A 288,358-nucleotide genomic window follows, 5' to 3' on the forward strand; every position below is an offset into this window, starting at 1 on the left:
GAAACTTTAGCTCTAATGACAATAGAGAGAACGAGCATAAGCAAATGTGATCCCCATTGACAGCAAGCCTGAACCCTTGGCGAACAGGAATCCGGTGAGGCAAATGATTGTTATATGGGATCATCGCTAGCATTATTGAGAATAGCGAGGTAAGCATCAGCTTCTTTAAGACAGGTTTATAGGAACCCATGAGGATAGTAAGTTTGAGTTTTTGAGTACCAAGTCAGCTGTTTTACGGTTTCAACTCATCGTCTTATTTTCCATAAATCAATCGTAAAAGGTGAAATAAAAAAAATAAAAGACAATATGGTTAATATGTATAAAAAACCACAAGAAAATAACATACAATAGTAAAAATATATTAAAATACTAGTGTAGAGAGCGGTAGGAAAATTTTTGTCCACGCGTTTTCACGTCAAAAATGGCCTGAAACAAGGAGATACGTTGTCGCCATTATTATTTAACTTTGTGCTGAAATACGCTATAAGGAAAATCAAAGATAACAACCAGGGCCTAGAGTTGAACGTTATTTACCAGGTTATAGAAAATGCTGATGATGTAAATTTAATAGAGGATGATAGGAGAACAACAGCAAGAAATGCAGATATCTTATTAAAAGCTTGCAGGGACATGGGTTTAGAAGTAAATGCAGAGAAAACTAAATACATAGAAGTGCGTCGGGACCGTAATACGGCAAATTATGGATGCGTTAAAATATTAACCCCTTCACATATGATTTTTTTCGGAATTTTTTTGCAATCCTGTAAACATCTATGCCTCTTCTGACGCTTACTTAAACTAACAGATGTTCACAAAGCAGAGGAAACCTGTAAGCTTCTGCCTTCTGTTGACAGCAAGCGTGATACAGACACTCAAACATCGAAACGCGTGACACGCGTCAAAATACGGAAGTGAAAAGTGAAAAGCAACGCGTCCAGCGCGTCAAAATATGGCAAGGGGTCAAATAATACTTTTGATAAAGTGGATGCTTTCAAATGTTTAGGGTAGATATTAACCGACGAAAATCATATTCACGAAGAAATAAAATGTCGACTAAAAGCAGGGAATTCGTGTTAGTATTCGGTTCAAAATCTCTTGTCGTAGCGAATTCTGTCGAGGAATTTGAAGCTTAAAATATATAAAACGATAATCATGCCTGTTGTTCTGTATGGTTGAGATCTTACTCTGAGGAAGACCTTAGATTAAAAGTATTTGAGAACAAGATCCTGAGAAGAGTATTCAGACCCAAGGGGAACGGGAATGGTGAATGGCGGAAACTTCATAACGAGGAACTACATAATTTATACGGTTTACCCAACATTGTTAGGGTCCTCAAGTCTAGGAGGTTTAGGTCGGCAAATCATGTAGCTAGAATGAAAGAAAGTAGAAACGCTTTGAAAGTCTAACTGGAAGACCCATCGGACAACGACCATTAGAAAGACCTAGGTGCAGATGGAAGGGCAATATTAACATGGATCTCGAAGATAGAGGAATACAGAGTAGAAACTGGATCCAATTAGCTAAGGATAGATGTCAGTGGTGAGTTTTGTGAGCGCGGCATTGAACCTCCGGGTTTAATTGGCCATAGAGTTAGTTACTTACTTAGTATAGATAACTGTAGTCCTTTTTAATATTAAATGCAGTACTGAAAGCATTACCTATCCCTATCTTACAATAACTTGCAATGAACAGAGTTGACTAAGTTTACGTATGTAGTGCTAGGCCCGTGTGACGATCAAAACTTTTATTTATTTAAATTTTTTTAAAAAAAACAAGAAAATAAAAAAGCAATTGATGTATATCTTGTAAATTGCCAAATAACAAACTACAAGCCTAAATATCAAGCCTAAACATTGATAATGTGTGAAATGTTTTAACAACTTTCAAACATTGTTTCTAACTGTATGCATTTAATACACTTCAGGTCACTTTTTGATATGTTAAACAATTGTCAAAAGTTTTTTTTTAAGAAAATGACGGAGATATGTTTAAACAATGATTTCCTTTTGGCAGTGCATGTTTTTGAAAACAGTTAGTAAAGATCTCAAAACAAGCGTGAACTACCTCTTATAGATATGATATGCATAAAAAATTATCTTCTATTGTAAAATTGTTACTGACACTTTTAATGAAATAAGAACAAACATAAGGGAAGACAACTGAACACAAGTGTTGGTGAAAAAAGTAACGATTGTAAATAAAAATAATTACGTTTCTGGTTTAATCATCCTCGTCTTCAACATGAATCGAGATTTTAAGCCATGTTACATAAATGTGTCGTGAAAGTAGCATAAGCAGTATTTCATCAATAAATCGAGGGGAATTTTAAAGTTCTCACTTCCAAATTGTTACAGGTATTTGTGTGAATATACATACATTGTACATGGCTCCTAATAAGGAAATGTTTCTTTTTGCATAATATCTTGCTAAACGTTAACATCATGAATACCCCTTTAGTTCTACTTTGATCACAGATGCCAAAACGCCTTTATTGTTCTACTGTTGCAAATCATTTGTATGACTTAAAGAATTGGAAATAAACTCATAATATTATCAGTTGCTGAATTAACGGATTTGTGTACTTGTGTTGAAATTATTTGCTGGAAAAATATATTTTATCCTTTTTTGTTTTGTGATATGACCAATAAAATTATCATGAAACATGTATAGCAGATAAATCATAGAAATGAAAGATAAAACTACAGTCGCTTACTATTCGTATTCCAGCAAAAATGAATGAAATCATGATCTACATTAAAGTTGCATTATAACTGTCAAGGGTCTTTTTTTCTCTTAAATCGATACATTACTTCTCCAGATTGCTTGTTGCTTACCTAAAAATGCATGAAAATACCAAGTACAGACTACCGTCCAACACATTCTCACTCGAATTTTTTATACTGATGCATGTTATCTTTCACTTATTCCCGAAAGACTTATTTACAAAATACGAATAAAGATACATTACAGGAAATCTTTGAAATACAAAAAATCAATGAAAAAACAAAATAAAATCTTAAGGGGTAATGCCAATCATACTTTTCAAAAACGTTTCAATCTTTCTCTTTCAAATCTCACACATAAGAATATGTATAGTAATTCTACAATATGATATAAACAATTCTCCATGAAAATTATCAGAATAAAGGGAGTTATACAATAAATTGGAGTATATTAACAAAGTAAGAATACAGGAATATAACAATGACAGATTCACTCAAAACAATAACATATCAATAATCAGAAAAAAATAACGTGAAACATGTTCAAAAGTCATTCAGCATATATAGGAGCCTTCATCCTTTGTTTCTGGAAATAAACGAGCAGCAAGTGTACCGTAGGTAAGTTAATTTAAGTAAAGTATTTCTTATAAACATATAAAAATAACCGGCAATAGTGATGATCACTAATTACCAGTTGGTAGATAGCGAAGTTCATTAATTTTTGTTCGCTCAAGTTAGCTTCAGTATTAGCTTATAATATTCAGGGCATAATACTTATTACTGTATTATTCATTGATTAGTTAAGTATATTTCCCTGCCAGATTCTCATCGAAACATCACTAGGTTTAGCAACTTCGGTCCGTGTCCACGTAGAGTGTAAGTATTTTGCTTGCTGTCTTTTATTTCTACTTATCATGCATATTCCTATCATTACATATTCATATTATAAAGTAGTATAATTTATTATAGTACTAAAATATCCGTAGTTATGATAAATACATTGTGTTATAACCGATCAGGTATCGGGTCGCTTTTCGGGCTACCATTTATTTATAACCAATTCTTGGTCTCTGTTCAGGCGGCCATTTATTTCTAACCAACCTGGTAATATTGTCGCTGTCCGTGGTTCGTTGTCCTACCAATAAGTATTCTCCTGAGACCTGAACATACCTGGTTAGGACGATGCAGGACCTCCCCATGAAGGGGTTACAAATTGTTTCCAAATCGCTCGTCGGTCTCAATGATGAGATGACCATTAGGCGCCGAGAGGTTCGAATGTCTCCTCTCGAAAACCTCATGGACGATTAGACGGTCATCCAGACCATAACGCACACAAAGAACGAAAACACACTGGATTAAATAACACTATATTTCATTATTAGAATACTATTATATAAAAATAACGAAGAGAAATGAACACAACACTCAACACAGAATATGTAGAATAATCTTCATTACTAAAATCACACTTTGCCTTTTTAATGCACTGTAGCCCTTTCATCACTTTGCTTTATATATATATATATATATATATATATATATATATATATATATATATATATACATATATGAGTCTTCAGCAAAATAAGTCTCCAAAGTAGAATGCTAATGTGGGAGGGCACGTTTATAACTGACATGTGCGCACAAGGTATGTGTGCCCCTGGGACTTCACTAGTTGGGGCTAGCCGAAGAAAACGTCCTTCGCCAGCTAATACCTTGTGCCCCTTAACACAAAGTCATACTTAATTCCCGACGCAACGTGCGTGGTGGCAGCACACAATTCCGGAGTCAAACTTCCCGAGCTCAAAAGTTCAGGATAGGAGCTGCAATGGTTGACTGAAGAGTGTTAGCAGTTCATTCTAAAAACCACTCAGTTAATTCACCTGTATGCACATGCAAACAGAAGACGGAAAATAATTTATGTTAATTTTAGTCCACAGGACACGATGCACCAGACATTGCGATAACTCGGGCGTGAGAAAGTAAAGATAAGGAGCTGGAAAAGAAAAGTGACTGGCGTAACTCTGGTCACTTCAACACCTATTCAGCTAGTATTTCCATAAATGATTAAAGAAAGCACTTAATTCAGTTCCAAATAACCGCAGAATATACTGTGCATATTAATAAGTCAGGTAGAAACACTGAAAGGTTCGTCACTCACTGAAATGTTCTCACCAGAAGGCAATGCTTTAAATATATATATGATAAAAACAATGAGAGACTTCTTTGTCCAGTTGCGTGGGAAAGAAGCAATTCCCACCCAAGAAAGAACTTATTTGCGTCGCAGAATAGAGTATAAATCGAAAAAATAGTCGCTGTATTTATGAAATATACAGAGCGTCCACAAAAATAATTCTATAACCTGGTGGCGGTTATAGTATATCAATTTTCATATATGTGTTACTATTCCAATATATATAATATATCGTTTCAAAAGACGCAATGAAAATAAATGCTATATAGCACGATGTAGTAAGATTACCATGTTCCATTGCATGTAGGTTCTAACATAGAGAAGTTTAACGTATCTGATTAATTTGTTTAGAGGAGTACTTCATATTTATTTAGTGACTAAGCAAAGTTCGAGTGAAAAAATAGTAAGACTATTCATGGCTTTGGATTGATTGTTTTAACAAAAGAGACACTGACCAAAGCTTAAAACCCACTTTATTTTAAATTATAATTTGTAACTGTTTCGGATATCTAGCATATCCTTCTTCAGACACTATCGAAATTAAATTAATGAAAATACAGACATATGTATAAATGTTGTTATAACAAAGTTTTCATTAATTTAATTTCGATAGTGTCTGAAGAAGGATATGCTAGATATCCGAAACAGTTACAAATTATAATTTAAAATAAAGTGGGTTTTAAGCTTTGCTCAGTGTCTCTTTTGTCGAAAAAATAGTGAAATGTTAGGTCCATTCTGGTACACAGCGTTCAAATAATCTACCACCAAAACATGAAATATTTTTAATTATATATTATTTATCTATATATTATCTTAATGGAGAATCAGTGTTACTTTTAGTGTTCAGTTTCATGAAGTATAACAGGATTCTTGTAAAAGTATGAATTATTTGAAGTATTATATAATAGCAACCTTTTACCTTCTTTTAAATTTGTTATAGATACTTTTGAAACAGTTGGTTTCATTTTCTCTTTATTTTCTTCTTTTCATCCCACTGTTATTTTTCCAATATTTGCATCAAACTTTATATCCCCCAATCATAACAAATAACAGAAACCTCATGATTATCTAAAGTCAAATAAAACTGAAACCAATAAATATGGCCTGTACTGCAAGCTACAATAAGCGGAGCATTATAAAATGTCGTTAGCGATAGACGATACCTTTCTGTATGTCACCTAAAAAATACGGAAAATCATAGTCATTTTCCAATATTCTAAAACTCATTTCTTAGTTGAAAATACAACTTTCTTATCAGTCTTTTATTCTTCCATTCCTAATCGATTTTTTTAGCACTCTCATCAACAAGTTCAAGTTTATCCGATCAAAACCTTACAGTTGATAGTAATCAAACACCTACGGTCTATAAGATTTAGTTATTTGATGTTTGATTTTTTGCTGTTAGAATTAAGTTATTCGATGTGTGGTCTGCTTAGATTCCATCATATTTATTTCTGGAATTAAATGTGATCAAATTTATAAACAGCTTTTGTCTTTAGTAAACATTTTTTTAAAAAGTTAACAGACTAAAAATATCTAAAGCTCTAGAAAGAAGGACACAATCTTAATAGATGCTAAAAGCTTACTATACAAAATCTTAAAGTATATGGCAAAGAAAGTAATTCATATTACAAAATTATATTTTCTGCATATTTTTATCAGTTACTTGTATAATATTATATTATATATTAAAATGTATATACTGCCCCTGTGCCCCTTCCAAGTGATGCCCGAGAAACTAAAAACATGTATCTCAATGATGAAAATATTTTCTTATTATTTTCTGATTAACAATGAACATTAGATTGAAGTTTAGAGTACCTCACAACAAATTGAACATATTTACCATTTTACAGAACAATGAAACACTGCATGTCTAAGAATGAAGTTAAGGCTAAAGATATAAATTTATACACCCTCAGATCCACTTCAACTAGATGCTCCGAAATTGATGATTTACTCATTGCATTCGAGGTAAACCGTATACAACAAAGCCAAGTTTAGATTCATAGAAGACTGATTATTGATAAACAATATTCGTTCTTGTTGCTTTGTAGATTTACTGCTCAAGACTTCATGAAAACATTTCCCTCGTAAGATCAATTTTATTTCATTCACTATACTGTGCCATATTGGTACAATTTGAAACGGAACAGACGCAGATTAGGACATTAGCTGAGAAGGAAGCGTACTACGAAGGTCGAACTAGAAACGACAATATTTAAAAAGGGGGTCAGAAGGGGTGAAAAATATAGAAGTTAATGAAAGGTATTAAAGCAGAAAAGTCAGACGTGAAGACGAAGAGGTTATTTGAAGACTGTAGGGCATGGAAGCATCCCGTAAGATCAAGTGACTTGCCAATAATGGTAAAAAAATGATGATGATAATGACTGCTTGATTGATGCAAAACGCTTCATTTTATAATTATGTATCTAATCAAGGCAATAATACTAGTCTCTATTATCGTATCGAGATTAATTTCTAGTATCTCGTCCTACGGATATCGTCAGTACGTTGAAAGAAGTAGTTAATGAATGTAACTGAATAAGTATAATACAGTGGTGCGATGACAATGTGGGAAACCCCTCAGAACATCAAACCAGCCACTCTCACTCCAGGGTTGAGCGATATCAATTTGGAGTGTGTCTCTCCAGCACAATAATATCAAGGAGCCAAAAATAAGGTGTTTAATGACTGTAATTAAATTATTAGAATATAATTGGTGCGATGACAATTTGGAAAAAACTCAGAAAATCGAACCAGGGGTGAGAGATATCAATTTGGAACTTTTCTCTCCAGTAAAATGCATCAAGGTATAGAACATAAGGCGGTTAATGAATGTAACTGAATGATTACGTAATAAATTGGTCAATGAGAACGTGGGAAATCCGCAGAAAATCGAGCCAACAACTTGTCACACACGGGGATAACATTTGGGACGTATCTTTCCAGTGCAATAGTATCAAGGCACAGAAAATAAACTAAATTCCATCTGTGTATATAGTTACGCCATTTGTAAAGAAACAGACTTAGAAACAAGTGACAGTTGAAAGATACTAGTTTTGCAAACTAATATCATTTAGTGTAAATCAAACTTGAAAATAACGATTGCGTAAGAGAAATTAGAGAATAAGGAAGGACAATTTACACAAATATATTCCATTTCGGTTTGTTACATATTCTCCTCTTTATGAAAACGGCCCATAAGTTCAAATCCACAAAGATCTCTATAATTACTTAGAACGTGATATGAAATAAAATCATTTATATCACGGTTTCTGTTATGAAATTTTCGCTGTTTTACTCAACTTCATGTATCTTTTAAACTGTTGGAAAGAAATTTAAATCTTACGGGCAGAACCCATATTACAGAATTCACTTAACCCAAGAGCATACATCACATGCGACTTCAGAACTGAATTTGAAGTGCCCAATAACTTGTGTAAGTTTTGTTTTGTGAAAGCATTTATTGTTAATAAATGAAAATCCATCGGGATTTTTATTGTGTTATCCTAAAATACGATTTTCTTATAAGGGTTAAATGTAAGTGGAGCAGTAAATACCCACATTGTATCATAATAATGTCTAGGGAGTAGATTCTGAAGATTCTGCTTCTTATTGCAGGAGATGTTGAAGCTCTATATCATGTCCAATGAGTCCATTGCACCACGGAGGAATCTATCATAATGACCACGTGGAATCACAAACGAGCCCATACGTGAAATCAGTGAGATATATTCAGCATGATTTCATTGTAACTTTTCAGAATCCCTCCCAATACTAACAATACTAATAATTTTACGGGGAGAAATAAAGCTCTTTGAAACTGGTTACATAAAAGTTAAATCCCGCTCAGGATGACCACCAAGAATGCTGGAAATTTGTGTGAAAGGTGCAGGTCTGTTGAACGTTGGCAAATAAAACCTACTCATAAGCGGTCTCAGGGATTGAGTGTTCCGTACTAGACATTACAGAAACACATGATGAAGGACTTGCAGTTCAAAACGAATTGAATGCCAGTGCCTTACGAAAACGTCAGCAGGCTTGTGGGCGAATGCTCAATGATTTTACAACTCTACCTTCTAAGGGAAAATTATTTTTTCTCGGATGAGTATGCAATATATCGCAGTGCAAAAGCTCGAACCGTTTATTTCTTGAGTAAAAGGAACCTCGATTTTTATGAAGAACTTGAACACATTCCACCAGAATTCATGATCTGGGTTTCAATGTCTGAACGCACTTCGACGTCCATATTTTTATGATGGTGCTGTGAATAACATTGGGTATCTCATCATTTTGCATATTGGTTTAGTCGGTATCTGCAAGATGGGGCCAGTTCCATTATGCTATTGTTGTTAGAGAATATCTCAATGAGGTATTTCCTGATAAATGGATTGGATGTCGTTCTATCAATTTTTCTGCACCTTTGAAGTAGACAATCCGAAGTCCTGATCTGTCATTTTGCGACAATGCGTTATGAGAGTAACATATTAGTAACTTTATTTAAAAGTGTGTGAAAAAAATTAAATTTAAAAACTTTTAAAATTGAATCTTTTGATACCACGTGTTATTCTCACTTCCTTTGATACCTGCTGAATACATTTGAGTGAAATTACTTCTTGATTTCTTACTAAGCTTCAGTGATCAGTTTTGAAAATGTTTGAATCTAATATGGAAAACCTATAATTCTATGGTTTCTCTTTAATTGACAATATCTCGAAAAAGCTTTGAAATACCGAATTCTTGGTATTGGTGAGTACATATGTATGAAGTTCTTCGAAGCTGTATTAAATTATGTAAAAAAGAATAAAAAATGGGTTTTACAATTCCCGTGATGCTGCCATGCCCTATGTAGATATATATTTGTTTTGAATCGATACTGCTTTGTTGTTGCCAATTGTTATAATGTTTTTTTTTTCGAAATTGCACCGTCTAATATACAAACCTCAGATTTCTATTGCATCCCTCTTTATTTCCATATATTTCGGTAAATATATATTTGAAACATTCTCTAAATAATTTTAAAGAAATATCTCCAAACAAATTCAAGGGCTGAGTTTAGGCATGCCATGGTACCCCAAATCTTATTGGATTGCCTACTTACTATACTATACTCTATACTCTATTACTTATTCTTACTTCTTATCAAGAAAGTTCTGTCACTTTTTCACTCACAATCTTTGAACATCGATATGTCACCTAAGATGTACCTAGAAGATCAGCCTTATTCCCCGCTAGCATCGACGAACTTCTGCCAACATTTCGGAAGCCCATGGATTCCATCGCTGTAGAAACGGCTGGACGTGAAACGAAGAAATTATCAAGTGCATTTTGTACCTCTACTAAGGATTTGAGCCGGTATCCATGGGCTTCCGGTGGAGTATAGTGGATGCAATATTATTTCCCAGCCAGGGCGTAGAATTGTGTCCTTTTACGTGCTAGCTACGTGGGGCTAAGCGTTATTCTGTAAAAGGAGAACCCCTTTGCGATTCAGAAGTGCTGGTTTCAGAGTTTTGTGTTTTTCTTGGATACGGTTCAACTGCTGACAGTACACAGTTGTATTAATGCTCTTATCAGCTGGTAACCGTTCCCGATACATGATACCGCACGTTGTCCATCAAACATAAAATATAATCTTCTTCTGGTGCAGTGCTGATTTCTGTTGTTTGGAATCGGTTAATGGGATGCTAATGTACTACTTCCCAAGTTGATGAATGTGATGCCGAATGGTTTCTCCACTTACATTGATTTGTAGTCCCAGTTCCTCATATGTCTGGCCACTGCTCACCTCAATTACTGTCTGAAGATCATCATTTTGAACATGTGGTGATCTTCCGACACGTGGTATGTCTTCCAGTATTTCGTCACCGTTTTTAAACTTGTTAAAGCACCGCTGCACTGTCCCCGTAGTCACGGCACCCTCGCCAAAGGCCTGACATATCTTCTGCCCCAATGAATGAGTTTTGACCCCAGTTTGTACTCAAACTCCGTACACGGCCTTGTGACGCTCTGGGGAGATCCTATGTTCACTCTCTCCTTACGCAAGTTTTTGGTGTAGCTGAACTGCCACAACCAGCTAGTTTGTTGGATATACCGAAACTAACAACTGATATTCATCTTATTTCCATTGGTATTAAATTCACAGTGTGACGGCCAATTGAACACAAACCTCGTCACAAAGCGAGAGAACTTTCTTGATTGCCTTTATAGGAATAAACTTTGAGTTTATGTTATGCCTCAAGAAATGATTTTTCTAAGTTTATCGTTTTCCATCTGAAATTAGAAATTTCTTACACGACCGCAATTCTTATTTTCTCGCTTTCTGAAATTTCAAACTTGAAATGATTAAAATGGAATGAAAAAAACTTTAGGAAATAAATTTGTCTTACGAACATCTATGAGAAACAGATGTCAAGATACCTTTCGGAGTTGCTTTCTTTATAGTAAGCAACACTGTTTGGTGGAAAAGTTTCTGCTAATCTATAATAATTACAACCACTTATTCATATGTAGATAGTTAATTACGGCATTAATTGTTCACAGTTTCATAAATAAGCAAATATTTAACAACAAATGGGTATTAATATGTACTAATTCTTACCTTTTCATATTACAAAAGGTCAGTATGAAATGTGTGATTTGGACAAATGTAATCCATTTGGACTTGGTTATTACTGGAAAGGTAAGTATCTAAATATATTTACTATCATTTTGAATTTTCTAATAGTTTATCTGCAAAATAATATGTTGATTTGTTTTGCTTACATTTCCCACTGTATAAAAAACACGTATAATAGATATTTGAACGACATTGTAAAAATTTTAGTCAGTCTCAGAGAAGGAAAATCTTCGATATCAACTCTCAAATAACATTCTGTTTTAAAATGTGTTATCGCCTTTTACTCTCAAGCCTTCTGGTTTAAACAGTGAAGCGTGGGAGACCAGGGTTCGATTCCTGGCCGGAGCTCATGTGGTTCGGATTTCACGTTAATCAGTATTCCACGTCTCATATTGTCTCGCTGCTGAACAGGACCTTATACTCAAAATCAACTAAACTCAAGTATATTAAGATCATAAACTTTTATCTGTAAAAATATGTCATAGCAGGGCATTTAGCTTTTGATTCAAATGAAGCTAATATTTCAAAGTCAGGCGCTGAGATACACGTTAGCTAGAAAAAACATAAGACATTACGTCAGAAGAGTACGGGATGCTGTCAAAAGGCAATTTAAAATAAACGCATAATTCAATGAGCTCTAATGGTAGCAAAAGAGAATTAGGCAATTTTTGGCAGGCAGAGCATATAAGCAACTTAATATGGGTATGTCTCACGAAATAGTAAACTTTTTCGGCGTCCCTTCTCCCTCTATTCAATACATGGATTCGTATTTCAGCAAGGTAGTCGCGAAATGATCACGCGGGACAAGCCAGTCACCATCGGAGTCACAATCGAAAAGACCCGAATCCTGCTCTCTCAATTGTCTTTCATCTGACTGCTTTCTCACGTCACGTATGAACAGTTGGAAGTGTAACCCGCTAAATCACTTCAATTCGGTTAATTACCTCAAAGGTAAAATTGATAACGTCCATGTTTTACACGTATAGTCGATCCAAGTAGTAGTGGAGACGTTATGCTGAATGAGTCAACCCTACTTGGCACAAATGAGTCTGAGCTATATTTTCCCAGGAGAACACACCTCTTACTCGGGGGAAAAATGGTATGGGTACATAATTTTAAACGTCAAGGATCAAGGTCAAAATTTAACAGCACTAGGCCAGGGTCCATGGGGAGTATAAGACTGGGACTATGCACCTTTGTAGGTTCATCTCGTTCCCTTTTATAATTTAAACTAATCAGAACAAAGTACGCACTCCTTCTTAAATTTGGGAATTATCTCGTTCCATTCGATGGGTATAAAAATCAATTTTGGAAGTTGTTGACCTCCCCATGATGTAGTCTTATTACCTTGTATGATAGGTTATATACCTCAGGGACATATTAAATATGTTTTGTGCGTAGTCCAATTTCTGTGTGTAGTTTAATTTAAAAAAGAACTAATTTTAAGGTTATGTAGTCTCTCCTGATTTATATTGTTCTTCTTGAATAATGATTGATTACAATGTTATAGACATTGTACTTCTCTGAGTATGACAGAAATGTATATAAGCCGGTCCAGAGTTCGATTCTTGATGATAGTTTTAAAAAATTTAACACCGATTGCGTAGAGTTAATTTTGAGTTTAACTTCCCATGTATGTGCCTTCAAGGCTAAGGGAGACGATGACGATCAGAAATAATAGAAATGGTGGAATGAGAACTTGGGAAACACTAAACATCACAAACTTACTTGGCTGAGGATTGAACTAGGGATATTTCGCATTAGAGGTAAACGCTCTACCACTGTGTCACCCTACTCGTTGATAAGTTTTAGTTTGTTTTACTGTGAGGACATTTTCTCATATAGCTTCTGTATTGAAAAGGAACATGAGTAGGCTTAAGGAGGTTATGTTACGATATATTACACATTTCTGCTCGTAGTTACGCACACGAGTTTTGTTTTGTGAAATTGCAAAATCTGTTTTCACAAATAGTACAATGTCAATTTGTTTATTTGATATTTCTGAGATGTGTAAAAGAGGGGACGATTCCGAACTAAATTAACAACATTAATTTATATCGCTTTTATTCGCAGATTAAATAAAAGTGTTGCAAAGTTTAAAATCTTCTTCGTGTATTCGCTTATAATCATATGTTTAAAAGCAAACGTCAGTTATATTGTTTTACATGTGTTTACGTGTTTGTTGTCAATATCATTTACATCCTTTTGTTATTGTATATTGAACATATACCGTGTTTACTTGTCAGGTATTGTGTAATGGTATACTTTGAAAGGACATATTCATTTTTTGAGAAGGATAAAAGGGATGGGATGAGGTTATTTTGGTCCTATTAGTTTCTCTAGTTTTCTTTCGTGGATTAAAATAACGAGAATGATGTTACATCTACTATTTGCTTAAATCTCATTGTTTCATTGTAATAACGGTTAATTATACTCATTTGACGAGATAACATTTAGGAGTATTTCTTACGATAAACAAGAATATACATATTATGGTGATCAAAAAAGAACTGTTTTTGCGAATTTAATTTCTCATAATTGCTCAAACGTCCATATGATTTTCACACTTTTGCAAACGCTTTAGATTTTCTGTTTAACTCCTATATATATCTCCTAACTCCTGAGAGAGAGAGATTGTTTCATAATTGGTGTAATTTTCTAGAGCACTGGGAGAAGATGAAGATTTCACACTATTAACGCACAGTTTGGCACTCTTACTGAGGAATATCTGACTTTTTCGAATGTTAAAAGGAAAGGAGAGCCAATTGTTTTTCACCCTTCCTTTTAGGGGTATAAACACAAAAGTTCATTTTCCTTATGGGAGATTCAATTTTAAATTTTGGAAGAAATTTTCTCCAATAATTATTCGTAAAGACTTTGGGGCAAATGAGTTGTATTTGTTACAAAATGCAAAAACATTCATTCACAAAGCTAGTAAAGCCGTCTCAAACATTACTTTGGGAACGCCCAACTTTCGGGAGCAAGGGCCGTAAAAAGGTAGTAGGTGATGTGTTAAGAAAATTTCAAAATTTTTTTCGGAATGCCAGTAAGCGTTAGATTTATCACAAATGTCACGGAGTTAATGCTCCAATGTTCCTTATATGAAAGAGTGAATGATAATGGGGCTACAGCCCCTTTTCAAAAATAAAAAATCACCATAAATATCCTTATTAGGGACATACGAGGGGAAGTTACTTTTGTTTGTTAATGTGAAGTTTGGCGTCGTTATACCAAAAAGTTATGTGTTTTTCACATCTGCAATGCTATTTTGGTAACCATCACCTTAGGGTGCACAGGGGGCAAAGTATCAGATGATGGATCTTAATAAAAATTCCAAATCTTGTTTCGGAAATGCCAGTGAGTGTCAGGTTATTCACAAATGTCGCAGAATTAATATTCCAGTGCTCTTTGCATGGACAGTGACTTATATAGGGCTACAGCTTCCTTCAAAAAAACTCCATAACCCGAGATTACTAATACTGCGTAAATTTTACGCATAGTCACTAAAATTTGAGTGTTGTTTCCCACCCTGATGTCACAGTTTAGTAACCTACTAGCAGTGCTACCTCCGTTCATTTGGCTGTCTGTTCGTGCAAGTGGTGGTTCATTTTTGCAGCGGGAGAGTTCACAACAGGTGCTTATTTATAAGTTAGTGCGTCGATTTTACGTATGGTTAGTATTTATAGAAAACTGTTGTACGTATATTTTACTCATGGTTAGTACTAAGAGGTTATAAATAATACGTAATGTTTATGCAAGTATATGATTAATAGTGAATATTTCTGCCTAAAACAGGCGGAACATCCTCACATTAGTTGAAAAGAATGTTATAATTATGAGGCCTTTCCATTTTTAATTTTTTAGATTACCGAATGACTATGAGTGAGGAAGAAAGAATAATTCGTATGCTTGATGAAATAGATGGTGGTGATGGAAGCGAGGAGGATTGTCTTGAAGAACAATTTTTGTCTGCCGATAGTGATGTGGATCCGACTTATGTACGGAGTGAATCAGAAACTGGAAACATAACTGTGGAGAATATTCGTGAGGCAGAGCGATCCATGAAGCAAAGTGTAGAAACTCGTGGGAATGTAAAGAAAAGGAAAATTTCTAAAGAAAACGAGTCTTCAAGTTCAACGCAATAGAATGGAGTGAGTCCTTCAACGGTTCTTTTCATTGAGAAAGAGGAATCAATAGGTAAATGTGGCTTTCGATGGAAAACTACTCACACCAAATCCGATGGGAAAATTCCAAGTAAAAATGTAGTTCACATTTGTCCTGGACCTACGAAGAAAGTAAATCCCGACCCTAAAGAGTGTTTTAATTTGTTTTTCACAGAAGATATAATTAATGAGATAGTGACAAGAACAAATGAAGAAATTGAAATAAAAGGAAAGAAGTACCGAGTTAGTAATGCTACCATTAAAAACACCTCTAAGGACGAAATTAAAGTCTTAATAGGAATCTTCATACTGTTTGCAGCGCTCAAGGACAATCATTTGCCATCAAGACTTTTATTTAACAGTGATTTTTGTGGTGATAGATATCGGGGTACGATGTCGAGTGAAAGGTGTGATTTCTTAATAAATTGTCTCAGATTCGATGATAAAGCAACAAGAGAACAAAGAAGGGCTGAAAGTAAACTTGCTCCCATTAAGACAGTGTGGGATATTTTTGTGTCTAATTGCGAAATGACTTACAAGCCAAGCTCATATTGCACTGTAGAATAGCAGTTACTAGGGTTTCGTGGTAGATGCCCATTTCGAGTCTATATGAGTAACAAACCAAATAAGTATGGGATTAAAACTATCATGCTTTGCGATAATTCAACTAAATACATGGTCACGGCTATACCCTATTTAGGTAAGTGAAGCACACCTCCTGGAGAAGAAGCTGCCAGATATTTTGTAAAATCTCTTGTCGAATGCGTCAAAAATACCAACCGAAACATAACAATGGACAATTGGCTTACGAGCGTGCCTCTTTTCCAGGAACTTCTTTCTGAGTATGAGTTAACTGCTGTTGGAACCGTAAGAAGCAATCAGCGCGAATTGCCACCGGAGTTTGTTGATGTGCATTTCCGTAACAGAGAAGTGAATAGTTCTATGTTCTTGTTCGCGGAAGGACTCACAGCAGTATCCTTTAAACCCAAGTCAAATAAATTAGTCTTGCTCTTGTCAACCGTGCACGACGGACCGTCCGTAGATAAGACATCAAAGAAACCTGAAATAATACTGACATATAACCAAACAAAAGGGGCAGTAGACACTTTTGACCACATGTGTGGAGACATGAATAGCAGCAGGAAAACAAGACGTTGGCCACTTTGCATGTTTTATGGTATGCTAAATATTGCAGGAATTAATGCTTATGCACATTTACATATTGTCATCAGTTCTTTCGAAGATCCAAAGAAGGAACTACAAGTCCTCTTTCAAGAGTGCATTTCATGATACAATTACACAAGCAATTGGTTGCACCTTGGCAAGAGCAACGACTTGCTACACCATCTGTAAGCAGAGAACTTTAAAATTACAATAACTAAGCTCTTGGAGATAACAGAAGAACAAGAAGCCGAGCCAGTCACTGGAAAAGGAAACCGCAAATACTGCTTTCTGTGCCATTACTCGAAACAGCGATTCACTACAACATACTGTAAAAAATGAAAGAAGCCAATATGCGGTGAGCATCAAAGGAAATTTTGTCTAAACTGTTAAAATGACCATGAAGAGTGAGCGAAACTGACAACAATGTATGAGCAGTCTGAAAGTCTTTATTTTAATGTAGGACAAATTTATACTTAGCACATAATTTTGTATGGGAATATAGTGTAAAGCATAAATCAAACAAACTGTTTATTCATATCTCATAGTAAGGTATTAATGCTAGTATTGTAATGCAATAAAACATATTCAATATTAATATTTTTTTTCATTTTGCCTTATATTTAACACATTTTTGGATGTATGCGTCAGTTTTACGCATAGTTAGTAATAAGAGGTAAAAAATAGGGTTAGTAATCCCGGGATAAATATCCTTATTAGGGACTTACGACAAGAAGGTATTTTTTCTCAATTAATGTTAAATTTGGCGTCGTTATAGCAAACAAGTATGTGTTTTTTACATTTGGAATGTTATTTTGGTAACCACCAGCTTAGGGGGTAAAGGGGGCTAAGTATCAGATGATGGATCTTAATAAAAATTCCAAATTTTGTTTCGGAAATGCCAGTGAGCGTCAGGTTATTCACAAATAACACATAATTAATATGCAAATGCTTTTTGCATGGACAGTGACTTATATAGGGCTACAGATCCCTTCCAAAAAAAATCGCCATAAATATCCTTATAAGGACATACGAGAAAAAGGTATTTTCTTGTTAATTAATGTGACATTTTTCGGCATTGTAACAACAAAGTATGAAGAATGAAATCTTTAATGTTATTTTCATAACGCGCCGCTTTAAGGGTCACAGGTGGCGTAGCATAATTTGTTGGATCTTTATAAAAATTTCAAATTTTAGTTTGGAAATTCCAGGGAACGTTACATTAATCACAAATGATACAAAATTAATATTCCTTGCATGTGCCAGTAATTAATATTAGGCTACAGCCAGCCTTCCAAAATTCATATAATTTACGATAAATATTCTTAGAAAGACGTACGGGAAGAATTTAAATATGCTTCACATGTGGAATTTGTCATTATTGTAGAAGAATGTTTTCTTTTTTTTAATATCGCATGTAGTGTAATGAATATCATCTTTCAGTGTACCAGATTGAGGATATAGTTCCGTTGTTTTGGCATCACTGCAATATAATCAAGAATTTTGCGTTTTTAAAAGCTAAATTGGACTCGTTTTATGGCATAAAATCACACATACAAATCACCTATATATTTTCTGCACATTTAGCAAACAGCTCGAAATAGTACACAAATGACAACGGAAAATGACGCAGGTGCCGCGAATGGGAAAACCTTAATGAGAAATAATATTTTAAAAATTAAAAGACTAATAGGTGACCTTTAAGTTTTAATATTTTTTCGTTATTCATAAACAAACGTAACTTTTCCTTACTTGCTACACAATAATTGTATAATCGCACTTTCCACGCAGTAGCTTACACGTATACTGCACATGTAAGCACGTCAGGAAATCGTATACTATGGACACATGGTTGTAGTAAAAACAAATGTCTCGGGAGGAATAAGAATCAAGTTGAGTAAAGCTATACCATAAACCCTTTGAAAACATATTATTCCTTTTTAAAAAGCAACACATTTTTGGCTCAGTTGTTATTAACAATATTGTTTAAAGATTTCATTAATCTAAGCGTAAGACAGATAAAATGAACTTTTATTCAGCACTCCATCGTGAACGAACAAGACATGAATTAATGTGATTTAGTAAAGCCACTGTTAACACCTCCTTCAACATATTTGGAGTGATCATCTCTACGCTCTGGATATATTTTTTTGTTTTAGGTCATCAAAATTGTTACCTGATTTTTGATAGAATTTGTTTTAGGAATCTCCACAAGAAAAAAATCCATGGAGGAAGATCTGGACTACTTGGTGACCATTCGACACTTCACCCCATAGAAATAAGTCATTCACCAAACTTCTCTTTTAAAAGATTTATAGTCGTAGTCGTAAGAGGTGCTGTGGATATGTATTGTGGTTTTCAATTTTTCTATCGGGAAGGGGAAGGTGTAGTCCCACTATGACGACTGGCTCATGGAAGTAACTTCTGAGCGTAAATTCTGTGATATTAGTGATTATTTTTACGCTCACGCCAATAACACAAATAACAAAAAGTTTGCATTTTTATTGTCGCTACTGTTGCCCAATAAGAAGAAATGGCCGTAATAAAATTCCAGAGGTATGCACCATCATAGGTACCCACATAGGCAAAAAATATTGCTCGTATACTGTAACTCACGATTTTTCGCATTTATTCCATTTTTCTTACGTTTATGGGTAAAATTCAGTTATTAGTATGTGGAGATAATAAAAAGCAATCCATCTAAGGAGATATTTCAAAAAAATATAATAAAATAATAAAAATACAAGCAAAAAACAAAATTATGTTGGATTTTGTGTATACTTGCAACGATGATTTCTAGGGATTTTTTCAGTAGCAGAGCAAGTTTGCGGAAGGAATTCAGTAGGGGAGTCGAGGAGTTGAATCAAGTAACTGTATAGTGGAGTAAAATGTTACATTTATTGGTTAAAACCTGTGTGTTGATTGCCTGCCAAATATAAATTAGCTTCTGTAACTAAGATGTCGTACGAAAATGTAGAATTAAACCGCAAAACTCTTATCTTAAGGTTCGAAGCGATACGCACCATGGCTATGAAGATTATTGCTTAAGGAATAAGAACAAACGCAATATAGCCTCCGTGGTTAGGTGGATAGAGTGACGGACTCGTAGCTATTTTACTATTTTGACACCACATCGAATCCCATCCCGTCCCATATATATATATATATATATTTATATTTTACAAAACATAGGAAGTGTATAATTTTGATGTTATTAAGAACCGAAACAATATAATAAAGAAATAACTTATTGATAGTATCCTTTAATCGACGTATTTATTCAGTATTAGAAAACGTGTACTATTGGAAACAGTTATTGTTTTCAGTTTATGGTCCTGTATGTTACACCTCCCCTGCCCGTTCTTCAACAGCACTTCGGATTTGTGTGTCATGAACAGGAAAAAGAAAATACGCGACCTTGACAGTCTTTCCAATCTTACCCCGTGTTATATCAACATGAGGTTACATCGAATGATGCTTGTTGTCATTAAAAAAGAAAGAAAGGAAGAAAGCTGATGTCAAATTATCGTTTGGATGTGTGTGTGTATGTGTGTGTGCTTGTGTTTTTCTCTTTTTAGAGTATTGACTTTCTCTCTTTTTTTTCATAACCACAAGTGCAAGAAATGCAAAGTCTGTGTAAGGAATGCTTTCGTTGAACGATACTAAATTATACATATCTATGTATGCGGAACACGAATATTTCCAAAAGATAGCATGAATATGAACGATGCTCATACAATATTTCTACATTACGTAGTAGCGTGAAAAACTGATATTAAAATGATATAACAAACAGGCAAAAGGTTTTTTCTAGCACGGCAACACATTAAACGTAACTCATTAAATTTTGGGAATTACAAATTATCACCTTACGTGTCGTTGTATGCCTATTCGTTTTCACGTTCGAGCGACGAAAGAAGAAATTGTAGTAATAGTGATAAAAATCGAATTCGAGATTTCTATGAATTCAAGTTTCACGTCCCCACATGTCAAAAAATTGATTTTGATGTTTATCCATCTGTTCGTCTGTCGGTACGTCACGCTTTTACATGGATTCAAATAGAGGCCATACTGTTCGACGTATCTGGACCGAATTCTAGACATGAAGTTTTTATAACACTTTATCGTTTCGAATTCTATATCCTCCGACACCTACAAATAAGGGTAGTTCACTGAAGGATGAAAATTTAAAATAATTAAATTGTCTGAAAAACAGATGTAAAGATTTTGTTTATTTTTTTACAAATATAGTATGAATAATTGCTCTGAAAAAAATACGTAAGGTATAATTTACTGTATGAGATGCGTTTTTTCGAACAATTTTCTCAATCACATTTCATAAGTAAATGTATCATTAATAACCTAACAATATGACACAATTCTTTCGTCCTGTAAACATTCAGAAAGGGTAGTTTACTCTTCTCCGACGATTTTCCCATTAACGCCTGATGCAATTTATTCATAAATAAATGTTACATAAATAACCTAACGATATGGTATAATTCCATCATCCTAAAAAGCTAGAAGTGGTATATTACTTTTTGGTGCATGTTTTACCCTACGATTTTGTCGAGAACGACTCAGGCAATTTTGTTCGTATTTCATAAATAGCATAACTCTCTTGTCCTGAAAAGATACGCAAGAGATTCTTGGGGATGACTTTATTGACGACTTTCTTACAAAATACTCAGACGCTTTTGCTCATAGTTCACATAGAATTATTTCCTTAATAATTCTAATATATGGCATAATTATTTCTAACAGAAGTATGACCAATGGTACTTTAGTTTTGGACGTAAGTTGCTTCGAACAAAGTTTTCCAAAACACATTATTTTATTCGCATTTCCAAATAAATGTTTCAGTAATAGCTGCAGCCTAACATGAGTCAGTTTAAGAAATTCGAGCGAAAAAAATCAGTGTATTTCATCCGTACCCATTCTTAAATATATTTTTAGTTGTTACACCTAATCACAATTTTCTTAACAAAATCGAAACTTCTTTTTAAATGAGCCTTGTTGTGGCCAAATGGTTCAGGTGCATTGGTTCTGGATTTGATTCCCGGTGAGAGCTAGTATGGTTTTATCCAACGTTAAGGTATAGGTAATAAGTAGGTGCAAAGAGAAAAGTGTTTAAACAAGCCTAACCATGCTAATGAATAATACAAAGCAATAATACAATATTACGAAATTATAGAAGAAACGTTGTTAATATTAGATATTTGCGTGTGAAATGTCCAACCGATGACTGTCAACTCCAAAGATAAGAAAGTGAAACATCCAATACCAGGTTAATCAGTGATCTCTAGTTAAAGCTATCCTACTAGGAAGTGATTGAGATACAAAAAAATGTTGTAATCGCTGGGAGACATGTTAGGAGAATACATTGGGTGAGAGTTTAATTCATGAATAGTCTGTACCTTCGTTGAGTATTGAAGTGGATAGTTCTATGTAGGTTTGCATTGAAATGAGTATTAATACACAATATATGTTGATCATTACGGGGGGCTTGCAGACAGGTTTGCAGTGCTTTTCACGGGGTTCGATATTGTAACGATCCTAGCGAACTTCTGAGCCTTTCCCACTGGACACTATAAGTTAAATTCGTGCTTAATTAAAACTTTTTGTTTAAATTTAACACTGTTAACCGTTATCACCTGTGAACTACGGGCAACAATCCACCAGTAATTCTTTATTTTTGCCCTTTGTTTTAGCGCCATAAATGTCTTTGTTCATAAATTTCTTTGTCTATGGTTTTGCATATACGTAGCGTGTACATTAAATTTTGACTTCTATTTCATATGCATCTAGTTACAAACACACCTATAGAACGAACACAACAAATTTGGAACAAATAGTTTGTGTATGGAAAATCATACACAAGGCGCCGCACGGGAAAGCAGTGTGCATACATATGGCAGTCTACTTCCTAAGAAATGTATAATAATAATAATAATAATAATAATAATAATAATAATAATAATAATAATAATAATAATAATAATAATAATAATAATAATGAACAGAAAACGAAACAGTTATTTACATAATTTATTTTTTTAAGCATGTAAGTCAATGGACTTAAGTTATTTCTCTCTCTCTCTCTTTCTGTTGAAGGCAACAACCCTTAGGGTACCAAGACGTAGAAAAGGACTTGTGGCACTCACGACTATAGGCTGGTGTGAGTTTGGCACATCAGGTTTCCTTGTTCTTAGTCTCAGCTTTCTAGACCGGATGCAGTTATTCCCGGTAGAAAATACAAGAAAATATACCTTTCTATTACTATTAAAGTAAATAATTACACTCATTCCCCCAATGTGATACTTATTTGTTTAACTGTATACAGACAACTGATCCGTGGAAGAGTCGTTGATAATAATAAATAAAATAAACACAACAAATATTCGGTTTGGGTACAAAATCTCGCCGGGCCAAACCCCGCCTGGCCAAAACCTCGCCGCCCAAAACATCGCGGGCCAAAATCTCGCGGGGCCAAAACCTCGCCTGGCCAAAATCTCGCCACCCAAAACCTCGCGGGCCAAAATCTCGCCGGGCCAAAACCGGGCCGGGCCGATAATTTGAGAATTGTCAAATGAAATTGCGTCATTGGTTTCGATTATTCCTGCTTATGGACCAAATATAAACGTAAAGAATACCATGTACCACGTGATTGACCTTGATGGGGCAGTGTACAGGGATTCGTTTCCTTTGTTGTGGTACTTCTTAAGTTTGAGTACACACTTGCAGAAAACAGTTGGTTCTACTCAGGTAAACAATTGACGGACATTATTGCTCTTATTGAACATATAATGATATGATTAATTCTAAGACTTAGGTATATCGAGAGAAGTATTCTTTAAATTTGGGAATTGTGATAAACAGAACTTTAACATAAGGCGCGAAATTTGAAACAAATACTTTGAACTTTAGTCACAGCTAATGGTCTAAGATCATTTGTGGTGATTGGTTTGACCTTGAGCTTTAGAAATCTGACAGCTAACCTTCTTGAATCTTATGACTCATAGACGAAAGGCAATAAATGCTACAACACTTTGAAATTTAATCACAAGGTGATATAATCTGACACTAACAAAGTTATTGTTGATGCAATTTGATTGGTAGATCTCTATCTTTCGTGCAATCTGATTGGCTGATCAGTATTTTCCGTGCAATCTGATTGGTTGATGATTTCCAAATCTTTGCTGCATTCAGTTTTAAGTTTTGTTTAACATTTAAAATGTTTTTGAAATTTTCGTTTGAAAATTTTTTGTTTGAAAATTTTTGTTTGAAACTCTGGTTTGAAATTTTTTAGTTTGAAGATTTTTGTTTAGAATTTGTTGTTTGAAAACTTTTTTGTTTGAAATTTTAGTTTCAAAATTTTGTTTGGAAATTATTTGTTTGGAAAACGTTTGTTGAAAATTTTTTGTTTGAAATTTTATCGTTTCAAAATTTTTTGTTTCAAATTTTTCGTTTCCAAATTTTGTGTTTAAATTTTTTTTTTCAAATTTTTTGTTTCAAGATTTTTGTTAGAAATTTTTTTTCGTTTCAAAATTTTGTTTGAATTTTTTTCGTTTGAAGTTTTGTTTGAAATTTTTCGTTTCCAAATTTTTTTCGTTTCAAAATTTTTTTTCAAAATTTTGTTTCAGTTTTTGTTCGAAATTTTTGGTTGTAAACTTTTTGTTTGAAACTTTGGTTTGATCTTTCTTAAGTTTGTGCACTCACTAGTGAAGAACCGGAACTGTTTAGATCAAAAACCTCTGGCAACATTGTTTATCATGGTGCAATAGTTCACGTCAGAACATGATGATGCAACGTCATCAGTTTTGCATCATATATAAGTATCGTTCGAGTTAGTATTCATGATAACCTCATCATGGCTACTTGTCTGCAGTTTCTAAACACACGTGATGTGATAAAATCATTTACCAAGATTACTGATTTACAACAGAATGTACCTTATAGAATCTTAGCTAGCCAAAAAATCCCTACAAAGTTTGGATTAAGAATCGTAGTGAAGCTTGAAAATGATAAGAATATAATTTTACTAGCAAGATATTTACCCAATGAACCATCAAAACAAGCAGAACTGTTAGGTTTCTTAAATACTGGATCTGTATCTTTATGTTACAAAGGATTCTTGGGTCGAAGTCATTTATTTGAATTTAGTACACAGCCGGTTTCGTCAGCAATCGTGATGAAATTATGAATTCAAACGTCAGCACAATCCTTTAACATCAAACGTAGTTGTATGCTGCATGCGATCGTTGAATTATGTTAGTCAGCGTGACGTCAGCAACCGTAATGAAATCATGAATTCAAACGTCAGCACATTCCTTTCCAATGACGTCAGCAATAACTCTAAGAAATCAGCAAATGAAGGTGTCAGCCCATGAAAACATTTGAGCAAGTGCTTTTCAGGAGGAAAGATGTTTACTACTAACGATAAAGAATTCCTTTTTGCAAGCTATTATCCAATAAATATATTTCAAACGAAACATGTGATGATTTGTATCAGTGCTAGAACATTTAAACCTGTAAGTCGATTGGGCAAAGCACTACAATTTGGTGTACAACTGAACTTTGAAGAATGGCGAATACTATGTTCACGAATCGACCAAATGAACAATTATTTTCATGATGAGCTAAATGTGACCATAGTCAAATCATTAGGCTCAAATCATGAAGTGGAGCTGCGTACAGTCCTCGAAGAGAAGATGGTGCTGTTACGTAAAAATAGTACATTGCATGTCCCTCGTAATATGGTGTATCTAACGCAAACGGAATGGAACAAATTCATCAATGTATTACAGTGTGTTAAACATGCAGTAGAAGTATGACACAAAACAAGTATATTCCTGAAAAAGTACTATTTTGAAAAATGTGTCATGCATATTGTACAACATGTATCTAGATGCTGTGATGGTTGTCAACATCGTTCGTGGGTGCATACCTGTATTGATAAACAGTTTATTTGTGATCAAATGGACATTGAGTTTCCACCAATTGATATTGCAAGAGACCTTAAAAGATTTCAACTGGAATTAAAATTATACGCTAAAGACAAACTAGTGCAAGAAGTTCAAAATACATTGTATCGACAATATCCAGATCCTTTATCTGGTATGAATGTATGTGATTAACCAGTACAGGGTAATAAAATGATCCATTTCAATTTCTGTTTTTTCATATCAAGTACAAACCCATGTTCGGACGTGTACTATTGCACCATGATACACAATGTTGCCAGAGGTTTTTGTTCTAAACAGTTCCGGTTATTTACTAATGAGTGCACAAACTTATTAAAATGTCAAACCAAACTTTGAAACAAAAATTTCAAAAAAAATTCAAACAAAAATTTAAAAAAAAAATTTAAAAAATTTCGAACAAAAATTTTAAAAATTAAAATTTTCAACGAAAAAATTTCAAACCAAAGTTTCAAACAAAAAAATTTGAAAAAAATGTCAAAAAAATTACAACAAAAATTTCGAAAGAAAAATTTTAAAACTAAAAATAGACGAAAAATGTCAATCCAAAATTTGAAACAAAAAATTTTCAAACAAAAATTTTGAAACAAAAATTTCAAACAAAAATTTCGAAACAAATTTTCAAACTAAAATTTCAAACAAGAAAATTTCAAACCAAAGTTTAAAAAAAAATTTTGAAACAAATATTTAAAAAAATCGAACAAAAATTTCGAAAACAAAAATTTTCAAACTAAAAATATCAAACGAAAAATGTCAAACCAAAGTTTCAAACAAAAAATTTTTAAACAAAAATTTCAAATACTTTTTAAATATTAAAAAAAACAAACTGAATGCAGCAAAGATTGAAAAACATCAACAAATCAGATTGCGCGAAAGATAGTGATCTGCCATTCAGATTGCACGAAAGATAGTGATCTACCAAATAAATTGCATCAAAAATAACTTTGCCAGTGTCAGATTACATCACCTTGTGATTAAATTTCAGTGTTGTAGCATGTATTCCCTTAAGACGGTGAGTCGTAAGATTCAATAAGATTAGCTATCAGATTTCTAAAGCTCAAGGTCAAATCAATCACCACAAATGATCTTAGACTATGAGCTGTGACTAAAGTTCAAAGTATTGTTTCAAATTTTGCGCCTTATGTTAAAGTTCTGTTTATCACAATTCCCAAATTTAAAGAATACTTCTCTCGATATACCTAAGTCTTAGAATCAATCATATCATTATATGTTCAATAAGGGCAATAATGTCCGTCAATTGTTTACCTGAGTAGAACCAACTGTTTTCTGCAAGTGTGTACTCAAACTTAAGAAGTACCACAACAAAGGAAACGAATCCCTGTACAGTAACTAATCAAGTTCAATCACATGGTACATCGAATTGCTTACGTTTATATTCGGTCCATAGGCTGGAATAATCAAAACCAATGACGTAATTTCATTTGACAATTCTCAAATTATCATACAAAGATTAAAGTTACCAATGGCTTGGACTCCTAATCCCATCATAGGTCAATAACTGATCAGGTAATCATACTAATATTTGACAATGATTTACCCAATGAATGAGGTACTATCCAATTTTAAGAACTATTACCAATTATTGATATGAGAATAAGAAATATACCCCTCCCAAAATTTAAGATTGGTACAAAAATACACCTGTGTCTTATGAAAACGTAATAAATCCTGTACTTATTCAATAATAAAGCCGTATCAAAAATAGGTCAATAACCTTTAAATTTTAAATATTTGGCCATAAGAGGAACACCAACATCTACAAAGGGTCCTAGAAAACGTTTACCAAATTGTGTTATTTGATAATTCCCAAATTTAAAAGGAAACATAAACATATGAAGATAATAAACCTCTGTACATACCCATATAACGTGTTAAATCCTTATCAAACGAGGTCAATAACCTTCGAAATTTGTTTTTTGGTAGTTCTTTACCCATGAAAGGGAACGAGGTAGACCATCCAAATTTATTGTGATACATATTGAAGTCCTGTACTATGATACCAAAAGCTTATTAAACAATTTCTAAAACCGAGTGGATGAGACAAGATACCCCTCCCCAATTTTTAAAGAGTGCATCAGTGTACCCATATGCATGACCATATAACCAAAAAAGGTAATAGAACCTCATTAAAGGGGAGAAATTGGACCGAAAACCAAACACGTAGTACAACATATTGCTTATGTTTATATTTTAGCAATTTTTACCCATAAAAGGAAACAAGGTGGATCACCCAAAATTATCATGATACATGTTGAGGCGTGTACTATGATACTACCCATGAAAGGTAACAAGTTGGACCACCCAAATTTATCATGATACATGTTGAGGCGTGTACTATGATACCGAATGCTTAAATTGGAAAATTTCCAAAATTTAAGGGGGTTGGCCATGGTACCCCTTTCCAAAAATTTAAAGGGGTGCATCAATGTACCCATGTCTTATAATAGGAAATGGACCAATATATACATGACCATATAACCATATAAGGTAATAGGACTTCATCCAAGGGGATAAATTGAGCCAAAACCAAACATGTGGTTGTACTAAAATTTGGCAATTTCGTACCTATGAAAGGGAACGAGGTGAACCACCAAATTTATAGTAATCTATATTAGGGTCCTATACTATAATACCAAACATATAAAAAGGACAATTTCCAAAATTGAAGGGGTGGGCCAAAGTACCCCTCCCAAAAATTTAAACGGGTGCACAAATGTACCTAGGCCTATATCTTATGATAGGAAATTAATCCCCATACGTGACCATATAACCATATAAGGTAATATGACCTCATCCAATGGAATAAATTAGGTAATAAACGAAACACGTGGTACAACGTATTGCTTACGTTTATATTTTGGCAATTTTGTACCCCTAAAGGGGAACGAGGTTATAGTAATATATATTAGGGTCCTATACTATTATACCAAATGTTTAAATTGGGCAATTTCAAAATTAAAGAGGTGGGTCAAGGTACCCCTTCCAAATTTTTAAAGGGGTGCATTAATATACCCATGTTTGATGAAAGGTAATGAACCCCTGTATACGCCCATATAACCATATAGGATAATAACACCTCATCAAAGGCGATAAATTAGGTCAAAAGACCAAACACATGGTTGTACAAAAATTTGGCAATTTTGTACCCATGAAAGGGAACGAGGTGGACCACCCAAATTTATATTAGTACATACTAGGGTTCTGTTATACGAAATGTTTAAATTGGGCAATTTCTAAAATTGAAGGGGTTGGCCAAGGTACTCCTCCCAAATTTTTAAAGGGGTGCACCAATATACCCATGTCTTATTAAAGGTAATTGATCCCTGCATACGCTCATATATACATATAAGGTAATAGGACCTCATCCAAGGGGATAACTTAGGTCAAAACCAAACACGTGGTACTACGTATTGCTTACGTTTATATTTTGTCAATTTGGTACCCCTAAAAGGAAACGAGGTGGACCATCCTAATTTATCATAATACATATTAGGGTCCTATGCTATAATACCATATGTTTAAATTGGGAAATTTCCAAAATTTAAGGGGTGGGCCAAGGTACCCCTCCCAAATTTTTAAAGGGGTGCATCAATATACCCATGTGTTATGGAAGATAATGGACCCCTGTATACGCCCATGTAACTATATAAGGTAATAACACCTCATCAAAGGGGATAAATTAGGTCAAAATCCTCCAAAATTTGAATTTGTGGCAATTTTTTACCCATGAAAGGGAACGACATAGACCCCCAATACTGATAGAGGTATATACTATGGTCCTAGGCTACCATAGCAAATTTAAGGGGGGTGCTTCTATGTACCCCTGCCAAATTTTAGGGGCTGGGCCATGGTACCCCTGCCAAAATTTAGAGGGTGTGGTCCTAAGTACCCCTAGGTCATTGACCCCGGGCAAGGGACCATGTGTCCTGAGGCAGGGACCCAGGGGCCAAAAGTGTCCTCAGGTCATGCAATTACTAATGTCTGCACTGAACGATAGACGTATGAGTCAAAGTGTAGACGGGCGCGCTAGGCGATAGACTCCAGAGCATGAAAAATAAATTAAGACCAAAGGTTGCAGTTCTACTTGCCGATTGGTGCTATCTCCTATGATATATCGGATCATACGGTATGTGGAACAGAGGGTGGTCGGATAAGCAAGACCATGTTGTATTGGTGTTTTATACACCTAATCCTGTAAAATGTTTGTATGAACAATTATCTTTCAGTCCCTAGCTAAATTTGTGGGTATGATCACACACCTTGCCTCATAAAGTATAGTCTTATAAAGAAAAAAACTATAAAGAAAAAAATAGAACTAAAGCTAAAAGCTAAAGAGAAGCCAACTTCAATAATATAGGTTTTTTTTTTTTTGATAATGACAAACTAGTTCATTTCATCACGATAAATCACATTTGGTACTAAGATGTGTTTTTCTGTCCGTATATATCCTTCACACTTTGTTGGAGACAAAATTGTTCTTTTCCCAAGAAAACAGGAGGAGAGAAGCTATAAACCAGCATGAACTGAAAACAATAGCTATTACCAATAGTACTCCAATCCTGGATAAATACGTCATTACAGCAAAATATCAATAAGTTGTCCTTATTATATTGCTTCAGTTCTTATTAACATGAAAATTATAATGTTCTGTAAAAAAAGAAAAAAAGGATGAGATGGGATTCGATGTGGTGTCAAAATAATAAGATAACTACGAATCCGCCACTCTATCCACCTAAGCACGGAGGCTATGTCAGCTTCCTTTTTTCTTAAGAAATAATCTTCATAGCCATGGTGCGTATCGCTTCGAACCTTAAGATAAAAGTTTTTCTATTTAATTCTATGTTTTCGTACGCCATCTTAGTTACAGAAACTAATTTATATTTGGCAGGTAATCTACACACTAGGTTTTAACCAATAAATGTAACATTTTACTCCACTTTCCAGTTCCTTCATCCAACTCTTCGACTCCCCCACTGAATTCCCTCCGCAAACTTGCTCTGCTACTGAAAAAATCCTTAGAAATCATCGTTGCGAGTATACACAAAACCGAGCATAATTTTGTTGTTTGCGTATATTTTTATTATTTTATTATATGTTTTTGAAATATCTCCTTAGATGAATTGCTTTCTATTATCCCCACATACTAATAACTGAATTTTACCCATAAACGTAAGGAAAATGGAATAAATGCGAAAAATCGTGAGTTACAGTATACGCGCAATTTTTATTGCGCATGGGAGTACAAGTGAAAGAGTGTTATGCAAAAGTACAAATTTACCGAACAATTCTTACATATAATTAGAGAAAACTGCTTTCAACATCTCACATTGACACTAACATTAGGCAAAAGAAATTCTGAGTCCATGCCCGCATAAAAATTCACACATGGGTATTATTTTATTGTCACTTAAGAATTCTTTCTGAACAAACATTTTGTTTCTAAATTAATACCAAATTTCACATTAATCATAAACAAAATTGCTTCTGCTAGTAGGTCTTCGCGTAAGAGAAATCATATTGAATTTATGATGCTTTCGAAAGATCCATATTAGTCACTGGCACATAAAAGTAGTATGGAGCATTAATTCTGTTCCTCGTGCAACTAATTTGACACTCATGAGCACTCCCAAAATAAAATTTGAAATTTCAGTCAGTCCTCCCCTATGAACCCCAAACATACCACATTACCCTCCGTGTCCTGTGCGTTCTGTCACCAAATTAATATTTCAGATCTTTACTATCATAACGCCAAATTTCTCATTAATTGACAAAATAGCTTTTCCTATATGTCCCTGCTAAGGATATTTATCGTGAATTTTTAATGTGATTTTTGGAAGGGGGCTGTAGCTTAATATCTTTCACTGGCACATACGAGGAATATCGGAATATTAATTTAGTATTATTTGTGATCCCTCTGGCACACACTGGATTTTGAAAAATAAAATTTGATTTTTATAAAGATTTAGCAACTTATGCTTTACCCCTGTGCCTCCCTAAGACAGTACATTACAAAAATAATATTCCAGATTTGATAAAGGCATAACGTTTTGCTAACCCGACGCCAAGTTTCACATTAATTGTGAAAAATTGATTTCTCTCGCACATCTATACTCAGGATATTTATGGTGTTTTTTTTATTATTTTTAAAGGGGGCTTATAAGTTACTGACCATAATCTAAAGCTCTCTCTCATTTTCAAAACAAAATTTGGAATTTTTATTAAGATCCATCATCTGATGCTTCGCCCCCTTTGCTCCCTAAGCTGGTGGTTACCAAAATAACATTCCAGATTTGAAAATCACATGCTATTTTGTTACAATGATGCCAAATTTTACAATAATTGACAAAAATATCTTCTTCTCGAATGCCTCTACTAAGGATATTTTTGGTGTTTTTTTTTCTATTTTAATAGGGGGTTATAGCCCCATATAAATCACTGACCATGCAAGGAGCTTTGCAATATTAATTCTGTGACATTTGTGAATAATCTGACGCTCTCTGACATTTCCGAAAGAAAATTTGGAATCTTTATAAAGATCCATCATCTAATGCTCCGCTTCCTTTGGCCGCCTAAGACGGTGCGTTACTAAAACAACATTCCAGATTTGGAAAACTCATACTCTTTTGCTACAATGACACCAAATTCCACATTAATTGACAAACAAAGCCTTCTTCTCGTATGTCCCTATTAAGGATCATTATGGTTATTTTTTCGTTTTTGAAGGGTGCTGTAGCGTCTTTATCACTCACTCTTACATGTAAAGAGTATTGGAGCATTAATTCTGTGAAATTTGTGATTTATCTGACGCTTACTGGGATTCCGAAAGTAAATTTTGGGATTTTGGTAACACATCACCCACCACCTTTTTACTCCCCTTATCTCCCAAAAGGGGGGGGCGTTCCCAAAATTTATTCATTTATTTATTCAGAAAACAACACAACATGCTTCATGCCTAATTATAGTGCCGTATAATACATACATAGACAATTATAGATTGACATACTGAATATATCTAATACATCAGTTTTATGACTTAATTTATTGTAGGAGTCACACATTCTCCACAGCGGAGATTTACTGAGAATATTTGTTCGTGCCCTTTCACAGAAAAATATACCGGTATTCCCTTGTGTTTTCCTGCCTGTTGGAACGCTCAGATATATTTTCGTGACAAGCTCTGGGCAGTCAATTTTATTATTTAATGCTTTATATAAAAATAGTAAATCAAACATCTTTCGTCGATTCTTCAACGTTAGGAAATTCAAACTCCTTACTAAGTCCACGTAGGGAATCTGTTTGCGATAGAAAGCTGTTTTCTTGTACGTAAGCATTTTTAGAAATTTAAATTGTAGAACGGCTTTACTAGCTTTGTGAATGAGTATTTTTGCATTTTGTAACAAATACAACTCATTTTCCCAAAAATCTATACGAATAATTATTGGACAAAACTGCTTCCAAAATTTAAATTTGAATGTCCCATAAGGAAAATGAACTTTCGTGTTTATACCCCTAAAAGGAAGAATGAACAGCAATTGGCTCTCATTTCCTTTTAACATTCGACAAATTCAGATATTCCGCAGTAAGAGTGCCAAATTTTAGGTTAATAGTGTGAAACCTTCATCTTCTCCCAGTCCTCTAGAAAATTTCACAAATTATGAAACAATCTCTTCATGCTTCATGCTTCATTTCGTTAAGGGATGCTGGTGGAGGGCAATGATATCATACATAACGTAGGGGAAGTATGATAGATCCTTGTAATGCTCCTTATACCATGAATGTACCATTTTTGGAGCGTCACAGCTGGCTTGGTAGATGCCATCACCATCAGGAAGCAATATTTTTAGCATCAGTAGAACCTGCTCTACCAAAATGGCATCATACGCCTTAGCATTCATCATTCTATGGAGGGCTATGATGGGACCTGCAGAAAACTATGATATTACTGCCCATACTGTAACAGAACCACCCCCATGCTTTACAGCAAGGAGAAAGTCGATTCATCGGACCACATTACGTAATCCACTGCTCATGAGTCCACGCCTTTTGGACCTTGCACCACTGGATCCGCCTCTTCGCATTTACTGCTGTGGCCAGGGGTTTGGCGATAGCGGTTCTGCCATGAGTATTCCTTTTATGAAGTTCCCGTAAAACTGCTGTCCGTAGCACTGGTTTCGATGAAATCGGGTTCTGTAGGTCAGAATTTAGTTCAGACGTAATTTTCATTTTAGTTGTCTTCTTTTTAGCTGCTACAATCCGTTTTAATGCCCTCCGGTCCCTATCTGACAGGATTGGCTTTCGACCACACTTGTGCTTTCCAGACGTCGTTTTCCCATGAATTGTATATGCCCTCGTGACATTGGACACAGTGTCTTTCGATACCCCCACAATGATCGCCCGTGTTGCGACTGAAGCTCCAACCAGACAGCTCCAACGATCATGCCTCTTTGGAAGTCTGTCAAGTCGCCCAGTGTACCGCACCACTTTCACACCACGACACTCATAGGTTAACTGGTTGCTGCTGACAAAAGAGGAAGGTCCACATGACACATTGAAAACGAAAAGCTATCGTCAACCGCAATACGTGATGTACAGTGGAGGGGCAAACTTACATGTCCTGTATGAATTATTTTTAGATAAATTAAATTACCTATTTTTAGATACCTCAGGATAAATTAAATTACGAATAAATTTGTAGGACGTTAGTAACAATGCGACGTTAGTTTTTTGTTAATGTTATAAAAAATATGAAAAGGATGTCCAGGTGCATAAACGCAAGGGCTTTTGTGCATTGTAATACAAACAATCCCATTTTAAACACATTGAAATTGTTAGTACTTCTTCTACGGTTGGTTGGTTTAAGCCAACATTCTTTGAAATAAAATTCGTCTTTATTCACTTTTTTTCTATAAATTCCAAAAAAATCTAATTTTGAAAGCTATAAAAGCTATGAGCATGCCAGTCTTATATGACAAGTACTTGTTATTTTAGGATTAGGACGCTAACGATAGTAAAAGTCTCTGCCTGTAATATTAAGATTAGGAATATTTATCTTACAACCTTTCAGATAGGCTGTGAAGCCAATTTATAATTTAGTAATTAAGAACGAAATCGAATAAAAATCATTATTAAAAATGAAGTGCAAAAAATCGGCCAGGAATTATATTTAAAATTATCATCCTGATATTTGCCTAATAAACCTAAGAGGAAACCACAGATTGGCACATACTAATCTTTAATTTGATATACTCGGTATACACAATCAGAAATATATCGTTCTACGACTTATTTATAAAGTTAACCAAGAAAATTATCTTGCTTGTTTCGTGTTCCATTGGCCCTCACACCGTGAGTTGCATGCAAATGAAGATAAGGCGAAGGCCAGTTGTTGGTGTGAGTATATCCAACATACTGTCTGGTTATGGAATTTCAGTTTCACCATGAACTTGCGTCAGGGCAGAGTGAACACGGGACTTCTACAAAGCGTTATTAGGGCGTGTGTGCTATACGAGTTTTAACCTGGGTTAAACTTCGCTGCAGCAGGGCGGAAGATATACGATTTCTTTGGTGAGGATGTAAGGACTACGCGCACAGTGCAGCGGTGGATTAAAATGTTTAAGGAAGGCGACAAAACACTCGGAGACGTACCACGTGCCGGAAGACCAACACATGTACAAAGTGAAGATCTTCAGGCAGCAATTGAGGCAAACAGTTAACAGGCATGTGAGGAACTGGGAGTACAATTTACTGTGAGTGGAGACAGCATTGGGCAGCACATCGATCAAAATGGGTAGTTCTTCAAGTTGGGTGCATTGATCTCACATGATTTGGCTCCGGGCAAGAAGGTAACGCGAGCAGACGTCTGTGTATTTTTGCTGTCTCGTCTGAGGAAGGAGCCGTTTTCGACAGGCTGTTGACATGTAATGAGAAATGTGTCCTGTACGAAGCTGCACGGCGCCGTCATCATTGGTTAGCATAATACGAACAGTTTCCAAAACAGCCGAAACCAGCACTGCACCAGAAGAAGATCCGCCTGTGTGTCTTTTGGATTGCCCACCGCATCGTGCATCGGGAGATGCTACCAGCTGGCCAGACCATCAATGCATCTGCGAACTGTAAGCAGTTGAGTTGTGTTCAAGGAAAGCTGAAACTCTGGAGCCAAATCGCAAAGGGATTCTACTGTTGCAGGATAACGCTAAGCCCAACGTGGTTAGGATGATCGGGACACCCTCTACGCCTTGGATGGGGAACTATTGTATCCGCCACACTCCCTTCACATTGCTCCGTATGATTATCACCTGTTCTATTCCCTTGACAATCACCTTACAGGACGCCAGTCCAAATCCCTAGTAGAAGTGCAAAATGCCTGTTCCGTTTCACGACTCACCAAGTTCTACTGCGATGGAATCCGTGGCCTTCCAGAACGTTGCTAGATGCAGGTCGATGCTGATAGGGACTATTCTTGGTCTTACAGGTACATCTTAGGTGACATGTCGATGTTCGAAGGTGGTGGGTGAAAAAGCGACAAAACTTTCTTAGTTACTTTATTTATGTATCACTATTGGCACTGAGGGAAATCCTTGTTCCTGTTTCCTTATCTTGGAATTCTAGAGAGGATAACTCATTAGTAAGCTAGTACATTCCCTATTCAAATAAATAAGTCACTTTTTGTGCAATAATGAGATGACCTCTTTGTCTCTTCCTCTGATTATCTAACTAATTCAACGAATTCTCTGGGCTATAGAACCCGGAGGTACAATACCGCGTTCATAGAAATTCTCCGTTAACTTATATCTTTAGTAAACTTGATTCAGTTTTTATTTGTATTCCTATTTCTACGAGATACATTTTAATATTGACTCCCATCTGCATTCTAACCGTTGCTGTCCGATTAGATTTGCAGTTGAAATTTTGAAATAGTTCACACATTCTTTCATTCTGGTTACTTGACCTCCCTACCTAACCCTCCCAGATTTGATGATTTTACCAATGTTTGTAAAGGACATAAGTTATCTACTTCCTCGTTATGAAGTTTCCGACATTCACTATTCCCATTCCTCTTGAGTGCCAGTAATCGTCTTAGGATCTTATTTTGAAATACTTTCAGTCTGCCCTCTTCCCTCAGAGTAACCGACTATGTTTTACAACGATACAAAACAACAGGCATGATTATCATTTCATATATTTTAAGCTTTAAATTCCTATACAGAATTTCCGGCGACAAATGATTTTTGAATTGAACAATAACACGAATTTCCTACTTTTAGTAAACATTTAATTTCGTTCTGAATATGGCTTTTGCATGTTAATATTGATCCTAGACATTGGAAAGTACTTTATGTCTCCCCCTATGTTCTTAAACATAAACAGCAATAAACTTTGGAATGGAATATTATGTTTACATTAAATTGATATGATAGAAAATGTTATAAGAGAATGAATGTTTTACAAAGCAAGCCGACAGACACCTCTTAGTCTTTACGTGAACGTCTTCTTTTATTTTGTGTTTCAAACTCCTTTCCAAGTCGACGCCGAAACTCACCAAGCACGGGATTTGATTCCTGATGTTGAATTAAAATCTCATTAAATTACGTTAATTATTATTTCATTACAACGTGCACTTTTATATTCATAAAACTCAGAAGTGTAGGATAGTACAATATACGTAATAATAATGAACATGTAATTCCAAATTTCATAAAAAAATATATATATTAAAAGTACTGAAAAGTCTACGCTAATCCACACATTTCTTCAAATTATCCCTTAAGTTGCAAATAGAAGCACTCAAATTAAACGTTTTGGTATAAAAGTAAAAACTAGCATAGCAAGTGATCATAACCAGAATATCAATTTAAATCTTTCCCAAGGCAAAAGGACTTGATGACAAAAACATTTTTTAAATTTTAAAAAGAATACTACACTAAATTTCTTCACTATTGTACTGTCGCACCATAGTGAAACATGTTGAAGTTAGTCAATACTAGTTGTGCTAAATATGAAGTCTCAGCCAATACAAAATTAGACTATTTTCTGTAATGCATGGAGTTGTAGGTGAAACCACATTTTACGCTTCGGTACAAAATACAAAATTTAGTTCCGTTATTTTGGAATTTGTCTATTTTGTGTGGTTCAAGACGTTGATGATTTATAATCATTAAGTATTGATCCGAATTTAACAATTTTATTCTCTTGGACGTAACTAAAATATCTCCAGTATAAAGGGACAAAGTTACAGATACTATAGTGAAGTCATATCTCCTACGGTCCTTCATCATTTCTGTTGTTTAGTATGCGGACGGGAGGTAGAACAGCGCCTGGAAACTATGATGGCCCAATCCGTGGCACCCAATTCTGCAGTTTAGCCCTGAATAATAATAATAATAATAATAATAATAATAATAATAATAATAATAATAATAATAATAATAATAATAATATAGGTTAATCTATAGAACAAAATGAAATAGTGATTTTGTAGTTCCCTCTGCGAATGTACATGGTTGCCATGTATTTTATACAAACTCCTAAAATTAAAGGTGTATTATGAAGTTTTGTTTAAACAAGAATAAAAAATGCATTCAAAATTATTCCCATTTGTAGAATAGGAGAGACCGAGGCTAGTTGTTACAGCGAAGATGTTGAAACGCTCTGTTTTTCATGGTATTGGCAACGCGCGCGAGCCATTCAGCCACCCTAACGCGTGACGCGGCCAGTGAAGAGGAAGCACAGTTACTTCGGATATTGAGGTTGTTCATTGAAGCGTGTTATAGCGAATTTTCTGTTTTCTGTGGTAAAAAGTTTTCTGTGGTATTTTTTTTAAGTTTCATTACCTTGTACATATTTACAACGAAAATAGGAGGTAAGTTTTATGACATATATCAATTTTACTTTAACGTTCGTTAACTATAAGTTTGCATGCTGTCAGCGTGTTACTTGTTGAACTTTATGCGTAATTTGAAATGATCTAAATTGGCGGCAGATGGAGCTAGTTGTGACATCGGCGTTGGGGCATGCCGGTACACTATAACAAGGTGCAATGTACAAAATATGTATACGAAATATAATTTTAAAATATCTTTTTTAAAGGAGCCTACATTCATTTTCTTCAACAACATGGTACGAACGTAGAAGAGGAAGACACAGAGAGGAAAACAAAGGAAGAAATATATATGATAGCAGCAAGGGAGGTTGAAGAGGATAAATTGCTCAGAAAAGCTGCAGAAGAATATCACATAAATTTTATGGCTGCAGAGATATATAAGGAGAAAGGAGGAATGTGAACAAACATCAAATGAAAGAACTCAATTTGTTGGTTATAGGAAGCACAGGCAAGTGTTTTCGGATACCCACAAGGAAAAATTAAAAGAATACCTTGTTCATTGCAGCTGCATTTATCATGGTCTGACATCAAAGGACAAAAGACGTGTAGCTTATGACTACGTAACTGCGTGCGAACTGAATTATTCAAAGAACTTGGACACAGCGCAAATGGCTACTAAATACTGGCAGTTACGATTTATGAAGAAGCATCCAGTACTCACCTTACGTACACCGAAGGCAACGATCCTTGCCAGAGCTACCTGTTTCAACGCAAAAAAAGAGCATATTTTACGAGAACATGGATACTTTTTTAAAGAAACACAAGTTTGAAAGACATAAAATATGGAATATAGACGAAACAGGAGCATTAACCGGGTCAAAAGTTATTACAGAGAAGATACAGGTTGGGAGAACAACTTCAGGGGAAAAGGGGAAAATTGTTACTATGGTTCTTGCAGTGAATGCGATAGGAAATTTCGTGCCTTCAGTGTTTGTTTTCTCCCGTGTGCACTTCAAACCGAAGTTAATTAGTTCGAGACCAGATGGTTGTGTAGGCACTGCTCGTCCTACTGGGTAGATAACCGGTCCAAATTTTCTGAAATTCATGCAACATTTTTATAGGCATGTGCCATCTTCTCCCGAATCTCCGGTTGTAGTAACCTTGGGCAATCATATTTCTCATTTGTACCTGTCAGTACTGGTTTTCTGTAAAAATGGCATTGTACTTCTATCGTTCCCACCTCATACTTCCCACCGCCTTCAGCCATTAGACTTAAGTGTGTGTGACCCGTTCAAGAAATATACCGCTCCCTCTGATTGGATGAATTCGCATCCTGGAACACCTATATCAATCTACGACGTTCCATGCATTGGAAATGTAAACACAGAGAGTGAATTTTTGAGTGCTGGTGTTACTGATAGATCTCCCCCTGTCGAGCCACGTAATCAACAAATCGTACCGTCCAACGTTGCCAAATTTCCAAATGACATGTCTTCAACAAGTAGATAAAATTCTGCCGTGGATTCTCCAGATGAAAATATAACTACCGTTACTACTCCAGAAATAGTTCACCCTTTTCCAAAGGCTTTCCTTCGGATTGAATTTTATACTTTCCTTCGGTCCATACTCAAAGAATAAGCATGGAGAAACCTGAGTTCAATGTCTAAAATGTAAAAGATAGGCACATGAGATATGTGCTGGTAATGATCAATTTTACATTTGCAATCATTGTTCCTCTGATAGGCCAAACGTACCAACAGATGATGAAAATTAAGGTTCCTTACTGTGTGTTTCTTTTAAGCTTTGAATGATACAAGGGTAATTAACCTACTATTTCTAAACAGTACGAAAATCAAGAGACCATGTTTTTATAAAAACAAATTATATTCATTCTGTTTTGGTAAGTAAGTTACTCATGTGACAACGTTATATTGACATTAACACAAAATGTACTATATAATATTATTGTCACAATTAATGATAGCTTACAACAAAAATAATATATTTTTGCTTATTTTATGAGCCAGATAAATGGTCTAGTTTCGCTTTTTCTGGTTAGTACAAATTTATTCCTCTGTTAATTTAAATAGAGGAAAATACTCAGCTAGCTAAAATGGACGTTCATTTTTTTCGTGGGTATAAAACGTAGAACACCTAAATTTATTCTTTGTATTAGTGGAGTATTACAGAATGGTATGAAAGTCTGAGTTAGTTAAAATGGTCCTTCTTCGCTTTTTCTGGTTAATACGTATTTATTCAGTTTTATTTGAGTAGTACAAAATGATATAAATGTTTGTACAGAAGTAAATAGGACACCCAAATTTATTCGTTGTTCACTTTGTTATGCTTGATAAAAACTGAAAATGTCATACAAATTTATTCGTCACTCCGTTTAAAAGTTATTTACGTTTAAATGTTTTAGTTTTGACCTCGATGGTAAGTACTTTCGGGACTTGCAGTAGTTGATGACCTATTACTAAATGTTGCACCTCAATTCTTTGCTCCGTTTACGAGTTATTTATGTTTAAGTATTTGACCTTTGACCTCGATGGCCAGTACTTTTGGGACATATAGTAGTTGATGACCTTTTACCAAATGAGGAAAGAGCATCTCAATATGTTGCTCAGTTTACAAGTTATTCGGGCTTAAATATTTGACCTTTGACCTCGGTGGTCAATACTTTTGGGACATGTACAAGTTGATGACGTATTACTAATGTGGAAACACCGCCTCAATATGTAACTCCGTTTACAAGTTATTTGGGTTTTATTATTTGACCTTTGACCTCTATAGTCAGTACTTTTGGTACATGTACTTTTCGTAGTCGATGACCCAAAACTAAATATGGAAACAGCATTTCAATACTAAGCTCCGTTTACGAACTATTCTGGTTTAAATATTTGACCTTTGACCTCGATGGTCAGTACTTTTGGTTCATGTAGTAGTTGATGACCTATTAATAAATATGGAAAAACATCTCAATACGTTGTTCCGTTTACGAATTGTTCGGGTTGAAATATTTGACTTTTGACCTCGGTGGTCAGTACTTTTGGGACATGTAATACTAGATGAGTGCTTGTGTAATTACTGCTATGGTAGATAGGGGTTGATAAAAGGGAACTAGTACGCTCCTGCTATTGGTTCATATTCTCTGCTGTATTAAAATGAGGTTGTAATCTGTGCTATGTAAAATAATGGTTAAAAATAGGTCATACTCTTTTATACATAGGGAGTTGCGAAAATAGGTGTCCATAGTCTGGTCAAATACTTAAAACCTAATAACTCGAATACAGAGCCACAAATTGAGGCGGTGGAACGCCTGTACCATACAAAGCACTACAACCTGATTTTGATAATAAGCTAAGTAGTTAGAGGTTGTTACTTCTGGCGCAATTTCCCCCTCCCAATATTTTTAACCAGCGCAGAAGGAGCCAACTAATTATTCAAAGTTACAGAGCGCAAAGTATTCCCATAACTACAATGTTAAAGCGAGATTGAATATGCTTTTATGACATTTAAAATCATAAAAACTTACATCTAAAAACTTACAATGGAATCTTACACAAAACATATTTATTGCATCTTAATCTCCAGATTACACGCTTTCTTTTGACACTTGAATCATGAAAATCCGTTAATATTTAGCTTTAAAAACTCAATGAGATGGAATACATACAAAGATTACATACAACTCCGGAACAGTTGATCTGTCACTGATTCATTTGAACGATTCCAGTACCAGCACAGGACTGTCTAATCCGATTCTCTTTCCTTCTCCTCATGCCAACATACATATATGCACTTAGCAACTCTCTTTCTTCAACTGAACTTCTAGCTAGCAGTGGAGAGAGATGGCGCTGTACAATGACGTAGTCTCCTTTGGGGAGAATACATCATACATGACGTCATTGAATCCGTGACGTAGTCTCCTTCGGGGGGAAAACGTAATACATTGAATCTCTTGGTTCTCTTACCAACATACAATTCTTTAGAGAGAGCATGAGTATAGAAGCGGTAAATTCAAAATGTATAACAATAAGATTATCTATATCGTGGTTCCTATTGAATATTTTGGAAATCTGATTGCATTTTTGGATAGCCCATATATGTATTGCGTGTTGCATACTTCACAGGGGTAAGTGTTGCGGGATGCATAACTTCTGGAATTTCAGGGGCCAAAAAGAAAAATGCTTATACCATCCTTATTTATTAACCGATTTTCAAAACTCAAACGGCAAATGAATACTAATAACATAGCCAATTTTCTGAAATTCATAAATGTTTGCTTAACCCACAGGATATGTTTCCCTTTTTCAATATCTCTACAAAATTTCAACAAATCGAAAAATAAAAACACTACCATAATTACAATAAGATTCTAAGACTTTTTTAAACAATAACATTTTCCAGAAAACCCGTAAAAAATTCCCGAAATTTCGAATTTGCTATAACATCAAATATTAACCGATTTTCAAAATTCAAACGGCATTATGTTCTGTATATCCAAAGGTCTTAGGTTTTATAGTCTTGATACTATAAAACACTTATACACTTAAAACATACTTAAAATTACAAGTTCGGATACTGATAATGGAACCTTCTGCTAACCTCGTTCTCAATAGGAAACAATGACTTCTTAAGCTCTGTCCACTGATCATAATTCAAGCTGAATAGACAGCCGTTAATATCGAAAACAACTTGAACTTCGGTTTTCACATTTTTCACAATTACATTGAAATTATTAGTAAGAATGAACTTCTTTTGAGGATCCATTCTAATCGCTCTATTTTTTACTTCTGACGACATATTTTTGTTCATTTTTGTTATTTTTTGAAATCACAAAACCGATCATCATTTGAAATCTACATACAGAACTCAACAGTTGGATAGTTATCTTTATAACCAGTGTATTTGATTTTTATTCCATCTTAAACGATCTCATCAATCATTTTATCTGTTAAGTGTTTTGTAAATCTAGGTGGAAGAAAGACCTTAAACTCCTCACACCCAACTAAAATGCTCTTTCCAAACTTAGTTTTAATCTTTTCCATTTTCACAATCTTATATTCTGTATTTAATTCTAATTCTCTTAATCCAACAACTTGTTTTTGCTCAAGACTTCCAAGTTTGTTTAAAAGTTCAATATGACCTGCCATCGTATTTATTATATAGAAAATCAACTCTTCAATTTTTATCTTCACCCAAAAATATTTAATCATTTTTGTTAATTTCGTTTATGGAAAACTTCCATAAACATTACAAACATACATTTAACTATCTAAAACTCTTCTACTACTTTCTCATTCTTAGGATCATATGTGAAGTTCTTTCGTCCAATTAAAATCGCATAGCATATAGTATCAGCAGCCACAGCTTCTGCAAAGTCTACTACAATCTTTATGTTTGTTCTCTCATTTACCGATACACTCTTCCTCTTACTACAATTAATCACATACATTGGTCTGATATCTATAAACTCTTTAGGGTCATAGTACATTTCGGTATTGCCACATGTTATTCTCTTAAATGCAGTATAATCTTCGTACATCTTGAAATAATCCCTGTTAGCAATATCTAAGTTTCTTGATTCTTTTGAAAATGCCTCATTCCTTCCATTCTTAAGATATATATTCTTTACCTTACAATGATCAAACTTACTTGCATCTGCTGTTTGTTTGCCACTTCTATCAGTTTGGAACATTACAACTACAAAATCAGGCATATCAAATTGTCTAGAATTAAATTGAGTAGTAACATCAAACTCCAAGAAAGAACCTACAACAGTCTTCTGAACACATTGATAAGTATGGAATGAAAACATGATTTTAGGTTCTTTAAGAATATTCAACTTTAACTTGTTTTCGTAATTAGACTCGTATTCAACAATAGGCATTCTTATCTCCATACTCTTTATTGTTATTTTTCCATCATGAGGAGCTGCTGCACCTGCTCCTGTTCCAACCCATTTGTACAAAACATCGTTATTGTTAGCTTTTGTAAATGTTATTCTCAATCCACTTTTCCACATAACCTCTTTATAATCACTTAAAAAGCCTGGAATTAATCTTAATGGATACAAAACGCTAAAGTCCTTTCTTAGACCAAGTTTATCATCTGTCTCAAATCCTGCTTGTTTTAGATATTCAACTTCTGGTTTGGAAATCTTTAATGTTCCGATAGCTGTAGATGTTTATTCCTAGTAGTTCAATCTTATCTATAACAACTCCATGCTTTCTAACCTCAATTTGAGAAAAGAAGAATGGGAAAAAGTTATCTACAAGTTTTATAGTATCGTTTGCACCAAATATTCCTCCAATCGATGCACCAACAACTTCAAAAGTCATATGACAATCTGCTTTGTGTGGATGTATGAAGCCATCCCCCACATCGAAATCAAACTCAATATCTTTGCTAGCTTCATTCAAATTATTAAATGTTCTTGTGTTAGCTTTAAAACTCTGTAACTCGTAACTCTCAATACTATCCATTTATTATAAAGAAAATCTTGAAACAACGCTTTTATGGGATGTACCCATAAAAGAATCATACATAATAAACATTTAAAAACTTATAACCCCCATCCCCACTAAACCTTAGCATTCATAGCAGTACCTACTCCAAAAGCAGCTAATCGTTCACCAATTGACGCATCACTACTAAATGCTCTTTTCCATGCTTTAGTTTCTAACTCCTTATCTGCAATATGTCTTGACTCTGTTTCTTTATTGTCTCTGTAGTATATATCGTGTTCTTTACAAGCCTCATGTAATGGGTTAATACCCTCATCACCTCTTTCTAACTTTTCTTGAAGCTTAGTTCCCGGACCGCAAAATCTAAAACCTGGAATATGTAATTCAAATGGGAGTTTATTAATCAAATCATTTACTAATCCTTTTCCAAGCTTCTCATCATTCCGGAATCATGGTGGTAATGTATTTAAGATCTTAATCAAATAACCAATACCTTTTGGATCATTAGGAATAAATTGTGAAAGCTTGTTATTAATCATACTCACTATACCTGGTTTCTCATTGTAAAAGTTACTATTGCCAGCCCTTTCTTCTCCGTCTATAACTATTAACCGATCAATTAACTTTCTCACATCATCCAACCACATATATTCTTTAGGTATCTCTGTATATTGTTTAATTCCTTCACCAGTCCTTTTAGGTGTCGTGTTCTTTTTAGGAGTTGGAGTTAAAGTTGGTTTAATATAATTATCCCAAATAGGCTTGATAATATTAATGTACTTAGAACCTCTACTAGATGCCACTTTTTTATCTCGATCATATTTTTGGAAGGCAGCATCTGATTCTATTATTATTTCCTTGTACTGTTCAAAATCGTCATCATCATAATCTTCGATGGTTTTATTAGTATTTCTCGTTAACAATTCCCATAGACCTTCCGTTCCCTTATAAGTTTTACCATTAATTATCAAATCATCACCATTCACTTTAACTTCAGAATTTCCTATCTTATTTATTATTGTTCCATCTTCTTCTACAGTTCTTATTCCAAATACACTATCATTTCTTTTACTATAATATTTCGTTGCAATCTTACCAAATGATTGTGCTGTTGCTAAAGGTTCTACTCCTTTCACTTTGTCTTTAATCTGTTTTCTCATTTGTTTTATTTCTCCCGTTATAGGCGTATCACTACTACTTGGGGAACAATCATAAGCGATCTTTTTAGGTGTTTCTAGTAGACTAGGATCTATTGAAGCCGTCTTATGTACAACTGGAACAAGTTCAGTTATTAGATTTTTATTTTGTTCTGCTACTTCTTTGATCTCACTTCCTAAGTTTTGAATAGCATCAATTACAGGTTGTTCTTGTGTCTTAAATTTATCATATATACCTGCTCTTTCTTTCTTCCAAGATTTGAAACCCTTTATCAAGAATTCCTTCAACTTAATATTCTTATCAATTTCTTTCTCATCCATTTATTGTATAGAAAACGAACAAACGCCAAAAACGTCTATAAACATCAATAAACGTGAAAAAACGTCAAACGTTCAAACGTAAAACGTGAAAAAACGTCAAACGTTAAATTGTAAAACGTGAAAAAACATCAAACATCTTGTTCCTATACTTACCATTGTTTACCTTCCTTGTCATATCAATTACCATAAAACCATAATCTTCTTGCCAACATTTTGAGCATATCTCTTTAAATTTATCATAAGACATATCTCCTCCAACAAACTCATTATACACATGTTTAAGATTAGTATCGTCTTGTCTGAATATGCATAGGAAGTTAACGTTATCTCTTATAAGCTGTTTAGGTACTTTTGAATATGTTTGTGCAAGATAGAAACAGTCTAAATGTCTATGCCTACCTCTTGTAAAGTAATTTCTAACAGTATCTTGATTCTCCAAAATGTAATCATCAAACACAATAACAGAGTATTTTTCACATTCATCAATAGGTACAATAGAGTCATTACTGCTTAAGAACGTTGCTATTTGCTTCTTAAACTTTAGTTCTGCTTTTTCAAATCGATCTTTCAATTGCTCATACTTTGGCTGATTCATGCTCTTAGAATATATGTAGAAGTAATTATTGTTTAACCATCCTGGTTGTAATAAGAAGTTAAATAATAGAAATGTTTTACCACACCCAGATGAACCCACGATAAGGCATCGAACATCATGTGGTATAAGCTCCCCATTTCTTTTCTTAGCTGTTGTTTCTTTTATCATCTCTTTTACATCCCAATTAATAGTTTTCTTACTCATTTATTATAGAGAAAATCATCACCTTTTATGATCTTATTTATCTTAGAGTATTCACGACCAAGAGATGCTATTCAAGATCATGTAGACGAAGAAGATAAGAAAAAAAATTCAGAAGTTAAGGGCGGCAATTCACCGCCCTTACCAAAAACACATCCAAATACAATCTTCATCAATGAGTCTGGGCTGCCTTCTTGGTGTCTTTGTACTCTAAAATGGTTGCAAACGGTTCTTCTTTAGGCTTTTTGGATCTTAGTAAGAATGAGTAGAGACCGGACTCGTTGATGAAAACAGTTTGAGGATGCAAGGGTATCTTTTCGATACCCCTTAAAGCCGAATACTGTTGTTGATATTTTTTTGTTATATGGTCTCCACCCTTGACCTCATACATAGAGCGATGACCCAAATCCGGGTCACCGTTTTTTCTCTTGTTACTAGTACAGACCCGGTTCGTTGATGAAGGTTATGTGAGGGTGCACGGTCGATAATTAATGTGTCAGTTTTTTGGACACTTGTAGTTTCCAGGTCTTCAAGTCTACTCTGTTACTAAACCTACCGGGGGCTACAGCGTAGCCCCCTTGGCTTTTGTATTCGTCTGTTTTAAGTGGTTGATAAATACTGTTTGAGGATGAACGTTCTGAAAGGGGGGATAAAAACTCCCCCTTGTCCATATTAGTAAAGTTTTGTTTGTCTTCATCGTCTATAGTAGCAAGTGCCAATGAGCAATAGCAAGAAATATTTTTCTATATACGTATGTTCCTGAGATAATTGTATTTGTTTCTTTATCTCCTTCTGTTATTTGATATGTAGAGCGCCCGATGGGTTTCCAGCTACGTTTTTTTCATTATAGTACCTTATTAATTCTTTTGTGCCTAATATGGTGTTATTGATCTTGTTACCTGCTAATTTGACTTCATATGATGCTTGTTTGAAACGGTCGGAAAGTCGACCGTTAATTTTTTTCTTGTAATAGTGCAGACCCGGTTCGTTGATGAAAACAGTTTGAGGGTGGCCAACTGATAAAGGTCCAGTGCTGATGGACCTTAGATTCTTGATTTGTTTTGATATTTTTCTTTGACGTTGTTTTTGATTAGAGACCGAGTTCGTTAATGAAAATTGTATGTGGCTGAAGGGGTAACGATTCGTTACCCCCACTTATATTTGTATATGTTTGTTGGTATTTCTCTCTTACATGATCTTCGATAGCTTTGTTTGTGTTCTCATACTCTAAAATTTTGGCTAAATTCAAGAGATCTTCTGACTATGTTTAACAAGATTTCCCCATGTGCAAAATCTCACACAGCGAAACCAAACACAGATTGATAGAGTTAGTATCGTAGCAAGTGCCTTCTTGTAGTATGTGCCTGAGATAAGAAGATCAAGCTTGTTTGTGCCTTTTGATTTGTTAAAGAACTCTAATCCTTGGCCCTTCACATGTGAAGGGCCTGAAAGTCTTGTAAACGTTTCAACTGTTTCCTTCGCATCTTGTAATCTTTTCCAGTTAAATAGATCCTTTCCGCCATCTTTACAAAGTTTAGTTGCGTTCATGAACCCGTTGCGGTAGTCGTCGCTCTTAATCATGATAACGATAAAGCCACCGTAAAGAGCCTTTTATGATCTTATATCTTTAAGTTGTTCTCTGATCTTAAGCAACGTATCTTTTATATATTCGTTATCCATTTCATAATTTAGTGTTATTATCATCTCTAACTGTTCTTTAAATGAGTTAATACTAGTGACGATGGTTTTACATTCATCTTTTCTTTTGCTTATGTTTAACTTAGAAGACAAACCTGTTAATATAGCACTTCCAGTTGCAAGAGACGTTGTTAATATCGAGTAAATTGTTACAGGTATAAAAATATTAATAAACCCAGTTGTTGCAGAAAGTATAACCGATAACGTGATCAAAGTGCAGTATGCATATCTAACAATTCGTAGTTTTCTCTTTTTCTTCTTTAAACTGTATTCCAACTTTTGAATGATACCTTCTATTAACTTGATTACTTTCTCTTTTGAAATATCTCTAGGTAAATCAAACTCATTCATTTATTATATAATAAATGGCTAAGGTTTTCAAGTTAATGAGTGATACTTCTGTTTTAAAGAAGAAACTCCATTACGAATTAGACAACAGTAACAACTACTTAAGTATAGGACTAGTCGGGTTTTACAGTACGTATCTAACTCCAAACATAACAACAGAAAAAAACAGTTTCTCATATGGTGATAGACAAGTTTTTATACCAGAAGGGCAATACAATTTGAAATCACTTAATGAGTATTTAAAATCTCAATCCATCAACATAACATTATCATAAGATCATTTAAGAAACAGAGTGAAAATAAAAACTGATGATAATGATGTTACAATTGGGGGTATAGGTACTGTCCTCGGGTTTAATCCTTTTGAAGTTTTAGAAAAAAACAAAACACATATTGGAAGTAAGTTGCCAAAGTTTCATCCGTTTGATACAATTAATGTTCATTGCAATATAGCAGATGGTATGTTTGTTAAAGATACTGAGTACGCACATAGAGAAACAGGAAATATAGCATCATTTAAAACAGATGCCGAGTTCAAACATAGTATTATTTACGAGCCTACTTATCCATTATTTTTCCCTATATCCAAAGACAAGGTTGATAATTTTGAGATAAGGATAACAGATGAGAATTATTCCTTAATTGATTTTGGTGGAGCAACAACAACTGTACTTCTAAAGACTAAGATTTTCTCTTAAATAAATAGGAAGATGTGTTCTATTAAAGGTTGTATTTTTAGCTTTCCTTATAACGAACTAAAAGATTTAAATATCGGTCATGTATTAACAAAGAAACAGCTTAGTGATAAATCTAAGAAAATCAAAGATGGTAAAGGAATGAATTTAACTTTAACTACCGCACAAATGAAAAAGATTAAGAAAGAGCACATGGGTGGCTTTATCTTTACAATTCCGGCCATTTTAGCAGCTTTAGGTGCAGTCGGTTCATTAGCAGGTGGTGCAGCAGCGATTACTAAAACTGTACTTGATGCTAAGAAGAATAAACAAGAACTAGAAGAACAAAAGAGACACAATATGGCTATGGAAGAAAAGCAGGGAGCAGGTAAACCAAAGAAGTCAAAAAACTAAAACCATTGACTAACTTCGATATAGAGAGGTTGGTTAAAGAATTTAAGATAAAACGATTTAGAGGTGTATTTATGAGTGATGAGCTTCCACAAAAACCCTATGTAAATGAGTGCGGTGTAGTTAACCTCGATAAATCAGAAAACATTGGTACTCATTGGATATGCTATTGGAAAGATAACAACATAAAGTACGTGTTCGATTCTTATGGTGGTGTTCCTCCTAAGCAGCTAGTACAATATCTTGGTATCAAAAACTTATTTTACAATGATGAGCGAATACAAGACTTTAATTCAGTTATATGTGGTCATCTTTGTGTTAAAGTTTTAAATCTTATAAATCAGGGGTATTCTTTTAGTGATGTTATGTATATGATTAAAAAAGATTAAGTGCTTTTATGGTTTGTATCCATAAAAGTTTTGTTTAAGATACATGTGGAAGCTATACACAATAGATTTTTAGAGTATTTTGAGAAGCATCAGGATGAACTCGATTATCTAGTTAGATATAATTTTTATCAGTATTTTGAGTATGTTAGTGAGATAGACTTAAAAAGATAGAAACAATGTATATGATGTTATTGATTTTTGGAGAATGCTAATACCTAAATTTTTGTACAAAGAGGAAGAGTGGGAAAAGTTACGTCCAATAATTACTTTAAAGGAGTTGCTGTCAAATTATAGCTCTAGACCATTAAAATGCAGTGATTGTGATAGTAAGTCATTAACAAAAGGTATGAGTAGATACATTTGTGATGATTGTTCTGTAGAGAGTGGTCAGGTTTACGATACTAATGAAGAAATGAGAGCTGGTTGTGCAAGAAAACCGTGGTATGATACTACAAAAAGATTTGGGTTACAGCTATCTCGTTTGCAACCTTTACAGGATAGAATTATTCCTGAAGACGTGTTCAAGGTGTTAAGTGATGAATTTAGAGAGACACCAAAAGATTTATTATCAGCAAAAGATGTTCTAGAAGTACTAAAGAAAAACAAATACACAAAATATTATGATGATGTCTATTTAATACACTATCACCTTACCGATCAATAACCATTAAACTTACGACATATGGAAGAAACACTTATAAACGACTTCGAAAACTTGTACAAAACCTTTAAACAACTGTATCCGAAAAGAGTATTGTTTATTAACTTCAAAATGTGTTTTGTACCATCTGTTGAAAAAGCACGATGTTCATGTTGATATTGATTTTAAACACTCATCTAAACAAATAGAGACGTTAAAGAAATGTTTTGAAAAATTAGGATGGACATTTTCTGTATAATAAATGAGTATGGATATATTTGGTAATGTTAAAGATAGAAAAGGTGATGTTGATATTAGTGAAGAAAAATTAAAGATTTTGGAGAACTTAAATGATGTTGTTAGCGTAAGTCAACTTAGATCGACAGAAGCTCAATTAGAGAACGATAGAAAACGATTTGAAGATGCATTAGAAACGTTACAAGACACATATATAAAGAAAGAAGATATTGAAAAGATTAGGATGGATACTACTAAATTGGTTATGCAAAAAGAAACTATACCTCTATTATGTCGATTGAGAACTAAGAATGTTAAAGACCCAATCTTTAGAATATTTAATCTCTCTAATGGTTACAAATTTCTCTATAATGGGAAAATGATGCACATGGAATTAAGTTTGGATAAATACTTTCTAGAGATATATTTAGGTGATACTTTGATTGAAAATTTACCTTTTAACTTTAACAAGAGCGATATAATTACGATTAAACCAAATAAAAATTCAGCTATGGAAGAAGGACAATTATTGTTTGTTGTAATGTACATAGAAAAAGAGCTTTTTTAAAGACGTTTGCTATATAATAAATATGGATATCTTTGGTAATGTTAAAATAATATCAGAGTTAGATAATACAATTGTGGGAAAAGATATTGCCATGTTAAAAGAAAAGCTTAACTTCATCAAACGGAGTCATGTTATAGAGCTTCCAAGTCGATTGATATCAGAAAATGTTGAAAATCCGTTCTTTTCAATACATAATCTATCTACCGCATACAAATTTCTTTATAAAGGTAGGATAATGCATATAGAATCATCTTATAATACGTATTTTATAAATATATATTTAAATGGTTCTCTAATTGAAAGTTTTCCCCAACACTTTAATATAAATGATCTATTAGCAGTTAGACCATCTAAAGATTCTGATCTGAAACATGGCAAATTATTATTGCTTAATATGCACGTAGAAAGAGAAGACGAGGATAGTGATGATGATGATGAGAATGTTGATAGCCTAATATTAAACAGCGATAGTTATTGATTTTCTATATAATAAACAGAATGTATTGTGTTAAGTGTAAGAAATCGACAGATACGAAGAAAGATACTATTAGAATAGAACAAACAAAGAATGGAAGATATCTAAAGAAAGGTATTTGTTCTGTATGTGGTGTTACTAAAACTCAATTCGTTAAAAAGCCCGATTGACTAGAAGAAGGTAAAGGTGTTAGAGAAGACATTATAGAAGAAATTCACAAACCATCTAGAAAAAACTTTGACAGATTAAGTGTAGTTATAAAAGGTATCGATGATCTTTGGCAAGCTGATCTTTTGGAAATGGATAGTGGTGTGTTAAAAGGTGTTTCCAAATCAAATAAAGGCAATAAGAGTCTGCTAACGATTATAGATGTGTTCTCTAAATATGCGTTTGCTGTTCCTGTTAAAGATAAGAGTGGTAAAAATGTTACAGAAGCATTCGAATCCATATTAAGAACGAGAAAACCTAGTAACTTACAAACTGATCAAGGTAAAGAGTTTTACAATAAAGAGTTTAAGAAGTTAATGGAGGAAAATGGGATTAATCATTACTCAACCTATAGTGGTAAGAAAGCTTCTGTTGTTGAGAGATTCAATAGAACACTTAAACAAAACATGTGGAAAAGGTTCACAACAGAAGGGAATTATAAGTGGATAGATATATTACCAACACTAGTTGAAGAGTATAATCATCAAATTCATAGAACAATTGGTTTAAAGCCTGTAGAAGTTAATAAGAAGAATGAGCGAGCAATATTGGAGAAAGTGTATAAGAAAGAATATAGGCGTGTTAAACCCAAATACAAGTTAGGTGATCATGTTCGTATAAGTAAATCGAAAGGGTTATTTGAGAAAGGATATACACCTAATTGGTCAACAGAAGTATTTATTATTAGTAAAGTTATTCCATCTAATCCGCCTACATATAGAATTAAAGATTTAGAAGAAGAGGATGTACAAGGTAGATTTTACGAACCAGAACTATTAAAGACTAAACATAAAGATGAATACTTGGTGGAAAAGGTGTTGAGAAAGAAAGGTGATAAGGTATACGTTAAATGGTTAGGATTTGATGATTCACATAACAACTGGATAGATAAGAGTAATGTTGTAGTGTAAATATAAATGTTTGTATTTTATGGTTATTCCATAAAGGGATAGTTTGAATGAGATAGGGGGTAGCGAAACGATACCTCATAACATATATTTCCAGGGCCGGAATTCCGGCTGTAGAAATTATAAAAATTAGCAACACAACAAACTTCGAAGTTCCTCCGAATCTAGGAACTTCAGAAACTCATCTTACACAGTAAAACTAGCTGGTAACGAAATAAACAATCTAAAGAGTTAATTTCTTATATAAAGTCAACCCACCGAATTCGTAGGGATGACTTTAAGATTAGTAAGAAGTAAGAAACTACTTGAATATTTTGATAAAAATTAGCTGGCTTACATCCAAGCCAGCAAAACTCAACGTATTATATAGAGCCAAAAAGGTACAAACAGTGATCAAAGATTTACAATAACAAACTAAGTGGACCGAATTCGGGCTACTTTGAAAATTCATCTTACACAGTAACAAAACGTTACTCTCATAACATATATTTCCAGGGTAGGTAAACCGGCTGTAGAAATTATCAAAAAAATAGCAACACAACAAAAAAGCAATGGAGAAGAAATACGCACCTGCTCTTCTACATATCTAAGCGTAGGTCGACTTTCCGGCAGACGCTCTACTTATCAAATAACAGGAGGAGGCTGGTAACGAAAATGAAGTTAAAAATAAAAATTTTCTATATAATAAATATGGGCACTATGGATAGTTTTCTTAGTTTAAACGATATTTGCTATGAACAGATTAAAGACAATTATTGGTATGGTGTTTTTGGCGATTTCAAGTTGATTATAGATAAGAGTACAGGATACTTCAATGCTACCAAGTTGTGTAAAGAATGCAGAAAAAGATTTGATCATTGGTTAGAAAACAAACACTCAAAAGATTTATTGGATTATTATAAGAGAAACCTAGCTTCCCAGTTTTCCGGGAAGCTGCAAAACCCATTTTACTATGTAGAACCGTGTGGAAGATCGGATATGTCAAATTTAATTTCTGGCACGTATGTATACAAAAGAATTTTTTCTATCTATTGCTTTTTAATTATCACACGACTTTTATGAAAAATGTTCTGTAATCATAGAAGACTATTTGACTAGAGACTTTAGACAATATAGAGAAAACCAAGAAGAATTGCAATCAAGAGTAGAAGAGATAGAACAAGTAATGGAAAGATTAAAAATAGAAAACGAAGAACAAGCACAAGAAATATCAAAACTTAAGTCAATAGCTGCAGAACATACAGAAGATCCGGGAAAAGTACACAAACTAATTATTATTAGAAAGAATCTATCTCCTATTCAACTACAAAATATATTAGACAAGTACGAAACAGACAAAAGAGGACAAGTTCAGACTTACGAAAATTACAGATATTGGGTTGGAAGAATTCAAGAGCGTAACATAAAGACAAGATTACAATGTCTACAAGAAAAATATCCAGACATGACTATATTGTCTAAAACCAAAGACCCAAACGCGATTAACCTTCTCAATAAAGTAAAAGAAAAGTATGATTGTGTTATTTCGCATGGTTGTCATGTAGGTCTAAAGAATGCGGATGGAGAAGAAGATGATGAGTTTGTTATTAATTTGTTTTTAAGTATAAGAGATTTGTAGAGGTAAGGGTATTGGACACCCTTATCAGAAGAAGAATTGATTAACAGTATAGATTGCTTGTATGATAGGTTATTATCAGATAATTAGCGCTACAACTTTTATTGTATAATAGCCATAAAAGATAATTAGTTAAACATTAAACAAAACCATCTGTTGCAACATCGAATGCTAAATTCAATATACTACCTAAATCGTGATTATCGTATTTTCTTATTATAACTCTCCAGTCTACGTAATGTCTAAATATATATATAAAGTCTACAGATAGGTCTTGATAAATTGAAATGTTATCCCAATAAACTCGGTCTTTGAACTCTGCAATAAATTCTTCTGTTAAATTTTGAAACATCGAAATCATTTCCCAATCTACTTTGTCAGCGTAATCTCTTATAAGGTTTTCTGATAATTGCTGAGTCCTACATAAGCTCCACCAATCAACCCTATCTGCATGTTTTCGTATAAAGGCTTCAGAGAGTTTGCTTCCATAAGATATAGCAGCAAAATCAACTTTGTCTATAAACTCATTAATAAATTCTTCAGATAGGTTTTGATTTAACGATACTTCTTCCCAATCAACTCTATCTGCAAATTCTCTTATAAAGTCTTCTGATAAGTCTTGGCTTCCTGAAATAATCTCCCAATCAACTTTATCAGCTAATTCTCTTATAAACTCTTCTGATAACTTTTTCCATAAGCATGTTTCGCTCAAATTAACTTTCTGCAGATATTTAAGTATGCAGTCTTCTGTAATGTGATCATAGTTATATTCCTCCTCATAATCATCATAACCTATAGATAACCATTGTTCGTCAGTCAGTGAATCTAATATCTCATCAGACAAGTTCATAACGTTCGCATATAGAATGTTTTGTATGAGAAATGAGTTCTTTTCTTTAGTGGCTTTCTTGAACAAATGATCTAACATACCTTTTGGATACGCTAAAATATATTTTGTCTTCATCATTATAACCACCAATATCTAAATGTTTACATACACAATCAAATATAGGCTTGTAAGATAATATTTCCTTAGCACTAGTCATGTTTGTTTTTATTCTTAGATTTTTAAATTTATTTCATTTTTGTTGGTTTTCGATATAATAAATATGAAGAAAGAATTTGATTTATTACATAATAGACTTAAACTAATTCATCATGATCTTAAACTCTTAGCAGCACTACTAGAGAAGCAAATACTGTTAAAGGAAAAAGAATTATTAATAATGCAACAAAAAACATCTGATTTGAGTAGTGATGATGAATATAAATATGGTAGTGATGATTATGATGATGATGATGAGTAAGTTTACAAAAATGATTTATTTTTAATATGTGTATATGTGACTTTGATGGGTTCGCGGGTCCCCGTTTCCAGGAGTCGTATTTGTTAAGCTTACAAAAATGATTCGATTTTAAATGTGTGTATAAGTAACTTTGATGGGTCTTCCCATGAAAGTTCTAGACTAACACACAGTTTAAACATATATAGGTACATGCAGATGTTTGAACGATGTGTTAAAAGATGGATGAAAATGAAGTAAACAATTTTGGTGTAGATAAAAATTGAAGAGTATAAAGATTTTTTATAGTATGAATTAGATGAGTAATTATAGTAAGTTAACCGTAATAGAGTTAAGACGACAGTGTAAAGAGAAGGGGATCAGAAGATATTCCCGATTACGAAAAGCAGAACTGATAGACCTGCTTAAACAACATGAAGATGAACAAAGCAGAAGACAGATTAGAGATATATTGCCATTTAAACAAGAAGTAATTGAAGAACCAAGAATCAAAGTTGAATCACAACCAATCGATGTAAAACGTCAGAACATTGTATTAAAATCAAGATTAGAAACATGGAGATTTACAACAGATTACAAACCACAAGATCCACTTGAACAATATATTACTGCAACATCTAAAGCTATATTAAACAGATTACAAATTGGCTAAAGTAAACATAGTTCATTGAAAGCTAATCTTTATATAAGTTGTACATATAAGAAAGGTGAAGAAACTCAAAAATTCTATTTTAACACTGAAAGCCAAGAAATATATGGATCAAGTAATTTAAAAGAAGAAATAACTAAGATGAAACAAAGATTAAGAACAAAAATGGATTAGCTCCAAGCTAGAGGTTCTGGCTGGGCTCTTATAAACATTAACTTTTTACAACTAGCAATTGTCAAATATACACCATATTGAGGATCAACATACATAGAATTATCTAAACAAATTCAAAACAAAAAGGCAGTAATTAATGTAAAGAATGAAGATGAAAAATGTTTCTTATATTCAATTTGTTCTGCACTATACCCAGTTAATAAAGATCCACAACGACCTTCCAAGTACAAGCAGGCTGTTAAATACTTAAAAGAAAAATTAAAAAATATTCATTTTCCTGTAAAACTATGTGATATTCCAAGAGCTGAAAAAATACTTAATATTTCTATAAATGTTTATGCATATGATAAAGACTATTCAATCTATATACTACATCACACACAAAACAAGCAAGAACATCATGTCAATTTATTATATATAAAGGAACAAAATGAAGACCAAGTTAAAACGCACTATTGTTGGATTAAGGATTTAAGCAGACTAGTATGTACACAATTAACTAAAAAGAGAGCTCGAAAATATTTATGTGACAGATGTTTGTTATACTTTTACTCTCAAAACGCTTTAAATAAACATGAGCAAGATTGTTCGTTAAATGAGCCAGTAAAAATAATAATGCCTGAAGAAGGTAAATGCGTTGAATTTAAAAACTACCAATACATAATGAAAATGCCATTTGTGATTTATGCTGATTTTGAATGTTTGTTACATAAAGTTATGGGTTGTAAAGAATGTTATCCAGATAACGAGCCATATACGAAAAAATATCAACAACATAAGCCATCTGGATTTTGTTATTATGTAGTAAAGAGCAAAGGAAGTAAAACAAATCCTGTTGTGTATAGAGGTAAAGATGCGGCTAAGAAGTTCATAAGAATGTTAAAGAAAGAAGCCAAACAAATATCAAACATATATAGTCAAAATAATGAACTACCATTAACACGTAAACAGATAAAAGAGTTCAACCAATCAGAATCCTGTTCTTACTGTAAACTAAAATATACACCAGAAAACCACAAAGTTAAACATCACGATCATATAACAGGAGAGTTTGTAGCACGTCTATGTAATAACTGCAATTTAAAAGTTAAAGTACCAAAGTTTGTACCAGTGATCATACATAACTTGACAGGATATGACTCTCACTTGTTTATAAAAGAGCTTGGATGTAATAAAGAAGAAATAGATCTAATACCCAATAACGAGGAAAGATACATATCATTGAGTAAAAAGGTTGGAACTATTAAATTGAAATTTGTAGATTCATTTAGATTTATGGCTTCTAGTCTAGACAAATTGTCATCGAACTTGAAACCTGAGCAAATGATACATACGCAACACTTTAATCCTAATCAAGAACAGTTTCAACTTGTAATAAGAAAAGGTGTTTACCCATATGATTATGTTAACAATTGGGATAGGTTTAGAGAAAGAAAATTACCACTAAAGGAAGCATTCTTCAACATGCTTATGAACACACATATAAGTGATGAAGATTATGAACACGCAAAGAAAGTATGGAAAACATTTGACATTAAGAATCTCGGACAATACCATGATTTATATTTGAAAACAGATGTATTATTGTTAGCAGATGTGTTTGAGAACTTTAGAGAAACATGTCTTAAAGCTTATGATCTTGATCCAGCTTGGTATATGACGGCACCAGGTTTAGCTTGGGATGCAATGTTAAAGATGACAAATATAAAATTAGAATTGTTGTGGGATTATGATATGGTATTAATGGTAGAGAAAGGTATAAGAGGGATTAGTCAATGTTCAAAAAGATATGTGAAAGCAAACAATAAGTATATGGAAGATTACGATAAGGATAAAGGAGATTCTTACTTAATGTATCTAGACGCCAATAACTTGTATGGGTGGGCAATGAGTCAATATCTACCGTATAAGGGATTTAGATGGTTAAGTGAAGATGAGATTGAAGAAATAGATTTCACAAATATACCTGATGATTCTGATACTGGTTACATATTAGAAGTTGATCTTGAATATCCTAAAGAATTACATGACTATCACAAACACTATCCATTAGCTCCTCAAAATATATGTCCGCCTGGTTCAAAACAATCGAAGCTATTAACAACCCTATATGACAAAGAGAAATATGTAATTCACTATCGAAACCTAAAACAATGTTTGTCACTTGGATTGAAACTTAACAAGATACATCGAGTAATAGAGTTCGAACAATCAGATTGGTCAAAGAAATATATTGATTTAAACACACAGATGAGAACGAAAGCAACAAATGATTTTGAAAAAGACTTCTATAAGCTCATGAACAATTCAGTTTTTGGGAAGACTATGGAGAATATTAGAAAGAGAGTTAATATCAAACTTGTAAGTGATGAGAAAAAATACGAGAAGCTTGTAGCAAAACCGAATTATAAGAGTACTACAGTTTTTACGGAAAATTTAGTAGCAGTTCAGTGCAAGGTTAAAGTGCAATTTAACAAACCGATTTATGTGGGTATGTCAATTCTAGATTTGTCGAAATATTTAATGTACGATTTCCATTATAATGTGATGAATCCAAAATATCATGACAAAGTAGAAGTATGTTATACAGATACCGATAGTTATATATATCATATCCAAACAGAAGATGTGTACGAGGACATGAAAAATTATATTGATTACTTCGACACGAGTGATTACTCTAAAGATAACAGATATAAGATACCACAGGTCAATAAGAAAATACTTGGTAAGATGAAAGATGAACTTAAAGGAACAATCATAGAAGAATTTGTTGGTTTAAGATAAAAAATGTATTCAGTCAGGTTCGAAAAAGATATATGTTGTAAGAAAGCAAAAGAAGTTAAGAAAAATGTTGTAAGTAAAGAACTGTCATTTAACGATTATAAAGACTGCTTGTTCAGCCAAAGAGAATATTATAAGAAGATGAATTTGATTAGAAGTTATAAGCACGATTTGTACAGTATAGAAGTAAATAAGTTAGCTTTAAATTGTGTGGATGATAAGAGATGTGTTTTAAAGAATGGGATCAATACCCTACCATGGGGTCATTATAAGTTATAAAAGTTGTAGTTTTAGATGTAAGATTTTAGATGTAAGTTTTAGATGTAAGTTTTTATGATTTTAAAGGTCATAAAAGCATATTTAATCTCACTTTAACATTGTAATTATGGGAATACTTTGCGCTGTGTAAGTTTGTATAATTAGTTGGCTCCTTCTGCGCTGGTTAAAAATATTGGGAGGGGGAAATTGCGCCAGAAGTAACCACCCCTAACTACTAGCTATATATACAAGCATATTCTAGGTTATTTACAGGTTCAGGTATTTCTTATTCTAATCAAGGTAGTGATATTTCATTTGACGAATATCCTAATCGTTATACTTTACTGGTGTTTGATTTAACTCCCGATTCTAGCGCTAGTGCTGCATTTCATACTAGTCCACAACAGCAAGGAAGTGTACGTGTAGAGATTCATTTTAAAGAAGCACTGCCATCTCTTGTAACAGCAATTATTTATGTTGAATTCTCTTCAGAATTAGAAATTGATTTCCAGAGAAAAATATATATTAATTAATTTTTTAAAAGATGTTAAATACAATTGAACTTTATGAGGCCATACAACAAAATTTGCGTAAAGATCATTTTATTGGTGTGTATGCTGCAGATGAACTACCGTTGTTTATTCACACATTTCCAGCCGCCACAATTATAAACACTGGTTCTAGTGATAAGCCTGGAGAACATTGGATTGCTGTTTGTATATCTAATATGTGTGTGGGAGAGTATTTCGATAGCTATGGTATACCTCCCTATATACAACATCATATAAGGTTTCTAAAACGAAACAGCCTGTGTTATACATGAAATAATAGACGTATTCTAAGTGATTTATCTCACTTTTGTGAACATTACTGTTTTCTATATCTAACATGTCGTTTATCTGGTTATTCACTACGCGATTTGTTAAACAAATTCGCACTCACCGCTATTGATGCTAATGATATTATGCTTTATTCATTTATGAAAGTATGATGATGATGATGGTCTCTGGCCTGTTGTTTTTTTAAACACTGGTTAACTCTGCCATTGCCGGTCCCAAGCTCTCAATGAGAAAGGAGGAGGGTTGTGATTGCTACCCCCGTAAAAGAAAATAATCTCTGTTATGTTCAAATAGGGGTTGAAAACAAGTTCACCCCTAAAATGGAGGTCGTAAAAGACCGTGGGTGGACGGTTCAGGGTGTTCGATGGCTATAATGTGCTCATTGTCTGCTATTTCTGCTATGTTAAAATAGGGGTTGGAACGAGTACACCCCTGCTATGTTACATAGTCTTATGTAATTTTTGCTATGTTGGAAACGAATACATCCCCTTACTATGTTGGTAGTCTTTGCTATTTCTGTTATGTTCAAATAGAGAACGAATACATCCCTAAAAGGAAACGAGTACACCCCCTAAACTGGAGGTCTTAAAAGACCATTACTGGACGGTTCAGGGTGTTCGATTTCTGCTATGTTAAAATAAGGGTTGGAACGAAAACATCCCTGCTGTTACGTGGTCTTATGTTCTGCTATGTGTTCGTATTGTATGCTATGTTATAATGTTCAAATAGGGGTTGAAAAAGTGATCATAAAAGGAAACGAATACATCCCTGCTATGTTACGTAGTCTTATGTATTACCTGTAATTGTAAAATAAGGTGTGGAAAAGGGAACGAGTCCACCCCTTCATAAAAGAGAACGAGTACACCCTCTAAAATGTGATCATAAAAGGGAACAAATATACCCCTAAATTGGAGGTCGTAAAAGCTAAAAAGTGCTGATAAAAGGGACAAATACCCCCCTAAAATGGAGGTCGTAAAAGACCGTGGGAGGACGGGTTCGATTTCCGGAAACGAATACCTCCCTGCTATGTTACGTAGTCTTTGTATTATCTGCTATGTTCAAATAGGGGTTGAAAACGGATACATCCCTGCTATGTTACATAGTCTTATGTATTATCTGCTATGTTCAAATAGGTGTTGAAAAAGAGAACGAATACACCCCTAAAAGGAAACGAATACGTCCCTGCTACGTTACGTAGTCTTATGTTCTGCTATGTGTTCGGTATTCTCTGCTGTGGTAAAATAAAAGGGAACGAGTCCACCCCTTCATAAAAGAGAACGAGTACACTCCCTAAAAAGTGCTCATAAAAGGGAACAAATACACCTCTAAAATGGAGGTCAGGAAAGACCGTGGGTGGACGGTTCAAAGTGTTCGATTCCCCATGGGCTCCTGGATTGAGCAAGTTGAGCCAGATCGGAGGTCGTAAAAGACCGTGGGTGGACGGGTTCGATTTCCGGAAACGAATACATCCCTGCTATGTTACGTAGTCTTATGTATTATCTGCTATGTTCAAATAGGGGTTGAAAAAGTGATCATAAAAGGAAACGAATAAATCCCTGCTATTACGTAGTCTTATGTATTGTCTGCTATGTTCAAATAGGGGTTGAAAAATAGAATGAATACACCCCTAAAAGGAAACGAATACATCCCGGCTATGTTACGTAGTCTTATGCTCTGCTATGTGTTCGTAGTCTCTAGGGGTTGAAAAAGTGATCATAAAAGAGAACGAATATATCCCTGCTATGTTACGTAGTCTTGTGCTCTGCTATGTGTTCGGGTTGAAAAAGTGATCATAAAAAAGAACGAATACACCCCTGCTATGTTACGTAGTCTCATGTTCTGCTATGTGTTCGGTATTCTCTGCTATAGTAAAATAAAAGGGGACGAGTCCACCCCTTCATAAAAGAGAACGAGTCCACCCCTTCATAAAAGAGAACGAATGCACTCCCTAAAAAGTGCTCATAAAAGAGATACAATACACCCCTAAAATGGAGGTCAGGAAAGACCGTGGGTAGACGGTTTAAGTTGTTCGATTTCCCATGGGCTCTTGGATTGAGCAAGTATGAGCCAAATCGATCATTGTTCTACTACTGAAAATCCTACTCAACTCTATCATGTAATATTTTTGCCGACTGCACTGAATCATTACTCCGGTAACTGTTCTGTAATGCCATAAAAGAAAAATCAGGAAACGTTGTAGTGTTCAAATTTAAAATAATGACGTTTGCTAGAAATTGATTCGAGTTGATTTTGACTTTCACGTCCCTTTTAGCAGCGTAGCTGTATGAGATGTAGACCTATTGATTAACGTTTAATCCGTACCACATGAGCTCCTGCCGGGAATCTAACACAGTTCTCCCAAGCCCAAGGGGAGTGCTCTATTCGTTTAGCGACGAAAGAGCTCAAACATTAACTAGAAGTAGGATCGTAAGACTGTATTGAAAGTAAGAACAAGTTCACGTCTAATTCAAGTGTAACTATTAACGACGCGTGATAAGTGCAGGATTCACAAGTAGACTAGGCTTTAATTCAGTGTAACGATCAAGGCTTCCGTCAGTCGTCAAAGACATACACTTGGATGTTGAGGTTGTTAAGGTACATCTACTCATTTACAGGCTTACTTAAATATCTGTTTTCGTATCCTAGTTTATTCTAGTAAGGGGCAAACGGATATGTTACACGTATCTCAGATATAGACTATACGCGCAACTTACAGTATATTTACAAAAGACAGAGAAGGCCTAATGCTGTCAATCATGCAGCTCGTTTTACAAAGTTTAACAATACGACTGTAGAGATGTGAAGAAAGAATAACAGTAATTAGTTGTAAAATTATTGCATTCTTTTTGCAAAAAAGTGGATAGTCCATCTTCCTAGGAAGCTTTGACATTACTAAAAATATTTGCATGTGTCGGATATGATAAATGTATAATATTTAAATAGAATTTGATTTATTATAATGCTATTGCAAATCTTGTTAGATAAGAATCTAACGTAATTAAGAAACAATATATTGTTTTTTTTTTTCAGATTCTGCAATAGTACATGATAATTGTAGCTGTTTAGTAGAATGTGAGCAAACGTTAGTTGCAGGTGTTACTACAAGCTTTTCTCCTCCAGCTGGGTAAGTAAATGACTTTAATTTTTTCGCAATTTCTAATGCGGAACACGATGACATATTTCTCATATCCAAATATGTTCCGATCAAACTAGCAAATATTATATATTATGTAAAAAATTAAATAAATTCACAATTGTCTTATTTATTTATTTATTGTAACAACACAACAAACATTCTGTCCATTTTCAGTGGTTGTTCGTATATATATTAAAACTCATTATTATCTTACTGAAGAAAAAAACAGACTTTTTAACTGTTTCAACAATTCAAGTTATCAGATTACAAATTGTATTCAGTAATACTCTTTTAGACATAATTGAATACATATATCACTTCACACTTTTATTTAAAATAATTGCAGTGAGAGATAGATCTTCACAAAGAACATTTATATAGGACGTCAGTACGTGCTTTCTTACAGTACTTGATATTACCATTGTTCAAACTCTTTTTTACGTTGGAATTTGCAAAAATACATTAAAAGTTAGTTCTATGCCATCGCCTTTATTACTTAGTATTTCATACAGAAAAAATCATTAACAAACCTACGTTGCTCTAATGTCAATATATTGAAGTTGTTTGCTACTTTCAGGTATGATAATATGCAGGGTAGAATCCTGTTTTTAATACATGAATAGTCTCAAAAAGTTGCACTATACTCTTTCAATCATTTCAGTTTACTGTGTAATGCATTATGAGTAGTCCAAATAACAGAAGCGAATACCAGTTGTTGTCCTATATATTAACCATATAATTTCAAAATTGTCATGTGGCTATGGAAATCCCTACTTATACGATAAACAAAGCCAAGATTCCCATATGCATTGTTTACAATAGTTTTAATTGATTTCCGAAAGCCAGTTTCTGATCCAAGGTCTTTAATAATTTCAGGGTTCCAAAGATTTACCCCATCAATAATATAATCATAATTTATATTTCTTTCTAGTAAATGTTATAGTTTCGCATTCAGTTATATTTATACTAAATGTTTTCACGTGACACCAGGGTTTTAAATTTTCGAAATCTGCTTGGAGATTTTACAGTCTTCTAGTGATTTAATTTGAACACTCATCCACTAAACTAGTGGCTAGCACCTGCCTTTAAGGCTTGGATGCACGGGGATAAAAACTCAATTCCAGGTAAGAGAGCGTTTTAATATTTACACATTTTTGTATTTCGGATACCACATGAAACTATACATCAATGCCTCGTACAGCGTCAATGACGAAAAGGGCGCTGAACTTCTTAAAAGAACAACAACAAAAAATCAATCCCAAAACATTCATTTTTTTTGGGAACAGAAGCAGTGCGAGATACTTTTCTTACTTGATATACCGAGGTTCTCTAAGAATCATGTTTCATATAACTTGTTGTCCACGAAACTCAATATTTGACAATTCACCATGAGCGAAGTCTCTGCATTTCCCTCATATAATAATATTATACGTTTCTATTGGTCGCGAGAAGAACCAAATGTGTTCTAAAAGTAATATCTGCTTCGAAATGGAGTAAAATTTAAGAGACACTTTAAAAGGAAGGAAATAATTTAGGTAGCACATTCCCAGCTTGTGTGGACAATCATTGTCCACAATAAATTACATGACAAGGATATACGAGTTGAACTTATATGAACAATTCCGCTGATATGGAACTTACTATTCAGCGCAACACTAATGGCAGGATGAGTTAATTTTCGCTCGATTTCAAACAACAAGCCGTTTCTTTGTGCGGCAGACAATGAAAGAAAAATGTGATCCTCATTAGCTCTACTCAACCATGATTTATGGCGGCGAATCTGCGTGATATTGGTTTCAGTGGAATCTGTAGTGACAAATAAAGTATTTGTCATTGTGTTGCTATCTTGCGCAATATGTGGATCCTATCGTCCAGATGTTGTTTCCGGCTATTAAAAGATTTCAGGGTTGTCCATTCGCACAACTGGTGTTATTGTGGGTCCTTTACGGAAACACCGATATGAAGTTGAACATCTTCTCTATTCCGGACAATCCTAGACCTGAATATAATTGAACGTCTGTCCTTCGTCTTGGAGACAAGAAAACAGCCAGCTCTCCACCTTCATCCAAAGTTAAAGCTGATTGTTGAGTAATAGTTCAATATTCTCCTTTCTGCCATTCATGACTTGTATAGTTTCAGTGTACGTCGCACGGTAGCTGTTCTGGTGGCTAAAGATAGTCCAATACCTTATTAATTTACAAAAGAATGGGAGTAATATTGTGATCGTGAAAAAAAATCAAATTCCTGATTTTAACAGGTTTACACGTTTCATGTGCCATACGTAACAAAAGGCGATTTTTCATCTGTCCTTCTATTCCGTCCATTCGTTCTGACGTACATTAGTCTAAACGAGATACTGTTCAACATATCGAGACCAAATGTTAAACTTAAGGTTATTTTATGTGATTCCCTAGCATTAGTTTTCAAATTTATTTCCTAGTCCAAAAAATAAGTTTAGTTTAGTGAGGAGTGAAAATAAAAAAAGATTTCCTCAAAAATACTAATAGAGATTTTATTTTTATTTCAGAAATCAATTTTTCAATAACAACCCAATATCATGATATGAATTACTTTTCTGTGAGGAAATTAAGAAGGGGTAGTGTACTTTTTGAATGAGGTCTGCAGACAGTTTTACGTTTCATATGCCACGATGAACAAGATGCGATTATTAACTGGATTTGTCCTCTCAATCAGAGATGATTTTGCTACGTACAAATTATTGATCTACCAAGTTTCAAACTCCAAGCGACCTGCCTGTTTATACAACGATGAATAAAATGCACGGATTTGATCATAAACATATTTGTACAATTCTTTAGCGTAAAACGTATCTCAAAACTTAGTAAACAATTCATCCATTGTAGAATATAAACAATTCATCCATTCATTCATTTAGCTCAATGAGACATATTTAGAAACATTGGTACGGTGCATTTTAGATTCATCATTCTACAAGTGTTTTCTTGTTCGTACTCAAGTATTCCGTCTGAGAAAAGAGAGAAAAATATTATTTTTATTGTCCTCTGCATATAAAATACAAATGACGCTGCATTGCTAGGAAATCCTATGGATATGCAGCTCTGTGGATATCGATCTCGTTCATTCCTACGATTCTCCTATATATCGGCCGTCAATATTACTGATCTGAAATTATATGCTCAGCTGCTTGGAATATCGACGTCAGCGGGTAGAGGATTTCACAGCGGTATTATGATAGGAGAAGCCCTTAACTTTTACAATATGTGCTTTTCGAAACATGTTGTTGTAGGTATTTTCATTTTGTAGACCATGATGAATTCACAACAGTTCGAATCTTTCTTAGTTTTTGGAATGTAACTCTCGTTTATAACCCGTAAAGTAAAAAATCCAGTAATCTAGGACCCGATTACAGACTTGACGTTTCTTGTCTCTTTACTTGAAATCATTTGCAAAATGAAGTGATAAATAAAATTAAAAACTTTCTTCTCCTGTTAATTGTTTTTTAACGTTTCTAATACTAGCCAACAAATGAATCCTTAACGAAATAATGAAACTTAGACTCGGAAAAAATAAATTGGGCCATAATAATAATTTGTTCTTCTTTTAGATCTTTAATTCTGTCTGAAAAGTGACTTGATATAAAGTTTTGAAACTTGTACTAAGGCTTCGTTTTTGTGTCCGGCAATGTTTCTCAGAATATATGAAAAATATTTCAAAGATCTATGATTCAGAATATCAATTGAATTTCTATATTTTGAATTTATCCAATTGATACTAAAGCTTAAAACAAAAATAAAGATAACTAGTTTAATTGAAACACGTAATGACCTTCGACATGACATTTTTGATAATCTGGCTTAGATCACAGTTACGATGCATTGTGACTAGAATTGTCAATTAGATTAAGGACTTTGGAGAATTTTCTGATCCTATTAATTTTTCATTTACAGTTTTACGCCGCTTACTGTATGTGAGCCTTGATTGTTCACACAATCCGAGCTGAATAATAATGCGCTAGATACTAATAATTGTACTTTAAGGAATTGCACTTCTGTACCTAGATTGAATATTCACTTTAACTTCAAACCTATACGCTAAATTAAAAAAAGTTGACTTACATCGTACTTTTGAATGCAATGAATTTTCAGTTGGTATTCGGAGTGCACCGGAGAAAAATATTTAAGTTAGTGTATCAGAGTGTGTATGAGCAATGGTATATCTTCATTACCGTTTACGTCTCCGACGATTTTACCATTATTAGCTTTTTCAGAATGGCACTGTACATGTGTAAAATATGTCTTTTTGTTTATTTTTTCGCTTATGGGAAGACGTCCTAATTTGTGCTGAGAAATTCACAAATTAGTTATCTCATTTTTCGCATATTTTCATACAAGTTTTCAATAGTGAATTGGTAGTTCTATAAATTCTTTTGTTAACTTGGATCGATGAAGTTCAATGTGTGCGTTTTTCAAACAGTCCATTTCAATGCTAGATATTGTTATTCATTTTCTTATTTCAGTAGAATCTACATGAAATTTACATTAAGTTAAATGTGCCCTTTTGACTACAATCTTGGTTACAGGTTAAATGTGTTTCTTTGACTATGAACTTGATAACTGAAAAACAGCCCACGCCTCTAATACGCAAATTACTTTTTAATTAGTTATATATAATTATACTGTACCGATGTTTTCCATACGTACTTGAATTTTTGGCACAATTACTGGAAGATTTGTTTTTGGTCGTACTCGTTACCAAATATTCTAATCATCTTTGATATTTTTCATCCAAGTTGTGACTCTCATCCAACTACTCTTTCTGCCGACAGTTAGTATTTCGCATATCTAACATGTGTTTTCTTTCTTATGTTTTACATATTTTTTTTGAAGAAAAGCAGCATTAGCATTTTTATAAGTCTTTCTCAGAATCAAATTTTGCTTCTGATAGAGTATCAGTATGTAAGTCTATATATTTCTTTAACCACGTTAATTTTTAAATACTATTATTTTATTTATTTTTAAAGTTTAATTTTTGCTGTAAATAAAATTTTAGATTCCGATAATACAATATGTAATTTACTTTATAGTAAATTGTTGATAATAATTTTTTAAGATTTCTTTTATTATTTAGGTAATGTTCTGCAACTAATAGCAAGTCCGACTATTTATTATGATATTCTTTCGGATATTTTAAATTTAATTCTAATACTTATTCAATACCAGAATTGTCTTTAGTTTGTAATATTTTGTTTCTCCAATATTTATCTTTCTTGTTGTTTATATATGTATATCCTTTGAAACTTCCTGTAAAGCATATGATGCTCCATTTCCAACCCATATTCATTATTAGCATACATATACATTATGAAGAACTCTTCATATTATCATCATAACTTTGTAAATCCTTATTAGTAGCTACCGGATATTGATTTCAACAATGGGAAATACGCCTTGATATTTTCTATAAGCAGAAATTTGTCAAAATCAGTTCATATTTTTATTTTTTTCATTTTTTAGATCCCATCCCCCCCAAAAATCTTGGACCCTTGAAAATATATGTCGAATCTAGTTGATATGTTACAAAAATGTTATCTGTAATTTTTTAAATAATTGTTTGTATTTGAAGAACATATGTTTTTTTAAACATTATGTATACTCTCCTACATTTTCTATGTTAAATACTCTACAAAATTTATATGATGATTATACTCGTCATCATTTTTTCTCGCACTAATCTGGCTTTAAACTTGCCTCTATATAATGTCTCATTGAACGAACCAGGGAACACAATTGCATATGACATGAAAGACCCCTTGAAATGCTTGGTGTATGCTGAAAGAAGAAAATCCTTATCAGAAGAACATGAAACTGGATTTTCAACATCTTTGGCAGATGTTTTGTGTGACATTGAATTACTAAATATCTTGCAATGCACATTTTACCGGTGGGGGGCGCGGTGGCTCAGTGGTAGAGCGTTCACCTCTGGTGCTTGAGGTCCCGGGTTCGATCCCAGCCTCCGCCAAGTGAACTTTGTGGTGGACAAACACCGTGCTCGTGGGTTTTCTCGGGGTTCTCCCGTTTCCTCCCACTTTCTTCGTTCCACCATTTCACTCATCTCTCATCATCACCGTCTCCTTTAGCCTAACCGGCATAACCGTGGGACGTAAAACTCAAAGATTTCATTTCATTTCATTTCACATTTTACCGGGATAAAGATGCTATAATAAGTATGCGGGATGTCAATACAACTTATCCTAATCTTCTCTCTGAGAAAAGTGGAAAGATAGTTGATGGCAATTATATGAGTCATCTGAAATCACAAATAAAGAAGAAGTTACCAAATGTGAACTTTATCAGTCCACCACAAATGAACTCTCTTGAGAATCGCTGCGCTTCCAAGACGATTGAAAAGGCCGTCCCTAGCTTTGAAAACATTTCTCTTACTGACACAAATGCAGTACACAAAGCCTCACAGATAATTCGTGACGAAATCCATGTCAGTGAACACTGGAAATTTGATGGATGTTATGACAGGTATAGCAAACCTCCAACAGTTCATGCGTTGGCTGATACAAGGCTGTAAATCAGAGATTCATACATGATGTGTTGAAGAAGTTAATAAAGCCGTGAACAACTTATGCCAATTGGTTGTTGCTTGCTGTAGATCTGATCGTCAAATTGACTATAATCCAAAACATAATGACAGTAATTTCCTACAACAAGCTGATACACAATTAACCATTGGGTTTCCGCTAATCACTCATCATAAACCAAGAAGCAAACATCTCGAAAATGCATTAAGCAAATAGGGAACAATGAAGTTAGATTTGCCCATTCAATGCTGACAGAAGTGAGATAGTATGATAATGTTCATATACATCCATTCACAGTTAAATAGAAGCCAGTGTGGTTGTTATTGATAACATCAACATTAATGAAAATACAGCCACAGGAAAAGACACTTTACACGAAACGTGCACCGTAATGCCTCAAAATCAGTATTCCAATGAAGTACCGATCGTTCAGAAATTATGCATCAATCCTGAAGGTAAGTACAGTCACCAAAAACTTACTCCAAGTGTGTGCATTCGTCAGTTTTCAGCTCCAGTTTCTCAGACGGAGACTTGTATTTCTAAACCAAGTGACGAACTACCAATGTGCAATGACAAGGACATTGTATGGATTATGTCATCCTCAGCATGCATAGCAAATTCAAGGACATGTGATTCACAAGAAGAAAATGAATGTTGTGGGTCAATACTTTTGCGAAGTTTACGACTTCTTGGATATCGTATAATGCTTTTCTGTCCAAACCAGTTAACAAGAACAGAGTTGCCGTTATTGCACCCGTTTTAAGAATTCCGAACACAGTATATTCAGGACTATTTAGCGCCCTGATGAATGCACGACGCATCTGTGATTTAGTTATGTGCTTCAACACGCCATGTGTTGTAACCCTTGATATGCCTTTGTATGAGAAAGCACAGAAACTCATGCCACGGAGGATGTGAGAGGAAACTTCGTACTTAGTTTGGGCAAACTCCACACTCTCTTGGCATGCTTGAGTTCTCTAGGATCCTATATTGAAGGTAGTGAGTTTGATGACTGTTGGGTTGCTGCTGGAATTTCCAGCCCCACTATCGCCCGTCAAGTTATTCAGGGAAAACATTTATACAGAGGAATAAAAGCACAGACGTCTATGGTGCTCGCTCTCTATTACCTATATCTGGATTGCATATGGCAGAAATGTCCAGAGAAGAAGATAGAAATATATCCAACCTTGGACAAGCCTCTTACTGCGGTACCTTCTGATCCAACATTCGCACAGGAAATTAGAGAAGAACATAACAATGTTATGTGCGCTATTTAGGAGGAAAAAATTTGGAAGCACTCTGGAAGAGAAAGATGAACAAAGGAACCATATGAAGCTATTTGAAGCTATGCTGCACTACATTCGGGCCACAAGGGAGGTCAATTGGTCCCATCATCTTTCTGCTCAAGAAAACCTCATAATTTTTTGTAAATGATGAACTAAATTGCTCCAGAATGACCATTCTGTATTGTGCAGAAATGCGAGGTCTGCAGAAAAGCAAGCCTGAAGTATTTGAAAACCTAAAAGAAACTTTTGCTTCAACAAGTCCGGTCATCCTTTTACATCGATTGGCTTAAATCACGGGATAGAGCATCAGATTCGATCACTGAAAATAGCAGGAGGCATCACTGGATTGACACGTGATGAGTCAGCTCTAGATCAATATCTTTGGTCAGCACCCATTTAACTCAAATCCTCCAAGAATTTGAAATATTATATGGTCCAAAGGAATACGTGCAGTCACATAACCATCATCGTCTCGTTGGAACTTCAAAAACTCGAGTTCTGTAAAATGCAGACTAGTTATGAAAGATTTTAATTCACTATGGTAATCCTTTTTCTGGAGCAAGAGAGATTATAAACATCACATCCAAAGCAGTTGTTCCTGAGAAAATAAAAACAGATATTCTTCTCCGTCATGACAAGGGGCAGATCAAGTTGACTAGTTCGTGAAATCTCGACTTCACGGTTCCGCAAAGACAGTGTTTGATAAAATGAGGAAAATTAATTCGGGTCTCTTCAAACATTTGGAGAAGGTAACAAAAACTGTACCCGGTAAAATCATCAAATTGAAGGAAGAGAGAAATTTGCTAGCGCGTTTTGTAATCATCTGCCGTACACGAAATGACTTAGACATAAAAAAGTTTATTGGAGAGTTTGAGCGGTCTACGATCCATCGAGCACTCTTTTCTGCAGATGGTTCGCTCCTATTGCGCACAGATAAGGCTACTATTATTAGCACTTTGAAAGGAATGCTAGATTCACGCAACAGTACCGAGCCAGAAATTGATGAAAACTCGAACAGGTGTGTTCACAATAAAAACATCATTATAATTGATGGAATGTGAATTGTACAAAGCATGAAGAAGTTCCCGACGGTGAAAACCTTCGGTGATTTTGCATCTGAATTTATAAAAGAAACAAAGTGGTTTTCACGATCATCAGACGAAATTCGCATTATATTCGATAAGTCAATCGAAAATTCCTTAAAAGAAAAAATGCGAGCCAAGCGAAGTGGAGGTACATCACTCGAGTTCCATGTGATGCTTCCACAAAGATCAGTAATTTATCTATGGCCTATTTTCTTTCACATTCCAGAACTAAACGACATTTAACAGCCTTCTTGGCGAAAGAGACCTTCGATTACTCCCGAAATATATATTCACAGAAGAAGGTCATCATTGTGTGGGAGGATTGCGCAGAAGCAGCATCAGGTTTGATGGAAGACGAGATAAGAAAGCACAGTCATGAAGAGGCGAATACACACATTATTTTCATTCAATCCCGTAAGAAGATACTCGAAGTCATGCTCGAAGAAAATAGTCTGTCGCTCACTTGATAATATACAAACGCAGCACTGCTTCTGTTACATTACTTTGCAGACTTTGGCCCGCAAGTCACCATTGTGGGTAATCTCCAGGGAAGACGCGTAATTCCCCTTTGGGATCTCTATTCAGCTCTCGGAATTGATTAGTGTAGAGGACTATTAGGTTTCCATGCATTCACTGGCACAGATGTTTCTGAATAATTTCCTGTAAAATCGAAAAAAAAAACATTTGAAATATATCAAAACAGCGACAAAAATAGATACCTTTGCCTCTTTAGGACCGACTGTCGAAGTATTAACCGAGGAAACATGCAGTAATTTAGAGCCATTTGTTTGTGATATGTACTCAACAGGCACTGACTCTATTAGCGACCTCTCAGAGTTGCGATGACAACTCTTCTCATGCAAGAAAAGCCGAAGGGAGACGACTTCCACCAACATGCGCAAGTTTAAAGCCTCACATTTAGAGAGCTCATTACGTGTGCCTTGTGTGGAGAAACAGTCATCTTCCCCATCCCAAAGTTCCACTCCCAACGAATTAGAATGGATTGAAGAACAACATCGTTTCCAGCATATTCTGTGATTTCAGCACCGGGCACAGGACGCAATTTTGTTGAATGTTTACTGTGTCTGTAAAACTGGACGCAATGCAAGCCATTGCAAGAAACGCAAAGTACCTTGCACGGAATTGTGTCAGTGTGGAGATGAGTGTGAAAATTCACCAGATCATGTGTTAGGCTATGCAGGAAGTAATTCTGAAGAAGACTCGGTGTAACTATAAAACAGTTTCACACTGCTTGAAAGGAAAAAATCCACAGAGTCTTTGATAAACAATACGGTCACAAACATTCGCTACATTAGATTTAAATCTCCACATTCATGTATTTTGCGTTGTATTTTTTTATAATTAGGTAGCGTTGTGAATGAAGTACATGGGCGGTATTTTTTAATTAAACACATTGATGCATATGCCAACAGAGAGCTATCCTACGTGAGCAAATTTTTTATTTTTATTTTTGGAAACAACAAATGGTGTTTATTCCTAATGATGCATGTTACCATATTGTGCATAATGGTTGCTGTAAAACGCTGTCCAATTTTTTTTCAATTTCAGCGTTATACTAGCAATATAATAAACAATTTAAGTATGTATTTTGCGTTCAAAAGAGTTTAATAATTTCTCAAATGTTTGTGTTGTCTGAGCAAACTATTTTCACCGCTCATTAAGTATTCTTGTGAAGTTTGTTTTAAAGATGTTGAATTATTATTATGTAGTCTGTTAAAGCAAATAAAATTGTGATTTAGAATATTTAACATGATTGAATTAATATCAAAAGGAAACATGAGCAGGACGTAGGAAAGAGGATAATTTATTTACATTGTGCTTGCACAATCTGAATTTGCTTATCAGAAGTAAAAGCAATAACTACAATACCAATTTTCGTTCATCAGAATTATCACCCACGGATCAATATAATAGGTGCTTACCGGCTGTAAGCGAGAACAATGTTTTCGCTATGTCACAAATTTTGAGGGCCACAATATTGGATTCGGCCAACCTGTCCGACTGGGACCACTTCAATTCCTCTTTCATCGCATCATAATATCAACACATCCAACTGGAAAGATTTCAGCAAAGTGACTCTTTGGTTATTTTATTACATTAAGCCCCCTCTATTCATGTGGGAACATCAAGCGAAAAAAGGAAATATTAATTTGTTACAATTTCGTTGTTTCTAAGCCAAACTGAATGATATACATGTCAATTTAAAGATTATTTATTATTCGTTTAAAAGGTGCACAACATTGTTCTAAATTTTTTGCCGTTTACTTGTTATTTAAACAAATATAAAGAAAACACATAATAAAATGTTCAAAATTTGAAATAAAATTATTTGTTACTTTATTATTTGCATTAATACGTAATAAATCTTGTCAAGTTTTAAAAATATATATTATATTCTACGCCGTTTGGTGTTTATTGCATGAAGATTGGCCAATTAGTTTGGGAGATATAGGCTTTTGAAAACAGCTCTGTGCATTCGCGAAGGCGGCCTACTTTGACAGCCAACATATTGAAGTCGGATGAACGAGACAATGGCAACCGTGTCAGAATTACATAGCATCGCCGAAAGAATAAAAATGAAGTGTTAGTTATACACCCGGGATTTCGCAATACTTTCCATCATTATTACATTTATACTATTCCATCACATATTACCCAAGGGCATGTATGTATTATTTATGATAACAGAAGTTATTGCCATGGTACATGTTTTCTACTTTTTAAATAACATTTTTAAGAGTTGTAACGTGGCTATTAGAGATTACTGCAGAAGTCCGATTACTAACCTTTATATAACGATTGTTAATGAAAAAAGTGAAGAATATCCATGTGGAAACATAAAATGCCTAGGGAAAAGTGGTATGGTAAGTATGACCTTGACGTCAGTCATCTTAAAATCCGTCATTTTCAATTAAGGTCAAGTATTTTAATCAGAAAAACAAGTTGAAGTTAGTTTTAACCCTTATCCGGGCAAGACATTTTTGTAACGTAAACGGGCAACCGGAGCCTGTCAGGCCCAGTATATATTTTAAGTGCAGAACACTCAAAATTCAATGTCTGTTGCCGCATACTGTTCCGACTAAAGGTTACAATAGTCACGTGTTCAATATATAATTATGTGACAATTTGACCTAATATTTGACAGGAATTTCACTAAAGTTATACGGGGCCTCCTAGGCCCCGGTTGTCCGGTTACGGCAGGAAAAGATTTTCAAATAAAAAAAAACGCTTTACCAACTCGATATGTTCATGATTTTAACTTCGACGAAAGATAAAAGAATTCAGTATTTTAGGTCTTCGAAATATGTATGGTTATTGAGAAATTTTAGAAAAATGAAGCTACTGGGCCTGGGAGGCCCCGGTTGCCCGGGTAAGGGTTAAGTTACACACATTTGAAGAAAAGTTACAGGCATATTAATTGTTTATACTTTCCGTATGCTTAAGTCCCTTACCTACGCTTCTAACGCGCGTATTAATGTTTGTATGTTGATAAAAGCTGCAGTATTACATTGCCTACAAGGAAGTGGTACAGTAAGGGTAAGCTTGACGGCAATTATCTTGAAATCCGCGGTTTTGAATAAAAGTGAAGTTTTTAAAAATGAAAACCATAGCATGTGACACCTAATTTTAATAGCAATTTGTTTCCGAAAAAGTCAACGGTATGCTTATTTTTGTTCTATAGTTAACAATTGTGAATTTAGGACTGCTTCCAATCTGTACCAAACGTCCAATATTCGATCTTTCTAATTGGCAACACGTCTAATTTTCACCGCATGTTTTAAGATTCCAACTGGCACTTTGCAAATGTTGTCATGGCTCATGTTTTCTAAATTTATTGCATTCTTAAGAGATGCTATTTGTCAGTTCATGAATAGTGTTGGGAAAAGTATCCAGTAATCTTTCTGAATTTTGAAGACTTGGAATGTAATGATTTATTTCAAACCGGAATACATGAGAACTCTTGTGAAACGTGAACAATAGAAGGCTTGAGATGCATGAACAAACAAAAATTAAATTGGAATGTTGCACAAGCGACTGCACAAGCGACAAATAATAATAATAATAATAATAATAATAATAATAATAATAATAATAATAATAATAATAATAATAATAATAATAATAATAATAATAATAATAATAATAATGATAATAATAATAATAATAATACTCTTCAAAGGAACACCAGCAATTAATAGACTAGTAGATCCACCGATTAGATACCTTACGTAAATTCCAGTGTTAACGTCACACTCAATGTAATCGCTTTTTGCCATTTGTTACCGTTTCCTTCTATGGTCATTAACGTTAAACCAAAAGAGGTTGTGTTCTTCAATTTCTGCTTAAAAAAGAGTTTCAAGAGATAATATGGTTCATATTGTTACAATGCGAAACGATTGTAATCAATCGCTTCTCGGCATATCTAACCGCTCTTGCTCTTTGAAGATCAATATTCAAACCAGAAGTATTAAATTTTTACCACTTCTGTTTTTAGTTGAGAAATATGAGTATGGATAGCATATTGCCTTATGACTCTGAATCGATTCCAAAAATCGCTTCTTGCTATCTTTTACCGTTTAAGATCTACGAAAATCAATATTGGAACCGGAATTTGTAAATTTTTTACTACTTCCGTTTTTAATAGAGGGTTAACGACAAACATTGAAGCTATTCCTGATAACCTTTATCGATTGGAGAAAACAGCTTCTTTCTATCATTTACAGTTTTTAGTTTACATAGATCAAAGTAGTAGTAGTAGTAGGAACCGAAAGTAGTAAACTTCTATCACTTCCGGTTATAGTGAATAGGTATGGGTATGGCGAGTGTGTCGTCTTGTAACGCCGAATCGACTATAGAAAGCCGCTTCTCGCTATCTGTTACTGTTTGTGTTCTATGAAAGTGAATATTGATACCGAAAGTTGGTAAATTTAACCACTTCGTTTTTTAATAGAGGATTACCGTGGTAGCTATAAAACCTATTCGCCGGCCGCTTAGTCGATTGCAGGAAACAGCTTCTTTGTATCTTTTGCCATTTTTGGTCTATTAAAGCTACATTGAAATCGGAAGTTGTAGCCGATTTCGACAGTTTTCCGTCGTTAGATCGCAACCACAAATTACAGAACAAATGCTGTGTGTCCTACAAGCCTACTTTCCAAATTTCAGGTTAAAAGGCTTAAATTATGACTTGTGGCGTTATGCAAAGAGACAGATGAACAGACACACAGACAAACGTACAAATGGCTTTGAGTCCCAACAGGAGCTTTACTAACGATCGACAAAAATATCAAAGAGGCATAATAAAGCTGCTCGCAACACCCTTTTCAAATAGATTGACATTTCATTTATAGAGATTTAATTTACGTAACAATTACAATCGTGATAATCAAGGAGAAATGTTGGAAACAAAGATACATTTTGCTTCATGAAAATCATATGAAAACAGTTGGCGAAGAACACATATCGCAATGAGTGACAACTGGATTGTAGCAGAATTCGACCTCATGTTGAAAATTTGGAGGACAATCTTCAGCATATCCGGATTTAAACCAAGAATAAGCAATGAAATTGTTTAATCTTAGAAATGAGAAATGGTTATGAGCAAGTAATTGGAGTTTTAAGACATTGTTTCGTTGGTGAAGATTGATGTCCAGGGTATCGACTCAGACTCGACCTGAAAATTTTCGAACAAAGTTTTACCATATTCTGAAGAAATAATCATCTGCACCTTGGATGATAAGTGTCGTCTTCGGAGGTATACGTAAGATTTTGACATCGCAATTGGACGGTTTTATTACCGTCCTTGCGCTCATCGTTATAAATTGTCCATAAATCGACAAAAAGTACATTAACATTAATGTACTGAAACATTAATAAAGTAAATCTTTTCAAACCACTCTAACATATTCTGTATTTCCATCTTTCCACTACTCGAAGCTGCAATGTACAGATTGATGGCTGTAAAAATAATGATTCTAAAACTCTTGGACCAAAGTTTCCTCCTGTTTCCGGTGACACGGTGTAAAGCGGACTCATTCATTGACTAGCACCTGAAAAAGAGGACATATTTGTACTGAATGAGTTGTGGATGACTTTGATTGAACATTTGTTTATTTTGTTTTGATACCTTAAACATCCAATATACGTCCGGAATGAAGGTCGAGATTAACACACTGTGATCACTGTTATAAACTTATTTATCGAAATACTGTTTACTGGCTAGCAGAAAATCAAACGCAATTTGACTGACATCATTACTTTCTACACAAAAGCTATGAGTTATGAATCTGGTTATTTTTGTGACACGATTCTATGTTTTTATTTGAATTTTCTAATCCAGTTGGATTTCGAAATAGTCTTTTACCTTTACTCCTGTTTGCTTCATAAATGCCCATCATTTCAAAGCAGAATCTTGTACAATAAGTTTTTTAGATTTTGCTTTAAAAAACTCATTAAAGGTATGTTGATCGAACTCGTTTAGTTTGTCAAATTGATTTCGAGCTTCTGTAACTTCATTTTTAAATAGTCTCAATTGTCAGTCATTAGAGACAACACGGTAATATTTAGCAATAATTCCCAGATGATAACGTCCCTTTTTCTCACTTCCCAATATTCAACAACTTTCTTTTTACTTTCTAAAGATAATTTTTGGCGTACCTTTCTTGTGGGACCTGAATAGGACGTGGAACTCGATGCTAATTCGTCCTCTAGTTGCGCATCAATGCTACTACTATCGTAAAACGTTTGTCCACCGGCTTCAGGTTCAGGCTCCCTTTCACTAAAATCCAAATAGGTAGTCCTCTGGATGCGCAATGTACTTGAAGATATGCACTCGTCGATAATTTGTACTATTTGAGACTTTAATTCAATCTGATGCACGTTGATTGGGTCTCATGAGTTGTATTCTTGTACTTTTCGGAGAGCAATTTACAACTTTGGAGCAGTTAATTTTACCATTTTTCACTACGGCAAATTTGATCAAAGCAAAAGTAGTCGATTATTACAACACAATTCAAGTTTTATTAACATGAACAATACGAGAACGTCCACTTCAACTTGAAACATTGCCACAGGCGAACACAAACTAAGAGACCTACACCTGCCCTTCAAAAGCTCGTTTACTGACATGAATCATCGCACAACGGAACGACTCCAACTTTGCATTCAGATAATACCGAATACGTAACTTGTAACGAATAGTACATGAGACGAGAAATAAAAGGAAAATTCATTTCAAGAAGAAAAACGATATATCATTGCTGTGTAAATCAATGGTCTTTTATTTGTTTTATATTTATTTCTTTATTGTTTGTTTGTTTGTTTATTATTTATTTTTTATGGCAATTTTTCTGCTCGTCAGACAAATGTCATTCGTTTTCTAGCGATTGTTGTCGTAGGTTCATATTTGTAGGATTTGTAATTAGTTTTGATCGGGAAGTCGATCAAGTTACACCTCTTTATAAACAAGTTACACGTTTTCATATTGTGGTCATGGTACAAAGAGTGGTTGGGAACAGTCATATTCTGCTTTTGAAATTTTTTTATCATTGCTGCTGTTCCCTTAAAATTGTAATTATTGAACATATTTTCTTGTTTGTCGTTTGCACAACATGTCCGCTACATTTCCTGATAACTTTGTGTCCATATAACAACAATTTGATATAATTTCATTTGTACCTCTTTACGTCAAATAGGTGCATAGCCTTCTCCATAGGTTTTTCGGAAAAAAATTGCTATTAAAATGAGGTGTTACATGCTATGGTTTTCATTTTTCGAAACTTCACTTTCATTCAAAAAGGCGGATTTCAAGATGACTGCCGTCAAAGTTACCCTTACAGTACCACTTCCTTGTAGGCCTAATATGTATTACTAAAGCTTTTATCAACCTATAAACATTAATACGCGGATTAGAAGTGGAGGTAAGGGACCTACGCACATGGCAAGTATAAAGAATTAATATGCCCGTAACTTTTCTTCAAATGGGCGTATCCTAAAACTAACTTGACCATTGGTTTCCTGGTTAAATTCTAGCCGGAAATTATGTACCATATTACATTATTCTTATTTTAAAATCTTGACCTTAATTCAAAATGGCCTATATATATATATATATATATATATATATATATATATATATATATATATATATATATGTGTGTGTGTGTGTGTGTGTGTGTGTGTAAATGTTGTTAGTTTTGTGTATGTTGTTAGTTAGTGCGCTTATTATTTTATGTTCTATTATGTCCTAATATGAATAAATCGAATTTAAATATTTCTTGAATTACTCATGTCTTTAGACAAACATACCGATTATTTGTAGTTCCAAATTATGCTATGCATAGGTGTCGTGGGTCTTATGGGACGATTTTGTTTGTCCTCCTATCGATAGCTATCTGAGCAAAAATAGTAATGCATAACTACTTGCGTTTCATCTTCACTCAATTAAACGACCTAAGAATAGGTTGTATAACTTGTGCAAACTCCCTAACTAAACCCAACGTGGTTCGAATTAGCAGTTTCCAGTTTCCGCGTTCACTTCTCCTTCCAACATAGAACGAAAACGGTGGGAGATAACGAGGATATATTTTGTTTTTAGAAGCAATTCACCGTCTGAAGTGAATACAGCATGATAATCCGAAACATTGTATTGAAAATGGAACCCATTCAAAAGTAATATTACCTCCGGTTTCAATGCTGGTTTTCACATAGCAAAACCAGTAAAAAGCATTGAGATACGGTTTTCTACATTTAATTAATTGTCGCAAAATAGATTCTATTTTTGTTATTACCTTGCTATTCGAAATGGATGTGGCTCAAAGTAGCCATTTCAAGTTTTAATATTTATTGCCATAGATCAAAAGTAGTAGTAGTAGCGTCAATCAGCTTTCTGCATTTGATTCGGTGCGTTAAGATAAAATATCCCGGAATAGTCAACCAAAATCATAATTGTTTGTACTTTAGTGATACTTCCGGTTTCAATATTGATTTTAATAAAGTAAAAATGATAGGAAATGTGAAGATGCAGTTTATTATAATTGATTAAGTGTCCCCAAAATAGATTCCATAACCGCAATTTTTCTAAATTAACTCGCGATTTCAACATGAATCACCACAGAACAAAAAATGTATTGGATAGCGATATGTGGTTTTCTACAAAGGTTTCCGAATCTGAAGAGATCATGCCATCACAAGCCACAATAGCTGGAAATGATTGCAATTTACTTCTACTTCCGGTTTAATTCTAATTTTACTAGAGTGAAAGCATTAAGAGATATCATTAAGAGATGCATTAAGAGATTCGGTTTGTGCAATAGATTCAGCTCCCTAATAATAGATTGGAGATTCTTCAATTCAAACCGAATTTGATTTAAACTTACGATCTTCAGTTTTATCTTTTATTAAAACATACCAACATATATAGCAACAAGCTATGTTCTGTAATCAATTCAAGGTCTGAAGAGAACATACCAACACAAATTGCAACACCTTACCGAAAACAAAAATGATTGACATTTACTACTATTTTTTTTCAATAATGATTTCCGTAAAGTAAATATATTCAGATATCGAGTTGTGTATCCTGTAAATGATTGTGCTTTCAAAAGGTTTTATTTTCTTCCTGAGCCTTAGTTTCAATCCAGAAGTATTTCAAATAAATGATTTCCGGCTTCAACGTTTATCGCCATGAATCAAAAATAGTAATCAACACGTGGTTTAATTTTTTAATATAGTTTCAGTGTCCAGAGAACAACTTCCAGCTTTGATATCATTGATGCATTACAACAAGTTATAAATGTGCAATTGTCAAGTTTTTGTAATGAAATCCCATAGTTTGTAAGTTTATATTACTTTTACACTGCAAAAGAAACTTATTTGTAAATCAAAAGTGGTAGCGAAAGCCGAAGAGTGTTAACGTGAAGTCTATATTAGCGTACCTTCGAGAAATATCCAATGTTCATTGTCTTCTCTTTTGTGTTTCAACAAATAGACTACAATTTCTCGAACGATGCAGATTTTTTAGGCTAAAGGTATGGTCATCCACAATAAAAAGTTCACATATACTGTAACGTATATATTTTCATTAATAAGTCAGTTTTTTAATATATTATCGCTTCATTATGCTTTCCTTAACCAATCAGTGTAGTAATGAATAATTATTTATGATTTTTGAGAAAAAATAAAACAAAATAAAACAATTATAAGCAACTTTGATTGTTATGAAATTTTAGTCTGTCACATAATTACACGAAGAATGTTCCGAAGGAAATTTGAGGGAAAATGACTCCACACAGTGCATAGGTATGAGGAACACTCACAAATACACAAAATAATGTACTTTTGAAATGTACATACTATTCATACTTCATGCAAAGTTCCAATAAGGGGAATCAATTAATATCTTCAGCTGAAATTACCGGAAAGTACAGAAAATGACTCTTTTAATCTCCAAATGTAAACCTGCGCTTGGAGCGGGTCTATTAGCTATATAACAACGCATTTACGTGAGTTGCGTCTGTTGTCAAGCATGTTCAATAATGCTGTTGAAGTACTAGAAACGGAAGGCGGCGATTCGAGCATGAGTACAGTAAATTTCCTTTTTCAATATAGGGATGGCTTTTTAAAAATATAAAATTTCTATTTTGAAGTGCTGAGAAAACAATCAGATGAACTGTCACGGTTCAATGCTCAATCGTATTTATTCGCTATGTCCATCAAATTATAAGAAGACGGTAAAATAAGGAACGTTAACATTCTTACAATGAGAACATATATCAATTCCCGGCGGGAGTTATCGTACGCGCGTTTGTCTTAGAAGACCCAAGTTTGGTTCCCGGTGGGAGCTCATCTGGTTTAAATTGCATGTTAATCACTAGCTCCAAGTCCAATGTAGCCTCGCTGCTGAACGGGATGTTAAACACAAAATCATCATCATCACACTAGGCGGGAGTTCACGTGGCTCGGTTTTTACCTTAATCAATACGTCCACGTATCATATAGTTTTGCTATTGAAAGGGGCGTTAAACTCCAAATCAACTCAACTCATTAAGAACAAAGGTTTGAGTTAAATACCAACTTGAAGTCCAAAATGAAAATTGTTCATGCTCCTGATACTTACCTCTTGTGCATGGGATCCTGGGTTCAATCCCAGCTTGCACAAAGTGAGATTAGTGATGGAGAAACACCGTGTGCGTGGGTTTTCTCAAGGTTCTCCTGGTTAATCCCATTTTCTTCTTTCTACAATTTTCATTCATTTCTCATCATCACCATCTCCTTTATCTAGCTGACATAAGCGTGGGATGTTAACCTAAAGATTTAATTTAATTTCATTGAAAAAAATAGAATAACTCATAATCTGCATCTTTATAAAGCAACGTGAACAATCGTATCGATTAATATTAAAATTGAATTAAATCGCAATTCAGTAATCTGCAATGTTTTAGATTTCTTATTTATCTACATCAAATGTTTAGTTATTTTATACTTTATTACAAAAATATTAGCTGCTATATAAGACACATTTATCTATACCTTTCGCGTGTGAGACCATAGTTTGATTCCCAGCCCGAGTTCATGTTGTACGGATTCCATGTTAAACAGTAGGTCCAGTCTCATATAGCCTCGCTTCTTAATAGGACGGTAAACTCAACATCAGCTCAACAATTATCTATACATTGAAGTTAATTAAGAAATCGGTATTTTTACTGTAAGCTGAAGTTTATGAAAATGAAATGTATAATAATGGTTGTATATAAAATAGATTTTGCGTGATGTTTTATCCCACTAGCCTTGCAATGGTGGACAGTTCCAATCATTCAAATTATTTTGCTTCAATGTTCATGTAAATCAATGTTCATGCCTATGTTCCAAAGTGATGCCCGAAATGCATTGATATACCAGATGAAAGCAAGCAAATAGTAGCTGCTAAGACGGTGAAGTCATGGACTACTAACGTGGGAGTCCGTGTACGAATCTCGCTGCGGTCATTTATTATAATTTCTCATAGTCGGGATTCAATTGCTACGAAGCATGTTTTCACTTTTTTAAAACATTTGAATCTCTTCTATTTCTAGCAGTAGCTTCTATTTGTATCAGTATGTGCAGTTGGTTGTTCCAACAGCTTATAAAATAGTAAGTTTTATTTGCTAAATGCCAAGATCCACTCCTTATTTAAATATATTTTGATTGACTTAAACTGAGCACTGTAAAACTGTTTAGTAAGTATTCTGTTGCACCTTCGTTCCACAAGTTTAGTAAGTATCTAATGTAGTATTCTGTTCAACTTTCCTCCAGGCAATTTCTACACGTTAACAGATAATAATGTACTGATCCTGTAACGCCACTAGAAATATGACCAAATCAAAATGTTAAAAGAAATGTTTTTAACATAACATAACATAATGTACTCTTCTGTGAGTACTAGCCCAGTAGAGGCTTCGATTTATCTTTACTTCCCATATTTCTGTTCTCTTTAGAAATGACAGGTTTTTGTTTTTCCGGTAAAAAATTAAAGATATTAATACGTTCCATTACAGTTTTTTTCAGCATTTAATATTCTTGACAAAAATAATATTTTCTAGTAAAGCTAAACAATCATCTGTTTCACAGAAAAAATATGTAAAGTTTTACTTTCCTCTTTAAAACCCAATAATTTTCCAGTACTATATGTGCTGATCAGTGCTCTCTTTGTAGTGTGGAAGAGAAATTTTCGTAATTACTGATTTGAAGGGTGGAAAGCATAGATCCACCCCTATAGAAACCCACAATTCCCATAAGGATTATCACTTAGGTGATATTCTTTCTAGAATACTGCAACTATAGTTTGCACTTCAAGTAATATGTAACATAAAAATAATATTAATTATTACCAAACTTAGAGATTCTTATATGATACATATATTGATGAAAATAGTCACTGATTGTTGTTACGTACTCAGTTGGTCTTCAATTCCCAGCGGGAGCTTATGTTCTTTTGAATCCACGTTAATCAGTAGGTTCCGTTTCATATAGAATCGCTGCTGAAAGGAACGTTAAACTCTACAATTATATGAAATCTTTAACTTTTACGGCCCACGGTTGGGTCGGCTAGGCTAAACGAGACCGTGATGATGAGAAAAGAATGAAAAGGTGGAATGAAGAAACTGAGAGAGCCCCGAGAAAGCAAACGTACACGGTGTGTGTCAACCACAAAGTTCACTTCGGTTGAGAACGAATTCACCAGAGGCGAAAGCTCTACTACTGAGCCACTGTTGCCCGGTTTGAACTCTACAAGTCTAACATGTTACACTTCCCAAGTCTAACATGTAACGAATATGAGTTTTGTATTTTCTGCCGAAAACCGGTTTTAGGGAGCAAAAGCCCCCACCAAAAATTTTGAAAGTTGACGTCCGAAAGGCAAGAAGAAATGTACCGAAGTGAATGAAATCTTTCACAAATATTGTAGAAGTAAAATGAGGGAACACGTGCCTCTCATTTTCCTGGAAAAAAACGGTTGGGTTGGACACGGACCCCTCCAAACCTTTGATCATGAAATATCAAAAGCGCTAATAACAGTTCGTCAGAAGTACCTATAAGAACATAGCACATTTTATATTTCGTGATCAAAGATTTGGATGGATCCGTTACCCACCCAACTGTTTTTTCCGGAAAATACGAAATGCGTTCTTCCCTCATTTTACGTCTACAATATCTGTCAAACTTTATTCAATTCGTTCCATTTTTTTTTTTTTGCTTTACGGGCCTCATCTTTCAAAATCTTGGGTGGGGGCTTTTGCCCCATAAAACCGTTTTTCTGCAGTAAGTAAGAAAAAACCTATTCGTTTATGTGTAAAATCTACTTTTAAATTTTATCAAAATCGGTGCGTTACACTTGCGAGTTGTTACATGTTTCAATTAATTTTCCTCCTCTAGAAAATTCTCAGTAAAGTATCTTCCTCTATAATAAAGTATATGCGCTTTCACATTCAGATACCGGAATTACTTTTATCAGGTGTCTCGCACCAAAGACGAGGATGCTAGTATTTAAGAAAAACATTCGATATATTTGCTCTTTTGCTTTATATTTGCTTTGAAACTTCTACACCTGTATATCCTTTTATCACAACATATTACGAAAACATAATTTTAAAGAACCAATGCAGAAGGCCAAATGAAACCAATAAGAGTCATAGCGTGTTTCTTTATACGAAATCTTGTATTGGTACGGTCATATCAGGATATGACTTGAGTTGACTTTGAGTTTAACGTCCCTTTCAGCAGCCAGGCTGATCTTGTGAAAAGGTTATAAATCTAGCTATCACTGATTGTTAGTATTGTAATTTAAATCCATATTGGTAAGTAGGAAGATTGTATTTGGAAAAATTTTGCAATGGAAAACAGCGCATCTCCTCTTTTCAAGCCATTCTCTACGTAAAAGCTCGTAGACAAAAAATGTCTATAAAACGCACTATCTTTTGAAATATAAATATCAAATTTTTGGACATTTAACGTTAATACCTTATTGTTCTAAATATAATGAATTACCTATTGTTGCCGAGCTGGTTCGAGTGGTATGTTACATGATGTAGATATATGTATTGTCCTGCGCTTTGGTATACTAAGAATGAGAATTTTTATCTCCTTACAAATTATAGAAACGCACGAAACTATCAGCACTATAAAATCTATAGTACTAATTTAGTACTATTGTACTACTAATATAGTAGTACTCACTACTACTATAATATAAAATATACTGTAAAACGCACTAATATATATATATATATATATATATATATATATATATATATATATATATATGCTCTATGTTTCATGAGGTAAATATATCAAACAACAATACCAATTATTTTGGCTTCTCTTTTGAAGGCAGAACCCTAGTAATAATTATAAGGAGGTTGGGAAAATACATTATATAACTTTGACAGCAGTTATTTTCATGATAATGTGAATAGTCTCATGCTTGTCTTTCAATTGAAACAAAACCAATGGCGAAACAACAAAGATCACTTACGTCTGAAGAAGCTGAATAAGAATTCATAAATTCTTATTTCGATGGTGATGAAAATATTTTTGATAGTTCTGATTGTAACTATGATGACTGTATTGAAGAAACGAGGGAAGAAAAAACAATGAAAACTCTGAATAGATTGATTGCAAGTAAGATACTGAACAGTCACGAAGGAATCCACATTCAGATATAAAAATAAATCAATTTTCTGATTGTATGAAAACTACATCCGGTATGATTTGGAAGTCTCAACTTCTCAAAAATTAAAGACAATCTAAATCATAAAATACCATGAGAATTCAATCTGGTGTTAGAATAGGACTTATTCATGATACTCCGGCGGAAACCTTTCAATATTTCTTTGATAATAATGTGGACTGCATACTAAAATATAGAAGCAAAATATGTTCATATTCAAGTAATCAAATAAGGATATATTTTTCAGAGCTCCCGAGAGATTACAGGGGATCTGTTGAATTGTGATTTGTATCGACAGACAAAAGACAGTATTCGAGATCTTTTAATATGGACAATTTTTCATTGTACAGAACCGCATTATGGCAACAGAGATTGCTGTTGATATTGGTATGCTTGCGGTTTCAGGATGTAACCACTCGTGAAGCTAGGAAGAAGGAATATAAACTTGCCCCAATTAGAGATTTATGGAATATGGTGGGCAGTAAGTCTCCTAAATATAATTACCCTCATTAGTCAGTTAGTGTCGATGAAGAACTATTACCTTTCCTAGGCAGTTGTCCTTTCAAAGAGTATATTCTTACTAAACCTGGAAAATATGGCATTCAAATGAACTTGAGGTTTGATTCCAAAACTAAATATTGTATTGCTGGGGAACGTTATATAGGAAAAATTGAAAACTTGGGAAGTGGGTGCAATAGTGGTCCAGAAATAGTGAAAAGATTAGTAGAGTTAAGTTCAATTAGGGGTGTATTGGAGGAATATTACTATTGGTAGAAAATTTACATCTATTCCAAATGCTTCTGAATTGCTGGAAAAGAAAATGACAGCTGTAGGCACTATTAGAAGTGACAGGAAAGACTTATCATTAGAAATTCGTACTCCTGCACTGAAACATATATTAGCTGGCACTCTCCAGTATGCTTTTCCAGACAAGTGTAGTTTGGTTAATTACATACCTAAAAGAAGAAAGGTTGTTATAGTACTCTCTACTCAGCACCATGAAATTGAATTTACTGACGATAAGGCCGAAATAATCCATTATTATAAATCAACGATACTTGTTGTAGACGCAGTCGATCAATGTGTGAAATTTACAGTTGTCGAAGAGGAACAAGTCGATTGCTTATATCAATTTTCTGCAACATAATTGACATATCAGCTTACAACTCCAACATAATTTTTCAAGAAACTAAGGAAGTATTTGCCCAAGTACAATCAAGTAAAGTATCAGGTGGAAAATATTTTCTGAAAGGACGTGCAAGTCAATTACGTAGATTCAACATTAAGAAGTGCGCATAAAATGTTTTTGGTCTTTAGTAGAAATACATTATTGAAATCTTTGGGTATAGTTGTAATCAAGGAGAATGAGTAGTACCTAGAGTTATTGTGCTCACAGTCACTTGGTAAAGTGAATCTGTTAAGTAGTGAAAATTGACAAGAAAAGGTGGTTACTATCTGAGTACTCGTGGAAAGGACAGAAAATTTGTGAAGGCATTCGCAGAATGTTACAAACATATAAGTTTTTCACACAAAAAAATGAGGAAAAAGTACAAAAAGGTTCTCTTCTGGATGGTTGAAGTAACTCAATTCACTCTTTTGAGGAAAGATATTTGTCAACTTTAGTTCTGAAAAGACAAAAATATGGTAATAGAATTATATTTTTAAGTAACGTAATTCAAACAAAGTTACACAATTTATTTTCTCCTCATGCGTATAAATATTACTATAGTTAAGGTTTCAAATTAGCAATAGATGTAATTGGTATTGTTATTTAAAAGGTTTACCTCGTATTTAATCTAACCTAACATAAGCTCATGAAACAGAACTTACAAATTATAATAGAAGTTAAAAAAGGTCACCTTCAAGTAAACAGCATCTTTATTTATTTATTCATTCGTCATTGAGAGAAAGAGCTTGTAGTTAAGATAAATGCTTTGAAACTATCATGCATTTAGATATGGGATTTCAATCATTCATTCATTAACAAACAGAAAATACAGAATATAATTAAATGAATTCTGTCAATCATTTGATTATCATATTTGACAAAAATTTCCTGAAAATGAAACATTTAACCTGGGGTCGGTTATTGACTCCTCATTGCTGTTTAAGGGATACATATATTGCATTCGAATGCAAGTGTTAAATTCCAATTCTGTTCTATAGTAATCGCAATTCGGAATTCCGTTAATCAAAAACGCACACGTTAAAGTTAGTTAGCCTGAGAAGAGGAATAAACGCCTATTTGTATTTTTACGCTCTTTAAACTCAAAAGTTTACACATGTTGCTTGATTTTTGTTTTAATTTAAAGAAGAGAGAACAGTATAGTGTGTCTTTTAAAGTTTTCTCGGCCATGATTGTAGAATCATTTGAAGCGGCATTTATAAATAATACGATATAATAGGAGAAAGAAGAAATAGCAAACTTGGAAAGCTTATTCGGCACACCGATCGGATCATCGTGCTGATAGAGGGAAAGGCAGAAGGAAAACTAGGAAGAGAAAGACCAAGGATAAAATATTTAGATGCAGTTACGAAGAAGAGGCCTTATCAAAATATAAAACAGCTCTCCCAAGGGAGACAAAAGTTTTAAATTTTCCATGTGGCCCACCAACCTATGGTTGAAGTGAACAACAAGAACTATAGACAATAGTAAACGTGCTGTAGGTCCCCATACTTTTATCGCAGAATGAGCAATACGTTAAGTAATTTCGTAGAATGCATACCGGTCTCTTCGTAGGCGAATATGCTTCCTTGTTCATACACATTATTCAGTTTGTTTATCGTCTTTTGATGGTTATATTAAAAAAGTGACACTTGCATACTTATTGCTTCTCGATAACCTACCTCTCACTACTTGAATCAACATTGTGCTACCCAAAAGCAGATCTTGCCTGGGGCCGTTGTTTGGAGGGGGGAGGGCTTATGCAGTTTTCTGAGAGACAAAACTAATTTAAGTATTTATATATTTTGAAACAGTCTGAGACTTTTAGACCCCGCAGCTTTTACCTTCTAGATCCTCCACGGGTGCTACTCCGTAGAATGAACTTGCAGACTTGTGTTCTTGTGAGTACGGTAACATACTAAAGTTGTTAACAAACCTGTTTCATATCGTAGGAAAAAATCCAAGCTTGAATGTTCTCAATCTTTTCCTTAATGTCGGTATTTTTTTGCAAACAAGAAATGTTTACATAACGTCTTGTATTACGGTAAAACCTTGTGATTAATTCAATTCTTTATTTTCAAGAGAATTTTATGGTCCTCATTCTGACATAACAGTTACAATCGTGGCTCCGAAAGAAAGGTTGAAACTTATCACCAAATATCCAAAAATTAGTATCATAGGTAAGTTTTTTTTCGCTGTTATATTCTAAAGAACAATGAAGTTATATAAGAGTCACGTTTTCGATTACACTTCATATAAATGAATTATTGATAACATCATGTCCCTTTCCCTGAGTTATACTTTTATATGTACTAGATTTAACGTATCAATCAAAGCAAAATAGCTCAAATAAACTGATGTATCTAATTTAACTAAGAAGATATTACATCATAATATCACAAAAACGAAATGTATTTTTAGTATTCAAAACAGCTTAGAATATTATCTTTTCTATCCATTATTATGAACGGTATTGTAGTAGGTTATACTCATTATTAAGAACGGCAATATCTAATACTTACAAATGCATTTGTTATAATTTTTTTCACATGTATCAAACACATTTATTTAATTTTCAACCGAGTTGTCGATCTTTTAGTCAATATCACATTTGAGAGTAACAATATTTTAGTGAATTAGAGTAATTTAAAATTAAAAATTCATTTAATCAGGAGCTTGCTTAGTGTAAATAACATATGTTTAATATATAAGTATGTGAAAACAGCGAATATGATGCAGTCAAATATCAAAAAAGTAAGGAACAAATTAGCAACAAGCTGATAATTGGTACAGTTGTTGGGAATGATGTTTTAAACAACATATTAAAAGTCCCTTGAAATTCCACTTAAGCTTGGAAGCCATATTGGAAAATGACCGCTGGAAGTGTTAAATAAAAATACCCAGATATAAATAACAATATATTCGTTATGGTTGAACCTAAAGAGATAAATTTAGTGTCGTTTAATAGAACATAGATAACACAATATTTTTATAGAAAAACAATTTTTCATAAAAAGCATTATTTTTGTGTAACATGCTGTATGTGTATGTGTATAATGGTAGATAGATTTACTCCCTATTAGTTTCGACATCTTTTATCTAAGCGTTTTTTTAACAATAAAAATAATTAATTAATACTTCATTTTAAAGTAATATAAATGCGATAAAATAAACAAGAAAATATTACAAACATAATTTCTTTATTTATAAACTTGAGCAAATTTGTATCATTCGTAATCTGTTTTACATTGCAGCGAATATGTTTATATCAAATAAAACTACATAGTAAAAGTATCAAATGTAATTTATTTCGTAATGGTAACATTAATATTTTTGTGTTTGGTTTTGATATAGTGATAATTTGACTCAACTCCCAGATATCCCAAATTCTATGCCACATAAGCTGATCTTACGAGAGGGTGCATCCGACAAGCATTTATGATTCCGTAAAGATATCTATAAATTTTAATTTTTCTTTTCACTAATGCAAATCTGAAATAGTTTTTGTTTTATGCATTCTGTATATATTTATACAAGAAATAATCAAGTTCAATTAGAATCATTATGACAGTTTATTGGCTTATACATAACCTAGACATTTTTCTTAGGTAAAAAAAATATACATTCAAATCATTTTATGTAAAATGGTCATGTTATAGAACATTATTAATTTCTTTTTCTAGTTACAGTTGGTGGTACCCTTTCATTATTCCTTGGATTCAGCACCATGTCGGTAGCAGAAATTTTCTATTACTTTATACTGAGATGCATGCTGCTAAGGTCCTATAGAAATTAAATCGTTAACATGAAAATTGGGATTGACATGATATAATTTGGAGAAAATTCTCATTTAAAATGTATTTTCATAAAATTTTGTAATATTTCATTTGAACTATTTATACACAATATTATCTTACGCAAACGCGAAATCTACTATTTTACTTAGATAAGGACACACTTTGTGTAAAGTTAATAAGAAGAAAATATAAATTTTATACAGTGTATATAATACATATTTTAAAAAGTAAAAAATTATGTGGTTTTAAGCAATGTTATAATTTTTGAAATTGGTTTCGTAGAAAAGGCTTCTGAATTATTACAACTGGAATATTCATTTTAAATTATTTGACACTAACATAAACATAAGACTAACTTATCTTGTTTGTTTGTGAATTGGTCCAGTGTTCAGCGTAACCTGCACAAAAACAAAATACAAAATGGCGTTTATTGCAGACATTCTTTATTCACGTTATGTAAGATTTACACTTTCTGTGCTTGTTTACTCGACATTCATAGCACGTTTGTCTTTCCTTCTTTGCCTTTGGATGTGAATACTATCGTTGTTATCGCAAAAAAAATCAAATTTTTGAATGGCAATCTAAACATGCATTTCGAGTTTACGGCAATTGTTTCTTATGATATTGGATTACTTTTATTACTGCAGTATATTTCATAATAGAGTTAGTAGAGTGGATAATGTTTTTTATTCCGTCTTTCTAATAATTTGATATACATGTACATATATTTGCAACTACATTTAAAACTAAGTTTTACAAACTTGTACATAACAAATCAATTTAATACCAAAAATTACTCCACTGTTCCTCTGACTGATTACGACTAACCATACTCAACGAAAATCAGTTCATATGCTACGAAGAACCGGACGAAAATGTTACACTACAATAAGCGCCACTCACAATCTTGAAAATCCATTTGCGTTTGATCACATTTCCTGTAACAGTGTTCAAACAATGTTCTTGTTTGTATTACAATAGATGAGTCTTACAGTGCTAAATTTCCATATGAACCTATTAACAAATTAAGACAAAAGTCAATTTTCGTTACTTAGAAAAACACATTGATGTCCATCACCATGGTTTTATAACCATGGGTTCATAGTACTGTTTATACTACTTATGTTACTAAGTAAAAAGTTCATCCAGCTCTTGTGCTGATGGGAAGGATTTTAAAATGTTGACTGCATTTCATCTCTGTATTGCTAGGCTTCTTCGTTGTAGTAAATAGTGTTTGCATCTTGGATTGCCTGACTTCTTAATTAAAGTTGATCCTAATTCAGTCAAACATTCACTTTCTTCTTTGCTTAAAGAAAACATTGTTTCTGTAGCAAACGAAACAAAAAGATGATCGTCTTTCAGTCTGGAGTACTTTGTATGTTTCCGTTTAACGGCTCCTTCTGCTGCATTTCCTGCTTCCATATAAGTTAGTGTTATGTATGAAGGGGCGAAAGTATCAACATATGTTACATCCCATACAAGACTCTGGCCCATCTTCCAAGGGATTAAAGTTACTCCTTCCGGTCGTTTCCCATCATTTCGAAACAATCCTTGTGGCTCTACGATGCTAGGAACATCGATGCCGGCGAGTGCTCGTTTGATTATTTGGTTTAATTATGTGTGACGTGTGATTCTACCACCCATTCTAATGCAGCTCAAGGCATGTAAACCTTTCTCGTCCACTAGATTTTGGCACGTGCATGTGAATGAGTGGCAAACATTTACTCCGAAGCGTAATGCTATACATATTTTGAAACTATTATCGTCTAAGAAAGTTCCGATTTTTTGAAGGTGTAGCTTGTAACCAGGCACCAGACTTTTTTCTGAACTGCTTTTAGGCGAGCAACGTCAAATGTATTTCATGAAATTATCTCCCTTCCAGCTATCTCGTTTAGTAGGATTTCAACCAAATTTCTTTGTGATTCCTTGGCATTATTATAAATACCTTTCCATAATTCCAATGCTTCCGACAGATGAGGGATTTTCACTTCGTCAACTAAACTTTTCAAAATGTTGGAGACTAGTGACAATACTCCACAGTAAGAAGACAGAAACACAGGAAGGCTCAAATCGGATGCTCTTTGAATATTTAAACCACGAACCGTATTGGTAAACTTGACTGAGCCCTTTGACTTTCATTTAAAACTTGATTCATTATTGATTGTAAAGGTGTTTTCAGGGAGTTATCCAACTGAAGTATTTTTATGAGAGAAGCCATGTGCGAGTGATACGCGAAAAGTAAGTTAATTTGGGGACACCTAGGCAATTTTGTAGGAGAAAGAAGGCTATATGTGATTGCAGTCCTTTTAATCTATGTGTTATCATTCTTAAACTGTTCAAATGATCTTCAAAATAACTTTCATAGCTATCTCCAAGAAGTGATGATTTTAATAACGATAGCTCGTGAGCTTGTATTGTCCGAATTCCAGGCAACAAATCTTGAAACAGGGCTTCTATAGTTGGATCTGTTTTACCCGACGAAAAGAACAGTTCACATTTAGAAGGATTAACTTGCAGACCTATCTTCCTAGATTGTGTCAATAAGAAATTTACATCTTGTATAACCGTATTTGGTGAGCCCCTAATGCCCCATCATCTAAATAAAATATATATTTTTAATATAAGAAAGCAAGCGCACTAAGAAAGCAAGTATGCTAAAATCACCGGTCCAGCAGGGTCACCTTGTTGGCATCCTACTTGTGATGAAATATTTCTATATCCATAAAATGACAATGATGGGCTAGAATAGCTCTGCCAGAAATATGGATATAGTTGAGGTAGAGTGGATTATTATGTAGTTATTGTAGTTAATTTGCATTCAGAATCTATCGTGAGACTGAAATGACCTATGAAAGAAAATGTCCAAATGCATAAAAACACTAAATTTTTGAAAACGTAAGTTTTAATTTTGTGTTTTCATCTCTAGATTACAATCTTAGGCCAATAGAGATGACCCCGATATATCCCACATACACTATGTTTGTCAACTATAAAGCCCACTGGTTGGGGGTGGTCGAAGCAGTGACTCCATGCCCTAAAGATATGAGTTTCTTCGACTGATATAAAGAAATCAGTGTAATACTCGGGTAGGTATGGAGGTGATGAAAAAATACCCAACCATGTATGTTGCATGAAATTGGAATTTCATTATTATAAGTGTTGTTCACCAGTGTGATGGATTCACTATGTTACCAATTAGTATCATACCTTCTCTAGAGTGGTATATAGCCTACAGTGGGGAGATAAATAGAGCAGTATAATCTCAAGCGGTTAATTTGACCTTGTTATATATTTTTACTGGAGATATTTTTTAAATCGCAGGTATGCGAAAGTTTTGTATGTGTATTTGTAAATAAATGATTGCAACTTTTACTATTCTAACAATTGTAAATTGCACTTTTTTTTGGAAATATCCTGAAAATGTGCTGTGTTTATTACATCAGCTGATCTTGCAAAATAATCTTGAAGTTATTCATTTCAAAAAGTACTGTATTTAATTTAGACGACTTATAAAAGCGAAATTTTGAAGAATGAAATGCATATTCTAGCAGGACAGTAGCTCTTCCCATAAAACAATCATTTTGTATTATATTACAGAGGGTACATTTGTTTCCTCTTCGTAAAATCTAAATGTTCATGTAAGAGTACTACACTAATAGAAAAGGTAGTTGACGTCTTGATTTTGTTCAGCTGCAAATATACTGTCAATAAAATAAACTTACTTCTCCCGCATAGCATGTTGGTATCTTCAAGGGAATTATTGTGATCTCGGTGATTATCTGCGTTCTAAATTCTTGTTAAATTGTATGGAATCATTTATTATAATTTGTTACCACCTGCAGTACATGAATATTTATTGTAACATGCTCTTAGAGTTTTTTTTATTAACATTTTATGATACGTCTCGTTAGATCATAAATTAAACTGTATGAATTCGTTGTAAGTTAGATATTTTAAAATTTAATCTCAAAATCATAGTTATTAAAATATCAAATGTATTTCACCACTAATGCTTTTTATTATGTTGTATCCTGTTTACCTGAAAATCATATAATATTTTAAGGCATGTTTAGGGAATGGAATATATTTTGTGATTTGTATTATTGAATGAAGTGAAAGTGTTTTGATTTTCATCCCAAATTTGATGTACATGCCAGGGTGTATTACCTTCCACTTGTTCCTAACTTCATAATACTCGTATTAAAATTTTATTCCCTCTGAGCAACACGTAAAGGAGAATAGAGCTATTATGGTAATGAGAATAACCTCGAACTGCAGCTTTCCGAGAGGGCACCCCATTGCTCTTTTCCGTTAAATCTGGGCATTTCCCGCATAATAGAACTGTCTCGAAATAGTGTCGTTGTAGAGCAAACAACTGATAAAGTTTTATAATTATATATTATATATTAAATATCATTAATGAAATCACATCCAAAGAGAAAGACATTGGAATCTCAAGACTTAGAATAGTGAAATTCCGCGATGGAGTTATGTTTAGCAACACAATACCTCAGCATGTTACGACTAGACGATTAACATATAGGACAATCAATAAATAATAGAGCAACAGATCACAAATTGTGAATGTAAACTGACCGGAAGGTTAGCTTACATGTCTTAATTGACAATATAAACTGGAATGCCAGACCAACGTAGAAGTCTTAATGAATGAATCTTGTTCATAACCAGTGGAAATTTTCTGATCATAGACGAAGCACCGATCTACAAGGGCAAATTTGGAAATATTATGCTGTAACTGGCTTAACGTTTAATACAAAATACCAATGCAGTAAGTATCTGCTAAGTAAATACTAATCCTTTCGCGAATAATAAATGCGTAGTTATATTATACCCCTTTAGCAAGAGCTCCTTCGTGGCTAAACGGTTAGCGTACGCGTCTTTGGCGTGGGAGATCCGGGTTCGATTCCCGGCGGGAGCTCATGTGGTTCGGATTCCACGTTAATCAGTAGGTCCACGTCTCATATAGCCTCGCTGCTGAACGGGACGCTAAACTAAAATCAACTCAACTCAACCTCTTTAGCAAATTCCAACACGCATATGTGAAAAGTACATCAAAGGCTTCACAGTTGTAACACATTTAGAGATGGCATTTCCGGGCTACGCGATTTATACCTCGTGTCAAATTGAAAACAAAAACTTAATGGTGGCGCGTAAGAGACAGCTCATATTGGCAAAATATAAAGTACTATGAAGAGTTACGTTCCGCCTACGTAATGTATTGTTCTCCAAAAATACAACAATATTAGATGTATGTGCGTGATACGTTGATTAATCGAATACAAAACATTATACAGAAGGGTTATCTCTTGCCAAGTCAAAATTATACGTCCAACAATAAGTATTATCGATGACGTCGCTAGCAACAGTTCAACTCTATACCCGCACAGTACAGAAATATTCAATCTAATGTTCTAAAATTACAGAGTTTACCCCTCTGCAGTTTTTAGTTGAAGGGTCATTCCACTTCAGTTCATCCAGGTCATGTCACTCATCGACACAGAATTTCATAATATGTGTTCAACAACCGCCAAAATTAACTTGTGAAAATTTCATAGTTCTCGCTCAACCCGTTCCCAAGTTATAGTCCATAAAAAATTGGTCACGATAGACAGACGTTTCAACCTGTGACAGCCGAAAATGGTCCATCTGAGTTTAAAATTGCCCTAGTGACATGCTGATATGAGTCCCTTCAGGCACCAGATCTATCCATTCTGATGCAGAGTTGTTTGTAGATCTCAAATCTATGATCAGATTTCACATAGTATTAATCTAAACTGCACTTTTGCACAATAATACTAGTAAAAAGTATGCTGTAAAAATGATCATCAGTTAGAAATACAAAAATGGCTGTACGTCAAAAAGTACCAAATTCTAAGAAATAATTCCTACATATTCTAAAAGAGAATGATATTTCCTATAAAATGAAGTGAAAATCATTTTGGGCATTTTGTTTAGTGCTAAAAAGAAATAAAATTGCAGTTTTCCACAAAATACAGGAAATTGTAATATTTCTTAGCATTCAAACAAACTTACATAGGCCTATACATTTCATTTTGGTAACAGTTTTACATTTCTGATCAGTTAACAATGTACATTTATTACTCAGTTGGTATTGCCTACCAGTACGAGTACATGGAGTCTCAAAAACAGATACAATGTGCTGTACTGGGACCCACCATGTGTCAGGTCTGCTAGAAGAATAAAAGGATGCTGCAGGCCTAGCTGGATTTATACATTTTATATTTATATCCGCATTGTCAGCATGCACTTCTACTACTAATCCGATATACCACTTATTATTATAGATTCATGCTACAAAGCAATTAACTTTAATGTCTTGCCTAGTCAACTTTTCCAACTGATCATATTCTGGTGCAAAGTTAAACTCTAAAGCTGGTGTTTCATATGCACTTAATCGTCTTGCTGAATACCTCTTATGCCTGCTATAGTCTGAGAAATCCAGAAAAGATATGCTAACACACATCGTACATTCTTAATCTCAATTTCAGGTAGATAAAAAATGTAATTTTCGACAACTGCCGCTTGCAAACGTAATGCATTTGTTTTGGATTTCTTATCTGTTTTTGAAATGGCCTCTGTAGATTTGCCTTTGTAACACAGCGTTTCACTCAATCACCAATCCCGTCGGAAGGTGACTTGCCATGGATGTTCGCAAAGAAATACCAACAAGCAGATATAACAAAGTCTTGGAGATAATGGCACAGATTTGAAAAGCTGTTTCAATTTTTATATTAGGCAGCACACCCATCTGTTGCAATTTCGACCTTTATAATATGTGGATATTTGTTCTTTAAGAATGACATGGATTCATATTGGACTTTATAAACAAAAGGCACGCCATTCTGTAAGACATTAGATAAAAATGTAGAGATTTCTCAGTTAAACGTTTAGTCTCAACACAATTAAGTAAAACAGGGTGTACGATACTTGGTACACGACTCATATGGTAAGTCTGTATCTCGTTTCGCAATATTAAGCCACAATTCTCTCCGACGTCAATTTATGGGCATCATCATGAGAGATTTTGTTTCCATTTCTTTCGGTAACTAGTCTGCCTCTTAGTAATGAAAGAATGGGGTATTAATCCTTGGAGCTTCTAGAAAAAATGATCAATTAATTTTAAAATTGGTTGTGTTTTTTCTACTAACTGACTACAATTAAAATTAACCTATTCTGTAAAGCTCACCTGCTCGTCGTCCCAATACACTTCTGTTTTGTTTTCTAGAAATTCTTTTATTTTATTGCTATCCTGGGTACATTTTATACACTCTCTGAACATACCATTTCTATTACTTTTATCACAAACCGTCAGTGAAATTGAATAATCAAGATATTCTTTTCTTAAACTAATGGCAGGCAACAATAAATATACATTTTGATGAGTAGTACACAATAGATATTGTGTGTACATGTTTAACCTGCAGCAACACACCATTTAGGCCTTAATATGCAGAAGTTGGAAAACACAATTTTAATGTCAGGATATTTTTCTTTGAAAGCAGCATGAAGCTCACATAGATCGCACAATATTAGTCGCTTTGCACCTGTAGCTTTCAGCTGAAAATCTCTCTTCCATGAAGTATCCCACTAAATTCGCCATCTTGTTACAAATTCTTAACTAAATTACAAGTTCGTTCAGGTAGTCTTTCCTTTAATCTGTGTTCTGGTAAGGAGCATATACCTTTGCTTGTACTTAATGCCATAGCCTGCTTAGCTATGTATTTACAAACATTAAAAACAACAGATTTTTGTGGGGCAATGACTCTGAAGCAATAGAGAGAATTTGAAGTTTTTGACGTTTATTTCCTATTACTATCTTCTGCTTCATTAACGGAACCAGGCAATCTAGTTGTGCTGCTATTTCTTTTACTTCATTTGTACTGGTTCTTAAGTCCGAATCACTCGTTTCAGATAACAAGTGTTCTGTATTATCAAGTTGTAAACTGCGTTTCATTGTTAACTTCGTTGGTTCGTGCATCACTTTGATTTTCTACACCCAAATGTTACACGTTGATGTGCAGGAATGGTATGCAGTTTTGAAGGTGAAAGACTTAAAGGGGAGTATTGAACTTGCATCAACCTTAGCCTTTTCTTCTTTCACTGCATCTTCTGTTGTATCCGGATCAAATTTGCATTCGCTGTCTGAGCTTTTCTGTTGAGACGCTGACTCTTCCGTACCTGAAGACGATTTCCCTTTTTGACAGTGAAAATTTCCTTCTACACTCTTTTGCGGTAGATGAAGCACATTTTCTGACCTAGAATAACGATAATATCCAGATGTTTCTTGACGGTTTTCATAAATTCCAGCGTCGCTGTTCACAAATCACGTGGCACTATTTTCTTGCGTCTTGTAAAAGGATCACATCATTTCTTGTGAGCTGTTCCATAGTGATGCAAATACCATTGCTTATGATGAAATAATTAGTCAGATTCTAATTGCTGCCTTGTAATTTAGACCTCCACAAAATAATTTCAATTTCGCTCTCTGCAAAAGTTTCATTATTAACTGGCAGAATTTCCTTCGTAGAACCTTATGTAATCTGGTGGCATGTTGAGTGTGTATTGCATAACTTATGCTGCAAGGAATGAGATCAATCTCAATAACTTCAGACGAACATTCACGTTCCATTTCAATCCTAAAAATGAAATTAGAAAATAAGTAAGTAAGTAATAGCTTTATACATTAATTAATTAATTTTAAAAATGTTAGTAATTACAAATCGCAGTATTGCAGATTATGCAGCCACTAGTACTGTTATTTTTTGTACTAAAATATGTCACAAATAGTCAAATTTTGCCTTCCAAATTATCTCCTTTGTTGTACCTCGCTCTTTGTTCATACAGGTCGCTCTTTGTCTAATTTCTGCGACAAAGTAAGAGCCAAGTCAACTAAAAGATAGAGGGAAACTTGGACAATTCTTAGTTCATCATGACATATTTGAATGTAGTACGTTGCAGGCTCAAATACCCAACACGATTTTCACTTCATTTTTAAGGAAGTTTTATCTTTTTTCAGAATATCTAGGAAATATTTCTATGAATTTGATAATCTTTGAAATAGAGCCATTTTTGTACTTCTAGTTGAGGCTCGTTTTTTAAGTAAAATTTTTACTAGTGTTTTTGCATAAAAGTGCACTTTAGATTGATACTATGTCAAATCTGACTAGAGATTTGAAATATACGGACCATTCTGCATCAGAATAAATGTGTCTTTTGTTCAAAGGATTTACATGAGCATATTAATAGAGCAGCGTTAAACCTAGATGCACAATTTCTGGCTCCCGGGAGCAGAATGTTTTGTCCACCATATCCAAATTTTGATGGACTAACATGGGAACGGGTTGAGCGAGAGCTCTGATATTTTGCACAAGATAGTTTTGGTGCTTGTAGACCAAGTGTACCAACCCCATCAGGATTCTGCCGCCTATAGTCGGGCAATTTGTCCATGCCGACCAGATGCCGCGGTCGGATTGCCGGCGCCGGACACCGGCGTCTTTCCGCTCGATCTTCGACCGAGACGAGCAAAAAGAGATTCGTTCATCAAAAGAAAACAAAGAGAGTTAGAAGGTAATTTGTTGCTTTAAAATACGAATTAGGGCTTATATTTCCCTCGTATAAAGCTTTCTCGAAACGGTCGGCAGACAGTCGGACGACGACTGCAAGAAGAGACTGCCGGCAATGTCTTGAAAAACGACGTCGGCGAAAGTTGCAATAACGCGTACCAGCGGCAAAGAGTCGAATTTTGAAAAATGAATAGAGCCTGTATCTTCTTTAATGATGAAGTAAAAATTGAAACTGTCTGAAGGTTTTTCTTGTGGGTGGGCAGTAATTCCATAAAATATGTCTTGTGAAAACGGAGTCGGCAGAAAGTCGGCATACAGCGGACGGAACGAGAACGTCAAATGATGGTTGTAAAGACGTCGAAACGTTGACGGCGTGTAGACCACGAAAAAGGTGAATGCATGAAAAGAAATGTAGTAAAGGGACTGTACGTAAAGGGTATATGAGAAGTAAATACTTAAAATAAAATACAAGTACGAGAGGATCCTTGACAATCATTTTGCAAGGAGACGGCAAACAGCGGACGGCGACCGCGGCAAATATTGTCGGAAAGACGCCGAAACGTTGGTGGCGTGCCGACAAGTAAAGGAGCCGAAAGAAGTTCGGCAAACAGCGGATGGACCGACCTTGAAAAGATGCTCGGACAGGCGCCGAGCCGCCTTTGCCGCTGAAGAGCCTGATTGCAGAAATCGTAGTCTGGTTGTGCTGCCTCGGTTCGCGTTCTTCATTTGTCACATTGTGATGCAGTGTGGGTAAAGTCCTTCAAACAAAATTCGTTGAGGTGAGTTTGCAAGTGCGGAAAATAATGTTTATCATAAAAAATATTCATTCATTGGAACTGTACGCAGTTGCTGGTTAACACTTAAAGGCCGATGGGGATTTAAATTTCGAAACCGCCCTGTCCGGCAGAAATCAAGGGTTATTTTAAAATATCATATCTTGCTTCTTTTTTGTAGTTAGTCAAAGAAATTTTGTGAAATGTATGCTAATATACTGATACATCAAGATAAAATTATTCAAGGGTCCCTTCTTTTTTCCTTGTCAATTTGTTGCTGCCTGTACCTATTTGCCTCAATTTTGCAAAGTACCCTTTCATTTGCCAAAAAGTTTTGCCCAAAAAAGTATGAAAATATATCAAAATGAAGACTTTCCTGCATCATACAAAGGAGTAGGAAATTGACTATTTTTTAAAAAGTCTGAAATTAAGTTTATATACCCTTTTTATAATGTTTAAATGCCTGGACGCTCGTGAGCGTCCAGCGGATTCAACGTTAGTAAAGGGATGGACGCTCAGGATCGTCCATCGGTTTTTAAGTGTTAAGCAAATACCACGAAAACATGAAGTGAGAGAGTGGTGAGTAAATTTAATATTATTCATATACATTTTCATATATTATTGCACATATTATGCATATACATGTGGTGAGTTAATTTAATATTATGCATATACATTTCAAATTGTCATAAATTTTATATGTTGTGTTACATGTGTTAATTGTTGCTGCGCATGAAAAAGATTCGGTTATAGTATGTTCCCGCGCACTGGCGTCTCTGGCATATAAAATTTTTTGGGGGCGAGTATCAAACAAAGTAATTTAAATGGTACTACCTAGCCCAACCTGTATCTTAACTTCGATTCTATTTGTTGCCTTGCTGCTTGCCTTCACGAACCCCCTAAGGTATATCGGCAAGTCGTTACTTTAGGCAAGGCAGTGACAATAACCAAGTCATCTGAACCGGTTCCCGCAATTATAGTTACAGTTCCGAAGAAGGAAAGACAGAAAACAACGTGCCCTGCGGGGCTCTAACCCGCCTTCACTCGCTAACGCTCGTTCGACAATACTATGTACTGACAGGATATCATTGCCTTGCCCAAAGTAAAGAGTTACCGGTATATCAAGAACTCGATTACAATTGTAGGGTCCGCGCTGGCCCAATGGTAGAACGTTCACCTCTGGTACTTGGGGTCCCGGGTTCGATCCCAGCCATCGCATTGTGAACTTTGTGATGGACAAACACTGTCTGCGTGGGTTTCCTCGGGGTTCTCCCGTTTATTTACACTTTCTCCATTCCACCATTTCATTCATTACTCATCATCACCGTCTTCTTTAGCCTAACCGGCATAACCGTTGGACAAAAACTTAAAGGTTTCACTTAATTTTTATTTAGAAAAAACGAGGTTCTGGTTTTTATTAAAAAACTGTAGTACACTATTTTCTTCTTGAAATTGCAAAAGTTTACATGCCTTAGTTTTTAAGATAAGTGGCTTCTAACTCAACGCCAATGTATTTATGCACAGTGTACGAAAGCTGTATTTTATGTTTACAACTGAAGCGCTACTAGTATGAAACCATAAAAAGTGATATTGAAATATGTATGATTACCAAAGCCCACATGTTTTCACTACCCTCGCCTACGCGTATACCCACCGTCGCTGACGTACTCGTTCCCTTCGGACACAGCCCCGCGCTACCGCGCGGGCCCACCAACTTTACCCTGCGCTGACTCAGTTATATAGAATTCGTGCTCTTTAGTGGCCAACTAGCACCAGGGGCGATTCCAGGGGGAGCGATCGGGGCAATTGCCCCCTCCCAAAGAGGAATCCTTCTTACTTTATATATATAAATAAAACCCATTCCAGAGATTGGAGTACTTAAAAGGAGCTCAAAGTAGTAGTATTACAACCTACCTCCCCCCAGAAATCCGTCCTGGATCTGCCCCTGACTAGCACAGGTTCGTTTGTGTTTTTGCACTGTAGTTTTTATGCCCCTAAGCTAATGTAAAGTAATCGAACGTAACTTAATCTAATCCAACCAAGTATAGCCGATCGGAGTACGTTTTCGTACATTGTTTTTCGATTTTCAAATTGGTTCTGCGATACAACTGTAAATCCCTAAATTTAGGTTAGGTTAGTTTGGATAATTTTTAGATTAAGTGCTCTGACTTACTGCTAGAGGTGATAGCTTAATTTTGTCTTTTTGTGAATAGTTGTGACCCGCAACCTATTCTTATGGCAAAAATACTTAATAAAGCGAGGTGGTGTACAGGCTTCACTCCTATAATACAATCAAAGGAACGCTATTTCCAAGCAGAAATCGTACTCCAGGGGAAAAACGTCAGCGCGGTGAGTGGCACACTGAGAAAAATAATCGGTAACCAACTGGAGATTAAAGGATAACTTGGCTGCTAGAACCAGTTAATAATTTTATCTATGCCAGGTGGGATATTTTCATGTCGCTCAGTGGAAATATTTTAGAAACAATAAGAAGGAAGTTGGTGAAATAATAAACCTGAACGAACGCAAGCTCGGATTTGTACATAAGTTTTAAGCCTAAATAACAAAAAGGAAGATACGTAATTATCTTAGAGAAACGTGGACAATTTCTCATAATGCTTAGTGCCGTGACAAGCTTTGTGTTTCTGTAGTATTCTCTAGTATTTAGTGTTTCTTTAGTAACCTAATAAGATCCACTAGATTATATACTGCAGGACTTGTTTCACATGTGAGCGAAAACTTCTAATTAAAAAAAATACAGGAGAAATGAAGTAGTGATTAAACGCTCTTGTGTACAGGTTTACTTGTGGCGCAATACTAGACATAACTGTTGAAAAATTATTATTGTTTCAACAATTTCCTTTTTATTGTCCCCTAGACGCTTTCTACTGGGCGGAATACATTTTACTTGACATAATAAAATTCAAGGGGACCTCTAGAAGTAATTATTGAAAAGGTACAATTCTTTTACGATTTGCGTATAAATAAGCCTTCCAGATGTCTAGCATAAAAACAGCGCAAAGAAAGCACAAAAGAATCTGTGCTGGGTGACCACTAAATAGCACGAATACTATCGAACAGAGTCAGATAGGGCGAAGCTGGTGGTCCCGCGCCGGAATGCGTCCGAAGGGAGCAGGCACGTCAGCGATAGTGTGTATGGGCAGAGGTGAGGGTAGTGGAAGGAAGTGCGTTTTGAGAATGATACAAGTTTCAACAACACTTGTTGTTGTTTCATACTAGTAACTCTCCACTTGTAAACAAAATACAGGTTCTGCACACTGTGCAGAAATATGATGCCGGTGTACACGGTGCAGAAATAAGCCACCCGTGGAAAATAAAATCTAATAGAGCCATTTTTCACATGCAGTCATTTGTTTTATTCGTCATAAAGCACTTGTAATGATTTTACACTAGTAAACCTAAGATACAGTTGTATTACATTGTATGTAATTAAGTTACCTGTACAAATTTGTTCCTTATAAAGATGTGTTTTCATGGAAAGTATAGAATTTTACCTGCAAATCTTCCAAAATGAAATGCACGAAAACTACACCTGCACCAGACAGTCTTATTTTAATATTTTGCGGGCAGCAGTGGCTCAGTGGTAGAGCGTTCACCTCTGGTGCATTGGTTTCCGGTTCAAACCCTGCTCCTGCCAAGTGAACTTGCGGTGGACAATGAACATGTGCGTGGGTTTCCTCGGGGCTCTTCCGTTTCCTCCGACTTTCTTCATTCCACCGTTTCATTCATCTTTCAATTTCGCTGTCTCCTTAAGCATAGCCGGCATAAACGTGGGAGGTAAAAGTCAAAGATTTTTTTAAAATTTTGATTGTATATAATTTGTAAGAAAAAAGTCAGAGCAAAATACTTTTCAAACAGAATACAGCAAATGTCTCAAACAGAATGATACGAATACCTAATTCCCCTGCCACTTCCTCATTAAAACGTAGTGATTTTCTGGCCGTATAAGTCAAAGCTTTGTCCATATGGACCATCACCTGTTTCGCGACTGATAGATACAATTGTAGGATATCTCTTCGGTAGGTGAATATCAGAATGGATTCTTGGAAGTATTTGGCATCCACCTTCAGGCTTTCTTCGACCTTGCGTATCATCAACGTACCCTCATATCCGAATCCCGTAACAACCATAAATCCACGAGGGAAACTCCCTGCACTGACGAACAAAATTGCTGCGCCGTTTGCCGTCAATGCGATGGTCAAGGATGTTATAAAATTGAGGTTCTGCCCATACAACAAAATCGTGAAGCCATACGTTACAGTTTCGCCACACCTACTGTGCCCGCTCCGCGCCACTAAGATAACAATGCGAGAGAGCTCACATGATCTTTGGGGGGGGGGGGCTAGGTCCTCCAGGATCGGCGCCCTTGACCCTGGTTTCAACAATACGTACATGACACATTAGTATCGGGGATTTTAAATTATTGCCCCACACTTTCGACCATAGCCGGACAAGCAGACAAGTGATTGCTCCGGCCACTATTTTTTTTTTTTAAGTACGAAAGTTACAACAAATGCAGACAATTTTGTTTTCAGTCTAGTATAAGAAAATGAATGCATTCAGAGACGCAGGCGTGGAATTGCTAGTGAAAAATGTTAGTTTCATATTTTATATTCACCATCTATTTGCAGTAAATTAAACAGAACATCAAAAATTCTGCAGTATGGAAATCTAAAGTAGAATTCACATTAAGGGCGGTGGGATACTGTCATGACTCTTTATAACATTGTTCTGCTTTTTTTCAATTGTTTCATATTGTTTACAATGTGTAAAAACTCACGGAGCTCCTGTTCTATATGTTATACAGGACTATAAAAGCTTTATATTTTTCAGGGTTAAAATTTTGTATTAATTTTAAGGTTAAGATTTTATGTCGAACCCAGAAATGTGTCCTAGTATAAACCGTTGAACCACTTAAGTTAGACGTGAAACAAATCCATTCCACAAAGCTAAATTATTTCCCTTTTATAAAACTATACATTTTTAGTCTTTCTTCAAATGATACAGAAAGGTAGTAACATAATTTTATGGATTATTAAATAGACCCTCTACTGTACTTTTAGAAATCTGTTATGTTGCAGCCGAAATAATTTTTCAAATTTCAATTAGCAAATTACTATAGGAAATTAAGGAATTACCATTTCGCATTGCATTGATAATTCTTTTCTATACTATTATTAATTAATATTTCCAATTATTTATTCTGAATCATTCTAAACAATGCTTTTACCTTTCTGTATAAGACACCGTCCTCGGATTCATATTGAAAATAAGTACGTCACTTTATGTGGTTTTATAAACTAGAGAAAAATTTAGTTTTGTACATAAACGTTTGTTTCACATCGCTACGTTAAGTGGTTCAAAAATTATAAAGCGAGAAATTATAATTGGGTATAAAATTTTAACCTTCAGAAAGGTTAAACACAATTTTAACCCTGAAAACTTTGTCAATATATCGACAACAAAGCAAAAGAGGTTATAACAAATTGAGTCATGGTTATTTCAACTAATAAAGGAGGTTATATTAGACGAGATACTCGGTTACTAGAATTAACTTACCCTATTACATTAACCGAGTAAACGGGTTATTTCAATTAACTGAGCAGGTTAAATTAACCGATCTACTTGGTTAAACATTTGCTCGACCTTATATGTTATCTTAACTAATTTAATTTGTTATATTAACCGATCCACTTGGTTATACATTTGTCCTACCGTATTACTTTAACCCAGTAAATGGGTTACTTTAAGTAATTGAATATGTTATATTCACCAAAATACTCGGTTACTGCAGTTGATGCACCCCGTTTCATTAACCGAGCAGTCGGTTATTCCAACATACTAACTAGGTTTCCGGTTACAGGCTATGATTGATAGTGGTAACTACGTGATCGGTTAGCGTACCCCTGTGAGTTATTACACTGTAACCTAGCAATATTAACCTGTAACTCAAGGTTGCTATCACCTTCTCTCGTTAACCTTTTTGGCTTGGCTGCTTGGACACACGTCTCTGTTTTCCATATATTGACAAACTAACTTGGTTACTGTCAAGTTTTTTTTTTTTTTTTTTTTTTTTGCGTGTAGGCTCGGATTGAATCTCTCCGCCACCACATACCTGTTATGACAGTATTTTTATTTATAATTTTTACTTCATTAATTTTTATTTAAATCTCATTTTCCATTGGGTCTGACCCCTGTACTTTAAAAAATTTAGAAAATCATTGACGTTTAAAATCCTTTTTTCCAATAGTTGATGGGAAAACGACAACCTGAAAAGACCGTATTCCGACGGATTGCTGCGGCTTTTTTTTTTTTTTTTTTTGGAAGAAAGCGTTTGCAACTAGCAAATTTTTAATGCATAGAACAGTGTTGTTCCTTGTGGTCGTGATAGTGAAAAATGTGCTTTCAGGGGGAAAATATACTGACTGTTAGAAGTTTTTCACATTAGGCCCACAGACATGTTAATTGAATTATTCTTAACGTTCATTATTAGCTGCTCAGTTGTTATTTTTAGGTCGCTTTTAAGTATTTGTAAGTCATTCCCAGATACTTTCCCTCTATATAGCACTTAAATCGTACTGAGAATTGTAGAAATGTACTGCGTATGTACCGAGTGCAACATTGCTGGTGGGAATCCGCCATGATTTTCATTGCAGTGCTACGCATCTTTTCTGCTGTCTGTCGACTGGTCGGAATGGCAACTTTCCACCGGCGGGGCCGGCGCATTTTATGCGCTTTTCCTGTTGTTTCCCGACTGCTCGAAAGGACCTCTATTTGATGTCAGCTTCTCAATTCTCCTACAGGCGGGATCCGACCTCTTGCCGCAGTCGAAAATAGCCCTTTGCCGACTGGATATCAACCCTTCACGAAGGCAAAATTTTCAACACCTTTCACAGTAGCTTTGCCTAAGTTTGCCTCCGTGCTATGATTTCTCATGAAGGGCACAATTGCTAGTTTTGAAAGTATATAATACTTCCATGTCCCATTCAATGTCTTCTTTTTGGCTGAGAGTGCTCCAAAACAGCAAAAAGGAACGAGTTTTATACTGGGCCACACAAGAAATGCAAGTATTATACTTCAAGAACTTGCAAGGGTGCTCCTTGTCCAGAAATCATAGCATGGAGGAAGACTTAAGCAAGACTAATGTAAAAGCTGATGAAAATTTTTCCTTCCTGAAGCGTTGATTTCCAGTCGGCAAAGGGCCACTTTTCGACGGCGGCAAGAAGTCAGATGCCGCCTGTGGGAGAATCGGGACCCGACGTAGAAAAGAGGTCCTTTCCAGCAGTTGGCAAACAGCCGGAAAGGTGCATAAAATGCGCCGGCGCCGCCGTCGAATAGTTGCCTTGCCGAGCAGTCGGCAAACAGTCGGAAATGAGCATTAAATACGCCGGCGCCGCCATCGGAATTTTGCCTTGCCGAGCAGTCGGCAAACAGCCGGTAATAACCATTAAATGCGCCGGCGCCACCGTCGAAAAGTTGCCATGCCGAGCAGTCGGCAAACAGCCGGAAATGAGCATTAAATGCGCGGACGCCGCCGTTGGAAAGTTGCCTTGCCGAGCAGTCGGCACTCAGCCGTAAAGTTGCAGTAAATGCGCCGCCGCCGCCGTCGAAAAGAGGCCGGCATAAGGAGTCGGCAGAGAGTCGGAAAGAGGTCTTTCCGACTGTTTTGCCGACTCTGACAGTCGGCAACAGTCGGCAAAGGGCATTTTTTTTACGATTTTCGACCGCTTGCCGCCTCGGCAAATGGTCGGCAATTTTGAACAAGTAGATCGTCGTGAATCTCTCTTGCCGACCGCGGCATCCTGATGGGGAAATATCATTAACATTTGAATCTGCAGGTGACATTTCGGTTTTTTGCTCGACTAACTGACGTGGAATGACCCAGTCAAATAAAAATTTCTCACAAAAATAATAGATATATGTTTTGCTATCTACTCCTACTGATACAAATAATAATAATGATTTATTTTAGCTAGAACTATAAGTCCAATCATAAGTAAATGTTTCTCCTACATCACTCGAACTAACATCCGTTGGTAGCGGCAAATTTAGATATTCCTTGGTATTCACGTGAGTTAAAAGAAAACTAGCATGTAAAATTTCGCTTGTGATTCCAGCGTACTTATTTGATAAATGACCACTGGCAACATTATGAACATAACACCGAAAGTATCAAACATTAAAGTTAGTAGTCACCATGGAACTCGAGTACTTTGTAAATGATTTTCCTCACACCTTCAAACACGTCCTCAAGCTGTACAAGTGAAGTGATATAGATAGTATTATTTTTCTAGTTCCCTATTTACATGGAATTGTGCACGATTCTACGCACTTCACTGTGAAGAGTTATAGTCCCTTCCGAAGTTCGAAGAAGCCAAATGAAAGCTGTGGAAATCGTCTGGAGACATTAGCAAAATGTCCGATAATTGTTGAAACTTGTGATTAGGTTATAGTAAAATAATATTTTACTTTAAAGTAAATTTTGAATTGGAAATGAATCAACGACAAACCACCATACCATTATTAATTGCGTTGCTCTTTTGTTCTTCTATACTATAAAGTGGAAAGCGTTCTTATCTTTAAAAGTTGTTTACTCTTATTCGGTACCAGAACTACACACTGGATGAAACATGTGTATGGCACATATTGTTTTGGATTTCGCGTATATCTTAATATAAAGATTGACAGCAGGGTTCATCCACTAACGGTCGCTTTGTGACCGTCTCATGGATTGAAGTATTGGAAGAACAGAATATCTCAAATTAAAACTTGTCAGTATTTACAGTTAATATCATGGTTACACAATAACTTGAAATATTTGACAACGTAGACAAATCTATTGCATAAAGGTCCACTACTTCTCTCACCGATTTTCGAAACGTAGGTTCTAACTTCTTTCATGGTTCTCTTCTACCTGGAACTCCATCCAATGCCTCAAACTAGAAACACCAATTTCCGCCCCAGGTATGCCACTACGTCCACATTATTCTACGTGGTAATTAGCTGCTCACTAACAGAGATCGTAATATTACAACGTAATGTGAATTACCAAACTATGTCTCAATGACGAAAAAGAGAAAGACAAATAATAATTTCACTACTATTCACTATCAGTTAGTACCTACTGACTCCAAAATGTAATTCATAAAAATATAATCTTCTCTCACCTTAGGAACATAGTACCAGTAAACTTAAGGAATCATTTAATCAGTTTTTGTCAACACACATAGAGTGATTGACACTTTAAGGAATTTTTAAAATATAGATGTCTACATCTTTTATCTTCTAAAATATATTCTTTTGACATTTTCTCTAAATATACATTAATACATATTGATTACAGAGAACGTGTTTTGTTTTACGTATTTCAGAAGCAGAAAATGTTTGCATAGCTTATAGTGAACATTACTGTATAAAACTATAGTGATTGCCACTTAAAATACAGTAATTGGTAATTATTCCTATAGTGATAGGCACTATTATTAATCCACAACTCAAATTTTTTTTTATTTTAAAGGCCTACATAGTTTTATATTGTGTACCGAAATATAATACTATCAGGTTGCTCTTTGACCAGTAATTACAAGAAGTCACTAAAAATTATTTATAACGTTTTATAAACAATTCAAACAAACAATTCAGGCATTTAAATGCAGGCAAAATGACAATTTTTAAAACTCTATCTTAATACATCTTTGAATATGAAAGAAGGAAACGAGAAACAAAGGTCACACGATTTGCATTACAGAGACTGAATGATATTACTTACTATTATCGTAACCTGGTATATCTGTATCTTCGCTGTCATCGTTCAGAACGTCGCAAATGTGGCACACAAAATCATCATTTTGCAGGTCTTCTGGACTATGAATCTTGTGATCTCTAGGAATGCAATGTAAATGAAAACTATCCGTACACAAAGAACGCGTTATCATGTTGTAAACTACTCATGTGTAAACTACAAACAACAACAATGGCTTTCGTGTGGCGATTTTAAACTTATAGACCTCATGCTGGGACTTCAATCAGACTACACCAAACATCCTTGTTATGTCTGCGAATGGGACAGTCGTGCAAAGGGTGAATATTAGGTTAGGAAAGAATGGTCATCCGGAAATGCTCTGTCACCTGGAGTGAAGAATGTTGAACGTGAATCACTCGTGGAGCGTTCAAAAATTTTTCTCCCTTCTTTACATATGAAGTTCTGCATCATCACACAGTTAGTTCGTGCTCTAAATAAGGTCTTAAGTGTTCGCAGTACATATGCAAGGCATTTAGTACTATGAGCTTCGAAAAACTCTCGGCAGTATATTTACTGGTCCACAGATAAGGAAACTTATCAACTATCCACATTTTCAGAATCCCATGACCCAAATGGAGAAGACAACATGACAAAGCTTCAGGAATTATTAAAAACTTCGTGGGTAATACAAGACGCTCTGATTATGAACTTATTGTAAAAGTTGCTGCAAGATCTTAGAAATCTTAGGTGTAATGTGAGTGTCTAACTACAATTTTCTATGCACATTTCGAAAATTTCCCACACAATATGTTTATAGTGAAGAACACGGTGAACGCTTTTACCAGGACTTACAGGATATTGAAAAATGTATGAAGGTGGTTGGACCATTAATAAGATGGCCAACTATCGTTTGCTGCTGAATAGGGAGAACACAGGCGTTGTAACTCCTCGAAAATTTACCAAACGAAGGAAATTGTTTCGAAGTAGTAGGCTTTTGTATGATTAAGTGTACATATTTGAGTAAATTTTGGAATTTGTTTGGATCTGTGTGTGTTTAGTTACTGTTGTCATTCTTAAACCACTGTATGTACATGAAAAATATATATTATGTATTCTGTATTATAATGTATTTTGTACGTGTTGATATAAAAATACCTCACATTCCCAGGGAAACGTGACGTGATGGGTGAAAATTGATGTTATATTCGTAATCAGCGGCCTAAAATTATAAGAAAATGCCACTCAAACCAAAATCATCGGAACATTTTTTCATATTGCAGAGCTATATTTCAATTTTTGTTACTATTACTGATAATTTGCGAATACAATGCTGCAACTAAAATTGCAAAACGGTCAAAGACATGCGCGAATGATGCGCGTGTGAAGAATATAGGGTTTACAAATGTGGGTGCTTGTTAAAAAGGTTGGAACGTTTGCCCTAGAGGATCCTAAAACTTTAATTTAGAAAATACAGCGTCTTGTATCATTTTCTACTTTATAACAATAAAACGAATAATCTATAAAAACATTGCACTTCTGCTAAATTATCTCGCTGAACAGTACTAAATGGTCACCGAAGGCTAACATGAAATGGGCCTCCACACAACTAGATTCGCTTCTTCTTTAGTTAACTAAACATTAAGCATAATACCGAAGTACCATTATGGAAAAATGAGACTGTAGAAAAATTGAACCTTTCCTCTAGCAGTTAAAAAAATAACAGAACCTGGACACAATAATAATAATAATAATAATAATAATAATAATAATAATAATAATAATAATAATAATAATAATAATAATAATAATAATAATAAGAAGAAGAAGAACAACAACAACAACAACAACAACAACAATAGACCACGATAGCTGCTGCGACTAAGTTACTGCGCACGATAGCTCTTGAAGGAAAGCAAAGTTTTTATTTATTTGTTTATTTATTTTTTGCAAACTATAGGTAGAGTAATTATTTCGGAGGAGCTAGTTAATTGAAGTGATCCATAAACCGAAAGTGGTAGAAATCAACCATTTCCAATTTTTAACGTTGACCACTATAAAATAAAAACGGTTTTCGGCAATTGATTAAGCATTCCAAGAATACCTTTCATTTATTTTTGTTACCAACCGAAAGTCGTAGAAATAAACCATTTCCGGTGTTACGTTGGACAATATAGTGCAAAATCGATAATAGCGATGGGCGATTTTCTGTAATGGTAAATCGTTTCGATTGGATCTGGCAAGAAATTACCGAGAAATAAATTACCAAACACAAATCAAGTCCAAAACGTGGCCAAGCTCGGCCAGCAAATGTAGTTATCTTAACTAGGTTTAGTGCAGCTCACCACCGAATTTTGTTCCGATTCGGCCAATAGTTATAAAGAAAATGATTCTGGTTAATTAAGTAGTTATCGAGAAATAAGGTATGAAATTCATCCCGTGCCCACCCTGTTCTTGGCCGAGTTTGACCACAGAATATAGCAGTACTTATTCCTTAGGAAATGGGTTAGTAACTCACAAAATTTAGAAAAGATTCGGCCAGTATTTAATTTAAAAATAAACTCTAGTAAAAACCGTAAAGATGATGACGTAATATGTTCTGAATTAATACGGATACCGGAATTTGTTTCATATTTCTTTCACTTCTGGTATTAATAGTGAGATTACTGTCGAGGTGGAATATACTCTTGGGGTACTTAATGAATTACATAAAATCCCTTCTAGCTCTCCAATCAATAACACTCAATTTGTAACAGGAAGTGATTGATATCTGCCACTTCTGCTTTTAGTATAGAGTTGAGATAGAACATATTCTTGGGACACTAAATGATTATAGCAAACCGCTTCTCCTTATCTATTATACTTTCTAATCTATTGCGATCAACACTAAAACGGGAAGTAGTTCGGTTTTGCTACTTCCGGTTTGGTGTTTAAGTGAGATAATAACTTACTTGTTCCCACAACGTTAAATTGATTCCATAAAACTGCTTCTCCGTATGTCTTATAGTTTATGTAAATTAAATTTAAACCGGAAGTTATAGGTGATTTCTACACTTCCTTTTCACTAGGGAGTTAAGCACGAAGATGAAAGTTACTCCTGGAACGCTGTATCGATTACTGAAAACTGCTTTTTACTATCTATTTTCGTTTTTGTTCTATAGCATTCAACGTTAAAACCGGAAGTGGTTCAATTTTTACCACTTCCGGCTTTACTAGAGTGTTAGGGTGAAGATGAAGGTCGTCCTTGAAACGCTATATAGGTCCCTGGAAACAGCTTCTTACGATCTATTACAGTTTTGCTGTATAGTCATCAACGTTGAAACCGTAAATGGCTCAAGTCTATTACTTTCAGTGTTACTAACTTGTTAAAAGTGAAAATGAAGGTTGTTCTTGGAAAGTATAATTGATTGCCGAAAACATCTCGTTATCTATTATCGTTTTTGCTCTATAGTAATGAATGCTAAAACCGAAAATGGCTCATTTCTACCATTTCCAGTTCTACTAGAATGTTAAGAATAGGATGAGAGATTTCCTTGAAGCGTATAACCATTTGTCGAGAACAGCTTTTCGCTATGCATTATCGTTTCTGTTTTATATTGATCAACGTTAAAACCTGAAAATACTCATTTCTACCATTTTGTTTGACGAATCACCTCTATTAATGAACTCTCTCGAGAAAATCACACTACATACCTATTGCAAAAAACAATTAGAAAATTCGCATCCTTTCAAATGTTATCGTTCGAAGTAACGGATGTATATGTATACACTCATGTCCAAAATGATTGTCGCATATGTATAACTGTCTTCTTGTAAGAATATAATTTGATAATAACTATGCAGGGTACGCTTAATACTGGTACTATGTGTATAATCGGAAAATACATATTTGTGGTAAATTTCATAGGAAAATAATTATAAATACGAAAATTAGAATGAGTAAACAAAATGTTGCTAAATGGACCACCAAGTTTAATTTTCTTATTTACTGCTCTATTGACATGAAATTTGCCACATTTATGTTTTGCCAATTATACACATACTAACATTATAAGAAATACCGGGCAAATTCATTATCAAATTATATTCTTAAACAAAATATTTATAGACATGCGACAATAATTTTGGACATGAGTGTAACTACCTACTAACATTCTGATATTACAAGTTCCACTACGTGATCCTAATAATAAAAAAAATCTTAAAGAGGATCATGTTATATTTTCTGAAGTGGTTTGGGAACCAGAAGTTCTAGTATATTTATTTCACTTCCGATTTGAGTAGGGGGATTACTGCCGAGATGGAATATACTCTTGGCGCACTTCATAAATTACCTAAAAAAGCCTTCTCGCTATCCATTCTATAACGCTCAATGTTATAACCGGAAGCGATTGATTTCTGCCACTTCAAGTTTTATTAGAAACATTATAGTGGATATAGAACATTTTGTTGGGAAACTTAATTGATTTCAGGAAACCTCTTTTTGCTATTTAGAATCGTTTAAATCTGTTGTGATCAACACTAAAATGGGAAGTAGTTGAGTTTTGCTACTTCCGATCTGATTAGAAGTTTAAAAGGGAAGACGATATTTATTCCCGCAATGCTAAATTCATTCTTAAAAGAGCTTCTTCTTATCTCACTATGTATATTAATTTGAAGCCAGAAATCATAGTTAATTTCTATCTTTTCCGGTTTTACCAGAATGTTAAGGATGAAGCTGAAAGTTATCCTTGATACCCTTTATCGATTGCCGAAAACTTCTTCTTACTATTTATTACCATTTCCGCTCTATAGTGATCAACGTTAAAATCGAAAATGACTCATTGCTACCACTTTAAGTAGGCGAATCAACTCCATTAACAAACTTCCTCGAGAGGAATCACTCTACTTATTTATTGCAAAAAGCAGAATTAAAATTTTCGCATTCTTCCAAAGTTATCGTGTGAAGTAACGGCCCCATGTATATAAGTACTAATGTTGATAAATTCCACTACGCGATCCCAATTAATACTTCATATACCCCCGCCACACACACACTCTAGCATATGTACACACGGAAGTATACCTGGTAGTATCCAAACGTTTACGCCGGAAACTAGAAACACACACACACACACACACAGGGAGGGAGAGAGAAAATCTTATTGTACCTTTATACTGAATGCACCATTACTCACAAAATCAATTAAAAAAGAAAAAAAGAAAAATGTTGTAAATGAAACTTTCAAAGATTGGTACAACTGCTGCGTGTAACACATTAAATTGTTCCATAATGATTGATTCATAATATGATGTATATCGGTTTGTTAATGGTAGTATAACAAAATGCCTTCAACTTGACCACAAAATAAAAAGTAAAATTTATTTCTCAAATCTTGTAAAATCGAAGTCTGTGAGCATTATGGGAACCGTCTACAATAACAATGTATACAAATAAATATTAATATACTTCACGTTTTCCAGTGGGTGCAAGAAAGCTCCGAATTGTGTTTGATGTCATAATCATTAACTGATGAAATATATATATATATATATATATATATATATATATACAGGGGAGACAAAAATCTAAAAACACTTCTTAGAAGACAGGTAGGTTTGGACCTACACTGTACAACACGTGTTACGGTTGGACCTTCCTCTGCCCTCAGCAATAACCTATTCATCTGTGAGTATCGTGGTGTGGAAGTGGTGCTGTAAAATGGGCGACCTGACAAACTTAAAAGAGGCATGATCGTTGGTGCCCGTCTGGTTGGAGCTTGAGTACCAACATTGCCGAGCATTGTGGGGGTATCGGAATGGATTGTGTCCAAGGCCTCTAGGGCATACACAATTCAAAGGCAAACGACGTCTGCAAAGCGCAATAGTGGTCCAAAGACAATCCTGTCAGATGGGGAACGGAGGGCATTAAAACGGATTATAGCAACTGAAAAAAAAGACCACTGCATTGAAAATTACGTCTGAACTCAATTCCGGCTTTCAAAACCCGGTTTCATCGAAAACATTGCGACGGGAACTTTATAAAATGGAAATTCGTCGCAGGACCGCTTTCGCCAAACACCTGGTCACAGCAGTAAATGCGAAGAGGCGTATCCAGTGTTGCAAGGACCACAAGGCGTGGACTCATGAGCTGTAGAAACACGTAATGTGGTCCGATGAATCGACTTTCGACTTGGTTCCAACAACCGGTCGTGTTTACGTATGGAAAACACCGTCGTAGGCAAGTGATACATACTGTCTATTCCCAACTGTAAAGCATGGGGTGATTCTGTTACAGTATGGGGTGTGAAATCGTGGTTTTCTGCAGGTTCCATCATATCCCTGCATGGAATGACAAATGCTAAAGCGTATGAGGCCATTTTGAGGGACTAGGTTCTACCAGTGGTCCAAATATAGTTCCCTGATTGTGATGGTATCTACCAGGATGAATTTGCAGCCTGTCACGCTGGAGAAACGGTGAAATCATGGTTTGAGGAGCATGACCAGGAGCTATCACACCTCAACTGGGTCCCACAATCACCAGAACTGAACTTCATTGAGCCATTGTCTCTGAGTTAGAAAGAAGTGTTCGATTTGATTACCCTCCACCATGATCCCTTAATAAATTGGAGCGTGTTTTGGAGGAACAATGGTACAAAATGCCACATACCGCCACTGAGGAGTTGTATACGCCCATTCCACGTCGGAATATGCAGTTTTGAACGCAAAAGGAGGCCCCATTACCATACTAGATATGATTTTCACACTTTTGCAAATGTCTTAGATTTTTGCCCAACCCCTGTGTATATATATGCACAAAACTTCATACTTATGATTATGTTTATTGGGCTCTAAATGAGTCAAAGCTATAGGGCCCTAACCAACAATTGTCTAAATCCTTTAAATGTCATTCGTTAACTTGCAGTATAATTTGTTATTGTATACATTCTAGACCCACCTCTGAAGAGGGCAGAGATACACTTTATATGTACAGACAATTGGTTCATGATTTTCAAACCACCGTCGGTTCACATTTACCGTTGCATAACGTAGGTCTGCAGCGGCGGGCTCTCCACGAAAGTCACGAGCGTAACCTTGCTTCATTTACGACGTCAAAAATTGTTGTGAGCGTTTAGGGTTGGTCGTGTGCGGGCGCTCAAGTTTGTTTTACATAAAGTGACCAAACATATAGCTGTTTTGGAACATTAGCCAATGTGTATCTCTAACGGCATAGCTAGTTATGGTCTTCTTAGCAAGTATAGTCTTGCGTATGTTCGCACTTTAGGGGGGTGTTTAGCCCTTCATCCTCCACGATGGGCAATATAAATATATGCATGTTCTACTTTCCATTCCTTTATTAATTGCAGGTGTTTCATGCAAATTTCTGCTGAGCGTTATTGGTTATGGTCTTGCTATAATGTGTCATATTGCTCTATGTTCGCAATTTAGGGGGGTGTTTACACTCTTCATCCCCCACGTTGACGATATAAATAAACATGTATCCCTACTTTTGTTCCTTTATTCACTCCAGGAGTTTGAAGCAAATCTGCATTGTGCGTCGCTAGTAATGGCCTTGCTAAAATGTGTTATATTGTCCAATGTTGCCCTTTATTTGTATCCCCCCTTTCATCCCCACTTTGGCTGATATAAAAAAGATGCATATCCTACTTTAGATTCCTTTATTACCTTCAGGAGTTTCAAGCAAATCGGAGTGTGGCACTTAAAAAACCTTGGTTCTAATTAACACTTGATGTTTTAACGGGAAATTGGAATTAGTTTTATGTATGTTGAAATAATTTCACAAGGAGATATATTATTTTAATAACCGACGTTTGCTTACGTATATAATTTGTGGTAATTTATCTATACGAGGCTATAAGAAGGACCAAGCAAATTTACAAAAATGTATATTTAGATCCTAGAGAACAATTATTAAATTTTGCTTTATGAAATTTTCCAAATTTAAGGGGTATGCAACCCATTCTCTCTAATTCTGAGAAAGAAGTATCAATGTGCCCATATCTTGTGAAAGGGGAATGGACGCTGCACACAACCAAGTAACCGTATAACATGTTAAAGGCTCACCGAAGAAGATAAATTAGATCAATAACTTACACGTGGTAAATACATCGAATTTACCATACTAATATTTGACAATTTTTTTACCCACACAAGGGATAAAGATTACCGCCCGAATTTACAGTGATGTATATACAAATTTTAGAGAACATTTTAATTTTTAACAGTTACATAATTTAAGGGCTGAGCCAATATATTGGGGGTCATATATTGGGGGGAGCCAACATTTGAAAGGGATACATCTTTATACCCATTTCTTATAGAAGTGAATGGACACATATACACAACTATATAATCATATAACGTGATAAACCTACATGAAAGAGGATACGAAACATACGAATGTTGGATTTTTGGAAATTTTATACCCATAAAATGGAATAAGGTGGACCACCGTCTTTTACAGTGGTATATATTGGGGGTCATAAAGAACATTTAAAATTTTTTTTTCCAAAATTCCAATATTTAATGAATTTTTCTTTTGCCTGTCTCAAAATATAAGATGATAATATCTTTCTTTCCATGTCCTGTGGTTACCTATATAACGATGTAAGGTACTAAACCCTCTTCAAAGACACTAAAATAGGTCAAAAATCTACGAAATTTACATTTTTGGCAATTTTTCACCCATAAAAGGGAACTATATGAAGCACACACACTTACAGATGTACATACCGGATTTCTATACTACCAAACTGAATTTAAAAATTTGGCAATTTCCAAACTTTAATAGGGTTGGTCCTACCTACTACTCCCAATGTTTAGTAGCTGGGCCAAGATACTCTGTACCTCTCTGAAAATCAAGATAGCCTTCACCCCAATGACGTCATAGCTAATGATCAGGTGACGTGACGCCCCACAGCCAATCAGATAAAAGTGTCCTTAATTCTTGCTAGTTCTTCTTGTGTATGTGTGTATGTTTGTACAGCTGTATGCGACTCTCTGGATAATCGTTGTTGACACTTCGATGAGATTTTTACTAATCAAATAAGCTTTCACTGAGGAAGGTTTATGTGTCTGAAAAATTAAACAAAGAAAACATTAAGTAATTAATGATTTTTTTTAAAAAAGAAAAGATAGGTAATGTCTGAAAAAACTGTCCTAAAATATACTGCTACGAGAAATTCAATAAAGCAAGGCGTGTTGCATAAAGGGTATGCATAAGTAAGTTGCATAAAACCAAGAGGTAAGAAAACTTTTCACCCAGCTAATACTAAGTGATTAATACTGATGATGGGTGTTTAGGTCCTTGCGATGTCATTACTGTTTATATTCTGATCTTGCTCAACATTTGCCAGAATGTCACGCATTTTTTCTGTAATTGTCAACCCACTGCAAGAATTATCTTGGAGGTCGAAATTTCTAGGACGAAAGCCACTGGTTTACTCATTTTGTGTTTATGGTTCGTGTTTAAATTGTTTAAATATCCACAGCCACTAAAAAATAAACTACAAGGAGTCTGATTGACATTAATAAGGCTTCAAAAGTCGGACGTTTGATCCCAGAGCATTTTCGAGAGTTCATGAAGGTTAACAGGCAGGGAGAGAGAAGTAGAGAGAGATGAGAGAGAGAAAATCAAATATGGGGACAGGGATTGATACATTGAATATGCAATCTTAGAATTGGTCGCAGTCGAAGAAATTAAATGAACTTTTGTTGAGACATCAGATGATTGCACAGAAAGAGGAAGATGTTAACATTTGGAGAATAATAAATCAGCAGGTTCTAAGATTTCGAAGGCGGGTTTTGGTTTATGAAGCCACGACTTTAACCACTCACCAACGGAAGCATCATTTGTATATAAATGTACATTTATGTTACCATGCTTGCCCGCTAACCTCTCCATGCACAGGGTAGAATCACATTACAGATATTATAGTTCTTGTTGTAACTATATTTATAGTATTTGCAGTTGAAGCATGGTTTTTAACACTGTGCAAGATTAAAATCACAACTTGTAAGAAATTTGCCGATAAACTATTTATAAGCAAAGGAAGATTGTTTTAGGATGTTCATTTGTATGAGTAAAAATGGCTAATAAGAAGAAAAATCGAAGAACAAAATAAGGTCATACTTGGACACTGTTATACGATGGTAAAGTAATAAGAAACAAATATGTACATCGAGTTAAGTAAATTTGAGTAACACAATTCATGATTAATCTGTATCAGTATTGTAGGTATGAGGCCGACTCGGCTCAAGCCCTTTCATTTTAGTAGTGTGATATCGAAACGATTCCGTTTTTAAGTATTGTGTGCCATTTGTGATCCCTGAAATTACAATGATATGTATGTTTACGAAAAAAACAAATATTATATGATGCATTTTCTAAATAAGAAAAATCCACTTTCTTTAAGATCTATCTTTATACTTACACAATATTTTAGCAGACTAATTATACTGTATTGTTCATTTTTTTATGCTTAAAATTTACCACCTGTGATTAGCGATCATTAAGAAAGAAATTGATGTTCACATTGTATTATTATTATTATTATTATTATTATTATTATTATTATTATTATTATTATTATTATTATTATTAATTAGGTCATGATTAGCCAAATTATTAGCATGCACACAATCACTGGTTTTATTATCGGTACCAACTCCATGTAGCGAACCGTCATCATCGGGAAGGAAGTAGAGCTGAGATACAGCTTCATTTCTTATTCATGTATACTCCTTATCCGCATAATCTTGTATGCCCTCTCAGTCGCGAAATACTGTTATTGAACTCGCGGGTGATTGGTGGGTCTCTTGGGAAATGGGTGATACTTGGACGTCTTCTTCCATCTGCGGTGGACATGCACCCATCCCTGAATGCTGTTATGTGCATTTGGTGTTTCTGTTCTCCTGTGTCCAAGTCTTTGAAAATATAGCATAATACCCTATTAAGCTATTAGAATATAAAATGTTTAAAAACAATAATAAAAACACAAGAAATAAAAACGCACATTTTTTTCTCTTCGGGTAGGGGAGTGTCTTTCCTTTTCGTTTGACAGTTTAGTTCCTATCTTTGGTTCAAATTCTTCCTTTCCCGGGCCATGCGACTTTTTAGAAATTAATGGTTTTCTTCTATACCGATTGCCCTTCATCGCGTCGGGCCAACGCAGTTATTGCGCTTATGGTATAGACAGGGGAGTAGCCTAAATGTTCTCCTTGCATGCGCCACGGTGTGACCTTGCGGAGTTCACACACATTTTCCATTTATTATTGTAACATCAACATTTCATATTTACTAAAACTAAAGTAGGACACGGGTTTATCCAGTCGCAAGAAGCGCAAACCAAGAGAGTGCCAGACAAAATCTCAAGTTTTCGATAGACTGGAAAATACAAGTATGTGATGCTGTAATCAGCTATCTTACTATTAAAGCTAGAGATGGTGATAGTGCAAATGCTGAAGCTAACTGTCCAAATGTTATCAACCCCTTGTCCCCTTTCCTTATTAATAAGGTAAATACTTATAACTCTGAACAGATTAAAGATATCGAGAAATTACGTAATGAATGGAAACAGTCTATGAGAAGCAAACAAGAAGTTACTAAAATTGACTACCATTAGACCAGTGAACGTGTCGATAGAACCCCATTGTTTACTTAACCCGAGATTACTAACACTGCGTAAATTTTACGCATAGTCACTAAAATTTTAGTGTTGTCTCCCACCCTGATGTCACAATTTACTAGCCTCTTAGCAGTGCTACCTCCGTTCATTTGGCTGTCTGTTCGTGCAAGTGATGGTTCATTTTTGCAGCTGGACAGCTAGCAACAGGTGCTTATTTATAAATTAGTGCGTCGATTTTACGCATGGTTAGTATTTATAGAAAAATGTTATGCGTATGGTTTACTCATGGTTAGTATTAAGGGGTTATAAATAATATGTAATGTCTATGCAAGTATATGATTAATAGTGAATCTTTCTGCGTAAAACAGGCGCAACATACTCACATGAGTTGAAAAGAATGCTATAATTATGAGGCCTTTCCATTTTAATTTTTTTTAGATTACCGAATGACTATGAGTGAAGAAGGACTAATAATTCGTATGCTTGATGAAATAGATGACGGTGATGGAAGCGCGGAGGATTGTCTTGAAGAACAATTTTGGTCTGACGATAGTGATGTGGATCCGACTTACGTACCGAGTGAATCAGAAACTGAAAACATAACTGTGGAGAATATTCGTGAGGGAGAGCGATCCATGAAGCAAAGTGTAGAAACTTGTGGCAATGTAAAGAATAAGTAAATTTCTAAAGACGAGTCTTCAAGTTCAACACAATTGATTGGAGTTAGTCCTTCAACGGTTCTATGCCTTCAGGAAGAGGAATCAATAGGTAAAAGTGGTTTTCGATGGAAAACTTCTCACACCAAATCCGATGGGAAAATTCCAAGTAAAAATATAGTTCAGTTTTGTTCTGGACCTACGAAGAAAGTATATCCCGACTCTAAGGAGTGTTTTAATTTGTTTTTCACAGAAGATATAATTAATGAGATAGTGACAAGAACAAATGAAGAAATTGAATTATAAAGAAGGAAGTACCGAGTTTGTAATGCTACCATTAAAAACACCCCTAGGGACGAAATTAAAACCTTAATAGGAATACTCATACTGTCTGCAGCGCTTATGCATATCTCACAGTAAGTTGTTTATGTTAGTATTGTAATGCAATAAAATACCTTTAACATTAATATCTTTTTATTTTATTACATTTTGCCTTATATTTAACACAATTTTGGATATATGCGTCAGTTTTACGCATAGTTAGCAATAAGAGGTAAAAAATAGGGTTAGTAATCTCGGGTTAATGTCGCTCATGGTATAATATTAAGTTTGGAGCTCCTAAACGCTACCGAAAAGATTAAATCGGAGCTGGCTGACCAACATGTTGTAGAAGTAAGTCGGGGAACTCGCATGTAAGATAAGAAGTCAGGTGAACTCATTGCTCACTGGTTTTTACTTTCAGTTTTCCTACTCTTCCGAATTACGTGAATGTTGATTACTATTGGCTTATGGTGGGCTCTTATATTCCCAGTCTCATGCGCTCTTTCAAATGTCAACACCTCGGGCACACAAGCCAGTGGTATAATGCAAGTGCTGCTTTCTGGGCGAACTGTGACCGGGGTAGTCATGATGCGGCACGCTGTACAGCAACTAAGTCCTTCAGTGTCAACTGCAAGTTCGAGCATTCTGCTTGGTCTGGAGACTGTCCAGCCTATCAACGTGAGAAAAGTATTCAAGAGCTAATGGTTGATGAGAAGTCCTCTGTTTCCAATTTTTAGCGTCGTTTAAAAGAACGCATCCCTTCCTCGCTTTCTGGGCCCTTTGTTACTGCTAAAGCTACCTCTTGTAAAGGGTGTAGCCGGATAAGACGGTGAAAAGTGCCCTTACACGGATTGTTGTGATATTTACACCAAAGATGCATCATATCCAAAGACAGGTTTTGCCGGAAAATCAACTTCGTACAAATTCCTTCGAATTTGGTGGTTATTTTTGAAATTCCGAAAATCAGAAATTGTTCATAACTCGGAAACGACTTAAAATACGACGGTGAAAAAAATATGAATATACTTCGGTTGAAGAGTCTTACCGAAAACCAGAAACAATGTATTTCCCCCTTTAAGTTTGTAGCGAAAAGTGCGTCAAAATTATTCGAATTCAAATATTTTTTATTTATGTTTGAGTGACCACCAACTACTTTCCCCATAGAAGCAGCACCAACCCACGTATAATATTTCTTGACCATGGTTTGATAGTTGGTGCAACTTGGAGTAAAATGAGGAAAAGCAAACTAGGATACGGCTTGAAGATATGTAACCCGTGTTACACCAGAATCGTTTTGGCCAGCACGCATACTGTCAGAAGTCAAAGGTGGTCGAGTTTGACTTTCTGCCTTGTCATGAATGTTTATACGTGGGAATATCAATCTCATAGGGTCTAATCATTCTTCTTCCAGAACGTAGTGATATTGATTTTCAATCTGCCTCAGTAGCAAACCGATATTTTAAATGCGGATTACAGAGTTTGGGTATCTTTACATATAATGTAAACTTTTATATAATGTACAAAATATTATAATGCATGAGATGAAAATACAAAAATATTAAAAATATTGTTGCAATGGGGCGAAAATTATCGAAACTGTATATGGAACATTCAATCTTAATCACTATGTGCGTTTATTACTAGAATGGCAACACCGCCAACACACAATTTGCTTAAAATCTCTGTAGGTCGAACCAACTTAGCAAAGTGAAGGTAATAAATGTTTGTAAAGATATATTAACAACACCAAACTGTTCGATTCCATTTACACATACACACTTATAAGAATTTAAACGCGAATATCCTATTGTGGTTGGAAGAAAATCAAAATAACACCTCTCTTCCTACTAATATGTCGAGATTGTGCCACGAATTTAACGGTATAGGTGTTTTACTTCTGGGAGTGGAGATTGATGCTGTTACCTTCACTCATCATTGCATGAGTTGAGTTGTTTTGAGTTTAACGTCCCTTTCAGCAGCGATGGTATATGAGACGTGGGTCTGCTAATTAACGTGAAATCCAAACCTTATGAGCCCTCGCCAGGAATCGAACCCAGGTCCCTGAATGCAAAAGTCTCCGAATGTACGCTAACCGATTAGCCGCGAAAGGAGCTCTCTTTCATCATTTTAACCCAGCAGGAAAGTGTCTGACGCAACTGATAGAATCCTGTAAAAAGAATTTATAGGTCTCTGTCTGTCAACTGCGGGACGTTCAGCATGTCCGTAGATGTGACTTTTCGAAAAAGAGCGTGCACCTGTTTCAACCGTGCTCTTCTATTTCTAATCCTAACGTGTTCTCTGCGATGTGCTGTCGTTACATTTGTTGAACATTCTCGTCGAGGCTGTCGTTAGAATTAAGACGATTACCAAAAGTATTATGTAAATAAGAAGCTATGCGGCATAACAATCTTATTTGGGGAAACAAAATGTTGTCCAGTTGGTGACGTAAAAGGGAACACTTGTCCAAGAATACCATACCCAACCAATTTTTGTAACATAGCAAGGAAAGTTCGTCTTAGCCGTAGTCAATTGCCTGAGCTAATCTTTCAGTGTAGACATTAAAATTGTAAATCCTCTTTCTTCCAAATATTCGGTTGTATCCCGAAAGCTGAGGTTCACACAATAAATATCACCTTGTGCCATAAGAGTTGCTAGTCCATTTGGATCTTAGATGTTGGCTCAAGCATATCTACAATATAACCAATCTTAGTACAAATAGTAAATGAATTACATAGAGGCAGCATCTCTTTTTGGTCCAGGGTATGATTTTCATTGGTACTCATTATTCGATCTCTTTTCCCGTGTCGAATGTATCTTCAATCAAAGATTAGTACCAAATTGTCAACACTACTGTGAAGTTTCGTTGCAACAATAGCTGGTTTAATTATTTCAAGCATTTCTCGTCAAAAGGCTGTGACTCCGAACTTAGAAGGTAAAATGATTTGATTAGAAGGACGTCATAACAAATATTAACATATCAGAAACTTACTGATCCGTTTCTAGCAATAGAATTACAACATTGAAAGTAGTCAAAATATGCAGTTTAAACAAAAACGTAACAGTAATTAAATGACAGTTCGATTGTCCGCGGCAGCAGCGTTCACGCGATTTCTCGAAGAGGTAAGATTATGGGAATTATATTGTCACGTACAGTCATCCATGATTGCTCAGAAATTCAATCTCGACCATCTTTTATTTTTGAAAGTATTTGTGCCAATCAAAACATTTCTTGTGTAACGCTGGTTGCATATATTACGGGCGCGTCCGACTTGATTTTCTTCATTTAAATACTTTCTACCGCGAGTATCAAACCATCGTCAAGATATAATATAGATGGATTTGTACAGCTTGTGGTCACTCTAATATTAAGCAAAATATTTGAATTCGAATATTCTTGGTGGGCTTTTTACTAGGAATTTCAAAGAATAGATGCATTGTTTCTAGTTTTCGATCAGACTCTGCAAGCGAAGTATATTCATATTTTGTTTCATCCTCGTAACGTAAGTCGTTTCACGGATGAACAATTTTGATTTTCGAGTTTTCAACAATGACTTCATAATTCTAATGAATTTAAAGTTGATTTTCTGGACGAAGTTATCTTTTGATATTAGGTACCTTGTACTTGTATATATATCACAGCAATCCTTATAAGGGTACTTTTCACTGCCTTCTCCGGCTTCAATCTTGTGGTAACCCAGACGTCTGACGTCTCCAGCCAAACATATCTTATTCCCGACTAAAGTTCTGAAATTCAGAAACCAGTTGCATCAACTGGCGAAATCCCCAAAACTTCATGTGTTTATCTGCACATTGGTCTTCGGCGAACAGCAGCTCTTCACCACTAACCTCACATGGCGGGCTTAAAATTTAAGCACTACATCTGCCAAATCAATGATATGGTTATTTTCCCAGTATTTTTGTTATATTTGGGTAGGGTAAACCATACAGTGATTGGCACCTAGACAGTAATTGGCACTTTTCCAGTTAATAATTAAATAATAAGAAAACAATTCAGTTTTTTGAACGTATTCACTAACGAATGACAGTACTAGTCTTTGCTTCTATATTCTGTAAAGTTTCTTTTCTACTATTTTAGTATTAGAGTGAAGTGGTTTATGGAATAGGTGGATATGTTTTCCTAAAATTAAATATTGTCTTATTTCTTATGAATTTGTTAAGGATGTTTAAAGAATATTTACCATCGTTCCGACTTATTAAATGTTACTTACGTTTTGGTTTATTGGCATTTCAGATCAGGAAGTATCAAAATGTGTTTTCCCTTCAAGCAATCGTGTAACCCATCTCTCCATTGTTGACAAAATGGGGGTGCCAATCACTGTATGAAGAAGTATGTGCCTAGATAGTAATTGGCATACCCCTGCCAATAACTATCAAATTAATATTTTGTATATGATTATGATATAAGGCTTTTAAAAGCTTTCAATTAGGGAAAATACAAATGTACTAAATTCTCGTGTTTCTACGTTAACTCTTTCTAGTTAATGGCACCCCTGCCAATTACTGTATATTGTGGTGCCAATCACTGTAATTCAAAAATAATCAAATTGAAAAAAAGTTGATCACTTGAGCTCTTAGTTTCGACCGCGTGAATCAGAAGTCATGGCACATTAGATAGTGTTATATAACACTAGACCAAGCGCCAGAATCTCCTTATGAGATAATTAAGTCTATCACATATAAGTAAACTCGTGCTCAGTCATTAAAATTATTTGTAGGCAAGCGCTGCTAAGAATTGGTAATGATTTTTACTTGCATGACTTTCCAAATAGAGTATGCCATAAAACATAATTTCTAAGAAGTGGCGCTTTGCCTATTGATGCAAAACACTGTCCATTTTTGTTGTTTTTTTCAATTGAATCATTGAGTTTAAAGACCTGTCATCCCCATCGAAACAAGTCTTTCTAGGACATGGCATGTTTTCAAATTAAATAAAAATTTCAATGCTCAACATTTTCTACAACCAGTGGAAGGATATGACTTGTTTTCAGCCTAAGTGGTGTTCCCACATCAGTTGAGCGGGAATGTGCAAGAATATCAATTTTGTCAAAAAGTGGAGATGACTGCTCTTCGAACTCATCGATTCAATTTATGGCGGCACGTTGTGGTAATGTTAACTTTTATATCTTGTACTGGAGTAGTTCCTCTTGGTTAGAGACCTAGCTCAATATTGCAATATGCTAAGAATTCGAACTCGTTCTCCAATCAGTTTCAGAAGGCATGAGAATCATAACAGCCTCAAAGATGTACGGTGTACCAAGATCTACATCATAATTCCGTTAAAAAATCCTAGTTGCAGAGATGACTTCGGTCCTACTCTAATTTTGTAAAAGAAGAACCTATATAAGTAAAACTGATACAGGGAGTGTTCTATCTGAAAAGAGTGGCAAAATGTGCACGAAGTTAATGCTAAAGATTCAATAACAGTATTGTTTACATTTAAGATCACTCCCTGTATCTTGCCAGTCGAGTCGCCAGTCGAGCTATGCTGTGAATTACGAATATAACTTATTGCTTTGTATCCAAATGCAACTCGAATACTTCAAACAGCAAATGTTGCAGCATTTTGACCTATAAAGAAGGGGTGGAGAAAAGTGGTTCGGAATTGGAGGCACAACCATCTCGTTGAAATGTGAATAAGCGGAATTTTGCTCCTCTTCTTAAAGAAGTTGTGGATAATTATATTTCCCCGTCTACTATTAAGAATGGCTTTGCCTCCTTTGACTTATTTTCCTTTGACCCAAATAGTATGGACTATAGTAAATGCATTGTGAACACATCTACGTCCTCACCAATTGTTGCTCAACATTCTTGTGCGGAACAAACGAAACTATTGTCTTAACAGCTGAGTAGTTCTCAGACATTGTAGGAGAAGATGTACTGCAATAATTGGAAAGCACTAAAGTGGAGAAGGACTCGGAAAAGAATCGTAGTATGGAATATTTAGTAGTAGTATTGTTTGTGGAGACATTTCAAAACATCTACACAAAGCAGTAACCTAGATTCATTAGGAAAAGGAATTAATGCAAATGTTCTTCAAAATTCTTTAGCAGAGGACCCGTCAGTCAATTAAACACAAGAAACATCAGGCGCCGCCAAATACGAACAAGAACCAAATGTAAATACTCGTGATTAAAATAACTCCAACAATGTTAGACCACCATTATTTTCTGGGAGTGCAAATGAAGAGACATTTGAGAATGAAGTCAGTGCACCGTGTTCAGAAAGTGCTGAGATGAGTAAAGGCTCAAGCAGATAATTGAAAAATGACAATTTAAATTATGTGCCATTTGCTGATCATCTGCATTGACCAGAGACACCTAAGCGCAAGAAGAAATGCATTATAGAGCGCTTACCGTTTGTTGTCACTTCAGAGACATACCAAGAAATGATAAGAGAAGAAAGCCCGGAAGAAGCAAATTGAAGAAAAAAAAGCTATGCGGAAAAGAAAGAGAGAAATCTAAGGCAGAAAATGGAAGGAAAATGCCAGCAAAATAGGATATAAAAATTGTACAGCCAGAAGTGAATCAAAAGATTGTACAGCCAGAGAGGAAGCAGAAATAGGCGAGAGTAGTGCCAGAATCAGAAGCATTTCTCCTCAGAATTCAAAAGAGGAACAGCTGTAAAGATAAATTTGTTGGGTGTCCAAACGGATGTCAGTAAGAACTCCAATAAATCAGGTCGAAAATGTGTTAAACGCTTACAACATGATAACGCGTTCTTTGTGTACGAATAGTTTTCATTTATGTTGCATTCCTAGAGATCACAAGATACATATTCCAGAAGACCTGCAAGATGATTTTGTGTGCCATATTTGCTATACGTTCTGGAGGATGACAGTGAAGATATAGATATACAAGCATGGATGCCCGAAGGGGAGGGCAAGGTGGGGCCCGAGTCCCCCTGGCTCACGAATATGTATTAAATTTCTTAACATTTTCTTAATACAAATAAACATTAAAAAAACATAATATAACAACTAGGGATTTGAGCCCCACTAGAAATCTTTCCTTGGGCGCCCATGACACCAGGTTATAATGATAGTTATATCATTCAGTCTCTGTAATGTAAATCGTGCGACCCTTGTTTCTCGTTTCCTTCTTTCATATTCAAAGATTTATTAAGATAGATGTTTAAAAAACATTGGTCATTTCGCTGAATTTAAATGTTATTGTTTGTAGAACGTTATAAATAATTCTAAGTTATTTCTTCTAATTATTGGTCAAAGAGTAACCTGATAGTATTATATTTTGGCACATAATGTAAAACTATGTTGTCCTTCATAAATAAAAAACATTTGAGTTGCGGATTACTAACAGTGCCAATCACTATATGAATAAGTGCCAATTACTGTATTTTCAGTGCCAATCACTATAGTTTTATACTTGTGTTCACTGTAAGCTCTATAAACATTTTCTGCTTTTGAAATACGTAAAAAATACACGTTCTTCGTAATCAATATGTATCAATGTATATTTAGAGAAAAAATCAAGAGAATATATTTAAAAAGATGAAAGATGTAGTCATTTATATTTTAAAAAATCCTTAAAGTGCCAATCACTGTATGGTTTACCCTATGTTGCTTTTAAATTTTATTTTTAGCAGTCGGGTCGATCGTGGCGGTGACAACTATACTCGGCGGTGATGTCCGCATTAAGCTTCATTCAATCAATCAAAATTTGTTCTCGGTAGAAGTACAAACATTATGTGGTATTGACCTCGCATCATGAGGCAATTGAGCTCCTTGAATTAAGAGATACGAACTCCGATAGAAAAAAAGGCGCCTGGGAACCGATGCGCTGAGTAATCATCACCTAATTGAACCCGGTTCATTTACCTGGCCATATCCTTTCATGGGTTGTAGCACTGGGAAGTTTTAATTTGGTACTTCTTACAAGTAGAAGGTACTATATTAGGACTCGAATTGCACAATAAAACATATATCTTTAAAGAGCATCAAGGAATTAGTTAATTACCTAATTTTCAGCGGAAGTTCCCCTATAAGAAAAAAGTGATCAGGCTTCAAAGGTAACATAGGAGTATATATTGCACACACAAAAAAGAAAGCGTTTTTCGCGTCTCTCCTATGTATTTTGGAAGGTGAGATAGCGATTCAAATATGTTCAAACTACACAGTTGATTTGCAAAGGATCGAATGATCTAAACGAAAGCAAATTAAAAAAATATATAAATGTTACAATGGTCATCGACCTGCAGTAATAACAGAATTCGCTGGTAAGGGAGTCGAAGCAGTACCGCATGGGTGTCTGGAATGTTTTTGGTTTGATATCCAGGTATCCCGCTTTGTAGAAAGCAAATCGAACTATATTGCGAAACATGGGAACACAGAACTGATACAGCGTAAACGATTGGAGATTCAATAACTTTTCTCGGTTCCAGATGTTCGTTCCCTGGGTGAAGAACATGGCAAAGTTCTTGTAAGGACATAAAAAGGTCCAGGTCCAGGGACTGCACTAGTCCTGTGCATCCAGCCGAGATCAGTTTCTTCGTGAATATGACATTCGCAGGAACAAATTTGAAAGCCTGTTGTCTTTGTTCGAGGTCCACGAGTCCAGCAATAGATAGATGTTCATCCTGTTGCTTGGAATGCTGTCCTAGAACACTTTGTCATGAAACTCAGCAAGCTGCGGTTTCTACTTATTTTCTGCCCTTACAGCAAAGGCTCTTATGTGTGGCGGATGGGGAGGAAGTTATTGTTGAATTTACCGTTTCTTTCGGACAGCAGGACATATATTTGCATAAGAATTTCACCATCAGCGGTGATGACTGGCATTATCCTATATGAATGGCTGATGCAGGGAACTGACGCCAAAACTCTTCGGACAGGAGGAATTCCATGTGGACGCAACGTTTGTTGATCGTGGAACTCTTTATCGAACTGGCTCTCATCTGTGTTCATGACATTACCGGGTACTAATTGCAACTCCATTAGTGCCCGGACATAGGTGACCTACGCATCGGCTGAGGGCTTTCAGCTGCTCCTCACTGATACGGCTTGCCCGACTCTCTTTATGTGTGATTGCACAGCTAAAAATCTTGTTGTGCGCTTAAACGTTTTCACTCAGGAGTGTGAAGCCTTAAAGTTCAGGTTGTTGCCTGGATCGATCAGCCGTTTGGCTTCCATTTCCCAGATTCGGAGAGTCCTGCCATGAATAATAGCATAACTTTGCACAATTTTAAGGAATTTGGCCAGCACTGCTTTGTTTGTGTCGGACTGTTTTGGCAGACCCACCCGTTTTGGGAGAAAAAAATAAATGCGGAAACAAAGATTTGGAAAAGCGTCGGAACTGACGCAAAATAGTGTTTATTTTGTAGGGCTTTGCTCACCTTTGATTGGCATTGGGATTGTGCATTAGGAGCTCGTACTTTTGCTTTTTGTAATGGTCGCCGACTCTCTGACTTGCCGCCTTTGACCTCTTACTCTAGGACTCTTTGTTGTACAAGGATTTCACTGCTGGTTTTGGAGGAGTAATCTAAGATACTACCGATGTTCATAATTGCATTGCCTTTGCACCTTCATCCTCGACACTAAAATCCGAATCATAGTGACACGCACTCTCTGGGCACGTGAAGTCAAATCCAAGAGAACTAACAATACTCACTACTTTGATATCACTAGACACGATTTCCTGCATAACCTTGAAAACAGCATCTTCTTTTACATTTATCGGTCGGTGAGTTGTTCCGAATCTCTTAATGAGAGCACCAACGACTCCTGCCGGATCCATCTCCACCCCAATGACAGCAACACTCAATTTCGTAATTCATCTCAAATTATAACACCATCTAGTAGCTACATGTGACGCCCTCTTTTGCTGTTTGCCATACACTCCTATACCAACTTTGAAGTCTCATCACTAGGGCCCTGGACTTTATGCCCTATAGAACAGTAAAATATATATGTAAATATGTCATAAAAACTTGAGAAAATGTCACGGAAAATAAGAAACATTCAAGAACATGGCATCTCCCCAAAACGTAAAAAAAAGCAAAAAAAAAAAAACTGCAATATGAGTACTTAATTTACAAACGCATTTTTAGGGAACGTTTTGTTGTTTCATTTTTTTTTGTATATTTGAAAATGTTTTATTTGAACATTGTTGACAATTACAAACGGAACATTTTCCAGTTGTGTTTCTAAACAGACTTTTAAAGAAACGTTTTACTGCATTTTTTAAAGATTTATTTTACTTATCTTACGGTTTCAAAAGGACCATTTTTCAGTAAAAAATTATAGAAGGTTTTCATGTAAATTTAAACAACTTGTAACGAATCTCTAGTACTTGTGATTTCAGTTTCTTTTAGTTGAATGCACACACACACAAATTGAGAGAATTATACATTTCAATGTAATAGTATGCTATACACTTGAAGAAAGAAAAATAAAGATGGGAGAAATCAATCGGCAAAAGTAAGTTTAAGCATTGCGTTGTGACACGAAGACCTTCCTGAGTTTTTTCTTCTGTGAAATTTACAACAGTATGTTGTATATTTTTACTTGTAATAATTGTATTTTTAATTGTAATTTTGGGCCATAAAATATTTTAAATATATACTAGGCAGATTCTGTTAATAGAAGAAGAGAAAGAAAAAGAAATAACATATTTATAATGTCAATATATAAAAATGTTCAAATGTTTTTAGGTAATCTAAGATTGGTGTCGTTGTCACGACAACAGAAATAAAAATAGAATTATTCAGTTAGTTAAGCAGACATCTTAAAAATTTGTGTGGAAGTAAATTGTTCGTTTCTCCTTTATTATAACTAAACAAAATGTGAAAAATAGTAATTTTGTGTGTTTAATGGCTCAATATTAACATTTAGGAACCAGACATATTGTTATAAATTTCGCTTATTATCTACAAGCAGTGACTTGTAGCATGAGAATGTACGTTCCACATAGAAAGAGGTCAAAGCTGCAAACATCAAACATACTCTATTTGCAGATGTTAAATCTTCTTTAGCATTTTTTAGAGTTAATTCTCCGTCACTACTTAGAACAACGGTGATGTTGGTGAAAGTGCCACATCCATGATTATTGTTCAGGATGGCAGTGAACTTGTCTTTTACCAAATCTGCTATTGACCACTTTGTTCTGACATATTCTACGGTTTCTAGACAGTCTTGCACCCTGAGACCATTTCTCTCCAATCGGTGAATGGATGACACCAGAGAAACAAAATTTGCAGATACACACTATATCATCTTTTAGTTTAATATCATTATGCAACTCCTGAACAACACTAATACCTGCTGCGTTTTCAGTTTGAAATCGAGCAACTATTTGGGCAAGAATACACATATTGGAGCATTAATAGCAAATTAGTTTAAGCCATATTTCCCAACGTGTCCCAAATGCTGTGGTGGCATAGCAATATCCGGGGAAGCTTCCTTTAGGGCCTGGAGTCGTGACGGATACTTCAAGAAAATTTACTTCATATTTGACACAAAGCGATCTACGTTGGGGTATCTTGCTCTGATTTCTTCACATAGTCTGTAGACTCCGTGTGCCAGGCAGATCATTTTGGGATATAGAACTTTCAAGGCTTTTCCTGCTTTCACCATATACCTAGCTGTATCTATTACAAATAGGAGAAGCTTGTCACGAGAAACGTCTTCTGGAAAAACTACCTGCATTGCGTTTTTCATACAGCTAGCGATCGTAGAATGGTCAACTTTCTCCAACTGCTGAACATGCAGAAGGAAAATTTCTCCAGCATTTTCCGATTCCTCAATACCAAGCACAACACTGGTTATATAACGTCCGCAACAGTCTGTCGTTTCGTCCACAGATAACGAGAAATTTTTATTTTCACTTGCAGGATGTTACACATTGTTGCCCTGTAGACGTTTTCCACATAGGCCTTGCTAAGTGTGAATTCGTTAGGAATTTCCCTGTTGCAATACTTTTGCAAAAAGGCACGAAGATTAAAGTTTTCAAACATCCACACAGGGATATCAGTTGCTATAAATCCTTTACACAGGTTCTTGTAGAAAAAGAGTACATTCGACTGCTCTGGGACTATGACACATGTCGAACCATTTGTAATTTCGCTTTCTTCCCACACACATTTCTTTTGTGCTTCGTCGTTATCTAAACCTTGCAATACAGAAAGTCTCTTCGAATATCGCACACTGGATTCAGAGAATTTAGAGAAAAATATCTTGTCATCTGTAGAGAACACATCGCTCCCAAATTCTGCAACGTATGCTCTCAACTTCAACGAAAAAGATTACTTCACAGGCAACATTATCTACACTTGTTTCTCTGCACGCCTGGCTACAACTACTGTTGATTTTGACTGACGTAAAAATAACTATTTTCAGCACAAAACGCAGATTTATACGTTTTTCTTAAAAAGGAAAAATGTAAATAAAAAAAGAATAGTTGTGATTGACATGCGCACATACAACAATGGCCAGAGAGCTTTTTGTTTTAAACGATCTTCAGCATTATAACGCAAAGCGGTAGTATTTATCCTATACTAAATTTTAACATGGTAGTAAAGCAAATGCGCTTCGCATATTCTGATGTAAATTCAATCGACCACAGCGAGAACGTGGAATATATTAATTTGGCAGAAAGCATATAAGAGAAGTAAAAAAGAAAACTATTGAGTTTGTGCAAATATATTGCAAAATATATACATAAATATGTCTTATCATTATGAAAATGAAAAGATATGTTTCCAAATTGGAAAATGTAGAAAATATGTCAAAATATGTCTTATCAACTTTGTCTTATTTCAGGTGGGTTTTGCCTAATACGTGAAGATCGCACCCCATTTTCCAATTTCTATGTAAAATAAATATTTGATATAAAATAAAGTCCCGGTTCTTATTCATCACTTTTGCCCATTGGCGGAATGCAGCAATTACCTTGGTAATTAACTAGCTACGTGATACTCTTTTAAGAATATATAACTCTTATTGCACAACTCGAGTCCTGATATCGTACCTTCTGCTTGTTAGCAAATTTCATTAGTATTTCAATACTGCACTGATAGTCCGGAGGATAATGCATGATTTCAAGAGAATTGTGAACATGGGGTTCTCCGTATCAATTTGTTCATTTTAAGATATGGAGGTACTTCGAGAATCGCCTATATTTAAGATATAGACCTAATTTCAAAATGGCCGAAAGTAAATTGAGGAGAAATAAGTGAAAATAATATTTTTTGATGTAATTGGCTAGTATGTGGTACAGAGAGGTTTTCTTTTATACGTTTTGTCGTTTATATGTATTTTCAGGATCGTCTAGGAATATCCTCCATCGAAAATGGTTGCGAATTTTAAAAATGGAGGACATCTGTTTCAAGAATATTTTAATTTTCATATATGTGTTATCAAGTTTTATCAAACGTAAAGCGTAAATAAAATACCATAGAAACATAATATATGCATTTTCTTTATCTATTCCTTATTTTGTTGCGGGGGCGCGGTGGCTCAGTGGTAGAGCGTTCACCTCCGGTGCTTGGGGTCCCTGGTTCGATCCCAGCTTGCTCCGTGTGGACTTTGTGGTATACGAACACCGTGCTCGTGGGTTTTCTCGGGGTTCTCCCGTTTCCTCCCACTTTTTCATTCCACCATTTCACTCATCTCTCATCATCATCGTCTCCTTTAGCCTAACCGGCATAAGCGTGGGACGTAAAACTTACAGATTTCATTTTTTCACTTATTTTGTTTCATAAAATGGTTGCAACAAGATTATTAAACATGTTTGAATGTTCTGAAGACTTCACCTTCCATAGCAATACACATTTCCCCAACATATCTAGAAATAAAACTAAAAGTATATAAACGTTTAAGTAAGCGAAATTCAAGTTGGTCGTATCTTTTATTTGAGAATAAGCAGTGCAGCTTGACGATATGCATCCATTGAAAACTTGTCCGTCACAGTTAACACTTAAAATTTATAATAACATTTCATGAATCACCCGGTACTCACTTGCCAAAGGCCCCACATCCCTTTAGAAAAGCATATTTCAGGATCTGCCTCTAAGCGTCTCAAGCAGTACGCAAAGTTTGCCACATGAAAGAAACGATTACACGAATAAACAATGACATAGAAGTAACAGTCGTATTTAATGTAAAATGACTTAAGAAGTATAATAGATACTAGCTGAACCTGCGCTCTCTACACAGCGCATCATTGTCATATGAGCATGAATCTATTTATCATTCCTCAGAACATCTGTACTTGTCCCATTACAGACACAAGTGAAATACGTTTTAATAAAAATTGGCAATGGGTGTCATAAAGAATAGATATATTTCAATATCTCACATCGTTTGCAAGATTTAAGCCTACTTCCGGTTGGAGTTAGAATTATTGTCGTAGGGACGTGAAATGTGGCCTATGTATGCATCTTCATAAGAATCGGCAAGCGGTGTAATAAAGGAGAGATATTTTCAATTATTTTTTTCAATATCTCGCACCGTTTGCAAAGTCGTGCACGATAGCCGGTAGACCAGCGGGGAAGGTTTTATAGTTTTGAGTCAGAATTGTTGTAGGTAGGTGAAATATGATACATGTATGTCATTTGATAAGAAGAAAAAACGGAAATGGAGATATTAAAGGGAATATTTTTCAATTATTTTGCGATATGTCGCAATGTTTGCGAGACATGATCCTACTACGAGATTTAGAGTTAGAATTGTCGTACGGGATGAAATGTGGTATATGTATGAACCTTGATTACAACCGGCAAGGAGTATTATAGGGGATTTTTTTCTATTATTTTTTGAATATATCGCTCAGTTTACGAGATATGATCCTAATTGAGGTTGCAGTTGGAATTTTCGAGGGTAAAATGAAACCTTTGAGTTCTACGTTCCACGATTTTTGCGGGTAAGCTAAAGAAGACGGTGATTATGAGAAATGAATGAAATGGTGAAATGAAGAAAATTGGAGGAAACTGGAGAACCCGGGAAACACACACACGGTGTTTGTCAACTATAAAGTCAATGTCTATGAGCTGAGATCGAACCAGAGACCCTACACACAAGGGTTGAACACTCCACCAATTAGCCACAGCAGCCTCTATTGTGGAGTGAGATGCAATTCACTATATGTATGTGTCGTAATGAGAATCACCAAGGGATATTATAATTGGGAGATATTTCGACAATTTTTCAATGTTTAGCACTTTTACGAGATATGAACCAACTTCCGGTTTTGAAGTTAGAAATGTCGAGGGAGATGCAATTAGGTATACGTTATACGTATATTCTAATAAATATCGACAACGGGTGTCATAAAGGAGAGATTTTCGGTTATTTTTCCAATATATCGTACCATTTGCGAAATATGTGCGTACTTTTGGTTGGACTTAGAATTCTCGTAGGTATATTAAAATTATTATATATTAGGGTTGGTCGAAAAAAACGATTTCTTTTAAGGCGAATTCTAATAGTGTGGAAAAGTAGGACCATCTGTCGAAACGAGTAAGTGTATTTGTTTTGGAAATAGCGTAATATCTTCAGTTCGCGCATCCAGGTTAAAGTTTTACCAAATTGTCAAAAAACGTACTTTTTTGTAACACCCTGCATAGAAGACAGGTTGCTTCTGATAGTTGTAATAGAGCGCTAATTCACAGATGAATAGAAAATCAACATCGGATAATATCTTCAGTTCTTGCTCTAAGGTCAAAATGTCGTGAAATTGAAAAAATCGTACTTTTCTGGAACACCCTGTATTAAATAGTTTATGTTGTTATAGCCCTAATAGGGCTGTGGTTTTCTTCAGGTATGTAGCAACAGGCATACAAAAAAAGAAATCGAATAATTCTTCACGAAAAATAGAAATTCCATAGTGTTTCATATCCCCATTTGTAAAATGTATATTTTTTTCTTCAGAATAATTTTTTAATATTTTTTTTCATTGGCCATATAACGCATAGAACTGGATCTGCAAAGGATATATCTGAGAGTATACTTTCTTATTTAAGTGACAAAGACGTGGGCATAAGTGATCTTGTTGCTTCCGGCTGTGATGGGACAGTGGTTAAAACTGGATGGAAAAGTGGGATTATTCATAATATTGAGGCCAAACTTGGAAGACCACTCTAGTGGTTCATTTGATTATTACATTTTTATGAGTTACCTCTCAGACATCTTTAACAGTGCCTAGATGGTGATACCTCAGGCCCAAATCATTTTCTGGAACTATCGGCAAATAATTGAAACACTGTGAGCAGCTTCCTGTTGTTGGTTATGAGAATATTCAGACCGAAGTTATCTCCGTAAAAGAAAATGACCTGAGCAAAGACCAAAAATACCTTCTGGATATTGTTAGAGTTATAAACAGCGGCGAGTGTCCAAGTGATCTTGCAGTAAAGGATCCAGGCCCAATAAGTCATTCAAGGTGACTTACTATAGCGTATCGTATTTTAAGGTTATATATTTGGACAGAAGATCCTTCATTTGAGCTGAAGACATTGTCGACTTACATTGTAAAAACATATGCACCAGCTTGATTTGCTATTAAACAAAATTCACCTGTAAAAGATGGTGCAAAACATGTGCTTAAATTGATTCAGACATCACGATATCTACTGGAAAGTTTACTAGAAATTATCGATCCTTTAATACAGCGAAACGTTTTTTTAGCGCACTCTGAAAACCTTATTTTGGCCATGGCGATGGATGAACGAAAACACATAAGAGAATTAGCTTTCAGAAGATTGTGGAAATTGAGGAATCAACCACCATCAGGTAAAAGTGTGAGAATTTTTTTCCAACAGATCTCAATTTTGAAGCAACTAGCTATACCGAATTGATAGATTGGTCAACGTGTAAACTTTCATCACCACCAATTATTGCCCATGTAACTACAGCGAGTATTTTGTCATTTCTATAGACAAAAGAACTACCAGAGTTTGACTACCTAACATTTCCATGTAACACGCAATCCGTAGAAAGATGTGTTAAACTTTTAACAGAGGCTGCTACAAAAGAGTGTGGCTCCCTAAACAGAGATTATTTTATTCGGACCACACTTTTGTCACGCTCTATAATGCCAGATTTTAGTATGAAGTCTGATTTTAAAGTTATGCCCGAAATACAAAAGAAACAAATTTGAAACCTCTACAATGGTAGGATAGTTGGGAAGGGTGTGGGTGGAACTCGAAGTGCAGCCACCTCATCGTGGTGAGTTCTGCGTCCTTTTTAATATCAGAAATGAGCGATGAGCTCCACGATCAGATCGGAAACATAGAAAATGAATCCTTTCGTAAAATTTTCGATTTTTAAGTTAATACACAAACTGATGGTACTATCCAATTACTATTTTCTTTTTCTGAATATTCCCTCTTGGTTGGGAAAAATATAACCGCCATGTTAAAACTATAACAACATAAACTATTTTTACAGGGTGTTCCAAAAAGTACTATTTATTACAATTTCACGAGATTTTGACCTTAGAGCAAGAACTGAAGATATTATCCGATGTTGATTTTCTTTTCTTCTGTGTATTGTTACATGCCTACTTGAGAATTAGCGCTCTATTACAACTATCAGAAGCAAACTGTCTTCTATACATGGTGTTCCAAAAAAGTACGATTTTTGACAATTTGGTAAAACTTTAACCTGGATGCGCGAACTGAAGATATTACGCGATTTAAAAAAAAATTACACTTACACATTTCGATAGATGGTCCAACTTTTCCGCACTATTAGAATTCTATTTGAAAGAAATCGATTTTTTCGACCACCCTAGTATATATATGTATCGTAATGATAATCGGCAAAGGGTATTGAAAAGTCAAAATTTCTTTTTATTAGTTTTTCAGTATATTGGTCCGTTTCCGAGAAATTAGTCTGCTTCCGGATTCGTGAATTCAGAGCTTGTGCTTATGAGTTGAGATGTTGAACGTTATATTCTAGGGAATTTCGTTCACAAATTGCAAAATTTGCGTCAGTTAACATAGTAATTATAATTCCCTTTTGCATTCTCGAAGAACAGTATGTGAAGCGTCCTTAGTGACTAAAAGATTTTGCAAATCATCAGTCCTCTGATTTTGATAAATGAGTGCTTACTGCAATGGATTTCTGTTGGAAGAACTCGTATTCAAATCCACCGCCACGAAACGTTTTAATATGCGTAAATTTTATTTTAACTCGTAGGTCACTGGGGCAGGAAGAATCTTCTGTGAAGAAGAAAAAGATATAGTCGAATGGCGAAAAGGAAGGGGACTGCAGTATGTCAATGAATGGAGAAAAAGATTTAGAAGTTTATTTCCTTCAATTGTTTTAAGTTTAGTACCATTTTCTGATTCATGTATGATCAGTGTTCTCTTACTTCTTGCATGCAGTATGTAATAAGCAAATACATTACATACACAATTATTATAATGTCAGTGATATATGATGTTCATTTGAGAAAGCACTCAAAATAATAAAGATACATCTTAGCTTGGAGAAATGGTTATCCTTTGTATTTCATTATAATTTGCCCATCAAACAAACGCCTGAGGGATATGCAACCATTGCATACAACAATAGTGTGTTGGAATGTATAATTCATAGGATATGGTGCTTCAATTTTTTAAAATTTTAACACTTCCAGTGCACACCAAAAATTTTCATAAAGAAATAACGGGCATGTTTTCAAATATTAAATTAGAACTGAACAATCCACACAAAATTTGGAATCGACCAGCGAAAACGTTACGTTTCTAGCACTTCCGGTTTCCGGGATCTTATTGTCGAAAGGATTGGCGACAAACATATAAACCCAGCATTTAAATATATAGACTAGCTGAACTTGCGCTTTCTACACCGCGCATGATTCACTTATGAACATGAATCTACTTGCTATTCCTCACATCAGTACACGACCCTTTACAAACACAAGTAAGAGACGTCTTGTTAAAAATTGGCAAGAGATACGATAAAGAGGTGATTTTTCGATTACTTTTTCAGAGTTTCGGTTGGAGTTTTTAATTCATGTATGATCAGTATTTTCTTTCTTCTTGCATGCAGTATGTAATAAGAAAATACCTTACACACGCAATTAATTATAATGTCAGTGATATATGATGTTCATTGGGCAAAACACTCCAAACAATAAAGATTTAACATAGAGTGGGGAAATGATTATCCTTCGTTTTTCATTATCATTTGGCCATAAAACAAACGCCTGAGATGTATGTAATCCCCGTATACAATAATGTGATGTTTGAATATATAATGCGTAGGATATGATTCTTTAGTTTTTTTTTCTAATTTCAACACTTCCAGTTTCTCCGTAAAAATGTAATAAAGAAATAATGATCTGGTATTTTAAATGTTCAATTAGAACTGGACGATCTACATAAATTTTGCAATCCATCACTGAAAACGTCAGCCTGTAGTTTCCGAGATCTCGTTGTCAAAAGGAATGGCCACAAACATATAAACGTTTACAAACGTATAGTTTAAAAGAATTCCAAAGATGGGAGCACAATTCATTTGCATTGACTTTGCAAAAGATTTGTTAAAATACAAAGGATTTGAACAATAATTTAAAAAGGAAAAAACTTTATGAAAAACGGATCTATTTAAATAATTTATTTAAAGTACACATACTTTAAAATGTTTGTGTATATTAAACGTGAAATTACAAATAACCGTAAATCAAAGATTTGAAATCCAAAGTTATAGGTTGGAACTCAGGCAAATTTGTTAATATTTACTACGAACTCCTCTTATAATTAGATACTGTACTAAGAAGTGATCAAGTATTGCAAGCGTACTTGTGAGATCAGAGCAGATACCCTACATAGGAGATTGACAGAGGACCTTCAACTTCTGGAGGGTTTATCTTAAATTTTGAAGGTCATTGTTTGTGATCACACTTTCACCAACTTTTTTGTCTCATTTTTAAGGATACCTGTAGCACTATCTGAACGGGGTGCTGTTTACATTACTCTATGAGGTGCATATTTTTTATCGTACCATGAATAAGCAACGGGGATTAGTCAAGGTGCCACACATAAGGCAGTGGCTGATGCCAAACGCGATCCTCGAACCAATCGACGTACCCGTCAGCTCTCATGGCTAGTTTAGAGTCAGCTGATAAGCGTTCCAGGTCTCGCTCACCTACCTACATTCGTAAAACGGAAGAATCGGAACCAATGCAGAAGGCTTTTGGTGATAATAGCACATCTACTGATGGGTTACAACCGTCATATGCAGCCACCCTTGCTCGTCCTAAAATGCTTTCTTTTCTTCTTACTAACTTCGACCCAAAGTACAGTAATACCCGCCATATCTTTCATCAGATTATCAAGTATCTTCCAAGGGCCAGTATCCAACGGATAGTGTCCACCATGGGGCGTGTTATTATTAAAGCTCAATGCGAAAATTTTGGCATTACTCTCCATAATAAGGCCAGTTACGAGATTTCTGACAAAGCTGCAAAACTGTCTAAGCTTCCTGACAGAATCAAGCAAACTCCTCTACCTTCGAGTACACCAATGATGTTTGCAGTTATTCGCGGAGTTTTACCTAAAATAAGCGATGACGAGGTGCTTGAGGAGCTAAAAGCAGAGGGAATTGAAGTGACCAGATGTATTCATATCATAAATAATGAAGGTCCAACATATATCGTGAGAGTTCTGACTACTTCTCAATCCTCCACCGATTCCTTGTTACAAGATGGCGCATACATGTTTAAGAAACGTCATAGGGTGGAACCATCCCGAACAATTAGATGTGAAAAGTGCCAGGTTTACAACCAACATATAACGGCTAAGTGTCCAAATGTCGTAAAATGCGGCTACTGTGCTGGCAACCATGATACTAAAGAGTGTACTAATACGGGAAAACCAACTAATAACCACCCGGAGATGACGGTACCGCTACGTACCATAGATTCTAACGTGTCTTTATCAGAGTCTATCACCTGTACTATTATTGTGCAAAACTTACTCCGCTACATAACGTTCATATTACAAAATATTTTCCCATACCAACGTCAACTTATACTAGATAATGTTGTTGCAGCAGACTCCGCTATATTTGAATTTAACTTGTAGGCAACATATTCTGGACCGTACCTTAATTTCCATATTGCTTCCCAAGACACTGCAGTTTAACTCCGTAATTTTGTGTAGGAATATTTCTCTTATACTTTTTTCTGAAGATTCCTTCTTTAGCGCAACATCGGATACTATTTGAGCAGTTACTACTTGAGGAAAATATCGATTTATCTGTACTAATTGAGATTGCACTCAAACCTACTACTTATGCCCGATATCAATTTCTTCGCTGCGATAATGCAGACAATAACGTACGAGCTCAAGGTGGCGCTGCAATTGGAGTTCGTAATAAACTCACTTATAGATGCAACTCTGTTCAGCAGCATATGCAGTAACCTGAACACCTAGTGACAGCAGTTTACCTTCCTCACTTTATATTAAAAGTTGCTACAATTTACGTTCGACCTGGTCATATCATTCCTTTTGCCTTCTTCACCTATTTGTTTCACCACTTTAAACTACTAGCCGACATTAATATTCACAGTCGCTCTGCCCGTGCTAAAGATGAGTTTTTCGATCATATAACTCTTAATTTACATGGACATATACAACAATTGCATAATCATACGCGGCCGAGCAGTCAGACTACACCCGATGTTGTTATCAGCATTGCCTCTATGGTCGATAATTGTAATATACATGTGCTAGATTGCATCGGTAGCGACCATCTTACGGTGAAAGTCGTTATCAACCATCAGCGACGACAAATATCTGAATTAACTATGAGAACTATGATGTTATACCACAAGGCGAAATGGCATGAGTATCGTACTGATATAGATATTGCTCTTGTACCCTTTGTACCACCGACATGAGGGACCGACCTTAATAATACCGTGAATAGCATTAGGACAGCTATGACAGTAGCGCTAACAAAAACATACCTATACATCGTTCAAAATATATCAACCTTTGCTACCTCCACAGCAAAGGTACTCTCGTCAAAAAGTCTCGCACTTACTTTAGAAAATACGAACAAACACGAAATCCAGAGTATTTGACGCAAGCAGGACGATGGCAAAGGACAGTTCATAACTATATGATTGCTCATAAACGGCCTACTTGGAGCAAAGCATGCAGTCAATTGAATACAGAGTAACATCCCACGAAATATTAAAAAAAAATAATCTTCTAACTGGACAGACAGTTAGTTCGTCTTATCCTCTCATACAGGATAACCAACCTTTAGATACAGACCAATATAAAGCAGACAGTTTAGCCACACATCTTCAGTCAGTATTTACGCCTCCGCCTTTAACTACATCGATTCACCCCTAGAGTTTCTGAAGAGGCAATTGAACAATTACTTCAACCTTTTACGAAGCACACTTTAGAACCTGCTAATACTTTAACTTGTGAAATCACCTCCGCGGACATACAGTCCATCATTAAGCGGAAACGTAGTACTGACCCAGGATTTAGCCAAATGACCTACATATTACTTAAGGAATGTTCGGTCATTTTTTCATATTTCTAGCATCGAATAATACATTTAACCTTCGAACTGGTTTGTATCCTATCGATTGGATGGTATCTAAAATATGTATGCTTCTAAAACCCAACAAACCACCGCATTCTGTACAGTCCTAGCGTCCAATCCAGTTAACTTCCACATTGGTCTTTGAAAACATACTAGTATCTCGTTTACACCCATACATCATGGATCTACAACTTCTACCTCTCCATCAAACTAAATTTAGACCTCATTATGGCATAAATGATCAACTATTTCGTCTAACTACCATTATTACCAATCACTATAACAATTCTCTTCCGTCCTGTTTCGATTTAATGGATTTGGAAAAAAGCTTTTGAACGGATTTGGCATTATGGATTATTATATAAACTTCTTAAACTGAGTATTCCTGTTACATACCTTCGAGTCATATTTTCTTTTATACTCAACCGAATAGCCTACATCAGCATAAACAATTTATTATCACATACAGGCTTCCCATACACATGAGTGCCGCAAGTCTCTAGTCTCTTTTATACATACTCTACCGTACCGATTTACCGTCTCCATCGCTGAACACTTATATCTTTCAATATGTTGATGATACAGCTTTTCTTACACTGGGAAACACGATACAGCAGATTAATACAAATTTACAGACTAGAATTACTGGCTTTCTTAATTGGTGTAGTAAACGGAGGCTTTCCGTTAATGAAGACAAAACACAAACACTTGTTCTTATAACTCCTAAATGTCGCAGCAAAATTGGACGAAAACCAAATTAACTACAGATACGTGTGGGAGATCCCTTTCTTCAGCCAGCTAAAACTGTCACATACTTAGGAATCATTTTTGACGATAAGTTGGGATGGTAACCCCAGCTTCAGAAACTTGCTATCAAAGCAAATAATCGCTTACAATTTCTTTGTCGTTTTGTTGCCCAGAACCGGGGGTTTAAATTTTAAATTATTGCTTAACACATATAAAGCATTTATGCGGAGTGTACTTACATTCGGACACACATCCTGTTGTTCAGCACCTCCGAAATTTTACGATAAACTTGAAATTCTAGAGAGACACGCCATTCGTCTTGCATTTAGGATCAAACTCCCGTATCATAATACTGACATATATGACAAAATCACCTTTCCTCCGCTTTTTCAACACATAGCACACTTGCGTCATAAGTTCATAACTACCAGTCTCCATGATCGTAAACATATCTTTCTTGACACCATATTTACTGATTTACAACAGAATCTTAATCTACGTACTGCTATACACCACTCAGAGTTTTGCTTTCCATATTCATCCGCACTCTTGAAACAGATCATCACCATGCAAGAAGCTATTGATATTATGTCTGCGAAAAGTAAGAAAAACTCTTGTTTGTTTGCTTCTACTCGAAGAAATTTGTTCTATTTGCCTAGAATTTTCTTCACAGCTTGTACTTTTCTACTTATACTTGTTCCCCTTTTTATAATGTTGACTAAAGTTGCGCCATCAATGATGATCAAATTTGGAGACTGATCGATCTTTCCCTCTATGATTTGCTCGTCCTTTCTTATGCAGTCTTCTAAACATTTCAGTAAATCAAACTTTCCACCGGTTCACATCAAACCATCCTTTTCTGTCAATGCTGAAGGAAACCGTGGATTTTCATGTCGGAAGAAGTATCAAAGATTTCCATAACGTGCTTTACAAGAGCTGTACATGCGTAGAAAAAGTTACGGTCGTATATCAGAGAACACAGTTGCTGTTTCTGATTGATGAGTTTTTCCTCAGACTTCAAGTAACACAATAGTAGCATTTTTTTTTAAAAAAATCAAATCATTGTTTAATGTCACACTACGCTTTATAATACTGTGTTCTATAAATTCCTGGCTCTGTCTTCAATCAATTTCTTCCATATTGCGAATAGATTGTGTTACGCTTGGATCCACTACGTCGTCAGCATCAAGCACAACTAAGTCAGGGTACACATCTGCAAACCGGTTTCCTATTACGTCCATAACTTCAGCCATCGCAGCGACATCTTCGATAAACTTTTCTGTTTGCTAGGAACATCTTCGTGATGGAAACCTGGATCAGTGAAAGGTCGAAGGTCACTTAGAAATTTATTTATGATGCGTGTGACTTCGGGTCCGATTACCATCTATCTTACAAGGACTAAAGGGTTTTCAGTTGGGCGTATCGCTCCTCCTGGTCTTTTAACGAAAGCGTTATTCTGCTCCTGTGCTTTGTCAAACGGCATTTGAGAAAGTGATTCAACGGCAGTTTTCCGCACAGTGAACTTCCCTTTGCAGAATAACTGGAAGACGCCTGGATGCTTCTGAGAGAGTGTTCGCATATCCCATCGGTGAGCTGCTACATCACAGTATAATAAACGTTATCAAGCGCAAATAATAACCACAAAACATTAGAGTGGGTTTCAACATAAAGCGTAAAATTGAAACATTCCCAGTGCTTTTTATTTGCGGACGATAGAGTTATATTCACGAAAGGATCAGAGCTTAAAACAGTACAGAAATCGTTTAATTTTGAGTTAAACAGATTATCATACTGGTTTCGAATTAATAAATTAACTTTAATGTTGACAAAACTAAGTGCGTATTTTTTAGAAACACACAAAAAATGCAAAACATAAATAACTATCCTATTACAAAAGCTCTCAAAAAGTTTGAAAACATAAAAAAAAGGTGTTTGGTTTGATGAGCACTTTACGTGGGAGAAACATTGTTCTGAAATCAGGAAAAAATTTCGGTACACACTGGGTTATTGTTTAAAATATCAAAAATGTTTCCGGAATCTATCGCAAGAATATATTACTATGCATTCATCCACCCATACCTTTCATACGTAATCGAAGCCTGGTATGGAAACTTAAGTGCTGAGCTTACATATAAGCTCCTTGTTCTTCAGAAGAGAGTAATAAGAATAATAAAAAAAGAACATTTTCTTGCACATACAGAACCGTTATTCCATGAACTGAACATATTAAAATTAGATAAACTTTATCTTTACAGGATAAATTGTCTAATGTACAGAATCCTCAAGAAAGATGGAATTATATTTTCAACACAATTTGTTGAAAAAAACACTCAGTTAGTACACGTGCAAAGACAAAGAACTTGAAAAACCAAACCCACGATTAAATTATGGCATCAAAAGCATCAGGTACCAATGTATTAAGGCCTGGAATGCCCTTCCCCTAGTATCAGAGAACTACAAACTTTTAGCAAATTTAAAAAACAGGTGAACGAGTATTTAGAAAATTGAGACAATACCATGTTAATGTGTCATTATTATTATTATTATTTTACTATGAACTAATTATGTGTTAATAACCATGCAACTTTGTGTTATCTACATATATTAAGTATTTACCCGCCATCCTATAATATGTAAATAAATTCTGAAAGGGAGAAGCTCGGCCTCTCCCTGAATCGCTATAAAGATTGTTAAGTAACTGTTTTGTACTCATATACACATTAATAAATTCTAATTCTAATTTCCGTTAGTTTCTTAAAATTACAATCCGCCATTTTGAAAATCGTTTATTCTTTATACTGGTCACCAGCATTCACGTAATACTTAATCTAAATTTCAAATTACCAATTTTTTGTATATTTTCTGGAATTATCATTCGTCATTTTGAAAATCGACCTCCATTTTTATAAGGAGTTCTTAAACTAATTATTCTTTTCCAAATAAAAATTGCAAGTGGAACTCAAAGAATACATATAGTAATCTTCACTGTATTATTATAAAAACACGACCTTTGTGTTCTTTTTTGGTAATTACGTTCAGCCATTTTGAAAATTGCCCGACATTTTGGATTAACGTGATTTTGAAAATGCCTCCACATCTTCGAATAACCAAGTGATAATGAATGTTTGTAGAAAATTTCATGTTGGTAAACCAAAATATACGATTTTTCCGTTATCCTCCGAAGTACGAGAAAAATCGGTTATTCGGTCAGCGCTATACTGAACAAATATACGAAATCCTCAGGTTTACTGCAGAAACCAGTTCTCAGCATACGTTACACATATGCTAGTTACGTTCTGTCCTTTTCCCCACTTAGAAATTACATCGTGCCGTTGCAGGATGTTGACATCTAAAAGTTTTTCGTATATTACATACAAGTATGTGATCCTCACATCCCCATTACACAGTTCTTTCGATCGTACGGAAGGTAGCCTGCGTTTTTCGGAACACTTATTGCTGTGCGTTTAGTACAAAATCTATATGAGTTACACACATTACTTACGTTTTTTTTTCAGTACGCTACATACGATTTTTTCTCAGTTTGTGTAACTTGGGAAGAATGAAAAGTATGTGACTTATTTTTTATCTGTCTCTTCTGAATGCAGTAATATCGTATCGCAAGAGCCCATGAATTATTCTGGGCTCTCTTATCGCCCATATTTCAGACGATGACGGCCTATAATGCTTATTATATGTGGAAGTGCGCTCCTTCGTTGTGGCAATTGTATGTGCTTTCCATGATGTATTTCTGCAGATTAGTATCGCACTAATCATTCTTGTACTAATTATTGCCTTTGAAACGTTCGTAATAATGAAGTTTAGAAGGATTTCGTTCATACTTATGCTATTATTTTGATAAGAAAATGGAAATGACGTATTAATCAACATGAGAACGAATTCTACTATAGTTAGTTATATAAAATTTCTAAAAGAGGATCATTTTCCCACGAAATTACATTTTATTAAAAAGAATCAATTCCAAATGGGAAACGAGGCAAACTTCTAGAATACAAAATCAGACTCTTTAATGTAAAACTGCCAAATGGGAGGTTTCACTTAAACTACATCTGAGGAATCCGGTATTTAAACTCTTACTTAAAAAATAAAATACTACATGGTTCGATATTTTCGACAATCAGGCTGCTAATAATGGTAAAGAGTGATATTTTGTGTAAAATCCAAATCTCCGATTTTTTATAACACAGAAAAAAGTTAATTACATTATTTTGTTTAAGTTGGAGATATGAAGTCAGGTGTACGAACTCCAATTGAAAATAATCGAAAACGTGTTTGTCTTTTCTAAAGTTCGGCTCCTACAAAGCAGCATCAGCTCGGTTTGGCTTTAAGAACACTTGGACTTCCGATAAACATATTGTAGTGAAACATGGAAATATTAAGCATTATATTAGTAGCTTTCCTCAGACGAACATCATATAGGTACAATCCTGGTAGCACCTTTCTGTGAATAATCATGAACTCTTTCTTGCAATATGTTTCTTTCAACTATTTTTTATTTGTTGCTAGTTTCATGAATTATTTTTATATTTCAGTTTATTTAACATATCTATGAATAACTATTTCAATTTGTATTTGTACTCCACTTCATATTGCAAAGTTAGAGATATCTTAATTACATATATCTTTCTTGTGCAGTGCCTACAACATTCTCGTCATGTGTCGGATATCTTGTGTGCGTAGTTGTGTTGTTTATGTATCCAGTGTCGGCAGCAGATGATTTGTTCTGTGTGTGTGTGTTTATGCTATTATTTTGCTGCTATGTCGATATTTCGACTTGTTTTTTTATGGACATTCTTGTAAGTATAACTACCATTTATCTTATATATGTGTGTAGGGAAGGGATTGTTGTAAACATTTCAGGCACATTACATTATATTGCATCTGGTTATCTTCTCAGGATAGGACAATGAATGACACATTTGCAGACTGAAGTGTGGCAACCATGATTTCTAACTGTTTCAGTGGGCATGACACTTCCACCCTCATAGTGACAATGACCTTCCTCCCTTCCCTTTGTGAAATACCTGCCATGACCACAGACCAGAATTTGCCGAAGGGAAGGAATAAAGATAACGATACTGGTAGCACATGAGGCATCTTCGTTTTACCAGATTATTAATTACCCATATGAACAACCAACCAATAGGTAACCTATGTTAATTTGTACAGCTTATATATTCATGCTTCTAGTACCGCTATAAGCAATATGCAATTTAGGTTTCTCCATGTTTTGTTTTGTTTCCTCTATTGTATATTATTTTAAATTTTTGTTTCGAATTGTTTAACTATTTTTTCTACTTAAGTAGTATATTCTTTTTTATGACTTTCAATACATTTATTTTGTAATTGTTAGCATTTTTTATGTATTGATGTTTTTTTTTAAATGTATGCACGTGGTTAAGTGCTCGGGGAAGCTGCAGAGCCTTAACTTCGCCACGTAAAAGAAGTAATAAATAAATAAATAAATAAATAAATAAAGGGGACTACTTCTAGTATCACATTTTCGATTCCTTATTCAGAAACTGCCTAATATGATGATTCGCTTAAGTTCATAATCGTCATTATCATTATCGTAGGTGTTCTGCCATTATAAGCAAGTCACTTAACGCAACTGAGTACCTTTCATGCTCCAAAGTTTTCTGTTAATCGTTGTTAGTCTTCACGTATCATTTTTGTTTTCATACTGTTCATCAATTGTAGTCTCTTTCACCCTCCTCCCTCTCCTTCCTGCCACAATACTCTCAATAAAATCCCTCATGATAGTTTCTTAGACATTGTGCCAATAAACTTCTCTTCCTCTTTTCAGTAATATGTAAAATTATTATTTTCTTCCTCGCCATTTCTAACACCCTCTCATTTGTTTTCCGACGAACCCAACTATTTTTTTCCATTCTTCTCCATACACATATTTCGAAACTTCCGAATCGTTTTTCATAACTTTTGCATAATGTTTATAATTCTGCCCCATAAAGTTCACTATTCCTCACAAAACATTTTATGTCTTTTTCTCAAATCTTTCTGAGATCAAATCTGATCTCACATAATAAACTTTCCCTAGTCCTTAAGACTTCTTCGCCACTTCTATTTTTACTTGTTTTCGCTTAATTTGGAGGTCAAATTTGATATATAAACTCATAATAAAATATAAATGAAAGTATTTTGCGGAATGTTCGAAAATTCCATTTCTAAAGGGGAAATTAGGGATAATTTTTAAAATATACAATTTCGCGGTTTTATATTCATTACACTTTGCTTTTCTCGTGGAAAGAATGAGCAGTTCTACTGATTCCATTGCAAGCATTCTCCTTTGGTGTAATAAACATGTTTAAAAGAGCAATTTACACACCAGCTCATTTGGGGGACCATGTCACAATTTGCCCCACCTCCATAATTTTAACCCTGACAAAAAAAACTACTTCGTAATTAAGAGGGAATGAAAATGATCAAATATATTTATGTGTAATCATTCACGAAGCCGAAGGTGGGCTTCTTCTAAAAAGTAGCTTCCTAATATAGTGAAGAGTTGAAGTAACTTACAATATTCGTGTCTTTAATTTATAGCTTTTCAACAAGATCCATGTACTGGTTAATGTGGATGATGATTCGCTGTATTTCATAGAGAACTGAAGTATTATTGTCATCATCAATGATAGCCCTATCAGCCGACTTTGCACCTAATTTCATTTAAGTTTCTCAATCAAATTCTTATGTCTTTTACATATTCAGGAGACCTGTGAAAGTGGAGTACGCCTTTCTAGGATATTCATAAAGTCAGCTACTAAGGAAGGAAAACTGGTCTTACTTCTGATAACCCATTCAAGGCATGACCAATATTATCCAAATTTAACAAAGGTTCCGTGATTTTGCTTACTAGCTCTTCCACCCTTATAACTTAGATTTAAAGAGAGTTTTGAAAGGTGGACATTCTATAGTGTAATTTTCGAATAAGTCTTCCAGCTAATTCAAAGGCACAATAATTGAACGTTTCAACTTCAGTGCATACTCGACAGATGCAAATAACATAAATTTTTATTACATAGCATGATATTCCTTTCCTTGCACATTACTGAAGCTTCCGAGAAGCTCAAATTACATTTGGAGGTACAGGTAAATTATTTTAAACATTTTGAATGAATTTAATTAGTGATGGTAATGGTGATAGGAGATAACCCTCCGCTCGAACAGTCTTGAGCCATTTTTTTTTTGTTTCTGGTGAGGCAATTTTTGGTACACTTTTATTTGAATAAATGTACATGAATGATGCTTCTACAATTCACATTAGTTGAAAGTGAAGTAAATTCCATCTTTAGTAGTGTTTTATTCAACGTTTTTTTTCTAACCGATAATGTGATCGAATTACGTATCAATATCCATATTGTAAATTATTATTAATTCATGTTTTCGTAAGAGTTACGAACAGCTCCTAACTTTAATATCGTCAAATTTGACGTGTTCATAACAATTTTTTCTAAATTGTCTTTCATTATCTTAATAACATAATTATATTGATAGTTGTTTTCGAGTGTCTATATGTGTGTTGCAAAACCATGGTAATTGGTACTTAGAAAAATTAAATCTTGTATAAGTGATGAAAGCTCCTGGTTATATTGAAAGTAAATGCAACTTGTAATTCAACGAATGATTAAATTATTCAAGTTTCTCGACTTTTAACACTGCACCTAATGGATTGAAGGTAATTCAGAGAAGTTATGAAATGGGTTATTTATGTTCTATGCTCTGTACTGGGCGTACAGTGTTCGGAGATTTCAAAACGTTTACTTTATATCAAGAGTTAATATATGATTGTGTAGACATTTTGCTATAAATCATGTTACATATTTTGCGAAGGTGTGCATATTTCAGTTTCGTGCCAGATATTGCAAAAGGAAATAAATCCAAGTTCGATAGGTAATATTTTACAGGTACATATTTACCTCAATAACATATTTTAGATCTAATAGTAGTTGCAATGTACTTCCGTAACTTTTAACATAGTTTACAATTGCAATTTTTCGAATATTTCCACGAGGCTTTTAAACGGTGCAGCCCTCAGAATAGGGGGGTACGCTATTTGTCGAATTTTGTTAAAAATAGACTATAAAAGATTCTAGACATTTCTTACCATCATAATATTTCGTCTTTCTATTATATAATATACATTACATGTTAAGATTACACACCATTCAAGTTCCAGAATATATTTTGAAGTTTTTAAGTTATTGAGTTTTAAGAGGTCCAACAAACACTTGTTATATAACACTTGTTGTGTCATAATTGATAAATACTCATAACTAACTTATGTTGGCTCACTATCTCTTTAATTTGCTAAAGATTTAAAAGCATGTTTATGGAAAAAAAGTTGGTAATAATAAATTTATTTTAAGTGTTTAATTCGTATCTTACAACACAAGATAACTTGCTCGAATGCAGTAATAGATATTTTTAGGAACAAATACATCATATTTTTCTAACACACCTACCTAATGAAAGTTAATACTTTTACTAATAGCAATTCAGTTTAGCAGTCTCTTTAAAAAAAAACATTATAATACTTATAAAATCCGTATTCGAAAAAATATATTATTTACTAAATTACCAGCTGTTATGAGAGTGGATAAGTTAGAAATGAATAAACTAATAACAATAACAAACTTGTATCGTTGTGTGAGTAAAATAGAACGCACGGGCTGCATTTATTTTGAACTGACTATATGATGCTCGAACACGGCTATGGTAAATCTCGAATGACGTAGGCAAACATAAACCAATATTACATTTTTTATAGATCATACAGTTTGTCATCTTCTAATTTTCATGATTGTCTGTCTCACTCAGCGCAAACGTGGAACCTGTAAGCACTTCTGTTTATTTTGAAAGGTCCGTACCTGGGAAATATTTTCATGTAGCTGCCCTTGACTGAGGTTAATGTGGTTGTTTCTTTCGAATGACCAGTTCTTTGACAACATCACAACTACATCAGTCAAGTATATAGACATTAAGACAGACAGAGGAAGACAAGTTTCAATCGCAGAGTGGAAGATAAAATAAATTACTGAAATAGATTACGTTAACTCACGTAATTCGTAAAGCAAGGTGCCACAAAGATGGATAAAAAGACACAGCATCAAATTTATACAGAGGAAGGAAATAGATTTATTTAGGAAGAAAGAGAACAATACAAAAATAGAATGATAAATGAAAGAGCATACATCAAAATCAGTAAATGAAACATTCTTGTTGGGATTCAAATTATTATTCTTCAAAATCCGTCTCCTGGTTCCGATTCTGACTCTGAGTCCTGGCAAAGAAAACTTCATATTTCCTCTTCGATACGACCTCCTTCTTACTAATTTGCTTTCTTTAACCCCAGGTAAGTCGCGCTGATGAAGTAACGTGAGTAGGCGCGTGCTGTCAAAAGGACCGGATGAACATTGTGTTGCAAAAATCGTTTTAAATATTTTTCTTGTATCAGAAAGGTAATTTAATATATTTCGGATTACGTACAATTAGAAATCTATCTTTTAAATTCTTATTTGGAATAAACCATACGTTTCTTTGTTAAATATATCTTTAGATAGTTAACTACGCATGGCTTTATTGAAAATCCGAATAATGATGTTGTTTTTGTTTTTGTAACGAAATACAATATTCCTTTCTTTATAATAACACACTTGGAAGTCAACTCTTTGGTTAATATAAAATTAAATAAAAATTAACTAACTCTATGGGCTATGGAACCCGGATGTTCAGTGCCGCGTTCCCAAAAACTCTCCACTGACTTCTATCCTTAGCTAACTGCATCCAGTTTCTACTTTGTATTCCAATCTCTGCAAGACCCATCTCTGCAAAACCCATCCTCCCATCTGCGCCTAGGTCTTCCTAATGGTCGTTTTCCGATTGGTCTTCCAGTCAAGACTTTGAAAGCGTTTCTACTTTCTTCCATTCTAGCTACATGACCCGCCCACCTAAGAATCCTAGATTGACGACCCTAACAATGTTGGGTGAACCATATAAATTATGTAGTTCTTCGTTATGAAGTTTCCGCCATTCCCCATTCTCGTTCCTCTTGGGTCCGAATATTCGTCTCAGGATCTTGTTCTCAAATACTCTCAGTCTATATTCTTCCCTCAGAGTAAGTGATCATGTTTCGCAGCCATACAGATCAACAGGCATGATTATCATTTTATATATTTTAAGCTTTAAATTCCTCGACAGAATTCGCTAGGACAAGAGATTTTTAACCGAATAGTAACACGAATATCCTGCTTTTAGTCGACATTTAATTTCTCCGTGGACTTTACTTTGGGATTCATTTAAACATGTCTTAATTAATCTAATTAGCATTCTTGGTATTGCAAGTTCTGTAAGAACGTTGTATAATGTTACTCTCCTAACCGAGTCGTACGCCTTTCTAAAATCAATAAATAGTTGAGGTACCGGGGTATTGTATTCCCACTTTTTTTCGAGTATTTGGCGAATAGGAAATATTTGATCGATAGTTGATCGATTTCGTCTGAATCTGCACTGATAATCTCCAATAATTTCATCTGCGTATGGGATCAGTCTTGCTAATAAAAAAATTTGAAAGGATTTTATAGGATGTTGGCAGAAGAGAAATGTCTCGATAATTATTACAATCAGTTTGTCGCCTTCCTTTTGGATTGGAACAATGATTGATTCTTTCCACTCTTGGGGCAATTCTTCCTTGTTCCAGATAAGAAGAATGAGTTTGTGTATCTTGTTCCACAATTTTTCGCCTCCAGCTAAAATTACTCAGCCGGAATTTCATCTACGTCCGGAGATTTGAGTTTCTTTAATTTCTTTATAGTGGTTTCTACTTCTATTCGGTTAGGTTCTGGAATATACGGTTCTGCGGTGTGTATCTTCTTTTCTTCACGCACACTTGTTTTTGGTTGGGTGTTAAGCAAATCGTCAAAGAAATCTTTCCATCTATTTAAGCTGCTATCCGTGTCAGTGAGAACTGTACCGTCACCTTCCCTTAATATATAAGCACGAGGTTGATAGCCTTTCTTAAATTCGTTGATTCCCTTATACATGTTCTGGATGTTTTTATTTTTACTATTATCTTCAAGTTCCTTAATTTTAGCTTTCAGAAAATCGCGTTTCTTTGTTCTAAAAGTTTTGGAAGATTCCCGCCTGATATCTGCGAAATTTTGTGAAGTTATTTCATTCGGGTTTTGTAGCCAGCTTAATTTTGCCTGTTTTCTCTTCTCTGCTAGTTTTATGCATACCTGGTCGAACCATGGTTTGTTCCTACGTATTTCCGCGTGTCTTAATTTTTCTTTTGCTGAAATTTTAATGCTATCTCTAATTTCAATCCAGGTATCCTCAACAGTAGTGCACTCCGAATCTTCTAAAGCCGAGAATCTATTCGAAACTTCAATCTGGTATTTCTCTCTTACCTGGCTCTCTTCTAATTTTTTTAAATGGAATCTCTCCGTTTTCGGACAATGAATATTACCTTTATTCAACGATAACCACTCTAGTATTATCGCTGCTACCAGGTAGTGGTCAGTGTTACAGTCAGCTCCTCTAAACGATCTGACATCAATTATGCTAGATTGCCTTCTTCTATCTACTAAAACATGATCAATTTGATTATGTGTTTTTCCGCCCTGTGATGTCCAAGTGTATTTATGAACGTCGCGATGTGGGAATTTTGTACTCTTCACGATTAGGTTTTTGGATGTTACAAAGTTCACGAGTCTAACACCGCTGCCATTACTTTCCTTATGCAGACTTTCGTTTCCTATAATCGGTTAAAAATATCCTCTCGTCTAACCTAGGGCATTGAAATCCCCTAATAGAATTTTCATGTGGTATCGTCAAATAAAACGGTAACGGGATTTCGTCAAATATCCGTTCCACTTCTTCGTCATCTTTATCTTCAGTTGGGACATGTACATTTAAAACAATAATATCACACCACCGTCCCTTAAGAGTAATAAAAGAAAGTCTGTCAGTAACAAATTCAACCCGTTTAATTGCTGGTAATATACGTTTATGAACGAAAATCCCTGTTCCTAACTGATGATTTTTATTTCCTTCCCCGTAAAAGAACGTAAAATTTCCGGAATTCACAGATCCATTTCCTTCCCACCTAACTTCCTGAGCTCCTACTACGTCCATCCATGTATTTCTCTAACTCACTCGTCACGGATTTTAACGCGCCTGCCTTATAAAGACTCCCAATATTCCATGTTCCAAATCTGATGAACATTTGTTTTGCTGAGGTCATGCCAAGTTATCAGTCCTTGTCCGAGCCTTTCGCGAATATTTCTGAACAAGTGCTTCTTTTGCAGGATGAGGTTGTTAGCCCTACCCAATCCCCCAAGCTAGAGGACCACTCCTAGTCGGCTGTCCGCGACTGCTTATTCAGTATATTCGCAGCTAACCTCTATATCTAGAGGCCTTCTCCTCGATCCGCAACCTGAGGACGCACCATGCCGTGGTGACAAGAACCCACGTTACACGAATAAAATTTGAAACGCAATAGTAAATTAGTGAAATAAATACTATATAAACATAACAATAAAACAATACTTCACAGCTTATTTAACATTCAATTAGAGCTCACTCGTAGCTAAACGGTTACCGTACGCGCGTTTGGCATATGTCTTCTGGGTCCGATTCCCGTTGGGAGATATGTGATTCGGACCTCAGGATAAACAGTAGGTTCACGTGTTATATAGGCTCGAAGATGAAAGGGACGCTAAACTGAAGTAAAATCAAAATCAAGCTTACATTGAATTATTTTACGGTCCTGTTATTTTTAATCTTCACCGATACAGGTTAAGGTGAAGTATTTTGTTATCTTCAATTTTACACTGTTTTACACTTATTTCGGCCTCTGCTGCTTTGACAACATTCGAGGAATCACTGTTGATTTCTGGGTTTAATGTCTTCAAACTCGCTTGCAGACTCCTCATTTCGACTTTCGTGTTCAGTCACTTCTACATATTCAGTCAAAGCTTCCACGAGATCATCTTGGGAAATTTATCCAAATAGTCCTTTCCTAATATTTCTCCCCGTTGTTTTAAGCTGTTAATTTATAGTTTCCTCTTTTTTACATTTTGTATTAGTTTCTTAACAGCTCTACATTTTGTATTAGTTTCTTGGAGATGTCAACTTCTCTTCTGTCCATTAAAGAATATTTATGTTTATAAAACTTAAAACATCTCCAATACAAAGGCCACGTGCGGAGGGAAGCACTGGAAAAAGTAATCCACGTTTAGTCGCGTGCGGTGGAAAGCACCCCAATCACTAAACAATCACTAGTAGTCAAACTAAACACCGGATAACGGAGTGATTGCGCAAGAATGTTCGGGAAGATGTTGGGTAAGATTAGCTGGACGGTGGAGTCTGACAGACAGGGTGACTACACGATAAAAATAATAACCGTGGTACTTCTGATCGCGGTTCAGCTACTCGAAGATTAAATAGTATTAGGGATTTATTAGTTTGCCCTTCATTCTCGTGCAGGAAGTAGTAATTTTTACCAAAACAGGTTACCGTTTGCGATTTAATATGGAATGAGTTTTGAAATGTTGAATCTTTGGCAAAGAAACTATCAGATGTGAATAAGTACACTTACTTTCAACTGCGTGGTTGGGAGATGTAAGGCATAGGCGATCTCAGAACTTGGCAGTCTTGTGTTGGAACCCCGATTAAGGTTTGAGTTTCAACTATTCATTTCGTAAATACAAATCCACTTTGGCCCAAAGGACACTAGCGCGAGCCGTAAAACTTGATTGTTATTACATAGAATCTATGTGTATATGTATTATTTGGAATCAAATTTCAATCTAAAAACTTAGTATAAAGTTTAAAGAACCTTAATTTTGAGATGTAGTAACGCCAGCATTATTTACCATACTTTCTCCATTTACTGCAAAAATATTTCGTAAATGGTCTTACGAACAGAGATGTAATTTAATTTGTTAACATATTTGACAGCTACAAACAGTCAACTTTTAACGTCTCAAAGTGACCTGCTAAGAAATGTGTATCAATAGTCTTTTAATGTAGAATCACACTGTGTAGTCGTTTAATACTTAGTTTATTAAGATTAAACATTTTTCATTGCCGAAAGAGTTAATTGCATCACGTAACATACAAGTATGACCGCGGAAGCATAACAATTTAACCTCTAACCAAATTTGACACGAACAACTCTCTAAATTGATTTGCATAGAAGAAAAGAAAGAAAATTTTTAAAATATTAAAACCTTTCTAGCGGCATGTGTAAAGTCCTGTATGTATATAATGCATGATTAATAAAATAATTGAATGTTTAAGACATGCATAAGTTAATAACATGTTCAATACCATGCAAAAAGCTTCATTATTGAAAACAAAAAGCGAATAATAGTTAAAATGTACAAGATACTGTTATATATTAATCACTTTTCCTCATTCATTCACTTTCCCAAAATACCTACTAATGTAAATTAAGGAAGTTATAGGCAATAGGAAGAAAAATTACACACTAAATGAGAATTTGAATTTCAATTCAGCAGAAACAATGAAGTACCGGCTAGGACCGAAGGGATAGAAGTCCTTTCACTTGATATATCTGCTCTCATTGGACCCAAGAATTCATAAAATCGTAGAATAGTTACTTTTACCTATTAATTTTGAGGCACGAAACCAGAGAAATAATTTATAGTCTTCTGTTTCCCTATATATTAATTTAAACTACCAAAAATACCATAGTTTCTGGCCCAGAGATCTTTATCATGGCCAGTAGAATACCGGACGAAAAATAAAACAACAGAAAACATTTTTCAACTTCTTGCTCGGGGAATTCTATTAGTTTCCCGAATGTACCAATTTAGTTATATCTAGGTTCTACATTTACTTCAAGTTGCTTTTTAAAACCAGAGGATCTGATAATTTCAGAATCTCTCAGTCTGCATACAACGCTTTACTTCTATTTTTTCGTAAAACTGATTTACTAGATTTAGGTTTAGCTTCTATTTCAGTTACCTTTATTTGAAATATATTGCATAGTATTATTGTGTACAAATATGCAATATATTAACGGATGTAATGATATTATTTTAATGATGTATTGCATCAATTAATCTAAGATAGCGATCTAGTAAGTTTACCGCGTGCTTCATCTTTGGCAAAAAAATTCAAACGTATTATTTTCCCTTTGAATATTTTGTCTTTATGTATGATAACTGCTAAATGAGTTAAACGTGGTTGTGAAAGCCAGGAAATCGAGCCGGAAGTGGAGACGAAAAGATGTAACTACACCAAACCGTATTCAAAATATGTATGGTATGATTGTCCTAAAACAGCGACTACATGCTACTGATTTCTGATACTGTAAACATTTCAGTCGAACGAATATTTTACAATAACACTATTGGTAGAAGCTGTCTGCAAGATGAAACACCCTGCAAGATACGAGCTGCAACTTCTGATTCCTGACTAAAATCACTACATGTAAAACTCCATAATCAATTTAGCACGTTGTTTCGAAGAATCCATAACTGACGTATTTCGTCGATTCACAACTAACAGTTTCGCCGATCGAACATGAGTGTACTGGTGTTCTGCTGAATCGAAACAGCAGTCAACGGAAACATTCTGCTTGTCCACTTCCAAAGAAGAACACATGTGTGATATCTGCTATCATGTCTTGAGTTCTTTTAGGAAGGAAAAAATTAACTTCGTAATTGACTATATCCACCTATGAAATTAGAATCATATCTGGAATCAGTACAATTGTTACGCCTCGTACCGGTGTAGTTGCAATAACTAAAATGAATGCGATAGGGTATGATTTACTGCCACATTAATCTTATTGACAAATATGGTATCAGATGGCTTCCTTCTCTTCTTGAAGCTGATCATATAACTTTGGTGGAGCAATATTTTGTAGAATTTGAAAACTCAAGTTTCTGACATCCCTCTCTGACAACGAAAAATATTGTTAAGGTGTAAAAGTTTGTTATATATGCCATTCCGAGAGAGTCTTATATGACCATCGTATGTGCCAACAACATTTCGAAACATTTTTACATATATTGAAGGATTTAAACATTTGGAAACTGTTCACCTTATCTAGTATGTTCATGTAGTGTGTATATTAGATATTAGTTTTAGCATAGTGTTATTAAAGGAAAACATGAACAAATATTACATTTTTTACATTATATTTGGTATCTCAGTCTACATTATATTATATTATTTTTACATTATATTTGGAGTCTACAGTAGTCACTCAGTCAAAATTCACTATATGGTGATTCAAAATTATTTTATGTTCATATTAATTTTGTAGATAACGAAATATATATGCTGCATAATAATAAATATCTCTTCGCGCTATTGTTACTTTCTTCCTGCCTGATTGAGTTGAGTATCTGACAGATATATTTCAATAATACACAGATAAAAATATATCAAAGGAAAATAATTTATTAGGTAAACTACTCGGCGTAGTTTTAAAAAGTTACTTCCAAAGAAATTAATTATTCATTAGGATTGCAATTAAAGGGAAACTCAAAATGATAAAACATAGAACTTATAAATAACCAAATAATCACCCCTATATAATGAAATCAAATTTGTTCTAAACCAATCACAAATTTTATGGATGTAGGTGTTGTTAATTGCGTATCAGAACAATTGTTTAAATATTCTAATACTTTTAAAAGAAATGTAGTGCTCTTATATAAGTGTTTACAATGACATTATGATACCAGTATACAAACAAACATTTAGAAAATTCGGAAAGTGGAATCTTGATACACCCTTTATCTGTAATCTACTCGTAAAATGACGTAAAATATATAGTCTTTTCGATTGACAGATTAATTACATTTCCAGTAACTGCATGCTTCATTTAATTACATTGGTTCAGTACGTTTATTTGATGTTTACTGTCTAGTATAATCTGCAGTTAAGAAATGTTGGCACTGACGAGCATTGTAACTTGCAATTTTAGCTAAATTTGAAGTTGCTTGACTATTATTACATGCACGTATGAATGGAAGGTTAAAGACACATTATAGCAATAATACTCCTCACTATGTATGCCACCTATGTACATTTGTATGGACATCTGTCTTGTGTTTACTGTAGCTTTTATTGTTACTTATTAAGTATATCGTTAGCTGCGTATCGTTTGTTTAATGTAATACTTATTTTATTGCCATGGTAGTACTGTCATATGCTTAATGTTTCTGTTGTACTCGTGAATATTCGAACACGATATTAAATGAAAATTTTCAATTAGAGATTATTTTGATGATAATTATTTCTTTAGTGTTGTCTTGTAAGTTATGTTACTCCTATATCACATATGATAAGTTCATGCACATGACTTAATCCGAATATGTTTAATGTAGGCATTTATCTTCGAAGCTAAGTAGTTGGCCAACACACATTTAATTTTCCTTAGTAGTCGCTGTGGTGGAAGATAATACATGAAAATTCCGGTGTAAGAATCCTTGTATACCTAATGCGAAATACTCATAAATTTATTAATTGTAGGTTGTTGGGGATATAATTCATTACAATTGAAACACCAATATATACTTTGAATAACGAAGCAAATATGGTTACCAATGCGCGGCACTAATAATACCTCTTGGCCATCAAATGCAACAAATACCATTCTCGTTGTCATTAGAAAGCATTCAAAATGCTTCGTTTTAATAATTAAATTAGAAGTTGAATTATATTTTGAGATGAAATATAAAGTTTACCTAACCATACTATGATTTGGCGAAGAAAATCACAATACATTGAATATAAATATACTCAGCAGGCAATAGAAATTTCCTTAGACTGCGCACTTACGATTGTAAATATAAAACATTGGTTTGAACTTTTGTTCTGTTCGAAACGTGCTATTGGTTTTCGTAGCAGACATTTTTCCTAACCCATTCTAGGAAGATTTAAACACACTTACCCCGCGATTATAACTTGTTTAAAGTCGAAATTTGAGAGATTCTCTCATGGCATATTCCAAAAGCTGACCTTCTGAGTGTTAATATGGTGAACTACACAAATAAAGAATAAGTCAACAATTACCAAGTCCAGTCATTAGTGCCATTGCATATATCACGAGGTTAAGAATAATTGTTAAGACATTCTGTGAAGTGCACAAACTCATTTCGCGGATATTGATGAAGTATGTCTTCAACATTTATAATCAATTGCAAGAAATACTCGAAAATATATATCGCATACTACCAACTGTACCTACTGGCTTCGAGATTCTACCATCAGTACTTTTCTCGTGCTGCATACATCGCACGGTGTTGTTTATCATTCTATGTTCAATTCTTTACCAGTAACCAAAGCAAATAAGTACATTTACATCACTTCTTTCTATATGGTGATATATAATTTTGCAAATATTTTCCTTAACAATCCTAAAATATGTAACATTCCACCCTCCTAAAACTCATGATAGTTTAGTGTAGTAGTAGTAGGAATTAGATTGCTGTTCTTTCATAATCTACGACCATGTTAGCCAGTTATGTATGTGAAATGACGTTCCTTGGCGTCCATGGTACCCGGGTAATTGGTGAGGAAGAAAGGAATGGCAGGAAGGAAGATGGCCGGGACCCATTGTGTTAGGTACCATCCCCTCCTGGTTTCAATGAGGGGAAACCTTACTGTCTGTGGTTGTCCTGGAAGAGTGTTTTTACAGTTTTCTGACTGCGAATCAAATCTAAGACCGTCATGGTAGTTTGGGAAGATGACTGTTGCGCATATCGTTGGAACAAGTATTATTCATATTCGTTTATTTTTCATAAATTCCATTAATAGCTATATATGATACAATTAATCATTAATTAAAACTTCTTATTTTTAATTAACACCTACAATTAAGAAATGAAATTTTCGAGTTCGAAAAGGAACTTAAGGATGCGCTACTATGGAATGCTATAGCAAATCAAAGTTTCCCATGAAAATAATAGGATCGTTTATTATTTTTAATATAGCTTAGATATTTGCCTTAGATAAAAGTTTTTCTTAACATCATATACTCGTAACCATAAATATCATTGTAGGAAGTCTAAAATTTTACACGTAATGATTTGTCTATAAATTCCCAAGTAAGCGTGCGCACTATTGGATCTTATTTATACTATTATGTTCGTTTGAATTGTAGGTTCTTTTGGACAACACTTTATGTAATTTCGTTTATCATTGGATTGCAAATTATTATAAGCTCTTGGACTTTGTTTCAAGAAGATCCTATTACAATTACCTACATCAGAGGAGATGAGAGTGTAACATTTCCACTGGCTGCGATGGTCTTCTGTCCACACGATATAACGTCATCACAGAAAATAGACCGTTTAATTGGAAGGTAAGTAAACAATGAAATCATGTAGTATGTAGTTATTGTAGCGGGAGGTTGGAACTATGTTATAGACTAGAGGCGAAGAATTAGAGGAATAAGAATGTTTAAGGAAGTATGAGCACCGTATCTTATAGTTAGTTCAATAAGGCAAAGAGTGCTATTTGAAGAGTATTCATTGGTTATTAATTTAGAGACAGCAAGAAGCTAGCAGTCTCGCTAGCAGTCTCATTGTGACTTATCAACCAAAAGAGAGGCCTAACTTCATAAGACTAAATAGTCGCTTATGATAGAACTACATTTTCATTACGATAGGATAATGCTATTTGGGAGGGAGCATTTGAGGTAGAAGGTTGCTATCAGATTTTAAAGCAACTAAGGATATGAACAGAAGTTAACTGCAATACCTAATTGGATTTTAGAGAGTGTTTGCATAAACAGAACATGTATTGAGCTGAAAGAGACTGAGGAGCTGTGTCTTTATTATAGTCCATCTTGTCCCCAATTATAGGATTACGTACTTCGAGAACAGAATTGTGATGCTTGAGTTTAGCAAATAGGTAAATATTCACCATAGTGAAGAATCGAAGGGAAGAAAATATCAACTGAGCATTGAGTTGAAAATGTAAATAGTTTCAGACCTACTAGATAGATTCATATGCAACATTAACACGTAAACATATTTTTCTTTAAAATTATGAATCTACAGAAGAGAGGTCTATACATTAATCATACAGGAACTATTACGTGATCTATTTAAATATATTTTCTTCCTAAATCATTCCATAAATGCGACACAAAATTAAAAACAGACTTAACATTTCAGAATTGTTGAATTGTTGGAAAACTTAATAAACATTTAGTACATTGCATACAACGTTTATACAATTATAGAATTTTCTTATATTCAGTTCTTTAGGAAAAGGAAAGTTTGTGTTTGTTGCTTTAAATAACGAGCAATAATTCATCGGAAAAATCTCGTTATATATTTTCCTCAACGAGGCTGAATCATATGTATTACATCATGATGCCTCCGCTTTCGATAGTTTGTAAAGCAAATTAGTAGCCATTTAAACCAGTAATTTTCAGCAACTGGTTGTCCTGTTGTTTGCATTGAATTTGAATCACAAGACATAATTCTATTGCGAATCGAGCCCAGGTATTCCAAGTCGAAGTCACATATCTATATAACGTAACAACTGAACCAAACCGATGAAAAGTCTTACTTTCATACTTGTAAAAGCAACAAAAATAAATAATTGTGAATTTCTTTGTAAAGCTTAAAATGTAATTTTTGACATTTTGTTCTTTTGAGCTTTAAGTATTATATACTTCGTTGTGGCTTACATTTACAGATAAATTAATTTAAAATGTACTTTAAGAATATTACTTTATTCCATAAATTAAAGAATAATCCAAACAGTACACGTAAATAAACTTTCACCGGCGTTAGTAAATTCTGAAACTGTGAACGGTATTACGAAATAGTTTCTTTTTTCCTTTCATAACAGTTTATATTGTACATAACAAAGTAAGAATAGCATTTCTCAAATCTATTTCTGGGTGCTCTCACATCAATCTGAACAGCATATTTCGATCCTACTTCCGTCTTCGAAACATAATGTGTCAGTTTGTTTGAAACGAAGTCATTTATTAATGACAAATATGCAAGATATTATCTTGCTTGTCATTCATCTACGTTGTTAGTCATCTACGAGAATGGTAGTAGTACTAACATTACTTGATCACACGTTTGTGTTGAGTCTGACTCAGGACTTGAGCCCACAATTGTGTAGCATCACCCTCTTAAAAATTCAGCAATGTGTACGTTGAACTATCCTAAAAGTGGTGTATAGCAAGCTGTTATGTACCTCTAGATATTTGGATGGTTCATCACGTTCTCTTTAATTGGTATAAAATGACTAAATGTTCAGAATTCAGATTATGTTGACCAAATGTATCCAATTGGATGAGGTTTTCAAAAGTTCTGAAAAGATAGAGGCCCATTGTCTTTCATAGAACACCCGTATCTTCTTTTCACCCTCTAAAATTTGAGAGCAGTGTATGCGCATACTCTTAAGTTTTGGAGATTGCAAGTTTTTCAAATTAGTTATGGTAGTATAGGATTATAGTATGCAGACCCTACTTTCATAGGTTTAAGTGGTTCATCTCTTTCCATTTTGTTTGTAAAAAGATGCCAAGAAATATGAATTTGGAAGTTATTTTTTACCTCATTATCATCCTCTTTGATAAGAGTTTATTACATTATATGTTTATATGATGGAGCATAGGGCACCACCCTCTTAAATAGAAAATTGGTATAATGACAAATTCCTCTAAAAGTTTTGGAAGAGTGAGTAGAATGAACCCTTAAAATTTGGAAATTCCCACTGAAAATTAGTATAGCATCATGATGCCTTTGTAAGTTTGGTCGGACTATATGGACCTTTCTTATGAGTAAAATACTTTCAAAAATAATTTTTATTTTTTTCTCCTAATTTATGCTCTTCGATAAGGTGAAGATTTGTACCCTGTACGTATCAATGTTTCTAGATTGGAACATTTAGTGAGAAGTACGAATCTCACTAAGTAGCAAGCTGACATATTTGGCCATAGACTGCACTTAGTAGCATAATCGTCTTATTACATTGATTTAATTTATCAATTTCGTGCAGTGATTAGTCAAAAACAGCTTTATAAACAATATAAGTTCCTAAGTATTTTGTTAAATACTACTTTCTCTGTAGAAGGCAAGCCTTAGAGAATAATTGATTATGATTACTTTTGTTTTGGAGTATTGAGTATAACCAAATGTGTCCCGTTTCTAATTTAGAACTCATAATTCCTTTTACGTAAGTTTCGTTGATTTTCTTACTTTCAAATGCTTTGGCTATGCATTTTAATAACCAATAAAATGTCAATATAACCGGTTTATTACAATTATGTTACAAAACTATACTAGATTGCAATAACGGTTTCCAGCACACGATGTCCGAAGCAATAAATGGAGAGAAAGAATAACTTACATTGAAGTCGGGATGGAACATACGCAAATCTTGTAAATTCCGGACCAAGAGCTTGACCGTAGGGTATACCATGCAGCGAATGTAGACAGTTGTCTATAGGGATCATATGTACTCAAAACTACAGAAAACATAACGAAAACTGTAGAGTTTGTATACGTGAAGAGGTATGAAATTTACGGAAAGCATGACTATTTATAAACGCAAAGTATTAATCTTATACCCGGAATATATGTGACATAGGATTACAGATTTAAAGAGATCAGGCATTGATGCTGGCGTTTATACGTGCTGCTTGTACGAAAGTGTACATAATGTTACAGTTATACTATTATTTTTATAACATGCGTACGCTCTCTATGAATCGTGTTATCTGTATGTGATATACCTAAACTCTGTTGTTGCATACTGCAAATCTGTATAGAAAATATGTTTTTGTCGTGTGAAATGAGTAAGAATACAGTTGTTGTATACAGCAATTCTGTATTAACCATATGTATCAGACGTAGGAAAGAGACAGGAGGTAGTATATAACATTTCGGATCTTCTATGGTTTTATATTGTAATTCTGTATGGTTCGTAAGTATGTGACGTAGGTAAGTGACAGAACGTAACAACACAAGTGTGACTTCATCAACTTAGTCAGATTCACTTTTCAAGCTGAATAATGGAAATCTAACTGTAGTTCCCTGGTTCTACCACAGGATAATTTCAGAATTCCTTAATGTAGCAGCAGTAATAGCATGTTTATGAGAATTTTAATTATAATCAAAATAATTTCAGACTATAATCGAACACATACATAACCATTCCGTTTTATTCTATACATGCTGTTACACGGACGAAGCGATTTAATACAGAGGAGAATTTGGGTCAAACTAAAGATCTTATATCATTTTCAGTCTGTAGGTAGAAACCAACTTAAGGTAACAAACCAAACAGAATAATTAATATATCAGCTGCAAGTGCCCTTATTGCATCGAATTGCAGCACCTTTGTTATTTAGGGGTGGCAAAAAAAAACAGTAAAAAATACAGGAAAGAAAGAATATATTTATAGCAGAAAGTTAGAACAATATAAAATGAAATAGCTAACTTAACGTCCTACGTTTATCATCGAGGCTAAATTATACAGTGATGATGAGAAATGAACGAATTCGTTTACGAAGAAAATGGGAGGAAACGGTGGAACCCCGAGTCACCAGAAAGTTCGCTTGGGACTACCTGGGATAGAGTCAGGGACCCCATGCACCAGAGAGTAGAAATTTAAGCAGTAAATAGTTTACGATATCTTCTTACCTGCTCGCTATGAACATACCCCCGCATGTGCCCAAGAATTTCACTCTACCGTGGCGCGGAATACATACAATTCTTTGTTTTAGTGGTCACCAAGCATAGTTTGGTTCGTGTTTTCTGGATGGAAAATATTTTTATGGAAAATTAGTTTTTACACTCACAATGAATATGAGCGCAATCATTTTGGACATGCACCTTAGGAAAGTAAGGTTACATAATCCCTTAGGGAGTGCATCAGGCAAGAAAAATTGAGTAAAAATTGTTATTTCAATTCGAAGAATTATTTCGAATTCCTGTAAATCTGGACGTTTGACTATGAGAAAATAATCTAGCATTAACAGAAATTTCTGCCAGCCATCCTATATCAAAATCCGTTGTCCCTGTGAATTAGGAGTAATTTGATACAGAAAGTATTATTTTTGCACTCACTTAACTGGCATTATATTTTAGAAGAGAAAGAAAACACAATTAATCTTAATCATAATTATCTGGAACTTTACATACTTTTACATACGTCCCTCGTACGAAGTAATGAATATATTGAAGACAACTGGGGAAATGATAATGTGGAAAGAGACGGGTGACCATGAGAATACTCAAGGACATGATCTTGTCCACCACAAACCGATGCCTCCGAGCCGGGATTGAGCCAGGGACCTCACGCACCAAAAATCAGAAATTGAAGTTTATAAAAACAGTAAAGTAAAAGAAAGTAAAAAAATCACAAAAGACCTTGTTAATTCAACTAATGAGACACACACTAAACAGAAGTGATGGATGTACAATATGCAAGCAATCGTATAGATTAACTGTGAGGATGATCTACCATGGCCAAACTGAGTTAAAAACAGATACGGTATTCTGTTCCACTCATTGTTTGCATGATACTTTTTTAAAGGTTAAGGAACCTTACAGAAATTATGAAAGGCGAGTTATTTTCACGAAAGCAGGCTGACTGTAAGGAATTAATTTACGTTTGCCTCAACCCTCGTTTCGTACATAACGATCGAGCAATACTAACAACTTTTGTGGATAAAAGTAATCAAAAAGTAAATTTTTATTTCATTTTTTGTATAATATGCTGTAAGAGATTCTGTATCTGAATTCACGCCGCTGTTTAACGCCCTTCAAATAACCTACGCTCTTCCTGCACTTTTCCACCAGCTTTGCCCTGCAGTAGAAGCATGTTATAACAAGTTGTACAATTTAACCCAATATTGTCGGGTAACGTGTTAACACTGCTAAAATATGCATTATAAACCAAGTTCATGTACAACATTCTATATTCTTGTTCACTTGACTTATTTAATAACTTACTATGCCTTACCCTACACAATCAAGCTTTATGTAAAGATTGCATGCTACAAACTATTTTTTATTAAAAAAACATGTGCATATTTAGACAATATCAACGGTGAAGCTACAGAGTATTCGGGTAATACTCAATTCACGGGAACTGTTGGTAGATAAAAGAGAGAATTATGTAACATTTTTATTGGTGTGGAAAGCTAAGTGCAATAATAAGGCAGAAATACAAAGTATTGTCATAGCCTAAAGGAACAAGTAACACCACATCATAGTAGGCGCAAGCAAGACATGTTCGTTGTGTTAATTTATACACATTCCCACCATTTCTTTGCACCTAGTGAGCTGTGTCACGCACCGCCATGCTTTGTGCTTACTGGGATGCAATACAAAGCCTATTTCAAATTGGTATCTCGCACAAGTTGGCCCGGTGGATGTAGTATTTCGTTTCATGTTCAATAGTGAGTAGAAAATAATAAGAACTGCGTATGAGATAAGAGTTGAGACTATCTTGTGTCGAAAATATGTAATGAAAATAATTTCTTATCTAGAAACCTACTTGAGTCTTATCTAGAAACCTATCTGGAAGAGCTCTGTCTCATATCGTCTACAGGACAACTATAAAAATAATCATTTTAGGATAATAATTGCAGTGATACAATTTCGCAGACTAGTTTTTTAAAGAGCGACAAGATTGTACCGCAGAATTTTCTGTCTGTTTTAGTTTAGAGGAAATGTTTCTGACAAACAATAGATTCTATATTATTTGCAGTTTATGGGTAGGAAGTACCTTGAACTAATAAACCTAACCGAATAATTAATATACCAGCTAAGAGTGCAATGATTTTTATACAATATCCGTCGTTATGCTACTTCGGTCTGGCATGAAGAAAATATTAAATTACAATAGAAACTACAAGACAGAAAACAAATACAGTTGTGCAACAGCTGAACGTTATTACAGTACTATCTGATACTACAAATACTACTTAAACTTATAACCAAACATATAATTATTAGTTAAGAAATATTGAAATCAGCTCAAAACATGTAACAAATGCTGCTGAAATCCATACGCGTTTATAATAAAGTGCATCACACACAATATTATTTATTCAATTACAGTTTACAATATTATTTACTCAATTTTCTTATTTTCTAGGTCGAAACATGTGAGTTTTTTTGAAAGCCACTAGTGTCTTTGTGAATTTCGAATCATTATTTTACTGGGTCGTAAACATATATTTGAAAACATGTCTTGCAAAGTTAGTTTGCATTGGCATTTATCCTCTAGTTTGAAAGTTAGGACATATCTGTTTTGTAATAGCTTGATGACACTTAATTGATGTAACTCAGACAACTGATTCCGTGTAGACCGAAATAAAACTTAGCGCAAATTCTGTTGGGACGATTCGTTTTCCACGATGCAATGGTAACTTCGACACCAACCTCTTTTCCAGATTCTATCCATAAGTTACACTGTACACAATTCTTACAGAATTGGCAGAAACAAGAAAGCTCTCCTTGTGTGGTTTCGGCAATATCCGTACACTCGTATCCTCTTACTAGTGACATTGTAAGTAAATGTGTATCCACGAACGTTGCCATAGTTTTGGTCTCTGTTACACTCTGATTTATGACTTACACATGTGGGTTTAAGAGGTCACTTTCCTCTCTTTCTTTTTCCCCCTTTCCGTGGGTTTGGGATTCCACTTTTCTCCTCGTCGCCAACCAAAGGTACATGCTCTATTTTGTGTTCATGCTAGTAAAAAAAGTAAAAGTAAAAAAAAAGGAATAAAAGATTTTTATATACACGACCACATCAATATTTTAATATTTCAGAGTATACCATATTTTTATAGTGTGCTCTATCTATAGCAAGAAATCATGTGTAATATTCACTATTTAATGTAAATGTCATAATTTAGTCTTAAAAGTATGTATTAAAATACAAAATATACACAACTTTCAACTATTAAGAAGAATGAATTCTGTTATTATTTATTTTTTGCTTATTTCAAATTTGTTTCGATAAAATTAAGAATAATAATTAAATAATAAGTAAAATATTTGCTTTTAAATGAGTAAAACAAGAAACTGCTTTTTGCAATCGATTTAGTGTCCCAAGAATATGTTTTAATCTCCTTCTTGAATTAGCATAGTTTGAAAGTTTTAATTACAGTGAAACGATACTTACTTGTTATGTCATCAAAATGTATATGCTAAGGTGGAGGAATTGGGTTTAAAATGTATGTCAAGAATAGGATATTTCGCGATATGTTAGGGAGATGGAACCGTATATAAACTCATTATTAAAAGTAAGTTAACACTTGGTCCAGCATTTTGTGAGATTCCGCTTTAAGAGGAAAAATTCTATAATTGTTTCTCAATATGTAATAAAAGATACAGGCCACTCCACTAAATTTTCTCATTCCAATTTCTTAAAGTATATCGTATTATGCTGCAGTTATTGGTTAAACATAAAATGCGAGCGACATCATGTTTTCAGGAAATTTCATTCGAGGGAAATTACCAACATGAACTTTTTTATAAGAAGTGACAAACGGCACCCTCGTATATCAGGGTTATTAATTGGTTATTTATTTATGAGGTGTCATCAAAATAGTTTACGCAACATTACAGAGTTATTAATGATATATAAACAAAATCAATTGAGTCGCTTTTGAGAATACCATCCAATAATAAACTCATTCCTATTAAGAAACTACCCCTTGCGGATTTATTCGGGAGAAGTTACTTAACCCTATTATAGGGTTATTAATCAAATCGCTTGTTTCGTATTTTAAAAAATCGTCCGAAAAATACTCACTCCAAAAGTGAACTACCCCTTGCCGATTTTTCAGGATAAATGAGTTATCCCATATTATCAGATTGTTATCAATCATGTATTTATGAGACATGAAAAAATCGTTAGAGGTGTTTCCGAGGAAATCACAGATTTTCATGTTTAGTAAACTACTCATAGTTTTGGCAGTAGTAAGAAAATTCGAAACAAGCCGCTAGAGAACCTTATAAAAACCTTAAATTAAAATTACGTCTCGATACGTTGAACCGTAGTTATACCTTCTAGGCGACCAAAAATACTTTCATTTGGACGAACAGACGTCCACAACTCCGTTTTGAGGCAGGTAGAGGCGATCCAACTTACACATTCTTTCAAATCTCGATTTTTCCCATTTTATTGCTATACTTTCTTATCTTCTATCGTTGCTTGAAAGTAAAAATAAAATTTTTGGAAAGAAGACAATCGAGACTGTCTTGTTTCATCCTCACTAGGAAACTGCTTTACCGTTTGAAAATAATTTTGAAACAGCACTTGGCTCGAGATAGATTTTTCTTATCTTTATCGGAAGAGGAAGAGAAAGAAGAAAATGTAATACTATACTAATGTTCTTCTGGTGTCACAAGGAAAATCAGTTAAAGAAAATTAATTAGGACAATCTACCATCTGCTGTAGAATTTTATAAAAATAATCGATGTAATATAATGTAATTATGTAATAAATTAATTAAATATAATGTAATAAAATTAAAAATATAATTAAAACACATTATTCATAAATTTTTGATCTCATGTTGCCTTATCTATTATATTAATCAGAAAGTTAGATACTTCTACATCATACATTTCAAATATTATTTGATTAGCATTCAAGGGTATTTTTGTATAGATTGCAAAGGAAGAAGGAAGATTTTCCACTCAAAGTGTCAAATAACTAAACAACACAAACCATTCGGAGTTTCTACGCTACTTTTTTCCTTTTCGCCAAAACCTTTCTCAAGTGACAGAGAAGAATACTTACCCCTCTGGTCGAAAATTGTCAGCTCGCTTGAATTTCTTCCAAACACTTGATTTCGGAGAAAATATTTGTTTTACTACCGTGTAGTAGGAGAAGGCTAATAGGTCAATGTTCCATACCTGACCCAAGGTTTTTAAGATGTTTCAAAAAGTTTGCGTTCCAAGATATGTAACTTAGAATAGATATTACATCTCTTGATATTTGTTCTAATACTAAATCATGCTTAAGAGCACCAAAGAACGCATCAATATCAACTTCAAAATCTTCAAAATTCTCAACTGGAAGAAGAGATTTCAATGGAATCGAAACATTAGTGGAAGATAAGTAGATTTTTAGAACGAAGCATCCTTTCACTCTCTAGAATTTGAACCTACCATATATAATAAATAAAACCACTCATTTGCCGGTAGTTCCCGCAACATACTTCTAGGTCGTTTGTTTGGAACTTTCCCAACAGCAAAAAGTTTGTTCTGCAGTTATGAAATGCATAGGGAATCAATTTGCAAAAATACGTCTGGCGTTATAATTAAAGATTGAAAAGTTTCTGCTCTTAGTGCATTAGCTATAGGAACAATCTGTGCCAGGTTTTTAACCACGTGGATAATTTTGGTATGTTATAACACTAATTCTAATCAGGAAGGTGTTGTTTCCTATTGTAGTCGTCGTTTTACCAAAACAGAAGGTAAGGCCTCAACATGGCAGAAAGAACTATATGCATTGATTAATGTCCGTCAAAAATTTCGATATTTCATGCATTGATTAATGTCCGTCGAAAATTTCGATATTTCATACTGAGAAAAATATATTACTTATAGACGCTAAATGCTTATATTCACTCAATACCCAACCTGACAAAGGCGGAAAATCTACTGGCTACATGATATTCTTAGCAGATTATAATTTTGAAATTCACCACGTTAAAAGTCAACAGCATCCAGCAGATATTTTTAGTCGCTTAGAAGACAAGCAAGACATACAGCTGGACGAAAATCAAGAAGTTGATAGCTTCTCGGGCACAGAGGACGCTAAAGTCTTTGCTATTCACTCATTGGTGCCCAGCTTTCAAATTGATCGGTCCATGACGTAACCCAATTTATCGGAGGAACAAAGCAAGGGCCCTTCATTTTCAGACTACATCACTGTGTTGCAAAATAAAGAACCTAATAATTTATCTACACTCCATGCGGCGAAATATTTTTCTTTTAAAAACGCACTGTTATATAGAACTCAGAAACATCCTCAATTAGAATTGCTATGTTTACTTTATATACCATAATATTTGTTAATGAACGGTTCGATGCCATTCATAACAAACCAGTGGCATTTTGGACATACTAAGACGTATCAGTAGACACTAGAAATTTTTTCCTAACATGAAAAGTTATATAGCAAGCAGAATAAGGATATGCAATCTTTGCCAAAAACTCAATAATCCGGGCCGTGAGGCAAATTCCCCCATCATCCATCTACCTCTATAGCAAATGCATGTCAGTACAATTTATTTGGATGGGTGCCGGTTGAGGAAGGAACTTTTATACACACACACACACACACACACACACACACACACACACACACACACACACACACTAGTAGTTATTGAAATGGCTTTTCTGTGTGACGAAGATTGTAGACATCACAGCCGAATAAATTGAACAATTTCTTATAAATTGAATTATTCTTGAATACGGAGCTTTTTCGTTACTGTGTTTGTATAGACACCCTGTACATAATGCTGAAAGACTGCAGAACCTAGCAAAGTACTACAGCTTTGAATTTAAATTTTGTCCAAAATATGATCACATACTCTAGGTGTAGTGGAAATTCGAAAGAATCATACAGAACGCTCTTAAATTTTTTGTACAGGAAAATCAAAATATTCTTATTCCGTACATAAATTTTGCAATTAATACATTTGTACAAACTGCAACTAAATCATTTTTTTTTCTAATGCACGGATACGAATCACAGACCGTTTTTGATATTGCACTAGCATCCACACTGTCGTTATGCGTCAACAAAGAATACATGAATAAGATACGTGGAATTGTACAGGACAATCTAACTACAAATATAACAAACAAAAGGAATATTATGACCTTAAACATGAACAGACTAATTTCGAGAAAGGAGTAGTAATGGGGTGACCTGATCGAAGTTTGGACTTTGACCCCGACATTTGTGACGTCATAGGTCAAAGGTCAATTACCTTCGCCCGCGACCAATGACCTAGAGGCACTTAGGACCACCCCGTCTAAACTTTGGCAGGGGTACCATGGCATACCTCCTAAATTTTGGCAGGGGTACATAGGACCACCCCCCTTAAATTTTGGAAATTGCCAAATTTAAAAATTGGGTGTGGTAGCCTAGGACCATAGTATGTAACTCTATCAGTATTTGGGATTTATGTCGTTCCCCTTCATGGGTAACAAATTGCCAAAAATTCAAATTTCGGGGGTTTTGACCTAATTTATCTCCTTTGATGAGATGCTATCATCCTATGTAGTTATATAGGCATATACAGGGGTCAATTCCCTTTCATAAGATATGGGTATATATGTGCACCCCTTTAAAACTTTGGGAGGGGTACTTTGGCCCACCCCTTAAATTTTGTAAATTGCCCAATTTAAACATTTGGTATTACAGTACTGGACCCTAACATGTATTATGATAAATTTGGGTGGTCAACCTCGTTCTCTTTTAGGGGTACAAAATTGCCAAATATAAACGTAAGCAATACGTTGTACCACGTTTTTGGTCTTTTGGCCCAATTTATCCTCTTGGATTATGTTCTACTACCTTATATGGTTACGTATAGGGGTCTATTTCCTATCATAAGACATAAGTACATTTGTGCACCCTTTTAAAAATTTGGGAGGGGTACCTTGGCCCAAACCTTAAATTTTAGAAATTGCCCATTTTACACATTTGGCATAATAGTATAGGACCCTAATAAATATTACTGTAAATCTGGGTGGTCTACCTCGTTCCCTTTCATGGGTACGAAATTGCCAAATTTTAATACAACCACGTGTTTCGTTTTTGACCTAATTTATTCCCTTGGATGAGGTACTATTACCTTATATGATTATATGGTCATGCACAGGGCTCCATTTTTTACCATAAGACCGAGGTACATTTGTGCACCCTCTAAATTTTTGGGAGGGGTAACTTGGCCCATCCCTTTAATTTAAAAAATTGCTCATTTTATATATTTTGTATTATAGTATAGGACACTAATATAGATTACTATAAATTTGGGTGGTTCACCTCGTTCCCTTTCATGGGTACCCAATTACTAAATTTTAATACAACCACGTGTTTGGTTTTGGTTCAATTTATCCCCTTGGATGAGGTCCTTTTACCTTATATGGTTATATGATTATGGATAGTGGTCCATTTCCTATCATAAGACATGGGTACATTAATGCACCCTTTAAAAATTTGGGAGGGGTATCTTCGGTCATCCACACGGTCTTAGAAATTGTTAAATATAAGCATTTGGTATCATAGTACAGGACTTCAATATGTATCATTATAAATTTGGATAGTCCACCTCGTTCCCTTTCATGGGTAAAGAATTACCAAAAATCAAATTTCGGATGATATTGACCCCGTTTGATTAGGATTTAACACGTTATAGGGTTATTACAGACGTTTATTACCTTCATATGTTTATGTTCCCTTTTAAATTTGAGAATTATCAAACAATAAAATTCGGTAAACGTTTTCTAGGACCCATTGAAGATGTTGGTGTTCCTGTTATGGCCAAATATTCAAAATTTAAAGGTTATTGAGCTATTTTTTGATACGGCTTAATTATTATTAAATAACTACATGATTTATTACTTCTTCATAAGACACAGGTGTATTTGTGTACCAATCTTAAATTTTGGAAGGGATACATTTCTTATTGTCATATCAATAATTGGTAATTGTTCTTAAAATTGGATAGTATCTCATTCATTGGGTAAATCATTGTCAAATATTAGTATGATCACTTGATCAGTTATTGACCTATGATGGGATTAGGAGTCCAGGAAAATGGTACATTTAAACTTTGCATACTGCAAATCTGTATAGAAAATATGTTTTTGTCGTGTGAAATGAGTAAGAATACAGTTGTTGTATACAGCAACTCTGTATTAACCATATGTATCAGACGTAGGAAAGAGACAGGAGGTAGTATATAACATTTCGGATCTTCTATGGTTTTATATTGTAATTCTGTATGGTTCGTAAGTATGTGACGTAGGTAAGTGACAGAACGTAACAACACAAGTGTGACTTCATCAACTTAGTCAGACTCACTTTTCAAGCTGAATAATGGAAATCTAACTGTAGTTCCCTGGTTCTACCACAGGATAATTTCAGAATTCCTTAATGTAGCAGCAGTAATAGCATGTTTATGAGAATTTTAATTATAATCAAAATAATTTCAGACTATAATCGAACACATACATAACCATTCCGTTTTATTCTATACATGCTGTTACACGGACGAAGCGATTTAATACAGAGGAGAATTTGGGTCAAACTAAAGATCTTATATCATTTTCAGTCTGTAGGTAGAAACCAACTTAAGGTAACAAACCAAACAGAATAATTAATATATCAGCTGCAAGTGCCCTTATTGCATCGAATTGCAGCACCTTTGTTATTTAGGGGTGGCAAAAAAAAACAGTAAAAAATACAGGAAAGAAAGAATATATTTATAGCAGAAAGTTAGAACAATATAAAATGAAATAGCTAACTTAACGTCCTACGTTTATCATCGAGGCTAAATTATACAGTGATGATGAGAAATGAACGAATTCGTTTACGAAGAAAATGGGAGGAAACGGTGGAACCCCGAGTCACCAGAAAGTTCGCTTGGGACTACCTGGGATAGAGTCAGGGACCCCATGCACCAGAGAGTAGAAATTTAAGCAGTAAATAGTTTACGATATCTTCTTACCTGCTCGCTATGAACATACCCCCGCATGTGCCCAAGAATTTCACTCTACCGTGGCGCGGAATACATACAATTCTTTGTTTTAGTGGTCACCAAGCATAGTTTGGTTCGTGTTTTCTGGATGGAAAATATTTTTATGGAAAATTAGTTTTTACACTCACAATGAATATGAGCGCAATCATTTTGGACATGCACCTTAGGAAAGTAAGGTTACATAATCCCTTAGGGAGTGCATCAGGCAAGAAAAATTGAGTAAAAATTGTTATTTCAATTCGAAGAATTATTTCGAATTCCTGTAAATCTGGACGTTTGACTATGAGAAAATAATCTAGCATTAACAGAAATTTCTGCCAGCCATCCTATATCAAAATCCGTTGTCCCTGTGAATTAGGAGTAATTTGATACAGAAAGTATTATTTTTGCACTCACTTAACTGGCATTATATTTTAGAAGAGAAAGAAAACACAATTAATCTTAATCATAATTATCTGGAACTTTACATACTTTTACATACGTCCCTCGTACGAAGTAATGAATATATTGAAGACAACTGGGGAAATGATAATGTGGAAAGAGACGGGTGACCATGAGAATACTCAAGGACATGATCTTGTCCACCACAAACCGATGCCTCCGAGCCGGGATTGAGCCAGGGACCTCACGCACCAAAAATCAGAAATTGAAGTTTATAAAAACAGTAAAGTAAAAGAAAGTAAAAAAATCACAAAAGACCTTGTTAATTCAACTAATGAGACACACACTAAACAGAAGTGATGGATGTACAATATGCAAGCAATCGTATAGATTAACTGTGAGGATGATCTACCATGGCCAAACTGAGTTAAAAACAGATACGGTATTCTGTTCCACTCATTGTTTGCATGATACTTTTTTAAAGGTTAAGGAACCTTACAGAAATTATGAAAGGCGAGTTATTTTCACGAAAGCAGGCTGACTATAAGGAATTAATTTACGTTTGCCTCAACCCTCGTTTCGTACATAACGATCGAGCAATACTAACAACTTTTGTGGATAAAAGTAATCAAAAAGTAAATTTTTATTTCATTTTTTGTATAATATGCTGTAAGAGATTCTGTATCTGAATTCACGCCGCTGTTTAACGCCCTTCAAATAACCTACGCTCTTCCTGCACTTTTCCACCAGCTTTGCCCTGCAGTAGAAGCATGTTATAACAAGTTGTAAAATTTAACCCAATATTGTCGGGTAACGTGTTAACACTGCTAAAATATGCATTATAAACCAAGTTCATGTACAACATTCTATATTCTTGTTCACTTGACTTATTTAATAACTTACTATGCCTTACCCTACACAATCAAGCTTTATGTAAAGATTGCATGCTACAAACTATTTTTTATTAAAAAAACATGTGCATATTTAGACAATATCAACGGTGAAGCTACAGAGTATTCGGGTAATACTCAATTCACGGGAACTGTTGGTAGATAAAAGAGAGAATTATGTAACATTTTTATTGGTGTGGAAAGCTAAGTGCAATAATAAGGCAGAAATACAAAGTATTGTCATAGCCTAAAGGAACAAGTAACACCACATCATAGTAGGCGCAAGCAAGACATGTTCGTTGTGTTAATTTATACACATTCCCACCATTTCTTTGCACCTAGTGAGCTGTGTCACGCACCGCCATGCTTTGTGCTTACTGGGATGCAATACAAAGCCTATTTCAAATTGGTATCTCGCACAAGTTGGCCCGGTGGATGTAGTATTTCGTTTCATGTTCAATAGTGAGTAGAAAATAATAAGAACTGCGTATGAGATAAGAGTTGAGACTATCTTGTGTCGAAAATATGTAATGAAAATAATTTCTTATCTAGAAACCTACTTGAGTCTTATCTAGAAACCTATCTGGAAGAGCTCTGTCTCATATCGTCTACAGGACAACTATAAAAATAATCATTTTAGGATAATAATTGCAGTGATACAATTTCGCAGACTAGTTTTTTAAAGAGCGACAAGATTGTACCGCAGAATTTTCTGTCTGTTTTAGTTTAGAGGAAATGTTTCTGACAAACAATAGATTCTATATTATTTGCAGTTTATGGGTAGGAAGTACCTTGAACTAATAAACCTAACCGAATAATTAATATACCAGCTAAGAGTGCAATGATTTTTATACAATATCCGTCGTTATGCTACTTCGGTCTGGCATGAAGAAAATATTAAATTACAATAGAAACTACAAGACAGAAAACAAATACAGTTGTGCAACAGCTGAACGTTATTACAGTACTATCTGATACTACAAATACTACTTAAACTTATAACCAAACATATAATTATTAGTTAAGAAATATTGAAATCAGCTCAAAACATGTAACAAATGCTGCTGAAATCCATACGCGTTTATAATAAAGTGCATCACACACAATATTATTTATTCAATTACAGTTTACAATATTATTTACTCAATTTTCTTATTTTCTAGGTCGAAACATGTGAGTTTTTTTGAAAGCCACTAGTGTCTTTGTGAATTTCGAATCATTATTTTACTGGGTCGTAAACATATATTTGAAAACATGTCTTGCAAAGTTAGTTTGCATTGGCATTTATCCTCTAGTTTGAAAGTTAGGACATATCTGTTTTGTAATAGCTTGATGACACTTAATTGATGTAACTCAGACAACTGATTCCGTGTAGACCGAAATAAAACTTAGCGCAAATTCTGTTGGGACGATTCGTTTTCCACGATGCAATGGCAACTTCGACACCAACCTCTTTTCCAGATTCTATCCATAAGTTACACTTTACACAATTCTTACAGAATTGGCAGAAACAAGAAAGCTCTCCTTGTGTGGTTTCGGCAATATCCGTACACTCGTATCCTCTTACTAGTGACATTGTAAGTAAATGTGTATCCACGAACGTTGCCATAGTTTTGGTCTCTGTTACACTCTGATTTATGACTTACACATGTGGGTTTAAGAGGTCACTTTCCTCTCTTTCTTTTTCCCCCTTTCCGTGGGTTTGGGATTCCACTTTTCTCCTCGTCGCCAACCAAAGGTACATGCTCTATTTTGTGTTCATGCTAGTAAAAAAAGTAAAAGTAAAAAAAAGGAATAAAAGATTTTTAAATACACGACCACATCAATATTTTAATATTTCAGAGTATACCATATTTTTATAGTGTGCTCTATCTATAGCAAGAAATCATGTGTAATATTCACTATTTAATGTAAATGTCATAATTTAGTCTTAAAAGTATGTATTAAAATACAAAATATACACAACTTTCAACTATTAAGAAGAATGAATTCTGTTATTATTTATTTTTTGCTTATTTCAAATTTGTTTCGATAAAATTAAGAATAATAATTAAATAATAAGTAAAATATTTGCTTTTAAATGAGTAAAACAAGAAACTGCTTTTTGCAATCGATTTAGTGTCCCAAGAATATGTTTTAATCTCCTTCTTGAATTAGCATAGTTTGAAAGTTTTAATTACAGTGAAACGGTACTTACTTGTTATGTCATCAAAATGTATATGCTAAGGTGGAGGAATTGGGTTTAAAATGTATGTCAAGAATAGGATATTTCGCGATATGTTAGGGAGATGGAACCGTATATAAACTCATTATTAAAAGTAAGTTAACACTTGGTCCAGCATTTTGTGAGATTCCGCTTTAAGAGGAAAAATTCTATAATTGTTTCTCAATATGTAATAAAAGATACAGGCCACTCCACTAAATTTTCTCATTCCAATTTCTTAAAGTATATCGTATTATGCTGCAGTTATTGCTTAAACATAAAATGCGAGCGACATCATGTTTTCAGGAAATTTCATTCGAGGGAAATTACCAACATGAACTTTTTTATAAGAAGTGACAAACGGCACCCTCGTATATCAGGGTTATTAATTGGTTATTTATTTATGAGGTGTCATCAAAATAGTTTACGCAACATTACAGAGTTATTAATGATATATAAACAAAATCGATTGAGTCGCTTTTGAGAATACCATCCAATAATAAACTCATTCCTAATAACAAACTACCCCTTGCGGATTTATTCGGGAGAAGTTACTTAACCCTATTATAGGGTTATTAATCAAATCGCTTGTTTCGTATTTTAAAAAATCGTCCGAAAAATACTCACTCCAAAAGTGAACTACCCCTTGCCGATTTTTCCATGTTTAGTAAACTACTCATAGTTTTGGCAGTAGTAAGAAAATTCGAAACAAGCCGCTAGAGAACCTTATAAAAACCTTAAATTAAAATTACGTCTCGATACGTTGAACCGTAGTTATACCTTCTAGGCGACCAAAAATACTTTCATTTGGACGAACAGACGTCCACAACTCCGTTTTGAGGCAGGTAGAGGCGATCCAACTTACACATTCTTTCAAATCTCGATTTTTCCCATTTTATTGCTATACTTTCTTATCTTCTATCGTTGCTTGAAAGTAAAAATAAAATTTTTGGAAAGAAGACAATCGAGACTGTCTTGTTTCATCCTCACTAGGAAACTGCTTTACCGTTTGAAAATAATTTTGAAACAGCACTTGGCTCGAGATAGATTTTTCTTATCTTTATCGGAAAAGGAAGAGAAAGAAGAAAATGTAATACTATACTAATGTTCTTCTGGTGTCACAAGGAAAATCAGTTAAAGAAAATTAATTAGGACAATCTACCATCTGCTGTAGAATTTTATAAAAATAATCGATGTAATATAATGTAATTATGTAATAAATTAATTAAATATAATGTAATAAAATTAAAAATATAATTAAAACACATTATTCATAAATTTTTGATCTCATGTTGCCTTATCTATTATATTAATGAGAAAGTTAGATACTTCTACATCATACATTTCAAATATTATTTGATTAGCATTCAAGAGTATTTTTGTATAGATTGCAAAGGAAGAAGGAAGATTTTCCACTCAAAGTGTCAAATAACTAAACAACACAAACCATTCGGAGTTTCTACGCTACTTTTTTCCTTTTCGCCAAAACCTTTCTCAAGTGACAGAGAAGAATACTTACCCCTCTGGTCGAAAATTGTCAGCTCGCTTGAATTTCTTCTCAACACTGGATTTCGGAGAAAATATTTGTTTTACTACCGTGTAGTAGGAGAAGGCTAATAGGTCAATGTTCCATACCTGACCCAAGGTTTTTAAGATGTTTCAAAAAGTTTGCGTTCCAAGATATGTAACTTAGAATAGATATTACATCTCTTGATATTTGTTCTAATACTAAATCATGCTTAAGAGCACCAAAGAACGCATCAATATCAACTTCAAAATCTTCAAAATTCTCAACTGGAAGAAGAGATTTCAATGGAATCGAAACATTAGTGGAAGATAAGTAGATTTTTAGAACGAAGCATCCTTTCCCTCTCTAGAATTTGAACCTACCATATATAATAAATAAAACCACTCATTTGCCGGTAGTTCCCGCAACATACTTCTAGGTCGTTTGTTTGGAACTTTCCCAACAGCAAAAAGTTTGTTCTGCAGTTATGAAATGCATAGGGAATCAATTTGCAAAAATACGTCTGGCGTTATAATTAAAGATTGAAAAGTTTCTGCTCTTAGTGCATTAGCTATAGGAACAATCTGTTCCAGGTTTTTAACCACGTGGATAATTTTGGTATGTTATAACACTAATTCTAATCAGGAAGGTGTTGTTTCCTATTGTAGTCGTCGTTTTACCAAAACAGAAGGTAAGGCCTCAACATGGCAGAAAGAACTATATGCATTGATTAATGTCCGTCAAAAATTTCGATATTTCATGCATTGATTAATGTCCGTCGAAAATTTCGATATTTCATACTGAGAAAAATATATTACTTATAGACGCTAAATGCTTATATTCACTCAATACCCAACCTGACAAAGGCGGAAAATCTACTGGCTACATGATATTCTTAGCAGATTATAATTTTGAAATTCACCACGTTAAAAGTCAACAGCATCCAGCAGATATTTTTAGTCGCTTAGAAGACAAGCAAGACATACAGCTGGACGAAAATCAAGAAGTTGATAGCTTCTCGGGCACAGAGGACGCTAAAGTCTTTGCTATTCACTCATTGGTGCCCAGCTTTCAAATTGATCGGTCCATGACGTAACCCAATTTATCGGAGGAACAAAGCAAGGGCCCTTCATTTTCAGACAACATCACTGTGTTGCAAAATAAAGAACCTAATAATTTATCTACACTCCATGCGGCGAAATATTTTTCTTTTAAAAACGCACTGTTATATAGAACTCAGAAACATCCTCAATTAGAATTGCTATGTTTACTTTATATACCATAATATTTGTTAATGAACGGTTCGATGCCATTCATAACAAACCAGTGGCATTTTGGACATACTAAGACGTATCAGTAGACACTAGAATTTTTTTTTCCTAACATGAAAAGTTATATAGCAAGCAGAATAAGGATATGCAATCTTTGCCAAAAACTCAAGAATCCGGGCCGTCAGGCAAATTCCCCCATCATCCATCTACCTCTATAGCAAATGCATGTCAGTACAATTTATTTGGATGGGTGCCGGTTGAGGAAGGAACATTTATACACACACACACACACACTAGTAGTTATTGAAATGGCTTTTCTGTGTGACGAAGATTGTAGACATCACAGCCGAATAAATTGAACAATTTCTTATAAATTGAATTATTCTTGAATACGGAGCTTTTTCGTTACTGTGTTTGTATACACACCCTGTACATAATGCTGAAAGACTGCAGAACCTAGCAAAGTACTACAGCTTTGAATTTAAATTTTGTCCAAAATATGATCACAAACTGTAGGTGTAGTGGAAATTCGAAAGAATCATACAGAACGCTCTTAAATTTTTTGTACAGGAAAATCAAAATATTCTTATTCCGTACATAAATTTTGCAATTAATACATTTGTACAAACTGCAACTAAATCATTTTTTTTCTAATGCACGGATACGAAACACAGACCATTTTTGATATTGCACTAGCATCCACACTGTCGTTATGCGTCAACAAAGAATACATGAATAAGATACGTGGAATTGTACAGGACAATCTAACTACAAATATAACAAACAAAAGGAATATTATGACCTTAAACATGAACAGACTAATTTCGAGAAAGGAGTAGTAATGGGGTGACCTGATCGAAGTTTGGACTTTGACCCCGACATTTGTGACGTCATAGGTCAAAGGTCAATTACCTTCGCCCGCGACCAATGACCTAGAGGCACTTAGGACCACCCCGTCTAAACTTTGGCAGGGGTACCATGGCATACCTCCTAAATTTTGGCAGGGGTACATAGGACCACCCCCCTTAAATTTTGGAAATTGCCAAATCTAAAAATTGGGTGTGGTAGCCTAGGACCATAGTATGTAACTCTATCAGTATTTGGGATTTATGTCGTTCCCCTTCATGGGTAAAAAATTGCCAAAAATTCAAATTTCGGGGGTTTTGACCTAATTTATCTCCTTTGATGAGATGCTATCATCCTATGTAGTTATATAGGCGTATACAGGAGTCAATTCCCTTTCATAAGATATGGGTATATATGTGCACCCCTTTAAAACTTTGGGAGGGGTACTTTGGCCCACCCCTTAAATTTTGTAAATTGCCCAATTTAAACATTTGGTATTACAGTACTGGACCCTAACATGTATTATGATAAATTTGGGTGGTCAACCTCGTTCTCTTTTAGGGGTACAAAATTGCCAAATATAAACGTAAGCAATACGTTGTACCACGTTTTTGGTCTTTTGGCACAATTTATCCTCTTGGATTATGTTCTACTACCTTATATGGTTACGTATAGGGGTCTATTTCCTATCATAAGACATAAGTACATTTGTGCACCCTTTTAAAAATTTGGGAGGGGTACCTTGGCCCAAACCTTAAATTTTAGAAATTGCCCATTTTACACATTTGGCATAATAGTATAGGACCCTAATAAATATTACTGTAAATCTGGGTGGTCTACCTCGTTCCCTTTCATGGGTACGAAATTGCCAAATTTTAGTACAGCCACGTGTTTCGTTTTTGACCTAATTTATTCCCTTGGATGAGGTACTATTACCTTATATGATTATATGGTCATGCACAGGGCACCATTTTTTACCATAAGACCGAGGTACATTTGTGCACCCTCTAAATTTTTGGGAGGGGTAACTTGGCCCATCCCTTTAATTTAAAAAATTGCTCATTTTATATATTTTGTATTATAGTATAGGACACTAATATAGATTACTATAAATTTGGGTGGTTCACCTCGTTCCCTTTCATGGGTACCCAATTACTAAATTTTAATACAACCACGTGTTTGGTTTTGGTTCAATTTATCCCCTTGGATGAGGTCCTTTTACCTTATATGGTTATATGATTATGGATAGTGGTCCATTTCCTATCATAAGACATGGGTACATTAATGCACCCTTTAAAAATTTGGGAGGGGTATCTTCGGTCATCCACACGGTCTTAGAAATTGTTAAATATAAGCATTTGGTATCATAGTACAGGACTTCAATATGTACCATTATAAATTTGGATAGTCCACCTCGTTCCCTTTCATGGGTAAAGAATTACCAAAAATCAAATTTCGGATGATATTGACCCCGTTTGATTAGGATTTAACACGTTATAGGGTTATTACAGACGTTTATTACCTTCATATGTTTATGTTCCCTTTTAAATTTGAGAATTATCAAACAATAAAATTCGGTAAACGTTTTCTAGGACCCATTGAAGATGTTGGTGTTCCTGTTATGGCCAAATATTCAAAATTTAAAGGTTATTGAGCTATTTTTTGATACGGCTTAATTATTGAATAACTACATGATTTATTACTTCTTCATAAGACACAGGTGTATTTGTGTACCAATCTTAAATTTTGGAAGGGGAACATTTCTTATTGTCATATCAATAATTGGTAATTGTTCTTAAAATTGGATAGTATCTCATTCATTGGGTAAATCATTGTCAAATATTAGTATGATCACTTGATCAGTTATTGACCTATGATGGGATTAGGAGTCCAGGAAAATGGTACATTTAAACTTTGTAGGATAATTTGAGGATTGTCAAATGAAATTGCGTCATTGGTTTTGATTATTCCAGCCTATGGACCAAATATAAACGTAAGCAATACGATGAACCGCGTGATTGACCTTGATGAGGTAGTGTACAGGGATTCATTTCCTTTGTTGTGGTACTTCTCAAGTTTGAGTACACACTTGCAGAAACAGTTGGTTTTACTCAGGTAAACAATTGACCTAATTGAGGCCTAACTACAACATGTAATTATATGATTAATTCTAAGACAGGTATATCGAGAGAGGTATTCTTTAAATTTGGTAATTGTGATAAACAGAGCTTCAACATAAGGCGCGAAATTTGAAACAATACTTTGAACTTTAGTCACAGCTCATAATCTAAGATCATTTGTGGTGATTGATTTGTCCTTGATCTTTAGAAATCTGATAGCTAACCTTATTGAATCTTATGACTCATAGTCTTAAGGGAATACATGCTACAACACTGAAATTTAGTCACAAGGTGATGTAATCTGACACTGGCAAAGTTGTTGTTGATTCAATTTGATTGGTTGATCACTATCTATCGTGCAATCTGATTGGTTGATGATTTTCAAATCTTTGCTGCATTCAGTTTTGTTTTGTTTATTTAAAGTTTTTGAAATTTTTCTTTGAAACTTTAGTTTGACATTTTTTCGTTTGATATTTTTAGTTTGAAAATTGTTGTTTCCAAATTTTTGTTTGATTTTTTTGGAAATTTTTGTTTCAAATTTTTTTGTTTGAAACTTTGGTTTGAAATTTATTCGTTTGAAATTTTAGTTTGAAAATTTTTGTTTCGAAATTTTTCATTTTTTTGTTTGAAAAACATTTGTTTGAACCTTTTTGTTTGTAATATTTTTCGTTTTGAAATTTTTGTTTCAAAATTTTGTTTGAAATTTTTTCGTTTCAATTTTTCTTAATTTTTTTTTCGTTCCAAAACTGAAATTTTTTGGTTTAAATTTTAGTTTTAAAAATATGTTTGATTTTTCTTTTTAAAAATTTTTTCTCCGAACATTTCTGTTTGGAAAATTTTGGTTTCAAATTTTTAAGTTTGTGCACTCATTAGTAAAGAACCGGAACTGTTTAGAACAAAAACCTCTGGCAACATTGTTTATCATGGTGCGATAGTACACGTCAGAACATGGGGTTGTACTTGAAATGAAAAAAACACAAATCATTGAAATGGATCATTTTATTACACTGCACTTGTTAATCACATACATCCATACCACATAAAGAATCTGGATACTGTCCATACAATGTATTTTGAACTTCTTGCACTAGTTTGTCTTTAGCGTATAATTTTAATTCCAGTTGAAGTTTTTTAAGGTCTATTGCAATATCAATTGTTGGAAACTCAATGTCCATTTGATCACAAATAAACTGTTTATCAATACAGGTATGCACCCACGAACAATGTTGACAACCTTCACAACATCTAGATACATGTTGCACAATATGCATGACACATTTCTCAAAATAGTACTTTTTCAGGAATATACTTGTATTTTTGCACACTTCGACTGCATGCTTAACACACTAGAATACGTTGATGAATTTCTTCCATTCCGTTTGCGTTAGATACAACATGTTCTCTATTTACTCTATTTACATGCAATGTACTCTATTTACCCAACAGTACCATCTTCTCTTCGAGGACTGTACGCAGCACCACTTCATGATTTGAGCGTAATGATTTGACTATGGTCACATTTAGCTCATCATGAAAATATTCATTCATTTGGTAGATTCGTGAACATAATATTTGCCATTCTTCAAAGTTCAGTTGTCCACCAAATTGTTCTGCTTTGCCCGATCGAATCACTGGTTCAAATGTTCTAGCACTGAAACCAATCATCACATGTTTTGTTTGAAATATATTTATTGGATAATAGCTCTCGAGGATGAATTATTTATTGTTAGAAGTACACATCTTTAAAGCTGAAACACACTTGCTCATATTATTTCATCCGATGACACTGTATTTGCTGATTTATAGAACTACGGCTGACGTCATTGGAAAGAATTATGCTGACGTTTGAATTCATGATTTCATCACAGTAGTTGACGTCATGCTGACCAATCCAATTTATAGATCGCATTCAGCATACAACTACTCTGATGTCAAAGGAATGTGCTGACGTTTAAATTAATCATTTTATCACAATTGCTGACGAAACCAAATTCATTGATCCTTTTGTGTACAAAATTCAAATTGATGACTTCGACCCAAGAATCCTTTGCAACATAAAGATACAGATCCAGTATTTAAGAAACGCAGCAGTTCTTCTTGTTTTGATACTTCAATGGGTAAATATCTTGCTGGTAAAATTATATTCTTATCATTTTCAAGCTTAACCACGATTATTAATCCAAACTTTGTAAAGAATTTTTGGCTATCAAACACAAAATTCAAATAAAAAATTTCAAACCAAATTTTCTTCTAAGCAGTTAAGTTTCTTCACTAATGAGTTAACAAACTTAAAAATTTGAAATCAAATTTTTCAAACAAAAATTTGGAAACGAAAATGTTCAAACAAAAAATTTTAAAACAGAAAAATCGAACAATTTTTTAAAACTATAATTTCAAATAAAAAATTTCAGTTTTGAAACGAAAAAATTAAAATTTCAAACGAAAAAATTGAAAGAAAATTTTGAAACAAAAATTTTTAAAAAATATTACAAACCATAAGTTTCAAACAAACATTTTTCAAACAAAAAATTTTGAAACAAAAATTTCAAACAAATTTTTCAAACAAAAGTTTCGAAACAAAAATTTTTCAAACAAAAATTTCGAAACAAAAATTTTTCAAATAAAATTTCAAACGAAAATAAATTCAAACCAAAGTTTCAAAACAAAATTTGAAACAAAAATTTCAAAAAATTGCAAAGAAAAAATTCGAAACAAAAATTTTCAAACTAAAAATATCATACGAAAAAATGTCAAACCAAGGTTTTAAACAAAAATTTCAAAAACTTTTAATAAACAAAACAAAACTGAATGCAGCAAAGATTTGAAAATCATCAACCAATCAGATTGCACGAAAGATAGTGATCAGCCAATCAGATTGCACGAAAGACAGTGATCAACCAATCAAATTGCATCAACAATAACTTGGCAGATTACATTACCTTGTGACAAAATTTCAGTATTGTAGCATGTATTCCCTTAAGATGTCATAAGATTCAATAAGATTAGCTATCAGATTTGTAAAGCACAAGGTCAAATCAATCACCACAAACGATCTTAGACTATGAGCTGTGACTAAAGTTTAAAGTATTGTTTCAAATTTCGCGCCTTATATTCAAGTTCTGTTTATCACAATTCCCAAATTTAAAGAATACTTCTCTCCATATACCTAACAAGGGATATCACCCAGTTGCCCGGCTCCGATTTCAATGAAATTTTTATTGCTGATAGAGGACATGTATTCATTACTTCTGATGATAGAAATTTTGGCCATGGTGGATGTTTTCTATTTTTTAATAATTTTTAAATGTTGTGATCTGGTTAATAGAGATTACTGCAGATTTCCCTTACTACCCTTTGCAAACGGAGTGCTAATGAAAGAACAACCATTCAGATACGTATAGGGCATAGGGGGAAGTCGTATGGTACATATGAACTTGATCACAGCCATCTCAAAATTGGCCATTTTGATTTAAGGTCAATTTTTTTGAATGGGAATAGGATAATATGATACATAATTTCGGGCTAGAAATTAATCCGAAAGATAATGGTGAAGCTAGTTTTAAGATTCGCCCATTTGAGGAAAAGTTACAGGCGTATTAATTGTTTATAATTACTATGTGCATAAGTCCCTTACCTCCGCTTCTAACCCTCGTATTAATGATAATAAGTGGATTAAGGTTTCGGTAATACATATTATGGCTAGAGGGTAGTGATACGATAAGGGTATCATTGACGGCAGCCATCTTGAAATCAGCCATTTTGAATTAAAGTGAAGTTTTGAAAAATGAAAGCCATAGCTGATATAGAACAAAACTATAATTTCTACCCTCAATAGTAAATTTTCCCCAAGAGCCAATGGTATGTTTATTTTTGTTCTATAGTTAACTAGTATGAATTTATGACTCTTCTGATTTGCACGAAACGTCCATTATTCGATCCTTCAAATTGGCAACACTCCTAATTTTCACCGCATATTTTAAGCTTACAACTGGAACTTTGCACTTGTTGCAATGGCTCATGTTTTCTAAATGTATTACATTTTTTAAGACTTGCGATTTGTCAGTCCATGAATAGTGTTGTGATAAGCAGCCAAGGGCATTGACCTTTGACCTATGACGTCACAAATGTCGGGGTTAAAGTCCAAATTTAGACCAAGTGGGGCAAGTACTACTAAAGGCCAGAAAGTACTTGTATTTTTCTCCAATTGTCAGACAGAAATACCAGAAAGTTTCTCGTCTAGATTCGTCGGACCTCTAGAAATTATCGAAAGAGCAAATCCAAAGCTTTATATGGTCAGATTTCCTGACTCATATCGTCAACCCATAGAGGAGATTTCTGTACACAGAATTAAACCCTATTATGAGCATATAGGTGACACTCAGCACAAGCATGAATAGCTATTTTTTTACACGAGCGAAGACATTTAATCCAAATATGTATATAATAGTAAAGGCAGAGCGCTAGATACACGATAGGCTCTGGAATATATTATTTTTAAATATTTCGTTTCTTTCAATTACCAGTGCTAAATAAAAAGAACAAGAAAACGAACATGAACGCATCTAAATTATTTAGCTTAATTAGCAAAGAACATTAAATAGCATAAGAGCAGTTTAATCACACCGTCGACCAACTAAGTTACGCGAAAGGTGTGGGAAATTTAATGTGGTTTCCTAAGTGTTTACTTATAAAGACGTTATAGTCCACGAGAGAAAAATACTATACAGTACGAGAGAAATGCTAACCAACATAAATTAATACTGAAGTAGTTATGTAGTAAGAAGAGTAACCCTAACCGGTTGAGGTAGTTTCATTGGTAATTATGAATACTTCCCACTGTTACTATGTTTGTAATTTTTTTATAAATATTATTTGTACTAATCGATATTTATCATTAACCTTAACTCCAATTTTGATTCAAAACGTGTACATTTAGTTACACTAATATTAGTCATTAACTTAAAATATTGCAATATGCGTTAGCGATATTAATAGTCGTAAGTATATAAAATGTATTAAAAGTAAATTTAGAATGTGAAAATCTTTGTTCACTTTAAAAACAAAAAGCTAAAAATGAACTGCCTTTTGAGGCAATGAAATTTGTAAATTTATACACAATGAAGTATAAAATGTAAAATACCAGAACATGTATTATTAACCTATGAGATACTTATGAGATAATCCAACATATGAGATACTCTATACATTGCAGATGATTAAGTTCAATTAAATTAATGCTTTTCTACTTGTGGAATATTTCTACCCTACAGTCATCTCTGAAACATTATCTCTGTATAATATGAAAAGGATGTATTGCATGTCAAGTTTTTCAAAAGTTATTTTCTGAGTTTTTGAAACTATTAATTTTTAATAACAAATATTAACTAGGAAGTTTCTTGTCAATTTATACTAATAATGTAGTTAATTAAAAATATAAATAATAAAGTTTCCTTGACAGTTTTTAATGATGCTTTCTGGAAATATTTTATTCTTTTACAGCTTAATATACTTATCCTGTGAAGAAACTTTGTAAGTTTTAAAACACGATAAATAAGTAACAGTTTAATGAAATTAATAAAACTCTGATACATGTCCTTACAAGTAAATTCGAATATTTAAAAATCTTGGACAGTAACACATTTTTTGCAAATAACAACACAGAAATAAATTACTAAGCCAATAGTTAATATATATTTGAGAAATCACTACTTAACTCTTTTGAAAACATACATTAAGTATGTGAGCATTATATTAAGTAAGTTTGTATAATTAAGTATGTTAACTTAGTTTTCATGTTTTATGAATGTACTTAATACTATTTTAATATTTGTTATTATTATTCAAGACAATTATTAATTTGATATTATATTAATTTGTTTTACAGTGAACATAACTCTACTCGCAAGGCGTTACTGAGACATTACATCAGGGCAGTTGCAAATGCAAAAGCAGGAAAGTATTACAAATTCAAGAAGTTCCAGGGTTATAAGCTTTTAACATATGTCAAAATGAGCAACATTAGGAATACGGTAGGATTAAATTTACGTTAGATTGGTTTGTTAGTAAGATATGCATTAAAATGTAATTTAATCAGTTAGAAATATTTGATCGGACTTTTGTACTTTTCAGTTTCTTTTAAATTTGTATTTCACAATTTTAAAAATAAATATTATAATGTCTACAAATATGTTCAGGACATTGGAACTTGAAACGAACCTGAAAATAACTACAATATGAAGAAGCTTGTATCATTGCTATAGACAAACCAACCCAAACACATCGCCATTAAATTCTTGATATCAATTGCTGAATGCAATACACATTATAATGGTCTATCGCGTGATATATTTAGCCATAACATTAAGACTTAAAAGACTTTGGATGAACTGAAGTGACCTTCGGACAAGCTCTCAGACGTTTGTAGTCAACAATAAATACCTGCCTTCTTTATTTATACTTTTAGCAATATTGTCTGTACAAACTTAGCTAAATTCATTAAAAGTGCTACAGCTTTATATGCGATTTCCAAATATATCATGATATACTTTTCTTTAAGTTTGAGTAAAAGATATAATTTTTAGATTATAAATGTACCCAATATTTAAAGTGGCTTAGTAACACATAGTAGCCTGCCAAGTTCTGAAGAAAGATAATAATAGTGATTGTTTTTGACTCATATGTTATACTTTGAAGCAGGTTAATAATAGAAATAACAAAAGGTTGTTCCTGCTCCATACAAATTGTAGAAATTGACAACTCCCTGAATATTTGAAGGGCAGATAGTGCCAATATCTATGAATGCAAAGGTGGCTTGTAATTAAGATTTTGTACTTGAAATTTACAGAACAAAGATGCATCATAGAAATAAACTTTCCCTCATGGATGTAGAGGCTATTTAGTAAAAACTCTGAGCTCATATTTTACTCATATATGCTGAATCTGTCCAACAGGTTTCTCTTATAATATTGCATCCAGAGTTGTGAATAATAAGTAGTTAGGATTATTAGTTGTCCAAGACCTTTTTGTATTAAAAATATAAAATTATAGACCAGAGACTGTTTAAATATTTACTGTCCCTAGAGGTTAAGTTTTAACCAACAATCTTGAAACAAGTTAATTTGGTATGATTTGAAATATTTCATTGATTAAACCAAGAGCATATTTAGATGAATGGAGCTATAAAATTTTATTTACATTTTGTCCGGCCGTATGAGCCTCTGTTGCTGTTTGTTTGTTGTAGTTTATGATTCTATTTTCAGCACTTTGGCAATAGGAGTTTATGGTAGAATCTGAATCGTTATATCAACGAAATTTTAAAACTCCCCCAAAAGACATCTAACTTGGAATGTTGTGCAATAGAGGCACACACGCAAGCCGCTTGACTATCAGGTTGGGAAATGTAAATTTCTACTTTAGTTGACACAAACTGAGGTACATTTCGCCAGCCTCCCCGTTGGAATTTCGAAACAAATCCTGTGCCAATCATTTGTGCCGGAATATACCACAAAAAATTTCGTTTATACCACTTATGGTACAAAGTTGTAACAGTCTGGAAATGGGGATGTGGAACCGGCTGCCCCTCTACCTTGGAATATCAAAACAAAAAAACCATTACAATTGTTTGTCCTGAAATGTACCACAAAAGTTTCGTTTGTCCAACTTTCAGTACGAAGTTAAAAGAGTTTTAAAGTGCAGACTGCAAAAACGACAGCCCACACCTTGGATTTTAAAACAAAACCTACCCAAATCGTTTGTGCTACGTTAGTGACGAAATGTACCGAGACAATGTTCGTTTTACCACTTCTGGAAGTTTCATAGTAGGGGGACTTATGAAATGGCAGTTTCCACCTTGGAATTTCAATCCAAAACCTATGACAATTGTTTGTGCTACGTTTGTGTCGGAATATACCGCAAAATATTCGTTTGTACTACTTTCGGTACATGATTATAAGAGTTTAAAAGTGGAGGGATTGGGAAACGACAGCAAAAACAACCATGAAATTTCGAAACAAAACCTATGCCAATCGTTTGTGAAGGAATGTACCACAAAAGGTTTGTGTTCTACACTCCACATCAAACAAATTGCGACGGCTGATGTCGTACACTTAGGAAAACCTAATAAACCTTCTTATCCCATAATCGAGTCAGGTAAAGAGACACCCGTCTCTCTCTGTTCTCCTTTCTTCTCTCCCATACAAAAATTAGCTAACAACATGAGCGTAATTCTAATTTCATACCACACATTTATTACCTTCGATAAAGTGAAATAACAAAACCGAGACGAAACACCATTCATAGGTTGATGTAGGGAGAAACGTAAACACAGACAATGAAAAATTGAAACCAATCATTGACTATTACACAGAGATTTAAAAATGGGGTGGAGAGTGGGAGGGAGAGAGAGAGAGAGAGATGCAGAAAGAGAGAGAAGAAAAAGAAAAGGAAGACTAGAAAGAATTGTAGAATTCAAACGTAGTAAGAAAAAAACTTAATATTATAAAGTTCCGTTTGGAGAGGTCAACAGTAATAAAGAAAAAACGGTTGCGTTTATATATTTTTCAGAACTATTGCAAATTCTCATGTTCATTTGACGTACTGATCCAAAATACATTTTAATATACCCACTAGATAGCGTTGGTCATATCCTCCATTTCAGACAATTATTGATAACTGAACAACAAAACAAAAAAGAAACGGAAAGAAAAAGAAAGAAAGAAAGAAAAATTGAATAGTGATACTTTACTGCTAATTTCTATCAGGAATACTCATCATTAAAAGTCCAAACTTTATCGAAATGAAAAGTACAAAAGTTCGAAAGCAAAAGTTTATGTTCCTCATAGATGTAGCATGTTTCAAATTTCAACTTGAATAAAACACAGTGAATTATAGGGCGAAAACAAATTTTCTATTGAACTAGTATAAATATAATTTTGTTTTCAAATAACCAAAGAGGTTACGATTTTCTAGTCTTTTCTGAAGATTTCTCTGTTCCGAACATCCAGCATTGATTTCATATCTTCCGAATATAACGTAATTTGCACAGTTTAGAATGAACACGATAAGAGCTCAAACGGATCATTGTGTCAGTAAAATGATTTAGATATCCACTGCCTCGTTAATTCAAATCCGTTGTGACCCTGTAATTCGACTGAGACTTTGTAGCCCAGATGACAAAAATGAGATTTTTCTGCCTTCTGTTGCGTTTATACAGTATTTCTGTCACAGATGACCAGGACAAGGTTGCTATCCCGAGATTTAACATTTATAAATCGTTTGTATCATGATCCATGTGTTTGCTTCCACATTCTTATCTATTGCTTGTCCAGTATGATAAGTCTATCCTTCACAATCACTTTGTAAAAACTTAACTTTGGCGTGAACAGAATGTGAACCTTTGTTAGATATCTGTATTGTTCATAAGACCATAATGTTACCCCTACACTATCATGCCAACAGAAACCATAAGCCAAATGTTTCTTACATTAGCCGTAATCTTTGGAACGAACTAAAGTGCACAATTATATTCATATATTCGAAATAACAGAGAGATGTTAACGCCCACTAATAAATGAAGAACATATCTGGTCAGAATTACAGAAATAAAACATATTTTGCAGTAATTTTCCCGTGCAAGTTCGAAAGTACGTAAATAATAATAATAGTAATGAATGTTGTATATTGTATATTGTTATTATTATTATTATTATTATTATTATCAATTACCCGCTTCCTTGGGTTAAGTTGAGACAAAATACTAATATGTTCTGATACTTAGTCACTGTTTTATATTGCTAAAGCGCTCTTAGATATCGGTCATTTTCGATGAGATTTATATATCTCCTTCTCAATCCTATGTTGTGGGGCACGGCATTTGCAGTTTCATCGTTCATCTCAGCGAGCAGGAAAAATATGAATTCGACACTGATATAGGTTATTTCGATCGATTTCGATTTTATATGTCTCCCCTTCCTTCTAGTTGAAGTGCTGAATTTGGATTTAAACAGCATCAGATGCGTCACTGTTTATCTCAACGACTCCAAAAATTATAGATTCGCCACTAATATCGGACATTTTTCGTTCTTTTTTAAATGTTGCTTCCCCTCCCCATCTCTTAAGTTACACTGTCAAAGTGATATGACACAAAGCATCTCAGGTTCGAACTTCACTTATGTTAAAAATTTGATCGAGATTTATCCTTTGTTTGAGCAGTTATCAAGGTGTATTTATTCCTTTTAACTCGTCCCTCTTCTGAAACCTAAATTATATCGTCCATCTAAATAGATAGATACCATCTTAGGATCGAACCTCATCTATGTTGAAAATTTAATCGAGATCGGTCGGGTGGTTCGTGATGAAGTCAGAAAGACCGCCACTTTCATTTTCATCTTTTTACATATATCTTCCTCTCTCCGGCCCCTACGTTGCATCGTTGAACTGAAATGATAAAAGTCGACAAAGATCCGAAACTTATCTATGTTGAAAGTTTGATAGATATTGGTCTGCTGGTTCAAGACTTATTACGTTTTCTTCATTTTTATATATCAACCCTCCTCCTCACCTCCTCCTCCAAAGTTCTACCATTAAAATGAAATGATGAATAACTCACAGGCCAAAAACTTATCAATGCTGAAAATTTGATCGAGATCGGTTGGTTGGTTCAAGAGACTACGAGCCACAAACACGTTACTTTCAATTTTAGAATATTGGTATTATTATTATTATTATTATTATTATTATTATTATTATTATTATTATTATTATTATTATTATTATTATTATTTGAGTACTTTTGAATTTACACGGCGAAATTACTGCAAAATATGTTTTATTTCTCTATGTTTTCTGGATTGTATCTTTTTCCTTTATTAGTGGGTACTGATTTCTCTCTAGGTCGTCGAATAAATGAATTTCGCTGTGCGCATTGGTGCAAATTACGTTACAGGAAGAAGCCTGTTCGTTACAAAGCTCAGAGCTAAAGTAAGTAATATTTGGCTCGTAATTTCAGGTGGCATGATAGTGTGGAGGCAACGCAATGGCCTTATGAATAATTCAGTTATCTAGCATAGGTACAAATCCTGTTTATCCCAAAAATATATTTTTTTACAAAGTGATTGATAAGGGTCGACTTATCATTCTGGAGAAGCAATACGTAAGAATGTGGAAGCAAACACATGTATCATAAAAGAAACCATGTTGGTTGCGAGAGAGCAAGGGAATTACCAGGACACTCCAAACACATAATTGATCTGCAGCATACACTTTTCGTGTTATCGTTCTCAGAAAGAAACGCTACTCCATTTGTTAAATACAGTTTGGATGAAGCAACTGGTGGTGTAGTGGTAGCGTGCTAGACTTCCAAATGGAAAATCTTGGTTCGATTCTAAATCAGGTAGTCTGATTTTTCGAATAAAATAATGGCTGCCCACAGAGATTCACCTTCTGATGGAGAACCTACAAAGGATCATTAGAGATAATTCGAGTAAACAGTGTGTCCGTTTACATCATACACTGCAATGGTAAGTATGTTTTATATATATATTCGTGCCCCTTCTCTCCATTTTGACATTTCTTAGCCTTTATTTGCATCTTTCACTTCTCCTCTCTCTCTCTTTCACACACACACACACTTTATATACCAAAGTTAAGTAGAGCTCGATATACCTGGTCTGGAAAATCTAATTAACTAGGAACTTGATAATCGTGTTTTTCGTGCTCTGTGGATAGCAACCCCAGTCCTGCTCATCTGTGACAAATACTGTTTAAGCGTAAGGGAAGGCAGTAAAATCTATTTTTATCCTCTGGGTTACCGAATCTCAGTCGAATTACCGGATCACTGCAGATTTGAATCCTCGACGCAGTGCGATCTATATCATCCGACTGACACGATGATCCGTTTGAGATTTTATCGTGTTCATCCTATCTGTGCAAATTCCGTTATATCCGTTAGAGATGAATCAATGCTGGATGTTCGGAACAGAGAAATCTTCAGAAAAGACTAGAAAATGGTAACCTCTTTCGTTATTTGAAAACAAAATTTTATTTATACCAGTTCGGCACAAATTGTTTTCCCATTCTATAATTGAGTGTGTTTTGTTCAAGTTGAAATTGAAACATGCTACATTTATGAGCAACATAAACTTTTGCTTTCGAACATTTGTAACTTTTCATTACGATACAGTTTGGACTTTTAATATAGTGTATTGCTGATAGAAATTTAGCAGTAAAATATCACTATTCAATTTTTCTTTCTTTCTTTTTTTCGTTTCGTTTTTTTGTTGTTGTTTTGTTTCAGTTTGCATTAGTAGACTGAAATGGAGGATATGACCAACGCTATCTAGTGGGTATATTAAAATGTATTTTGGATCAGTACATCCAATGAACACGACCTAATTTGCAAACGAACCACGCGGAAACAAAGCATGTTTTCTAAACTTTTGACATTATCCTAGACGTGTCTTGGAGATATACAGTACTACTGGAAATTGACATAATGAATGTTTAAAGCATCCTCTAATAGTTCTGAAAAATATATAAACACAACCGTTATTTCTTTATTACTGTTGACCTCTGCAAACGGAACTTTATAATATTAAGTTTTTTTCTTACTACGTTTGAATTCTACAATTCTTTCTAGTCTTCCTTTTCTTTTTCTTCTCTCTCTTTCTGCATCTCTCTCTCTCTCTCTCCCTCCCACTCTCCGCCCCATTTTTAAATCTCTGTGTAATAGTCAATGATTGGTTTCAATTTTTCATTGTCTGTGTTTACGTTTCTCCCTACATCAACCTATGAATGGGGTTTCGTCTCGGTTTTGTTATTTCACTTTATCGAAGTTAATACATGTGAAATTAGAATTACGCTCATGTTGTTAGCTGGAGTCTGAAATTGAGGATATGAACAATGCTATCCACTACGTATAAGAATATATTTTTTGATCAGTACGTCTAATGAACCCTACAGAATTTGCAATCGAAACACGCGGAAACAAATTATGTGTCTTAAACTTTTGACATGATCCTAGATGTGTCTTGAAGATATACAGTTCTACTGGAAATTGAGTATGCTATCCATTACAAAAGTGACATAATGAATGTCCAAAGGATCCTCGATATATTCGAATAGTTCTGAGAAAATATATAAAATGACACGTTATTTCTAAATTACTGCTGGTGCTTTGGAAGCGGAACTTTATATTGTTAGATTCTTTTCCTACTATGTTTGAATTCCACAATTTTATCTGTTCTACCTTTTGTTTTTCTTATTCTTCTCTCTGTTTTTCTCTCTCTCTGCGTCATCTTTGAATCTCTGTGCAATAGACATTCATTTGTTTCAATTTTTCATTGTGTGTTTTTCAGTTTCTCCTTATATCAACTTCTGAATCTTGTTTCATCTCAGTTTTTTTTAAATTTAATTTTATCGAAAGAAATACATGTGTAGTATGAAACCAGAATTGCGCTCATGTTGCTAGCTAATTTTAGTATGGAAGAGAAGAAAGGAGAGAGAGGAGTCTCTTTACCTTACACGATTATGGGATAAGAAGGTGTATATTGGATGGATTAAGTGCAGGGCGTTAGCCGTCGCAATTTTTTTATGCGGAGTTTACCACTTCCGGTACAAAGTTATGACACTTTAAAAGTGCTGGCAGTAGAAACGGCAGTCGCCCTCTGAATTTCAAAACAAAGCCTATGCCAGTCCTTTGTGCTACGTTTGTCGGAATGTACCGCAAAAAGGTCCATTTGTACCACTTCCGGTAGAACGTTATAAGGGTTTTAAAGTGAATAGCTGCAGAAATGGCAGCCCCTACCTTGGAATGTCGAAACAAAACCTAGGACAATCGGTTGTGCTACATTTGTGGCGGAATATACCGAAAAATATTCGTTTGCACCTCTTACGGTACAAGATTTTAAGTTGTGAAATTAAACTTTTATTACGGATTACCAACAAATCGTGCTGCGTACTGTAAACTCTTGTGGTTGTGTGTGATGTGTGTGTGTTAAAAATTGCGTTTATATTTATAAGTGATTGATTGCTGCTCCAATATCTTTGTGTGTAAATTTTAGCCTACAAAATTACCTAGAAAGTCAGTAATTGAAAGGACATTTCTGCTCGATGAAATTATGTGCTTCAAAAGTGAAATCGTCTGTTCCGACGGTGGTATTTAGCCTCTATCTTCAGACGTGTGGAGAAATATGAGCAAAAATTTGAATTCGGAGTGTTCTCATAATCATTTTTATTTCATTGTGAAGTTGAACTGCTACAATGTTCACGAACTATTGGGGATTGTGACAAAGAATGGAAATAGTAATGGTGAAGAAATCAAACAGCTAAGTAATGAAGAGTCATCGCCATCAGTGTATTCAGAGACCGACCTTTTTAGTACCTCTTTCGGCCGAGGAATGGGAAAAGATCAAACCACAAAGTCTACAGTATAAGTGTTTCCAAAAAATAAACTCAGTTATCGAGGGAATACCAAATATTTCAGCCTAATATTTTTGAACCTGTAATGAATGTACACTTCCGGATACATACGTCGTTGCCTTGTTGCTTAGCTTTTAAAAGGGCAAAAATGTATATTCGTAGGTCAATGTATTCTATAATGCGGGCAAAATGCTCATCATGCAAGTCAGAAATTGAAGGCCATATTAAGAAAGAGCCTACATAAAGCATAAGAGTTTTTGTGCAGTGCCGATTTGCAGAAAATTATGCTAACTGTGTAACGTTCGCAAAAAAAAAAAAGACTTGTTGGACCACCTGAGGTTAAGCTGTGAAGGCCTTGCTCGAACAAGGACTCTCCATCACAGCTTACCGAAAACAGGAACAAGTAAACTCATGAGTTTCGGATACCCAACACCAAGTCAGTTACATTGCTGTAATGTTTTACGGGTATTAAAGTCTAAAGAGCTGAGAAAGAATTTTATTCACGACGATCCGTTGGTATGAATTAGTCATATGATGCATGAAAATCAATTACAACGATCAATCAAATGCCTTAGTTACAACCCATTTTATGTTATGTGTAGGCTTGCTTCTCAAGTACATGTTTATCACGCGAACTGTTAATCTGACGAAACTCCGAAAATAGCAATCGGAGCTACAGGTGGTGTAGTTAAGCGCATTCAGACACCTTATTGAAAGAAATCGGCTTATATTATCTTGTATGAAGCTACTGCACGTATGGGATCACATATATTTCCGGTAAGCAATATGCTCTCCGAAAGACACGAGAAAATAGTAATAGATCATAGGCTTTCAGTTTGGAGAAAAGAAACTGGCATTATTTCAAAAGAATAGTGTGCCATCGTTCGCTAGCTCTCGCCGGACCTATCATCTCAGCATTTACGCAATTCAACGATCTGAAAGATTACATCAGAGCTTGCTACTGCATTATGTTTAAACAAAGACAATTCGACATACATATATTCCTTCGTTCGGGTTGATGTAGGCTATACTGTTAAAATTGTAACATCTTGGAAAACTTTGAAGGATAAAGATCGACGAACACGCCAATGTATTTCGGAAGTTTAGCATTAACAATTCAGTCACAAGGAATTAACAATGTGAATGGAATTTTGAAATATTTGTTCGTCGTTTCACATTCTGAAGCAGAATTTGTAGATAAGAAAACAGGACAAATTACATCTTGTGAAATTTCGAAAGACAAACTGAAAATGAAAATTGCTACAAGTTTTCCTAAACAAGATTTATCTTATATCAACACCGAAAGACAACAAAAGAGTTACCTTCTGATGTCAGCATTACTAATGTAGATGCCAATTCTGATTTTGGCCTGTTGGCAAGCAACTTTACCCAGGAATGTATTAGCAAATAAAGATGGAAGAAGGGGATCACGATAACCTACAGTATTTACTGAAGTTGTGCCCTGCATCGTAGATTTTGTGAAACGTATAATATTATGGTCAGCATTAATGGCACCACTTTTTGGATATAGATCATGAACGCATGGTTCTACAGTTGAAAGTAGTTTCAATGATGTGAGCAATCGAGTTCTGGCTCACATAATGCTGTCGTTGTACCCTGATGTTTTACTAGACTTGCATATAAAGTCTATTGAAGGAACAATGAAACTTGTAGCAGAAGAGTGTCGAACTGAAAAGGGTTTAAATGAAAATTCAGTGATGTCAAATGCAGCAGAAATACCATCTAGAAGGAAAGAGAAAGGAGAGATTCCGATGAGCATTAATGAAGACAGGTCTACATTAGCTACTGGTAAGACGAAAAATGGGTGTATAGCTTGTCAGCGAGGTGATGCGCCAAGTGGAGCTGAAAATTGTATAAACTGCAACGTGGATGTTCATGTTCTTCAGGGATGTTTCTTTCCAATTGACTCTTCCGAAGAAGGTTATGGAGAAAAGAAAATTTGCAAATCATGTGCTGCAGACCGAAATATGCAGGATGATGATAATACATCAGTAGGGAACTGGAGAGGATTAGCCTTACCAAGACATTGCTATTTGGAGCTCCATAAGGAAATTTTGAAGACAGATTTTAGAAAATGTATCATAACGCACCCAAATGACCTTTTGAAAAATGGTAACCGTACGAGAGATTTAAAATCTTTGAAAATGAAAGGCAGACAAATGAAAATAAATAATAAGTGTACTTTTGATTCTCTGACGCAGATATTGGCAACTTCGGCATGTGACAGTCAGCAATATTACGCTCAACTACAGTCGGTGACTCTGAGCACATACCGTCAAAGAATGCATTTATTGATGGAAGCATTTCTTCCACACACTTGCTTCACAATCTATGTCAAGTATCTGCTGAGTCGCCGGTGAAAAAATGGCACAGTGCACGCTTGCTGGCCATCCATCAGTTACTGAGAATTACCCCTGTGGTACAAACCTTTGTACTTCCAACAGAGCTGTTCACCGAGTAGTAATCACTGTTGTAATGGCAAATTACGAAATTGGTAATCAGGAAAGAATTTTGGACGACTATTTCTCCAGAAGAAACATTGTATGCTTGAAGGATACTGAACCTGGACGAATGTTCAAAACTCCAAGAAATACTTCCTTCTCCGTCATCACATGCTGCGAGTGATCTGAATATTCCATTGTCCGCAATACCACGGGAGATTTATTTTGGAAGGTCTTTTAAGCTTCGTGGAATAGTGGTGTTATCTGGAGGAAAAGGAAAGGAAATAAATGCAATTGACCACTACATAGCATTATGTTTGAGTCAAAATGTCCATTGGTAACTGTACAGTGATCTGATGACAAAAAAGAAAATGTATCAACGGGAAGAGATTCACCTGCCAGATGCTTTTCTAAACATTTGAACTTTAAAAAATAATAGCTGACCCTTCGTTCACTAAAAATAATAGTTGACCCTTCGTTCACTAGTAAAATTTAATATGCATACTCGACGATCGGAAACACAAATTATAATTCTATAATACAGTGCAACAATTAGGCAATGCTGCACGAACTCTATTTCCTTATGAAAAAGAAGAAACTTCGATTTTGAAAATCGTATATAATGTTTTAAATCCTCTTAAATAAAATTAATGTAATACTTCAAAAGGAAAATCAAGCTACAGGGACTTACTGTCCAATGAACTTGCCTAAAGAGAATTTTGTAATAGTTCTTCGGCTAAGTTCATTTTATAATAAAATAAATATAACTTTCTCAAACTATATCTTTCACTAACTTTACAATATGTTCGGATTTTACGTACTAAGCATATTTGCTAAAATAACACCCACTAATTTCATTTATATATTTTGTATAGGCTATGCATATTTTCATGTAGATACAAAGAATAAGTTTAATGGTGTGTTACGTCTTGTTTATAAATTCATCTCTTAGTCTCTGTTGTTTTAATGGCAATAAAAACGGTGACCACTATATGCAAACTATTATAGATTTTATTGAAGACGTAATTATAGTGTGAAATATTAAAATTCTGGAATTGTCAACCTGTATGCATTGTGTATTTCTTGCATCTATACATTTATATATCCAAGAGATCATATGTTCAAAAAATACATTTTCTTTGTTCTCTACCCGTGACTGGTAAAATAATGGAATAATTTATTGTAATATGTACTAGCATTGAGTACTAAGTTTGCAATATACGATGTCTCTCAGTATATCCATAGCATTTGTCTAATTAAAATTCCACTTGCTTAATTTGTATCATATTTATAAATACAACGCTCTGAATATTTTGGAACGACAGAAATCATTTTCTAATTTATAGTATTTGAAAGGCAAACAATTTTGTTTGTGTGATGGGAAGTGCTAGTAACCGATTTCTTTCCGGATCTCTTTCATCGTTCACCTGTACATATATGTGACGCGTTTCTTACGCTGAGATTTTAGTGAGTAACGAAGACCATACTCATTTCCTGAACTATATATATATATCGGGTGGTCGTGCATTGATGACGGAAAATTCGGGAGCAAAATATGCCATATGAAGATTGAGTGAATGCGGCTTCGTTTGGACGTCTGAAATGTCAACTTCTGAGGCGCAATTTGCAATATCACAAGAACGGAGAGAAATACGAATGTCGGGTCAAAAGATATCAAGGGAAACCCCATCCAAAGAATTCAATCATGCATAAGTGATGGCGCAACAGTGGCAGCGTCAGGGGGCACAAACGGAGCGAATGCAACGGGGAGAAAAGTGAACAACTTACACTGACAAACTGTAGGAGGGGATGTTATATGGAACATGCAGGAACAAATGTTAATTAACAAAGGCAATAAGATCTACGCTGTAGGGACATTATGGGAGGCGGAATGTAGGAATAAATTATCCTTGTAAGGGAAAGAAATAGGAATATCTGGTCAAAAGATATCAAAGGAAACCCCATCCGAAGAATCCAATTATGCGCACGTACTTCGGAACACTTGCGGTGCGTGGGAGCTACAAAGAAACTGTTGAACACTCTTAGTGATGATACGTGCAAATCGTACAAAACACGTAGGAAGATAAGGCCCAGTGTACTGTAAAAACAAGATGTATTGTACTTACCGTGGTCAACGTAATGTTGTCTTAAAGAAGGTGTTCAATCTGTCCTCCTTGTTCTTCGAGAAAGGCATTTATACGATGGCGTGAGGATTCTCTGAATTTTGGCAATAACGCTGGAGTTTGAAGTAATGGGGCAAATGCAGCAACTACACGCTAGCGAAAATCTTAAATGCCATGCACGAGCCGTGTATGTATGAGACTCTTCACGTAACCCCACAGGAGAAAGTCTAGGGTTTTCAGATCGGGGGCCATACTCCTTTGCTTCCACAATCTATCTACCTGCGTGGAAATTTTTCGTTCATATATACACGAATAGTGGGACATGAATGGGAAGGGACGCCATCATGCATAAACCCAATACACTGTCATGTCCTCAGTGGCACGTCTTTAAGGAGAATTGGTAGGGCCTAGGTCAGAAACTGGAGATACGATATTGCTTGCGTTCAATCGCTGTGGTAAGAAGTGTTGTTTCACAACGTCGTCATCAATAATAGCAGCCAACACGTGGAATTGGAAACGCTGATGATGCTTCGTTTCTACAATTGCATGCTGGTCGTTGAGTTTCCATCATGGTCATTCCGGACATTTGTGATGCCATCCCGTATAAATGCCTCATCCCAGAACAACATATATGCTAGAACTTTTCTCTGGGTTTCATTCACTTTCTTTGTGCTCCTTGGGCCGCCACTGCTTCACCATCACTTATGCATAATTTGATTTTTCGGATGGGTGTTGGTTTGAAATCTTCTTACCCGGCATACCTATTTCTCTCCGTTATACAGATACTGTATTCCTACATTCCGCCTCCCATAGTGTCCCTACAGCGTAGATATTGTTGCATTTACTCATTAACAATATGTCTTGCACGTTCCATATAACATCACCTCATACAATTTGTCAGTGTAAATTGGTCACTTTTCTCCGCGATGCATTTGCTTCGTTTGTGCCCCCTGACGCCGCTTATGCTGCGCCATCACGAAAGAACTTTCTTGGATACCTTTATACAAACGAAATATCTTGCGTTACATTCCGGTGCAAACGATTGACATAACTTTATTTCGAAATTCAAAGATAGAGAGACTGTGGAAACGGCAACCTCACAGTTTAAAAACTCTCAGTTCATTGTACCGGAAGTAATGCAAACAACAATATTTGGGTTACATTCCGGTACGAACAATTGATATGAGTTTGGTTCGAAATTCTAAGCTAGGGAAGTGTGGAAACGGAAGACCCCTGTTCATATTGTTTCAAAATTTCAAACTAGGAAGCTGCCTTTTTGAGAGTCCCTCCACTTCAAACTCTTATAACCCTTTACCACAAATGGTACAAACGAAATTTTTATGGTCCATTCCGTCACAAATGTAAAACAAGCGATTGACATAGGTTTTGTTTCGAAATTCTAAGGTGGAGGGGCTGCCCTTTACCCATCTCCCACTTTAAAACTTATAACTTTGTACCAGAAGTAACACAAATGAAAGATGTTGTAGCACATTCCAGGACAAATGTAGCACGATCGATTGGTATAGGTTTAGTTTCGAAATTGCAAGATAGAGAAGCTGCCGTATCCACAGCCTTACATTAAAACTCTCATAAGCTTGGACCGGAAATGGTACAAACGAAACATTTGGCATAAAAGTAGAAGAAACGATTGACATAGGTTATCTTTCGGAAGTCCAAGGTGGGGTTGCTGCCGTTTCCACAACGCTACACTTTTGAACTCTTATAACGTAGTACCGAAATGGGTACAAATTGTTAACACTAAAAAAACAACAAATGTATTCCCAGCACCAAATATTAAACCAGAGCCAAAGGATGCAATAATTTATGTATGTGTAAACCTCATAGCAACTGTGTTCCATCTTATTATATATACACAATGAATACTTGAGTTCTCCTATACCTCTTTATCATTCATCTGTGCCCAGTGCACTCTTTACCCATCACAATTCAGATTTGTCACTCCACAGCTATTACATATTTAATATGGACAATCTCTTCATACTTATTCATATCGCACACATCAACTTATACATTCATCATAATTCTAAATCTTATTTGCACAGACTGTTTCTTTTACTACATAACGGACATTTACATATTTCTAAGCGTTCTGAAGATCTGTAATAAACTGCACAACATTTTGCTGGTTTTGTTGCTTCATCGAATGAAATTTGAAACGATGTGCCCATTTACTGCACTAGATGTCTGAACTGGTCATGACTACCTTATGACTTTGATCTTGCTTGAAACCTCAAAACGTTGCCATAATATTTCAATTCGGAAGCGTTGTTCAAAATTGACTGCGCCAATTATTAACACTAGAAAAACAACAAATGTATTCCCAGCACCAAATATTAAACCAGAGCCAAAGGATGCAATAATTTATGTATGTGTAAACCTCTTAGCAACTATGTTCCACAATGAATACTTGAGTTCTTCTATACCTCTTTATTATTAATCTGTGCCCAGTGTACTCTTATCACAATTCAGCTTTGTCACTCCACAGCTATTACATATTTAATATGGACAATCTCCTCATACTTATTCATATCGCACACATCAAGTTATACATTCATCATAATTCTAAATCTTATTTGCACAGACTGTTTCTTTAACTACATAACGGACATTTACATATTTCTAAGCACTTATTACCCAATCCTATTTCCAACACAAACGAAAATGTTTGCAGTACACTCCAGCGAAACAATTGGCATGATGTACTTTCGAAATTCCAAGGTGGGGGCTACCGACTCCCCAGCCCCCACTTTGTTACTATTATAACTTTTGTGGGAAGTAATATTACGAAAATGTTTGCAGTACATTCCGACACAAAAATAGCATAAAGATTTCGCATGGATTTTGTTTCGAAATTGCAACGTGGGCTTGTACCTTTAACCTGTCGCCATTTTAAAACTCTAATAACTTAGTACCGTAAGTGGTATAAACGAAAATGTTAGCGATACATTCTGCCACAAAAGTGGTAAAAACGATAGGAGTTTGTTTGTTCTCTTTTGAAATTCCGAGATCGGGTGCTGCCGTCTGAAAAGTCCCACCATTTTGAATCGCTTCTAACTTTGTACCCGAATTGGTACAAGTGAAAACTTTTGCGGTACCTTCCGGCACACTCTTGTCGCCAATGACTGCCATAGGTTTTGTTTCGAAACTCCAAGGTTGGTGGCCATCCGTTTCCACAATCTCAGACTTTAAAGCTCTTATAAATTTCTACCGAAAGTGGTACCAACGAGATATTTTTGGCTACATTCCGGCACATACGTAGCAGAAACGATTGACATAGATTTTGTTTATAGATTCCAGGTTTTGGTGCCTGCCATTTCACAAAGGTTCTGTATCGCAACTTCTAGGTGGAGTGTTGTAGTATAAACAGCCCATCCATATTTAAAGTCTTATAACTTTGTACCAGACTTGGTACAAAGCAAAATTTGTGAGATACATTCCGGCCCAAATGTAGCACAAACGATTGGAGTCGGTTTTGTTTCGAAATTCCGAGATGGGGTGCTGTAGTTTTTCAGCCCCCACTTTAAAGTCTTACAACATTGTTCCGGAAGTGGCGTAAACGAAACGTTTTGCCATACATTACAGCACAAACGATTTGCATATGTTTTGTTTCGAAATTCCCAGGTATGGGCCTGCGGTTTGGACAGCTTTGTACTTTTAAACTCTAATAACCTATTACCGAAAATGGCGTAAACGAAAACTGTGCATATGTGTAGTTCGGAAATTCCAAGGGGTGGTGCTGCCGTTTCTAGAGCTACAAATGTAAAACATATAACCTTGTACCTGAAGTGATACAAACGAAATGTTTCTGTTAAATGGAGTCACAATCGTAGCACAAACGATTGCCATAGGTTATCTTCCAAATTTGAACATGTTGGCTTTCCTTTCGACAACCCTGGACTTTTAAACTCTAAAAGGTAGTTCGGAAATTGGTACAAACAAAAATTTTGCGATTCATTCCGGCTCAAACTTTGGACAAACGTATTGAAATTCCAGAGTGCGCGGCAGCCGTTTCCATAGCCCTTCATTTTTAAACTCTTAAGCCTTGCATAGAAAGTGGTACAAACGAAAACTTTTGCAATACAATACTGCACAAACGTAGCACAATCACTTGGCATGAAATTTGACTCCAATTTTCAAGGTGAGGCCTGCTTTTTCAAAGCCCCGTCTTTGAAACTATTATACAGCTTTACAGGAAGTGTTACAAAGAAAAAAATATGCTGTACATTGGCACAATAGTAGCGCAATCGACTGACATAGTTTTTATCTACTAATGACAATGTGGGAGGGCTGCCGTACCTCCACCCCTTACTTTAAAACTCTTATAAATTTGTACGGTATGTGGTTCAAACGAAAATTTCTGCGGTACATTCGGGCACAAAAGTAGCACAAACGATTGGCATAGGTATCCTTTTGATATTCGAAGATGGGGGTCGCCGTTTCTCCAGCCCCCACTTTAAAACTACTATAACTGTGTACCGGATGTGGTAAAATTAAAATTTTTGCGGTAAATTGCTGCAAAAACGTAGCACAAATGATTTCCATAGGTTTTGTTTCGAAATATTATGGTGAAGTGGCTGCCGTTTCCATATTCGCAAATTTAAAACTATAACCTTGGACTGGAAGTGGTACAAGCAAATGTTTTCCCGATACATAACAGCACATGCGTAACACAAACTATTGTCATAGGTTTTGATGGAAATTCCAAGGTGGGGGCGCTGCTGTTTCCATATCCCTTGAATTTTAAACTCTCATACACTTGTACTCAAAGTTGTGTAAACGAAAACTTTTGCTATACATTTCGGCGTAAACAATTGGGATAGGTTTTATTTCGAAATCTTAAAGTGGGATACTGCCGCTTCAACAGCCACCACTTGTAAACTGTCATAACTTCGTAGCGGCAGTGGTACAAGCGAAATTGATTGCAGTACATTCGGTAGCAAAAAACGATTGGCATAGATTTCGTTTTGATATTCGAAGATGAGCGCCGGCTGTTTTCCCAGCCACAATTTAGAACTATTATACCTTATACCGGAAGTGGTACAAACGACATTTTTGCAGTAGATTTGGGCACAAACGTAGCAAAAACGATTAGCATAGATTTCGTTTTGATATTCGAATATGAGGGCCGGCTTTTCCCCAGCCCCACTTTAGAACTATTATAACGTTTACCGGAAGTGGTACAATTGAAATTTTTTGCCGTAAAGTCCGGAAAAAACGTAGCACAAACAATTGGCATAGGCTTTGTTTCGAAATACAAAGTTTGGGGGCTGCCGTTTCTTCAGCCCCCACTTTAAAAGTGTTATATCTTTGTACCAGAAGTTGTACACATGACAATTTCTGCTGTACAGTTCCTAGACAAACGTAGAACAATCGACTGGCATAGGTTCTCTTTTGTTATGCCAATATGAGTGTTGTCGTTTCGCGGCCCTCCACATTTAAATTCTCATAGCCTAGTACTGAATGTGGTAGAGAGGAAAATGTTTGCGGTACATTCTGGAAGAACCCAGCACAAACATTGGCATACATTTTGTTTCTAAATTCCAAGGGGCTTTTATCTATGTCCCACTTAGAAACTATTATAACATTTTAAGGGAAGTGGTATAAACAAATATTTTCGCGATACATTCCAGCAGAAACGTAGCACAAAGTATTGTCAGGTTTTAATCGAAATTCCTAGGCGGAGTTTCCATAGGCCAAAGAGTACGCAATTTCTTTTAATCTTCCATCTTATTTAGCTAAGTTTCGTTTTTACTTACTCTTACTGAGAAGATTAGTATTTGATTTGCTTCCAGCGAATTTGAATTGTATCGAGGAAGTCTGTGTAAATAATGTATATATATTATGGTTTCTCTATGTACTATAAAATGAACAAAATTACGTTCTCTTGAATTTCACATATGAAAATCAAGGACCATTGTATGACACGTATTCACATATCCACAAATGTATAATGATGATTCTGAAATACTCTAAATATTATTTTATTATGTGACATACGTAGATGAAGAGAATCTTATGATCTCAAAGGACAATTGGACAAATGTTAGTAATGTATTGAACAATGAATAGAATAAGATCCAATCTACCTCAGAAGTAGTTAATGCGGAGAAATTGGGAATGTTTCAAGTTTTCGAAACCAATGAAATCTCAGAAACAGAATTGTCCATATAAACAAAGTACTTTCTCGGAATGATGACAGAAAGAAGAAACGTAAACATTAAACACTTAAAAAATCCAACTGTAATAAGAAGAAAGAGAAAGGGCAGGAAAAGGAAATCATAACAGTTTTGAAATAGAGATTGGGAAGACATGCGAAAAAATATAACGATAAAGTTATAGCTCAGTTAAATGTTAATTAAATTGTTATGCAATGGCAAGTCCAATTTCTAAGGAAGCAATGTAAGTTTATCTAAAGGAAATAGAAAATGTGTATAGATTGTAGCAATAGTTCAGGCGACTCACATGATTAAGATGAGAATGTATAATGCTATAATATTTCTACTGCTGTTACTTCCATTCTATTCTTGTTCTTATATTGTGAGTGTGTTTGCCTACGTTGAAGCTAATGTTCAGTACTTTTATGTATGCACTTTATCCATCTAATACATGACCAAAGATATGCATAGTAAAATGCACTATTTATTCTATAATTTGAGTAATGCGGTCTGAAATTGTAAATGTTTCTCGTAATACTTACATGAGAGACTGAATCATGCATAGCTGTAGTTCGTTGAACATTTCCACCCTGTGGTTTTGTGACATAGCTTGTACAAAAACCAGCGGTGGTCGATTGGGTAGTATTAGGAAATCATTAATTCAATTATCGAATTCCAGAATCTCGAAAATTTTGAATTTGAGAATTTCGCAATCATAGAATATGAAACTACCATAATTAAAATTATGAAACATAAGATACAAATTTAACAGGTTTATAGGAAAGAAGCTTTGCAAATACACACTTTCTTTAATACAGTAATGGAAGTATATTGAAATATTTTAACTGTTATTTTCTGTTGAAGTGTGTACAAACATTTGCTATATCAAGACTCCAGGGTTTCAACATATATAAAGTTTAATAGAATATTTTCGAAGGATATGTATACTATCACCGGAAATTCAATCATGTTTATTCAGAAAGGGTTTTTGTGTGGGTTCATGTAAGCTCACTGATAGAGCACAGGATCCTCAATCGTCAGGAATTGAACTCAAATTGCACAGAGATGTTTCTTTATTAGTACAATTAGATAAATGTATAATACAAAGAGTGGTTTCTACGATAAACGTTTTCAGAAAGCTGTAGGTAGCCCTGAAAAGGGCAATTTTGGTCCTTGATGTGTGGGCCCTAACATTGTGTTCAAGATTTCTGCATTTATTACACTTCTATTTTTCTGGTCTTGGAATATATTATATTGTCGACAAATGTACCTCTATTCCATACCTCTAGCGATGAATCGAAAACTACATCCTATAGGCATTTGTTCATCGTGGATTTGACTCAGGCCAAACGTCGTTTAGAGTACGCTTCACCTCTGCTCACAAATTTTTCATAGCTATAAGGCGGACACTCAACTAGAGGCAGACCTTGAACTTTGAGGGCACCAATTGTCACCAATCAATTTGGGGACGACAAAAAGTATGGTTTCGACACTAATATCGATGTTTTCCTCATATTTTTCATATCACTACCCCTTCCTCAGGAACACTAATGGCAGTTGAAATTGGATTTAAACGGCATCGATAGTGTCACTTCCGCAAACCGACTAGGAAAATAACATATCCGACAATAATATCTGTCATTTCGACCATTTTTATGACACGCCTCCTTCGCGCCCTATGTAACTTATGAGGCTTGTCCTTAGAGCAAGCTGAAATTGGATTTTAGTGGGTTGGAAACTGTCACCAATCAGCTGATGGAACCGAAAAATATGGATTCGGACATTAATATCGATGGTTTTCGATCATTTGTTTATTTTCCCAAATCCCACTTCCTTTTGGTATGCTAGTAGGTCTTATTCGGAATCCTTTTCCATACTCTAGGTAATATGTGTACCAAGTTTGGTTAATATTGCTTTAGGTGTTTCAGAATTACACTGGAACATACATTTACATACACACACAAACACACACACACACACACACACACACACACATATATATATATATATATATATATATATATATATATATATATATATATATATATATATATATATGATTAGGGAGAGAGAGATCGCGACCATAGCCTCATCACTACCATATAAAACTATATCAGAGTACTGAACTAAAAACCTATGGACAAAATTTCTCTTTCCCTTAATAGAACACGATTTAGTTTTCTAAAGTAGCTGGTGGCTCGTGAAGTTGCTGGGGACATGCCTTTTGGCAATAGTAAGTTTGTTATCTAGAACCAACGATTTGACTTGGGACATTCTCCTTTATAACCACATGTTCTCTTTAAGCCTCTGGTTATAATTTAAGAATGTAAATGCATGCTATAATGAGAATATTGAGAAGTAACCATACGGCAAATAAAAGTAGTTGCAGACAGATAAACTACATGTACTTATTTATTTCTATTGCAGATCTACTTAATTTGTTAATATTCACATTAAGATACAGGAGGTATATATAATTAGATACCCAAATTTTTAACTCTAACTAACTAACTCTATGGCCTATGGAACCCGGAGGTTCAGTGCCGCGTTCACAAAAGCTCTCCACTGACTTCTATCCTTAGCTAATTGCATCCAGTTTCTACTTTGTATTCCTATCTCTGCGAGATCCATCTTAATATTGTCCTCCCATCTGCGCCTAGGTCTTCCTAATGGTCGTTTTCCTATGGGTCTACCAGTCAAGACTTTGAAAGCGTTTCTACTTTCTTCCATTCTAGCTACATGACCTGTCCACCTAAGCCTCCTAGACTTGACGACCCTAAAAATGTTGGGTAAACCGTATAAACTATGTAGTTCCTCGTTATGAAGCTTCCGCCATTCCCCATTCTCGTTCCTCTTGGGTCCGAATATTCTTCTCAGGATCCTGTTCTCAAATACTTTCAGTCTATGTTCTTCCCTCAGAGCAAGCGACCATGTTTCACAACCATACAGAACAACAGGCATGATTATCGTTTTATATATTTTAAGCTTCAAATTCCTCGACAGAATTCGCGACGACAAGAGATTTTGAACCGAATAGTAACACGAATTTCCCGCTTTTAGTCGACATTTAATTTCTTCGTGAATATGATTTTCGTCTGTTAATATTGATCCTAAATATTTGAAAGTATCCACTTTATCAAAAGCATTATTTAATATTTTAACGCCTCCACAATTTGCCGTATTACGGTCCCGACGCACTTCCATGTATTTAGTTTTCTCTGCATTTACTTCTAAACCCATGTCTCTGCAACTAGACAAAAATTGAGCTTACGATCATGTAACTACCACATTTTAATACTGAGATAACGTGAGCAGTTCTTCTCTTTTAGCCTAGCAGGCATATCCTTGGGACGTTAAAAAATGAACACTCCTACCGAACACCTTCTGAAGAAATATAACTCAATTTACAAGAAATGACATTCGAATCAGTTACAAATGCTATTTTTCCTGCTTTGCTTTTTTCGTTCAACTATAGATGCGAGAACCATGTTTGCTGTCTTTCCTTTCGCTGGAAAGTTTCTTTTATGATGGAAATTTACGTGACAAAAGCAACATGTGGGCACCATAATTCTAAATCCATAATTAAGAAATACTATATTATTATAAATCGTTTATTTAATAGTTAAGAATTCGTTAGCGCCCAGAATTCCAATTCGATCGAAAGAAGGTTTAGAGTATTTTTGCAATAAATGATTTATACATAATTCCTTCAAACTCGGTAGATTAATTCATTAAACTTTGGCAGATTTTAAAATTGAACCGATTACTCAAAAGAACTGAAAAAGATTTGGAGGATGTTCTGGAGCATTGTCGTCTTGTAAGACTACATTATTAATGTTAAACAGCATGTATATATTAGGATTAACCCATTAGGAAAATAACAGGTTTCCTGCTTTCAGATCAACAAGAAAAGAATCTCATCATCATAAAGTTCTGCCTTACCAAGAAAGTACAATCAATTGTAAGAAATATTATGAATGAAAAATGCCTCCTTGTCGCCCCCCATACGTAACCTCGACATATTATTGACAGTGATACTATTCCGCTGCCAATATAATAGTCTTCCAAACCTGACTGTCAATATTAGGGTTAGATAACACTCATCTTACTGCGATTGTACAAACACATCATTCTATAGGCTTATTGTACACTGATGTTCAATGATCTATATGAATTCTACGTTCATTTGTAACAATGGACGTTAATATTGGTCTTACCTAGCCTTGGACTCCACCAACAATTGCAGTTTTCTGGCGATATAATGCAGAGTTCTCAATGTACTTTTCAACTTAGTCTTTTTCTATCGATACCACCTACACTAAGCTACGAATTGCTAAGCAAAGCAACGTTTATTATAAAATAATACATGTATGAAACTTTCGCCAACTAACTGTACATATTGGCTTTATCAGACAATTCATCAGTCAGATACAGTGTCTGATGAAACCAATATGTTCAGTTAGTTTGCGAAACTGTCACACATTTATTATGTTATAATAAACGTTCCTTTGGTTAGCAATCTCTAGTTTAGTGTAAATTATTCAATTTACCAAAGCTGGTAGGAATCACTTCCAATACAACTTCCACAACGGCAATATTGGGTACATTTCCTCCAAGTAACAACACATGTACAAGTTTTTTGATTTGTATATCACAGAGGTTTACAGACTGTACTGGATGTATAAATCCTCACTATAGATCCACCTCGTATGTTTACTATGCACTATCGCCTACAAAGTACTGATATAAGCTATTTAAATTGTTACAAACTTAAAACTACGTGACCACACAGTGCGTGACTGTTTCATTTATTTCAAAAACTATATGTATAATGAACTCATTTCGGGATAGCCATTATTGTATATCATGTTTGTTAGATTCACATTTTTTGTTGAGAACGGCATTGTGTCTGTGAAGTTTCTTGGATCATATTTTTCTTTGATATATTTATGTAATAAGTTTTTTTGGGGGTACGCAATGTCTTTAATCTTCCATCTTATTTAGCTACATATCCTTTTTAATTACTCTGACTGAGAAGATTAGTATTTGATATATTTCCAGCGAATTTGAATTGTATCGAGGAAGTCTATGTAAATAATGTATATATTACGGTGTCTCTATGTACTATAAAATGAACAAAATTACGTTCTCTTGAAGGTCACATATGGAAACCAAGGAGCGTTGTATGATACGAATTCACATATCTATCTACCAAAGATCATGAAGACAGAATACGGTCTCTGCTTTGGTTTTAATTCTGGTGTTGGCTCTTACTACAGGTAAAACTTTAATGTTCAATTATAAAGTCCGTAATTATTTTAAACAGGTTAATTATAAAAAAATGTAGTTTTTTTATATACTTTTTCCAAACAGGCAAACCACGCAAAATTTCTATGCTTGTTTAAATAGCATAGAATTAATTTGATGCTTGTATATAAGGATTATGTTTGAGAAGAACTGAAGGAGAGAAACTTTTTGATTCTTACCCACATGTAACAAATACTGGAATGAAAGCGGCTATGCCTTCTTGACAGTTACTGAAAGAAGAAGAAAATATATTAACCAGTGTAAAGATGCCCTGGGGTTACATAATATGTTTGTTCAAAATTCTTCAAAATTCCAAATATGTCGCTTTTAATCTAAAACGTAACTGTACTACGAATTCCAAGTTAGTTTAGGTTACAGCTTATCCGAATCCAAGACTCAGTATTTTGAGGATAGAGCTAGAAACAGTTATTAAAAATTTAGTTAACTCACAAGCATCCATGTACTCTCATACTACCAGGACCGAAACCAGCCACAGTGGTTTGGGGGACAATGAATATGTTAGTGGTTGACAAGTCATTAAAAATTCTGATACAAACATCTAAATTGTGTATTTCGTATTGAGGTCTGGAGGGTTCACGTAAGGTTTAGGGAGGCCCTAGCTCCCCGATAGTTGCAGGCCTGCGTAGTACATAAAAGTCATAGAACTTATTTCGTTTTCTCTAGAGAAAGCACTAATATTCTTTGTTGATATTGAACTGATTAGAAAATATATAAAACAGACACATTTGTCTTTGCCCTCGCGCAAAGTGAACTTTGTGGTGGATAAACTAGATATGCGTGGGTTTCTTCGGGGTTCTCGAGTTTCCTACTAATTTCTTCATTTCACCATTTCTCTTTTTTCTCATCATCACCGTCTCTTTTAGCCTAGCCGGCATAATCGTGCGGCGTAAAACTTAAAGATTTCATTTTCACTTTATTTTTTGTCCTTGCCTATTTGACCAGTATGGTCAGATAATATTTTATTTTATTCGAAGACATGAGAGATAAAATTAACTTGATATTCTGGCCAGATGGTACTCTGGTACTTAGATTAAACATGATATAATGTTCAAATAGAATCACTCCTTTGAACTGCTACCATTTTAATAGGATTTTTCAGGTACCTATGGTAAATTGTTCACATAAATGTAACTATCAAGTAATTAAAAAGAATAACTTAGCTGATGACTTTTTCTTCTATTTTTAAAATAAAAACTACCTTGTGGTTTCTTGGAGGCGACCCCCTTGGGATTTCTCAGATTTAATATCAGTTTCTATTTTTAAAAAATATACCAGTCATAATTCATGTTTGCTGAATGTTGAACTGTTATTTAACTAATTATGATATTTCTACGAAAAATAAATTGCATGGCTGTGGCTGTAAAGTAAATTTCCATAGCATGTATTAATTTGTCTTCAGTGTAAATTTTCAATGGATGTCTAGGGATTTTAAGTCTGCAAATGTCTGATTATAAATGACTCACATTAAAATTGCTAAATTTAATTCACTGCGGTACGTTTATCTGTCTTAACGTAATTCTATAATTTTATTACATGTCCTATATAGAACGTTGTATTTGGAAAAAAAATCATAAAACAGAACTGACGGGGTCCTAGGGTTTCGAAATTTGGGTTATGTGTAAGAAAGTACATCGAATCCATAGCCTGGAATCCACTGAGCAGAAATTTTGTTTTTTGGAATGGCTCTGTTACTTGTATCCTCCCTATCGGAAACCACTCACGTTTTTCGACCATAAAAATGCATTGTCACAGTCAATCATCCTGGGGTTTGAAATTTAGATTATGTGTATCAAAATACATGGAATTCATACCCTGGGGTCAGATAAACATAACTTTTATGTTTTTTGTTAGGCTCTGTAATTGATTTTAGTAATTAAAGTTTGGGTTTGTTTGAGTTATGTCCAGTAAGTAAGTTCATGTAATCGTATGTATATTTAAACCATCATTTCTAGGCGTTTCTTCATATCCGGTATTAGATGATAAATTAATCTACCGGTTTCTCTAATTGTTAATCGTTCTTGCCATATATTTACCATTGTTATTATATTGGTTCTTTTGTATATATATATATATATATATATATATATATATATATATATATATATATATATATCCATTATTCTTTCTTTTACATATATTTGTATTTCTTTCCTGTTACAGCTGTTTTAACTGTGTTTAGTTGGATAAGTTGTTGTGTTCGAAACAATGCATTTACTAGAGTACTTTGTTCACAAGATGCAATTACTTTTAACTTTACTCTAAGTTAAATTTTCTGTGTCTTCTTTTGTAAAGCTCATCGAAGATTACCAAGAGCTTCGTAAATATGGATAGTTGGGATCCCATATGATCAGAACTAATCTTATCAACTTTTTTCAAAGCTAGGAAATATTAGTTTATTATGTAGAACATTATTTGTTATCTGCCTTTTCATACTTATGTCACTAGATATTTGCCATTGTAAGTAATGTTATTCCTTCTAATGATGAAATTTGTTTCTGTTAGAACCAAACACATTTTTCTTTGATTTCTACATTTTGAATTTTAACTTTTATTTATTACTAAGCTACATAATAAGTTTACTTCTTTATTTATTACTAAGTTCTTCTACTTTTCCTTCTGGTTTTATTCTCTCTTGTTCTTTATCTTTCTTTTCTGTAACCGCATTACCTGTTTTCATCCTCTATTTTTTCTTTTTCTTTAATATGTAAATCATTGCTTTGTTCAATTTGTTCTTTCTGAACCTCTAGTAATTTTTTTCATTATGCTTGTATTTGATATTTTCTTTTACTTGTTGTAATAATTAAATTTTATGATTGTTCTATCTAGCTGTTTTATATATTAGTTATTCATTCTCAAGTTCAATCTTACATTCTTTCCCTGATTGTGTACAAGATGCAAAAGTTTTATTTTGTTTTAAGACTCTTGCTTTTGATGTTCTTTATTTCCGTAATATCCACACCTTTCTTAGTGGGAATAATAAGGTGTGGTGTATCCATGATTTTTGCACTTAATACATCCTAGAACTCTGTTTAAGTTAATAGTTCTAAACCAAGTCCTCCCCAATCTTCTGTATACTCCTGACCTAATCTTCATATAAGAAATAATATTTGGCTTCAGTGACGACAGGGTTCGGTATCCATTATATAAAAAATGCAATCTCGTTAGTTTCAGAATCACCGTATTAAAACTTGGGAACCATCTCAAGTCAGTCAACTTTGGATGTGTTAAACATATGGAGAAATGCTAATATTCTTCGAAATCTGTAAATATGTTTCCAATCATAAATTCGAATGTGTTTGGTTTACGTTACATACGTAACAGTGGGTTTATTATAGAAGTATTGGCATTTCTTAGAATTCTAATTTTTCAAATTTATAAACATATTTTGCAGAACTGCTCACAAAATATTTCGACAGAAGTCCGTAATTCAAACTCATTTTTTGGAAGAAGGCTCTCATGTTGCTGTATTTTATGCTGTAGGACACACTAAGGTATTGTGAATCACAAATTAAATGTTAACGTGCAATATATTTGGTTCCTTTTAAATATATAAATAGTTATATGTTTATTATTACTGTGTAAAACTACAAGATATTAACGGTTGATATACAGATTACAATACATTACAATGCATTACTAGTAGATATACCCGTTCTTTGTTCGACAGTATATAACATTAACAATAGAAACAGTGCAAACAAAAGTTCAGCAATTTAGCCACATATCGAGACGTGTTATTGTATCTTTTTTGAAATGGCTCAAAAATTATATATAATGCTAAGAAATTTTGAGTTGGAGTTCTTAAAAAATTCTCCTTAGATGTCTAGTTGGTAGTTCCGTAATATAATCCGACGTTACAAAGTTATCGCTTGATATAATTCAATAAGGACTAACGTAGTGTTGAAAGTATATTGATTGATTGACGAAATGTCAGGCGGACTTGAGCAGCGAATACGTTTGTCCCAGACAAGAAAAAATCTTTTGCCAAAACAGATCATCATAAAAGTACTTCCAAAATGAAAATAAATACTTTACACAATTTAGGAAGATACAAAACTTTGGTCAAATACTGAAAATAAGTGAACAATTAGACTGTTCAACAAATTTTGATTGACAGTATGTAAATTCTTTTTGAAATTGCGAGTTTTACATTCATTTAAGCATAATATGAAAGGAAATGATAATAGAAGAATTTGCTTAGCTCAGGTTGTGAAAAAACCGCCCTTGTAAACCAGTAGCTGTATATACATACAGATGTATTAATATTTATAGAACATTTAAGCAAAATCCATGTAAAAACCTACATTTCACTTTTTTTTATCTATTTCACTGTAATGTGATAAGCTGGGGAGTTAAGAAGTACACTAACCTATAGCTTTCTATACCCTTGTACTTCCTTTTTCAAAATTGCGCAAATACCAGTTTCACAGGGATACAGAAAATAAAGTAATCGTGGTCAAGTTAAACATTACCAATTCCGTAATAAAAATCAGTATTAACATCAAAACATGAAAAATATGTACAAATACCTTTTTGTGCAAGAACTACACTGCAATTTAGACAAAAGTTTCAAGTGATCACTTGTACAGGATTATGTTTATTTTATTTTGAGCGTCTTCGCTTGGCTTGCCTTTTGTAGGTAACATCTGGAGCATCCCTTGCAATAGTCCAACAGTAGTCGGCCAATATGTTAGAACTCCACTTTCCCTCATATCTCTTCTCCATGGCAGCAATATCTTGATGGAAACGCTTACCATGTTCGTCACTTACTGCTGCACAATCTTTGGGAAATAAGTCTAGATGTGAATGAAGAAAGTGGATATCAGAGACATATTGCAACCAAGATTTTCGTAGCACAATAACACCTTTGCTACCAGTTGTTTGTAATTTGTTTCTCGGTGTCTTCCCAAGAACTGTGAACAAACACTCTTCAAGCTTTCCCACGCAGCTTTCTCCTCACCTTGGAGAATTTCGTCGAACTTGTGATCTTTGAATAGTTGCCTAATCTGTGACCCTATGAACACACCCTCTTTAACTTTGCCATCACTTAATCGAGGGAATTATCCTCTTAGGTACTTATAGGCCTCATCCTCTTCGTTCATGCTCTTAACAAAACTTTTCATAAGATCTAATTTAATATATAGAGGGGGAAGCAAAATTCTGTTACGATCTACCAGTGGTTCATGCTGCACATTTTTCACTCTCGGCTGAAGAGTTTCTCTGGTAATTCAATAACTTTTGATGTAATAAGATCCACGATCTCTACTGTCCCATTCACATATAAAGCAACAATACTTTGTATACCCTAACTGCATACCTAGCAACAGTGCTATTACTTTAAGGTCACCACAAATGAGCCACTGAAAATCGTAATATTTAATGGCTTGAAGTAAACGTTTCAAGTTTTCATAAGATTCCTTCATATGAACTGCGTAACATACAGGAGTTGAATGAAGTTCATTTCCAATATGTAAAAGCACTGCCTTTAAACTAACCTTGGACGATCTATAAAGAGCCTCCACTCCGTAGGTTCGTAATTAATTTTAAGTGCCCTCATGAGACCATTTACATCTGTACATGCCAGAAGTGTGTCTTCCATAGTAAAAAATGAAATGAACATCTTCTCCCTATTCTGATACACTGAAATTTTACTTTTTCCTGCAATAAATTCCATTGCTTTAAGCGTGACGCTAAAATTTCGGCTTTGTTTTTCGAGAGGTCCAAGTCTCTGATTAGATCACTTAGTTCCTCTTGAGTAAGTCTATGTGGTTCACATGGAGGTTCTTCTACAACAAACGTAGGGTCGAAGTACTTGATTCAGGAGCTTCAACTTCCTGATCATCATCAGAAAAAAGATCGTATTCTTTAGGTGGGTCAGGAACAGGTAGTCCTTCTCCATGTGGAACAGGGCGCATTGCAGAAGGAATATTAGGATAGATCAAGGCCCGCTTCTTCTTCGTGGAAATTTCCTTCTTGACGGAAGGAACCATACAAAAATAACAGTCTCTGATGAGGTCGCTTGCCTCCCTCCAAATCAAGGGCACTGCAAAAGGCATTGAGCGCCCCTTCCCATTAATCCAATTTCTTACAAGGAAGGGCCACGCAGTGGCTCCGCTGAGATCCGAACGAAACAATTGTGTTTGCATTTGAAATGTCATTTCTAGATGAATCCCAAAGTTATACGTGCCACCGGGCTGGATATCGTGAGTTACCACATATTTTGTAATGTAAGAAATACAAAAAAAATTACCTGGCAGAATAGTTTGAATCGAGTCATTTGTTCGGAAACGGTTGGGTAAGTGGAAAACTCAGCCAACACGTATCCCATCATTTTCAACAACAAACTTTTTGGGGTAAAAAACTTTGTCCCAGGGTCCCCCGCAGGGTCCCAGACGGGGTCCAACTCAAAATTTTCAAATGGCAAGGGGGGTTAAGTGGCACATCATTTTAAAGCTGTTGTAAAATGAAAGAAAATGCAGCAAATTTCGACTCTCTACAACAACCCCGTGCAAAATGGCAGCGGGTCAAAATGTAAACAAAAACTTAATTGAAAAGTCCATGGTCACCCCTATAAATCGGAAACGGTGAGACAAATGTGAAAATAGGAAAGGAAGTGTGACATTATTTTCAAAGTACAACAATTTAAGTTAAAACGTCTTGTCCCAGGGTCCCACATGGTCCTAGGTGGGGTCCAACTAAAAAGTTTCAAAGGCAAGAGAGGTAGGACATCGTTTGAAAGCTCTTGTTAAGTAAAAGAAGATGGAGCACGTCTCGACTTTCTACGACAACCCTGTCCAAAATTGTGGTGGGTGAAAATGTAAACAAAAACTTAATTAAAAATATATGACCACCTTGAATCCAAGATAGCCGCTTAAAACATATATCGAAACGATAAGCATACCAAACTGCTGAAGCTAGGAAAACAAATTTGGTATTATTGTTGATTAGTAAGTGACTAAAATAATGAAAATGTTCAAAAACGCGACATCTTGAGTTCAAAATGCCACACTATGTATCAAACGCATATCCAGCTCACGCCACTGGTGTTAGAGAAGCGAACGTTTATGGTTAATAGTAGATATCCACAAAATATCAAGGAGTATAATCTGTAATCCAATATGGCTGCCAGCGTGAAAAATGAGTTTGTATATAAATATGTTATTTCTTGGAATACTGTGACCAAACCAACAAAGTTTGACGCAGCTCGAAGTACTGAAATGACTTACATATGTTTGGTACTACTCGCCAATGTTGCAAATGATTTTTTTTTTGTATATTTGGTATTGCTTGAAGTATTTCGATCAAACCAACGAATGACATACAAATGTAACGAACGTGCATTAAGAACAAAACATATATGTGTTGTTACCAAATGAAATAATAGTTGAAGTGAATTGAAATTCAATTGTTCTTTAGTCTAGATTTGTACTGTTATGAATGACATAGGTTTTAAGCGGCCATCTTGGATTCAAGGTGGCCATAGTTTTTCAATTAAGCATTTGTTTACATTTTGACCCGCCGCAATTTTGGACAGGGTTGTCGTAGAAAGTCAAGACTTGCTCAATCTACTTTCATTTAACAAGATCTCGCAAACGATGAGCTTCTTAAGCTCTCTTGCATTTGAAACTTTTTAGTTGAACCCCACCTGGGACCCTGTGAGCACCCTAGGACAAGACGCTTTAACTTAAATTGTATTTTGAAAATAATGCCACACTTCCTTTCCTATTTTCATATTTGTCTCATCGTCTCCGATTTATAGGGGTAACCATGGATTTTTCAATTAAGTTTTTGTTTACATTTTGACCCTCCACCATTTTGCACAGGGTTGTCGTCGAAGATCGAGACTTGCTGCATTTTCTTTCATTTTACAACAGCTTTCAAACGATGTGCTACTTAACCCCCTTGCCATTTTAAAAAAATTGAGTTGGACCCCGTCTGGGACCCTGCGAGGACCCTGGAGCAAACTTTTTTATATCCGAAAAAGTGTGTCCTTGAAAATGATGGGATACGTGTTGGCTGAGTTTTTCACTTACCCAACCGTTTCCGAAAAAAATGACTCGATTTAAACTATTCTGCCAGGTAATTTTTTTGTAGTTCTTACATTACAAAATATGTTGTAACTCACGATATTCCGCCCGGTGGCACGTATACTTTGGGATTCGTCTAGTTATAACACATCAAATGCAAACACAATTGTCTCGTTAGGATCTCAGCGGAGCCACTGCGTTTCCCTTCCTTGTTAGATTGCTGGCACAAGTGTTACACACAATGTGGGGTGCCCAAGATTTATCTTGGTCTCCAATTTTACAACCAAAGCAATATTGATAGGCTTTTCTTACTAGTGGTGTTATAGTCTGCTTTTGTGAGGAAATCGTCACTTCCCCACACACGTAGCAGTAGGTATCCGCACTGTTTACAAAATTTCGCGCCATTTTTGTTTATTAAAGTCCTCAAAATGTCACTTGAAATAGTTCCGACAACTATTTAAAAATATACATTCGAAATACCAGTATGTTTGCGTACTTGTAGTTGTATTTTTATGTACTGCACTACACAAACGTCACACCCAAAACGCTGATAACTGCACTAAACCTGTCTTTTCTAACAATAGCAGAACACTACTGAGATAGGAACACAATTAAACCAAGCGTTCATATAGTTTCTCAAGTGTTGCCGGATCAGTGTAACATTTTACCCCAAACGAAGCGAATATGTTTATTTTTATAGCGTTATTATTAAACATGTCTGTAAAACGAAAAGTAGAGCTAATATTCGAAAATAACTTTCAAATTCGTGATCAGCACCACAAAATCAACAAGAATTAGCTGATTTTGTTCAATTTACATTAAGGTTGTTGAACAGTGTTATCAATGTTGAAAATTAATACAGCTTCTGATAAAAAACTAAAAGAAAAGTAGCAAGTAGAAAGTAAAAAGAAAAAAGAAAATTGTAACAATAATAAAAAGGTAAAAGTAAAAAACAAAGGTATAAGAATTTTAACTAATTCAATTACAACTGCTTCAACAAGCAGAACCTCATCTCATGGATGGAGAAACCTGAGAGAATGGTTTCATTTATTACACGGTAAATACATTTTCATAAGGATTTTCCTTGCTTATCCTCTCAGTTAAGGATATCCTTACCTGTGTTGCTCTATGTAGAGGTATATTGAAGCTGCATGTGGTTGATCACTGCAACTTCCGATTAAAGAGTAATATTAGTGGATTCTGTAACATCAATACACAAAAGAGTATTAACGACGAACTAGAATCCTATTATTATAGTTCTTAATCCATATCGAAAAACTATTGTTCACTATTTACTACCGGTTTGGCTGTTTGCTGAGTAAGTTCGAGAGCGGTTCTACGTTGAATATTTTTAGCATTCAAATTCAGTTCAGTTTAAATTCAGCATTTAAGGATTACAACTAACATATTTCGTGGTAACTAAATCGATTGTAATAAAACGCTTCCAGCTATCTCATTCCGTTTCTCTCTATGGAAATTAATAATTATATGAAACATGTACAGTTTGTGATCGTTGATTAGAGATAACGCTGGAGATACAACATATTCTTATAGCACCGAAAGCATAGCAAATAACAGTTTTTTTAGTATGGTATTCAATCTTAAAACTGCAAATAGTAGTTTCTATCAATTACAGATTGAATAAATGGATAACGTTTGATATAATACTTAGTCATGGAATGTTGAATCCACATCAAATACTGAATTCTTGCTATTTCTTCCCGTTTGTGCATTATCAAGAGCATTATTGAAAGCAGAAATATTATTAAAATTCTAGGTTTCAGTAGAGAGAATGGTAGAATGCACTTTCTGTACGCCGAACCAATTCCCGAAAGCTCTTCTCATTATCTCGTATAATATTTGTATGGTGGTCACAGTTGAAAGTAGAAATGTATAATTTATGTTATTGTTCGTTATAATAGTTGGTTAAGGTGGAAGAAGAAACTTCGCCGCTTTTGAGACGTTGAACCACTTCCAGGAAAATAGATATTATATTTATTATCTGTAAATATTGATAAAGAGACGGATATAGACGTTCAACGAGGCTGGTCATGCTTATGGATAGCATACTTGCGAAGTACCAAAGTTTAAAAATATAAAACGTAAAAATCCTTATTTGATAAAATTCATACTTTTGTTTCGAAGTTTGAACGCTTTGTCACTTTAATAATGGAAACAAATAGACAGTAATAAATTTAGAAGCTACGAGTAAAGTATTATTCATTAACTCTTCATTCAAAAGAGTTGCTCATTTAACTCTTATGTAATCGCGCGGATGCAACAGATAAATGTGCCATTCATTTTCAAATGAGAAGTACAACACTCAAGTTTAAATACCTGTCAAATGTCAAAATAGTGTGCATCTTCGTAAGTTGAGGTATAGCCTAGTCCAAAGTCTATAAGTCACGTTCAAAGTACGTCTTAAAAAGACATACAATCCTGTCCTATATTTGCAAAATCAAAGAGGACAACCTGAGAATAAGGTAAATTTTACTATGGCGTACGAGCTAGTACTCCTTGTTTGGCCAAATTAATATTTTCTGAGAATAAAAAAGGGGAATAGCCCTGAGTTGTGATAGGCCAAAGGAACCTTAGACAACGCCAAATTCACATCAAAAGATGTTTTTGTCAAAACGTTTTCTTTTTGAAATTAGGGATTGTTTACGATCATAATAAAACACTAAAGAAACTGCTGATTTGTTACTCTGAAGTTCTACCACTGCTACTGTAAGATTGAACGAATACCTCTCAGGGCAAATATCTTAATCATGCCGTGTTTAGTACGCGAGTGATATTAAAAGCATTACCAACATCTAAGGAATACATCTCTACGTCAACTACGTACTTGTACATATGCAATAGATCCAGAAGTATGGTTCTAGAACCAGTGGTTAGATTGTACCCGCATACAGACCCACAACATTTAATATACCTCAATGAGAAAGAGGGATTATGTTCTAGTAGTAGAATTCAGCATATGTTAATATCAAAATTAATCCTTTACATCTGCTAAAAATTAAGGAATCAATGAATAATCTCTTCAAAAAATGTACCGTTGACCTCTGGATCTCTGCAAACATTTATAGATTTTTCTTGGCACGAACGTAGTATCTGTCTATGTTTTAATGATTTGTAAATTTGTAATACTGGCATATCACTGATAGAAGGTGAGTCAGAAGTTACAAGTATAAGATACGTCAGACGTCTCCTACCACTCCTTATGAAATAAAGTCGAGTATGTAAAACCGGAATGAGTAATTCTAGGGACATGTTAGACCTAGGGGGATCCCTTATGGTATATATCAGGTGAACGGCTGCCGTCTTACTGTCCGCAATTTTCCATGTCGCTCAAAGAGTTTGAATATGAATGGGGTCATGTAATACATGAAGGAAGGATTACATTTTAAGAGGAAGTTAATGGTGTAATGAGAGCATCATAATTGTAAAAACTTTGTAGTTATAATCACGTACAAGCTAAAATTATATTTTACATTAGCCAAAGCCGAAAGCATCGCGTTTGTCACGATGTGGGGTGGTAGAAGTGCACATGCTGTAGCTCGTAGTTTCAACAAAAGGAGTTCTCATTATCTTGCAGTTGCTCACATTACAGTGGCAGGGTTATTTACCAAGTTTGAAGAGACAGGGATAGTCAAGAACAGACCACCTTCACCAGGCCAAAAACTGTCACTTACGACGGAACAGCCACGGCAATGCTCACATCGCTTATTAACTCCAAAGCTCAGCACGCGCCGATAATCAATGGAACACCGTGATTACCAGACCTCCATTCGCAGAGTGTTACAGATGTATAAGCGACATCTTTACAGCTTGTAGCTGCAGCAAAACCTTTGTTAGAATGTTGTAGATCAGAGACTAGGATTTTATGAGTGGGAAGTAGAATAATTACGACAGGTCAAAAAATTTTAGAATGAAACTTTTAAACACTGGTGATTCTTTATGTTACAGTTGAGGTAAAAGAACAAAATCCAAGTTACTGGTCTTCTGATGACTCCAAGTGGACAGATCCGTGTACAATGATTGTGAAGGGAAAATTATTGTGTGGACAGGCACTTGTGAGACACACATCAGGTGTTCATTTATTATCCCTGGCACCTTAACTGTAGAGTGTTTCTTGGACCTTCTAGAGCAATTCCTTCTCACCTCAACCGGCCCCGGATGACAGCAATTATTTTATCAACGAATTGGGACACCACCTCATTATGGACTGCAGGTTTGTCAGTATGTAAATAAACAATTTTCTGGTCGACGGATTAGTCGATGTGGACCAGTGAATTGCCTGCCACATTACCTGATTTATTAACATGGACTTTTACATGTGATGTCACCAGAATACATTGGTATGTACCGAAAAGACTAGGGTCTGGATCATTTGGAGCGAAGGATGCACGCTGCATATGCACAACTCACACCTGAGACATTGCTCCGTGATCATACAACTTAGGATTACGTCTACAATTATTCATAGCGCAATACGGCGAGCACATTAAACACATTTTGTAACAGGTAATCTGACGCGTGACTTTCATGCTATTACAAGTTCATATTTATTACACTTCTGTTAAATCTGATTACTACATGGACATTTCCCATGGAAACATTTTGAGAGAGATTCAAAATGGCGGACAACAAGAGGGCTACTTTACTAGACACGCACAATAAAAAATCTTCCTCGCCCTAACGTGACCCATAAATTACCAGTTCCGGCTATCTATGTTAGCTTTCATTTCATAAGGAGCAGCAAAAGACTATCGATTCACCATGTATATCCTGATGTTCAAAGTACTAGTTTTATAAAATTCTGAAAATAATATAAGTGCCGTTTAAGGCTTCTTATTTGCTTCCTTCTTAATTGTAAATAATTGCCACTTCAAAATGTCACATAACCAGAAACCTTCATACATATTTAACTTCTTAAGTTATGATAAATCTAAATACAAAGGTCGTCCACTCGGAGTGCTCATTCAGCAAATCATAATTCTCATTAGCTTATAATTTTGTAGAATTACTGTGCAAATTTGTACACCTTTCATAAATGTTGTACACCCTTGTGTTTTGAGCAATATACATTCAACATGTTGATATTTGAGAGCATACATAATACATTCAACATGTGCTGTACCTAGCTAAAATATTCTACGAATTCTGAATGGTTTTGTACAAAAAATATACACCAATGCGTTTTGAGATAATTTTTTCAACGTTATGCAGTGAACAGTCAATTTGGAGCCCTAAGAAATATATCAGAGATCTAACTAGATGTAAGTTCATCACTGTAGGGTTGAAAAATGTTTTTATCAGGTATTGACTGATGTTTACAGTGCAGTTAGTTCTAAGGTCCAACTACAGGGAATTCAGTCCTGGAATTTGAGCAATGGAGAAAAGGACAATGAAAAATGATGGTTATCAAACTGAAGTTCCTGATGCATTTGGATAACGTTTACACATACTTAACCAGGGAAGGGTCAGAATGAGGCACTGGAGTTGCCGAGCGACATGTATCAAATATGAAAGTAAGTGTGAACAACATTGAATATGTATAATAATACATATGCTAATTTGTAGCTGCTGAGGACAACATTGAAAAGCAGGAGAACCGGAAGAAATATGGCCGACCGTAGAGCAAACAGCACAGCAAGCTAAGGAATCACTCGTTTTACGCGTGAGTGGCAAAAGAAATTAACGGCAAATGTTTAGTAGTAGTTGCATGATAAGATCTGGTATATGTAATGAACATTCTGGCCGCCATATTGAGTGTCAATCTTCAATTCGGATTCACATTGTAAAAGAAAGTAGATCATGTGGTATAGTGGTATATAAAATAGCACTCTAGTTTTACCAGAAATATATTGGTAGTAAGCATTTTGTATTATCTTTATTGTGAGTTGAAAAATAACATGCAAGGAAGTCGTAAGGGGATATTTGAACAAACTTCGGAATAACCTGTCGTTATAATGTTGACACATGATGCACATCGAGAAAAAAAAAACAAAGAACATTTGCACATGCAAAGAGCTCGTAATATTGGAGTGTTAAAGATGAATAGTTGTTGTCACGTTAAAACAACCGACAGAAAGGAGAGTTGGGAGTTACAGGTACAATTACGGCGAGGTTCTTCTAAAAAAACATATTTCATCATTTAAGCTAGTATACGCATAAAGGTACATACCAATCTATGAAGGACAGTTGATGCGAAGAGTATAGAGTGTGGTAAAAACAGAAGAGCTGATGGAAACACAAGAGCTGTTGTCACCTGACACGCTATCATCTAACTGTAACGTTTGTTATTCTTCGGCCACTGTATCGGTACATTTGTGATCTTCTACACAGGGATTACTGTCGCGCGTGCTAAAGTCAAGCACTAATAATGACACAATTACCTGGGGATTCATATTCATACCAACAAGAAGAAATAACTTTTCCATATGATGAATTAGAATATACCTTGTCATTTTCTAGCAGTTCCTCAACATTGGCCCATGGATTAAGAACACATTAACCTCCTACCAACCTCCGTATCTTACTTGACTACTTCATTGATAACGCAGATATTAACGAATGGGCTTTCTTGCGTATTTTCTGTCTGCAAAAAGGACACACAGTAGGCAGCACGGATTCACTTTTGGTGTCTTCTTTCTCTGTCGTCAATGACCACCTTTGTCTTTCTCAACTATTCGGCATGTAAACACGCTTTTCCTCTGGTCTGTATAGAAAGCATACCACTCCAAGCTTTAGCTTTTGCGTCATACTAGTGAAACTATCACAGAGTTTTTATGCATCCTTCTTGCATATTACTTTTCAACTCACAATAGTTACTACTGAATGGTTAACACCAATGTATTCCTGGTGAAATTTCAGTGCTACTTCATATGCCACATGATTCACTTTATCTTTTATATTGTGAATCCGAATTCAAGATGGCCACTTTCAATATGGCGGCCATGACGTTCATTACATATAGCGGATATTATGCATCTACTACTTAACATTTAGCTTCATTTTTGTGAGTATTCACAAGTTGAATTCCTTACCTATTCAACTTGTGATTCCTTAGCTTTCTCCCTTGCTGGATCCTATGGTCGGCATACTTATTCCGGCTCTCGTGCTTCGCCATGTTGCCCTCAGCCGCTATACTTTTGCATATGTACATAACTTCATACTATCTTTCATATCTGATACATGTTGTTCGGCAACTCTAGTGCCCCATTGGGACCCTTCCTTGGTAAGGATATGTTAATATTCATTTTATTATTTAGCGTAGTATCGATGGGAAAGGACATTGTGTTTGGGATTTAAGTTTTACAAAGTTTGTATAATGTATTAAGACAATCATATGTTTCTGTATATTCAGTTATACTGACGAAGTGCTGATTTAATGGTATCTGGAAATATTACTGCATGTACATCATAATTCTATGGCAAAACTTGAGATCCATTTTCCAATTATGTAGCTTGATTTCAACGACAAAAAACTGCAAGATGGAAAAATCGTATTTACGTTTCATCAAACGGTAACCCAAACAATAAGACATTGGGGGAAGCTTTCGACTACCTGACTACCTCCTCTGCATTCTGATTTATAATACACCTCATATATCTCATTTAACCTAAAATGTCTTAAATGGATTTTAATATCTAATTTCAAACTTTAGCTATATATAGATTATTTCAAATCAACACCGACAATGTTTGGAAGGTGATTCATCCAATCAAAATAAGACAAAAAATATAAACCAGAAATGCTTTCTTTCGGAGTTATAGGCTGCCGAAAATATGAAAAATTGAAATTTAAAGGCACATAACTCCAATATTATGGTGCTACCGTAGTCGAGTCAAGACTTCACTAAGTAATTAATATTTGTGATATCCAAAAATACGTGTTTCAGAACTCTAAGGTACTCATGCAAGAAGTGTTATAGAGATAGTTTAGCTACGGGTATTAAATTTGAAGTGCTCAGCAAATACCTCTATAAAAATTGTACCGTTTAATTCTGTAACTTTGATATTTCGATAGTGCACGTATTAATTCCTAAGCAAAGTTATGACCCGACTATAGTAGATTTCACAGTATTAGAGTTATGGGCCTTTAAACTTCATTTTTTCACATTTTCGGCAGCCTATAATGCCGAAAGGAAACACTTGTGCACCCAAGTTGGTTTAAACCTATTTTCTTATCTTGATGTCAGAAATCACCTCCCAAACATTGTAGGTGTTGTTTTGAAACACCCCCTTGTATCATTGACATATATATAAACAAGAATGAGATGTATGTCTTGGAATAGTTCAACAACAGAAACAGTAGGCGCATGTTTGCTCAGAAATCAGTCGCAACTTTAAGGCCAAATCGGCCAAGAGATAGTGATGCAAACCGGTTATCTAACAAGAAGCCGTCTGTATTTTCGGACACTTTATATCAGCAATAACGACCAGTGCTCAAGATCTCTTAAAACGTAAAATATTACTATATGCGTTCGAACTCAAGCATATCACTTGGGCAATAATTTGGGCATTCGCATTCCTCAGATGAGCAAACTCGGAATTTGACTATTCTTGATATGTTTGTGTTCGTGTAATTTGGTAGGAGTTAAAATCCTTTACGTGGGAATTTGGGTGCTGAGCAAACTGAGAAATGCTCGTTTGATCAATCTAATGTAAATAAAATAAGAGCTTTTTATCTTTCTATGTGTATGTCTGTTTGTGTGTGGCCTGGAGACCAGACGAGTAGAACGAGAGTTTCTAATGTTGGGTCACGGGTACCTTGGTGCAGGCTCCAGACCAAGATAAAGCGCTTATTTTAAAATTTCGAGCCAGGGGTGTCTGAAGGGCGCGTTTACCAGGGCATGTAAAACTAGTAGAAAAATGACCGACATTAGTATCGAATTCATAGTTTTCGCAGTCGCCGAGATCAATGGTTAAAATCAGATCGCGTTAACTTCCAAATCACCTCATTCGGCTGATTGTAGCCCAAAAAATTCATTTTGAGAAGTAAAATTATGCCACGTCTACGTGGGCTTCAAGAGTTGACACCCAATGTAGTGGAATTTTGGGTCGTGGAACACAAGGACAGAATGCATCTGAAATCGAAACAGCATTTGTTTGTGACAGACAAATAATTAGCATTTGCTTGGAATTAAATGACCCGAAATCTTTTCTCAGATCAGGTAGATCTAGGACAACATCTCCAGCTCAGGTTAAAGCGCTAATATAATATACACACAGATAAAAATCCGATAATCTATAGATCCGTCTTCCGGGAAAAGGTTGTAGAATACGCTAGTTTCAAGGAAATATATGGCCAAGACTAAATGTGGCCTGGATGGTAAGTAAACATTTACACCTAACAAAAATCGGGGATTAAGATGTGATACACGTATTTACAAAGTACTAACCAAGATCAGGAAAAATACGAAAGGAGATTGACAGCCATAAAAGAACACAGAAATTAGAAGGGTCTAAAGCTTACACTGTCACTTATAAAAATCTTATGTTCGTTTTAGTCTCTAATTTCTGCAAATCCTCCTCGCTAGTCTACTGCTTAATGTGTGTGGCATTGATGTACGTAGTCCCGGAATTTTAATTTCATAATCATTTGTCTTCCTCTCCTTTGTCCTAAGGAGCATAGCGTGGTACGTCAAAATGAAAATAGTAATTTATTTCGAATTTCGAATAAAATGTGCATCTTCAAGCACAAGACAGACCAAGGTTCAGAAAACAGAAATTGTACAGAGTGAAAAGGGGTGAGTCAGGATATTCATACATGGAGAAATTTCCTTTGAGTTAAGTGAGGTAGGGAGTGAGGAGAGTGTGAGGGTGATTCTCCAAAAGAACATTAGGGATTTACACATACATTTTTCAATCGAGCTAGTATGACTTCGAGCGTCATGTTCGAAACCGCACACTGTACCTTGCGTTGATTCTGAATTACAACCCTCTGTAGTTCATTTTCCCAACTCTTTCGGCATCTTATATAGCCGAAACTATCCCTCATTCACCAAAGTTCCAGAGGACTTTATTGCTAGTTTCGGTGTCAAAAAGGAGCTCCCAATTTGTTTAAGAGTTTCTTACCATCCTGTAATATAATTTTAAATTACAATATCTGCGTAATTAATATCTGTCATGTCACCGTTTACATAAAAGTATAACATTAAGTGATTTACTCCTCAATTTAAGCACTAATTCTGTATTATTTTCCATCAAGTGTACATCATTTGTCTATGGAATTCTCATTATTATAAACATATAAAAGGAATATACTATGCGTATTTGATACAATGTGTCTTTACACATTCCATTATTCGCTTAATGATAATTTGGTTTCAAAAATTTAGTAATTTAGGATATTGAATAATGTATACGGGATGATGAGATATAGAAAGTCATAGAAGAAAATGTACTTAATTCATTAATTTTATTCTTTTTCCAGTATTTTACGCTGTCGCCGTACGATTTTCCTTCTAAGCTGAGCTTAACATATGACAGTCCAATACATTATACCCTTGTATATAGCTATAAACTGTTACCCATCATAAGCTCACCGGATGTCAAATACTTGACCATACATCAGAGGAAGTGTTTGTATAAGGAAGAAAAGATACTTCGTGTCAGTGGCCTTTATAGCTTTAATATGTGCAAGATACAATGCAGAGCTGACTTGTATGTGAAGATGTGTGGTTGTTTACCCCATGTATATCGCAATCGGGGTGAGTTCTCACTATAACGTTACTATACTTCTTATGTCTTCTGCAACAAAGGAATTACAATACATATGTATATTTAATAAGACTCAGCAGCCGTAATTAAAATTTTGAATTATACAATATTCTTAAATCATTGTTTATCGTATAATTTCGTTCTATTATGTATTCCAAAATATCGTCTATACTACGTCTTTCTAAGTTGCTATCACTATTTATTCTAGATGTTGATGTTCTGATGATCAGTGGTATAATTTTAAAATTCTTTCCTAGTTATTATCTTTAGTATTGCCTATAAAATTTTGTAATTCTGCACTTTGTTTGTACCTTGGAAAGTAATATAACATGATAATACAAAGTCGTGGGAAAGACTCCAACACTTCTCTTGACTTTGCTTCAAAAATACACTTTAAAGGTTCAATCTTCGACTCAACTTACGTGAACACTAGCAGTGCTTGAATCAAAACATTGCTTATGGATAACACTCCAATTTTTTTGTCAAAGTAATATTGAATCCATTTGGAAAATTTGATTAAGATCTCTCTTGTGATTAGAGTGTAATGAAGTCACAAAGACGGTCACTTTTATTTTTATTCTTTATATATATATATATATATATATATATATATATATATATATATATATATATATATATATATATCCCCTACCCCTCCCCTATGTTCCACTGTAAAAGTGACATGAAGCAAACATCCCAGGCCCAAACCTTATATATATGTTGAAAGTTTGATCGAGATCGGTCGAGAAGTTCAATAGTTATTAAGGTTTATATATTTTCATATATTTGCCCTCCTCCAATACCAAAACCCTAAGATTTACTTTCAAAATGAAATGAAAGAAAAAAAACTTCCCAGATTTGAACTTCATATATGGTTGAAAATTTGATTGAGATCGATCAGGTGGTTCAAAGTAATTAATTCAAAAACATAGTTACTTTTATTTTTATTCATTTTTGTATATATTCCTCTTTATCCTCTTCTCTACGTTACTCTACCAAAATGAAATTATAAAAATTATCCCAGTCCCGAACCTCATCTACATTGAACATTTGACGAAGATCATCGGCTGGTTCAAGATTTTTATTAAGTATTATTTATTTATTTATTTATTTATTTATTTATTTGTTCCCCTTCACCGCCCTCCCTAACTTGTACCGTCAAAGTAAATAGCTAAACACACTCCCAGGCCAGAACCGCATCTAAGTTGAAAATTTGATTGAGATTGGTCGGCCTGTTCAAGAGATTAAGAGTCACAAACATAGTCACTTTCAATTTTATAATATAGATTTACTAGCACCTAGGAGTCTCTCACACGGCAAGTCCCGAAGTGATTTAATTTCACAATCTTCGTTCTGTGCAGTCGATTTTTCCTTTAAAGCATATAATATGAATCAAAGGCGATTCGTTCCAAACAAAGTTACAATTAACCTGCTGTTTACGACTTCCCAGCTACAAACAATATGATTTCCACAAACATCATATCTTCTGAATCCATATAGTGTGGATATGTTTTTCACAGTAAAATCAGCTTGCCTCATTTAGGTAGCTTTTTTTGCGAATGTGACTAAATACACGTTTATGACTCCAGTTTTCGGTAATAATGATGTTAATTTATAAAATACATTATGGAAAGAGTAATTTTTAATAATTAATAGGTAGATTAATACGTAATAACTTAATACGTAGATTTGGCTGGTCTCAATATAACATATATTGACTCTGGAGCGAAAGAACATTTCGGAACTATCATTAGTTATAATATTGCAATTGACCTTCAATTACAAAAAAATTAAATATCTGGCAGGATAGAAGTACATTATTCTCCTCTTTCAACTATTATTTTAGTGAGGCGCTTCTAGAATTTAAAATTTTTGGCTTCTAGTTTTCTAGTGATGTACATTGTAACAATATTTTTTAAGCAAATAATGTCATGTAGTTAGGTTCTTATAGAGTCCACCATAACAATACTAAAAATAAAATATTGGATAGAAATGATCTACAATATTCAGTTCTTAATCATATTTCAATTGAAAATGTTCTTGGAGATAAAGTATATGCTATATGTTTGTAACTTGATAAGATTTATGAGAAACAAATACGTAATGAATACCACTTTGTTACACAAACTAGAGCTGATTACCAAAGTGATTGAAAATTTGGTTGGTTGTATTTCCATTTGCGTTTCTTAAACCGTTTAGAGGTTACCCTACCCTACCATTTGTAGAGGTTAGTTGTCATTGCAACTAGTATCTAATGAAAAATGGTGTATATTTCTAAGTTGCTATTTATAATATCGTAAGTTAGTCCATCGTCAATATAAAATCGAAATCAAGTCTATATAAAAAGTTATTTTGGTAAACTAATCTGTAATTGCCTTAACAATTTTTGGCTCATTTGCATTGGATGTAGGCTGCAATAACAGATCATCGTAGAATCACTTGATTACTGGAATCTTTTGATGTCAATTACAGGAGAGTGTATAGCTATATAGAACGCTTTATGCAAATCGGCATATATTATGCAATGTCAAATATATATATATAAAGAGAGAGAGATAAGTTGCCATATGTTTTGGTAATGATAGGTCCTGAGGCATATATTGAGCTTTGACATTTGTATTTAGTTCATATCGTAGCATGAGAACCAGAGGAACGTAACTCCAAAAATGCGGTTTTCCCTTTCTTCATATATGGACACAATATTAAAGCCCCACTTGGTGTAAATGGAACGGAACGCCATAGAATCCCCTTCTCGATCATGTGTGGTAATGTAACCATATTACCGTTATATTGGAAACACATATTTCTAAGAAAATAATATTTTTGTCCGCTCGCCTTTAAAACTACGAGAATGGAATTACGTTTCTCTGGTTCTCATGCGATGATACGTCATGTAAGAAATGAAATGATACATAAGAGAATGATACGCAAGATACACAATATTCGACAGAAGGAGTATAAAAGAGTTATGTAGTTCGCTCTTACTTTAAGAACTTTGGCATGAGTGAACCGGGTTTGATTCCCATTTGGAGCTCATGTGGTTCGGATTCCACGGTAATCAGCGGATCCTGTCTCATTTAGCATTGCTGCTGAAAGTAACGTTAAACTCATAATCAAATCAACTCAACTTTTTCTTTAAGAAAACATATCTCATTTTGTAATTACTATTTGAACTTTCAGTACGTACTCAGGGGGAGTTTACATGTGGTACCCGTAATTAGGTAGCAAGAAGATAAGTTTAGCAGCCCACAAGCTGATATTTTAACAAGATATTCCTTGAACCAGCTTGGTGGAACAAACAGACGCACAGTTGAATGTTTCTTTCTCAAAGGCATTTGTCTAGATGCACTGAAGAGAACCATATAATCAAATTAAACATTCAGAGAGGACATCTGACACAAACCTTTCAGCTTCTTCACTTGTCACTTGTCAGAGTTACAGACAGAAGACGGAAACTGGTACTTCAAAAATATTCAATAAGATTCACAAGGAAAATCAGCGGCGAGAATCGGGATAGAAAGTTTCAAATGAATGGGCTGGGATCATTTTCCCCACTGTTTGGTGCTTTGGGTCGCATTGATATAATCTAATGTCTAACGACTGTAAACATTTAGCTCATACAAGGCTAGTCAAAAACACACATTAACTAAAAGTGCAGGAAATTGCAGGATTATTAAAAATGGATATTATTGAGTTGTTTTCCCATATTAAGGGGAAGTTATCACATGAGGTTTGAAACATTGGCCTCATAAATTTCAGAGCAACGCAAAACACCAGAACAGGAAGATGTTAGTATATTAAAATGTAGAAAGAAGAAGTTTATAATCGCTATCTAGAAGATACAAGGAACTGTGTTGGAAATTTCAGATTATAGCAAACAGGATGAGCAGTTAGAAAGTGAACAGGAACCAAACATGAGAGTTTGTAAGGGAGATAATACAAGTTAAAAGAAGGAAAGGAGAGACAATGCTTGCAGAGAGAGAAACTTATGATGAAAGAAAAAGTAAGAAGATTAATAACAAAAGTAATCAATTCCAAAATGATAGAAAAAGACTTAGAAGCCAATAAGATACCATACAAATACTGATTTGAAAGAATTAGTATTTGGCACAGTGTGCAAAAAAAGAAAAAAAGAAACAGGAAAGAAAACAAAATATACTGTCAATTGTATTTATTCCCGCGATGTTAAAAGGTTGGAAGTGTATAGAATAGATTAGATAATTTGACATCATTTGTTTGTTGTTTCATAACTAATTAGATCTATTGAAGACATACAAATTACTACATTTGTGAAAGGCATGTAGCTGTTATTTCAAATTTTCGTATAGTAACTTTATTGTATAAAAAGTGTACGGCAAATAACCTCTGGTCAAATATTTATATAATAAACGTAGAGTTGGAGAAAATTTTCTTCTGTACTTTGATATACATCGATCATCTGAAGTACACAGATAGGGACCACCTTGCTTAGAAGTTAGTTATCTTTCAACTAGTAAGTCAGGGAAAGTAATGGAGATATCCACATTGTTATTTACAACAGAATAAGCGCTTTTTCACCAACATAAAATTGGAACATAGAGTAGATGAACTATTTATTTTGCAAGTAAGAAATTCCGCTCTTTGATCAAGGAAGCTTCGAAAAATTTCTTTCGGATGAGTGGTCTCAAACTTTACTAGAAAATAATATTAACGTTGGATCTATTCCTAAGCGTGTCAAGGTAATGATTTATGCAGAAGGTGTGCACACGAAATAATAAATTATTGATTTGCTACCTTATTGGGATCATTTTGTACTTTTCATTTCTGTATGTATATTTTTGTAAAAGTTGAAGAAAAAAGTATTTAAGTTTGTAAAATACATTTTTAGTATTTTACAAACATAGTAAATGACACATGATGAGGATAGTAAATTATGTTTATTTTCATATTAAAATAGTATAGTTGCTTAATTTTCTTTTGATATGCATGCGCGTCGAACACTATGTAATATATGAATAGTTTCTTAAGCAACTGTATGTAAATCCTTTCAGGATATTCTTCTCGATGCTCCTTATTTACTTATTTCATTAGTGTTTTATCAATATATTATGCGCATTTAATTTTCTGGTGGACCTGCCTGCCACAATAACCATAAATGTTTCGAGAGAACATATTACATATACTAAATTACGAGATGTTTCCTTTGTAGGCTATTACAAGGAATGCAATGTTGATGGGCTAGTCTGTGTCAACAAAATAGGTTAGTAGCACTATTCAACTATTTATAATTTATAGTTCAAATGCAGAAAGTGGTTTCACGTTTATGGTAATGAATTCAATCTCTAGGTAGTAATACGCATGAATAGGTCGTAGAAATTATTGCGATTAGTTCAAATATGCTGTATGTTGACTTCCAGGGAGAATGGCTGTTAGGTGTGCGAGTGACCATATGGTTTTCGAAATATGTACTTTAGTTCCTTTTCGTACATTTCCTATAGTTATCTATATGTGTACTATTTTGTAAAAAAGGTACAAGTGTGTCACCTAAGTCATACTAATATAGGCAGAAACGTGAAATTTGAAGAAGATATTCCATTCTTAATGAAGGTTAGGGATATGGAAGGATTTTGGAAACGTTCATTCTAAGGGGGAATAGGGGCTTTTAAATTTCTCTCGAGAGTAGTGTAATTAACGCACGGTCATCTCTGGAATGTAAAAATTGAGCGCAGCGATAAGAATAAAGAATGCTTCTAGACCTTATCTAAATTTATATCAAAATTTTGTATGTGTAAATGGAAAGCTAAGGAAATTTAGAGCTAAGGAATTTAGAGAAAACGAAGGAGATCTCAACTGCTACTAGAACAATTAATAACAATATTGTTCCATCACTGGAAAAGTAGATCACATGCTATATATTTAGAAGTTTCTATATACTAAGGTCCTTAAGAAATTTAGTTCTCATGTAGGAGTCGATCAATTCATTTCAATTAATTTTATAATTCCCTAACTTAATTTTCTTGCACCATACTTTCTACCACGTAACTTAAAAAGCATTCTTTTAATTACTTTCAATAGTGTTCCTTTACCGCTATTATTTCTTAACCGTTCTTAATTTATCATTTTAATTCTCTTCAATTTCCAAATTTCCGAGAACTGGAGTACAATATTTTCTGGTAATTTTTCGTAATGTTAATGGTTCGGCCCAGCGACTTGGCTTCAGCAATTCAATATTCTATGAGTAGTAATCGCATGACTTGGCCTCACTTTTTGGCCCCTGGGTCCCTGCCTCAGGACCCATGGTCCCTGGCCCAGGGTCAATGACCTAGGGGTACCTAGGACCACCCCCTAAAATTTGGCAGGGGTACATAGGACCACCCCCAGGACCCATGGTCCCTGGCCCGTGTCAATGACCTAGGGGTACTTAGGACCTCCCCTCTAGATTTTGGCAGGGGTACATAGGACCACCCCTTAAATTTTGGAAATTGCCAAATCTAAAAATTGGGTGTGGTAGCCTAGAACCACAGTATGTACCTCTATCAGTATTGGGTGTCTATGTCGTTCCCTTTCATGAGTAAAAAATTGCCAAAAATTCAAATTTCGGGGTGTTTTTTGACCTAATTTATCCCCTTGGATGAGGTATTATTACCCTATATGGTTATATGTGCATATACAGGGATTCATTCCCTTTCATAAGACATGGGTATATTGCTGCACCCCTTGAAATTTTTGGGAGGGGTACTTTGGCCCACCCCTTCAATTTTGGAAATTGCCCAATTTAAACATTGGGTATTATAGTACAGGACCCTAATATGTATTATGATAAATTTGGGTGGTCCACCTCGTTCCCTTCTAGGGGTACAAAATATAAACGTAAGCAATACGTAGTACCACGTGTTTGGTTTTTGGTCGATTTTATCCCCTTTGATGAGGTTATTATCCTATATATATAGTTATATGGTCATGTATAGGGGTCCATTACCTTTCATAAGATATGGGTATATTTGTGCACCCCGGGAGGGGTACTTTTGGCCCACCCCTTAAATTTTGGAAATTGCTCATTTTATATATTTGGTATTATAGTACGGGACCCTAACATGTGTTATAATAAATTTGGGTGGTCCACTTCGTTCCCTTTTAGGGGTACAAAATTGCCAAATTTTAGTACAACCACGTGTTTGGTTTTTGGTTATTTTATTCCCTTGGATGAGGTCCTATTACCTTATATGGGTGTATACAGGTGTTTATTTCCTATTGTAAGACGTAGGTACATTTGTGCACCCCGGCAGGAGTGCCTTGGCCCACCCCTTAAATTTTGGAAATTGCCCAATTTAAACATTTGGTATAATAGTATAGAACCCTAATATAGATCACTATAAATTTCGGTGGTCTATCTCGTTCCCTTTTAGGGGTACAAAATTGCCAAAATATAAACGTAAGCATTACGTTGTACCACGTGTTTGGTTTTTGACCTAATTCATTTCCTTGGATGAGATCCTATTACCTTATATGGTTATATGACCATGTATAGGAGTCCATTCCCTATTATGAAACATGAGTACATATGTGCACCCCCGGGAATGGTACCTTGGCCCGCCCCTTAAGTTTTTAGAAATTGCCAAATTTAAACATTTGGTATCATAGTACTGGACCCTAATATATATTACTACAAAATTTGGGTGGTCCACCTCGTTCCCTTTTAGGGTGCATTTTGTTCCGCTTTAGGAGTGAACCTTGCAATCGTCCCGAGTTCGATTCTTGGAAATGTTGAATTTAATGTCCCCTTGAAACGATGATGAGAAATGAGAAAACATCATAAACTTACTTGCTTGCGGATTGAAGCAGAGACCTCACACATCAGAAAAAAAACGCTGAGCCATCATGCCAACTTCAGTGCGAGCAGTTTTGCGTATGAAAAAGAACATGATCAGATTATGTTACATTACACATTTCTGCTCGTTGTTAAGCATAGAAGTTTGTTATTGTGAAATTGCAGCATGTGCTTTTACTACATCAGCATTTTTCTCAGCTGACGGACTTTTAAAGCTCAACTTTACATTTATGTCAAAGACAGTTTCGTAACATATCGATGTGTGTTACATTTTTTTCAATCAAGTTTAAGGAAAATGAATCACATTTTAGATGTGGTAATTTGAATGTCGTAAGAAACTAACGAGTCAACGGTATGATGTCATTATCAAATTGCGATACTAGATGTCGTAACGATTGATGTGTAAGGAGAAAAAACGTGAATAATGTCACAACCAATCAGATTGCTTCTTACATCACGTTTCGGCTCATGATACATGATGAAAGCTGTGTTTTCATTGGTTCTCCGTGATGTCATTGATTCATTTCCTCGTTTCTGATTGGCTGATAGTGTTGTCACTTTATAGTTGAACCGTTTCAGATCTAAATAAAATTCTTAATTTTCATTTTCAAGTCCTACTTCCACGAAGATCTTGAATGAACGTAGGTGTACCTCTAGTGACAGCGTGACTTTACTCCGTTCCTTGAATTTGAGGTAAGTATCAACCGCGTTTCTTAATATCAATGGAGTGTTTTTGCATGAGGATAACATTGTTATCACTGTTTTTTATTTAACATTAATTATTTTAGCAAATGGAAGAATAACCCTCACTTACTTGACCGGGGATCGAATTAGGAATCCCACACATTAGAAGTAAGCACGAGAAAATTGTTGAGTTTGATTTAGCGTCCCTTCAGTAGTGGGGTGCTAGGAATACAGCTTAATGTTGAATTTGAGCGCATACTGGGTGTTGAACCCGGGCCAGAGTTGCGTAACGCTAACCACTTAGCTCAGTTTCTGAAAGTAAACAAAGAAACTACGCACGAATTTGTTCCCTACAACGTGAGACGTGGACCTACAGTTTAATGTGGGATCTGATCTCCCGCCGAGAAACGAATTCGAGTCTTTCTTGTCTTAGCTCGAAAAAAAAAGCAAGCGCATGAGATTTTGTTTTCGTTTCATGTTCGTCATACGTTTTAAAGTTCAGTGTCAGAGGAAAAATGCTTACTACAATGATTCTTTCAGCACAGTTAGAAAAACAATTTCATTCATTCTTTTTATCACTACAGAAACTTAGGTCATTTACATGTTGATGTTGGTCCGGGTTTGATTTCCAGTATGACGACAATAAAACGTTTCAGTAGTAGAACTATTTGAGATATGATCATTCTTTTAGGATTGATCGTGTAGTCATTTTGATAATGTAGTGATCTCTGAATTCAATTTTAATTCGTGCTTTTTTTTTCTCTTTTCGTTTTAGATATTTGTTTTTCTTTGCCTATTCCTTTTTTGCTTACCTTACCTTTTTCCCTATTTGAATATGGCTACTTCTGGCTTTACTGTCTTGCGAGAATTCAATAGACATTATCGGCGTTTTAATCTTGAAGGACGAATGCTGGAAATTCAAATTAATGCTCCGACCAGTGGCACCGATATTGTTGAATGGGTTCAGGCCTCCTTTCAACAGATGTTGGATTACTTATTGGAAAACGTCGACGAATCATCGATGATTGGATTATCGATTTTATCCCACGATGAGAAGAACAAACCGTTTTATCTATCTTTCCGGCATGCAAGTAATTTGACACTGGAGACTTTATGGGCTTCCTTTGATCGCATCCTTCAAAGTAACGATAGTTTTCTCATGAACGAACCGTTCATTGTCCATTTTCATGATGTGGATGTGCCCCGTGGATTTGGATTGGTGCGTCGAGGTCTTTTATCAAACGACGAATTATTAAAACGCAAGAAAGGCATTTTACGTGTAAAAAACACCGACAAGAAATGTTTAGCGTATGCGATTGTGATTGCTATTGGCCTAAAGAAATATAAGGATACAAATAAGAAACTGTACAGACAATATCACAACCAGAGAAAGTGTGTTGTTATTCCAGCCGTACATGAACTTTTGTCCAGATCATCAGTGAATTTAGAGCATGGGGGATCCGTGGAAGAATTACGACAATTGCAACGCTACTTGACAAATTATAAACTTACCGTATACACTAGCTTTTCCGGAGAAGATATTCTGTATGAAGGGCCGGGTGGCGAAGACAAGATTCCAATCAATTTAATGTGCATCAATTCTCATTATGACATCATCACGTCATTAACGTCTGTTTTTTCTACCAACTATTACTGTGCTGCATGCCACAAAAAATATGATCATCGTAATGCACACGTCAAGAACTGTTCGGCCATGTGCGAGAAATGTTTGCAGAAACCGCCATGCAGTAAGACCAATACGGAGAAGCAGTGCCTAGAATGCAATCGTGAATTTTATGGTGAAACATGTTATACAAATCATCTAACTGTACCATACCATAAAGGCCAACCAATATGCAAGATGGTGAAACAGTGTGCCAAATGTCTACGCATTTATTCGTTTGTCCATACAGGGGAAAGAAAACATGATTGTACAGATTATTTTTGTAATGTGTGCCATAAACACGTTACGTCTACCCACTAATGCTACATGAAGCCTGATACGACTCAATTAAAACCTGGAGTTCCATCAGTGTTACATGCCAAGAAGGCTATGATTGTCTTCTATGATATCGAAGCCACACAGGATACTTTCTTCGATGAAGACACGTTCATTCATAAGCCCAATTTACTGGTGGCCCAACAAGTATGTTACAACTGTGTTCAAGATGAAGATATACATCATCCGTGTGAAGTTTGTGGACAGCGAGAACATATTTTTCAAGATGATCCGATCAATGCCTTTCTTGCGTATTTACGTCAACCACGACCCAACATCAAACTTATTGTATCTTTGGCACATAACTGTAAGGGATATGATGGTCATTTTATTCTTAAATCTTTAGTGGAAGAACATGAATTGAAACCTACTTTGATCTTGAACGGAGCAAAAATTTTAAGCATGAAAGTGAATCACTTATCGTTTATTGACTCCTTAAATTTCATGCCAATGGCTTTAAGTAAATTATCCAAGGCATTTCATTTACCAGCGACCAAAGGATATTTTCCACACTTTTTTAATACTGCTGCAAATCAAACGTATGTGGGAAAATTACCGGACATCCATTATTATGGTGCAGATGAAATGAAAGTGGATGAACGAGAGAAATTCATGACATGGTACAACGAACACCAGAACGATACGTTTATTTTCCAAGAAGAATTGGTGAACTATTGTGTCCAGGACGTCAACGTACTTCGAATGGCTTGTATATCTTTCATGACCACTTTTGAACAAGAAACTCACGTCAATCCTTTCCTGGAGGCTATCACTTTGGCGAGTGCGTGCAATTTAGTATTTCGACGAAATTTCTTAAAACCCAATACTATTAGCATTCTTCCTGCACGAGGATACCGTCACAGAAACAATCAGTCACGGATTGCTTTGCAGTGGCTTGCCTACATGGAAGAAAAAGAGGGTCATTCAATTCAACATGCTGCGAGAGGAAAAGAAGTTTATGTTGCTGGTTTTCATCTGGACGGTTACTACAAAAATCCCGACACTAAAGAGGAACACGTGTATGAATTTGAAGGGTGCAGATTCCACGGCTGTCCTCTATGTGTCCCTACAGGCCGTGATCAACCCATTTATGAGAACTCCGAAGAAACAATGAACTATCGCTACGAGAGAACACAGCGTAAAATGAAATTATTACGATCCATGGGATATAAAGTACATGAAATGTGGGAATGTGAATTTCGTCAAGTGTTAAAATCCAATCCAGCATTGGCCTCTTCTTTAAGCACACATCCTTATACTAATAAGACACCATTAAATCCAAGAGACAGCTTCTATGGTGGCCGTGTTAATGCCATTAAATTGTATCACGTCGCAAATGAAAATGAAGGCGAAGAAATAAAATTCTTAGATATCGTCTCCCTGTATCCTTATGTCAATAAATGTGGACGGTATCCAATAGGGCATCCACGCACATATCTACAGGGAGATCCAGAAATGCCCGACATTCAAGATGTCAACGGATTGGTCAAGTTGAAGATTTTGCCTAGCAGAAATGTGTTTCATCCAGTGCTGCCATTTCGTTCAAATAAGAAGTTGTTGTTTCCACTTTGTGCTGCCTGTGCCACAGCATTAAATCAAGATTCTGAATGTACACATTCGGACAGTGAACGAAGTCTAACAGGAACATGGGTGTCCTATGAAATTTAAAAAGCCATTGAACTTGGGTATCAAGTCATTGAAATTTACGAAATTTGGGATTACGACATCACCGTATATGATCCAGAAACCAAGGCTGGCGGATTATTCAGCGAATACATTAATACATTTTTGAAATCTAAGCTGGAAGCTTCTGGTTGGCCTGCCAATTGCGTCACCGAAGAAGAAAAGCAGCAGTATATCCAAGTGGTACAACAACGGGAAGGCATAACTTTGGATGCAGCAAATATAATGACAAATTCAGCACGTCGTAGTCTTGCAAAGCTCTGTTTGAATGCCTTCTGGGGACGACTCGCTATAAGAGACAATTTCAGCCAAACGACCATCATTAACGACCCCAAAGAACTGTATCAAAAATTAACTGCTCCAGACATAAAAGTCAACCAAATTTTACCTGTTAACGATTCGATGTTATACCTTTATTGGCAGTATGAAGATGATGTTCCAGTACAAAATCACAATGCTAATGTTGTCCTTGGAGCATTTACAACGTGTCAAGCTCGTCTGGAACTCTACAAATGTTTAGAACTTCTGCAAGAAAGAGTATTATATTTCGATACAGATTCAGTGATATTCACGCAGCGACCATCACAGCCCACAATAGAACCAGAAGTATTTCTTGGTTCAATGTCAAATGAACTGGAATCAATTGGACCAAAAGCATACATTAAAAAATTCGTGTCTGGTGGCCCAAAACAGTACGCCTTGGAAATCTACAACCCCGACACGAAATCAACCAGTTATGTATGCAAAATTCGTGGATTCACACTCAATTATACTGCAAGTCAAAAGTTAAATTTCAATAGTCTGGAGCAAATGATCATAAATCAATCGAATGAAAAAATCTCCATTAGCACGCCGCACAAAATTTACAGAACCCACGATCATCATCTTGTCACAAAACCTGAAGAAAAGAAGTACAGTTTCAACTATAAAAAACGCCGATTAATACCAGACACATACGAGACATTGCCCTATGGGTATAAAAAAGCCAAAACAGAATAGCAGCCATATTTTCCCCTAATCCCACCAACATCACCTCCCAAAGACGGGGCAAAGAATCAACGCCTCCCAAAGACGGGGCAAAGAATCAACGCAACACGGGGCATGCTTCAACGAGGCCACAGCGGAAACAAAACTCAGATGACATCACCTTGCAGAAACCCGTGGAGAAAAAAAAAGGAATTCAGGTACGTCACATTTGCGTTTCTTTTCTCACCTCACTCTCTCTTGATCAGTTAGTTCGATGTTAATAATCTGTTTTTCTTCTTTCACAGGAAACAAAATAAATATTACCATGTATATTCATATGTTTTATTTTCTCTTTACAGAATTTGTACCCGTCACGGACACGTCTTCCTTTGAAGAAAAAAGAAATTCTGTATTCTATTTCACATGCTAAAATAAATGTACAAAAACATGATTCTGTGTTTTTTATTTCACATCCTAAAATCAAATTCTTTTTCCTGTACTGCGATTTCAATTTCTTTTTTCTGAATCAGTTTACCGGTAAAATAAATCAATGTTTTGCGAAAAAAAATCAAACTAAATTTTTGTTTCAGAAAATTTTTTGTGTACGAAAAAAAAAACTGATTCAGAAAATTTTTGTGTACGAAAAAAAAATGTTTTCAGAAAAAAAATTTTGTGTACGAAAACAAAATTCTGTTTCAGAAATTTTTTTGTGTGTACAAAACAAAAACTGTTTCAGAAAAATTTTTATGTACAAACAAAATTCTGTTTCAGAAAAATTTTTATGTACAAACAAAATTCTGTTTCAGAAAAATTTTTGTGTGCAAAACAAAAATCAGTTTTCGCCACGAAACTGCTCCGACTAAATGAATCGATTCATTCTGATAGTGTTGGCAACACTGGAAAAATTTCGGTAAGTATCGTTCAGGCACTGAGTTACAGCGAACACAACTAGATTCGAACCAGCAACCTTACATGTCTGATTCATCTCTAAATACAGCCAACTAAACAATAAGATTATGTGTATACGTCAATTCTTTGCACTGAGTCAACAAGGTTTTCTTCAAGGTCAAAGTTGCACACGAAGTAAAAAAGATGACAACGCAGATCTTCTATCTTTCTATATGAAACATAAACCTAGTATAAACTGCTCGCACTGAAATGTGTAATGTAACATAATCTGCTCGTCTTCTTTTCATACGCGAAACTGTTCGCACTGAATGGAGTACGGCGGCTCAGCGCTTCAATCCACAACGAAGTAAGTTCATGTTTCCTCCTATCATTTTTTTCATCATCGTTTCAAGGGGACGTTAAACTCAACATTTCTTAAACTAACACAAAAAATCGAATTCGGGACCATGACATAGTAATCAACAAACTGAACTTCTCAATGGGCCATGGTGACTCAGCTCTTATTTCTGATGTGTGAGATCTCTGCTTCAATCCGCAAGCAAGTAAGTTTATGATGTTTTCTCATTTCTCATCATCGTTTCAAGTGGGACGATAACATTTCCTGAAACTAACACCAAGAATCAAACTCGGGACCATTGCATAGTAATCAACACACGTGTACGATGGCTCAGCAATTGTCTCTAGTGTATGAGGTCACTGCTTCAATCCTCAGTCAAGTAAGTTCATGTTTCGTCCTATCATTTCTCACCGTTTTCGCGGGGACGTTAAATTCAACATTTCCAAGAATCAAACTCGGGACGATTGCAAGGTTCACTCCTAAAGCGGAACAAAATGCACCCTAAAAGGGAACGAGGTGGACCACCCAAATTTTGTAGTAATATATATTAGGGTCCAGTACTATGATACCAAATGTTTAAATTTGGCAATTTCTAAAAACTTAAGGGGCGGGCCAAGGTACCATTCCCGGGGGTGCACATATGTACTCATGTTTCATAATAGGGAATGGACTCCTATACATGGTCATATAACCATATAAGGTAATAGGATCTCATCCAAGGAAATGAATTAGGTCAAAAACCAAACACGTGGTACAACGTAATGCTTACGTTTATATTTTGGCAATTTTGTACCCCTAAAAGGGAACGAGATAGACCACCGAAATTTATAGTGATCTATATTAGGGTTCTATACTATTATACCAAATGTTTAAATTGGGCAATTTCCAAAATTTAAGGGGTGGGCCAAGGCACTCCTGCCGGGGTGCACAAATGTACCTACGTCTTACAATAGGAAATAAACACCTGTATACACCCATATAAGGTAATAGGACCTCATCCAAGGGAATAAAATAACCAAAAACCAAACACGTGGTTGTACTAAAATTTGGCAATTTTGTACCCCTAAAAGGGAACGAAGTGGACCACCCAAATTTATTATAATACATGTTAGGGTCCCGTACTATAATACCAAATATATAAAATGAGCAATTTCCAAAATTTAAGGGGTGGGCCAAAAGTACCCCTCCCGGGGTGCACAAATATACCCATATCTTATGAAAGGTAATGGACCCCTATACATGACCATATAACTATATATATAGGATAATAACCTCATCAAAGGGGATAAAATCGACCAAAAACCAAACACGTGGTACTACGTATTGCTTACGTTTATATTTTGGCAATTTTGTACCCCTAGAAGGGAACGAGGTGGACCACCCAAATTTATCATAATACATATTAGGGTCCTGTACTATAATACCCAATGTTTAAATTGGGCAATTTCCAAAATTGAAGGGGTGGGCCAAAGTACCCCTCCCAAAAATTTCAAGGGGTGCAGCAATATACCCATGTCTTATGAAAGGGAATGAATCCCTGTATATGCACATATAACCATATAGGGTAATAATACCTCATCCAAGGGGATAAATTAGGTCAAAAAACACCCCGAAATTTGAATTTTTGGCAATTTTTTACTCATGAAAGGGAACGACATAGACACCCAATACTGATAGAGGTACATACTGTGGTTCTAGGCTACCACACCCAATTTTTAGATTTGGCAATTTCCAAAATTTAAGGGGTGGACCTATGTACCCCTGCCAAAATCTAGAGGGGAGGTCCTAAGTACCCCTAGGTCATTGACACGGGCCAGGGACCATGGGTCCTGGGGGTGGTCCTATGTACCCCTGCCAAATTTTAGGGGGTGGTCCTAGGTACCCCTAGGTCATTGACCCTGGGCCAGGGACCATGGGTCCTGAGGCAGGGACCCAGGGGCCAAAAAGTGAGGCCAAGTCATGCGATTACTACTCTATGTCTAAGTAAGTTTTACAACTTAGGGGAAACCATACAGTTATTGGCACTTTAAGGATTTGTTTTCATTCATATCTTTATAACAGACTTATTTTATAACATATACTGGCGATTTTTTAATATATACTTTCTGGGAATCTCTAATTGAATAATATGTTGAGAAATTACAATACAAATATAAAGTTTGGCAATAAAAATATATATTGTAATGTGACAATGATCTTACAGTTATTGGCACTCAGAAAACAATTATTGGCACCCAATGAGGACAGTTATTGGCACCATTATAAAGCATACAGTAGAAGATACGATTGACAGACATAAGGCTTTTAAGGTAGAAATAGACATTTGTACCTTGAACATTATGAAGTAAAAGCAAATTGAAACCGGGGAATGCACAACATATTTTGAAAATTGAAAAAAAGAAACGGGAAATGCACAACCAAAATTGTATGATTCAATGATTTATTTCAATCCGTTTCATTAATCTCGTCCTCATCTGTGACCACATTCACTGTCATCCTGTAGAACGTATCACCCGTGACACACAAATCCATCTTCTATATCTTCTGGTATGTGTTCCTTATGGTACTTTGGATTGCAACGACTGTGATATTTTCTGTGGCACAACTCGCATTCAAGATCAATCCTTCCCTAAAAGAATGGCTGAAAACAGTGTTTGCAGGATATTATGTTGCTTCGCGCAGCTGATGACGAATCGAAGTACAGCCTCCTTGTATTCCATTTTGTAATGATTCAGTCAGTCCTTTGTCTTGTTCAAGGTTAGAAGTTGAAGGAGCGCTTATCTCCGTTGAACAATCGAGACAGACCTCGTGCTTTGATTTCTTTGCGGATGCTTTCCTCTGCGTTTAAACTCTTGTTCCTTTCTCTCAGACATCTTCTTTGTTTGCTTTCTGATCTTTTCTTCTTCAGCTAATTCCTTTAATTTTTCTCGTGCAAAATAGCTTGATATTTATGAGACATTGTTACAAACGGCAGTCTTTCTACATTTCGTTTCCCCTTTCTCTTAGAAATTTCTGTCCACACTAAAACATCTTGCAGCAACGGGTGTTCGGTGGTTACCTTTTTTTGGAGTTGAGCGGGAACCTTTTTGTAAAGCATTTGCATCTGTAGTACTGCCATTGGTATGTGTACTAGGGCTTACTTCACAAAGAGTATGAGCATCACTAACAGTATCTGAGTGGTTGAGATCATTGAGTTGGATACATACAGAGGATAAAGGTGAACCTTGCTGATTGTTCGCCTGCCCCGACTGAAGGTTAACACATCTCTCTACCGAAGATTTAGGCCTACTATTATCTATAAAATGTTGAAATAAGCGATACAGTACATGGAATTCTTCGTTCCTATTTACAAGGACTTGTTCATTGTCAACTTCCTGAAGTCTTTTCATTACATCAGTTCCTACTGTACTTTCAAACTCGGTTCTGGTTAATACTACATCCTTAGTTTCCTCATTACAACCGCGTATTTCTTGAACTGTTTGTCTTGGTTTTGCAACGCATTTAGTGTAATCTATGTTGTTGGGATCAAATGGGTGTAAACCGCATGTTCTAAATCCATTTTGTATAATAGATGCCGAAATGTAAGTGTCAACTGCTTGTTTCAACAGAGGAGCAAATTTAGCTTTCGTCAGAGACTGCAATTGATTATAAATCCATCCTCGTACCACTTGTTTCAACCCATCCTTCAATGCTTTAAATACGGCAACGTCAGCAGGTTGCAACATTCTTGTAGAATTGGGGTACAGAGCAATGAGTTCAATTTGAAGCTTGCCGCAAAACTCGCTAAGTTGGTAAGTAAGATGAGGTTTATGACCGTCCACAAAATATATAATCGGGAACTTGACATTTTTCAATTTTAAACACGGATACAACACATTACCTATATATCTATAAAATACTTCGGCTTCCATCCACCCGTTCTCACTGTGACCAATACCCTATTTTGTAGGCACAGATAGAGCCACACGAACATAAGGGAAAACTATCATTGGGGGTGTTACGTCACCTGCAGCACTGAAAGTAAACATAACTGTTAAAGACACTTTTGCATTTCCGCGTGTCTACATCGTACACGTTGCTTACTTCTTTTTCCGCTAACACCTTTTCATTTTCGGGCAAAGCAAAAAGTTAGTTTCATCACCGTTAAACACGTGTTGCATCCTGCATTCACATTGACTTAGGCTAGCTCGCCATTGTTAATAACTATGCTTGTGTCTGACCACACGCACTTCATGGCCGACTAGCTGAGCTTTGAAAATACTTTCTTGCTGTTACTGTAATAAGTTCAAACTATTATAATAAATTTTAATGGTGGGCTAACTCTGTAACTCAACCGGGTGGGCCAAACTTTGGCAGTCCACCCCTGAACTAGACTATATGAACAAATAATTTCAATAGACATATTAGACATATTTCATTACCAGAACCTATTCTGCTGCAAATCCATACAGTCATTGGCATGGTCATTTATACAGTTCTTGGCACTGTGCAAATAACTGATACTTATTAGAGTAGGAAACCAAAATTTTGACCAAGAATAGATGAAGAGATGGAAAGCATTATCGGACACTTTTCAAGCTATTTTATTATTCAGCATCAGAGACAGTGATTGGCACTCTAGTACCAATAAGTGATATTTAAATTTTCATTCGTACAGTTATTGGCACCCCACGCATTCACTCGAAGGACCAACAAATCGGTTGAAAATGTACCATTGGAATGATTAGTAGACCCAATTGCTCTCGTGCAAAAAATTCTGAAACACTTTAAACAATTGCAAACTAATTACATTTCTCTTAAGCTGATAGAAATCCTTAACAAAAAGTATAAGAATTACCTGCAAAATTGAAAAATCCAAATATCATCCACTGTCGACTAGAGCTTGCCCCCAACTGAAAGGTTCCCCGCAAAACAAACAAAGGGAACGCGTGCAGAGAGGATCAGAGCTGCCAGCAGCAGGAAATTTTTACCAACAGGTATTCATTTTTCCTTAGTGAAGAGAAAAAACTAAGGAAAGTGCCAATAATTGTCAGAGTGCCAACAACTATATGGTTTCCTCTACTATTCAGTATTTCTTAAAGTGGGTTTCTGATCGTTATCATTACTATAATCATTCTTACCATTTTTATTACTACAATGGTAAACTATTTTACCATTTCTTCACCCCTTTTTTTTCAATTACATTCAAATCTTGCTTATTAACAGCAGGTATAAGTATTAATAACTAGAACATATTCTAGTTTCTTTGCTGAGAGTTCGATAATTGCCTCAACGTTAATTATCCCAGACATCATGATTTTATTGTTTACGTATTTATTTCCACCTCAAATTATTATCATACCTCTTCTACATATTTCCTAGGTCATGTCAATTTTGCATCTGGATTCCGGAACCAAAGCCACATAAAAGGGTATATGCTGGTTCGTTTAGCTCCTACCAACTTACATGTTAACAAATACTTTTCTTTACTTATTTTCTAGATAGTATATAATGACACTGTTTATGGGAACTATCTCTTCCGACTTCTCTATTGAGTATCATTTCTTCCATTCCAACATTTAATATGTCGAAATAAAGTTTTTTTTAGTCTGATCTGTCGTTTCATCGTAAGCATATTTCAAAATTCATAGATCAAGCACCTAAAGTAATTTCCTAAATCAACGAATATTACTCGCAGTCGCTTCCCTTTGACTAAGAATCTCTCACATACTGTAATCTAATTGCATGTCTGTGCGATTTGTCGTTCCAAATCTAAACTCTTGAATTTCCTTACTTCTTTCTCCGTGTAATCTTTTTATATATGTATATATATTAAAGGATTAACGTATGATACGTATGTTATGAAACTAACGCACTAGCAGAAAACATTTGGAATCACACCGAATAATGTACAGCACCTGTTTCGAACGAAATTCACATCACAGACTGCATTTGTATAGAGCATATTGATCTTAGTTTGGTAGTCCCTGCAACCCGGCTACCGAGAACGGCAGGCTGATTGTAGAGCCTGAAGGGGGCATCCTCCTAGCAGTGTGAATTTTTCAGACAACAAGACAACTGTAATTACGTGTAGATGACATTGAGTGTCTGCAATCTGAAGATGACACCAACGACTATATGTTGTTCATTAAGAGTTCTTGAGCGTGGCAATATACTGAGTCGGCGAGAGGTCGGATAGTCGTTCCTTTCAATTGTCTTCGCATATCATGTAATACGTCGTTTTAGTGGCCCTATGATGGTATTCTCGATAGGAGACAGATATTTCACATACTCGACGTGCTATCTTCAAAGCCTCCGCGACGCACCAAAATGCTTCTTAGCAGAAATTTCTTTTGGGTCGCTCTAATTACAAGTTAGTACAATAATAACAACGGTTTCTCAAAAACTGAACATACTTAATGCACGAACACCAAAGCAAAAGACTATTTACAATTGATCTACCATCCTGGGTTCCTTTTATATGATTACTCCTGACACCTGGCAATCACAAAGAACGTTGCAAGAAGTTCAACGATAACATGAATGAATAGTATTGGTATTCAGCGATGAGAGAAGTTTTCTTCTTAGACCAATTGACGATTGTATGTACGTACATAAACTTGAAGGTAAGAGCTAAAATCCAGTGTGTTTTCATTTGTCATATACTTAAGGACACACACTATTTTCTTGAGTTTGATAAGAGAAGAGGTAGAAGCTATATAATCCACTCCGCTCTGGTTTTCATTCATTGAAATCTAACTTGTACTTCATGTGTTCCTAATGTCTGCAATCATGTCCTTCGAACATTGTGAATAGTATCTGGGATCCCATTTTCTACATATTGTACCTCCATTCCGCCAGGCGAATCCAACATCATCTAGCCACTATGCGCCTTTTACTCTAGCATATTACGACTCCGAACCAAATTTTATCGTATGCATGTGGGTCATAGTAGGCCACGTATTGACCATTAGTCGACTCTGACAACTATTATCGTACAGATATACTCTACAGTTTATCTTGCGTGGGTACCTCGGGTAGTTCATCTTCTAATAATTTGTGTACTATATGTTTTGCAACATGCTTCAAAAAGAATGACCTGATTTTCGAAGGTAATAATTACATGGGACGTCTCGTCAAGGAAATGAGTGTTGTTTAAATGTGCGTGGTCTATAGTAGGGTGTACCGAAAGAAACTTTTTTCTCGAAATGTTAAGGTGGGTAGTGCGGAAAAGTGGCCATTTGTGACCAAAAAGACACCAGATTTTTTCAGATTTTTTGGTGATCATTTTGGTGGCGCGCATCGACTTTGAAATTTTGGTTATGCAACCACGCACAACAATTTCACAAAATTATCATTTTTCCTTTTTTTATGTATTTATTTCTACTTTAAAATCGTGTTTCTTTTGTTCATGACAAATATATTAAATTTGTGCCTCAGGGAAAGGATTCTTATGTTGTTTATATCGGTGAAGCGTGAAGAAAAGAAAATAAGAAAAAGTAAAGCGCCTTTAATGTTAAAAAAAATACAGTAACAGTGATTCGGAGTTAGAACCAGTGGCATCAGCCTTAAAGTCGGGAAAACCACAGAAACGTCTAGATCTAAAAGCCGTTGCTTCAGCTTCTTATAGAACAGGGGCTTCGAGGAGACAAGTTGCTCTTATAGTATCTGCTACTTTGGAAGATGTGGGAATGATTTCACATGACAACAAAGATAATGTTGTTGATAAAAACAAAGTGGCGCGAGAAATGAAAAGACTTCGAGCTGAAATTGAGTCTACATCAAAACCAGATCAAAAACCTATCAGTGGACTTTACTTTGATGGGCGTAAAGATAAAACTTTAGCAAAGGAGCAAAAAGGAGATCGTTTTTACCGAAAAGATGTCTTTGAAGAACATGTGTGTTTAGTAGAAGAACGAGGGTGTGTTTAATTAGGGCACACAACGCCCTCATCTAAAACTGCCGAGGAGATTAAAAATAGTATTTTTCATTTCATTGTAGAGAACAACATTGATTTGTGTGATATACAAGTGATCGGATGTGACGGCACACCGGTAAATACAGAATGGAAAGGTGGAGTCATCCGTTTGATTGAAGAAAAAGTCGGCAAACCACTCCAACACGCAGTTTGTCTTCTTCATTTGAACGAATTGCCGTTTTGCCACTTATTTACAACATTAGATGGCGCCACGAAAGGTCCGTCTTCAATTCGTAAGTTTGAATCTATCACAATCCCCTGAGTGAAAGAAATGTCAGGTATAACAGATTTAAGCACGGATCAACAATACCTGTTGGATATCTCTTCAGCTGTTTCGAGCGGCGCTTGTCCTCGCAGTTTAGCTAGGGAAAAGCCTATGCCACTTGTCCAGTCACGATGGTTAACGACAGCATGCAGTGTTCTTCGGCTGTATGTAAGCACACCCTACCCCTCTGAACAGCGGCAACTTCTTGCAAGGTATATAATGAACGTGTACGCACCAGTGGGGTTTGAGATCAAGAAGAAACCATTGATTACTGACGGAGCCCGACACCTCTGGAATATGATTCACTTGTTCCGATTTCTTCCAGACCACTTGAGAAATCTGACTGATAGGGTCATTCAACATTTTTTGCTCACCCTGAAAATCTTCTGCTGGCTTTAGTAACGTATCAAAATCCAGACATCAGAAGTCTTGGCTGCAGAAGAATTAAGAAAGCAAGAGGATTGACAAAAGGCAAGAGAATACGAACTTTCGTTTTACCAGTCATCAATTTTAATGCAGAGCAATACTATGAGATGATTGCCCTCTACGAGCCTCCGCTGACCAAGAAGATGACAAATGAAGAAGTAGATGAATACATTAAAAACAAAAAATAGTAGAATTTCAAGACTTCCCCTGTCACACCCAAGGTGTAGAGCGACTTGTGAAAATTGTTACAGAGGCTGCTTCTTCCGTTTTCGGCGCCAGCGCACGTGAGAGCTACATCAAAGCAAACTTGAAATCTAGAGGACATATGCCGACATTTCAAACAAAAAGTGACCATAAAGTTAAAGGAGAAAACTAAAAGAAAATCCTGGCTAGCCTCTTAGTAAACTTCTGTTTACTATGATAATTTGGAGTGGGTGGGTGGATGCAGCTCGCAGTCCAGCTACCTCCTCGTGGTGAGTTCTGGGCTATTTTCATAGCACAATTAGCAATGAAAATAAGCGAAGAGCTGGACAGAGACTGAGAAACGGTAATACATTTGAACGCTGAAAAGAAGTGTTTTAGTGTTTTATATCAAGAAACTATCGAAAAATTAAAACTGAAAAGAAATGAGAAAAAATCCATAGAAAGAAATGAATTTTAGCCGAAAATTACTTTTCCAGCCAAAAATAATACGTAAATAACATAGGACCCCCCTTGAGGCACAAATTTAATATATTTTCCAGGAAAAAATGAGAAATTACTTTAACCTACAAATGATTACATAAAATAATCAATTATTAAGAATTTTGTAAAATTGTTGTGCCTGGTTGTATAACCAAAACTTCAAAGTCGATGCGCGCCAACTAAACGACCTCCAAAAAATCTGAAAAAAATCTGGCGTCTTTTTGGTCACTAATGGCCACTTTTCCGCACTACCCACCTTAACATTTCGAAAAAAAGTTTTTTTCGGTACACCCTAGTCTATAGGTTCAATTTGAAGTGACAGGATGCTTGTGCAAATACAAGTTTCCAGGTAAGTTCCCCGGACGAATTTAGCTATAGCCTAGATGTTGTTTGTGCTGCTGCTGGTGGACACGTATAGCATTCGTAATACCATAGCAAAACTTCCAGATTTTTTGAGTACATAGCAAATTATCCCAATACTGTAGTGTACTTTTTATTAAAACATATGGATTTTTAATATCCAGTCATTCCACCTTTCTTAGCGGGAAACAGCATCACTGTCAAACTCCCCTTCCGATTACATTCTTCTCTGTCATTTCCTCCTCTACTATAACATTTAATTGTTGGTTCCTATTTAAGTTTCAATATTTCCATTCCCATCGAACCTTTTTTAGGGCTTCCAACAATACTTCCCAAGTCACGCGATCAAAATTCTCTTCTAGATCAACAAATATCACGTATACCTACCTGTTTCCCTTTTTCTATAAACCTTTCACTGATCACCCTTAACACTAGGAACACTAAGGTATTTTTAGGTTACATGAAAAGCCAAGATGTGTGGGACTCAAAGGCTCCCCTCGGTGTTCTTAGGGTTAATAATCTAATTGCATCTCTTGTGGTCCTACCTCTACTGAACCTGAGCTGTTCGTTTTCAACTTTTTCATTCGTTTTTCTATATACCTTCTCGCAGCAGAAAGAAAACTAAAAAAAATGAAGTTGAAGTACAAGAAGTTTGGTTAAGACAACAATGCTGGAAGCTTGTTCAAACGAAGAAAATGAACTTTTTGGGACACACCTGATATAGTTGCCGTAGGAGATGTAATGATAACTCAAATATGAATAATACTTTCTTTTATTATTAAGTAGTTGAACTTAAATGCAAGTTTCAACCTGTGCTCACATCATTGAAGGGAACTTTGTCTTACAAGTATGCTCTTGAGTATACAAGTATGTTCTCTTACAAGTATGAACACATGAAGTATGCTCTTTTTCTTAACAGTTGAAGTATTTATGATGAATCCTAATTAGTGTTAGCTGATTTGCAATGATTGCATTATTTTAAAAAGACTTTTGTATTTACTACGTATATAATGTACTAATAAACATTACACTATAATTTATTGTGATTTTATTCTGAGTTCATCAATTCTTCAACTGGTTTGATGCAGCCTTTCACCCTTTCCTGTCTTAAACCAAACTTTTCATCTTAAATCTAAGTTCTATCATTAGTTTGTTCGTATGTTAATATTGCAGTATTCCCGTAGCAGTTCCACTTTTGTTATTCCTACTACAGCTAATACAGCGACTTTTATGTCTAACATCTAATAATCCTTTCTCTTCTTTTGAGGTATTCTTCGGTATATTTATCTCTTATCATTTCCTTCGTTTGATACCATATCAGTTAGTCAGTTTTCAATATTCTTCTGTAGTGTTATATTTTAAACGTTTTATTTTGTATTTTCATCTTCTTCTGGTGTTCACACTTCCATCCGTATAATGCATTACTCCACACATATGATTTCATCACTTTCATTTGAGTTTTATATGGATGCTTTCGGTTAGAAGTTTCATTGTTTTCCTTATACCTTCTCGACCTGAACATTGATTTAATTTTACATTTTGTTTGCACCTATTATTATTTGTTGTTTCTTTCTTCCTAAGAAACAGAATTCCTGGAGTACTTCCAACAAATGACGCCTTCTTTTGATCTTCAAATTCTTCTTATCTCTCTTCTTGCGCACCACATCACGACTATTGTGCTTTCGTTGATCTATATGTTGAATTTGATGTACCTCTCATATTCTGTTTACGGCTATATTTTTCTCAGTTTCTACCAACAGCATAATATAGTTCTCAAATCTAAGCAGGTATATTTTTTGCTGATGAAGAATTATTTTACAACTGTGACTGTCCTTGCTTACTTTTGATACTTAATTATGCTTATTGAACAATATTTAAATCCTACACTTTTAAGAGTAGTCTGTAAGTATCTTATATATTATATTTAATGATCTTTTAATATTTTTCCAGAAAGTGAAGAACAACGAAAGGTAACAAACTGCAAATGTTATCATACTTGCGACGAAGTACGTGTTACAGATATCCATTTTCATAGCAGATACAAAGTGAAGTACGTGAGGTTAGTATATATTGGATCCAACCAATACAGTATTAAATAGTAAAGACCATATTACAATTTCCAAGTTTTATAATTTTATTTAATTTAATTCAAATATAGACATATACAAAGTAATAGTAATTTGAAGTTAACTCCTAATTATGTTACTGTATCTACAGGTAGTGGACATTGAAATTTTAACATTTGCGCAAATAGCATAGCATATTCGCCGGTTTTTATCACTGCCATATGATAGTTTATATTACACTTTTGTCATGGGCGCGAGTCCTTGGGAGTCACTCCAGTTAAAGAGGCTCGTCAGTGAAAGTCAAGTCGTTTGTTAAAAGAAGTATAATGGGGAACATGCCCTACTTCAAAAGAGGACAAATGGTAGGGCACGTCAAGGAGGTGTATCTATGTCCAAAACTGCCACACTTCGGGACATCTCACGCGATAAGGATCGAGGGTGAAGTGTGCATATGAACAAGAAAGGCAAAGCGGAAACCACCTCATCAGCAATCATTCCAGAAGTGAAAACACACTTGTTTGCACTAATACAGTAGGTCATTACCGGCAAGAGGCCAATGTCAATTGCAAATTAGCTATAGCGAAGCCTTTCTGCAGTAGTACAAATTCCCCAAAATTGGGTCAGTGGTGCTAGCAGCAAAAAACCTGGATGTTGGATGACCAAAAACGTGTCATATAATCGCATGAGTTGAGATGCACTGTTTTCTAACCAACGGGGATATTGTTCGTGTGGAGAAACCCCACTGATCCATATAACCCAGAATGCTTGTTGACCATAGTCAACATTGAAGGGGATGTGTGATGGTTCAGGAGACTATGCGCCCATAATTGTTGTAGCGGTTCGTGTCCCTGCCAAGGACTATCGGACCACCCTGGAGGAACATTCACACCCTATGGTTTGAACCTCCTTCCCGCGCGGTGGAACATTTTTACAGAATGATTAATGCCCATTCATATTGCTAATAATGCTACAGATTGGTTCGATCAGCACGACAGCGAGTTTGAACATCTGCCATGGCTCACTCAATCACCGGATCTTAATATTATAGAGTTTAAATTGGGTTTGCTACAGGATCGAATGAGGAAACGTTTTTCTTTACCACGCGTATAAGCTGAATTTGTCGCTGCGCTTCAAGACGAATCGCTGAAAATATCTCTGTAAACAATCTATCTGCAAATCAATCCTTCTTACGTCCTGTTGCTGCTATACTGGCCGCCATTTACTAGTTACAAATTATGGCTTTCTACCTTGTCTTTCAGTTTAAAGGGCTACTAGATGTACGTTTTGTAACGCCCCTTCCACCTAGTATCCACAGAAAGCTTCCAGTCCGACAACTATTACCTTTCAAAGTAATAATAATAATAATAATAATAATAATAATAATAATAAAAAAAATAATAATAATAATAATAATAATAATAATAATGACAATAATAATAATAATCGTCGGTCCGAATGCAATCTGCTAACACCTAGTCGATGGGACTTGGGCCGGAAGATTTAGTTCTCCATCGTACAATTCGTCAGCATAGATATTAATTATTTTTCCAATATTTCCAAATACCACAGAAAATTCAAACATACATACGAAATAAATATATGAAACAAATAACAACAAAAGAAATTCAATTTTATATAAACATTTTATTAAACAAAACTAGGGTGGTGTATTTACACTATTGCGTTAGAATAATGTACATACACTAACGAAATAATATAGCAATAAAAAATATTAATAAAAAAAATACTAATGAAATTCTGAATGATTATAATATGCAATAAAGTTCCTTTAATCTTCTTGAATTCTAAATAGAATGATAATTTTAAATATTATTCTTCAAAAGGATTCTATTTATTAAGCAAATATTATTGAAACAATATAATTTAATTTCCTCTTAATTTTCAAATATTATTCTCAATATGATAACACTAACAACGTTACTTCAAATCTGACTTCATAAAGTAAAGTGAACATTTGACAATTTACTAGCGCGCTTCTAATTTCTTCACTTTACGAAGACTAACAAGATCCAAGTTAATGAGACAATTTAATTTCAAGCAAATAAGTATATATCAAATGTCTTAATCTGTAATTAAACAACTTTACCTTCATTTAAACTCTGAGTCTCAAATCCAAAACAGTAGAATGATAATGTTGAAAACTTCAGTTTTCAATTAAATATATATCAGTCAACATTTCAATTAACTCTCAGTCAATAATATAATAATATCACTCATTAAACTTTTCGATAAATGTGTAATGAGAATGCTAGAGGAATATAATTTGCAGTCTAGTTTTTTTACGATAAAATAGTCTGAAAACTCAATATGTACCCAATATAAACTGTAAACTGTAAAAGAAACCAATTTAATCTGGAAATATTGTAATTATAGTAATTTGGTCAAAAAAGGCGATGTTTGTCCCCCCTTACTACTTAGCACTCCGCGAAGATCAAAATTGCAGAAAAATCTGAGAATTAACGCAAAGGTGAAAAGACGTTGGAATTCTATTAGCAATTCGACCTGGAGTGGATCACAAACTACACAACCGGACAAACACAAATTTAAACAAGCCACAGTGACTACTTGGAACAATATAGAAATTTCACTCACCTTTACTTGTTTCAAATACGGATTTACCTTCAATGATTTAACCTCTCTCTCTTTAGGTAATATGGCTTCAGTCTGAGCTTTTTTGGTTATCGAATAAAATCAAATTGGTAGAAAAAAGTCGGTATTCATATGTAACGTAATTCCTGACAAAAATCATTCCGTGCCTTAGTTTCCTCACAAAATTATAAAGCATGAAAGATTTATTACTGGTTTTCAAGCAAATTAAACTATCTAATGCCCAATAGGATTTACTATTAACGTGATCTAATCGGGCTTTACTTGGCACAAAAGGACCCGCACTACACTGTCCTTTAAATACACTATTTCTCTGCACAGAATTAAAAAAAATTGAGAACAAAGATTATAACTCAAATACCTATCTGTGCTATCAATTCGCAAGCATTTAACACACTTTCAAAGATAGTTTTCACTATCATAACTTAGTAGCCACAAAAAGAGGAAAGAAAAAGAGCCCGTTTGACTTGCCACTAAGTTAACTTGCAATAATTGAAAAATCAAGGAATAAAGCATTCCTTTTTCCACTGATCACTTAGTAATATATAACTGACATATCACAAATATGACTTTATCGATACACTTCGAAAAACACACAAATCACACTAACAAGAAGTACGACGGTGAACCGTTCTCCAATAAAGAGAAACCATGTCGAAACAAAAGTACAATCCTTCAGCTGGACAATATTCCGGCTAGACAATCTTCCGGCTAGACAATACGAATACAAGTAAAGTTCTTTAGCTTGTAGAGTCGGATACGTTGACTACGCCCCCTGTCGCGACTGCAATCATTTCCTCTAACAGTCTTTCCAACTGTTGTTACCTTAAAATTCCACATATTTTTGATTTTTCTTCCAACTTTTTTATTTTTTTTAGCTTTTTCTTTTCTTTATAAGGGAGAACATATTAAACCCAACAAATTCTTCTAACATATTCTATAGTGACTCTTACAACACATTATGATTTACTCAATCTATTTTACAGTGTTTTTTTCCTTTATTAGTTTGATTACTATTGTGACGCGTCCATATTTGTCGGCCTCATTCCACACGAAGACGACACGGCACAGTTTATATTGCTTTTTTCCATCACAGAAATTCTATTAGCATCTTTGTTCTACGCACATATCTGTCAGAGCGCAAATTAATCGCTGCACTATCTGTAATCAATATAGTACGGCTGTTAAAGGGTTAAATTCTGAATTTTATGACTGAAAGGTTACACTTCACACTGATATTCTTTGGGCTCTAGTCAATAATTTAAGAAGGGGGGCACAGCTAAAATTCGTGGCAGGTGGCTTTGTCAGGCATGGTTGCCTACCTACAGGAGTATATTACTATTTGCAGCATATGATTCGGTAGGGTTGATAGGAGGAAATCGGATCCCCTTTACAGAAAACGTCAAATTGGAAGTTTAATATGCTTCTATTTAAACGAAAATTGCTTGTATAGTAGTAATTGAATCTTCATCTAAAAGATTGTAATGAAAAGTTTTTAAATTTTATAGTTATTACCCCAACAATTTCACTTCGTAACACATGGTAGATCGATTAAATTTACCCCAACATTGTGAGGTAAATGGGATTAGTGTTAGGGGAAATCGGTTCACAATAATTGTGATATGCAAAAACCGCAAATAAACTTTTTTGCTGCTTGTTGATTAAAATATGCCTTTCAAGGCTTAATAACAAGAACATCAAGAGCCTGCAGAACATGTGTTGTTTGAGGTAGTAACTACAATACTACTATATCATATTTATCACACATGTCTACTACAGACAGGGATGTGTGCGAACAGGAGGTGTTACACCCATTTCATGGAATCCTCCTCGTTCCCCCATCTTGATTCCGTCATACACACGTCGGATCCTGGTAGCATACCATTGCGATATTCAAATTTCAGTCACTTGCACTTAAAAAAAACGGTGAAATGTAAACTCCTGGTACACAAGTTTGTACCGCCACATTCTCTCCACGTTCCACATTTGTCATCGTTTGCCTTCGATTCGGACCAGGGACTCCTGGAAGCAGAGGTGACTGCTTTAACACTGAGCCACAGTGTCCCCTATGATAATAGCAACATCATATAAGAGAGTTTTTTTAAATACAACGATATATATATATAGAGAGAGACAAGTAGTTTCAATACTTCCCCAATCTTCTTACAAACATCTAATGCAAATTACGAATTCACTCATCCGATTTTGTTCAAATGGGCACTTTTCCTTTTTTTTCCTTTTCACACGGTACGTTTAGTAATTTTTGGACGAATTGTATGTTGTGCATCAACTATGTTGTGCATCAGTCAATGAAATAATAGCTTTGATAACCAAATATAATTTTTCCACAGTTAGAAAAAGCTTATTTTGCAAGAATGAAAAGATACATTTGCTATTTTTTTACTACTCAAAAATCACGCATTCCTAAACAGTGCTGTCTGGAATTCTTCGGGCGCCAAATCAACAGGGTCTTCGTTTAGTAGCCATCTTTTCTGAGAGGTATAACTATAATACGCCCAACCTCGATGCAAAGAGTATTTTTTTAACGTCCAGTCACAAGGGTTGTTTTTGACTGATCCGATTTCCCCAATGATCTGATTCCCCCACCTACTTTATTTGACATTCAAATATTTCGTTTACGACACAAACGTATAAAAATGGTACGAGTCAATCAACGTCGGCACTGTTCGGTTAAAAGAGGTAGTCCATATGGCGGATTGACTACATTCGAGAATAGCTTTTCAAATTTCAGCCCTAAAATGTATGATCTTTCACTTTCTTTTAAAAATGTATATCTGAGTAGTTAATCAGAAATCAATTAAAATGAAAATAATCGTTAATAGTGCTAGGTTTCAAGAGCTGTTTAATTATAGCATGAGAGTAGCTTTAAAATGAGCACAAACGTAACTAAAATACATCGTTATTGCTTTACAAGAGCAATCCATAGTTAACTGTCATTTACATCACTCTACACTGTCAAAAAGTTATTTGCAATATAAAATAATTGATAAAGTGAAATACAGAAGCCAAATTAGTTAAAAAAGAGTTCTCGAAACAGTTCACTCGCAGTAGCAAAACGTTTTACAAGTTAATGAGGACTTACGGCATTTGCATCGATTCTCGGACCACATCCTCTTGCAACTAAATCTAACGAACTCCAAATAGGTCTCGGCAGCGAGAGGGATCGTTGTACACTGCAGGTTTAACTTGCTTTCATTTTCTCGAAGTTAGTAGGGGAAGGTAATTTTTTGGTTTCAAAAGTTGAGCCCAAATTATAGATTGATTTGATTCTCTGCGAACATGTTGAATCAGTGCGTCTTGTGTAGGTGCGATTAATTCAATAGTTCTTCTTTCCTTTGTAAATAAATGCTTTCTTGCTCCATATACAGAATCTATATGACATATCATATAGTAGCAGAACATAGTTTTCTAATGATGAAGTCACCTCATCTATATTCCAGTTGACCAGTGCGATAAAAGCTCAAGTCACTTCTGATGCTGCTTTTTCTTGCCTCTAAGTAAAATAATGTGGTATTACATTCCGTAAATGCATAAAACATCGGTAATGTTCCCGTCTTTGATAGCCCCAATGACTCTGACATTTCTCTCACGTTTATGTATCTGGAATACAGAAATTGCACATGCCTTACGCGTTTGGAATGCTCAACTAAACACAGCGTAAAGTGTCACTCGATGAGCAATAAATAAAAGGATATTTCACGAAGGTGTGTGGGAGTGCATTTTATTTAACCAAACATTTTCTCGCGCTGACAAAAGTAGTGGCTCGCAAGGAAAAACAACATGAGTGGTCTCATTTATAGACATTATGTATATTTTCTTGGAAGGCTAGCGATTATTCGTCGACAGTCTATGTTTGTAGCAGTTATGGTACTCCATACCTAATCTTAATTATACAGTAAGTAAGAAATTATCAATGTGGATAATGTAAAATGTGTATACATACAGCAAATGCAAGCAGGAATTGATGCGAGCAGTGAGCAGACATGTGAGAAACTGGGATTACAATTCACTGTGAGTGGAGAAACCATTCAGAAGAACCTCCATCAACTTGGGAAGCAATACAAGTTGGGTAGATGGGTTCCACATGATTTGACTCCGGCCCAGAAGGCAACGTGAGGAGACACTTATGTTTCGTTTCTGTCTAGTCTGAGAAAGAAGCCATTTCTGGATAGGGTATTGCCATGTGGTAATAAGTGGCTCCTGTACGAAGCTCCACAGCGCGGTCATCTGATGAACCGGTTCCAAAACAACCTAAACCTGCAGTTCACCAAAAGAAGGTCTTCCTGTGTGTTTGGTAGACTGTTCGCTTCATCGTACATCGGGAACTGCTACTAGCTGGTCAGAACATCAACAAAACTGTGTAATGACAGCAGTTGAGCCGTGTTCAAGAAAAACTCAGAACTCTGGAACCAGTACTTCCGAATCGCAAAGAGGTCCTTTTGTTAGAGGGCAACGCAACGCCCCACACGGTTGGATGACAAGGGACACCATTCTATGCATTGGATGCGAAACACTATTGCAACCAGCCATACTCCGCTGACGTTGCACCGTCCGATTACCCCTTTTACATTTCTTCAACAATCACCTTAGAAGACGCCGGTTCATATCCTAGGTAGAAGTAGAAAATGCACTTGATACCTTCATCGCTTCACGGCCCACCAAGCTCTACCGAGATGGAATCTGTGGCCTTCATGAACTTTTGCCCTCCCGCTCGCCGATGTTGATGGGAACTAATTTTGATCTTCGAGGTACAATTAGGTGACAATGTACGAATGTTCGAAGGTAGTGGTTGAAAAAGCGGCAGAACTTTCTTGCTTACCTTTATATAAACTTATTTCTTATTTTGTACGATCTCCATCAACTTTGGGATGATAAAACGAAAAAGTGGTGGCGTATTGTAATTTTATCGCAGGAACTGAAGATACTTCTTTTGAATTGGAGCATTAGGTGAGAAGCGACGTTTGCAACTACTTCGTCTTGATTCTCGTGCCCTTTCCTTTACGGAGTTGACGAAATATTTATCCCACACCAAATCGATTCGTTTCACTGTTGCAAGCTGTTTTCTATATATTTTTCAAACGTTTTGGCAGCTCTTCGAGGATTCATATGCATAATGGCTGCACCATCAGAAATTCACGTCTACTTCATGTTCTTGAAAAATTTCTTCCTTTTGAAGACGTTTAAGGCATTTGAGAAACTAGATTTGTGACTCAGATGTACAATCTCCTACTGTCAGTGACGGACGGTGCAACTCATTTTTATAAATCTAGAATTCGTCCAGATTGCCTGATCTATATTGGCATCCAATGTAAAGAGGACTAAACAACACACAGTCATTTGTAAAGCTGGTGCACTTACCAGCAAGACGTGTTCGTCTCTTCGGTTGTTCCTTGAATAAGGAAACCTCTTGCATTTCAACGGATCAGTATTACTTAATTTCGTTTTTCACCCTCTCTTCAACAAATCTTGTGAAGAGCGATTGTCCTTCTCTTTCTACTATTTCGAGGTTGTCAGCTGCTTCGGATTTTGCTATTACTTTGTTGTTGATCATGTAAAGCTCTCCTGATGTTTCCAGAAAAGAATTGTCAGCATACTCAAAATCTGTATTAAGGAATTAACACGTTTCTGCAATTTTTCAGTAAATGTTTTAGATGTTTCGTGATATGTATTATCATCTTCTTCCCATTTAAAAGTGTTTTCCATATGTTCAATGTATTGACTTATTTATGGGGATTTTAAAACAAACCTTCGTAATGTTTCCGGACTTTACGTCAATCCAAATCCAATAATCCCCCATCACCTTTGAGCGTGGCTTTAATTTGCTCCTGAGCTTGGTTCGAGATCCATCGCAGAAAGAAGTCAATGCCTTTTTCGTGCAAGAAGGGCACCTAGTTTGAAAGCTGCCATCACGTCTTGAAGCAAGGATTTTCATTCTTGATTTTGCCCTGATTTTGAGGAACACATCTAATTTAATCGCTGCTATACTGGTATACTATTAAAACCCTGAAACTCCACGTTGGTAGGGGTCTTGCCTCCCCAGCTAAATCTGTAATTAGGACTATTCTGGTACATGCATTTAAGAAACCCGAAACAAGGATTTCAGCTCTGAACTCTTCACAAATGCATATTTATAATTTGAAGACAAATGTCAGAAGTATAACTTTCTATCAACAAACGCAGAATTCACAAAAATTTTGGCTAGCCAAAATTTTCATTTTACCTATGTTTGTGAAATAAAACTTTAAATCTAACAATAATAACTTTGTTCGAGTTTAATTCATTTCCGTTTCCTTACTTATAATTCGACAGAACATGTGATGGATCAAACAATTTTAAGGCAGAAATTTGAAGGGTTTCCTTGAATGTATACTGTCTTTTTAAACCGAACAATGCCGATACTGTTGGCAGATTCAGCTAATGGCTAACTCGTACCATTTCTATACCTTTTGTTTTATAGCAGAAACGTGGAAATATCAAAGACCGAATCAAATGAAGTAAATATTATCCCGAGAACTACCAAGCGGGTCCATTCGACCCATGATTATACTTTTCAATATTTTTATTCTCTTCCTGTTTAAGCAATGTTTATCTCATTTAGTCACTTTTACTTTTTGATCAATCTGAATAAAAAAACGAAAGAATGACTTCACTCGTGTTCACGTGTTGCCAAATTTCCTCAACTGTCCCATTGTCTACCATTCGGGTTATATGGGCTCATCGCCAAATAGCATTATATATGTGCTGTATGTGCTTATATTATGTTTCTACTATAAAATATAGATGGCATATGCTGTCACTTTACAGACCTGAATTTAGTTTGTGTGATAGCCACTAGATGTACATTGGATAGTTTTTCCTAAATGCTAGAGCCCTTTCTCTTCAGTAGTTTTAGTTAGTGCTGCTGAAGCTACACATTTTTTGAAACGATGTAATTTCTCTCAGCAGTTTGTGTGTTAGAATCCATACTAGTACCATCCATTCACACAAAAGTGTTCTATGTGAAAATAGCAGCCACAAAACTGCACCTACGCAACGAAGACATTGAAAAATATTTACATGAGCAGAGTTCTGACAATGATGTGTCCTACAGAGAGTACTTGCCATCAGACGATGATGGTGAATTAGATTATGTGGAAGCAGAAGAGGATATTATAAGTGAACCTGAAACGCTTGATGATGTTCCCCTGTCGCAGCGTGTAAGACTGGCCCAAATGTTAGACCTTCCCACAGGAAATTTGGAGTATGTGTCGAAAAATGGTGTGAAAGTATGGCAATCGCATCCCCCAAAATCAAGTCACGCTCGTGCTAAAAAAGCAAATGTTGTTTATGAAAAATCAGGACCTACTCGTTATACACTAAGAAATTTGGATGATGAACTTTGTGCATTTAGGCTTTTCTTTTGTGATCCTCTGATTGACAGCATTTGCAACTGTACGAGTAAAGAAGGGGAGATTGCATATGGCGTTGATTTTAAATGTATAACTCGGGACGAATTTGAGAAATGTGTTGTGTTGATTATAATAGGTGTTTACAAATCCAAAAGTGAAGAAGTAACCCAACTGTGGAGTGTTCATGATATTCGCCCATTATTCAACCGTATAATGTCTCGTAACCGGTTTCAGTCAAGAAACCGATTGCTCCGTTTTGAAGCCGGAACCTCAAGACGCAAAAATCGGTCCTCAGATAAATTGCAACCAATTCGCAAAATATTTGACTCTTGGGTATGAACACTTCACTATGCATTTATTTTCGGGGATAATGTAACCATTGACGAACAACTTGTGGTATTTAGAGGCCGATGTTGTAACGTGTCATCTTCGTGCGGAATGAGGCCGACGAATATGGACGCGTCACAAGAGTAATAAAACTTAAAAAAGGAAGAAAAGCACTGTAATATAAATTGATTAAATCATAATAAGATGTAAGAGTCACCATTCAATATATGAAAAGCATTGGTTTGGTTAGATATGTTCTTCTTTTAAGAAAAGAAAAAGTTAAAAAATAGGAAGAAAAAATCTTAAATGTATGTGGAATAGGTAATAGCAGTTGGAAAGACTGCTGGAGGAAACGATAGCAGTCGCGAAAGGGGACGTGGTTAACGTTTACCGGCTCAACAAGCTATAGAAGTTTCGCTGCTTCTTTACTTGTTGTTCGTATTGCTCAGCTGATAGATTGCTTAGCCGGGAGGATTATCCTTTCGATTTGACAGGGTTTCTCTATTTCGGAGAATGGTTCACCGTTGTATTTCTTGTTAGTGTGGTGTTAACGACGTGTATCGATAAAGTCATATTGGTGAAATGTCAGTTATATATTATAAAGTGATCAGTAATAAAAGGAATGTTTTATTCCTTGATTTTGCAATTCTCACAAGCTAACTTAGTGGCAAGTCAAACGGGTTATTGTTCTTTCCTCTTTTTGTGGCTACTAAGTTATGATAGTGAAACAGAGTGTGAAAGCTTTCTTTGAAAGTGTGTTAAATAGTTGTGAATTGCTAGCACAGATAGTGATTTGCGTGATAACTTTATGTTCGCACTTTCTTTTAATTCTGTGCAGAGAAATAGTGCAATTAAAGGGCAGTGAAGTGAAGGGTTTTTGTCCCAAGTGAAAGCCCGATTCGATCACGTGAAAAGTAATTCCTATTCGGTATTAGCTGGTTTGGTTTGCTTGAAAACAAGTTTTAAGTTTTTCTTGTTTATATATTTTTGTGAAGAAACTAAGGCACGGAAAGAAGTTTGCGAGGAATTACGTTATATAAGAATACTGACGTTTTACTACCAATTTGATTTTATTCGATTGCCAGAATAGCTCAGACTGAATCCATATTACCAATGGAGTGAGAGGTTAACACAATTGAAGGTAAATTACGTATTTGAAACAATTAAAGGTGAGTGAATTTCCAACTTATTTTCAAGTAGTCATTGTGACTTGTCAAATTTGTGTCTTGTCCGGTTGTCAAGCTCGTTATCCAATCCAGGTCGAATTGCTAATGCAATTTCAATGTCTTTTCACCCCTTCGTTAAATTTCTGAATGTTCTTCATTTTTTATGTTTCGCGGAGTGCTAAGTACTCAGGGGGACAATTATCGCCTTTTTCATGAGATCACTAAATTTCCAATATTTCCAGATTAAATTGGTCTCTTATTCAATTTACAGTTTATATTGGTTATAGATTGAGTCTTCAGAGTATTTTTATCGTAAGAAGTCTTGATTGTGGATTGTTTTCCTCCAGCATTCTCATTCCACATTTACCAAAAATTAATGAATGAAAATAGTACAGTATATTATTGGTTGAGAGTTGATTGAAATGTGATTAAGGTATATTTAATTGAGAATTTAAGTATCTAACATTATCAGTCTACTATTCTGGATTAGAGACTAAGAGTTATAAATGAAAGTAATATTATTTATTACAGATTAAGAGATTTGACATATACTTCATTTCCTGAAGTTGAATCTAGAGAATCGTCTCATTAACTTGAATATTGTCAGTGTCTTCGTAAAGTGAAGTTGTAAAGAAATTAGAAGCGCGCTAATAAATTGTTAAATGTTCTCTTTACTTTATGAAGTCAGATCTAAAGCAACATTAATAGAATTATTATATTGAGAATAATATTTGAAATTAGGAGGAAATTAAATTTTTCAAGTAATATTTATTCAAGAAACATAAATTATAGTTTTTTGAAGAATAATATTCACCTAACATTTTGGTTAGAATTCAAGAGAATTAAAGAAATTTATTGCATATTAAAAGCATTCAGGTTTTTTCATTAGTATTTTCTTTTTTTGTTATTACATATTTTCTTGTTATGTTGTTTCGTTAGTGTATCTACATTATTCTAACACAATAATGTAAATACACAACCCTAGTTTCGTTTAATAAAATGGTTATATAAAATTGAATTTCTTTTGGTGTTATTTATTTAATATATTATACTTATTTCCTATATATGTTTGAATTTCCTATTTTATTTGGAAATATTGGAAAAAATATTTAAATGCTACACTGACGAATTGAACGATGGGGAACTGAATCTTCAGCCCAAGTCCCATCGACTAGGTTTCATCGGATTGCATCCGGATTGTCAATTATTATTATTATTGTCATTATTATTATTATTATTATTATTATTATTATTATTATTATTATTATTATTATTATTATTATTACTTTGAATAGTAATAGTTCTCAAGCTAGAAGCTTTCTGTAGATACCGGGTTGAAGGGGCGTTACAATGTCCTTTCCGTCAATATATACCATGCAAACCTGGAAAATATGGAATCAAGATATGGGTTCTTTGTGACAGTGCTATGAGTTATGCTTGAAACATGCAAATTTATACTGGGCGGCTAGAACATCAACCAAGGGAAGTAAATCAGGGTAAAAGAGTTGTGCTAGATTTAGCTGAACACTTGTCTAACAGTGGCAGAAACATAACAGCGGATAATTTTTCACCAGTTTAGATCTTGTGAAAAAACTGTTAGAGAATCCAATATCCTACGTTGGAATTACAACGAGATACTTTGTATAGGTTGATAATTACCTGTACCTTGGGCAGAAAGTGCTCATACACAAGCACTATACCTGATATAATGTTAATTTAAAAATAACAAAAGAAGAATGTTTTTAATATATATGTAAGAAATATACATTATTATATAGTTGGTTGCTATGTAGTTGTTTATAGATACCTAAATACATGTATGTTTGCAAGACAGTTTGTGTGAAAATACGTTAAAAGAGAATCAACTAATAAATTATTTAATACTCATCATCGACTTGTAATTTCGATAGAAAAGGTGAGAATACTAGTGGATATAATTACTGCAGATATTTTAATATGTAAACAATTACTGCCACTAAAGATTTACTTATATTATTAGCCGAACCAGGTTGACGACTACCTTTGGTGAGTCGTTGTAAAATTTTTGGTTTACCTCACCCGGGATTCTTGTAAATTCATATCCCGAAGTCTAAAGTAAGGGTGAATTTACCTCATTAAAGAAGGTTTATGAATACGAACACAACTATACTTAGAAGTGGCAGAGTAATCACAAGAACAAGCATGTTTGGTGAGGCAGTGGAGAAAGAAACTGTTGACAGTGTGAACAACGAGCAAAATACAGCTCCTCTTGCTCCAGGAATGACATTAGAAGACAGAATCCTACTAGCCTTACAGCGACAAGAACAACGACTGGAGCAAAATTTGGCTCAGATGTCCAACGAATTAAAACAGACGGTGGAACAGAAATCCGAAGAATCCAGTAGACAGTATGAGGAATTAAAACAGACGGTGGAACAGAAATCCGAAGAATCCAGTAGACAGTATGAGGAATTAAAACAGACGGTGGAACAGAAATCCGAAGAATCCAGTAGACAGTATGAGGAATTAAATAGACGATTGGAACAGAAATCCGAGGAATCCAGTAGACAGTATGAGGAATTAAGTAGACGATTGGAGCAGACATCCGAAGAGACGAAACAATCTGTTATCCAAGCGGTGAGAGACATCACATTACAGTTTGATGAAAAGCTAAAAAGAGTATCTGAAGATTGCCAGGATAATTACAATCATGTAATCCAAGAAGTTAATATGGTAAAAAAGGATTTGGAAGTACTAGAATCTTCTGTTCGTCAGCAAAAGATTCAGGTCACAGATAATTCTAACCAAATACGTGCAAATACTCAATTGATATCTACCTTACAAGAAGAAATTAGGACGTTACAGATTAAGGACAACACATATTACAACAATATGGTTAATGATCGTTTGGAGTTCCCTTGTTCACAAGAGATGACCTCGCATTCACCCGCAGCAGATCAACGTGGACCTTACGTTATCTCTTCTTCAAGTAATCCATCCGATGAGGACATTATTTTGGAAGGAATTCATCCAAGGAAAACAGATGGGCGGAAAAGAGATGGTGTAACTACACATCATGCAGTAGGTAGGAATTGTCACTCAACACGAACACGAAATGGTGAAAGGAAGGTAAAGTTAAGTGTAAAGATGAGCGAAATACGTGCTATGAGTAAGTTTAGCGGTAAATGTAATGAAAATGCTACCTCTTTCCTAGAAAAATTTCAGGATGAGTGCAGTATAATGTGTATAGATAAATCGCAGTATATGAAACTAATCCCTCATTTATTACTCCCACCATGTTCTTTATGGTTTAAAGCAGTACGGGATCACATCAATACATATGATGAATTCAAAGCAGCGCTGATTGCAAATTATGAAAATGACTTTTTGCTTGCAAACAGAGATGCCACGATTAGATACCAACCTTTTAATCCTCGTTTGCACAAATCTGTTGTTGATTTTGTTGTAAATACGTATAACGAACTAAAAGTCGTAAATTCACTGCAATCGGAATTTAGGGTGATTGCATCAATTCGAAATTTACTACCGTTTAAGCTACAACAGATCCTGTTTTCTACACAGTGTATGAGTTTTAATCACCTATTAATGCTTGTCCAATGTTATGAAACTCAATACCATGCTCTGAATCATCAAGCGGGAATAGGTAAAATTAAAAACAATTCAGATCACCTTGTACCTGTTCGTAATCTAAATATCCGTAATGTGAACAATACGGAACATAACCTAAGTCGAGCAAATTTAAACGATCAGAACGATCAAAATAGACAAAGATATGTTGGTAATCCACCTAACCTAATCAATCGTGACAATAATTATGTCAGATCACTTAATCGAAGTAGACTCAAAAACAGTCAAAATACATGGCGAAATTCTAGGAATGCTATAAATCCTATGGATAGACGTAATCGTAATCCAAGAGATGGCACTTCATATCAAAATCAAAGTCATGACGCAATTCATGTACAAAATAGTGTGGGACATAATAACGATTGTGCAGTACAATGTACTTTATTAGAATCATATGCAAGTACGAATTTAAGCTGACTACAGTTGATGAAGTAAGGGTTAAACCCATATCAGCTATAGATTCTCATGAACATTTATCTTATTTTTTTCAATTTAATTTTCTTTAATTCTCATTAACCAATGATAATTTTCAAATGATTTTAATTCTCTCTTGTTAATTTGAAGAATTATAATTCGATTCATAATTGATTAAAAGCAAAGGTTATTTATATTATATGGATTTGTGTTGAAAATTTGTTGTCAAAGATTATGTTAAGTATAAGGTTCATTCTATTAAGCTAATTATTCGACGACTGTCTTTGTGCGCTACCTTATATATTACTCGAATAAGATTCTTCTGTATTCTGACGCCTTATTGATACAATGTATATTTTAAAATATCATCTAACGTAGTTATTATATAATGCCCCCTGGAAAGATCAAACATTTTTTTTCTTAACATCACCGTTTTTAATGATGATTGAAACTATTGATCATTGTAATGTGTTTTAAAATGTAATTATTTCTTATGTTTTTGACTTCGCACCCTTCGTTGATTATATTAGTAAGCGACGACGTTTTTAAAATAAAAGATAAATATTAAAGGAATAAAAGACTTATTATAAATGTATCTATATGTATGAAACTTAATGATGGTATATACGAGGGGCGATCAAAATGTAAAGGACATAAGTAATGTAATATCATTATTATAAACGGACCAGTGGTTCTTAAATATAAAAGCCAAGCTCCCTTGTAACTTTTATATCTAGTCCCATTATCGGGCGACATTTTTATACAACGAGATACTTTGTATAGGTTGATAATTACCTGTACCTTTGGCAGAAAGTGCTCATACACAAGCACTATACCTGATATAATGTTAATTTAAAAATAACAAAAGAAGAATGTTTTTAATATATATGTAAGAAATATACATTATTATATAGTTGGTTGCTATGTAGTTGTTTATAGATACCTAATCAACATGTATGTTTGCAAGACAGTTTGTGTGAAAATACGTTAAAAGAGAATCAACTAATAAATTATTTAATACTCATCATCGACTTGTAATTTCGATAGAATAGGTGAGAATACTAGTGGATATAATTACTGAAGATATTTTAATGTGTAAACAATTACTGCCACTAAAGATTTACTTATATTATTAGCCGAACCAGGTTGACGACTACCTTTGGTGAGTCGTTGTAGAATTGTACGGAAAAACAAATCGGAGTTGCCTCTGACTTTTGCAACCGCGAGTGGGCGGCATGAAAACTCAACTTTTATTTGGATTTCAAGATGATGTTATGATTTTACCTTTTTGTCCAAAAAAGGGAGATTTCTGACCCTTATGAGCTCAATGAACTCCCAACCAACGATGGACAACTTCCGTCCGGATAGGAAACCAGAAGTTATACTCGACTATAATAGAAAAAATGAGGAGTCGGGAAAATGGATCGAATGGTGAGATGCTACAGTTTCAAGCGTATGACTCGGCGATGGCCTGTTTCACTTTTCTACATGATAGCTGCCAGTGCTCTAAATTCATTTATCTTGTGGCTCTACGTTTGTGGTACAGACGCTACACCAAAGAAGAGAAAACGGAGGTCTTTCCTTAACAGACTGCGGAAGAATTTGGGAAAGGGAGGTGAGGTTACAGCTAACTCTAAAAAGCCTCCCTCTCCTACAAATGGACCTTCTAACCAGACAAAAAGACACGTTGCCATATGTGCTCATCACGCATAGATAGAAAGACCAGAATTGTGTGTAATTTGTAGAAGAACAATATTTGCCAAGAACACTGTGTATTTGTCTGCAAAAATTGCGGCACTGAGTAAATTTTGTGAAATTGTGAACACATCCTATATCAAGTTTTCTTTTCATTTCTTATTAAAACCTTTTGGAAATCATATAAAATTTCTCATATAGACTTGAGATTCTGAACTTGTGATCACGTTGCACTACACTGTTTTGCATTATTTTTATTTTATGTTTTTTGTCCAATAAAAATAATATGTACAATATAATCATATATTTTTTTAATATACTTCGTGAGATTGTGAACACTGTTGGACCTCGGAACACATGTGAATACTTTTGAACTCATGAAAGCTAATTTGTTGCGCTGTATTTGTTATTTCATACAATAAAACAATGTGAAAATCTCATAAAATTACTCCATATCATCGATTTTAAATTAGGGTCCATTAGATCAGAATGGTAGAATATGTGTGTAAAAATGTATGGTAGTTGTAAGCGCCGTATTAACACAAGTGGAGGTGAGCTATAAACAATTAAATATGGATAAAATTTAGCAAATGCAAGTATATTAATATATTATAGTAATTTGAAATAGATTTTCGTTCAACTTTAAGTTATGTTTTTTTTATCACAATTTAATAAGTTTACTACGTAAGCAGAGGAGATATTGAGAGAGGGCCATTCTGCACATTGCACATTGAAAACAGTCATTGCACAACTGAAAAATAGGACTAATGTCGCTTGTAATGTCATGGGAACGAAACCGCAGAAAACCCAGTAAAGTTTTACGTATAAAAGACACTGACTGGAGGTTTAGTCTATTCATTGATATTGAGTTTTCCAAACAGTTTATGATCAAGCCGAACAAAGCCTTCCCAAATAAGATCATGAATATTAATTGTTTTAAGTTTATAAAGTATATATTTTTACTAACGAGACGTACTGACTCTGATATGATAGTGTTCAAATTGGTGTAAAGGATATATTCTGTAACAATTATAATACTGTCTGACATGATTTACATTATACGTAGTGTAAATTCATATATTACAATGTTGAAGATCAATATCCAACACATTAATTTACTTGGAACAGCAAGTCAATCCTTCTAATAACAATTTAAAATCAGTCTTTGAAGAGTAACAGTATGACCAACCGCCAAAAAAGACACTGTATATATATTATTGATATACTTATACATGATTATAGTTTCTATTTATGCTAACGGTTTTATTTTGGTAAAGTATGTAATCAAGTGTAGATTACGATTACTCATTTTTTAAGTGAGCGATGACATGAAAGTGTACAAAACATCACTACAAGAGAAATATTTGAACAGATTACTTTAAGATCTAGTTCATATATTTGGAGTTTATATATAATATATATATATATATATGTATATGTATGTATATATTCAATGATAGATGGTTTTTCTGAATAGTAGTAGAAATTTCTTATATGGATGTAGTATTTAAGTTACTAGCACGTTAGAACGTATTACGTTGTTCTGCCGGAATACAATTGTAGCACTTAACATGAACAAGGTTATTAAATTTACTCAATTATTGTTTCTCGTGGGATTATACTGTATTCAAACAACAGAAATAGATAAGAGACGGACTTACTCGGATCTGATTCAGTGAATAACAGTGAATAATGCACGATTTGTTAAAAAAAAGAACTTCTAAGTTTAATACGAAATGTATAGCTGACCATTATATCATACCTAAGTCGTGACTTGATTTTTAACTGTTAGGACACTTTTGTGATCTTTTGAGTTCCAAGCCTTTTCTGCAAACGAATTCCTTCGGAACTATATTTATAGCGTAACCGAACCACATGCGCTTAGGTCAGAAATTAAACCAGAGTCTTCGAAGCCAAAGGATCGTTGTCCGTGACCTGTGGTCTTTGAGTTAACGTAAGCGGATGATTAATGAAAGCACATATGTGAGACTGGTTTGATGTGGCAACTGTTATTGACATTAATAACCTGATAAAAACTTAATATATTAAGTATTTTACTTTTTTTCCTCGCTGTTTCTCTCTCTCTCTCTCTCTCCCCTCTCTCTCTGTTTGTTTTTTTTCAGCTAGCCACTACCAACTCGCGCACTTCATGTTCAGATCCGTCCTCCACCTAAGGCTGGGATCGATGAATTTCTTCATAAGCATCGTTAACTGGTGTGGAGTAAATATTTAGTAAAATCAACACAAAATTACGTATTGAAATCTTAATACTATAGTTGAATGATAGTTGAATAGCATATATATGTATGACTCTTAACTTAAAAGTTCATATGCTACTTCAAACAAACAATACTATTGATTTACGCATTACCATCATAAGACGTTAATATCATAAAACCTTACAACATACAAAAACAATAAGAGTGCAATTTGGTTTATAGTGCCGTATTCATCTTCTCTTTTAGTTTTCACACCCCCTTTTTTCTGATTGGTGGCTTAAAATTAAATTTGTATCATACTCACCCGTGGGCCCTTCGCGAAATTACAGTATCGTTCACGATAACTGATGCGCTGGTGAAGGGAATCACAAATAATTTCCCGTAAGACGCAATTCAGCGAGATGCCAATTGCATCAACGAACACCAGGCTGAACACTTTTGTAACGTTCCTCCTCGAACTTTAAAAAATTAAATAACAACAGCACTGAGTCTTTGCCTTAATTCGGCATATAGCATGAACGGATGTAATATAACCACACTAATACATACGTT

Source organism: Thermobia domestica, chromosome 3, assembly GCF_964235325.1.
Source record: "Thermobia domestica chromosome 3, izTheDome1.hap1.1, whole genome shotgun sequence".
In the NCBI taxonomy this organism is placed as follows: domain Eukaryota; kingdom Metazoa; phylum Arthropoda; class Insecta; order Zygentoma; family Lepismatidae; genus Thermobia; species Thermobia domestica.